The 243793-nt window shown below is 33.3% G+C and overlaps 5 protein-coding genes across 8 annotated transcripts; 3 read left to right on the forward strand and 2 right to left on the reverse strand.

Annotated features, from left to right (window-relative positions):
- Nucleotides 1-912: 912 nt before the first annotated feature.
- On the reverse strand, nucleotides 913-2108 carry LOC126885797 (uncharacterized). The gene has a single exon (XM_050652556.1). It carries the CDS (start codon nucleotides 1749-1751, stop codon nucleotides 930-932), a length of 822 nt encoding a protein of 273 aa, XP_050508513.1. The 5' UTR covers nucleotides 1752-2108; the 3' UTR covers nucleotides 913-929.
- A 22423-nt stretch (nucleotides 2109-24531) lies between these two features.
- Nucleotides 24532-186815, reverse strand: LOC126885824 (protein Fe65 homolog). 4 transcript variants are annotated; one of them, XM_050652578.1, is made up of 13 exons: nucleotides 186634-186815; nucleotides 111911-112095; nucleotides 75879-76140; nucleotides 66709-66777; nucleotides 63384-63574; nucleotides 59695-59920; nucleotides 53124-53322; nucleotides 50801-50928; nucleotides 48069-48316; nucleotides 47727-47929; nucleotides 40641-40817; nucleotides 36129-36299; nucleotides 24532-26285 (listed from the first exon to the last, which is right to left on the reverse strand). In XM_050652578.1, the coding sequence occupies exons 2-12, from the start codon at nucleotides 112068-112070 to the stop codon at nucleotides 36150-36152; spliced, it is 2013 nt and encodes a 670-aa protein (XP_050508535.1). In that variant the 5' UTR covers nucleotides 112071-112095; nucleotides 186634-186815; the 3' UTR covers nucleotides 24532-26285; nucleotides 36129-36149. The 4 variants fall into 4 exon arrangements, with proteins under 4 accessions (XP_050508535.1, XP_050508528.1, XP_050508543.1 ...); XM_050652571.1 differs by lacking the exon at nucleotides 186634-186815 and adding an exon at nucleotides 172056-172241; XM_050652586.1 differs by lacking the exon at nucleotides 111911-112095.
- On the forward strand, nucleotides 27859-32566 carry LOC126885809 (uncharacterized). The gene is made up of 5 exons (XM_050652557.1): nucleotides 27859-28427; nucleotides 28485-28913; nucleotides 30703-30939; nucleotides 31235-31553; nucleotides 31611-32566. Exons 1-5 carry the CDS (start codon nucleotides 27971-27973, stop codon nucleotides 32461-32463), a joined length of 2295 nt encoding a protein of 764 aa, XP_050508514.1. The 5' UTR covers nucleotides 27859-27970; the 3' UTR covers nucleotides 32464-32566.
- A 73-nt stretch (nucleotides 186816-186888) lies between the features above and the next one.
- Nucleotides 186889-204823, forward strand: LOC126885835 (uncharacterized). Its single transcript, XM_050652590.1, has 4 exons — nucleotides 186889-187538; nucleotides 201251-201916; nucleotides 204442-204582; nucleotides 204656-204823. The coding sequence occupies exons 1-4, from the start codon at nucleotides 186989-186991 to the stop codon at nucleotides 204697-204699; spliced, it is 1401 nt and encodes a 466-aa protein (XP_050508547.1). The 5' UTR covers nucleotides 186889-186988; the 3' UTR covers nucleotides 204700-204823.
- Nucleotides 204824-208645: 3822 nt separating this feature from the next.
- LOC126885841 (mitochondrial 2-oxodicarboxylate carrier) lies at nucleotides 208646-243216 on the forward strand. The gene is made up of 6 exons (XM_050652598.1): nucleotides 208646-208981; nucleotides 209038-209246; nucleotides 209302-209364; nucleotides 226406-226678; nucleotides 237586-237767; nucleotides 239116-243216. Exons 1-6 carry the CDS (start codon nucleotides 208921-208923, stop codon nucleotides 239231-239233), a joined length of 906 nt encoding a protein of 301 aa, XP_050508555.1. The 5' UTR covers nucleotides 208646-208920; the 3' UTR covers nucleotides 239234-243216.
- The last annotated feature ends 577 nt before the right edge of the window (nucleotides 243217-243793 follow it).

The following is a 243793-nucleotide window of genomic DNA, read 5'->3' on the forward strand; positions in this document are numbered from 1 at the left end:
ATAAATAAAGGAATAAAAGGTGCCTGTTGTTTGCGATAGCCCGATAATGGATAATGAACGTCCCTCTGCCGCCGCTACCGCCGTGTGCCATGAGTCATTTTTACCGTATAGTTCAAATTACACAAATACCCATTATCTCTCAAATATTATATTATGGTCGAAGCCAAGTTTTATCAATGAAACTCGATATTTTTAAGACATTCCAGAAGCGGCTACAGATAAAATGTTTTAACATAATACATACATTTTTATTATTGAAATGTTTGTCTGATGAAAATCGGTCCGGGTTAGCCGAACTTCCGGGTTATCGGGGGCCGACTTATCGAGGTTCCACTGTATTTTGAAAACATTGTTTATGACAATTATTACAGATTTCACCTCGTGACTCTACAGTCTAATTTTTTCATGACATCTCTCAATAATCCGTGCTTTTACCTCTTTTTTGATTAATTCTGTCTAGGCACTACTTCAGTCTCATTTCCATGACATCTCTCAATAATCCGTGCTTTTACCTCTTTTTTGATTAATTCTGTCTAGGCACTACTTCAGTCTCATTTCCATTATTATTGTTTTCTGTATGCATTGTTATTTACTTTCAAATCACTTAGAAGACAATGAAAATACTAGTTACACTAACGAGTCTAACTCTAAACTGCTTGTATTAGATCAACGTCTATCATTTTTATATGGACTTTACCCTTTTAGGACCTGCCTGATGAGGACTTGCCCTCTATTGGCGGTGTATGCGTAAATTAGAATTATTATTTCACAGGCACTAAGCGCTTTTAGGACGTGTACAAGCCGATGGCTCGTTCTACGTTAAAATGCCTACAAAATGGCACCACTAGATCTACCTATTTATGTAAAAATAGGACTTGCCCCCTTTTAGACCTGTACCCTTCATATGATATTACAAATAAACTAACCTGTCATTGCTGAGTAACCATGTTATGATGATGAGATGGATACTGCAAAAAACCCATGCTGTGAGGAATGGGATGGATAGGATGATGTATTCTAGGATCCAGCATCATCTGGTGCTGGAAGCCAACAGGAACCCCATCCATTATGTGGTTTTCGTTTTGTCCGAAATGCAACAGTGGCACATGTCCATGGTTAGGATTTGGCATATATGTATGGTTTTGTGGTATTGCCTCAGGCATGTTGGTCGATTTATCAGTCATTTTTTCAAGTTCATTTGGTTTAACACACTGTACTTCATCCTTCGTTTCAAGTATATGTGTCTTTGGATCTTCTGCATTCTCTTTATTTTTCTCAACCAAAATAGCTTTGTTGGTATTCTTCTGCTTTTGATAGTAGAAGCCCATATCAAAAAGCAGCCTTCTTAGAGTCATTAATGAAAAATTTGGTAGGTTACTGTTGGATTTAACATGTTTCAATATAGTACTTAAACTCGGTACTATGTTCCTATATTTCAAATCGTAAATAATTTCCTTAATTGCTTCTCTTACCTCCTTATCATATTTTAAAAATCTACTATTGATATTGAGGTTCTTTCTTACTTTGGTTTTTGATGGTTCTTTAAATCCCTGAGGACTATCTTCTTCCTTTCTAAATTGGAAAATACTTTTCTCACTGCACCCTGTTGCTTTAGAAGTTCTCCTTACAATTTCAGTAACACATTTTTCTGGGTGCATTTTACTGAAGTATTTAAACACGTTAAGAATTATAATTTTCTCTTTGCATGAATAAGACATGCCTTGTTTCATTTTTACCACTTCTCGGGACATTGTATTTTTGACAAAAATAACGATTTATACCGGATTTTTGCAAAATTTTAATTTTTATTTATAGTAACCTGAAATTTTGACTAACTTTTTGTTTACCATAAGAAATGGTCACGTGACTTTGACAGGACATCTGTTTTGTAGTAACATCACTGGTTTGTAGGCAAAATTTATTTATTCATATACATATTTTTGTATAAAATTATTATCGTTACTACAAGTAAGGGGTTTCCAAAAGTAAATACCTTATTTTTGTTACCCTTCGTAAAATGTTGTAGAAAATATTTTACTATTTTTGTAATTCGCTGTATAACTTATATACTCCAAGACCATCAAAATATGTACAGGGCAGGACTTACAAACAAGTCCAATCTGTAAAAATTAGAAATTTATCAGAATAATATTTAAAACAATAATTCCTTGTTTATTGTGAAGCTATTATGTCGATTTCATATTTTGTATTTCTTAATTAATTCTTTAAGTTTTTCCGTTTCATGTGTACCTACCTACTACCTACCTCTTACATTCCATCAAGGTACCTACAATACTTACCTACCCAAGTTAGTTTTAATTTTCTTTTTGTCTTTAATTCAAATCATCGCTTTGTCCATTAATGTGTTAAGCTCGTTACATTTACCTAGTTTTAGTTTTTTGTTTATTTTGGTTTTGTTTTTTCAACTTGTTCCCGGTTTTTATTCTATAGGTATCCATACCTCATTGATTTATTTTTCTTTTTTGGAATCATACCTTGACATTTTTCCATCAGATTTATTTTTTATTGCTTTCATTATGACTTTCTGATGCTAGAGCATTGGTTCAGTTTTGTGCATGACATCGTCAATATATATTTATTTTTCGTTAATTTCTGTTGTGCTTTTAATTCTTATCTTAATTTTTACAGCTTTACTTAAGTAATCTTGGATATTTTATTGCAGTTTGATTCTGAGTCTATTTAAACTTCTTGTGGTATTATATTATTTCGTCTTTTATACTTTCCCATTCTATCTATTTTCTTTTCGAATTCTTCAATTTTTCGTTTGGTTTCTTTGTTTTCCTGTTTCAGCGTTTCATTTTTTTTATCTGGATTCCTTCGTTTCAGTTCTACATTCTCATTGCTCTTTTCCTAGTTCTCTTATTTCTATTTATCCATAATCATATTTTATATTCCTATCATATTTTAGCTTTCCGGTATTTTTTTCGGTGTCTTATCGTTTCCCGGCGATCTATGTACTTTTTGACTTCTACTACATCATCCGTCTACATTGTTCTTCTACTTCTGCTACATTGGTCTTTCCTATATCTTATCTTCCGTGTTTTAATTGTCGCTGTCCATTTTGTTACACAGCATTAAATGGGCACATTTCAACCATTCGAAGGTATATGCCCACTTATTCACATTCCAAATTATTTTTGATTTTATACATGTTATTTATTTTTTAATTTGGGAACAACGAATTCGGTTTACTAAGTAGGTATAGTCTGTTCGCTAAACTCAGACACAACTGGCTAGTGATTTTAGCAAGTAATTTTGCCAATTTGCTAAAATTGGCAAGAAAATAATTACTAAATACAGTAAAACCTGTCATATCCGGATCAATGTGGCGACAGACCGATCCGGATATGAAAAAATCCGGATATCAAGACCACTTCTCTTATAGTCTTCCAAACGTTTTCTCCTTCATACATTCCAGTAATCAACGCCGTCAATAACTTTCGTCGATAGACACCTTTTATAGATTCTATAATACCTTGATCCATAGGCTGACAGAGGGATGTCACATTTGGGGGCAAAAAATACACTTTATTTCGCCATCTTTTAGTTCTTTTGGGTCGGGAAGAGAGGGTACGTTGTCCAACAGCAGGACTGCCTTTCTCGCTAGATTTCGGTAGATGCGGACGGCAGAACCGTCCGGATATGGGGAGGTCCGGATATGGCAGGTTGTACTGTAGTTAATAATTACTAAATAAATAATATATATATATATATATATATATATATATATATATATATATATATATATATATATATATATATATATTGTTATATTTCTATTTGATATAAAAATTAAAATTTAATAATGATAAACAAAATTCAATTTAATATAAAATATTTTCAATTTTCTCAACTACGGGCATATAAATTTAAAACAACCTGTATACAACAAATTGTTATATGTAATTTTAAGAAGTGATTAGAATAAGCGTACGAAACTCGGAACAATGTGCTTAGATAAACAAAGTGAATGACGCGTACCATTATCGTTCTTCTCGGAAGGTCGATCATTAGCCTATGCTAAATAAAACTCAGTGAAATAGATGATAGTTCATTATCGTTTTTCGCGGAAGGTTTCGATCATTAGCCTATGCTAAATAAGACTCATTTGAAAGAGAGAATAGGTCATTAAAATTTGTAAATAGTTAGAAAGTATTTTAGAATGGGAATTAAATATTTTCTTTTGAAATCCATTAAGCATATTTAGAAAGATTAAAAATTGGTTTTGAGGAATATTACGAATGAGAGTTGGTGGTGGAAGATTGATTTGTGAATCTGGAAGGGATATTTAGAAAGTAGGGGAATGAATGACAAAGTGAGATCAGAATGTTTTGAGCTGTCGAGAAGTGAAGTCGAGTAGTAGACGGTAGTGTACGGAGAGTGAGAAAGCCGGTGTAGTTCCGTGAGTGTGGAGTATCTATCGTGGAACGAGAAGTAGGCCAGGTCGAGAGTAAAAGAACCTCCTTGAGCCCAGAGTGTCCCGGTAGCTGATAGCAGTTTCGAAAAAGGTAGAACACAGCATCACGACAAAAGCAGGAACGAGAGCTATTCGAGCTAGTTTTTCAAAGGAGAACATCACTGGAAGCCAGGACGAGGTTTGATCGCAGCCAAGGATAGCAGGAAAGGGTTTTGTGTGAGGACATTTTCAGTTCACCAGGAAAAGGTCAGTCTCATTTGTTTGGACATGAATGTATGGGTTTTTCGTATTAAATTCCACATAAAAAATTGAATAACATAATCAATAACATCAGAAAAGCTTCATCAAACTTAAATAGAGTTGTTCCTAATAACTCCTAATAGTTAAATGTTAATAAAAACTTTCAATTGAAAACCAAAAGGAAATAAGATTCCCATTTGTAAATGTTATGTTTAAGAATAATAAGAAATAGCAAATATTAAGCATTGATTGCCTTTTAAATAAAATAAAAAATATTTTGATTATAATTGTAACCCATATGTGTATTTTTTTTACTCTTTTCTTTTCTATCCCGATTAGGAACCATTAAGAAATATTTAGAAGCCACGGAAGTAAGTAATTAATTTATAATTCGCCCTGAGATTGAAAACATATTGATATGTGATCTGGTTAATTAATTGGATTAGTATTAATACATTGATTAAATTAAGTAACATATAAGAATATTATCTCATATCAATAATCAAGATCACATCAACTGTCGTCCAACGTGGAAAGCATTGTAAAGTATTTCTAGTGGCAAATTTGAAGGATAGAAAGAGTAAAGCCGGTATTTGAAAATTTATATGCCTGTGGTAAAAAGTGAGATACTTACATTTGATAACATAAAATTTTAGATCTCTTTAGGTACAAATTTTACATAACTGATTTAATATTTTATTTTTACGATATTTACATTTGATATATTTATTGACAATTTATAATATTTGGGTGAGAAAAAGTCGTCTTGGTAACATACTAGTAAAATTTCATATTTGGCGGGGACAGTACTTCTTGAAAACAAATGTCTGTGACAAGAAGCCAAAGCAAAGACAACAAAAAACAAAAAGAACATTCAGACCAAGAAGAGATTTTAGACACGACAATTATGGCATCAGAACAGCAAGAATTATCAGGAATAGATAAACTATTACAACTGATACAACTCCAGTCACAAAAACTGGATGACAATCAACGAAAAGTGGATCGAAAAATGGATGAAACACAACAAAAATTGGATCAAAAAATGGATGAAACACAACAGAAAATGGATGAAACACAACAAAAAATGGATGAAACACAACAAAAATTGGATCAAAAAATGGATGAAACACAACAAAAAATGAAACAAGCAATAGAAGAGAACAACAAGAAAATGTAGGAACGCATAGGAAAGTATGAAAAGGAAGTAAAAGGATGTTTGTCAACATGCAAAAACAAGAAATGAGAATGAAGGATCACATGAAAGAACAGGAAATGAAAATTCAAAATAAAATAAAGGAGTTAATGAATTGCCAGAAAAAAGAAATAGAAAATTTGAAAAACAAGTTTGAAAACGCTATTAAAGCAGACAGAGAAGAAGTGGAAAGAAAGATTGCGGAAATCAATATTCAACAAAATGTCGGAGAAAGAAGAGAAATGGTTATACATAGCATAGATGACGTGAAGATAAGGTTTGGCGGGGATGTAAGAAGATTACACCCAGTGCCGTTCATAAATAGCCTGAAAAAGAAAATACAGCACATCGGAAATTTCGAAACAGCAAAAGAAACTATCAGAAACCATCTCAAAAATGAAGCAAGCCTATGGTTCGATTGCAAAGAAGAAGAATTTGACAGTTGGCAACAATTTGAACAAAAATTTTTGAATTATTTCTGGGGAAAAGTCCAACAATTGGAAATTAACAAGGAATTGCAAAATGGGAAATACAATGATAGGATGGGTATATCAGAAAGGACATATGCATTACAAATTTACTATAACGCAAAACATTTACAATATAATTACTCATCGGAACAATTAGTCGAACTGATTGCAAGACATTTCGAAGAAACGCTGGAAGACCATATCACATTGCAAAACTACAAAGACATAGATAGTTTATGCCAATTCCTACAAATAAGAGAATTACGTGTAAGAGAAACAAAATCAAGAAGGTCGCGAGAAGATTACAGGCCCCGAGAAACACAGGATTACAGAGATAGAAATCAAAATAGGAGGGACTATACAAGACGAGATTTTAATCCCAGAAGGGAAAACGAAAATAGAGACAACGGAAGAGGAAATTATGAACAAAGAAATAGGCAATGGAATGAGGACAGAAATCGAGAATACCAGAATAGAAACACCACACGCTCAAATCAAGAAAACAGAAATAATGGTAGACAAAATGAACAGGGATATCGAGAAAACCGAAACAGATTCGACAGACCAAGAGAAAATAGAAGAGAGGTAAATAATACCCAGACAGAAGAATATGCCGGAGAGAGACATTATGACGAAAATATAAACAACGATGAGCAACCGGCGTCTTTTCACGACGGCGCTCACTAAAAACAAAAAATCAAACAGGAATCTTTTGTAACCCCAAGGAGTTTATTAAATTGGCAGAAAACAACGAAAAGAAAAATGGAGTTAATTTAAAATTTGTGGATGGATTTATCAACGAGAAACCAATTAAAATTATGATAGACACTGGATCTGAAATAACATTGGTCAACAGAAAACTAATAGAAGAAGTTAACTTAACAAATTTAATTTACAAAATACCTAGGGTAAATTTAGTGGGCGCAAACAAACGGACATTGGCAACTATAAATGAAGGCATACGAGTATAATGGTACGACTGGGTAAGAAGATGTATGCACTACAATGTGTAATAATGCCAAACATGTCACATGACATGATAGTAGGAGTTGACGAATTGGCAGAAAAACATGTAGTGATAGATTTTAAAAATAATACGATGAATCTAACAGAAGAAAAAGAAGAAGAACAGGACAAGGAACAGGAGAAACAAAATACGGACGAATCAGGTAAAGAACAAACAGTGGAAATGAATTTGGCAACGAAGCAAGGACAAAGAAGAAAAGGGAGAAAAAGTCAGAAAAAGACAAAAGAAAATGAAACCTGTGGCTCCTCAAAAGAAGAGTTGAGCCCAGAAGAAGAAAATTTGAGAGTATCAGAAACAAAGGAAACCTGGGATTCCTCAAAAGAAGAGACGAGCTCAGGAGAAGAAGAAATAAAGCAAAAAAATGAAAGCAAAAAAGATATGATCGAAACAGTGGCATTTGAAGAGGAGGCATATGAAAACGAGGATGCAGAATACACGATAAAAGTATGTGAAAAATCTGAGGAAAAAGACAGAAAATTGATATGGGAAAAAGGGAAAGACAACATAATATCCGACACTCTAACACAGGATGAGGACACTGAAAATAAGGAAACAATTACTCTACAGGTGGGACTAATTAAAGTAGATAGTAAGTTAGGATATAAGACGTAGATTAAAGTAAGGAAATATACAGGGAGTTGGTTTTGCCTCGAGAAAATTTATTTAAAAATGCAGATAAATTTTATCGAATACAAGGCGGGGATTTGTTATATTTCTATTTGATATAAAAATTAAAATTTAATAATGATAAACAAAATTCAATTTAATATAAAATATTTTCAATTTTCTCAACCACGGGCATATAAATTTAAAACAACCTGTATACAACAAATTGTTATATGTAATTTTAAGAAGTGATTAGAATAAGCGTACGAAACTCGGAACAATGTGCTTAGATAAACAAAGTGAATGACGCGTACCATTATCGTTCTTCTCGGAAGGTCGATCATTAGCCTATGCTAAATAAAACTCAGTGAAATAGATGATAGTTCATTATCGTTTTTCGCGGAAGGTTTCGATCATTAGCCTATGCTAAATAAGACTCATTTGAAAGAGAGAATAGGTCATTAAAATTTGTAAATAGTTAGAAAGTATTTTAGAATGGGAATTAAATATTTTCTTTTGAAATCCATTAAGCATATTTAGAAAGATTAAAAATTGGTTTTGAGGAATATTACGAATGAGAGTTGGTGGTGGAAGATTGATTTGTGAATCTGGAAGGGATATTTAGAAAGTAGGGGAATGAATGACAAAGTGAGATCAGAATGTTTTGAGCTGTCGAGAAGTGAAGTCGAGTAGTAGACGGTAGTGTACGGAGAGTGAGAAAGCCGGTGTAGTTCCGTGAGTGTGGAGTATCTATCGTGGAACGAGAAGTAGGCCAGGTCGAGAGTAAAAGAACCTCCTTGAGCCCAGAGTGTCCCGGTAGCTGATAGCAGTTTCGAAAAAGGTAGAACACAGCATCACGACAAAAGCAGGAACGAGAGCTATTCGAGCTAGTTTTTCAAAGGAGAACATCACTGGAAGCCAGGACGAGGTTTGATCGCAGCCAAGGATAGCAGGAAAGGGTTTTGTGTGAGGACATTTTCAGTTCACCAGGAAAAGGTCAGTCTCATTTGTTTGGACATGAATGTATGGGTTTTTCGTATTAAATTCCACATAAAAAATTGAATAACATAATCAATAATATCAGAAAAGCTTCATCAAACTTAAATAGAGTTGTTCCTAATAACTCCTAATAGTTAAATGTTAATAAAAACTTTCAATTGAAAACCAAAAGGAAATAAGATTCCCATTTGTAAATGTTATGTTTAAGAATAATAAGAAATAGCAAATATTAAGCATTGATTGCCTTTTAAATAAAATAAAAAATATTTTGATTATAATTGTAACCCATATGTGTATTTTTTTTACTCTTTTCTTTTCTATCCCGATTAGGAACCATTAAGAAATATTTAGAAGCCACGGAAGTAAGTAATTAATTTATAATTCGCCCTGAGATTGAAAACATATTGATATGTGATCTGGTTAATTAATTGGATTAGTACATTGATTATACATTGATTAAATTAAGTAACATATAAGAATATTATCTCATATCAATAATCAAGATCACATCAATATATATATATATATATATATATATATATATATATATATATATATATGTAGTCTTTTGAGTCCCTTTTACTTTTCAGTGTCGGGACTGACACGTCCTTTCACGTGTGTACAAATATTGACCATTGTTTCTTATTGTATGCTAATCTGCTTGCTTCTGCTATTGTTTTCCCCTTCTTTTGGATGATTTTAGCGACTACTGTATCCCAATCTTCTCTAGGTCTTCCTCTATTTCTTTTCTTTTGTATCCTGGCTTCCCATATTTTCTTCACCGGTATGTTGTCTTTCATTCTTTTCATGTGTCCCCACCACTTAGTTGTTTTTCTTCAATATACTCAAGCACAGATTTCGGCTTAAGGTCTGTGCGTATATCTGTGTTTCTTATTCTGTCTCTCATTGTCACTCCTCTAACTCTTCGTAAATACTTCATTTCTAGGGCTTGTATCTTGCTTTTTAGTTTTCTAGTTAGTATCCATGATTCACAGCCGTATGTAAGCACTGGTCTATATATATATATATATATATATATATATATATATATATATATATATATATATATATATATATATGGTGTTGAATACAGTTAGTTTGGTTTTTCTTGTGATTTCTTTTTTGTTTAAGAAGCTATTTTTTATTGCATGAAATAGTTTTGATGTTTTACTTATCCTCTCTTCCACATCTTTGTCCTGCCTTCCATTATTTTCGATTGTAACGCCCAAGTATTGGAAATGGTTTACTTGTTCTATTGCCTCCTCATTAATTTGCATATTTATTACGACTGGTTCTTGCGATATTACCATGGTCTTCGTCTTATCGTACCATCAATGCAAGACTATCACAACCCAAAAATTACCATTTTTTGTTTTTTATGAAAATGTAATGGTAATGGGTAGTCTAACATAATGCAAGAGTATTATAACTTAACATTAATATTGTTTAATAATGTCTTATATTAAATTTTGAGTTATAATACTCTTTCATTATGTTACTACCCATTACCATTACAGATTCATAAAAAACAAAAAATGACAATTTTTGAGTTATGATAGTCTTGCATTGATGGTGCGTTATGTGTATTTATCTTCATACCCTGTTTACATAATGCGTGATTCCACGCTTGCAGGTTATTTTGCAGGTCTTCTTCTTTTTCTGAGATAACTACTACATCATCTGCGAATGCACATTCCGAAATGGTTACGCTATGGAGATTCCTGTACCCTACATGCAATTTCTTTAGTTGCGGTGTGCACTCTATCATGATTTCGTCCATAAAGATGTTGAAGAGGGTTGGGCTCATGACACCTCCTTGCCTTAAAGACTTTTGATGATTTCAACTAGTTTACCGTCAACCCCTCTTCTTATCAAGCTGTTCCACAGTTTGTCGTTTCACCCTGTCGAATGCCTTTTCCAGGTCTATGAAGGCCATATATGCTTTCTTTTTAGACAGTAAATAATTAGTAAAAACAAAAAAATTACCTACTAAAATCATTAGCCAGTTGTGTCTGAGTTTAGCGAACCGACTATACCTCACTATTTGTCTCGGTCCAATGAATCACTTCATAAAATGTTTATAGTTTAAATTAAATTTCAATTTTGCTACGTTAGTTTGTATGTACAAACCTTTTCTCTATGTAGGTTATATTAAATTTTCACTACATCGCGCGATAATCGGGAAAAATATAGGAGAACATTGAAACACATAATTGAGAAAATTAATGGAGGAACATAGTAGAAAGGGTAAATAAATAAAAATACCAACCACATTAATAAAAAATTATTTAATTTGGTTGCCTTTCACTAAGCAGATATAAAGGACTTTGAAAGCAGTCTTAGTAGCATTTTTGAAAATATGTACACGATACACCATTACCATACAATTATTATTGTTAATTTTTTTCTGGTGCTCTTGAGAAATCAGAAAACAAGCGTTATACCATTTATCATTTTCAAGCAAGAAAAATCAAAATAGCATAGTGCACATATTTCTAACATCTTTATTTTTTGAGAAACTTTTATATATAAATATGAAATTGTTTTAAATTACGTATTAGCAAAGACACGGGAGAACTTTTAACGGTTGATTGTGATTGTATTGATAAGAATAACAGCTTCAAACTTACACTTAAATTCTCACTGAAATAATTATTTATTCTGCACAATATGATTCGCAATTGCGATTTAGATTTTAGGAAATTGTATTCGTTAGAGTTCAATATGAGTACGCGCTTAATAGCTCTTACCATGTCCATTCAGAACGTTGGTTACTATCCTAGCTATCTTAATTTTATTCACTGCCACCCTAAACAGAGTAAACAGAATACCAATCTTGCAAGTTATTCAACCATGAAGTTTTTCTTCGTCCTGGACTGCGTTTGCCTGCTATTTTTTCTTGCATGATATTTTGTAGCAATCTATATTTGGAACCTCTCATAACATGTCCAAAATACTACAGCTTTCTCTTCTTAACGCTTTTTATAAACTCGGGTCTTGCTGAGACGTTCTAATATTGTGGAGTTTCGAATCTTCTCCACTCAAGAAACTTTTACAGATCTTCTCTAACAACAAATTCCGAAAGCCTCAAGGCGATTCAGATTTTTATTCACAGTCTAAGATTCGAGACAGGGTATAAGATAATAGCACAATGCATACGTGGAAGACTGAACGAATACATGGAGGGTACTGTGGGAGAGTACCAGGCAGGCTTTCGATCCAACCGTTCGGTAACAGACCAGATTTTTACGCTAAAAGAATTACAAGCAAATTGCTATCGAGTACAAAACGACCCTGTATGCGCTGTTAGTAGATTTCAAGCAGGCATATGATCGTATAAATAGAAAAGAAATGTACCGTGCTCTGAAACAATTACAAATCCCCAAAAAATTGATTAGCTTGATTGAAATGACGTTGGCAAAAAGAAAAGCGAAGTAGTGTGGAAAGATATCTCAGAGGACTTCGAAATCAAACAAGGACTCAGGCAAGGTGACCCGATGTCAACCACGTTGTTCAATCTTGTTCTTGAAGTAATAATGAGAAATTGCAGCATAAAAATGGAAGAAATATTTAAAACCATATTTAAAAATGAACATCAATGTATTGCTTTTGCAGATATTCTAACAATATTAGCAAAATCAAAGAAAGAATTGAAAAGAATTGTGAAAAACATAGAAAAAGAAGCAAATAGGTTTGGTCTAAAGATAAATGAAAAGAAAACTAAATACATGATAATGGGTGATACACAGCAAGACAATGAAGAGTTTATAAAAATACAAGGGGAGAAAGATTACATATACAGTTTTGACAGAGTGGAAGAGTTTACTTACCTTGGTGTGAAAGTAAAGGAAAATGGACATGAAGATAAAGAAATAGAATCCAGAATTACAAAAGGTAACCAGAAATAAGGAATGCTGAGATCCTTAATGAAGTCTAAGTTTGTTTCAAGAAAAACAAGAGAAAGAATTTATAAGACAGTGATTAGAGCTACGGTTGTATATGAAGCAGAATTATGGGTTTTAAGAAAGGCAGATGAAGAAAGATTAGAAAGATGGGAGAGGAAAATTCTTCGATCAATTTACGGAGGCATAAATACACAAATGGGATAGAGAAGAAGGACAAATAAAGAGTTGGAAGAGCTGTATACGGAACCAAAAATCACCGCAATAATAAAGGCGCATAGAATAAGAATTCTGGGACATGTGCAAAGATTGGAAAACCATAGAATGACCAGGATGATATTGAACAGGAAACCAGTAGGGAAAAAAGGAAAGGAAGACCCCGTAAAAGATGGTTTAACAGCGTCCAAGCAGATTTAGGAGAAATAAAAATAGATAACTGGAGACACAAGGTATTAGACCGAAAAGAATGGAGGGGAGTGGTAAGAAGAGCGCAAGAGAAATTGTAACAGAAGAATGTGCCATGCATTGTAAAATGAGAGCTATATAGATATATATATGTATATATTTATATGATGTATTTTTTAATAGACAAATTAATATTGTATATTGGATATATGTATAGTAGGAAAAAATGTAATTGTTTTTCACGCCCAGAGCCTACATGGCCTGTTGAGCAAAATAAATAAATAAATAAAAGACTCGATATCCTAAACTAAGGCCAAGAACACGGAGCAGCGAAGTAGGCGGGTCCTGAATGCCAATTTTAGATCTCTGTTACATAACATCTTGTACATCTTTGTAAAAGCGGCTTTGGCCTGCTCTATTCTGGATCTAATTTTACCGTGACTCTCTGCGTTACAATTTAGATGATATCCAAGGTAAATAATTTGATCAACTTACTAAAGTTTGGTATTATTTTATAGAGACGGGTTTACATTCTGTTCTTTACTTATTCCGAGTATTTTGGTTGTCCGTATGTTTAGATCCAAACCTGATTCTTTACACGTAAACACGTCTTTACATGACATTATTAAGTAATGTTTGCAGCTCTTCTTGAGTAGAAGCTAGTAGTACTGTGTCGTCTGCATGTCGCAAATTATTGATGACTTTACCGTTCACTTCTGAAAGTGCATTTCTGAAAATTCTTTCGGAGTAAACGTTGAAAAGCATGGGCGACAAAAAGCATCCCTGCCGTACTCCTCTCTTAATAATAAGAACCTGTGATTCCAAACCGTCTGCTAAAACTGATGTTGTTTGATTCCAATACAACTTAGAACTTCAATCAATATAAAGTGCTTAACACGATCAAAAGCCTTTTGGAAGTCAATAAAATAACAGTACATGTCTACAGATATATTATGACCTCTTTGCGCAAGTACGTTCATCCCAAAAAATGCGTCTCTCGATCCAAACCCGTTACGTAAACCAAATTATGTCACTTAGATATTCCTCACATTTATTATAGATAAAGCCATGTATTACCTTGAGAAAAATTAATAAACTGATGGTTCTATAATCAGCACAGGTTTTTGCTGTTGTCTTCTTAGGTAGAGCTATAAACAATGAATTGGACCAACCATTAGGCAGGTGTCAATGGTATCAATGGCATTAAAAAACGAAGTTATAGTCTCTAAAACTAAAACGTTGCTATCACTTATAAGCCTATATATTTCACTTGAAATTTCATCAGGACTTGTCGCTTTGCCATGTTTTGATGATTGAATGGTATGTATTACCTCAGAGCGTGTAATTAGGAATCCGTCGCAGTTAGTAATATCCGGAGGTGAACTACTCCTATCGTCTTCTAATAGGTGCGTAATGTAATGTCAAACATTAGTTAATTAAAAATGTTATTTTTGTTAAACCAATAATTGTGGCTTAATCCCATATCAACATAATAGTTAAATTATACATGCCACAAGAAAAGTTGCAGAACCTTGTTAATTAATTCAGGTTTGAAATTTAGCCGTTTGAAATTCGAAGGCAAAAAATACTGAAGAGACTTCTGCAGAACATCTTGAAAAAGTTTTCCAACCATACCTGGCACACGAACAAATTAACATCGAAAGCACTATTAGAAACGCCGTATCAACTTGAAAGAAATGGCGTTTCAACTTTTCAGGTTTGAAATCAGTTGGTCAGTTCTGATGTGGACGTTTTTTGAATGTGAACTTGTAAATACAGTAGACTCCCTCTATACAGAAACAACGAGAACTGAAATGGCAGACTAATTACCTCGTTATATCAGACAACAATAATATTGTGTATACCACTACCACTGAAATGTTTTGATGCCTCTTACGTAGTTTATTAGGTGTCGATGGTGGATCTCAACAATGAAACTTGGCCGTCGTAAATTGTACATTTCCTACAATATTCAATATCGGTCGATAGATAAACAGGAAGGAATTAGTTTATTACATGCGGCGGAGTTTATTACAGCGCTGGCCTTGAGAAGCACACATATGTTGGGCATTCCTGTATACAGGCAGTTGGGGTATTTATTTATAGCCATTACTGCGCTAAAAAAACAGGCAAAGAAACATATTCTTCGATTTCATTTTTCCTCATTATAACCAAATATGCCTCGTTATAGAGGTATTTCGTTGGTGGGTGCGTTGACGGAAACAATTATACAAAATAATATTAATTAAAACGCAAACAATTCTCAATAATATACTTATTTATTTTTGGGTAAACAAGCGTGCTTCGTTTATTATCTCAGTAAGGGTTTTGTTGTTGTTGTAGCGAGGGTGTGTCTGAACCGCGCGCCTGCTGTGTCGATACTGCGAGACCACCACACTCTATTATGTCACCATGCTTGCGGTTTTACAATATGGCTAGAAAGGCAATAAATTACTACATCTGCTTTTTAAAAGATGAGAAGCTTTCTGTATTTTAAAAAGTTGACATAAAGAGCGTGGCAATCTGGCCTCGAACTCTATTAGTGTTTCCTTGAAAAAAACAATAATTTTATACAATCTGCTTAGGGATACATTTCGTTTCTTAAACTTAACGGCCCTTGTTAGCATATGGTTTGTATATTAAATGTGAATTTTAAATGACTAATGTTATTTCGTTTTGAGAAAAGTTATTAAAAATTTAGCAAAAATAGTAATTAAAGCGTATCGCTATAGAGGTGTTATAGTTCAATAAGAATTTCATAGGACATCTAGTGTACCTCGTTATAAGCGAAACCTCGTAATACCCGTATTCGTTATAGAGAGTCTACTGTATTATAATAAATTTCGTTGTAAATATTTTTTTGTTCTTCTTCTTGATATGCCTATCAGGTATACAGTAGACAGAGGTAGACAGAGTTAGTCTTTTGACAATTAACACTGACTACACGGTACTCCTATAATAAAGCAAAGAATCCACAAAATTTACAATAATTACGACGACAAAAACAAAAAAACGGATGTAAAATATTTTGCTTTGCCTTATATACCCGAAATTAAGGTTTTCAAATGAGTTATAAATAAATTAAATCTATTTTAATTGCTAAGATTATAGAAAAACAAACATTCAAACATATTTAAATTTTACCTGAAACCGGGCCTTTTATACTATTGAAGTACCAGTACAAGTGTTAACCAGTGAACTGCTAAACGTACCATACCCGTTTAGTAGAATGTCTTTTTCAGTTTCGTGCAAAGCTTCGATAAACATTTTTTCAGAGTGGAAATTGAAGATTAGAGGAGAAAAAATACAGCCTTGCCTCACTGCACATATGATTTTCACATATTCGGTGTATTATTTTGCTAGGTGTTTGATATTTTATCAGAATACAATTTCCAAAACATATATTTATTTAAAAAATACAATTTTTCGTAAATTTGCTCCTATTAATTACGCAACAACTTTCAGTATAGTATATGATATATTATTTGATTAAAAAAAATCCAGTCCCCCGTGGTCTTTTTACATTATTGAATGGAACAGTCTTATTTTTATACTATTAGCGTAAAGCACATAGCACCATCGACAAAATTAAACCACTTGACTCTTAAAAACAAAACCATAACGACATCAAAAATACTACTAATAAATAATCAATCGGTAAGTTTCATAAACTTACAAAAACAATATTACTAACAGATCTTCGTACAAACATTCGAAACGTTTCAGTGATAAATAAAATTATAGTACTCTGTACAACACATCTAATATATATCTATTGCTTAAGATGTTATAGGGCGAGTTACTTGAAAATAGGGAGGATTTTTTTTAGTGTTAGGTACGTTTTTGTTATAGACCAAAACCTTTTCAAAAATCGATCTAAAGCAAGAGACAAAAATAATATTTAACAAACCAATTTAAGCCTTTCACATTTCTGCAATTCCAAAATTTTATTATTCGCTGTGTGCAAGTACTTGGAGGGGATACGAGAAACGATCGTGACCGAGTAGCAGAGAAATCTTGTAACTTTCTTCACATATTTCTTAAATAATTCATATTGTCAATTTAAATTGTCTTATTGACATATTTCATACCTAATGTCATTGAAGAAAATGGGATTTCGCAAATGCTGCGTTATAAATTGTAAAAATACAACAAAAAATTGTCAATTTAAGTTCTATTCGTTTGCTACTTTTAAGCACAAATTAATACAAAGAGAAAAGTGGATATCCATCACAATAAAGCAGAATTAAGTAACATAATTAGTTATTTACTACATACAATGTTTACCTTTTAATAACATAACCTCAATCTTACCTTTTCTTATTATTTTTTGGGCTATGGCCTTGACAATTATCTAATATCCAGGACTAATATAATTGGCCAATATAATTAAAATGCTACAAATGTTGCTTAGCTATGATGACACTAGGTGTCGCTCTTTCGAACTTGCACGGTCCCAATATTGATGGGACGTGCGTAGCTCAGCGGCAAGCTACTGGCCTCATAAGTCAGAGTCCACGAATCTTGGCACCAACAACGTAATTTTCGTTTCCTAAAAACGATACTAGCATGGACACTAGTAATTTGAAATAGGGCTAAAGATACAACTGGCGCTGGAATCTGCGCGAAAGGATATTCCTGGCAAAAATACCATACGATATTATTATTATTATCTTCCATTGAGAGACAGGAGAGAGGGAGATATAAAGGAGAGATATCTAGCGAAAACAATAGGGTGGAAGAGCATAGACAGCGAGGGATGGACAGAAAGAGAGAGATAGATAGATATTGAAAGGTTTAAATAACTATCTTTGGGATAATAGCAAGAGAACACGACATCTAACATTTTTGTTACTTATCTACACCATCTTTAACTTTCTGTTCACAAATAAATTCCTTTAAAATATCTAAAAATTTCATTATCTTAATTTTACCCCTAAGGGTTGATCCTAAGACATCCTGCTGAGTCTCAAAATGTCTTCACTATTTCTTAAAATTCTCCCTTTGTCTGTGGTATCGCCTGTAACTCTTCTACTTATTTTTCTTTTAAATGCAACTTCTTTAGGCAGATATCTGGAACCCCAACGAGCTTTCCTCTTTCTCCAGTAATTCCTGATGTGTTCATGGAAACCTTCGAATTTTCGGCCCTGGAATCATATCTCCTAAAAATAAAATTATGGCTCCGGAATATTGATAATACATTTATGATCTGCCTTCATGGGCAAAACACTTTTTTTTTTGTTATATCATCAAAGTCGAGAGAGAGAAAGAAAGGGAGAGAGAAAGGAAGATACGAGAAAGAGAAGAGAGATCTAACGAGAACAATAGGGTGGCGAGAGATAGAGAGCGATGTATGGACTGAGAGAGATAGATATAGAGATGTTTGAATAACCATCTTTGCGATAATAGCAAGAGAACACGACTTCTATCATTTTGTTTTCACCCATTTTATAATACTAAAATGTGAGAAAACCTTGAATTATCCATGTCTGTCTGTCCGTCCGTAAACACAACTCCTCCGTTATTAGAACAGAGAATGGCAAATGAAGTGTCGAATGAGAGTTTATAGACGAAGAGGCAGTGCCGAAAAATCTCTCTGAATTTACTAAAGCTAGTTATTTCAAAGTTGATTACTGTGATTGTGTAGAGAAACATATTGCGGTCGGTCAAGCGAAACGTAGAAGAGGGGTTACTGAGAGGGTATCAAAGTTGCTTTCCTACGAAGGTAATTTAATCCATTTACTAAGGCTGAAAATCAGTACACACATTCTAAATTGAATATAAATAACAGTTATTATAGTCGGTCAGCTGTATGACGGGACAGAGCCGGTCGGTCGGCCATAATAAATGTACAGGGTTATTTACTATATTTTGACCCCCTCTAAACTGCTTTATTTACAGAATTAGAAAAAATGAAAATACAAAAGTTATTCGATTCTTTAATTATGATTTTTTGAGATATATATCGTACTAGTAACATCATCCATCTGGACGTGATGACGTAATCGACTATTTTTTAAATGAGAATAGGGGTCGTGTGCTAGCTCATTTGAAAGGTTATTCAATTCTCTATGCAGTAATATAAACATTAAGATCATTATTTATACAGGGTGTCCTAAAAGTTTTTTGAATTATTAATTAAACAATTAATTTAATTAAAGATTTTTTTGGACACCCTGTATAAACAATCATGTTAATGTTTGTATTACTGAATTGGGAATTGAATAAGCTTTCAAATGAGCTAGCACACGACTCCTATTCTCATTTAAAAAAATAGTCGATTATCACGCCCAGATGGATGACGTCACTAGTACGATATATATGTCAAAAAGTCATAATTTAAAAATTGAGTAAGGTTTGTATTTTACATCTTTTTCTAAATCTGTAAATAATGCAGTTTAGAGGGGGTCAAAATATAGTGAATAACCTTGTACATTTATTGGGGCCGATCGACCGGCTCTGTTCCGTCATACAGCTGACCGACTATAATAACTTTTATTTATATTCAATTTAGAATGTGTGTACTGATTTTCAGCCTTAGTAAGTGGATTTAATTACCTTCGTAGGAAAGCAACTTTGATACCCTCTCAGTAACCCCTGTTCTACGTTTCGCTTGACCGACCGCAGTATGTTTCTCTACACAATCACAGTAATCAACTTTGATATAACTAGCTTTAGTAAATTCAAAAAAAATTTTCAGCGCTGCCTCTTGGACTATTATAACCCAACGATGGTATTAAAGGTCAGAACTTAGCATCGGAATTCTATTTCCAGAGCTGTAATCGGAAGTACCGTTTGAAAGTCGCCTAAATACAAGCGATGTATTCTTCGACGCATCTTAACAAGACGAGAAGAAATATATACTTCCGGTTTTATAGTGGGTCATGTATCTAGTGAAAATTTTTAAAAACTAGCGAAATCGTGTATCAATATAACGCAAAGTTAGACGAAGAGTTCAAATCTCGACTTCCGGTTATAGTTCCGGTCAAGTTGGGTGAACACCTAGGATTTGCGAAGTCCAATTACTTGTTTGTCAATTATCTACACCATCTTTACCTTTCTATTACGTTGTTTCGAAAATATTTCAGTTATCTTGGTACTGGGGGATATTACCCCGATGATGGGGTTGATTTAGTTGAAACACTAATTACCGAAATATGTTTATTTGGAACACTAAATATGACAGTAACTAGTTGGTGTCGGGATGGATAATGTCTCTACTCTAACCACATCGGTTTCTGAATAATGAATAACGAATGATCTCTTTCTTTACTTTCTACGTATCTATAAATAAAATCCCAATTGTTTGTATGATTGACGACACCGTTGTGGCCGTGAAATACTAATAGCACATAATTGCTGACTCCGTTGTTTTTCAAAACGAGTGGCCTACATTGCCGAAGCAATGTCACCTAATTTACGAAATCAAAACAATGCATATAAATAATATTTGTTTGAGACTTTTAAAAATTAAATCGATATGGATTACTCTTATTCTTTGAATGCTAATATAAATCCTGTACAAAGTTGTCTCAAGCTTAACGACTCTTCAGCAAGGCCTGGTCATCAATTCCTTTAAAATATCTAAAAATCCTTCCCATTTCCTCGAAATACTCAAATTGGGTGACCGGAAAATTAAAGTAACATTGTAAAATAGTTATAGTTTACTGAAAAAACTTTGGTATAAAATGTAAGCAATTATTCTTAGTTATGACTAGAAATATCATCGTTAAGGTTTAGTTACACTAATGTAATATCGAGAAAGTTATTATAAAAATATTTTACTACATGCCTGGAAAAACGTCCTAAATGTTGAGTCCATTTATGAAATATATGTTACATGTAAACGGTCCAGTAGCTATAAAATTTATTTATTACAGTTCTAACATTTCTGTAGTTTAATAAACGATTGAGAATATCGTTTACAAATTTCAAAAATATTAGATCTTTCAGTTTCTTCATACAAATCTTAAAATAACTAAGACATAAAACCGTTCCAGACACTATAACAAGTAAAGTAACAGTTCCAAAATTGCTCTAATGTTGTAAACGATAAATAATACCGAATAGAAAACCAGCTAGATAATAAAATCGTTATTTTTAACCAGTATCAGTACCACTTTCATAATTGTTTTATTGTAAACGATAGAGTATTGACTAAAAAGCCATATAGATACTCTTTTAGATGGATTCAAGTTCCATTTTCTTAACCCTTTTTGATTCAATGTTACATTGTGCAAATAAACCTTAACGAAACCAAATTGGTCATTAACCATACTCTTTCTACACAATTTGTGACTTTTACTTGATATGGTGATGCCAAACCCCCAAAAATGCTGTTAAAACACCTTAAATAGTCTTTGCTATTTCAGATAAATATCAGAGTATGTGCTTTGTAAGTAGCCACAAGTAGGTTGCAATTATACAAAGCTTTATGAAACTTTACCAAATTCTCACTTCAGCTATTCAATTATTTTGAAAGCATTTTTGGTCATTATTCTTTATGAACACTGGGATATCGTGATCATCAGTCTTGTTATAGATAAATGATGTCACCCAAAGAGCGTTGCAGTGATACACTGTTAAGCTACAATTTCAGCTATTACGATATACACAATTGGAACTGCTCATAATACTGACAGTATATGTTATATATTTTATATTTTTGACGTGGTTTTGGGTCTTGACTTGACAAAAAAACCAAATTTTAATAATAATAATATTAACAATTTATATGTATGTAATATTTTCTTGGATTGATGAATTTTTAAGCAATCATATACGAAAAACAGAGGATTTCCTAAATGAACGTTTTTTTGTTAAACGCTCCCAGAAAATATCATACATAGTTTGGTTTATGTCGTATTAAAATATTGACCTAACCTCAAAAAATATATAAAATGACGTCACACAAAATTGGCGCAGTCGTACTATTACAAAAGGTATCAAGTATTATAAGCAGTTCCAATAAACATCAAATAAATGCCTTAATAAAGAAATTAGTAAGAAAAATAAGTTAACTTTTTGCGATATAAATATTTGGAATGAGTTATTTTTAACAATATACAGCATATATTACAACAAGTAAGAAATTTACCTTACCAACAACAGGCAGTAGTTCTTTTATACATAAAACTAAAGACTTTAAATAAATAAGTTTTAAAATATGTTAGGAATAGGGGGTATTCGTTTTTATATATGGACGAAACGGGTGATAAAATGATGCGTTTAACTGTATTAAACAATTTTTTGTTACGTTTTACTTATTTTGAGGAATGTTCTTTCTTTTCCTCTATCCTATCTAGGTAACCTATTAAGTCAGCATTTGCACTTATTTTATAATCAACCATTTTATATCATACTGTTCAACCATTTTGGAATTCTAAAAAGGGCATATTCAATTATTTGTCTAAGTTTTATTTGTTGCAATAATATGTCAATCACATTAAGTTTGTCTTTCTAGACAAGAAAGGTTTTTTAATCATCATCAACATCTTTAGCTAGACCTAAACCTTGTTGATCCTAGCCTATAAGATTCGTTGCCATCCTGTTTGGTTTCTGGCGATCCGTTGCCGTCTCAACTCCATCTAATCACTTAATTTGCGGTAGATCTCTGCTTTTTCTTTCTACAGGTGTTCTTGTGGTTAGCTTTTTAGCCGTCGTGTTGTTTGGAATTCGTATTATGTGTCCAGTCCATCAGAGTCGCTGTATTTTAATGAACGTTACGACGCGATGTCTCATTCAGTAGAGTTGATGAGTGAACAATGAAAGATTATTCTGCATTAAAGTCCATGTTTTGGCTCCATATGTGAGGACCGGCCTCAGCAATGGTTTATATATAATAATTTTAGTTCTTCTTTGCATGTTCTTGAGTGGAATTGTTTTTGGAGGCTATATTGTGCTCTATTTGTAAAGTTTATTCTTACTTTAATTTCTTCGTTTGTTTTGTTGGTAGTAGTCATCAGCGAGCCAAGGTATGTGAAGCTGTCAACACGATCAAAGATATGACTTGCAAACACTGTTTCTCATTCCTCGTTTACTGTAGGATATTTAATCACCAGCATATATTTGGTTGTGTCTTCGTTGATGACTAGGTCGACCTGTTTTACCGCCGTTTCCAAGGCTACGAAATATAGCTCAACAACACGCTTGCTACGCCCAATAATACCAATAGTCCAAGAGGCACCGCTGAAAAATCTCTTTGAATTTACTAAAGCTAGATTTTTCACAGTTGATTACTGTGATTGTGTAGAGTAACATACTGCGGTCGGACAAACGAAACGTAGAACAAGGGTTACTGAGAGGGTATCAAAGTTGCTTTCCTACGAAGGTAAATAAATCCATTTACTAAGGCTGAAAATCAGTACACACAGTCTAAATTAAATATAAATAAAAGTTATTATAGTCGGTCAGCTGTATGACGGGACAGAGCCGGTCGGTCGGCCCCAGTGAATGTACAGGGTTATTCACTATATTTTGACCCCCTTCTAAACTGTTTTATTTACATAATTAGAAAAAAATGTAAAATACAAAAGTTATTCGATTTTTAAATTATGATTTTTTGACATTTATATCGTACTTGTGACGTCATCCATTTGGGCGTGATGACGTAATCGACTATTTTTTAAATGGGAATAGGGGTCGAGTGCTAGCTCATTTGAAAGGTTATTCAATTCCCTATTCAGTAATATAAACATTAACATGATTAATTATACAGGGTGTCAAAAAAATGTTTTAATTAAATTAATTGTTTAATTAATAATTAAAAAAAAATTTTGGACACCCTGTATAAATAATGATCTTAATGTTTATAGTACTGTATAGAGAATTGAATAACCTTTCAAATGAGCTAGCACACGACCCCTATTCTCATTTAAAAAAATAGTCGAAAACGTCATCACGCCCAGATGGATGACGTCACTAGTACGATAAATATGTCAAAAAATCAAAATTTAAAAATCGAATAACTTTTGTATTTTACATTTTTTTCTAATTCTGTAAATAAAGCAGTTTAGACTGGAGTCCAAATATAGTGAATAACCCTGTACATTCACTGGGGCCGACCGATCAGCTCTGTCCCATCATACAGCTGACCGACTATAATAACTTTTATTTATATTAAATTTAGAATGTGTGTACTGATTTTCAGCCTTAGTAAATGGATTTAATTACCTTCGTAGGAAAGCAACTTTAATATCCTCTCAGTAAACCCTGTTCTACGTTTCGCTTGACCGACTGCAGTATGTTTCTCTACACAATCATAGTGATCAACTATGAAAAATTTAGCTTTAGTAAATTCAAAGAGATTTTTCAGCGCTGCCTCCCCGTCTACAATGTCATCAGTGTGTCGAGGATCTGTCTTATTTAATGACTCTGGTCAATTGTTCATTTTTCTGGAGGAATCCGGCTTGATATTTTTCTATTATGTCCACTGTGTAAACTTGCAGCCTTACATAAAAAATATTTGCTAATATTTTGTAAGCAGTTGTTAACAGGGTTATAGTTCTGTAGTTGTCCCACGGGAGCTTTTTTATGTAACGGGAATCACACGCCTTAAGACCATTGATCAGTTCCTGGTGATTTATTATTGTTAAGCTAAGGTTGTTTTAATGCCTTATAATAAACCATTTTTTTTCAACTTCCATTTTTCAAATAACAATTTTTGTTCTGTATAAAGAGAATCCAAGCTTTTTAAACACCGCTGGTGTGAATAATATCTTTTCCGTCTGTTCAAATATAGATTCGTATGATTAATTTTCGCAGTCCTATTTGTTTTAGATCTAATAGATAATCTTACAGTCTTACGCATCATTTTTTGTCGGTTAACATACCTGTCAAAAAGTTCTGCCAACTTTAAAAACAGTTGATACCAACAGCTAATTTCAATTCCCTAAACTTGTTTTGATTTAAAAATTTTAACTGGTTTCAAAGTTGGCATCGCTCTCTAGAGGCTGTAAATTTTTATTTTAATATGGCCAGTTTACCGCGTCCATTACATATGGACTATTCTGGCTCAAAAGGCTATTTTTTGGTTTTAGGAAATCCACTGAATAGATTATTATTCGACGAAGATCTTTTATATTAATTAATCTCTAATTCCAATTTTAATTTTATGCTTTCGCGAAGGTGTCTCGGGGTTTCACAGATTTGTTAAAGATTTCATCAACAGTACATCCCGTACATACGAGGAAAAGTAGAGCTCATTTAAATGTTCTTTGGCCACATCTATTCTATCAGCTATTAGCACAATGTCATCTGCAAACCTCAGGTGATTAAGGTCGGTCAGTTTTGCCCATTTACATATATGTTCCAAAATCGCAGTGAACAGTTTCGGTGATATGGTGTTCCCCTGATATACTCCAGGATGTATCGGGAATTTCTGAGTTTGACGTTCACCTTTCTACCACTAGTTGTTGCGCTTTGGTATATATGTGTTTAATTATATTTAAATATAATTATATATAGCAGCCCAATCAATCAAAATATTAAAACTGACAATACAATAGGTTCTGACAAACTGAGTTCCCAAAGTTGTTCATATACTGGATAAAGTCCTGAAGAAATTTTGAACAAATCAAGGAAGTTCCGAAAAATTTTTGCAAAAATAATTGTTTCAAGAGATCTTCGTCGAATTATATGCTACCTTTAGCTGCCTTCAAAAATTATCCAAACGAAAATGAAAAGAATAAATAATTTCTTTAAATAGAGATTCAACAATTTCATATTTAGTTAATATTATATCTTATTCTACGCTTTTTGAAAAGGAAACATCGATGAAAGAGGAGGGAGAGGGGGTAAACGTAAAGGGAATAGATCAGTTAAGGGAATCACGGCGACGAGACAGTGTGAAATCTCGGTACGTCTTTGCTATCATCATAGGTGAAAGGAGAGAGTTGAGGTTCGCAGATGGAGGGTTACTAGGACTAAAGTACTTCTGTGTTAGGGGTGATTGCAGGTGCCTGTGTTTGATCACGTCACGCTCTGCTGATCCTGTGCCTAGGTCCTACAACAGAAAAATATAATATCAGATCAAACTGGCGCAGTCGTAGTATTACTAAAGATGTCAAGTACTCTAAGCAGTACATAGGAACAACAAAACGTAGTGTAAACACTCTTTTAAATGACCACAATCTTAGTAAAATATCACGCTATTAACCATGAATATACTGAGGTTATAGAAATTGAAAAATACTCGTTTAGCTTTAATCGTAAAGGGAATCTGCATCAAAACAGAATGTGGCTCTCTCAACATTACGAAGTTCAAAACCTGTCCACAGAAGAACCGGCAACTCAGTGTCGATTCTATCCAAACTGCAGATCCTGGTAGATACTCGCAGGTTAGAAATAACACACATATTCGAGGAAGATCATCAGTGGGCGAAAAACAGCTTTGTCTGTGGCCACCTCGCGTTTGGTATTGACACAGACCAGGGTCTATAAACCCTGAAAATATTGTATGATCATAAGTAAATTAAAATAAAATAATTAAAAGAATAGGTGAATCAATTATCGAAAAAATATTACCCTGCATAGCAAACGATGACAAAAATATCCAAATAAATAAGAAAATAAAAAACTAGACCCAAAAATATATTAATATCAAAACAGCGTTTGAATTTTTAGGATTTGGTAGAGGAAATAACTAATTCGTCGGTAGTCCTTAGAAAAGGATCCTGTATTATATTAAAATTCACAAGCCTTTTATTAAATCCAATCCTTCCATTTTTTCTTATTTTGGCATCATAACCCCAGGTGGGTCTTTGCCTGTCTGGATATCTCCTTTTTTCTTACATAGGTCGCCTTCCAAGTCATCCAACCATCTTGTTCTAGTCCTTCCTTTTTTAGTTTACTTTTTTTGTTGAGAATAAGTCACAATTTTACCTTGAAATTAAGTTTTTCGATTTACACTTCGGAAACCGTTATCAAAGTACAAAACATTAATGTTTTGTAATTAAAACAATAAATTTGGCCAAAAAATCCACTAATTAATACAATAACAGAACAGGGAGACAATCCAAGAAGTTACGGTACAAGAAGCACACAACGCCTATTAAAAAGTCTATTTTTAGTAAACCGACATTTTTGATAAACCGACATCCCATCAGTCCGGCCTGTGTCGGATTAACGCAAGTCTAATGTATTGCAAGTCTGTTATTGAAGGAAGGGAAAAAATAGTATATCAAAGTGTGTAAATAATTTATTTCTTTAGCTGTTAAAATTTGTTATTGTTTCCTGTCATTTATTACTGGACTTTACTTGTGGAAGTCCGAGGAACAGTGGTATGCAATAGACGAAAAAGGCAGAACAATAGAATACACTATAAACCGCAAGGATTTCTGCTGCGATTGGTCGTCAAAGATTTACTCTGATTGGTCATCATCGTCAGCTGATTTTGACATAGACATGATGGATTTTGATGAATTTTTTGTGAGGTTATGTTTATGTATTTGTCTTGTCCATAGAAAAGGGGGTCTTGTCTGTTTAATCAATCCTCGATTTGGCGCCTTGTTTTGTGTTTTGGCGGTTTTTAACTCCAAGCACATATTTTCTTAGTCGGTTTGGCGGTTTTTCAACAGCAAACATACATACAAAATTTCATTTTTATATTTCAATTTTTCAGTTGTTTGAAAAAATCTGTTCGTTAGAACACATTATTTGATTAACCAAGATTTTGTTTAGCAAGAAACAATGGATTCGATCTACCAATCTACTACTTCAACGAGCCTTCAATCGACTTCAACTAGCCATCAATCGACTTCAACAAGTTCTGAATTTGTCTCAGGAGCTCAGGATTTGTCAAGAACCTGCCATCTTTGCAGCAAAATATTTAAAACTGTGAAAATACGAAATCATCATATCAAAAGCATACATAAAATAGATGTGTCAGTTAAGAAAATTAATCATATTGTTTGTCCGTTATGTGAGCAAGAAACTAATTTACAAACCCATGAAAATTTACGAAAACATCTCAAGGAGAACCACCAGTTGAGTATTGAACTAATAACTTTGGAATTTTCTAGCAAACAAGAATATGAGACATGGAAAGATATGCAGAAAATTGAGACCAGTTATGCATTGACTAGAGTATGTAATACAAAGGAACATAAGAGCTTATACTATGAGTGTAACAGAAGTGACATACGTGGTAAGTCCAATTCTTTGTTACTTGTAATAATTAAAACTTATACTTGTCTATCTTTAGGGTATAAGCCCAACTATAAAATTAGGACAGAGAAATCTGGTGGATCAATTAAAATTAAAGGAGTTTGTCCCTCCAGACTTATTTGCAAACAGAGAGATCAAGGACAAGTTTCCGTCAGTTATTGGAAAACACATGCTGGACATGAAGAAGAATTAAGAGCCATGCATCTGTCAAAAGCAGAAGAAAAAATGCTTGTAGAAAAATTAACCGCTGGGGTGCCACCTAGTAGAATTTTAAAAGATTCAAGAAAACTGGAAATACCACAACTAGATAGACTTGCTGTATCAACAAGTAAGGATCTCGTAAATTTGTCCACAAAGTGTAATATACACAAGAAAAGAGATCAAAATGATATGGTAGCTGTAGCCTTAAAGGTTCAGGAATGGAATACTAACAACAAGAATTATGCTTTCTTATTCAAGAAAGAAGGTAAACACCAATTTTTTTTGATAGCTACCAACATTATACCTTATTAATCAATCCTCTTTCAATATGACTTGTGTGAATTCTTATCCTTGCTTGGCTCGTATAAGAAATCTTACCCTTAAGTAGAATAAACATTTATCCCTTGATATGAAATATACAATAAGCATTTTTAAAAATATATAAGTATGCTAGTTTTAGTTATTCGTTAAAGTTAATTTGTTAAGGAGATGATGGTGGTTGATATGTTAAATTTACTGATTTAATTGTTACCTTTGCATCCCTCAAGTAATAAATCTCACACTTGTCAGAAATCAACAACTTTCACCCCTTAAATAACTAGTTTTAAATTGTCCTTTTATTATCATCATTGCTATATTTATAACACCTTTTTGGGCCTTGGCCTGTTGAAGACCTTGAAGTACTTCTTGTTTCATTTGTTCCTTATATCTAATGTTTGGTCTTCCTCTAGTTCTATGTCCAACTGGCATTTATTCGTGTATTTTGGAACATATTTCATCTTTTCTGCCCTTTCCACATGTCCCTTCTACCTCAAGTCATCCTATTTATATAAATATTATGATATAAAGATTGTGGTATGCCCTGTACAATTAAGAGGTATATCTTTCTCTCCACATACAATTTTCTGTTACTAGTTTATACTTAAAATAAATTTAAAACACATTGAAAATTGGACATACATCAAAATTTTTCATTTTGCTCCATTCCACTTAAGATTTTTCCTTCAGAATTAGCCAATTGGCTTTCTTTATTTTTAGTAAGTGTCCAGGTTTGAGATCCATTACATTAGGAAAAATGAAAGAATACCCATGAACGAACATATAAAACACACTGTATTTTCCTGTCACCGTGCCACACAAAAAATTGGCCAGCGCCAGCTTACATGTAATAATTATTGTTATATGTACTTACACTGGACAATTTTCTTTGTGACACGGTGACAGGAAAATACAGCGTGTTTTAATATGTTCTTTCATGGGTATTCTTTCATTTTTCCGACTGTATGTGAATAACTGGTCTTATTTTATTAAGGTTTTATACAGGGTGTCCCAAAAAGATTGGTCATAAATTATACCACACATTCTGGGGTTAAAATAGTTTGGTTGAACCTAACTTACCTTAGTACAAATGTGCTTATAAAAAATTACAGCCCTTTGAAATTACAAAAAGAAAATCGAGTTTTTTCAATGTATCGAAAACTATTAGATTTTTTATTGAAAATAGACATTCATTCTTATGGCAGATACATCTTAAAACAAAATTATAGTAAAATTTGTCCACCCCATAAAATTTTATGGGGGTTTTGTTCCCTTAAACCCCCCCCCCCAATTTTTGTGTACCTTCCAATTAATTCACGATTGTGGTACCATTAGTTAAACACAACATTTTTAAAACTTTTTTTGCCTCTTAGTATTTTTTCGATAAGCCAGTTTTTATCGAGATGTGGCTTCTTATTTAATATATTTACATAAAAATTTTATGGGGGTTTTGTTCCTTTAAACCCCCAACTATTTGTGTACTGTGGGGACATCCTGTATACGTGGCACTTTTTTCTTGTAATATTACCTGATTTTAATTCTTTAATTTAAGCTATAGTAGCTTTTATTGGCTATGAATATCCTTCTTTGCCAACATTAATATGACATGTTTTGCCTACATACATGTATTCCATTTTAACTTGATTGGTTGTCAGTATACTGGTCCATGTAATTCATTCTATCTGATTTAGTGCTCATATCATGTTCCATATTGTTCTTACTATTATTTTTATTAGGAGAAGAACATGATGTGCTGAGGACAGAAGATTTTGCCATTGGATTTATGAACAAGATAATGGAGGATAAGTTACGAGAATTCCCTAACATAATATGTGTGGACGGAACCCATGGAACTAATAAAAGACGGATGGACTTAACAATAATGCTTATTAAAGATGACCGAAACCAAGGATTTCCAGTTGCCTTCTTACTGTCAAACAGACTGGACCAACGAGTTCAAGAAGTTTTTTTAGGTATGTATTATACAGTGAGAACGTTTGGTTGGAATAAATTCATTATCTCAAGAATGAGCGAATTTGGAGAGAAATCCGGAGAAAGGTAGATTTTTATTCTTAAATTATGACTTTTTGGCATAATATGCCACAATAAGAATTTAAATCATAATATGCCAAAAATTCATAATTTAAGAATAAAAATCTACCTATCCTGATGTCTCTCCAAATTTGCCCTTTCTATTCCCAATTTAACGTCCTCACTGTATAATTAGTAACAATTAATGACTGGTAAGGATAATTTTTAAATCTTTAGGTGCCCTCAAGAATAGGATGAAGACAGAGATTCGCGCAGATCATTTCATGAGTGATGATGATCCCAAGTATTACAATGCATGGGTGAATACAATGGGAAATCAACCGAATAAGCTTTTATGTACCTGGCACGTGATCAAAAATTGGAATTTTCAAGGGAAGAGTAAAATAAAGGATACAACTATAAAGAAGGAAATGAAAAACGACCTGAGGCAGATTATTACAGAAACGGATGAAGAAAAATTTATGGAATTACGGGATATCTACTTAACCAAACTGAAAAATGCAAATGAGACAGAATTTTGCAATTATCTGGAAAAGTAAATAATTATATGAAATCGTACATTTTAAGACACATTAAGTATATTTTTTTCTAGGAAATACTTTAAGTCTATGAAGAGAACAAAAACGTGGGCCCATTGTTATAGAAGAAATTCTGGAATTAATACCAACATGTCCCTGGAGTCGCTGAACAATCTACTGAAGACCAACTACCTAAATCGGACTGCAACAGGAGGAATCGAGAAATTATTGGATACTATGGATGAGCTAGTGGAGGTAAAAATGTGGAAAAGAATTGTGGACATAAAACGGCCAAACGCGAACAATTATCAGGACAGGACTATAATTCAGGCACACAGAGGGGCAGAAACGATCAAAAGGAAAATGGAGGTTACGAAGAATATGGAGATATATGGGCAATATCAGGTAAGATCCCTTACGGATCCTAATATATTACAAAATGTAACTTTAAGACAAGTGTGTGAAAGTGAATGTAAGATGTTGTTTTGTAGAGTTTGTAAAATTTGTATACACCGTTATCAGTGTGACTGTAGAGTATATGCAGTGAGAAATACCTTGTGTCAGCATGTGCACTTGGTAAGAATGTATGAGGAGAGCGTGGGTACTAACTCTGTTTTAGATGATGCTGCAAGGTGTTTGGGAGAAACTTCAATTATCAAATCAAGGCATGAGGAGGAAATTAATGAATTTATCAGAGGGACGCTAGAACAGACAAATCTAACCCAGGAAAAAACCAAACGAAATCTTCAACAGGAATACGTCAATAATATGATGAACAAATTAGATGACGAATCTTTTGCCAAATTTATGAGGGTGGTTCAAGGACCGTTGGAAAAACTTAATGAAGAGGCAATGAACATTACAAAGAAGCGAAAAATGGAGAAGCAGCAGTATTTTCCTTCAAATAAAAAAAGGAATGTTAAGTAATGTTATTTATAGATTTTTAGTCCTAGGTGAGGTTTAGAGGAGTTTTATCTCGCCATTGCACCAATAAAGGGCTCTCCTCTTGAATAAAAAAAATTTAAACAAAGCTATTTAGTGTTTTATTTAGTTTGAAATAGTTATTTCCAGTAAACCTTTGCTTAATTTTGTTCAGACCATTTGTCTTAGCACCCAATTCAAAATATGTTTTTGGTATCATACATTTATGGTGAAATCTTAACAAAATTTAGTGCAAGGTTCTAGAAATAAAAGTAATTTTGAATTTATGCTATGACAAAGGACAAAAGACAATAGGACAAAGAAAGCTACGAAAATATATTATGCGATTAATAATATGATACTGAGAAAATGAAAAATCAGCCAGGACACAAAAATACATAATGTATATAATACAATCTCAGTACCAACTCTTCTATATGCAAGCGAGACATGGGTCACAAATAAAAGACATGAAAGTGCCAGAAGTGAAGCAGCTGAGAAAAATAGCTGGAAAAACGAAGATGGACAGAGAAAGGAACGAAAACATCAGAAACGTACTGTCAGAACCAATAGAGAAAAAAATTTAAAAAAGAAAGCTGAATTGGTTTGGTCATATAACTAGGATGAACGAGAACAGACTAGTAAAGAAGGTAACATGCCAAAAGACAGGGGAAAAGAAGAAGGGTGGATGGAACAAATTGAGGAAATCGTGACAAAGAGAGGGAAAACAGTGCAGCAGATGAAGGAAATGGCAGGAGACTGGAAGGCGTGGAAGATATGAGTAAAAGATGGATAGGTGATACCAAAGTCCGACGCTCTTATAGGACATAAGGACAACAAGAAGAAGAATTTATGCAAGGCAGACTTGCACGTAGTGTTGATTAATATTGAAAAGCCAAGAAGGCAAAGTATGATAGAAAGGTGCAAATAAAACTCAAAAGTAAGTTCTATATGACTGCATTAAAACTAGCTATGATGTATGGACGTAGGGTACTGAATATTGGGCAGTAAAACATTGGAATGAACAGGAATTGTATATTGTTGCGATGCGAATGATTCATTAGCTGAGTGGAGTAACTATAAAAGATAAAGTTAGGAATGAATATATGAGAGAAAATTGGGTGTAGATCCCACTGGAAACAAAATAAGAAACAGGTTAAGGTATACGTTATGAGCAACATAGAGATGAGGACCACACCATGCAAGTAGAGGAGAGGTGGTTAGTCCCTGTAGAATAGGAAGACGAAAAAGACGTGGTGGGCGACAGTTAATCAGGATATGAGTGTAAAAGGTATTCTTGATATGGCACAAAAAATTTGGAGGAAAATAAATAGAAAGCCAACTGTACAAAAGAAAGGAAAGGCAAAAAGAAAATGAATGTTCTAGAAATAAAAGTAATACGAGGAACAAACCTCTAAACAAAACATTACCTAATAAAAATAAAATAGCCTACATATTTAATAAAAACAGCATCACTAATAGGGCTTACAATACCGAGACAAAATCTCAATACCGGTATTTGGTATTTAAAATTTCAAATACCGGGATCCCGGTATTAAAACCGGTATTATGAATAAAAAATATACACGTTATATTTATACTATCCTCAGTTGTTGTTATATCGACTTGTTATTAAATAATATATGAAACCTATTAAATTTTGTATTGAAACGAGTAGAAGATGTTGTTTATAACATTACATAGAGAGTAGGAATAGATAGATTACAAAAAATGTGCAAATAGAAAAACTGTATAATTTGATTCTAGGATAAATTTTGCATATAATAGGATAGTACTTTTACTTATGAAATTTGCTATTTTTAAATTAATTTAACTTTAATAGTTATTTATGATATAAGTGTTAAAAATACAATTTTAAGGCACGCATGTGAAGGTTTGCAGAATGAGCGAAGCGAATTCTGCAATTCACATACCTAAGTGCCTTAAAAATGCAATTTTAACACGTATATCATACAATATTTTTTCTACAAACGTCTTATATATCAACAATTATAATTTATTCATTCTCAATTACAGGACAAACCTACAAAAACTTTTACTTGAACTTGACTGACATTCCATTTTTATATTTTTCTTGACATTACATCAAAACTGCCTATACTGTCAATACGTAAATCATAACAACTATAGAATAACATCTACTTTTATTGCTGTATATTCTAACAAATTTTAATAGTTTTTTTCTACAAACGTGTTAAAAATACAATAATACAGTTTAAAATAAATTTTAAAAAACCTTCTAAAAAACCTTTTTCAAATTGCGCAAGTTGTACTGTTAATATTAATGTTAATAAATGAAATATAAAAAATATTTTGACGTGTGTTTTCAAAATTTGACATTTCAATTTTAACTGCAGTGCCTTAAAAATTTTAAAGCACTAGTGCTTTAAAGTAACATTTTTAACGCTCCTATGGAGTGCTAAAAGTTGCATTTTTAACACGTTTGTAGAACAAATATATTAATACAAAGATTAACTTACTGTGACAAATATTTTGGATTATTTTGTATTTAGACCGCTATATATTTTCAATTATTATTAATAATTCAGAAAATAAGTGAGCCTAATTTATACACCACAATTAATACACAAAAAAAATGAAAAATAGATCTGAAAATGTAAAAACAATTCTGATTAATAAATCTTACGGCTTATTTATAAAATAAAGAAGTGTAATTTTAAATATTTAAGAATTTTTATATAATTCATTTTATGTATTTGTATAGACGAGATTTAATAATTTGGTTGTAGAAGCTGATATAACCCTTCGCCTTAAATTAACGACATTTACGCTTTTAGAAAGCGCTATACTTGACTTGTATGTGTAATAAACGTGTTTAATAAATATTTTTTACAATGATATTGGTTGTTTATCTTTAAAAATAATTTCTTGTAATAGCAAAAAATATCTTAGAAGAAAGTTTATTGTGCATCAATTCACTATAAATTAAGCTAATACCGAAATACCGGTATTTTTATTATAAATACCGGTATCAAATACCGGACAAAAATCGTCTGGGATCCCGGTATTCGGGATCCCGGAATTCCGGTATTGTAAGCCCTAATCACTAACAAAAGCAAACACATATTATTATCGAATTTAAAGGTACAAATTCATATAATAGGTTATGTTTACCTACATATGGCAAAAGGAAAAATTTCTACATTTATAAAAATAAAATAAAACACTCTAAATAATTATAATTCTTATAATAAAATTGTAATAATAATAGTCAGCTTAATACTAACGAATATTCCCTGCTTATACTACCCGCCAAATTTTAAATTAGGCTATGTCAAAATCAGATGACGATAATGACCAATCGGAGCAAATCTATGACGACCAATCACAGCAGAAATCCTTGCGGTTTATAGTGTATTCTCAGAACAATTCCAAAAAAGGAACATAAATTGTATACATAGAAAACCGAAGAAAAAAATACCAAAAAGTCTCGAACACAATCACAGTGGATTGATGGCCGAGATGATGACCATGATTGAAAATCAAAACCAGAGTACGTTATGAAACTTACGTTTAAATGACGGTAGTTGTCAATTATTCAGCGATTTCACAAATCATAAAAATGTCAGTGCATGATAATCCCGACTTTCACAATTAAATACTATTTTTTTTTCTCACAACATACATACCTGAATTAAGATAAAGTTATCTCAAGACTCTGTACTCTTGCTCTTTCGACCTCTAAGCGATCCTACGATTGATTTCAAAGCTGCTCCAATACTGCTGCCAGGAGTATGTACATTAGTACTAGGGTTCCCCAAACCTTGGGGGTGAGCGTCCAGGCATTTCTGGTACCTAAGCTGTAACAAAAATGTGAAATTCTTAGTAATTCTGGTTATTACAAATGGTCAAAAGTAAGAAGAGTGTTCAAAGTCACAGTCTCACACTTAGTAATGTCCACAGTATGATTTCCAGTTTATTTTAACAGTCAAGGCCAGCAGAATTAAAGGAACTATAGCTCACTTCTCAACAGAAATAGTAGCATATGCAGGTCGCATAGTTCTAATGCAAACAGATAGGGAGAGATTAAAAGAAGCATCAACGATCCTGGCGAATGAAGCCCGGAAAAGGGGTCTTAAAATTAATGAAGGAAAACAAAATATCTAATTAATTCTAGAAGAGAAGATAGAAAGACAAGAGAAATCAAGATAGAAAACTACACTTTTGAAAGAGATCAACGGTTTAAATCCTTGGGATTAATTGTGAATGGCAAAAATAACCAGGATTGGTTGCTGTCCACGTTTGTAACACTACCCAAGTGAGTACATGCTACAGAATGCTCCCAGTATAGAACAATTTCCCTTAATATGCCACACACTTAAGATATTCCTTAAAATAATACACGGAAGACTACAAAAAAATACAAGAAGATATATATGACACCCAGTTTGGATTCAGAGGAGGACTAGGAACGAGAGAGGCTCTGTTCGCTTTTAACGTTCTCGCACAAAGATGATTAGATATGAACCAGGATCTCTATGTTTGCTTTATAGGTTATCAAAAGGCTTTTGATAGAGTACGACATCAGAAACTCGTAGAACTTTTAAAAGAAAAGAATATGGATTCGGGTGCTATGTCCGTTTATCGAACGTTAGCGATCATGTTGGTTATCATAACTTTATTCGCAGCAGATCTGAAGAGCGATTCCGAAGTGTGACCAAACCATTGCCTCAAATTTCTTAACCAAGATGTTCTTCTTCTTCCTCGACTTCTTCTGCCTAATATTTTACCCTGCATAATTAGATGTAGAATGCTATATTTTTCCGGATGTCTACAAACATGCGCAAAATACTCGAGTTTTCTAGACTTTATCATTTTTACCAGTTCTCTGCCTTTCTTCATCCTGCTCAGAATAATATCATTACGCACCCTGTCCATCCAGCTTACTCTCAGCATTCTTCGATAGCACCATAATTCAAAGGATTCAACCATCTTAAGCATTCTTCCTGTTAAGGTCCATGACTCAACTCCGTAGAGAAGAACGGAAAACACGTAACACTTTAAAATTTTTGTCCTAAGACTCAAATTTATGTCATGACCGCATAGAATTTTCTTGTAACGGAAAAATGCTGATTTGGCTTGAGCAATTCTGCAACGTATTTCGGTGGATGGATCCGAATTATCAGTGATTCTGCTTCCCCAGTATATTATAGCTTCAACTCTCTTAAGTTGTACATCATTAACGTGAATTCCAGCATCGATGACATTATCCTTACTGACGACCATATATTTTGTTTTTTTGATGTTAAGGTGGAGACCATAATTACTGCACTGTGCTACCACAGAATCCAATAGATATTGTAATTCGGTATCACTACTGGCAATCAGTACAGTGTCGTCTGCATATCGGAGATTATTTATCAGTTTCCCGTTTATCACAACTCCACCTTGTGTAGTACTGAGTGCCTCTTCAAACATCTTTTCTGAATAAATGTTAAAAATTAATGGTGAAAGAATACATCCCTGTCTTACTCCACGTTGAATTTGAATCTCTTCTGTGTGATCACCGTCTACTCTAACTGTAACTTTTTGATTCCAGTACAAGTTAGCAATGATTTTTAGATCTTTATCGTCAATATTAGTTGACCTTAGAACATCTAACATCTTAGTATGTGATACTTTGTCAAATGCTTTTTCGAAATCAAGAAAACATAGGTACACATCAGCATTTACATCTCTACTCCTTTGCACTAATACCTGCAACCCAAACAGGGCCTCTCGTGTACCTAGTCCATTTCTAAAGCCAAATTGAGTTTCGCCCAAATGTTCTTCGATTCTTTTATATATTCTCGCATGGATCACACGCAGAAAGACCTTAAGTACGTGGCTCATTAGGCTAATGGTTCGATGATCATGACATTCTTTTGCCTTCGCTTTCTTGGGAATTGGTATAAAAGTAGATTTCAGCCAATCATGTGATAAGTAACCATAATTATATATAGCATTAAACAAGTCAACCAATACTTTACTTCCGCAATCTCCTAGTAGTTTTAGAACCTCTGTGGGTATTTCATCAGGTCCCATGGCCTTCTTTGATTTTGACAAGCGTATAACATCTTCCACTTCGCTTTTAGTTATAGGTGGTCCACTATTCGCGTCCGTTATGTTATGTTGTATTGGTCGATCATCCTGAAAAAGATCCTCAATGTATTTCCTCCATCGGTGCAGTTTTTGTTTGGTGTCAAACAATAGATTTCCATTTGAATCAGCTATCGCACGACCACTTATATTTCCACACTTTGCTAATTCTTTTACCTTCTTATGCATGTTGAAAGAATCATATTTTCTTTCATACTCCTCGACTTCGCTACATTCTTGGGAGAACCATTGCGCTTTAGCACTCCTTATTTTCCTTCTTATTTCAGTGTACAATAACTTATATTGGTCTTCATTGCGATTTCTGTGTAGTGTTCTTTCCATCAAATCGACAATTTCCTGCGTCATCCATCTTTGTTTTGGTTCAGCTTTCACCGTCTCCAATTTCCCTTTTATATAAATCTGAATGGTATCTCTTATATTTGTCCATATTTTTTCGATTCGAAATCTGTACTGGAATCAAAAAGCAAAGGTTAAAATCGAAAATGTCCAAACAGAAACCATAGAAATCAAAAAAGGTTAGACAGGGTTGCGTGTTGTCTCCATTGTTATTCAATCTGTACAGCGATGATATTTTTAAGGAAGCAATATCAGAGGAAGAACATTGTATATCAATAAACGGAAAAATCTTGAACAACATAAGATTCGCAGACGACACCGGTATTTTTGCGCAGACAGTCTAGAATCTAGGAGCAATGCAACGATTAGTAAATAGATTACATCAAGTCAGTATAAAATATGGACTACAAATGAACATTAGAAAAAATTCATGATTATTTCTAACCAACACACAGTAGGAAGACTAGACATCGAGGGAAAACAAGTAGAAAGAGTGAATAACTACAAATATCTGGCAACCTGGGTAACAAAAAACGACGACCAAAGCATTTAAAAAAATGAAAAAAATGTTTGTTAATCGAGACCTTCCTTTGGAGCTGAGAATAAGAGCCTTAAGATGCTAGGTGTTCTCGAATTTGTTGTATGGAATACAAAGCTGGACACTAAAAGTAGACAACATAAAGAAGTTGGAAGGATTTGAGATGTGGTGCTATAAAAGGATTTTGAAAATATCATGGATCAAACGAGTTACGAATGTAGAAGTGTTAAGAAGGTTACAAGAGGATTGCGAGGTGTATCAGGATTATCAGCATCCAAAAATAAGAGCAACACATAGTTATTTAATTTTTAAATGTCCTAGAAAAACAAACACTTTGTTTTCTGGCGTAGGTCGATTCAGAGGGCTGGACTGCGCTCCGTATTCTAATTGAAAAATAAAATTGTTTTGCCTTCGCATTGCAACTGAATAAAAATGGAATTTTTATTTTATTTTTACTTTGTTTTCAATTAAGTAGGTTACACAGATTTCTCAACACAAGTACACTAATCGGCAATAACGCTTGGTCAGCTAGTCAATATTATTGTAATTCACGGCCACGCTGTATCAGCATTCAAAACAACAACACCTTACACTTTACTTATACCTCCAGCAAAAGAAGCGTGATTCATTCTAATTCTATCTGTTATCAATTATCATTCGTTCAGATGGTTATACCGTAAGCACACCAACTCTTTACTGTTATACTTAGAGTTGGTAAATAAATACGTATACAGCGAGTAGTGTTTACTTCATCAACCCCTATCATAGGGGGTAACTACCCCCCAACCAACATGGGACGTTCCTGAGGGTGGAGTACCACCATAGAGGTGATAAAGAACATCAAAACAAGAAAGCTGGAATATTTGGGCCACACTACTAGAGGTGCGAAATATGGAATATTAAGGCTCATAATGCAGGGCAAAATTAAAGGAAAAAGATCCATAGGTAGAAAAATAATTTCCTGGCTGAGAAACTTAAGAGAGTGGTATAGCTGCAGCTCAGTACATCTTTTCAGAGCAGTTACGGATAGCTGTGATGATAGCCAACCTCCGACAGGAGAATGAACTACAAGAAGAAGAAGAAGAATAAATACTCATAATAAAAGAGTTTTTTTTATAAAGTTAATATTTTCATAAAAAAAGTAAAAGTATGTTTCTCGTAGACTTACCTTACATGCTGCTTCTATAGTTTTACATAAAGCACCTGACGAGGGTTCACAATAAAACACGTGCGCCACGAAAGTATCTTGTGCCGTGTGCATGATAAACGCACAGTGCTTAATTACTTTGCCTATACCCAAAAATGATAAATATCTAACTCTGCATTCTGCTAAAACACGTTCATCCTAAAATCAACATACACGAATTAATAAAGAACCTTGTAGTAAGATTTGCTGATATGTAATTTAGACCAAAAAACTTATACAAAATTAATAAAATAGGAATTAAAACATGATGGTACGTATCCATACGTTGTGTTACGTGCTCCGTGTAGCTGCTCAAATGGATACGGCATGCGCTCCCCTGCATATAAACCGCAAACCGGCTGAATCGAAGAGGGTGAGCCGCAATCACTAACGTATCCAATATGTGGATGTGAAGCTCATACACCTCGTTAGTACTTTTAGAAATTCAATCGATCAATATAACGTCGGAACTTTCCTTTTTTCTAAATGTTGGTCCTATTTATTAGCTGTACAGTTACGTAAATTCTACATCACAAGTAAAAATTGGCAACACACTATCTAAAAAGTTCATAGTTAACAAAGGTCTGCGCCAGGGCTGCTGTATTTCACCAACTTTGTTCAAGATATATGTTGCAAAAACACTAAACCAGTGGAAACGTAAATGCCACGGTATGGGTATAGACCTCGGAGAGGTTTGTTTTTATACCTTACAATTTGCTGATGACCAATTCATCATAGCTAATGATAAAGACGACCTACAGTATATGGCAAGAAAACTGAAGGAGGAATATGAACAGTGGGGCTTGGAAATTAATGTGGAAAAAACTAAATACCTACCCATAGTAGCTGAGCTATCCAATATCGAACTAGAGGATAATGAACAAATCACATCCTGTAGTGAATAAACGTACCTGGGAGTAATCTTCGATAGAACTGGAAAAGACGATGAAGAAATAAAGAAGAGGGTAACACAAGCTAGAAGAACAATTGGCTGCCTAAATGGAATACTTTGGAGCTCCAAAATAGGAATACAGCGAAAATACAATATCTATGAAACACTTATTAAAAGCAGCCTACTTTACGGAGCAGAAACTTGGAGAATAACCGAGAACAACAGAAAAAAATTAGAAGCTGTAGAAATGGATGTGTTTAGAAGATCGTTAGGTATATCCCGTAGGGAAAGAGTTCGAAATGAGGAAGTAAGACGACGAATTGGAATAGATGGTTACTTAACAACAGACATTGAGAGGAAACAGTTGATTTGGTATGGTCATGTTCAAAGAATGGAAGACACAAGATTGCCCAAAAAGATCATGCAGTGGGTACCACCAAACCGCAAAAAACGAGGAAGACCCAAAAAGACATGGAAAGAAGGGGTAACCAAAGCAATGAGTACAAGGGATCTTAGAGATGGCCAATGGGATAATAGAAGGACGTGGAAGTTAGGCATCGGACAACGTCGAAAGACGTTCTAAAACCGATATATACATACAGTTACGTAAAACGTTAGTCCATGGAGCAGTTTCACATCGCTCCACTTTCTTATATTGTTCATTAAATACATTTACCCAATTTATTTAGCGTCTTTTTTATTCTTTAACATTGTCAATACTGTTTCTTACAATAAATTAAGGAATATTTAGGCAAGGTTCTGCTTTAGCTTTTGCTAGTGTTACATTTGCTTCCATTTTGACTACCTTTAGCTTTGACTACCCACTGTTTACATAGTTTTCATTTCTTCTTTATTTTTCTAAAATTTCGTTTGACCAATACCAAGTATTTTTATTCCCAAACTTCTTTCCTCAGGTTTTTCCAATTGTTTCAATAGCAGTAACTCTAATAATACTAGCTACAATTTAATAGCTGTATATTCCTTCAAATTGTATTAGGACTTACTATCATGATTTAGCTCATTTTTTTCTACAACTTTTTACTTGAACATACTTTTTTCCCTGAACATACTTTTCTTCCTCTTTTAACATGCACCACTTGATTTTTGTAGTCCTTTCAGATATTTTGCTTTCGTTTCGCTTTTTTACTTCGACATCCAGCACTAGCAACTTATGTTGTTGGCTTACAGTCTCACTAACTATTACCTTGACGTTCTTACGTTCATGTATATCTTCTTTTATTGTCATGAACTAGTCTATTTCAGCTTTTTGTTGACTTTTGTATATGATTAGTTAATTTTACCTCTTTTGAAAGAATGTGTTAACAATCGACATATCTAATGCTACTGATAATTCCAGCATATTATCTCCAGCATCATTTCTAGTTCCAAAGTCTAGTCCTCTATGTACTATTTCGTATCCTCTACCTATTTTGTCTCTGTTCTCTGATGGAATATCATTTACCATGTCTTTTAGTTGATCACAAAAAGCTTTTCTCACTAGCATTATTGCCCAGACCGATTTAACGAGCACTCATAAACAACTTTCAACACGTCCTTCGCCCTTTGTCTCTCCACCTCCGTCTCTTGAATTCAAATAATTTGTACTTTTCTTCTCTTAAGCACATTTACCAACTCCATACTCCAACCTGCAAGACTTTCAATATTACAAGACCCTATCTTGATTTTTGTAACCTATCATGGTGTTCCCCCTAAAATAGTTCTCACCCAGAAATCCGAATGAAGACTCAATTTTCTCCAGAAACATTTTACTTCAGGAGATGCTATCAGTTCAGCATAATTTTTGTTATATTGGGGAAGTTGTTTTCATTAGTATGGTCTGAAAAGATTCTCGGACATTTGATGCCTGAATGCCATTTCTATCAGCAACATGTCTTGCACGACTTGGACAAAGTACCACCAATGTAACCAAAGTGCAATATTACTCAATAACCGCTTACAAGCTTTCTGGACAGGCCAGAATCCCTACTGTAAAGACTGCCCTGTAGACCAATGTATTATTGTCCGTATCTCACCACTATGAGGCATGTACTTGGTACGTGACACTATTCGCGGTGTGCAAGTACTTGGAAAGGGAAACGAGAAACGACCGTGCGCGAGTCGCGGAGAAATATTGCATCTATCTTAAATAATTCATATTGTCAATTGAAATTGTCAAATTGACGTATATTTCATACCTTCTGTCATTGACGCAGAAAAATTATATATTGCTCCACAATATTGATATGATATGCAATTATTATATAAAGGTAAATTTAATTAATTGTATTTTGCTTGCAGTACTGCATTTTAATAACTGATTTTATTTACTACATACAATTGTTTACGTTTGCTAAACATAACCTGCATCTTATTTTTTCTTCTTATTATTTTTTTGGACTATGGCCTTGACAATTATCCAGCAACCAGGACTAATATAATTGGCCAATATAATTAAAAGTGCGAATAAAAGTACAGAGCGTAGAAATAGAGGTCGCTTTGCCGAACTTGCACGGTCCCAATACAAGTGCCTCCCATAATCCTCTCCATTGATAACATACCAATATTTTTACGAGATCTAGTTCATTTGTGCAATGATCCTTTAAAGCATTGTCAGCTTAATAAGGCGATTATTACCTCCTCGGCGATTATATACATGGACATCTCCACAACATACCAAAGAAAAAATAGTGAGAAATCAAATAGACTACATTCTGATAGCAAGGAGGTATCGTAATGCTGTTAAATGTACTAAGACGTACCCAGGAGCTGATATAGGCTCAGATCATAATCCGGTAGTTACTGTGATAGAGGCGAGACCAAAAAAGATAAGGAGACCACAAAGAAAGACACTAGATTTAGTTAAACTTAGAAACAAAAATATACAACAAGAAACAGGAGAAGAAATAAATGAAAACCTCAGTTCAGTGCAACAACAAATTAACGATACAGATAACGTTAACCAAAAATTAAAGTACATAAATACAGCTATACAAACAGCAGGAAAGAAACATCTGACAAAAACGACAACAAAGAACAAGGGGTGGATGACACAGGACATACTAGACTTGATGGAACAAAGAAGAAATATGAAGAATTACCTAGACAAATACAAAGAAATAAACAAACACATAAAAAAGAGAATAAAAGAAGCCAAAGAGGCGTGGATTAAAGAACAGTGTGAAGAAATGGAAACCTATGAGAAAAAGTACGATGCGTTCAATATGCACAAAAAAGTAAAAGAGATAACAGGAAGCATAAAGAAATGCCAAATAGGTAAACTTAAAGACAAAGATGGAAACCTTATTGTAGATCTAGAGAATAAAATAAAAAGATGGACAGAATACCTGAATGAATTATTTGAAGACGATAGAAACAACTTAACTCAGATAATCAATGCAACTGGGCCAGACATATTGAAAGAAGAAGTAGAATACGCAATAAGAAACGCTAAAAATGGAAAAGCAAACGGACCTGATGAAATCCCTACAGAACTGCTGAAGCTTTTGAATGTTCAATCCGTAACCATAATATTGCATATATTCAATACAATATACAGTACTGGTATAATACCACAAGAATGGTTGCTGTCTACGTTTGTCACCATACCGAAGAAAACTAAGGCAGTGCAATGTTCAGATCATCGAACAATCTCCTTGATGAGTCACCTGCTTAAAATATTTCTTAGAGTCATCCACAACCGAATCTATCAAAAACTAGACATCGATATTAACGATACACAGATGGGATTCAGAAAAGGATTAGGTACAAGGGATGCTCTCTTTGCCCTGAACGTTCTAACACAGAGATGCCTAGATGTTAACCAAGAGGTACACGCCTGCTTTATAGACTTTGAAAAGGCCTTTGACAAAGTACGCCACAGTAAACTCAAAGAAATCCTGGAGAGTAAGAACATTGACACCAGAGACATACAAATAATATTAAATCTGTACTGGAATCAGCGAGCTAATATAAAAATAGAAGACCAAACATCGGACGAAATAGAAATACGTAGAGGGGTACGACAGGGTTGTATATTGTCACCGCTCTTGTTTAATATCTACAGCGAACAAATATGCCAAGAAGCTCTCTCATATGCAAACGAAGGGATAATAGTCAATGGAGAAGTTATCAATAACATTCGATATGCTGATGATACTGTGATAATGGCAAGAACAGCGGAAGATCTACAACATCTAGTTGAAAGTATGAATGAGATATGTAATAACTACGGCATAAGGATGAACGTCAAAAAAACCAAATATATGACCTTCAGTAAGAATCCAATAAATGACACTAGTATCACAACAAACGGTACCCAACTTGAAAAAGTAAACGAATACAAATACTTGGGAACCCTTATCAATGAAACAGGTGACCAAAATCACGAGATAAAAAGACGTATTGAAATTGCCAGGTCTACTTTTATAAAAATGAAAAAATCATTTTGTAATCGTGATATTAGTATTCATCTACGAACTAGAATGTTAAAATGCTATGTATTCAGTACTTTGCTCTACGGTGTTGAGTCATGGACTCTTAAACAGAGGAATATTAAAAATCTTGAAAGCTTTGAGATGTGGTGCTACCGCCGTATACTAAGAATAAGTTGGGTGGATAAAATTACAAATGAAGAAGTAATACGCAGAATAAATAACAAGCCAGAAGTTCTACTGAATATAAAAAAGAGAAAACTTGAATACTTAGGCCACCTGATGAGGGGACAAAAGTACACATTCCTACAAAACATAATGCAAGGAAAAATCCAAGGACGAAGAAATCCAGGCCGTAGAAGAATGTCCTGGATGAGAAATTTGAGAGAGTGGTTTGGCTGTACCACTAACGAATTGTTCAAAACAGCAGTAAATAAAATTAGAATCGCCCTAATGATATCCAATCTCCGATAGGAGAGGCACTCAAAGAAGAAGAAGAAGAAGAAGCTTAATAAGCTTAAAGTGGACTCGCAGTGTTTTCTACCAAATTTTAATCTTTTGGATTTAAACGTGGAAAATTTGATGTCATTTTTCAAGGAACATTTAGTTGAAAGGCTTACCGCGCTACAGAAGACAAATACATTGGCAGCATATAGGAGATCTTTTACCAGTTGAATTTTTATTTGCAGATATCATTAATCACTAAAGTAAACAAAGAGGGACAGAGAGAACTGAACTTTGGGCCATATCTTTTGTTTAAATTTAATTTCACTAATATCCATTGTTGACTTCTTCCTTCTTGTATGTAGGATTAGCCTGTTTCTTATTCAATATTAACCTCCTAAATTATTTAAATTATCGCACCATCTTTTTTTGGTCTGCCAATACTTCTTCGTCCATTTGGTGACTTATCTCGTGCTATTCGTACTGTCCTATCCTCTGCCATCCTACTAAGGTGTCCGTTCCACTCCTGTTTCCGTTTTGTCACCCATCCATTTATGTCTTCTACATTCCATGACCTTCTTATGTTTTCGCTTCTCTCCCTATCTAATAGACTTTCCCTGATATTCGTCGAAGTATTTTCAACTCGTTTGTTTCTAGTAGTCGTCTCGTTTTAGATGTGTCAAGTGTTGTCTCCGCCGTGTATGGCAATATAGGTCTAATTGCTGCTTTATAGATTATTGCTTTTGTGTCTTGTCTTAGGTGTTTCTTCTTCCAGATGGTGCCATTAAGAGATTCTGCCGCTTTACTTGCTTTTAAACTTTGTTGTCGTACTTCCTCTTCAACATCACCGTAACTGGTTATATCTATTCCCATATATCTAAACCTTGCTTCCTGCTTTATTATTTTCCCATCAACTTCGATTTTACATCGTAGTGGGTATTTAGATGTCATACATTTGGTTTTTTCTGCTGATATTATCATATTGCATATCTTGACTGTTGTATTGAAGAGGTGTGTTAATCTTTGGAGATCGTCTTCTGTCTCGGCGATTAATGCGGCGTCGTCTGCATAACATATAATATTTGGATATCTTTGTTTTCCATTCTGTAACCATGACCTTTATGTACTGCTTCTATTATTTCGTCCATTATTATATTAAAGAGCAGTGGGCTTAACGAGTCACCTTGTCTGACTCCGCTTTGTACTGGTATAAACTGTGTTAGTTTATACATTGTTGACTTAATGCATTAAAAATCTTAAAAACAGATGAAAAAATGACAGGTGAGAAGTAGAATTACTTACATTTGGATGATGAATACTAATCATAGATGGAGCTATCGATATATTAACAGGCTGCCACTGTTCTCGCGGAACTGCGGCCACCAACCTATCTATAGATTCGTTCAAGATGTCCATTCCAGTGGCTGCGGACACTTGCGTGGATCCTAAATACTGGGCTCGGAGAATCTTTTTTGGTTCTTCCATTGGTGTTGGAAAAGACTGAGCTGAAAAATCAAATACAAGAAGATTGATATGGTAAAACTGAAAAAGAAATCTTGTATCCTAGATGTGCGGTGTAGATTTAGGCATAAAACATTTAAGTGTACTGTTTAAAGCAAACAATTCTAAGACAGATATACTTACAAACAAAAATTTGAGAATTTCTAGCTGGACGTCTGTGTTCTGTCGGTAAATTATTTGGTCTAGTCGCTAGAGATTTACCATTTACATCGATAGCTTTTCCTAAATTCTGTTGCAAACTTCTTTCGATCATTATCTTCTTGCATATGTCCCTTAGTGTGTTGGCGATGGTTCTGGCGGGCATGTCGCACCTGAACACGTGACACATGTGCTTGCGTGTGGTTCTATCCCTTGCTACATACGCGAAATCCCTAAAATGGACATCCTTCAATCAATAACTGTATAGAAAAATACAAGATTCTGTTGAAAAAAGTTTTTTTCTACGTGAGATATTTACTAAATGCTTCTTCTCATAGCCTATAGCCGGCACTACTGTACATAGTGATGTAAAATTTCCGGGAAGATTCAAACGCCGGAAAGTTTCCAGAAACTTTCCGGGAATATTGGAAACTTTTGGAAACTTATGGAAATATTGTATTTTTTCTTGTTAGTCTATTGTATGTTAGTGTGTATTGTATGTATGTTGTATGTCTATTGTATGTTAGTTCTGCAAAAATGTTTTCTTTTTTGTCAATAAACTTGGGATGGTTGGGTAATATTTTGTCTACACACTGCTTAGCTAATATATATTATGCTCTTTACCAGTGATGCTTTGTCCTGTTAAAAGAATCAAGTAAGTTGGCAGCATAGTGCACAGGCTTCAATGCCATTTTATTTTTTTTTCTAATTTAGATATAAGCAATCCTTTTCCTCGGGCTTACTGATTGGAAGTAATGGAATATTCTCGGTAAAAATATTTGCGGACATGCCTCGACAACCTGGGATATTTTAAACATATTATTGCCTTTCAATAAAGTAATCCATTTTACAATAATTATTATTGGTGTTAGCTACTTTTTCTACTTTTTGCAACTTTATTCAAAATATTTCATCATCCAGACAGTTTTATTTAAAATTCCGTGAAAATTTTAAATTTTCTCCCTGCATGACCATAAGCATTTGTAAAGCACTTTCAAACACAATAAGGCTCTTTTACAAATTAAGGATGGAACCCGATCTAGTTTTTACAGAAAGTTTTAATGATATAGCTTTATTGTAGTTTTGAAGCTAGATTGTATTAAATCGGGCAAGAGATATGTGGGAATTAGTTACCTTTTTAACAATTTCTTTACAACATGCCTCAACATTTTTAAGAGAATGTATGTTCATCAAATCAGACACCAGCAAATTTAATGTATGAGAAACACAGGAATATGCTTGAATAAAATTATATTTGTTTTTTTTTTTTGTCAAAATGATCCATTGGTGCTGCATTGTCTGTAACAAACCCACAAAATTTTTCTGGCCGACTTCCTTTATATTATTTATTATTTCTTTTGAAATATATTCAGCTGTGTCCCTTTCACATTCTGTAAAAAGTGTTAAATATACACATTACTGGTTCCGGTGTTGTCAAAGCAGCGTTTAGACACCGCTATAAATCGCAGCAATTTATCGATATCAATCCAGTTGTTTCAATTTATTGTAACGATCGAGTTGTTTCAGTTTATAAGGCAGCGTTTAGACACAGCGATAAATCCGTGCAATTTATCGATATCAATCGAGTTGTTTCAATTTATCGTTGTGTAAATCGTAGCTATTTATCGTCGCAATAAAATGCTCGCATTTACCACGGCGCCTAAACGCCACTTAATTGATCGCAACAATTTATCGCAGCGTATAAACAGCTTTAAAAAATCAATAAATCGTAGCAATTTATCGTCACAATAAATTGCTCGCATATATCGCGGCGTCTAAACGCCCTTAAAGTTAATAACAGATTGGTTTCTTATATTTGACCATCCATCACACTGAATGCCTAATGTAAATGTTTTATATTCTCAAAAGTTCTCGGAAATATTATGAAATGTTCTCGGAAACATTCTAGAAAAATTCTCGGAAATATTCTCGAGAATTTTCCATTGAAAGTTTCCAGGAATATTCGCGGTCAGGAGAATATTTCCATTTTTTATAGGCGAATATTCTCGGAAACTTTCCAATGTTCGCGAATATTCGCTTGGAAATATTCTCGACTCACATCACTAACTGTACATAAAACAACTCTTTTATGAAGACAACAGTTGTTACAATAATAAATACCAATATTGCTTAGAGTGATCTAGAATTGTTTCTTCCATCTTTCTTCTAGAGGGCAGACCATCTTCTATAGGATGATTTTGACTCAATTAAATAAGTAAAAAATATAAGAAAACAAAAAATATAAAAAAATATTCACCGACTTCACAATATTGAACTAAAATGTTTGTAATATGAAATAAGCTGGTATATTCTGAACTCGAAAATGAAAAATGATATGTCAAAGTTTTATCGTTTCAGTTATTAGGTCATTAAAAAGCTATATCTCCTTCTTCTTCATTCTCTTTATAAGCAATCGATACTTCTACGGAAGGTTGTCACTCCATCTTTTGCGCGGTAGTCTGATACTTCTCAGACTCATCACCTCCGTTCTTTGACCTCTTACAAGGCGTCGTATTTTCATTTGCAGACAACAAAACCATGTTACATTTCTTTCGAAAAGCGTTCCCAGTGATCTTTTTTTTTATTCTTCTTATAAGTAAAAGAAGCTATACAATCTACAAATTTACCTTTCTCTGTTTTTTCCAAGCAGGCAGCGCAGCAAAAACAGAAAAACAACATTGAAATATAGCCCTTGTTAGTATTTATCTTTACCTTACCTCCCATTATCTCTTCCTACACCCCAAACTCTGATAGTGTGGATTGGCTGAGTATTTAAAACTGTCAAATTCTCCGGGTCAAACAACTTCAAGGAACCTTCGTCTAAATCCATAAATAAATCTTTACCCTGAGAAAAAGAAAAACAATTTTACAACTTTTTAAAACAACATAACCTCACTTAGCCTAACTTTTTTATATTATAATCATAGAGTTATATATTAGCCTAGAGAGAGTGTCATTCAGAGCGAAGTGACGACACCATCTTTTTTATTTGGATTAGTGCTGTTTCACTCTTACGCATAGTAAAGCTGCGACAGTTGTCCTCCCCTTCCCGACCTATACTCACACTTAATGTCATCTTAGTTTCTCGATACAATATGTTAGAAAGAGATGCCGCAAACCAGTCCATGAGATCTTGTCGTCAGAAGCGCGGAAGGTAGGCTCACTCTATGTTAATATATACCTCTATGATTATAATATGTATATTTTTCTATTTTTAGTAGTTATCATTGAGCGATATCTACAAATAAAAGAAATTGGGGGAAAACAATAACAACAAAAACAATAAAAGGACAGAAAAATTTATGATGAATGAAATCTTAACCTAATGGACAAAAGACGAAAATTGGTAACTCTGATGTAGAAAATATAAGAATTAAGACAGGCTTAAAAAATAAACAATATTCCCCTCATAATCTAGAAGAGAATACTGGAAACAGAATAATATACATCCAGTGATAACTGAATAAGAATGTGGGAAAATACAGACTCCATGAACATAAAAAGAAAGAAGTAACTCATACAATACTCTTGGGAAAATGAAAGAGAACTTGCTACTCCGATGAATATATGTTTCATTATACAGGGTGTCCCGAAAAGATTGGTCATAAATTGTACCACAGATTCTGGGTTCAAAAATAGGTTGATTGAACCTTACCTTAGTACAAATGTGCACATAAAAAAAGTTACAGCCCTTTAAAGTTACAAAATGAAAATAAATTTTTTCCAATACATCGAAAACAATTAGAGATTTTTTACTGAAAATGAACATGTGGCATTCTTATTGTAGGAGCATCATGAAAAAAAAATTATAGTGAAATTTGTGCATCTCATAAAAAATTTATGGGGGTTTGTTCCCTTAAACTCCCCTAAACTTTTGTGTATGTTCCTATTAAATTATTATTGTAGTACTATTAGTTAAACATAATATATGGTTAAGTACGATTATGGAGACGTGGTAATAATATGAAAAATTTATAATTTACATTTTTATAATATGAAAAAATACTAAGAGCCAAAAAAGTTTTAAATACACTGTGTTTAACTAATGGTACCGCAATAAAAGTTTAATTGGAACGAAACCCCCATAAAATTTTTAATTTCAATATTACTTTTTTTTTCAAGATGTTTCTACCATAAGAATGTCCATTTTCAGTAAAAAATCTCTAATAGTTTTCGATAAATTGGAAAAAAATTATTTTCATTTTGTAACTTTAAAGGGCTGTAACTTTTTTTATGTGCACATTTGTACTAAGGTACAGTCTGTCTAATTTACTTACCGTTGCACGTCATTATCTACGCCAGAAATCTAAGTTGACAGTTACTAAATATAAAAAAATCCTGAATTCATTTTAAATCAAATAGATCACATAATTATTGTAAACGTGGATTATACAACAAAACAAATTAATATTCAATGTAAATAAATAAAAACTTTAGAAATAGAGAACAATAATTAAGTTACAATCTTACGTTAAAGTAAATAATCAAAACAGTAAATTAAATACTTATAGTAAAGAATATAAACAAATATGAAGTGTCATCACCGCAACTGTCAAATAAATGTTACCAATTTATTTCTAATATGTCACCTTCGTTCGATTACAGTTACAGTGTGTTCCGGGCAAAAATGTGCTTCATAAAAACGCTTTATAATCCATTTATACAAATTAAATGAAACATATTATTGTGTATTTCTTTAGGTTAACATTAATAGAAATCTTCAAATATTATTTCTACGCGTATATAATAAAATATGTCTAGTGGCTGTAATTCCAGTGTACTAGGCAAAATGATTCTAAAAAAGAACACACCTACCGCCTAAATATTTCGTGTTGTTCAGTGTTGGTATCATGTGACATCACAGGCTATGACGCGGATGACGTGCAACGGTAAGTAAATTAGACTATTTAAGTATAAGTAAGGTTCAATCAACCTATTTTTGAACCCAGAATCTGTGGTATAATTTAGGACAAATCTTTTCGGGACAACCTATATTAACACGAGAGTTTTATGAGAATATAAATTTGGACTAATACTTACATCTCCCCACCTTCCAACAACGTCCAATAAGTCATTCTTGCCTAAAGAGAGATCGACTATGCATTTATTTACAGCTTTACTGCTTCGCTCCGGAGTCAGGTCGTCTTCCGAAATCTCCACCCATCCGAGAGATCTCACAGCAAATCTGATGGGACGTTCTTTGCAATCTTGGTCTGGTTTCGAAGGAAAACTCCTTCGTCTGTAATAAAAATTATCATTTGACTGCTTTTGTCTCCATGCGCGATTTTTAGGCTGGATAAACAAACAGGTTTTTATTTTAAAATTAAAACAATTATATTCACTAAAAATGTATCCAAAACAAAAATATGATCACAAACAACACAAAGAACAATAAATTCATAACGACCAACGTCAGTCATTCGTTATTTCTGGAATGGAATATGAAGAGACAATCAAATGGAAAACTTAACGCAAAGCTGAGAAGCTGAGAAGCTATAGTACTCTTTTCTAAGGCATAATTGTATCAAGAAGGTACTTCGAAATAATTGATGGATTCGACCGTTACTTGATGGAAGTTCATTTTATCTAACAATAAAACACTGAAAACGTTTGTTTTCTATACTTCCACAAAATTTATTACGACTATGTGACTACAGATGTTTCGGCAGAATGCTTTTCTCAAGTGATTTAGATTACTATGAGTTTGCCTTTTTAAAGTCTTTAACTGAAGAGGTTGAGGAGTGGGAAGCTGTTCGTCTCGAGTTGGTCATTCAGAATTATATCTGTATTTTTCAATTTATTAATTTCCATAGATTCTAATAAAGATAGCTTAAGGCCTTTATTTTGAATATGCAGAATTTGAACTGTTCATTAAAAGAATGATTATGATCTAGAAGGTGAAGTGCGTATGTAGAAGTGTGTGTTTTTCTATTGTTGAAAGCTCTTTTGTGTTCTGCTATCCGTTTGTCAAAGGTTCTGCCAGTTTGACCGATGTAAGTTTTCGGACAGTCACCACAAGTTAGTTTGTAAACACCACTCAGTAGTTGTTTTCTCTTTCGGCTCTTATTGTTCTTAATATATTTGCTTAAGTTGTTGTTAGTTCTGAAAGCTGGTGTTATTCCTTTCTTTTTTTATGTATCTGGCCATTTTTGTTGTTATCTGGCCAGTATGTGTGATAGAGCAGAAGGTACTGGGTTCTTTCTGTGGTGGTGGATAGACTAATTTCAAGGCTTTCTTATGGAGTTTTTGGTTTAAAATTTTGTTAATTGTTTGTTCGTTATAGCCATTGTTTACTGCTATTTGTTTAATGATGTTCAATTCTATCTCGAAGTTATTTTTTGACATGGGAATTTCTGTCAGTCTATGTATCATGCTATGGTAGGCTGCTAATTTGTGTTGTGTAGGATGGGATGATGAATTGTGTATAGTTGTGTCAGTATGGGTAGGTTTATGATATATGGAGAACTCATGTTTGTTGTGTAGTCTTTCTAGATGTAACAATTACCAGACTACACAACAAACATGAGTTCTCCGTATATCATAAACCTACCCACACTGACACAACTATACACAATTCATCATCCCATCCTACACAACACAAATAAGCAGCCTACCGTAGTATGATACATAGACTGACAGAAATTCCCAGGTCAAAAAATAACTTCGAGATAGAACTGAACATCATTAAACAAATAGCAGTAAACAATGGCTATAACGAACAAACAATTAACAAAATTTAAACCAAAAATTCCATAAGAAAGCCCTGAAATTAGTCTATCCACCACCACAGAAAGAACTCAGTACGTTCTGCTCTATCACATATACTGGCAAGATAACAACAAAAATAGCCAGATACATAAAAAAGAAAGGAATAACACCAGCTTTCAGAACTAACAACAACTTAAGCAAATATATTAAGAACAATAAGAGCCGAAAGAGAAAACAACTACAGAGTGGTGTTTACAAACTAACTTTTGGTGGTTGTCCGAAAACTTACATCGGTCAAACTGACCGAACCTTTGACAAACGGATAGCAGAACACAAAAGGGCTTTCAACAATAGAAAAACAGACACTTCTACATACGCACTTCACCTTCTAGATCATAATCATTCTTTTAATGAACAGTTTCAAATTCTGCATATTCAAAATAAAGGCCTTAAGCTATCTTTCTTAGAATCTATGCAAAATTAATAAATTGAAAAATACAAATATAATTCTGAATGACCAACTCGAGGCAAACAGCTCCTCACTCCTCAACCTCTTCAGTTAAAGATTTTAAAAAGGCAAACCCATAGTAATCTAAATCACTTGAGAAATGCACTCTGCCGAAACAGCTGTAGTCACATAGTTGTTATAAATTTTGCGGAAGTATAGAAAACAAACGTTTTCAGTGTACTTAGAAATTTTTCATGAAAGCATTCGAAGACATCTGCAAATGTGGTCTACTAAATAACTGAAAAACCAGCTTAAATAAGGGAACTAGTTTCAATACTGCTGTAAATACAAACTTAAACTGTCCGTACAGTACAAGGAAACAAAGTAGATAAGTTTTTCATTTATTTATGCTTGAACTGAAAAGATATTATAGCTGTCTTCTATGGCTTTAATGAAAATTAGTATAGTATACAATTGACCTCATTATTGGTACATTGACTTCTTCTCTTCATAGGTGCCATGTCTTTTGAAGTCTGCAATTATCATGCAAATTCTGTGCCTTCATGCTAGAAGGGCCAATGTCAATTTTTTGCTGTTTTGTCGATGGCAAACTCAAATGTTTGCTCTTGTCAGTGGCAGATCTAGACATTTGGATTGGGAGGAGAAATTTGCCTTAAAGGGGGGAACTTCCACTAAAACACCAACCAAAAGACATAAAAAAGATAAACCCAAACTATATAAAAGACATAAAAGATAAAACAACTTATATGCATTAAGTTCACTTAATTTTCCTAACTAGCCTATTTATTAGTTGGAATTTGTCTGTCTGTGTTTTAAGTTTCATTGCCTGATGTGGTATTCCCACTGACCAGTGGTCAATCCTTATAAATTATGTAGGATAAGTAGGATAGAAAATGTTAAGTAGATAGGTATAGGAAAATATATTGTAAAATAAATGAGCAAAATTGGTGAATCGGCGAATGAGCCTGAAGGGCCCGTAGTCATACAACTCCAAAGAAAAAAAAAGTTTCATGTCAGCTAATATATTTTTTCCACCTACCTCTACAGAAAGTATACTTTTCCGGACCTGATTGTAGGGAGCAAAGTTGTACTTTTCCTCCCTAGGGAGGAAAATATTTTTCCTCCCTAGGGAGGAAAAGTAAAAGTGACGTCATGGTATTTCATTCATGAAATATAACTTATTGACGCCCTGCACAATATCTATTTTCTATTACGTAAGTATCTATACATTTTAACGTTTATTTAAAAACACTCCTTATTTTGCACAATGGTAAAAAACAGTAAATTGTTATTCTGATTTAACAATGTTTACATTAATAATTTGACTTATATTTGACAGTTGACAGTTATATTGTACCTACTTGTTTTAGTTTTAATAAATTTTGTTGGTTAGTTACATAAATAAATTACGTAAAAATGAAAAAATGACTTGTTATTTGAGGAAGGTGGAAAAACCATATGTATAACATGGGAGTAAAGTGCCTTTTCCTCCCTTGAATGATTACTGCCCTCCGCTACGCGTCGGGCAGTAAACTTCATTCTCGGGAGGAAAAGTAGCACTTTCCTCCCTTGTTACACAAATAGCTATTACGTTTCAACAATTTTTGTTCCTTTAATTTTGGACCTTGCTAAGGGGGAGATTTCCCCATTTTCCTCCCCGTAGATCGGCCACTGGCTCTTGTACACTTATAATTAATAATAATATAATCAAGCGTACAAGAGCAAGCAGAATCACCATTGCACTAATCTATAGCTTTTTGGTTGAATTTATCATGGACAAAACGAAACTGCAAAAAATTGACATTGGCCCGTTTAGCAACAAGCCACAGAATTCATCTTTGTTATAGGCTTAATGATTTAGAGTATTTTATGGTCAATTCTTTAATGTTTGATAACAAGTTATGTTAGATAACAATCTTCTCTTCCCATACTAATCACCCATTAACACATATCTCAACTTGCAATTTCTTTTCAACTTCTTTACTGCCTACCCCACTATCCCATCCCTAACACAGTTTTGATTCTTCTATTTTCCTATTCTTCATATTTTTCTCCACTCCTAGTCATTTCTGGTTTGACCTTGTGTCTCTGTCTCTTTTTCAGGTCCTCTATATCTCATCTCACCATTTCTTTCATAATTTATTTAAATGGCTCTTATTATTATTAATCCTTAAATCGGTCTGGTTTATTGTCTCTTTGGAATGTTCTTCACACTCACTTATCCTGTTGCCTGTTATGTTACTTACTCATTTTCTCTCATCTCCGCTTACAATAATAAAAAACACCATACATCCAATCACTCTGGTCTGTCATATATATCACTTTCCTTACTTAGTAACATTCTGTCACTTCTTTCTTTTTAGATTCTTAGACTTTACTTAACAATAGGATACTGCACACCTATATCCATTACGACCCATTCAGTCAAACTTCTTTCAGACTATAACATTTAAGTTTTATTGCATTCACTATTCTTCTTTTTTCATCTATCTTTTCATTTCCATTCATATCAGGCAACTTCCAATATCCATTTATCCCAATTTAAAATAAATTTTTTCACATTTTTCATTTGTTTGATTTCAGTTACAATCACATACGTTCATAAAGTTCTGCACTTAAATATATTTCATTTAATTCAGTCTGTTCACTCCACTATCACCAATAGAAATCAATCTCATACTTTTCTATTTCATATACTCATTCAATTTAGATTCTTCTTTACATACTGACACCAACCCACAATTTGACCTATATTGGTAGCTCTCATTCTAATTATTTTATTCACTATTCTACGTTGGTAGACTATCAAGATACATTACTTCCAATTCATTCAGTCCTTTCAAAACTACATAAAGATGAATTAGACTTTATGTCACATAGTTTAATTTTATTATATTATTACATACTTTCATTCATTTCACAATACTATATACAATCATATCCTTCACACATATATCTACCACACTAACAGTAATCTTTAGTTATTTAATTTTGTTAACAACTATTTTCCAACTTTTAACAGACATAATTATTCATTACAATAGTATAATAATAAATTTAACACAATAAATAGCCACCTTTTGTATATATACTGTTTTCTCGCAATATTCTACCGTTTACCTTCAACCTGTTGCCTGCTTGCCTTGTTAGGCAACCAACATTTCATCACTTAAAAAAATACTCTTAAATTCTGGTTTTCTCGGCTTGTTTAGCTTTGTTTTTCCACGCAAGTCTAATTATCTTTTATTATGTAGTGTATTTCCTTGTTTCAACAAAACTCAACTTTCATCTCGTCATTTCACATCCGATGACGTCACAACTTAAACCACGTAATATATCTGCATTAAATTTAATGAATCTATAAGTTATTCTGGAATAGAGAGTTGCTAATTTAAACTTTACAGTAGATTTTATTATTCAAATAATTTAAATTATTTTTGCAGACAAACCTTCGTATTTTATTAAAAAATCCAAAATCAAATGAAACTTTAACCAAAAATTGGCTTTATCTTGTCATGTCATGTCACCCTTGTCAAATTGTATATCCACTTCATAATTTCTCAGTTGGTCTGTGCCCATTGAATTGGCAAGTACCTAGTATCTTCGAGAAGGGAACCATGGCACCCTTTTAGCATGTGTTCCACTTTATCCATTAACATCGACTTGTAGTCATAACATTTTAACATATTACATTATGTAAACCATATATGATGATGTTAACACTATTTACAGTGTGCTAGTTTCAAAATACTCGGCAGGATGTAAGTATTCCCACATTTTTCATTTTAACAGTCACATTTTTAACCTTTTGCTTTAAACTAACGTGGAAATACTTCATTCTAGGCACTGAAGATGTTCTGTTTAGAACGAAAACGTTCTGCAATCGATGACATTTTATAGTTTTAAATAAACGATTTTATACCAGAATACATCTCGAAGTTTTTACTTCTGTATTGGTTTTTTAAACTATGGTATACAGCCAACTATTGGGATTTTCCCATTGAATTTTTTTTTTTTAATGTTTCTAAGACTGGACCTAAGATAGTCCAAAAAACCTGACTCGAGTTAGTACTTGTCACAACAGGTGTGACACAATGTATATTAAATGTACAGGTAAATGTTTTCTGACATAATTCTGAAAGGTCCTTGTGTAAGCAGAAATTCGTGTTGACGTGTAATGTGAAATAACTCGATTCAGCATTATTTCACGTAACGTGAGCGTGAGCAACTTTACATCAGTTGCGGAGATTTACGTTACAGGGCTAATCTCGCTAATGGAGCTCGGTCGCCGTATTACGCACATTTGAGGTTTGAACCTTCAAAATAGTTCCTACCGTTACCAGAACTCAACAGCTCAGTATTTCTGTAATACCTATACCAAAAACTAAATAAAAAACACCCTAATTGCAAAATAATATTAATAAAATCACTCACTTTAATGCTATTTCTTCTTTCCTCTTTCTGTCGTCACCGTCCAAATTTAATGCTGAACTAGTACTGCTCCGCGTTACTGATAAATTATTCTCAAACGACGAAATTAGGTTTCCGTCCTTCAGATTTAGTTTGGAATTGGATTTTTCTAGTTTATTATTTTCTACAAGAGGGATTTCTCTTTGGATGGTACCGCTTTTTATGTGCCAATAGTACGGACCATCGTTATCTGTAAAAGAAATCATGAAATCGCTTAATTACTTCTATAGTGACATTAGCAGGAGTTAAAAATTTGGCAACGCACCGACGAAAAAAAAAAAATCACGTTACGAAAGTATCAAGAATAAGCGCCGGACGCCACTTGCTATTTGTAGTCGCGAGATTGTTTTGTCGCGAAGATTGAACACATTGTTTCAAATACAAGTCGATCCACGATTATTTAGTCGCAAATGGATTGACTCGTACTTGAAACAATGTGTTCAATCTTCGCGACAAAACAATAGCGCGACTACAAATCGCAAGTGGAGTCCGACGCTAAGTATTTCAACTTATTCCATCACAGGATAAGCCTGATGCAGAATCATAAATCAATGACATTTTTCTTTTATGTAAAACGTTCCAAATACCAAAACAAATGCTCCAGGATTAAAGAGGTTTAAGACAATCAAAAACAAACTAAATATAAATAAAACTCCAGAGTTTGACCTTACCAAAGGCTCACTCAAGAAAATAATAAGTAGACAACAATGATATTCAATTAGGTACTATGAGTCGGATACTTCTATGGAAGGTTTTATCAATTTTTATTCCGAAACCTGGAAAACTTCGAACGGATGTAACATTGTCTAAGCTTCGTAACTTCGTAAAACTATGATTCCTAAACAACAATTCGGCTTAAGAAAGAGATATAGATCATGAACTGAAAAGTCTCAGATACAAAATACACCATTATAATAAAAATTAAAATCTAAAAGGGAAGTTCCCTAGGTTGGCTGTATACCATATAGTTAAAAAACTCTAACAAGAAGTAAAACCACTTCTATGTAAATTGGTATATTTATTAAAACTTAAAAATCCCAATGGATTGAATAAAATATGTCCAATTCAGAACGTTTTCAGACCTATCGGTCCATCATCAGTGAATGTGTATACTTGCTAAATAGCCCCAGAACCAAACAATGGTTGAATTTAAAATTCGATTTACATTATTTAAAAATAATATTCAACAGGCTAAACGCCGATGTTACAGGATATTGCCTATGGGAACATGGTGAAACCCTACCAAAACCTCAATCAACCATCTTAGGCCAACTTTGACTATTATAGTATATATTGACATAGTCAAAGTTGGCCTAAGATGGTTGATTGAGGTTTTGGTAGGGTTTCACCATGTTCCCATAGGCAATATCCTGTAACATCGGCGTTTAGCCTGTTGAATATTATTTTTAAATAATGTAAATCGAATTTTAAATTCAACCATTGTTTGGTTCTGGGGCTATTTAGCAAGTATGCACATTCACTGATGATGGACCGATAGGTCTGAAAACGTTCTGAATTGGACATATTTTATTCAATCCATTGGGATTTTTAAGTTTTAATAAATATACCAATTTACATAGAAGTGGTTTTACTTCTTGTTAGAGTTTTTTAAAAATTAAAATGGTAAATAATTATTTAAATCTGAAACTTTTCTAGTTAAAAACTCTTTGTGGTACATCCTTAATATGCGAATTTTACAATTTATAAGACAGCAGACGACGAATATAGAAAACAAAAAGCACTCCACTATATGTTTTTTCCACTCCACATTCCGTTTCCATTCGTCTAGCAAAAGGACAGAAAGAAATTTCCTAGTACTCAAATCTGAGTAAAGATAGAAAAGTAAAAGACGGTTTTTTGCTTGCTTTCGATTCACAGGGGTGCACAATCCCTGGACAGCTGTTTCTGCCTTACAGGCTTCCTCAACAGCGCTAGCGTGCACACCTCTGAATCGAAAACCAGCCAGCCCATCTATTTAAGGGAAATTTCAAAGATCATTTGAAATCCACATTGGGACGCAATTCAGCGACATCTCTTAAATGAACTGAAAAGTCTCAAATACAGAATCCAACATTATAATAAAAATTAATAATTTTAGATAATAATGGAAAAGTTTCAGATTTAAATTATTATTTACCATTTTAATTTTTATTATAATGGTGGATTCTGTATCTGAGACTTTTCAGTTCATTTAATAGATGTCGCTGAATTGCGTGCCAATGTGAATTTCAAACGATATTTGAAATTTACCTTAAATAGATCTTTTGAAATAGATGAGGCTTTTCGCTTCAGAGGTGTGTACGGTAGCTCTGCTGAGGAAGCCTGTAAGGCAGAAACAGCTGTCCAGGGATTGTGCACCCCTGTGAATCGAAAGCAAGCAAAAAACCGTCTTTTACTCTTCAGATATAGATTAATTAGGCAGATACTTCCAGCAGTGGGCAAAATAAATTAATATCTCTCGGCAAGGTCGGACTTGGTGGTCATTTATTCATGTTAAAAAAATCACTCCCTCATACAGTCTACTTTACCATCGGATCCCACATTAAAGAAAGATATTCTGCTGTGAACTATGGACATCTATCAACAGAAATCAATTTGATTTAAGAAGAAGTACTACAGAGCAGTTTCCTTGGCCTACTTCCTTTTCTTATGTCCTGATCTGGAACTGACCTCCCAACAAACAATCAAACAATCACAAGCGCAGTTGTTATTCTAAATGGTCAAAATATGCCTCGATCCGATACTGTTAAGTACTTGGGGATGTACCTGAACAAAGGATTCACTCGAAGAAGAAATTATCCGCAACACGAGAAAGTAATTTGGTCTGAAATCTAGTAAATATTACTGGTTCCTGGGAAGACAGTCAAAACGTAGTTTAAAACAATTTTTAAAACTCTTTGTGTATAAAATAGTCTTCAATCAACACGAACCCTACCGAAATGTAGATTGGATGCACATGTGATCTAATATGGCTGAAGTATTACGGAAAACAAGCAGGATTCAATTCCAACTTATCACAGGCTTAGTTACTGGACATGCGCCCGTCAAGAGCCACCTGCATAGAATAGGATTGTTTCATGGAAACTGAAGAACTCTCTAGCAGAGCATCTGAAACAACAACCATATCTTGCATGGCTGCTAATCGTTAGATCGGAGATGACAAACACTCTTCGGATACTACCGAGTGCCTCCAAAACTATATGGTAGCCATCCTCTAGACTAGACTATACATGTGTAAGTTGGTAAAGGGTTCCAGAATCCCGGAATGGGTATCATGAAGAAATGGAACATGTACGATAAGACAACTGATGAAGGAATTATCACAAATGCACTTTGGATAAACAGTGAAATTCGTGACAATTTTTAAGTTGCTACGGCAATAAAAGGGATGGGTGAATACATCAGCCGATGCTTAGAAAAATTGGAGGGCCATACTTTACTGACTGTAAATAGTAAATACAATTACTTTAGATGCAAGGCAGTTCGTTTTTAAATACGGTTCACCACAGAGAAATCCTGGATAGCAATAAGAAATTAAATAACAATAGGGGCATTAGTACCACAGTAAAAAAGCTTTACAACGAACAGAAAAGTTGTGTGTGGTATAAATAAACATATAAAAGAAGTAGATTTTAGTAATGACTGCACTATACCTTCGTGTTTCTCCCATCCGGGCGGCAGTTCATTTTGACTATCCCATTCCTTTTCGGGAGAATTATTTGTGTCTATTTGGTCTATATTCTTTTGACATTTTCTCATTGGTACCGCATACAGATCATTCGTTATATTACCTACGATGTGTTGGATGCCGTTCTCATCTTCTTTGGTCATTTTCTCGAACAAGCTAAAAATACAAAAATATAAAGACATGGTAGGATATAAATACGAGGTGAATGTATAACGACGAGGCAAATAAAAGTACTATAGTGCACACTACTCACATGACAATTTGTGTAATACTGGTCCATAAACTAGAACAAGGATTATGTAGCAATATGGCTGTTATTAATTTTTTTGATTTTTCAGTTTTTTTGCGGAATTCTTCTAAAAATTATTAGTAGATCTTTTGTATATACCCTACATATATGATCAGTTCAACAGAACCAGAGCTGTCATACTAATTACCGTACTTGGAAATTTTAAATTTTAATTTAAAATTGGAATTGAACTGTTAAATAAAATGACTTACAAGTAGGCAATGCCAATATTTCGCAGCGATTTAGACATTTTCTAAAGATTTCTCCAAAGCAATTATATGCGGTATCTCCGCTATGCCACCCGCAAGAGAAACTCATCATCAAAAATTCGGGTTCATTTGGCCCGTTGATAGCACTCTGCGAGAGCCCCTGTCTTTATACAATCATCACTAGGTAGGGAATCTGCAAACAAACACCGGAGGTAGCTATTTCCCATAATACTGGGTTCCTAAACTAAAAGAAAAACCCTTTCAGAGTCACATCGATCAGCCTGGTCCAAAGTTTGAGTTTCCTGCCCTCCCTGTAATTCCGAAGTGGCCGGGACCCGGGACCAGTTAAACTCCACCTCTCTCATAGTAGGATATCGATATGGAATCGCTCATCAACCAATACCCTTGTTAAATCCATACTACCCCGGGGACAATCCTCCAGACCTCTCTGTCACTCCTCGATTCCCTCACACGCAACATCCTTCCGTACAGCTTGCTTATGGTGAAAGAAGACAAATAAGTCGATACTGTTCGACTCCTTTAGGTAGGAGTACAGCCTTTAGATTTTCCAAGGCTCCGGAAACACCTGTGCCTCAAGCGGGGCATTCATGTGACCCAAAAGCCATGCAGTTTTCGATCATTCCAGAGATTTAACCGCTTCTGGCTGGCCCTCCACATTCCTCCTCATAAAACCTCTAGCTTCTCGTTCAGCGGTATATCGTACGGACGATACCCTTTGAAATGCTTCACTACAATTTTATACATTTCTTCTCCTTCTCAGAGGTACTCGTCCAACTTGCTACACAGGTTCCTGTAGTGCGTCATCTCGGCTCGGATCGTCGGATTCTTCTTCCGAGGCCTGTGGCCTGTACTCTCTTTCTCTTATTCGCTACCTATAACTGTCTTCGACCCCACGCCCTTGTCGGCGCATGAGAGCCCCTGACTAAGGTACTGGCGAAGATACTGCCTTGCAGTTCGGCGTTGGATCGTCAAAGGCTAGAGGAAAACATTGATTAAAAATTATTTGATCTTCCTGCACCTTACTCTTAACCATATGTTGCATGTTACAAGTTGCAAAAAAATTATTACTTAATTTCGATTATTCAACATTTTATCTAAAAGGAAAGATGTTGAACAAGGCGATGACAGTATGCCAGACTCACTAATGGTATGATATGGTATGATAAGACCGATATCGTTTTCAATATATTTTGAAAATACACCAATTTTCAAAAAAGAAGCTTTTCTACTTTGTTTTTAATTGGTAAATATTATTCCGTTACATCTACCTTAATTAATTCCAGTTTAGAATAGGTAGAAAAGTTTTTAGTCCAACCCAAAACATATAAACTTTGTTTACAATCTGAATATCAAGTAGTATTTGCCATATTGCCATTCCGTAGAAGCGTTTAAATGAAATTGTTTATTAAAGTTTGTCCTAGTTTATGGAATTACCGATAAACATTCCAAAATGACAAGGTCGCAATAAAATCAGCTTTTTCTTCTAGCTTGTACTACACAGAAAAATACAGACAGTAAAAATAGAGCTATAATTTCGATTGGTTATGATTTTTAGGTGAATAAAATATTTTTGTACTTAGAGCAAATGAAAATTTTAAATGTAAACAAGCAATCGTATTATTACGTACTAAAAATATTCAGTCCAGGAAGTAGTTTCTAAATTATTTACAGATATGGAGTAGTTAGAAGATGTTTGCAGACGGTGATCTTGATTGATATAATTTTTTGGAATAATAAAACTCAATGTATCTATGTAAAAGTTTATGTTCTATGTTTAATATTGTATTGATATTGAGTTCTAGCTATTCAGCACATACGTGGAAAATATAACGCAACGATTATAGCAGAAATCAAGAATGATCTGCGGAAACAAAAGTAACAAAACAAACAGAAACATATCAATCAAGAACATAAAATATATGAACATAGATCAGTTTAAATATCTAGGAATTGATCTTTCCAGTGGATACAATCAGGCAAAAGATTTAGAAAATCTTATGATCAAAATGATCAGCATTATGTCACGATGTTTAAGAGATGTAGATTAAAATAACAGATACATGAGAGTTGACAACAAAGGCTAGACGAGATTTGAATCATGTATCTTATGATCTATGGCATAGAAACTAAAGGAAATGGCATAGAAATGAACAGATTAAGAAGTATAACAAGCAAAACTAGAATATATTACGTAAAAAACAAATATACAAAGACGCAAGTGGAGTGCAACATGTAGTAATATGGGTAAGATAGACGCCCATGGTAAAGCCACTTAAGAAACGATACCTTCGCGATCAACATCAAGGTGGTTTTAGGTCTGGCCGATCAACAACACAAAAGAATTTTGTGCTACAGCAAATACTAGATAAAACCAACGAGTTCAATATCGACACCTACCCCAAACACATATCGTAGTGCGACAGGGTGTGCTGGCGTGTCTCATTTTCAAGATAGTATAGTAAAAGGCCGTTAGAGAGACCAGAAGAGGCATGTCCCGTACCAAAACTAACCGTACAACATGCAAGCTAGAAGAAATGCATCCTACTTTCTCAAATACCTCAAAATATATGGGACTGCAAATAAAGGAGAAAAAAACCTTCCTCTTCTGAGAATTATATTCATTTCTCTGTACAGATCAGAAACTTTTTTTCTTGCAAAAATGATACTTATATGTATAAAGTAAAAAAATTTCTAGTTATGATTAGCTCTAAAACTGTTTAAATAAGCTCGATTTTATTATGTAAAAGTGCATAATATTGTCTATTACATACTTTTCCCAGACAGTAGAACTTTCACTCAACTCCTTATCAGACATAGAATTTCCATTCCACTCATTACCCCTACAACAAATAATATATACTACTGTTTGGTAAAGCCTTTTTGTTGAACAAAATCCGTTATCCAATGATACTTTCACTGTAAAAAAATCAAAAAAATACAAGGTTGAAATAAAGTCAATTGGCTGGGTTAATTTCAAATTACTGTATTTTAGCGAAAACTGCATCAAAATGAGTTTAGTTAAGCTCAAAATGTTTGTTTTCCATTGTACGATATAGTTCTCATTAACATGGTACTAAATTTATTAACCTCATATTACCGAAAAATCGTTATAAACAAATTCGATTGGTTTTTACACCTAAATAATTGTATACTTTAAACTTATATAACTTGTCTGATATATTCGATAATTTGTTATTTTTTAATAATTAATTTGCAATATCTCGGTTTCTAATGAACCGATTTTACTTTTTCAAAGTTTGTTTGGTTTGTTTTTATAAAAGAAATAAAATATAATTCGAAAAAAGGGTACATCTCTATTAGTTATATGCATTTAAACAATTAAATTGTTAATAACAAATTCTTTCCCAAAAATTCGGATTATCATGTTGAAGAACATTTAGTAGAACAACACAATAAAAGTTAAAGTAGGGATGAACTAACTGACCCAATTGAAGCTGACAATGGGATAGACAGGGGGATTCCATGAATCCTTTATTGTTTAACCTGATCCTGTATGAAATAATAAAAAAAGTAATAACTAAAAAAGGATACCAAATGGGAGAAAAACAACTTAAAATAATCTGCTATGCAGACCATTCAATACTAATCTCTCAAAGTGAAGATGATTTACAACTTATGATGCACCAATTTAATTTAACCGCCAGAAAATTTAACATGTCAATTTCCCCAAAAAAAGACAAAATGCATGGTTATAACAGCAAATCCAATAAGATGTAAATTGGAGCTGGAGGGTCAGATAAAAGAACAAGTGATGGAGTTTTAAATATCTAGGCATCACACTATCTAGCTACGGAAAGCTCGAAATAGAATTGGAAGATTAATATTAATATAAGTGAATAGAGCAAACAGAGCCGCATGTTGCCTAAATAACACAATATGGAGAAATAAAAATATCGGAACAGAAATGAAAGACACAATTTACAAAACAGTCATCAGACCAATAATGACATACGCGGAAGAACCACTACCTGACTCAGAAAGGACAAAAAGATTGCTCTAAACAGCGGAGATAAAAACTCTTCGAAAAATCGATGGTAAGGCACTATGGAACAGAGCTAGAACTACAGATATATGACGGAGATGCAAGATGAAGAACGTTTCATATCATTAATATCTGGGTAAGAAACAGAAGAGTGGAATGGAATGACCACATAAGCCGAATGACAACAAATAGGGTAGTAAGGACTGCGAGAGACGGTTCCCCCCTAATAGGAAGACGATCAGTGGGAATACCACGAAAACGATGGGACGACAAATTACTGGATAGTCTGGGCTGATTATCGGAGAATAGGCCATTTTTGGGAAAAGTTATTTACCAGCAATTTTATTGCTGGAATCGAAACTTATGATTGTATATATTAATAATATAGATATGCAAAGTCCGCAGATAGTGTGCTACTTTTTTTATAAACAAAATGGCGCCCAAAAATCGTGTTTTTTTCAATTTTTGCTCTATAACTCCAAAGATTTTAACTTTTAGACCAAAAACACCCAAATAAAAATTCACCGCAATTAAATTCTGCATAGAGACGTGTTTTTTCCGATTTACTTCGACGAAAACTTTCCCCGGAAAAAGCGGGTTTTTCCAACAAAATCTTTAATTTTCAACTAAACTTTTAGATAAGTAGTTGTTAATCCATAATTAAATAACTTGGTAACGTAAAAGCCCTTTCCGAATATATTATAATTTCAGAAGCCGATGGAAATTTAATGAATAGTTTAGCAACACTTGAAATGTTAATTAAAAATTTACGGTCACTATAATAACGACAATAATTATGATTCATAAGAATAACTATGATTTTTTCATAAAAAGACACATACCTATCTAATGTACTTTACAGAATTGAAATTGGACTATTTAAGCGGCCTCAGAAATATTTTAAAATTATAATAGAATATCTCAGGAAATATTAAACTACATTAAATTGTGAAAACGGTATTCGAAAGACAGCGGCAGGACGCTTCTTTTAGAAGAAAAAACGTTTAATTATGACGAGTGGTTCCTGAGACACAACCGGTCAAAGTTGACCGAAATTTACGGCAAAGATATAAACAATAGGATCATAATTTTCAAACCATCACCTTTTTATTTTTGTCCTCTTTCTCCACACCAATTTTCATATCTTTAAAATCCTCATAACATATATTATTATAATAAAAACTATCGATAATACGTGTGAAAATTGCCAAAAATAGCAAAATTCCAATCAAAAATTAGGTTGGAGAAAATGTAACCCTCAAAGTTCAAAATCGGTATACGTTAAAAAAATGCATTTTCTCGGCTTCCCGTGGAGCAATTTCTTTCATTATTTTTTTGTTCTCAAGTAACTCGAATAGAGCCATCGAACTAACGCATTATTAAATGTCAAACTTGCTTTTTTTTGTTATAATAAATTAATTTATTTATTATAACACAATATTTTAATTTGTTTAAATAAAAATTGTTTAAATAATTATACAGCTTTCAAATGAGAATATTTATGTTTTTAACTTTAAAAGGTACACTTGTAGTAAGTTTATCTAAAAAAAGCCTACAACTGGAAAAAATATGTAATTTTCTGTTCTTATAAATAAATTAATATATTATAACAAAACAAAAGCAAGTTTGACATTTAATAATGCGTTAGTTCGATGGCTCTACTCGAGTTATTAGGGAACAAAAAAAGAATGAAGAAAATTGCTCCATGGGAAGCCGAGAAAATGCATTTTGTTAACGTATACCGATTTTGAACTTTGAGGGTTACATTTTCTCCAACCTAATTTTTGATTGGAATTTTGCTATTTTTGGCAATTTTCACACGTATTATCGATAGTTTTTATTATAATAATATATGTTATGAGGATTCTAAAGATATGAAAATTGGTGTGGAGAAAGAGGACAAAAATAAAAAGGTGATGGTTTGAAAATTATGATCCTATTGTTTATATCTTTGCCGTAAATTCCGGTCAACTTTGACCGGTTATATCTCAGGAACCACTCGTCATAATTAAACGTTTTTTCTTTTAAAGGAAGCGTCCTGCCGCTGTCTTTCGAATACCGTTTTCACAATTTAATTTAGTTTAATATTTCCCGAGATATTCTATTTGTTTATAAACCAAAAAATTGTTTATAATTTTAAAATATTCCTGAGGCCGCTTAAATAGTCCAATTTTAATTCTGTAAAGTACATTAGATAGGTATAGTGTCTTTTTATGAAAAAACTCTTATTCTTATGCATCGCAATTATTGTCGTTATTATAGCGACCGTAAATTTTTAATTAACATTTTAATTGTTGCTAAACTGTTCATTCAATTTCCATAGACTTCTGGAATTATAATACATACGGAAAGGGCTTTTACGTTACCAAGTTATTTAATTATTGATTAACAACTACTTATCTAAAAGTTTAGTTGAAAATTAAAGATTTTGTTGGAAAAACCCGCTTTTTCCGGGGAAAGTTTTCGTCGAAGTAAATCGGGAAAAACACGTCTCTATGCAGAATTTAATTGCGGTGAATTTTTATTTGAGTGTTTTTGGTCTAAAGTTAAAATCTTTGGAGTTATTAAGCAAAAATTGAAAAAAACACGATTTTCGGGCGCCATTTTGTTTATAAAAAAAGTAGCACACTATCTGCGGACTTTGCATATCTATATTATTAATACATACAATAATAAGACTCGATTCCAGCAATAAAACTGCTGGTAAATAACTTTTCCTTGTATTTTGCTAATTAGCCCAGAGTATGGAGACACATTGAAAAAACAGACAGCGTCATGTCTATACAAAAGAAGATGTTGAAGATTCGGATTCAGCGGAATCCAAAACGAGGCCCATCCATTCGCCCCTAGCTACTATCACTGGTATCTCTGAAAGAATGCAAATGAACGGAAGTTCATAGAGATTTCTTTTTAGTTTGTTGATTAAAAAATAGTTTTCATTAAACAACGCCAAATAGTAAACCAGCAAGCTCTCCATGATAGAGGATCACCCAATCACCCCACACCCCGTAGAAGAACACTTTTCAGAGCGAGACAGCGCAAAGAATAATAATTATGAAGTATAGAATGCATATATATCAATTGGAAAATCTGTAATTAGCATTTATTTTTATCATTAGTAGTTTTAAATTCATTTTAGTAGTAAAATAATGATTCTTGTATATAAAACAACGTATAAAATGGGCAAGTAACGAGAAATTAATGACTTTTCTAAAAAAATAAATAAAAATAACTAATGACACATGTGCATCAAGACTATAAAAAAGACATTAGTATCAGTGGATAACATCAATTTTAAAAACAATTTATAGGACGAGACACCACATTTATAAATCGAAAAAAACTTGTAGTCCTGGTTGAGAATCCACTCCAGTAGAAAAATTTTTCTGATTCAGTTTCTTCCGAGGATTCCTGTCTAAAAATGTCCCGTTAAACAAATCTGAAATTGTTTAAACAATTTTTTAAACAAATACCAAAAAAATACCTTTTTGCCCCGGAAAACATTTTTTTAGGTTTTTGGGTTAAATATACTAAATAAAAAGGGTCTCTTGTCATTTTTCTCAAAAGTTGATAGTTTTTAAGTTATAAGCGATTTAAAATTCGAAAAATGCGAAATGAGGCATTTTTGAGGCTTGAAAACTCATACGTAAGTTAATATTTTTGAGGTTACCAAGTACCTAAGTCGAACTTTATACATTCAGTTTCAAGATTCTAGAGAGTAATCGAGGTTTATTTCAATTTAACCATTGTTTTTTTGTGGAGTAGTAAGTCTAGTGGACGCGCATAATTAACATTAAAAAATAATGGTTTAACCCTTTAACGCTCTCTGGTAGCTATATATACCATAAGCTATCATGGCCCTTTTTGTCATCAGAGTTGCGGTAAAAACAATCCTTATAGGCACAGTCGATAAAATGAATGTTTGCTGGTAGGTGTGAATACCGAAAACCTATATGGTGCGTGGCAATCATGTGCTGTTCACAAAACTGGTATGATAAACTACCAGTGCGCCTTTCTGCAACAGTCTATGTAAAAATCGTTCAATTTTAGTTTTGTTTTTTTGCACAAGTGTCATTTGGAATAAAATACTTGGACAAAAATTGAAGGTAAGTGTTAAGTGTACTTTTTTCATTATTTTTAACTAGCAGATAATTTTTTAAAAGCACTGGAATAGTTATTGCAAGAATAAATATGTTTTGTCAGAATTCTAACCCCAAAATTTATTGTTTTTATTTATCCCGGTGTACAAACAATTTTTATTTCTTAGTTTTGAAACTTATAACAATTATTAAACAATATTGTGGCAACAAATTTCTATAAAAATCTTGTTGTTTCACATTAGCGATAGGAAAATATTTTTAATCATTTTGAGGATTGTACCAAATAAGAGGATATTTTTTCACATACTAAACCAAAAAATCTCGAGATCGTAGTTTACGTCCAATACTAAAATTTTTACGGATACATTGAAGCAAAGTTTAGTATTTATTTGCCAGACAAGGTTCTATAAGACTTTAAATGATTTATTAGGCTTATTTGTCATTACAATTTTTCCAGTACATTATTCAGGTTTGGTTAGATTTTTCCAGTACATTATTCCTATGTTTTTTTAAATGTATAAAAACCGACCGCTTACTACAGAAGCTGAACTCCAGTATAGTAAACCATCTAAGTGATGAAGAGTATTGTCTTTCCGAATTTGATGGCGATGAGAATGCGGATGACAATTTCCCTGAGACAAGCTCAATTTCCAGAACTCCGTCACAATCCTCGACTATTAGTATCGACAGCCAGCCGACATGTTCCAGTACTTCAGTACAGCACTTGAAAAGGTTGCGCCAATGTACTCTTAAAGAAAGACAAATAATTCTAGCGGAAACGAAGATTTTGATGATTCGGATCAAGATCCTGACTTTGATCCAGGTGACGGATTTGGTTTCAAACACAAGTTGGCTAGGTTATTTCCCAAAAACATTGTTTCTGATGAAGCCGACGAGGATGAAAAACTGTTAACATTACCTGAAGCAACAAATTCCTCAACTCCTGCCGATAAAGATGAGAATGCGGAACAAGCTACTGTTCCTTCAAACCAATCTTTTATGTGGTCCAAGAAAAATGTCCCCAATCTTCTTTTCGAATCATTTGATTTTACTGAGTCTTCAAGCGTCAATGTTGACATTAATTCGAGTAAGCCACTCGACTTTTTCAGAGTTTTCTTTAGTGAGAGTATCTGTCAAACAATTTGCAAAGAATCGAACCTCTACGTTACCCAGAAGAATTCACAACTTTTTATAAAATAATATTAAATAAAATATATAATAAATAAATTTAAAATATTCCTGTATTTAGTTTTTTTTTTATATTTTCAAAATAAAGTATTTTTTTTATAAATTTTTGTAATTGTTTTTACTGGTCGCTATATATACCACTGCCCACTAAGTATTAGTTGTTTGTCAAAATGCACACTGGTAGCTATATCTGCCACCCTTTCCAGCCCTTCTGGCACAGAAAAATTTTTTTTAAACATGTTTTGTCTTATTAATGATGCATAATAAACTACTTTTAATATTCAAAAGTATAGTTTTACAAAAACAATAGTTCTGCTCGTTAAAGGGTTAAATTAAAATAAGCCCAATTACTTTTCAGAATCTTAAAACTTATAACGCTATAAACATCACGTCATCATTAATTTATATTTAAATAATTATTTTATTCCAAGTTCTTTTGAATTTATCAATTCCTTAACACTTTGGTTCTTTTTACTAGTTCTTCTTAAAAAATAGTTGGCGGCCTCTCTCTTTCCTTTTTATCAGCTAAATATTCTGTTCTATTCTAATACCACTAATTCAATCACAGACATATTAAACTTCTATCCTTATGTGCTACACTCAGAGACATGTTAACCGTAGACAAGGCATACTGAGCAAAAAAGCGTAGGCCGTCCGCACATGGGGCGATGCTCGAGCTACTCGACTCGATTCCAGTCACGTAGGTCTCTCCCCGCCAGTAAAGTTCCTTCGTTGTGCCATTGAGCTCCGTACACGGAGCGTTTAAGATTGCAAATCTCCTCGTCTTGTACGACTCTCGTCGCTTGCGATCCGTAGTGCACGCGAAAGTTCGAGTGAGACGTACGTTTCCAGTCATAATAGGTAGTTTATTTTATTTGTTTCATTCGTTTTTTGTTGTTTTTTTGCGCTGAATGAAATTTTACTTTTATTTAAAGATCGGTGCATATTATGTTCGTTGATTGTAGTACTACCTACTAACTTTGTGGAAATATATTGTTTGTAATATAAAATTCTGAAAACATTGAACTTCTGTTTCTAGGTGTTTAATATAAAATTCGTTGGGGAAGTAGAAAAATATCCTCAGTATAATGCTCATTGTATTCAAATTATACTAAAAATGTAACAATACCGTACTTTTCATAGATCGAAATAGTCGTTTTGGTTGATTTATAAAAAATGCGTTCCTCCTGGTTGGACGATGTGAGCAAACTGAATCGACTAGTGTGCGGAGAACAATTGCTTGTGCCGCAGGGTTCATACAAGACGCGCGAACTTCGAGACGTGTCTTCGATCGACCCATGTGCGGACGGCCTAACGCGCGGCAGTCGATCGGTGGCCTATCTATCTCTTTTCACTAAGCGATACCGCTCATATGACTGACAAAGATGGCTAGACCACTCAAAATAAAAATTGACCAATGGCGTCCTTGATATCGGCGTTACACCTCGATGCACAGAACGGCCCATACCTTACCTTATCTACAGGTTATTATATCTATGGATACACTTCTAGTCAGTTGACAACTCCCCTTCCAATTCTGCCAAACTTAGTCTTCTTAACATGGTGGGAGAGTTTCACTGAAATATTCATTTTATTTCGACTACAATCGATAGAGTACATACTACTATCTATGTTAATAATAATTAATCAATATTTCTTATAATTTTTTATAATATTTTTTCTACATAACCTCACTTATCTCCAAAGCCACGTTTTTAATTTTATAATTTCTAGGTATGCAGTAGGATCTTCTACAAATTTGACTATCAAAATTAATTTTATTCAAAATCTACAAGGAAAAGAAAATGTTTTCCTGTAGTTGGCTGTATACCATCAATCACAAAATTGGAAAGAAATCCTTTGTAAAAGGTATAAATTTTTTTTTATTAAAATCCCTTAAAAGGGCTGCATCACAACAAAACGTTTTCGATTTTTATAAAAAAAAATCATCATCAGTGTTCGATCTAAAAATAAGTATAACCGATTTAATGAATATAAAGTTAGTATTTAAATTTTGACAAAGGTTAGAGCAAGTTGGTTATACTTACAAACTGGATGCCAGCTGAGCCACAAAAGAAAATATCTATTCACTTTTTCCTAGGCAATCTGCTGTTTGAATTTAATTTTAAAACGAGACAAACTTACACCTGAGAGATTAAGCTAAACCAAGAGGTAACCGTAGGCTCCCATAGTTAGTTGGTGTATTATTCTACAGTAACACAGGTTATTACAGGTTGTAAGTCGCCTCTTCTTACACCATTTTATTCTTCTACATTATCCCCAACTCTCTGTGGTAGTTGTATCGTTACAAACTGAATGATTAAACTTTTATGCACTTGGCAACCTCAAAAATACGTATTTTTGCAGTTTTTCAGGTTTTAAATTGTTTGTAACTCGAAAACTATAAACTTTTGAGAAAAAAGTGATACGAGACCTTTTTTGTTTAAAATAATCTAAAAAGCCTACAACAATTTTAATAATTTTTTTGTTTAAAATAATGTCTGCCCAAAAATTTTGTCCGGCACCCTTCAGATTGGTTTAAAGGGGACATCTTTGAACAGAAATCCGCAAAGAAACCGAACATTGTTCATACGGGAGCGACCTCACAAACTGGACTATTGACAGATACATAAACGAAAGCGGTGCTTACCTTCTATTGTCCACGTAATTTTGAGTCAGAGGTCCCTTGTTAATGTCGACCCCCATGGAAGTAATATCTAAAGCGGCGTAAGCTTTTCTACTGGCGTTTGTGGTGACTGAGCCCTTGACTCCGTGGCCCATGTTGCAGATGTCGTCTAGCTCTTGGTAAATATCTTCGTAGAGGCTCTCGGTGTTCGAGTTTAGGGCATCGTCTAGGCGGTTCGAAGGACCTAGACGGTAGTTCGGGTTCTCATAGCTTAAGAGGCCATTTTCTGAAAGAAAATACATTAGAATCGTGGCTCGTGGAATATACTTAAGGTTTGTATGTATTTATGTTATTAAGGTGTCCCAAAATTCATAAAAGATTTGTATTTTCCGCCATTTCTGCAGTAAAGTATAGAGCACTCCAACATGCTGTCAAAATTAAATCAATCTGACAGCTGGGAGGCAAACATAAATGTTATTATATCAGTTCTTAATGTGTTTTAGATCATTTTAGTTGACTTTCTTCGTAATTTTGTTTTGTACAAGGATTAATTTAACATTTAACATTAATTTAACAAGCCCAAGAAAAGCTCGACCCTAAAAGAAGAAAAATAAGTAAAGAAACGAAACAAACCTGGAAGATCGTAGAATACTGATAAATCAAGGAAATGTTGACCTCCAAGCAAAATAAACATCATAATTAAAGAAAAATCTAGAGCTAGAGATATCATATGATATATTTGAAGATACAATAATCAGAAAATTATAAAAACTATAGAAGAAAACGAAAGCATTAGGGAGAAAAATCGATCGAAAATTATAAAAAGGAAATCTTCCAAATTAGAGACAAAAATGGAAATATGTCTCAGATAGTCTAGGCGTATTACTTATAGATAGTGGAAAGTTTCACATTATAATCAAAGTCATATTCCTGAGCAGAGCTCATCGAACGACCAATTCTAACGGTAAAGAATGTAGAATCGGAGGATATACAATCACGGGAGGAAATTCAACATGCTCACAAAAATATGAAAAATGCACACTGACTATAAACTGATAACAAATTCAACAAACAAATCTCCTAAGTGAGATTACGGCACTCAATACGGTACAAACTGAAAAAATTCAGAAGTACAACTTTCGATTCAAAATAAATAACATTGGGAAAGGGTATAGAAACAACGGAGAAGAAAAAAAGTATAATATCGTTACTTTAAAGGCTAAAAGGAGCTAACATATTTTATATATTTTACTGCAGCTCGTACCTCAGTAAGACTGAATGACGAACACAAATAAGTGGTCATCAAAAAATATAGAAATATACATAGATAGACTTACACTAAATTTACAATCAAGATGCAGTGGAAATAAACAAATCAAGACACGTTAAATGCTACTAGGAGCACTCCCGAATCATAATTTACAATGTATTATTATGCTCTGTATTTTCTCTCTGTTATGAGACTGATCAGCATCTCATTAATTCGATTAAATAATTAATTATTTATAACATAATTTATTTATAAAACAAAACCAAATTTAATAAAACTTTCCAATAAAAAATATTCTCAGGGCTAATTGATTTTAATGTACATATTACCTTTATCGTCCTGTCGCCAGGGGGGGTACAACAGCCTCCTGTATTCAGATGGACTTACTTAAGTTTTTTTTTATGTATTTTGACCTGTAGAACACGAATTTTTTGGGTAACAGTTGATCCGCATGTCGATAAGATTGTTATAAACCAAGAAGTTGAGGAATCACATAACAGCGATTTCTCGCAAAACAAAACATTTTTTTGTATTTTTTGGGCCATTCTAACCAAAAAATGTTCCTACCAATTTTTTCGTAGGATGCATATTTTCGAGAAAAACGCGGTTAAACTTTCAAAAAATCGAAAAATTGCAATTTTTGAACCCGAATAACTTTTGATTAAAAAATAAAATAGCAATTCTGCTTACCGCATTTGAAAGTTCAAGTCAAATTATATCGGTATTAATTATTTGTATTGCTAAAAATTTATTATTTTATTGTTAAAAAAAGCTGTAAACACCTAGTGCTTGAGTGATGTTTTCAATGATTTCTCATTTAAAATCGAACGAGTAGGTAGAAGAGGTAAAAGTGCAAGCGGGGCTATTTCTACGTAGCATGCATTAAAACGCGTGTATTAGGCACGGGAAACACTATGTGTTTATAGCTTTTTTTAACAATCAAAAAATAAATTTTTAGCAATGCAAATATTCAAAACAGATATAATTTGACTCAAACTTTTAAAGCGGTAAGCAGAATTGCTATTTTATTTTTTATTCAAAGGTTATTCGGGATCAAAAATTGCAATTTTTCGATTTTTTGAAAGTTTAACCGCGTTTATCTCGAACACTATGCATCCTACGAAAAAACTTGTATTAACATTTTTTGGTTAGAATGACCCAAAAAATACAATAAAATGTTTTGTTTTGCGAGAAATCGCTGTTATGTAATTCCTCAACTTCTTTGTTTATAACAACGTTATCGACATCCGGATCAACTGTTACCCAAAAAATTCGTGTTATACGGGCCAAAATACATAAAAAAAACTTGGGTAAGTCCATCTGAATTAAGAAGGCCGTTGTAACCTGGCGACAGGACTATTAGTTTGTGGCTTGTAGTATTTCTCGTTGCTTACTTTATCCAGGACAAAACAGGGAAAATAAATATACTCAATATCATATAAATTGTATAACTATTATTTATTTATATACTATACCATAAATATAAGATTCAAAAAGTATGCTAAACTGTATTCTGTTGTAAAATTTCTTATCTAATAAAAAAACTTTAATTCTACGATCTCCTTTTTTTAACCAAAATTCATTCAAATGAGTCGGTAGACTGTTCTTATTATTATATAAAAAAAAAAATTTAATTTTCACTTTTTAAATAGATTACTTATATCTTCTATGAATTTATGAATGAATAAATTATGCTGTAAAACTGGTAAGTTGACAAAAAACAAATATGGTATGTAATATAAAACAACTCTCTCTTTTCACAAATAATCTGACTAACCTTTTCTATCTTCTTTACTTCTTCTCATGGATTGTGTTGTCCTCGGTTCTCCCACAACGTGCTCCCCTAATGCTGCGACTGTCCTTCTCCTTCAAACTGTTTCACAAACAAAAACAGCACTCGCTCAAATTCTCTCCTCAATTAAATCTCTGATTCGATACAAACAATATCAATCTTTGTAATTCCAAGATTTCTTCTCTCAGCTCGATATCTCGTGCAAGTTGATATAAACCGGCTACTCGTTCCAGACAGAAACTGGAATCTATTCGGACACAAGGAGTTTGTACTTCTCGACTTGATCACGATTTCGTCTCAAATACGAATCTGCTTCCACGCCCACCAAATTAACCACTTTACACAAAAATACTACTTTCGAGATGGACTGGTTGCTTCCGATCTTAATTACACAGTGAATACTTTTTCCCTCATCATTCCGAAAATCAACCACTCTATTCTCCCTCCATCGGTCTCCTCGCCAATCACAAGCATTCTCCATACATCATATCCCTACTTTTTTTCTTAAGAACAAATGGTATTGTATACAAATTTTGTCTTGTCAATTTCCAGGAGATATTAAGATTAAATTATTGTACTTACATTTTAGAAAAACCCTCTATTCTAAACTACACAAAATTGTTTACCATCGTTTTCTTTCTAGGAAACCATTTAGAAACATGGTCTATTGTCCATTCCAAAGCGGCACATTAACTTTCTAAAACGACCGTTTTCTAGTTCATTGTTTTGAAATGTATTAATCCGTTCGTATAAACTTTACCACTAAACTTTTAGTATTCCATGAAACACTGCTTACGGCTAAATTATTTTAATTACAAATTTTTATCATATACAGGGCGATGAAAATTTACGATCTCGTGGTTTTTGACATAAAATTAATTCTCTAAATTCTCCCGATAAAAATTATATAACAGTATATACTTTGGAAATCATTATTTGGGATTTACAATGTGTATACATTGTGAATTATGATTTGGGAGTGCTCCTAGTAGCATTTAACCTGTCTTGATTTGTTTATTTCTACTGCATCTTGATTGTAAGTTTAGTATAATTCTGTCCAATTTCTACGGACTTAAATCTTACCTTGTCTGTAATACAATTCAAGATTTATGGTTTAATATATCCATTTCTTTGATTGAATACTTTATCGAAACTTTATGAAAATATATTATCAATACGGAACAGAAGAATAAAATGCGACAAGTGGGAATAAAAGCAATATAATTTATGGAAAACGGCGTTACTAACCGAGTATAGGTGAAATCTAGTAGCTGTCAACGAGAGCACCTAGGCACCTAGCAATATGTAAAAATGGAATTTATTTCCTATTTTATAGCATTATTCCGAAAATATCATGAATCATAAATGTGTATTGCATTGTTCCTCGTTTCACGAGTTACGACTCTGTATTGCACTAAATCTGCATATTTGCAACATCCAGATAACGACGCAGTAGAAGATCATAATAGATGCTTTTGTTTACAATTGAAGTATGGTCTGCTCGTTTTGTCTTTTGTAAGGAAACACAAAATCTTAAGAAATCTTAATAAATCTTGATAGTTTAAGAATTATAACAATAGTTCTCCAATTATTGTAGAAGAAGATGAGAAATATGATACCACGACGTTGGGAAAGCGAATGACGAATTAAAAAAAATATGAAAATTGAAATGATTTGTACAATTTGCTAGGTCATTGAATAATGATAATATGTAACACCCATGCCGTTTGTCATCCGTTTTGACTCCGACACGTCTAAAAGTGGGAAACCATCAATATAATGCAAATTTATACGTTTCTATTTATAATTTCACACCTCTACTAGTTTCATCTTTTTTCATCTCGGAGTATATGATGTTTTCCAACTACCTCTACCAAAAGTATACTTTTCCTGACCTGATTGTAGAGAGCAAAGTCGTACTTTTCCTCTCTAGGGAGTAAAAGTGACGTCATTGTACGTCATCGATGAAATAACTTATTGCCGCCCTATACAATATTCAGAATAATATTCTATTATCTATTACGTAAGTATCTATACATTTTAACGTTTATTTGTAGAACACCCTGTATTTTGCAGAATGGAAAAACAGTAAATTATTATTTTAGTTTAACAATGTATACATTAATAATTTGACGTATATTTGACAGTTGACAGTTCTACTGTACCTACTTGTTAGTTTTAGTTCTCTAATAAATTTTGTTAGTTACATAAATAAATTATTTAAAAATGAAAAAAATTACTTGTTATTTGAGGAAGGTGGAAAAATCATATGTATAACATGGAAGTAAAGTACCTTTTCCTCCCTCGAATGATTACTGCCCACCGCTACGCGTCGGGCAGTAATATTCATTCTCGGAAGGAAAAGTAGCACTTTCCTCCCTTGTTATACAAATAGCTATTTTCGCCTTTTACATTTTTTTGCCGGTTATTAGCGCACTCATCACATCTACATATATGACCAATACGGAGATCTCTACATAATTAATAAAACTGACAAGTATGACCCAAGGAACTCTTAAGAAATCAGTGGCGGATCCAGGGAGGGGCGATGGGGGGCCATCGGCCCCTCCTCTCAAACAAAGTGATTTATTATTTTTTTAATTATATAATATATAGATTATAAAAACATTCATTTATTTTTATAGAAATCTTGCCAATCGGCCCCCTCTTAACGATGCTGGATCCGCCACTGTAAGAAGTTGAAAGGAAACAGACGGTTTCCAAACCAATAGGGTGGTACGATTTTGGCCGAAATTAGAGGAGGTATCGAATAGAATATTTGATAGATTTGAATAGAATCGTATTTGAACTCTGCAGGTTGTTTGGTACTCTGCAAATCACTTTACTTATACAGGGTGTTTGGTAAAGAATGGGCCATAGCATAACCTTAGATTCCCGAGGTTAAAATAGGTCGATTTAAGCTAACTTACCTTAGTACAAAAGTTGATAATAACCGAAATACCGAAAAACCAAAGTTAAAGTGGTATTTTATTTATTTTTGGGTTTTCCTGACAGGCATGGGACAACAACACGAAATTTGGTAAGTGGTGCTGGTACTGTACACCCTACTAAATTATGTTAAACAAACGTTTCTGGCTACTACCAGAGTTTCCCAAATTCTACGCCACTGTCGGAATTTCTATTTTAGTGCAATTTTTTGATTCTCCAATACTTTCTATGTACATAACATACTCTTCATTCGTAACGATAAAGCCATGAGTTTTCGAGATATTTGAAGCTAAAAACGGAGGAGCATAATACATTAATCAGAATAAGTGTGCCTTTTCATTTTTAACTTCAAATGTCTCGATAACTAATGACCTTATCGTTACGAATGAAGAGTATATTATTTGCATAGAAAGTATTGGAGAATCTAGAAATTATGCTAAAATAGCAGTTTCCTCAGTGGAGTAGAATTTGGGAAGGGTCAACCATTCACTTTCCCCTGTCGTACGCCTCTGGTATTAACCAGAAACGATTATTTAACATAATTTAGTAGGGCGTACAGTACCTACACTTTCTGTCAAGTATCATAAGGATATGTCAAATAGTTTTATAGTACCGGGCACACATAGTTCTTAAAGTTTTAAATAAAGAATAAATTACATATTTAAAAAAAGAATACTTTAAAATAATTTGACATATCCGTGTCATACTTGGCACAAAGTGTAAGCACTGTACACCCTACTACTTACTTTACTTTACTTAATCAGTAGACCCATTAGTACCTTTCGGTGTAGGGCCATTTATAATACAATTCATTAAATTACAATTCAATAAATTACAATATTTTACAATCTTCTGAATTGTCCTAGCTCTTAACGAACTTTCTCCATTCCTTCCTATTGGATGCCATCTGTGTTGCTTCCTGCCAAGTCTTACCCTTACTCTGCAGTATCTGCGAAATGTCACTGTTCCATTCTTTGATGGGCCTTCCTCTTCTATTCTTACCTATTGGTTTGGCTTCCCACACTCTTTTCACTTGTCTATCATTGTCCATCCGGGTTAGATGTCCGAACCATGCCAATTTTTCTTCTTGATTGAGTCGAGTATCGGCTTGATTTTGAGTCTTTCTCTTATTTCTTCATTTCTGATTCTATCTGTTCTTTTTACTCCTATCGTTCTTCTGAGGTATTTCATCTCTGCTGCCTGTATTCTGCTCTGGTGTCTTTTGTTTAATATCCAATTTTCTGCTCCATATGTCACCGTAGGTCTATATATTGTTTTGTATATTGTCATCTTGGTCTTTGTTGATATTTCTTTGTTATTAAGGAATCCTCTATTTAGTGCTTGGAATAGTTTTCCTGTGTTTTCCATTCTGTTGTTAAGATCGTCCTCTATGTCTCCTTTGTTGTTGATTACTGTTCCTAAGTATTTGTATGAATTTGTCTGTATTAATTGATTTTGGTCTATCATTATTTCTATTTGATCTTCCGTCCCTTGTTTCCTTGATATTTTCATTATCTGAGTCTTCTCTTTGTTTACGTTTAAGTTGTATTTGCTTGCTTCTAGGTTCCATTTCTCTAAGTTGTATTTTAGTTTTTCTGCTGTTTCCGTAATTAATACTATGTCGTCTGCAAATATACACATCTCAGCGTTTATCATTTGCATTCTGTTCCAACCGATGCAGTATTTCTTGAAAGTTTTCTTACATTCTTTCACTATCTCATCTATTACATTTATGAATAGCACTGGGCTGAGACTTCCCCCTTGTCTAACTCCTTGAGTTGTTTCAAATGGTTCTGACTGTATATTTAACATTCTTACTGTATTTGTTGTTTTCATGTATATACTCTTTGTTGCTTCTATCAGTTCTTCGCTTACTTCCTTCTTCTTTAGGCTTTCCCATATATCTTTTCTTTTGACTGAGTCGTACACCCTACTAAATTATGTTAAATACTCGATTCTAGCTACTACCAGAGGCGTACGACAGGGGAAAGTGAATTGTTGACCCTTCCCAAATTCTACGCCACTGATGAACCTGATATTTTAGCATAATTTTTAGGTTCTCCAATACTTTCTATGCAAATAATATACTCTTCATTCGTAAAGATAAAGTCATTTGTTTTCGAGATATTTGAAGTTAAAAATGAAAAGGCACACTTATTTTAATTAATGTATTATGCTCCTTCGTTTTTAGCTTCAAACATCTCGAAAACTAATGGCTTTATCGTTACGAATGAAGAGTATGTTATTTACATAGAAAGTATTGGATAATAAAAAATTGCACTGAAATAGCAATTCCGCCAGTGGCGTAGAATTTGGGAAGGGTCGACCATTCACGTTCCCCCATCGTATGCCTCTGGTAGTAGCCAGAAATGTTTGTTTAAACATAATTTATTAGGGTGTTCAATACCATCACCACTTACCAAATTTCGTGTTGTTGTCCCATGCCTGTCAGGAAATATTCAAAAATAAATAAAATAAAACTTTAACTTTGACACCCTGTATCTCGGTTATTATCAACTTTTGTACTAAGGTAAGTTAGCTTAAATCGACCTATTTTAACCTCAGGAATCTCAGGTTAAGCTATTACCCATTCTTTACCAAACACACTGCAGTTACTGAGTTAGACTTACTACGCCATCATAGGCTGAATTAAAGTTCACAGAGACATTCCGGTTAATTGCTACCTGATCTAAAACCATTTTAGTATTCACCAAGAAGTTCTTCTGACTAATTGGCTCGGCCAAGGCCATCAAATTCACAAAAAAAAGTTCTTCCACGTACATTCAAACGTTTGTATAGAGTATAGGGTATTGGAGAATATTTTTTATATTGTGTTGAGAAGAGTTATAACTCTTTGTAATTTTACATTCTTACATTCTATACATTCTAAAAATTCTTTCCCTTTTTGTGCAGTGGGCATGTGATTAAAGTGCACCATTCCTCTGGCATTTGTTCATCTTTCCAGACTTGTACTACTATTATGTTATGTAAATTTGATGTACAGTGGTGTTATCTTATTGTTTGACGAGGAATGTAGTCCACTCGACGGGAATGCAGTTGATTCCTGGGGACTTGTTGTTTTTGAGCATGTGATTGCGTCTCTCATTTCAAATCAATAGAGAAATAAGATAGGGTGATGCTATGCCTGCCAGACTTTTTAATTTGGTTATTGAGGCCTTAATAAGGAAACTAAGAATTAAAGAAACTGTTATTAGAAGAGACCAATAGTAAGTTAATATCTAAGACAGCTAGGAGAGGATAAGTAATGATTTACGGAAAAATAAAAACAAAATTTGGTGTTGACACAAAATTTAAAAAGTGGAAATAACTTTTGACTGCAAAATACAAATGACTATTTCACTCATCTTAAAATTTTCACATAATCTGACCAATCACAAACCAAAGACAGCTTGTGTTATCGCGAAAACACCAACTGTCTTTCAATTCTGATTGGTCTATCAGCTTCGTGTTTTCAACGACGTAACCATGGATACCGATCGCAAAGCAAAGTTTGACGTTTGCCAAAAAAATTATTGTAGCTGTATACGTCAAAATGAGTCGTTTCGGTGGTACTCCAAACGAAGTTATAAACCAAAACATTGAAGAAAATATACCGAGTAACACAAGAAAATCTAAATTTTATATATGGAGACAATTTATGATGTTCTGTGTGGATCGCAACTACAAATTAGATGCAGAAAATAACCACGAAAGACTAGCATTCATTCTAAAAGACTGGGCCTTCAACTATTTATTGTTATAGGTAAAAAATAATTATAACAAATTATTTATAGTTATAATAAATATTTCATGATTATGACTAATGGTGAATTATTCAAAAAATGGGTAGATTTGGGTTACCTAGATCAAATGTATTATTATTAAATTCCTTCCTCTCATTCTACTGAATTTTTGACCTATCACTTTGTTCGTGAAATAGTCTAATAAAATACCACTCGTGATTTAATTTATCTTATAAGTCTGTCTTTTATTTCTAAACTCAACTGAGTTGCTAAAGAAAACACCACTCGTCCTACGGACTCGTGACAGACTGAATTGACAGACTTATCGCGAAAATTGAATCACTAGTGGTATTACTATTGAAAAGACTATTTTAAAAAATTATATGAATCCTAGTGCCTCCTCCAGTTCTTATAACAACTAACATTCGTCTGAGTAATCTTGTTCGGGATAGTTGCTCTGGACATTCTATTTTTTCATTTTAACAAGATCGAATGCTTAAATTAGCTCAATTTTATTTTTTAATATTTTTTTTATTGCCCCGGGTACAAGGAACAGATTTGATAATTTCAGAACATCTCAAAGGTACTCATACCTTAATTTTTATGATAACTTTGCAAGGAGTGGATATTTCTCCTTCCAAATCAGGCGACTGCTAAACAACTAATAGTATTATAAGGTTTGTTTGTAGTACGATCCAAACGATCAGCAACCGTTGCCAACCATCAGACGCATGCGCAGTTAATATTTAGCGATGCGCAGTTAACAGTTTGAGTTCGTAGACTACGAACGCGCATGCGTCTGATGGTTGGCAACGGTTGCTGATCGTTCTACGAACAAACCTATAGTGTATGACACAGAGGTTGAACCTCGCAAAATGGACACAAGTCCGGTTTTATTTTTTTTTCTGGTATGTCAAGGGGTGATTATTATGGGACTTAGTTTAGTTTTTCTTAAAAAAATTCGCCCCGGAACCCCCATTTTCATCCCTTTAAAGGGGGTAATTTGTGATTTTTGCGAAACGTAGCCCTTCCTGTACGTTTTGTAAATAATTTACTTACACTGTTTAGCGGGGGGTGGAAAGTTGACAAGTTTTTAAAAGAATGTTTTAAAAAAAATTATTTTTGCGTAACTGTAATGGAAATCAAGAAGAAACCCTGCGGCAATTAATCACAAATAAGTGGCTGATTTTTTTATATGGGTTTGATTTTTTTATAATTACAGGGTGTTACATTTTAAAACACCCCTTTTTATAACCATCTGAACCGCTTATGCTAGAGTAAGAAAACTTTCAGTAATTATCCATGTACTACTGGTGTTATTTACAAATTTATATAATGCACCCCCATTTTTTCCCCGGAACTACCCAAAAAAAAAAGAAGAATTATTAAACAAAGTGATTTTCTTGGAATCCTTAACACCATGCCCTTTATTAACCCTGAAAGCTCATACTTGGGTGTGAGATACCCATCGAGACACTTAACTGAATGTATATACTCGTAGCATGCTCAATCGCATTTCAATGGTAATGCCAATTTCATGTAAATTCAGTCTGTAGTCTGCCAAGGACGTGTGTGTCTGTAGTTGCGGTCTCATTTGAGCAATATTTCTAATCACAAAAATTTATTGAATACAGGCTAGGGTGTGTAGCACCCATATGTGAGGTTTGCGATCAAGTGTGCCTTCAAGTTAAAGACCTACCAACACAACATCCCACAAGTTTAGTAAAGCAACTAGGTGTTATATCTGCAAAGGAAGAGATGAAAAACAAAATATGCATGCTGGGCTAGCTATAATAGTCCAGTGCGCATCTGTTTTGAGATGGACGTTGAGAGGTGACTCAAATTTTTTTGCAGAAATTGCTTGAAAATAAATCAAATAATAATATTTGAGTTATCCTCCCTCTCAAAAAGGTCCGGAACATTGTTTAAATAATCAAAATGTCAAAAATTGAAGGAAAAATTCGATTTTTTTCTTGGTTTTTTGATTACAACTTTAAAAGTATTCATTTCCGAGAAAAGTTGTACTGACATAAAAGTTGCGTAATTAAATTTCCTACAATATAAAATTGGTTAATAATTTAAAAAATAGTCACCCTAGTTGCAAAATAGCAATAATTGCGAAAAAACCATACAAAAGCAAGTATTCACATTTTACGTTTTTCAACCATTTATGCTACACTTAGGACCTTCATATTTTACCCAGAAAAACTTTATGATACAGTAAAACAATATTGTAAATTTCATTAAGATCGGTTCAATAGATTTTGCAAAATAAATTTTGCAATACAGCTTTCGCAAAAAAAAATCATTTTTTCAAAATATCACAGGACTGAAAATAAAGCAGATAGCAAGTGGGAATTTTTTTTGCTTATAGAAGTGTACTGTACCTTTCATTTGAAAGTTTCAAAATTAAAATCGATTAATTACCACGGCGTCAGAAAATTTTTAAAATAAACAATAATCTTTGGTGCTACGCGCAGGACAGCGGTGTTCGATTCACACAAGTTGATTTCCATCAAAATTTCTTCCAATCTTTATCTAATATATTATTTTCTTACTCTATATTTTGTTATATCTTAATATTTTAATTCCACAAAAATCAAACTAATTTTATTATTGTTTGTGAAATATTGTTTAAACAATTGCATATGTTTAAAAATAATAAGCTTTTATTATTTAAGTTAAAATATATGAACAAAGAAAGTTTTTGCTAATAAAAGTGTTATTTCAAAGGATAGAGTATGTGTTTTTATTTTGCAATAAACAAATTTATTTATTTATATCGAAATGTAATAAAAATTAAAATGTATCAATCATTATCAAAGGTCATTGGAATGCCCAATCAGAGCAAACTATCCGCTGTCCTGCGCGTAGCACCAATAATTGTTTATTTAAAAAAATTCCTGACGCCGTGGTGTTAATCGATTTTAATTTTGCAAAATTGCAAATGAAAGGTACAGTACACTTATATATGCAAAAAAAATTTCAACTTGCTATCTGCTTTATTGTCAGTCCTGTAACATTTTGAAAAAATGAATTTTTGAACCGATCTTAATGAAATTTACAGTATTGTTTAACTGTATCATAAAGTTTTTCAGGGTGAAATATGAAGGTCCTAAGTGTAGCATAAATGGTTGAAAAACGTAAAATGCGAATACTTGCTTTTGTATGTTTTTTCACAATTATTGCTATTTTGCAACAAGGGTGACTATTTTTTAAATTTTTAACCAATTCTGTATTATAGGAAATTTAATTACGCAACTTTTATGTCAGTACAACTTTTCTCAGAAATGAATACTTTTAAAGTTATAATCAAAAAACCAAGAAAAAAATCGAATTCTTCCTTAATTTTTTGACATTTTCATTATTTAAACAATGTTCCGGACCTTTTTGAGAGGAAGGATAACTCAAATATTATTATTTGATTTATTTTCAAGCAATTTCTGCAAAAAAATTTGAGTCACCTCTCAACGTCCAAATGTACTAATATTTTTACAGATGCGCCCTGGTCTATAAAGCATTCTGCATTGAGTATAGAGCTAAACTGTGTTATGGATGTACATGGTCATCAAAATGAGTAACATTGAAATAACCGGCTAAGAATGAATATGAGCTCTATAATTTAGTTAGGAAGACCATTTTGTTGTTAAACTAAATTTAAATATTTTGAATTATGTTACTGGTTCTTTAGAAAATATTTTTTAATTATTTTTATATATTTTTTCTTTTGTATTACTACAATTAACAGAGAGAAAATAAAATGAATAATTTAATCCTTCTTGTGTATTCAATAGTGATTAGATAGTCTCTGGAAATCATAAAATGTTTACTTTTTTCTTATTTCTTTACAAAAAATCATTGGGTATCTGATACCCATGTGTGCGGATTATGTTAAAAAAAATAGGTGTGATCTTCCAGGGTTAAAATGGGTCATAGAGCGCATAGTGCACATTCTATGAATCATAAATGATTCATAGATTAAAATGATTTTGTGCACGTTCTTATTACCCATGCATGGACACCAAAAGCGATTTCTTGTGTAGCCAAAAAAAATAAAATAAATTTGGGGATTGGAAAAAAGAATTTTTGCCTTTTGACCCATATGAACATATGCTCCATCAATAGGGTTTTTCATAAATATATATGGTTATTGCAACATCCCTGCGGAAACTACCCTTACCCTTGAAAATATAGTGCAGAAACTATCCCTATCCCTTGGCGAGCATGTTTTTACGATTTTATTATTACCTATGCATTTTTTTAAACAAAACTTATACAGAATTAAAGACCCCTATTTTCTCTACAAATAAGGTTCTATGCATTTTTTTCGTATAAGCAACCGTTACGGCACAGTGGCGCCGCAAACCTCAGAAATGCTCTGGTGGGCTCGAGTTTTTGTTTTTTTTTTCGTCACCTATTCATTTTATTGATACCGTACAACGTACGTATGGAAAATAACCAGAACACACTGTCTGCTACACATTATGACCTATGCATTTTTTACTTTCTTTGCACCCTAAAGCCACAGTGGTGGCCCAAAATCAATTTTTGATTATTTTCTTTATTAATTTTCCTTTTTTTTTTGGGTGGTTCCGGGGAAAATATGGGGGTGCATTATACACATTTGTAAATAATACTTGTACATTGTACACGGGTCTTCGCTGAAAGTTTTTTTACTCTAGCATAAGCGGTTCAGATGGTATAAAAAGGGTTTTTTTTAATGTAACACCCTGTAATTAAAAAATGGGCAATTGCCCTTAAACGAAACCTATAAAAAAAATCAGACACTTATTTGTGATTAACTGCCGCAGGGTTTCTTCTTAATTTCCATTACAGTTACGGAAAAATAATATTTTTTTAAAACATCTTTTCTAAAAACTTGTCCACTTTGGGGCGCCACCCCAGCTAAACGGTGGGTGATAGACATATGCTGTCTGAAAAGAATTAGTAGGAAATATAGTCCTTTTCATTTAACTATTAAATAAATTTTTTGCAAAATGTACAGGAAGGGCTACGTTTCGCAAAAACCACAAATTACCCCCTTTAGAGGGATGAAAAGGGGGATTCCGGGGCGAAATTGTTTAAGAAAAAGTTAGTCTCATATTAAGCACCCCTTTATATACCAGAAAAAAAAAATAAAACCGGACTTGTGTCCATTTTGCGAGGTTCAACCTGTTTCTACACTATTAGGAATATATGAAGCTTGATGCCGATGGGTGGAGTTGTTCGCAATAATGTCTATGCTACAGTCTGTCAGACGGTACGGCTCCGGTTAAGGGTTAACCAACAACGTTCGTACGCGAAATATTTATCTAAAAAAGTTACATTTTAAAAATTTCACGAAGATGTATATATTACGGACTACGGACTAAAAAAAGATTAAAATCCGGAGATATGGGATGCAGCCAGAAAGCAGTTTATTAACGAAAAGTCTTGGATTTAAAATATTGTTTATTATATTTTTATTTCAATTATTCCAATTGTTTAAAAAGTAGTAAACTTTGTATCTAGGGCTTTTCGTTTTCCTCGTAATACGAGAGATGTCGCTGTTTTGCGTCTCAAAAGGCGGGTTCATCGCATCGCGATGGTTTGCTTTAAAAGAGGCAGAATGTTTGTATTCCCTTCAGAGTTGTGACTGCATAATCTTCACTGATGATGCATAAGGATGCTGAAATAGTTACTATATGGAGATGGTGGTCCAACTCTGAATCGAATATAAACAAAACCTGCCTTGAACCCCTTTTTTATCTTTTTCATTTTTACTCAATTTGTGAGTATTTAGAAACTGTCTTTCGGTCCTTTTCCTAGACGAAGAGAAGGTAAATGCGTGGCCTAAGTGTCCTCTATTTGCTTTCTCCTATTTCGTCGTCTCTATGTGATTATATATTGTAAAATCCGGAGATATGGGATGCAGCCAGAAAGCAGTTTATTAACGAAAAGTCTTGGATTTAAAATATTGTTTATTATATTTTTATTTCAATTATTCTAATTGTTTAAAAAGTAGTAAACTTTGTATCTAGGGCTTTTCGTTTTCCTCGTAATACGAGAGATGTCGCTGTTTTGCGTCTCAAAAGGCGGGTTCATCGCATCGCGATGGTTTGCTTTAAAAGAGGCAGAATGTTTGTATTCCCTTCAGAGTTGTGACTGCATAATCTTCACTGATGATGCATAAGGATGCTGAAATAGTTACTATATGGAGATGGTGGTCCAACTCTGAATCGAATATAAACAAAACCTGCCTTGAACCCCTTTTTTAAAAAAAGATTAATCTGCAATCTATTTGTGCACCCCACGTATAAAATGCTTTTACAAAAATACATAACAAACGTCTTTGGAACGCCTTTCTTATCGTCATAACTCATTCAAGGAATGCTTGCGTGCCGTGAAAATACCGCTTATTTTATCACTAAAATGCTTTTAGTATTTGCAATGGTGTTATCACGATCATATTTTTTAGTCGAAACAGCTTGTTTCTAGAACAGTGACTCCGGTCGGTGGTTATTGTTGTTTTTTGAGTTAGGTTTTCTATATAACCTTCAAAAGTATCTGTACGACAGGCGTAAAGTTTGCATGTCATGTTTTCTTCGAACGACTAATTAGTCTGCTATGGATTTCCAACAATTTCCATAAGTAATGAGATGACTCATTTTAGCCGCGACTAACGGTATAAAAGGCAGAAAAAAGTCACAGAAAATTACAAAAAGAACAGCATAAAATTACTGACGTCAAGGATAAACACTTTTTAAATTAGTTGGAAAGGAAAATGCCATTATATCATGTTTTGATTTATAGTCCAAGCTATGGGTGAAAAATAGGTCGATTTCAGGATATAATTCAGGAATTTTTGAAACCTATCAGGTGTTGTAAAGGACGATGCCAGGAATAACTTATACTAAAATGTAACCAAAAATTTTGTGCGGTTTTTTATTTATGACGATTTTCATTTGTTAAATTTGCAATTTTCAAAGATTTTTAATTTTGCAGCTTAGGATATTCATTTTAGAGAAAAAGTTTTAAATAGAAAATTGTAATAAATTAGAAAACCTACAATTTGAGCTATTGCAAGTTTAATTCGTTAATACGTTATTGCAAAACAGCCTGCGAAATGTCCAAAATGGCCGTTTTTGCAATTGCGTTATTTATTGTAAAAATAACTTTTATGTATTTTTTAAGGCTCTAAAATGAAGGTGTGAATGAAGGATTTAGAGGTGTGGAGAGAATATTATGAAGAGAAATATATGGGTGAGGAAAGTGAAGAAATAGAGACAGAGGGAACCATAGAACAGACAGCAGAGGACGAAAACCAAATGGAAGAAATAAGTACAGAAGAATTGGAAGAAGCGATAAGTAGAATAAAAATAGGAAAAGCGAGCGGAGCAGATAAAATTGATCCCGAAATGATAAAATGGATAGGGAAAGAAGGAAAGAAGTGGTTGCTGGAAATAATGAGAGAAGCATGGAGAACAAACAAAATGCCGAAAGAGTGGGAAGAAAACTTACTGATCCCAATTCACAAGAAAGGAGAAGAATCCAACTGTGGAAACTATAGAGATATATGCCTCTCATCAGCAGTGTTCAAGCTATATACGAGAATAATAGAAAGCAGATTAAGAACAGAGGTAGAAGAAAAACTTGAAGACGAACAAACAGCATTCAGAGCCCAAAGACAAACAGTTGACAACATAAGCATACTACGAAATATAATAGAAAAAAATAATGATCGGGGAACAAACATATATATAACCTTCATAGACCTTAAAGCAGCGTTCGACTCAGTAGACCGGAAAGTATTGTGGAATACTATGGAGGAGCTGGGAATACCGAGGAAACTATTAGAGATAATTAAAAGTACGTACAGTAGAGTGGTGGGAAAAGTACAAATGGGAGGTAGCAGATCACTAGAATTTAGGATGAACAAGGGAATAAAACAGGGAGATAGCCTAAGCCCACTCCTATTCGTCATAATTATGGATCAATTATTTAAAAATGTGAAAATAAGGACTAATCAATTAAAAACAATAATAGGCTACACGCACCTAACACCAGTTATGATAGAAGGATTACTGTATGCGGACGACGTCGTTCTCATAGCAGACAACCCGAGAAAGATGCAACGACTAATTGATGTATGGACTGAGGAAATAGAGAAAATGAAATTAGAAATAAACATCAGCAAATGCAAGACGATGAAAATAGGTCAGCAGGAGCACGAGATTGGAGGTGAAACACGAGTGTTCTGTAGAGGACAAGAATTGGAGAGGGTGACGGCCTACGAGTACCTGGGAACGATAATATCAAATGACGGAAAGCTAGACCTAGAAATTGCAAATAGGACAAAGAAAGCTACGAAAATATACTATGCGATTAATAATACGATACTGGGAAAACGGGAAATCAGCCAGGAAACAAAAATACATGTATATAATACAATCACAGCACCAACTCTTCTATATGCAAGCGAGACATGGGTCACAAATAAGAGACATGAAAGTGCCATAAATGCAGCAGAAATGAAGCATCTGAGAAAAATAGCTGGAAAGACGAAGATGGACAGGGAAAGGAACGAAAACATCAGAAACGTGCTAAGCCAGGAACCAATAGAAAAAAAAATTGAAAAAAGAAAACTGAATTGGTTTGGACATATAACTAGGATGAACGAGAACAGACTAGTAAAGAAGGTGACAGATGCCAAAAGACAGGGGAAAAGAAGAAGGGGCAGACCTAGAAAGGGGTGGATGGAGCAAATCGAGGAAATCGGGACAAAGAGAGGGAAAACAGTGCAACAGATGAAGGAAATGGCAGGAGACCGGAAGGCGTGGAAGAAATGGGTAAAAGATGGATAGGTGATACCAAAGTCCGACGCTCTTATAGGGCATAAGGACAACGAGAAGAAGAAGAAGAAGAAGATGTATTTTTTAAGGCTCTAAAATGAAGATCTTTCAATACTAAACATAAAAAAAATTTGTAGTGCCCGCTTTGTGAATTTGTTGCTTAGATATTATAATTTGTTTATCCCAAGAGGTCAAATGTACATAGGCTATAACTTTTTGAAAAAAAAAATCGTACAGAGTTAATCCAAGATCCACTCTCCTTCTAAAGACTTCATATTCTGAATTTTCATATTCTGATGTAAATAATTGCGTATAACATTTTTCAACCTCTTATTTCGGGTTTGAAAATAAGGGGGCAAATTTCGTTATAAACATTTAGATATGAAGCCGCCCCTGTACATCCTATGAGTTTCTAACTTGCAGATTATTATTGATGAAGCCAAAATAAAAACTAAAACCAAATAAAAATATTCTACGACCAACTGAAGCCGAGATAATTGTTTTTGTTTTCTTAAATCGTAGTGACTTTATTTATAACAATTAAGAAATTATTTCACAGTCATTGACTAAAGAAAGACTGATATTATCTTAAAATAAAAATTATTTTGACCTATTTAGTTATTAAAAATGATTTTTAAATTGTAGTGGAGATTTATTTTTCGTTTCGAGTGTGATTTATTGTGTCGGTTGCCCTTAGCAACGGCTAGCAACTTATAATACATTAAATCACGGTTTTCGCTTTAAATTTCAAAGCACCGCTTGGATTGACATGAAGTTTGGCAAACACATAGATAATATGTTAAAGAATAAAAATGATGTTGGGCCTCTGTGTGCTTTTGTCCTAGGGGTGAGTTTCACCCCTTATAAGGGGTGAAAAATATATGTTCAAAATAAGTTCGGAAATGGATGAAACGTATAATTCTAAGCACTTTTCGTTCTATAGCATTTTTTCACCAAGTTAATATCTTTCGAGTTACTTTCGAGTAAATACCTTCATTTTTCAACAACAACAAAAACACGTTTTTAGGCGGTTTTTGACAAATAACTCAAAAAGTAAGTATTTTATTGAAAAAAAGAGTTTTAACAAAAATATAACAAATTAAAAATTGAAAAAAATGGTGTACGCGTGAAATCTCTAGACCCAGTAGAAACAAAGTTCTAGCTAATGAAAAAGAGGTTCATATCCGTCAAATTTCAAAGTGAATTATTTCAACGTAAAATAACCGAAAAATCATGCACTTTTTGGAGAAAAATCATTACAACTTTTTTAAAGTGTTTAAAAAAATATGTATATCTGTTTTAAAAAAAAAGTTTACACCATCAAAAGTAAGCAAGTTACGCTGAAAATAAAGTTGATCTCTTTATTTTTGTCAAAAAACTCGGGAAAGTCACCCCCTAATTAGCATCAAAAATGAAATTAATCAATTTTACTTCAATGTTGTTTTACTCGTGTATGTGTCGTTTATGTCTGTAAGTTTCATCGGTTCAAAGTGCTTATTTTTGAAGGGGCAGTAGTTAAAAGGACTTGAACTAGTCAATAATCACGAGTGTATGCAAATTTAGAACAGCCATATCTTAACAAATTTTTGCCTTCCAAAAAAAAGCAAAAAATCCAAAATATTCATAACAGCAAAAACTAAATTTTTTTACTCTTTGTGATTTTTGGTCACATTAATAAATTTTAAGTTATTTAGAAAAAAACATTTTTTTTAATTAAAAATTAAAACAGATTTACTTTAAAACCAATTTTTTTTTTAAATAAGCCCTTTGAACCGATGATACTTACAGATCATATACATAATACATGAGCAAAGTAACTTGTGAAGCGGTAATGATTAATTTGATTTAAGATGCTAATTGGGGGTTGACTGTCGAGTTTTTTGACAAAAAAAAAAGATCAACTTTATTTTCAGAGTAACTTGCTTACTTTTGATGCTATAAACATTTTTTAAAAACAGATATACATATTTTTTAAATACGTTAAAAAATGATTTTTCTCCAAAAAGTGCATGATTTTTTGATTATTTCACGTTGAAATAATTCACTTTGAAATTTGACGGATATGAACCTATTTTTCATTAGCTAGAACTTTGTTTATACTGAGTCTAGAGATTTCATGAATACATCATTTTTTTCAATTTTTAATTTGCTATATTTTTGTTAAAACCCATTTTTTCAATAAAACACTTATTTTTTGAGTTATTTGTCAAAAACCGCCTAAAAACGTGTTTTTTTTGTTGTTGAAAAATTAAAGTATTTACTCGAAAATAACTCGAAAGGTATTAACTTGGTGAAAAAATGCTATAGAACGAAAACTGCTTAGAATTGGACGTTTTATCCATTTCCGAACTTATTTTGAACATATATTTTTTCACCCCTCATAAGGAGTGAAACTCACCCCCAGTACAAAAGCACACAGAGGCCCAATATCATTTTTATTCTTTAACATGTTTTCTGTGTTTGCCAAATTTCATGTCAATCCAAGCGGTGCTTTAAAATTTAAAGCAAAAACCGTGATACAATGTATTATAAGTTGCTAGCCGTTGCTAAGGGCAACCGACACAATAAATCACAGTCGAAACAAAAAATAAATCTCCACTACAATTTAAAAATCATTTTTAATAACTAAATGTAACTTTAGGTCAAAATAATTTTTATTTTAAGATAATATCAGTCTTTCTTTAGTAAATGACTGTGAAATAATTTCTTAATTGTTATAAATAAAGTCACTACGATTTAAGAAAACAAAAACAATTATCTCGGCTTCAGTTCGTCGTAGAAAATTTTTATTTAGTTTTGAATCTTTATTTTGTCTTCAGCAACAGTAACCTGTAATATAAAAACTCATAGTATGTACAGGGGCGGCTTCAGTTCTAAATGTTTATAACGAAATTTGCCCCCTTATTTTCAAACCCGAAATAATAGGTTGAAAAATGTTATACGCATTTATTTACATCAGAATATGAAAATATAAGTCTTTAGAAGGAGAGTGGATCTTAGATTAACTCTGTACGATTTTTTTTTCAAAAAGTTATAGCCTTGGACATTTGACCTCTTGGGATAAACAAATTATAATATCTAATCAACAAGTTCACCAATCGGGCAATACAAATTTTTTATGTTTAGTATTGAAAGATCTTCATTTAAAAGCTTTAAAAAATACATAAAAGTTATTTTTACAATAAATAAGGCAATTACAAAAAACGGCCATTTTGGACCTTTCGCAGGCTGTTTTGCAATAACGTATTAACGAAATTAAACTTGCCATAGCTCAAATTGTAGGTTTTTTAATTTACTACAATTTTCTAGTTAAAAGTTTTTCTCTAAAATGAATATCCTAAGCTGCAAAATTAAAAATCTTTAAAAATTGTAAATTTAACAAATGAAAATCGTCATAAATAAAAAACTGCACAAAATTTTTGGTTACATTTTAGTATAAGTTATTCCTGGCATCGTCCTTTAAAACACCTGATAGGTTTCAAAAATTCCTGAATTATATCCCGTTTTTTCACCCACAGCCTGATGTATTATACTATCTCCGTTTTTACAGTATAATAATTAAACATAATAGGTATAAGTGCTTAATCATTTTCCTTTGGACTATCGTTCTTCAAGTACTATGTTCTCCTACGACATCGACAACTTACTAAATGATCCTCAGTTTGTCTATTGTTACTCGGCTAGTGAGGGTAATAATTTTAACACTAGGTATATTTTTCTTCTACAACAACCAAGTTTACAATCAATTTTCTCAAAAGAGCCAATTGGATAAATTTCTCCAAAGAACTAGATAAATGCTTAGGATGGATACCTCCACTAGCAAAACCTACAAAATATTTGTTGGTGTTGTAATAAGCACTGTTAAGACATGCATACCAAAAGGCTACCACAAGGAATATATTCCTGGATCGATACAGGACAGCCAAGAGATATACCAAACTTTTCTGGAAACCAGTGATCAAGAATTAGCATACGATCTAGGTACTCCACAGACTACATGCCGCATGGAGTACATTACTGTAAAGGAAATATGGATGGAAACTCTGGAGATCCTTAAGTTCCAAACATGGATCAGAAAAGCTTGGACATTACTATGAGAACTGGGAACCACTACCCCCAAGCGAAGACAATCCATAACAGTAAATCCAAAACGCCGTCACTTCGCATATAGTAATAACAACCAAAGCGCCAAAAGAAAAAGTGCACACGATTAACATCAAACGAGATCTTAAATCGCTTAAAGCTGCAGCCCCGGAAACAGAATATTCCACCCCCTACACGTAATAAAATATTTCAAGTACTTTTAAGGTTATTAAACCAGAAATAGCTCCAGGTTTCGATCGTATCCACTAAGAGTTTTTAATGAACTGTGGCAAGTATACAAAACTCTGGTTTGGCAAGTATACAAAACAAGAATTGTAGCGATTAAAAACAATTGCCATAGAACAAACGTAGAACATAGAAGGCATGTAAAGGAATATTGCATATAAAATATATTATCTTTGAAATACCCTCGTATTTTTAAATCCTGCAACTCTTTCGAATTTGATTACTCTCTTTATCACTTAGTCTTTGGTTTATTTTTAGTATAATTTTCATTATCTTCCTCTGCAATAAACCAGAGAAAACCAGACAAATTCCTATACATAAATAGACAGGCATGCATGGGGATTTTGTATGGAAGATGAAAAACATTTCGACATATAAAAACACATGCAAACTCTTTTGAATCTGAATCCGACATATTGACAGAGAGATAAATAAATACACGTATATTTATGCTTTGAAATACATGTTTTAATCGAGCCACAAATTCTTCCGGTCTTTTTTCCTTTTAACAGTTTCATCACTGAATGAATATTTTTGTTGGATTAAAATCGTCAGTCAGGCACAGTGTGAAAGTGACACTGACGTACGTACATTCTGGAGAAGATATTATTATATAAATAGTTAAAAATATACAATTAGTATGATAGAATTGATCCAAAAGATGGCATAACCCAGACATCCAAAGTGAAAATTATCCTCCAACACCAAATTGTTCTATATGGTCCACATAATGTTCAGAAAAAAGTCACACCATTTTGAGAGTCGGGTTTGGGGGGCGGGGAGAGGGGGGAGAAATGGGTAAATTCGTAGTTTTTTACGTTTTTCGTCAATATTTCTAAAACTGTGCGGTTTAGCATGAACATCCTTCTATACAAAAATGTTCTACATTAAATTTGAAATAAAAAAGGTCCTCTGCATAATCATTCTAAAATGAACGGTACCAAAGTTACGGAGGTAGTATAGTGTAATTGGTCCAAAAAAAGGCCTAACCCAGACATCCAAAATAAAAGTTTTCCTCCTACACCAAATTGTTCTATATGGTCCACATATGGTTCAGTAAAAAGTTACACCATTTTGAGCGTCCGGTTTGGGGGGGGGGGGAGATGAGGGAGAAGTCGGTAAATTAGTAGTTTTTTTTTACGTTTTTCGTCAATATTTCTAAAACTAACTTTAGCGTAAACAATGTTCTATACAAAAATGTTCTACATAAAATTTAAAACAAAAAATATCCGATACATAATTGTTATAAAATCAACGGTTCCAGAGTTACGGAGGGTGAAAGTGGAGGTTTTCGATACTTTTTATATTTTTTGGGCAATTGATGATGATTTTGGGTGGTGAGGTTGACGTTTCTTCAAGAGCTTATCATTAACATACCATCAGCCACTGAAATAGCAAATTTGATTTATTAAACACAATCCTGTTAAAGAAAATCAGTAGGAAATTGCCCAAAAAATATAAAAAGTATCGAAAACCTCCGTAATTTTTTACCCTCCGTAACTCTGGAACTGTTGATTTTATAACAATTATGTACACATCCTTTTTTGTTTTAAATTTTATGTAGAACATTTTTGTATGTAACATTGTTTACGCTAAAGTATAGTTTTAGAAATATTGACGAAAAAAGTTAAAAAAAACTACTAATTTACCGACTTCTCCCCCATCTCCTCCCAAACAGGACGCTCAAAATGGTGTAACTTTTAACTGAACAATATGTGGACCATATACAGTATTTCTCATGATCATCTTTCAGTGCGTCACAGTTTTTCGATTTCTTTCTACCGCATTAAATTGTATGTGACAGAAAAAAAGGCACGTCGGTGATTACATTTCGTCGGTGACATTTTTATAACATTTCTTCTAGTTATTCTGGTTGTCGATAGATGGCGCCATAATAAAAAAATAATTTTTGTTTAATTAGATAATAATATTACAAATATAATCTGTATAATTTATAAGACTATACAAATCAAAGAAAATACCATTTTATAAATGCAAGAAACACATTTGATTTGTTTTTATTCCAAATTGAAAATAAAATGTGACAACTGTCAGATTTAACTAAAATGTCATGTTAGAATAAATGTCATAAATGTGTATTATCACGGACTTATCCTTTTTCCTATCATTTGTAACGCACTGAAAAATGATCATGAAAAGGACAATAGAACAATTTGGTGTTGGAGGAAAACTTCTACTTTGGATGTTTAGGTTAGGCCTTTTTTTGGACCAATTATACTATACTACCTCCGTAACTTTGGAACCGTTCATTTTAGAAGGATTATGCATAGGGCCTTTTTTTATTTAAAATTTAATGTAGAACATTTTTGTATAGAAGGTTGTTTATGCTAAATCGTATAGTTTTAGAAATATTTACGAAAAACGTAAAAAAACTACGAATTTACCGATTTCTCCCCCCTCTCGCCCCAAACCCGACGCTCAAAATAGTGTGACTTTTTTCTGAACATTACGTGGACCATATAGAACAATTTGGTGTTGAAGGATAACTTTCACTTTGGATGTCTGGGTTTGGGTCTAGTTATACCATACTAAATGGGATAGAAAAAAAAAGATAGATACATGATGCAAGTCAAAGATAATTCACATTCTTTATGTTGGACCACACTCCAAAATATTGCACTTAATGTCTTAATCTTAAAAAAAAACAACGAAAAAAACATGCGGATATCACTGTTTCAATGTGTATGCGCCAAAAGCTCAAGTCTTTCAGAAATCAATTTTTATAATTTTAAAAAAATATACAGGGTGTTTGGTAAAGAATGGGCCATAGCTTAACCTCAGGTTCCTGAGGTTAAAATAGGGCGATTTAAGCTAACTTACCTTAGTACAAAGTTTATAATAACCGAGATACAGGGTGTCAAAGTTAAACTTTTTTTTTATTTATTATTGAATATTTCCTGACAGGTATGAGATAACAACATGAAATTTGGTATGTGAGGGTTTTTTGGGTCGAGAAAACTAAATTCCCTACCAAAAATTATGTATTGCCCAGAGGGCGCCTCATACGCCTTTAAGCACTCATTTATTACGCACTCTGTATAATTTTGACATTAAAATTTTTATTTTCCTATTAGTTTTACTTAAAAAAGGTATACTTCTTTCATCCCCCTAAACTCAACCGTTTTCGAGATAAGCGCATTTTAAATCTGCGATACACCATCATTTTTAGCATAATATCATTGTAGTTACACCTGAAAACTAACTTAAAACCATAAAATTATCCAAAAATGTATTGCAAATTTCTTCAAATGGAATTTGCGATGCAATGACATACATTTGAGAACTGGCACAATTATTATGGTTTTAAGTTATTTTTCGGGTGGAACTACAATGATATTATGCTAAAAATGATGGTATTGGCTCCGTGCGTCTCCCCTCTACTTATAGTCACGTGACACGCTGTCAGATTTTGTAAGGATGTTTTAACATTGAGTCTTATGGGATTATCTTGTTAAAGTTGAATATTTTATTTTGTAGTGATAATAACCAAATACAATTGTTAGAATTCATTAGTTATTAATTTATACTGTAATTTATAGTGCAACAAAAATATTTTCTTTTTCGTTAATAAATATTTATTGACATAAACTGCGATAGTGAGGTTATGTATACAAAATCAAACTGATAATCAATATTGGAAAGTGAAGAATTTATATCAGATTAAGTGCGTTTTTATTTTCTGTTTATATTAATACATAATATCACTAGCGTGACACGGCATTTTTTTAAATGTCTCATTTAAACATACACAAAGCGTCCTGATAAAATTTCAAAAAACCGCCACCATGAGCAGGTCGGTCGATTTTGCTTTGACACTTTGTTAACGCTCAGAGCGAATATCGTAGATTTAAAATGCGTTTATCTCGAAAACGGTTGAGTTTAGGGAGATGAAATAAGTATACCTTTTTTAAGTAAAACTAATAGGAGAATAAAAATTTTAATGTCAAAATTATACAGAGTGAGGGATAAAAAAACTGAACGTAATAAATGAGTGCTGAAAGGCGTATGTGGCGCCCTCTGGGCAATATATAATTTTTGGTAGGGAATTTAGTTTTCTCGACCCAAAAAACCCTCACATACCAAATTTCATGTTGTTATCTCATACCTGTCAGGAAATATTCAATAATAAACAAAAAATAAAAAAAAGTTTAACTTTGACACCCTGTATCTCGGTTATTATAAACTTTGTACTACGATAAGTTAGCTTAAATCGGCCTATTTTAACCTCAGGAATCCGAGGTTAAGCTATGGCCCATTCTTTACCAAACACCCTGTATAAATACATCAAAAATATTGCCATTAGCACTGCGACATTGTTAGATGCAAAGGTAAATGCCTAGCCATTCTGTCATAGCTTGCTTGTTGACCTACGACACACTTCAAAACTGTAGTCTTTGAGTGATCCAATAGACAAACTTTTAGACAGAACTTGTTAAGGTAACGTATACCACAAAAGTTTTGGGAAACCTTTTATTGATGTTAAAGTAAGGTCAGATATATCCATAGTTCCAGAAAAACACAGATAACACTATCTTTAACAGATCTGTACGGTACAAGTTGTCGGTTATGCAGATAACATCGACACCATAGCCTACCCACAGATTTTAACTATTTAGAATGGGAAATAAGCCACAATATTATTAAAAAATGATTTTTATTAACGTTTCGACGCCCAAATCGGGTGCCGTTGTCAAAATACAAAATACTATTAATATAAACAAAAATGTTGTTGCTTAGTAAAAAAATTCTTCTAATAATTTATTTAATTTGACTCATTTATATCGGCAATTCAGATACATATGATACATTTTAAAGTAGAAGACTTTAAAATGATATTGCCAATATTTATGAGTTGCGTTCCTGGGACGACTTTACTGAAAGATAGTTCATTCGATTACATGAAATCAACCCCAACTCAAGAATATCCGTCACAAAAAAAATCATAGCATGTGATCTGTCTTTAAAAAGACAACCACATGCAACGGTGACATTAAAATTCTCGCGTTAGAGATCTCATAGTAAATCACGAGGGAAAACCAGGAAAAACCTCGTGATACTATCCCGACATCGTAAGTATTTTTTGGTCTTACATTTAATTTACTCTCAAAATTAATACCAAATTCTGACTTTACTATAATTTTGTTTAAATTATAAATAATATCAATAATACATGGGTATATAAGTAATACTAAAATATAAAATATGTACTAACTCGACTATTGACTTACTAATTGTGGTATTTTCTTTCTATTGACTTCCTCTTTCAGTATGGGTATCCACATCCTACTGAATTCCACCGAGGAATTTGCGACACAATTGGTTTCGTTTAACATAATTAGAGCCGCTTCTTTGATTTTTCTCTTTTTACTATCTGTTTCTTTCAGGACTATACTTGAATCTCTCCACTGAACTCTATGTTCATTATCCCATGCGTGTTGACATATTTGAGATCTATCAAATTCTCTATTTTTAATATAAGATTGATGTTCACTTATTCTAACGTTTAATGGTCTTGATGTTTCACCTATATAAAACTGTTCGCATTCACAAGGTATTTTATAAATACAATTCTTTGTCCTTTCTTGTTCATTGTTAGGTTTAGTTTTAGATAGAATAGATCTCAATGTGTTGGTTGTTTTGAATGTTGTTGAAATGTTGAATTTATTTCCTATTGTTTTAAGTTTCTCGGATAGTCCTTTTATGTATGGTATTGATATTTTCCTCGTATTATTTCTTGTGAATGTTGTAGGATCCCGTTCTATGTTGTTCTGTTCCATTCGATCCAATCTTGACAATTCCTTATTTATAAACGATAAAGGATAATCATTTTTTAATAAAACAGATGTTAAGAATTGTTTTTCTTCTAAAAAGGAATTTTCGTTAGAATAAGTAATTTTGGCTCTATCATATAAGGATTTTATGATTCCCTTTTTAACGTTGATGTTGTGATTTGATTTGTAATTGAGATATCTGTTGGTATGTGTTGGTTTTCTATACACTTGAGTCTCATATCCAGTATCCTTCTTTAAGACTAAAACATCGAGGAAAGGCAGGGTGTTATTATATTCCTTTTCCATTGTAAATTTTATTGTCTCTTCTTGATCGTTTATAATATTCAGGAATGTATCCAACAATTCTGATCTATGAGGCCATATTGAAAACACATCATCTACATATCTCCACCATACAGTGGGTTTTAAATTTTGTTTAGAAATGATATTAGTTTCGAAATCCTCCATAAATATATTAGCCAATAATGGAGATAAAGAGGAGCCCATTGCTAGACCAAAGTTTTGTTTATAAAATTCATTATTTAGTTGAAAATAGGTATTATTAGTACATAATGTCAATAACTCCATTATAGCTGATACATTTAGTTTTGTCCTAGTTGTCAATGTATCATCATTCTCTAATTTCGTTTTGATTATGTTTAAAGTTTTATCTAATGGCACATTTGTAAATAAACTGTTTATGTCAAAACTTACTAAAATATTATTTGGATTAAACTCAATAGTTGATAATTTGTTTACAAAATGTTTTGTATTTTTTATAAATGTGTCATCATTATTAGCAAATGGTTTTATAATGTTTAATAAAAATTTTGATAGTTCACTACAAGGAGAACTGATGGTACTACAAATGGGTCTAAGTGGTATGTTCGCTTTATGAATTTTCGGTATTCCATAAAAATGTGGTGACTTACTGTAATGAGGTGTAATTAATTTTCGTTGATAGTATGTTAGATCATTTTTAAATTTGAATAAAGTTCTATAGATTTTGTTTTCCAGTGTTTTTGTTGGATCCTTCGTTAATTTGGTATAAGGTCCATTTGTAATTAGATCTGTAATTTTGTCCTCGTATTGTATTTTATCCATTATTACAGTTGCATTTCCTTTATCCGCTGGTAGGATCGTTATGGAGTCATCATTTTTTAAAGTTTTTAAAGCTTTAATTTCCTCTTTACTGATGTTCTGTTCAATTTGATTTGTCTTTTCCAATTCAAGTTTACATAGTACCCTATACTGTTCTTTTTCATGAGTTGGTAAACACTGTGATATTTTTTCCACTGAACTAATTATGTCTAATTTTGGAATAGATGGATGAGTAACAGCATAGTTTAAACCCTTTGACAATACCAAATTCTCCGTTGCATTTAACTGTCTATTTGATAGATTGACAACTGTCGCTAATATGTCATTATTTCTATTTAGGTTATCAAAAGTATGTATACTATTTTGTTCTAAAAGAATATTAAATTTATTTAAATGTATATTTCTTTGTTTCTGATATGAATTTTGATAAATTAATGTGTAAACTAAAAATAATTCGATCAAAATCAGAATTTGATATCATTCCGAAAAGCAAATCTTTAATACTTACGATGTCTTGTTCAATAAAAAATAAATTTGACCTGTGAAATTGTAACCTTCTACTTTAAAATGTATCATATGTATCTGAATTGCCGATATAAATGAGTCAAATTAAATAAATTATTAGAAGAATTTTTTTACTAAGCAACAACATTTTTGTTTATATTAATAGTATTTTGTATTTTGACAACGGCACCCGATTTGGGCGTCGAAACGTTAATAAAAATCATTTTTTAATAATATTGTGGCTTATTTCCCATTCTAAATAGTTAAAATTGTAAAAATGCCACAAGAAAATAGCTTCAGAACAACACTACCCACAGATGTACCCCATCGTCTAATGTAATGGACTGCTTTGTTCCCCCAATACACATGGCTTCAGTTTTCTTAATGTTGACTTCGAGACCCCATTTGTTATATTATTCTATTAGCTTCCGCGTCATGTAACTTAAGTCGTCATGATCTTGAGCAATCAGAATTTGGTCATCCGCGAAACATAAAGTGTATAGTGTTGTGTCGTCATTGAGAGGGATTCCCATACCATTACATTTTCTTTTCCACAGCTTGAGTGCTTGTTCCAGATAAATTTTAAAAAGGGTAGGCGAAATACAACAACCCTGTTTCAATCCTTTCGTGATCTTAAATCCCTCAGACATCCTTGATCCAGTTTTAATTTTTGCAGTCGTTCCATTATACAGACTTTGGACTGCTTTGATAAGATCATGTTTAATGTTGGTTTGATGTAGGGTTGACCATAGTTTGCTGAGGGGCACACTGTCATATGCTTTTTATAAGTCTACGTATACCAGGTGAACTTCTTTATTGACGGCTGTTTTTTTCTCAATAACTTGCGTAATAGAGTACAGGTGGTCTACTGTGGACCGCCCAGCTCTAAAGCCAGCTTGCTCCTCTGCTTCGTAATCTCTATAGTAATTTTCTATTTTGTTCTTAATAAGTTTCCCATACATCCTACTTATTGTGCTGTTTACCGCAATTCCTCTGTAATTTTCACATTAATCCTTGCTGCCCTTTTTGTGGATTGTTGACATGATAGATAATTTCCATTCTTTTGGTAATTCGGCACCATTTAAGCAATCTTGGAAAAGTTTTCTTAGCTGTTCTTGGAGTTTGTCTGTGCCGGCTTTTACTAATTCTGCGGGGATGTCACCAGGACCAGGGGATTTTCCATTTTTCAGGGATTTGGTTATTTCTTCCATCTCTGATTTACTTATTTGTAATGGTGATGAATTTATATGTATACCTATCATGTTGTCTTCTATGTTAACAAATTCTGGTCTTTGTTCTGTTAGTAATTTTTTGAAATATTCTTCCCATTTTTCCGTTGTTATTGGTGATATAACGTCTTTTTTCTTATTAGTTCCCATATTTCTAATTAATCTCCAATTCTCTGTGCTTCTTCTACCTCCTATGTAAGTATTGATTTTTTGGCAGTTCTTTTCCCATGATTCGTTCTTTTTTTGAGTTATCTTCTTTCTTACTTTGGCTTGGGCTTCTTTGTAAATTATTTTATCGTTGTCTGTTTTTGTTGATAGGAACGTTTGGTATTTCCGACGTTTATCTGTGATTTCCTTTTCTACTTCTTCATCCCACCAATATAAATGTCCAAAAGACTAAATATACGTGTTATACTAGGTCAAGCAATCAGACGCCTAGAAGAGTAATAATTGACCATTTAGAACTGGGAGGTATGGGGTGTTCATATACCTAGGTTTGCTGTTGATCAAAGATAACAACGTCAGCGAAGAAATTAGAAGAATAGTGCTTGCCAATCAGTGTTACTATGGCTTGTGAAGACAGATGACCTCAAAACTATTCAGAAAAATTAAAGTGACCTTCTATAAAACAGTAATAAGACCAGTGCTAACATATAGATCAGAAACGAGAAGGATCAAGAAATGGTTAAACGTTTCGTGGTTTACATGAAAAATCCCGAGAAGAATATACCTATATGCAGAGGAATAAAAGAAGAAGGTTTGTGTTGCAGCTTTAAGTTGTATAGAAATTTCGGGGAACCTGCCATGCAATTCATTAAGATAGCACACTTTAGCGGATAGTGCATCTAATCAGGCGATAGGAAGATGCCATAGTCAGAAAAATTTTTGACCGAAGAGGGCCGATAGGAGCAAGAGGAAGACTGAGACTTAGGCATCAAGAAAGCATTTTACGATTTAAAATCTATTTGAATTAGACCATGGAGAAGAGTGGCCAGAGACAGGGGTATAGAATAGAATAGAAATATGCTTTATTGTCACTGAAAATTATACAATTTTATGGACAAAGCTTAACATAGAGTCACGAAAAAGATATACATAACAATAACAAATACAATTTTATAAAATTAGATAAATCGTCAATAAAAAAAATATAAACAAGTTAAAAAAGTGAAGTAAAAATACAAAAACCAATATATTGCAAAATTACTATAAATTGCAAAATTGAACAAACAAAATAATATAATGAAACACAAACAAAGGAACTAATAAGTTTAAGCTGCTGTATGTGACACCCAAATATAGATAAATACACTTTAGTTACCTACTTGTACATTACTGTGATTTCTTAGTTAGCCATTAAGAAACTCTTCTACTGAATAATATGGTCTTTTAGATAAATGAGCTTTTGTCATTTTACGGAACTTGAGAAAGGATGTTGCAGATTTGAGTTGTAAAGGGAGATGGTTGTATAGTTTTTTTGCGGAATATAGTATAGATTTCTTTACTAACTCAGAAGACGGGATCGGTAAATAGACATCAAAAGTTGAATTTCTGGTGGAGTAATCATGATGAGGCTTTGCTGGAAAGACATGCATGTGTTTACGAATTAAGCAAACAGTTTCTAAAATATACAAAGATGGAAGGGTTAAAATTTCGTGATCTTTAAAGTAACTTCTGCAATGGGTTGTTCTTCTGAGACCAAACAGATATCTTATTGCTCTTTTTTGTAATTTGAAAATAATATCAAATTGGGCAGCTGTACTAGACCCCCAAAAAGGAAGACCATATCTAAGATGAGACTCGAATAAAGAAAAATATGTTATTTTAGTTGAGTTCCTTCGAAACAGATCTTATGGCATAGCAGGCTGAGGCGAGTTTCTTACTTAACAAATCGATATGAAGGGACCATTTGAGGTTGCTGTCTAAAAGAATACCAAGAAATTTTACAGAATCAACGGTAGATATCTAGCTGCTATTCACAATCAGGGGTTGAAGAGCACCTTTATATGATAATGCTACCGTTTTATCCACGTTAAAGGAGAATAAATTAGAGTCAGACCAGGTTTTTATCGTAAGAAGATCAGAAGTTATAGTTGCATGAAGAGTTGCAAATAGTTGAGTTGCTCCAAGTGATACTGGTATCATCAGCAAAAAGAAAAATTTTTCCATCGATTTTTAAATTAGTGTCATTTATAAAGATAAGGAAAAGTAGAGGACCCAATACTGAACCTTGTAGTACTCCACATACAATGTTTTTGAGACTAGAGTCAGTATCATTTGCTCTAACCAGTTGTTTCCTATTATCTAAGTAAGATTTGAACCAATTCAAAGAAATACCTCGAATTCCATAGAAATTAAGTTTTTTAATCAAAATGTTGTGATTTACACAATCAAAAGCTTTGGAATAGTCACAGAAAACAGTGGCAGTATAAAGATTATTGTTTAGTGCTTGGTAAACCTCGTGAAGTACAGAATACATGGCATCAGTTGTACATTTATTAGTTAAGAAGCCGAACTGATTTTGTGATAAAATATTGTTATCAAAGAGAAAGGACATAAGTCGGGTTTTTATGAGCCTCTCAATAATTTTGGGTGAATGGAGGATTGTTCTGAAGAAGGCTTTGGCTCATAACGAGCTGTGAAGCCACTGATGATGATGAAATTAACAATACTTCCTAAAGTATCGTGTCATTACAATGAAATACATGATAATTTCTGTTGCAATATCTTGAAAGTTATAAAATCGTAACAGTATTCATCACAGTTACCTGAACGTCAAATTGTGAATCTTTTTACACATTATATTCTTCAATCACTTGGAAGACCGAAAGCACTGAGTAGAGGAACTGTAAACAGGCTGACTGAAACTGCAATAAACCACATTAGAGTGCCATACCATGAGATCGCCCAAAGTTTTAAGAACTTCATTTAGAACAGCAAGACAGGTATCAAAAAATTCAGGACTTCAACATGTAAAAGTAAGTGTCCCAAGATTAATAGGCAGGTATTGAATATTAACGAGCTTTGCGGCGAAATAATTTTTTAGATAACAAAAGCATTCGCCGAAACAAATTTTACGTTCTTCCACTCAAAACTGAAAGGAAATTATGCTTTCTATAAAAATGAAAAAATATAAAAGACGTGTAAGGAACACAAAGACATCTCAGGATCCATGACGACTAATCCCACAGCGGCTTTTCACGCTCTATTAGGTTTATCAGTTCTGTAAAAGGCAAGAAAGCAATCCATATAACTCCATTCGTAAGAGACGAAATCATATTATTCAAGAACAAGAAGTTGTCAGGAATTGAAATCATTCCTGCATTGCTCTTTAAACACGGAGATAATATGCTTATAGATCAAACCTAAGACTAAAAGTAAACTAAAGGCTTAAAAACAACTACTAACAATATATAAGAAAGACATCCTATGCTGACTTATTGAGTCTGAAACAGGGAATGTTTTTAAAGCAGATGAACCACCCAAACGAACCTATTATAATAGGATTGATAATCATTAATGCCCGTGAAAGTAACGAGCAAGCCAAGAGTAAGGAGGAAGGAGGGTATATATGAAAACAAGAGAAATATTGCTGATGCAAATTGGCAACAGTAGGCAAGAGACAGGAATGACCGACAAAACCTACTAGGGAAGCTTACGGATCAACTAGGGTAGTACGTACTATGGTTGATGATGACGATTAAAGCTTTATGAGATGAACTTGGACAACGTTGCTTACGACAGAAGATGATTAACTATCATTACGATTGTCCCTTATAAAATACAGTGGAACCTGTTTAATTCGAACTTCCATAATTCGAAATCTTTAATTCGAATTTTTATTCTGGTCCCTAGCATTTCCTATATAAATAATGGTAAAAAGTCGTGAATAATTCGAATTATATTTTGGATAATTCGAACTTTTCTACTATCTTTTCTGAATATCTTAGAATCTTTTGTCATTACTGAGAAGCTAAATTCTAAAACGCAGCTAAAAATTTCGGATCTCTTTGGAAAAAAAATAAAGTCGGTCTTTTTTATAGCTTGCAAATGTTTTATTTGGTATTTTTGGCCAAATTTTGTTGGCCCAATTTGTTAGGTTGACAAAACTCGGGCAAGAATAGGAACAAAAACATTTCCAAGCGATAAAAATGATCAACTACTGTTTTTTTGCTGATCAGTTACTGATATTTATTATTTGCAGGTGTTTTTGTAGGTAATCGTTGTTTTTGTAGATTTATTTTTTAATTCGAATTTTTGGATAATTCAAATTTTTTAACGGTCCCCTGAGATTCGAATTATCCAAGTTTCACTGTAATTTGAAACTCTTCTTCAAAACTTTTGTGGCACGTAATCATTTCTGTCATTATTATTAATTATTAATAAATGAAATTACAAAAATTGTTTCTGGAATAACTGGCATGTATAGATTTTTGTGTATTGTTCAATCAACAGCTAACAATAAAAACATGCTGGTGGTGGTCACAGTGGATTAAATCAATGGTGATATCATTACCAAGAAAAATGTCCTCATCTTCGTGGACGGCTTGCGCTGTGATGGCTGCCATTCCACGAACTAACGTTAGCAGTGAGCAGTAAGGACTCGGATTTCCCGAGAGAAAGACACTATTCAAATGTAAACCTATGGGAGCTCTGTGGAACTCTCCACACAACATCCCAGTGAACAAAATTCGTCCCTACCTGAAACAAAAAAAGGAACTGTTAATAAAATCAAATTATAAATTTACTTACTTAATTATTTATTATGCTAATTAAAAAACCGGTAAAATGAATAAACAAAACAAGCAATTTAGTCCAAGTAATGAACCTTAAAATAGGACAAAACCTCGCAATTTTTACAAAATGGATCGATTTGCTTGAAAATTTGAGAATAGTAAGTAGTGGACAGTCCAAGGATCAAAATCTATATTTTGCCGAAAGGTACTTTTACCATGGGGTGGTTGCCACCCCGTCTCGGGGGTGGAAATTTTTTCTAAGCAAAAAACGTTCTAAACATTTTTTTGATAAAATTAATAGTTTTCGATTTATTCGCTATCAAAAGTATTTTATATCGAAAAAATCAGTGATTGATGGATTCGACCGTTACTTGATGGAAGTTCATTTTATCTCACAATAAAACACTGAAAACTTTTGTTTTCTATACTTCCACAAAATTTGTTATTTACAACTATGTGACTACAGCTGTTTCGGCAGAGTGCCTTTCTCAATAAACAAATTTACCTTTTTTTAATTTTCTTTAAGACCAATAGTAATCAAGCTATACTTTATTATATGTTAGCTCTTCTTCGTCAAATGCTAAATATTGTAGTTTCAATTTGTAGGGAAAGATAAACTTGTACAAATAAATATGTTAGATAAATTAATTATGTTTTAGTGCAAAATATATTAAATAGTGTTAGTGTAAATAAATTAAAAATATCTGTACATAGAAGACTAAATAAAATTAGTTCAGGGTAATAAGGTTTTTTCCATGACACTCGAGCAGCCAGGGTACTGAAGCGTTTTTTCGACAGGTAATACCTATAAGAGCAAATTGTAACTATTTCCTGCGTAGGATCTGGCGGCCATTTTTATTTATAAACAATTAAGTGTCAAAAAATGGCATTTTTCCCTTTTTTTTTTCAAATCAATGGAAAACAGTGAAACTTATGGTTTTTTTAGTACAAATATTTTTGAGATTATGGAAAAAGCTTTAAAATGACGTATTACAAAGTTTGATATACTCATTTATTTTTAATATAATTGCGAAAAAAGGTCGGAATTGCAAAAAAAATTAATTTCGCAATATCTATTGTAAAAATTATTGTACAGCTTTGAAATTTTTGTCATATAAGGATTCTTTGGTGCTTAATATGTGATAAAAATTTCAAAGCGATTCATTCAATTGTTTAAATTTTATTCAAATTGTTTATCCCAGAGAGCATTTTTTTTGCAATAACACAAGTCAGAAAAACATGACGTTGTAACGGGTAGTTCTTTCAGGACGACAGACTCAGTAAAACACAGGTTGAAAACAAAGCAAATTTATTAACTCTAAATTATAACAATATAACGCAAAATAATAATTTGATATTTTATCCCGTTCCAGCGAAGTCTTCCTCCGGATGGGCGTCTGTAACAGAAGAACCAAAATTAACAGAGGTATTCAAATATATTATATCTATCGGGGCTCGCTCAATACGCTTGCCTCCGTTGAATTACGAGTCGCACATTACCTCACTTCGGTACACCGTGCGTCTCGTCTCGAGTTGGCCTGCCTGAGTTTACGAATCACCTCACGAACGGTGCACGTCGCGATTCAGGTTGGCCGGCCTCGCTCACTTCGCTTGGCTGGTTATGGAGCCCAGAACGGTCGTTCAGGACTGCCGGATCGTCGCTTACGATGCTCTTAAATATCCCTCTGGCGGCGTTGGTTCGGAGAGGTGGAACTTAGTGGGGGCACCTGCGCGATTTGAGAGAATCGCACGGTTCCGAGTGTCGATGTTTGGACGGAGCGTCAGCCTATCATTACACCCCCTCTTCTTCGAAAAAAAAAAAAAAGAAGTAACATACCTTTTTTTTTTTTTGCGTCTATAGTCGTTTGATTCCATCTATCCCTCGTGGTATCTTTATTACAATTTTTCTCCCGTTATTGCATGAAATTCTGTATCTTTTGGTCCCTCCTTCAATTAGTCGCTTTGGGACGACTTCCAATAGGTCAGAGTATTCTGCGGTTTGAGGTTCTCCTGGAGTGGATGCGGCTTGGGCTTCGAGCCCCGTTGGTGTATCTGGGGCCGCCGGGGATTCGAGGACACTCTGCTTCCTTGGCGGGGATGGCGGCGTTCCAAATAGTTCGTGGAATCTCTTTAACATCCGTTCCGCGTCTTTCCCTGGTGTCACGGGCAGACCGGGTCTCTCTGGCGTTCCTAGGGGGGTCATCTGTTCAGGAATTTCTAGAATATCTTCCATGGTGGATGTGGACGAACTAAATTCTGAATGCTAACATTGCTGCTTATATAGTGATTTCCTTTGGTGGGGATGGGATTTCTGTCGAGACGTCTTCCCCCACCCATGGCTTTAAATCTTTCACATGCGCCGTTATCTGCTTACGGCTGTTGCTGTCGGCAAATTTCAGTTTTACGATTACTGGCGATATCACGGATGTTACTGTGTATGGTCCTGAGTACTTTGGCGCTAACTTGCTGGTGAACGCTGCGCTAGCCGATGATAGATAGTGTTCCTTTTTCATGACACGGTCTCCTGGATGTGGCCGCCAGTTTCTTCGCCTTAAATCGTAATGTTTCTTTTGGTCCTCGAAAGCGTGTTCCATGTGTACTTTTGCCAATTCCCTCAACGCTTCTAACTTGCTTAAGTTTTCTGCGTACCCCTGTATACCCTGGTCATTTGTCACATCTGTTGTATCTAATTCTCTTCCAAAATTGAGAAGCGCTGGTGAAAATCCTGTCGAATCATGTTTTGACGAATTTATGGCATAGCAGAATTCTGGTATGAATTTGTCCCAGTCTTTATGGTTATCCTCCACGTAAGTAGCTATCATTGTTTTCAGTACCTTGTTTGTTCGTTCTACTGGATTGCATTGAGGCGAGTATGGTGGTGTCAGAATGTGATCTATATTGTATGACTTCATGAATGCCCTAAAGCTGCTACTTGTGAACTGCGCGCCGTTGTCCGAGATGATTTTCTTTGGGATTCCGAATTGCATAATTACTTTTGATCGTAGAAAGTCGATGAGGGAGTTCGTAGAAGCTGCTTTTATTGGTTGGGCGACGACCCATTTAGTGAACCGGTCTTGCACGACTATCAGGAAAGCGTTTCCCTTTGTAGATCTTGGGAATGGTCCCACTAAATCGATTGAGACAGTATGCCAAGGCTTTTCTACAGCTGACGGTTGCATTTTCCCGGCTGGTTGCATTTGAGACGGTTTATATTGAAGGCACTTCGTACAGGTTCTAACGTAGTCTGCAATTTGTTTGAACATCTTAGGCCAGTAGTACTTCTGCGCTATCCGGCAAATTGTTTTTGCAATTCCTAAATGGCCTGCTGTGGTTGAGTCGTGATTTTCTTTCAAAATCTCTTTCCTTTTATAACTTGGTACGCATAATTTCCATGGGATGTTAAATTCTGGGTCGGCTAAATTGCGGCTGCTCCAAATGTGTTTATATAGTTTCTCGTTTGATATCTGTAAATCCGGGAAATTACCTGGGTTTTGGAGCACATTCCTATATAAATTATCGTACCAATCGCATGATTCTAGTTCCGATGCTAACAACTCCAGCTCTGGTTCCTCATTAAGGGTTTCTTGTGGTTGCCGTGATAAAGCATCTGCTACCTTGTTCAGAACTCCCTTTCTATATATGACTTCGAAATCGTACTGCTGCAGTTCTAAACTCCATCTGGCTAATCGACCTGACGGGTTTTTGAGATTCTTCAGCCATTTGAGAGATTGGTGATCCGATATAACCTTGAAGTTGTACCCTTCTATGTATGGCTTCATTTGCTTTATCCCGTACACTATGGATAGACATTCTTTTTCCGTTGTGGAATATTTTGTCTCGGCTGGTGTGAGGGTTCGACTAGCGTATGCGATTACCTTATCTTGGCCGTCGTATTTTTGTGTTAGCGCAACTCCAAGTCCGCAGTTTGATGCATCTGTTTGTAGGTAGAATGTTTTTGAGAAATCGGGACACGCTAATACTGGAGCCGTCGTAAGTTTCGCTTTGAGTTCCTTAAACGCGTTTTCCTGCTTATCCGTCCATTTCCATCTTATCTTCTTCTTTAGAAGCATGTTTAGTGGTCCTGCTATTGTCGAATAATTCTCTATGAATCGCCGATACCATGAGGTTATTCCTAAAAAGCGACGGAGCTGACGTGCATTTCTCGGTGGTGCAAGTTCGGTTATAGCGCTGGTCTTCTCCGGGTCAGTTTTTATTCCTTCTGCTCCCACAACGTGTCCTAAATATTTGAGTTCTGGCTGGCAGAATGTACATTTTTCGAAGTTAAGTTGTAACCTGGCTTCTTTTAGTCTTCGGAAGACCTCTTGTAGGTGATATAAATGCTCTTGGAATGTCTTCGATATTACCACGATATCATCCAAGTATGCGAACGCGAATTCTACATCGGGCGGTATTACTTTGTCTAGCAGTCGTTGGAAAGTTGCTCCGGCGGAGTGCAGTCCGAACGGGGTAGTTCTGAATTGGAAATGACCTTTTCCGGGTACGCTAAATGCTGTCACTGGGCGGCTTGTTTCTTCCAGGGGTATTTGAAAATATCCCTGCTTCAAATCGAGAGTTGAGATGAAATTTGCTTCCTTAAGTCTATCCAAAATTTCTGATATCCGCGGTAACGGATACGCGTCCTTTTCTGATAGTTCGTTGACTTTTCTAAAGTCAATGCAAAATCTGTACGAGTTATCTTTTTTTTTAACTAGTACAATCGGTGAACTCCAACCACTTGCAGAGGGTTCGATAGTTCCTTCTTTCAACATTTTATCCACCTCTTGGTTGATGATCTGCAACATTGCGGGATTTTGCCGCCTATACGGCTGTTTGACGGGATCGCACCTTTTCTTCAATTTTATTTCGTGCTTTATTAAGTTGGTGGGACCTGTTAACTTCTCGAATTCCCTAAGCTCTCTTCTTAGGAACCTTTCTATCTCTGTATTTTGGGTGGAGTCTTTTAAAATGTTACATGTTTCCTCTTGATGTTGTTCGTACTGTTTGGATGTATCCCTATCGAACTTAAGTTCGATCGAATGTTCCCTGAGGAATTCCACTCCTAGTATTGCATCTTCCGTTAACCCTGGCATTATTATAAATGTTTGTCTTGTTTGTAAATTATCGATCTCGCAGTCAATTGTTAATTTCTGGTTGAGCTCCATTGAAGATCCGTTTGCTAGTCTAGTTCTTCCGTTATAGCTATGTAGGGAGTGTTTGAATATCTGCGCTATTCTATCTCCGGCGTAATTTTGGGTGGTCCCTGTGTCAATTAATGCTTTGTAGGAACTTTGTCCGATTTTCAGTGATGCGAATAGTCGCATGTCGTTTCCTGCTTGTTGTGTAACGGCTAGAACGAGCGGAGTCGAATCTTGCTCCTCAGACTGGGACGACTCCTTGTTTCTCCAGTCTGTTATTCGTTTCCCTGACGTCTGGAACAGCAGTCACTGCTGTAGACCCCTTCTTTGCCGCATCGCGAACAAAACTTTTTCCATGGGTTTTTACAATTCCTACGGAAGTGACCTGTCATCTTGCACCGGAAGCATGTCCTTTTGGCATCGTATTCTGTAGGGTGTGTACGTCTCCAATTTCCGTGAAAATTTTTATTTTCTCGGGTCCTTTCGTCTTCCAAAGTTTCGTACTCTTGGGCCAATTCTTGCAATCCCGATAAGTCTTCGAAATCCCGGCGGCGAGCGTAGAGCTTATATTCTGGCAGCATATTCTTATATATCCTGTCGAGTTCTTGGTTTCTTGACAAAGATCCCTCTCGTCTGATCAATGTTTGAATATCCGTGATGTATCTATCCACTGGTTCGTTTTTCCTTTGCTTCCTGTTTCTGATTTGCTCCTCTAGCTGTAGCAAATATTCTCTGGGATAAAAAGCTTTCTTAAAATCTTTGACGAAGTCCGTCCATGAATCCCAATTTCTGTTGTTGTTTCGGTACCATGACAATGCGTGGTCTCCTAACAATTCTGGTAATGCTTTTAGCAGATCTTGCTTATCGACCTCGTAGGCTAGGCTTAATTCATCTATCCTTTCTATGAAGTCTACTGCATCCGAATGTTTCTTGTCGAAGTGTGTGTTCCACCTCCGCACTTGATTTAGCAAATCTGATTGCCTCATTTGTTTTGTCATTGTTAAGTCTTGTAATTGGTTTCTGATTAATGAAATTTCTTGGGTCAGTGTTTCTGGTTCGGCTTCCTTGGAAGTATTGCTTTTTGGGATTGTTCCTGTCGCTTCCCCGCGATCCTTATAAAAGGTTCTGAGTCTTAATCTTAACTCGTCGACGGTTCCTTTGGAATCCAACCCGCATCTTTCGGCGTCGCGCTGTAATTCCTCTTTGGAAAGACGATTTATCCATGACGTACCCGTCGTGGCACCTGGTACTGAGTCTGTGTCTTTATCTGTCGGCATTTTTGTTATTATCTGGGCGTCGAATAACGACGTTTACTTGCGTATATTTCGACTTTTGCTCGGGCGCCAAATTTGTAACGGGTAGTTCTTTCAGGACGACAGACTCAGTAAAACACAGGTTGAAAACAAAGCAAATTTATTAACTCTAAATTATAACAACATAACGCAAAATAATAATTTGATATTTTATCCCGTTCCAGCGAAGTCTTCCTCCGGATGGGCGTCTGTAACAGAAGAACCAAAATTAACAGAGGTATTCAAATATATTATATCTATCGGGGCTCGCTCAATACGCTTGCCTCCGTTGAATTACGAGTCGCACATTACCTCACTTCGGTACACCGTGCGTCTCGTCTCGAGTTGGCCTGCCTGAGTTTACGAATCACCTCACGAACGGTGCACGTCGCGATTCAGGTTGGCCGGCCTCGCTCACTTCGCTTGGCTGGTTATGGAGCCCAGAACGGTCGTTCAGGACTGCCGGATCGTCGCTTACGATGCTCTTAAATATCCCTCTGGCGGCGTTGGTTCGGAGAGGTGGAACTTAGTGGGGGCACCTGCGCGATTTGAGAGAATCGCACGGTTCCGAGTGTCGATGTTTGGACGGAGCGTCAGCCTATCATTACAACGTTAGAATCATTCCATAGGTGTCAAATGAAAGAGCATGAGCTATATTTTCAACTTGGCTTAAAAAAAGCGAATAAAAAATGCATTTATTAGTAATAAATAATTATGCAAAAGTATCGTAAATCTTTCCTTATCAACTTTTTATTTTGTTATATAAGAAATTATATATATTTATTAAAATTGTTTATCAATTATGATATAAATATCATTACTTGGTAGTTGTGCACTTAAAACAGGGCAAAAAAGTTAATTTTTTTGGAAAAAGTTATTTAGAAAGTTTATAAGGAGAGATTTACGATACTTTTACATAATTATTTATTACTAATAAATGCATTTTTTATTCGCTTTTTTTAAACGTAGTTGAAGATATAGCTCATGCTCTTCCATTTGAACCTGTGGAATGGTTCTACCGTCATTTTTTTCTGACTTATGTTATTGCAAAAAAAATGCTCTCTGAGATAAACAATTTGAATAAAATTTAAACAATTGAATGAATCGCTTTAAAATTTTTATCACATATTAAGCACCAAAGAACCCTCATTTGACAAAAATTTCAAACCTGTACACTAATTTTTACAATAGTTATTGCGAAAATAATTTTTTTGCAATTCCGACCTTTTTTCGCAATTATATTAACAATAAATGAGTATATCAAACTTTGTAATATGTCATTTTAAAGATTTTTCCATAGTCTCAAAGATATTTGTACTAAAAAAATCATAAGTTTCACCGTTTTCCATTGATTTGAAAAAAAAGGGAAAATGCCATTTTTTGACAATTAATTGTTTATAAATAAAAATGGCCGCCAGATCCTACGCAGGAAATAGTTACAATTTGTTCCTATAGGTATTACTTGTCGAAAAAACGCTTCAGTACCCTGGCTGCTGAAGTGTCACGAACAGGGTATATTTTTGTCTTATTACCCTGGCCTAAATAGGTGTAAAATTATTAACAAATAATTAGACATTAGCATGATGTATACTGCACGTCAGCTAAATTGCAGTCTAATCGTTTTAATACAATTCTTTCCTTTTTAATCAGTTGTACCACTTGTTGTTTTAAACCAGTGTAAATGTTAGTGAAATAAAAAGTACAAAAAGGAAAATTAAAGTGTAATAAACCTGTTTATTGCCTGTTAAAAAGCCTAATTGCGCTGTCGGAATTTCTGTTTGAACCTTTTTCAAAACATAATTGTCGAAACACAGCGTTTTATGTCATCCATAAAGGAATACATTGTAACTACTTGTGACATGATTTTAAATAATAGCAAATCGATCCGCCCACGACCGATGTATGGATGAGGTATTTATTGATTAGGAAAAATAATGTCATGAACAAAAGGTTATTACAAAAGGTTTCATGCAGATACATAATAAAATATACTTTCCAATAAAATCATATGTAATGGAACAAAAAGTTATGTAATTTAATATAATTGTAAACGTAATAACAGAAATGGGATTGGGTGGACTGTAAAAATGATACTTATTGACAATGAGTTGGTAAATAAATCGAAGGAAAACAACCGGCAAGGTTAAAATACAGGAAATATGAGAACTAAGTTGATTGGACAGGACTTTAATCACATGCTGCTGTGTTTTTGGACCATTACGCCAATCGCAATGCAAGCCGTACAAGACAGAGACAGGTGGAGAGAGTTGAGGGAGACCTTTGTCCAGTTGTGAACGGGTACAGGTTGATGATGATGACACCAATCGCCCCACAAAATAGTTTTTCGAATGCATGGAAAAATCAAGGCAAATACATGAATACAATAGGTACTATCACTACCGGTTAATACCTAGTCAGTAAAATTCCTACAAAAAGTCTTAGGTGATGTACACAAAGACAACAAAAAAACATAAAATTTAAGAATAAAACGGTGACAACTTCTGTATTCTACACTTCCATAAAATGTATTATATTTTAATTTCATTACAGCTGTTACAGCTACACTTTATAATCTTTAATTACTCCTCTACATAATCGGCGATTACAGACGATCAAGCGCGAGCACGATTGTGTAGAGGGCATACTCGACTATAGTTGCCCATGATCGTCTATAATCGCCCATGACTGTAGACGATCCGTGATTTTGCGGTTTTTTGGAGACGCTTCAAAGGGAATCGTCGAGTAATAAATAATAATTTATGCCTGCTCTTCATTATCGCCGATGATGGCCGATATTGTGATTGTCTATGATTGGCACAATCATCGTGCAAGTGTCCACATAATCGTCAGTAGCATGTTGAACGACAACCATCAAGATGGACGTGCAGTGTGTTGCTACTGCAACAATTTATCTAATAGCGGTATACAACCATTATGTCAATATGACCCAACGAAAAGTTGTAAAAAAATGGAGGAAAAGAAGAGTGGTATTTGACAACTACCTTTAAGACAGGATTGTTCGAGATAAAATCAAATGAGTTTAGATACATCAAACTTCGCAATTCGATAAACATATTTTTCACTCATCGCTGTGCACTTAGATATACTTTTTTCCAAAAAAATTATGGAGAATCTGCTTGCTGAATTATTGGTTAACCTTCTGGAGAATTCTAAAAATTTATACGTATGTCACCGAGCGTTTTCAATTAGGTATTTGGTACGAAAAAACTCCCCATTAGTAGCAAAACAAGACACTACTTTCAGAAAGTCAATTTTTTTACAACTTTCCGTTGGGCCCTATTGACATAATGGTTGTATACCGCTATTAAACAAATTGTTACAGTAGCAACACACTCACGTCCATCTTGATGGTTGTCGTTCAACATGCTACGAACGATTATGTGGACACTTGCACGATGATTGTGCCGATCATAGACAATCACATGATCGGCCATCATCGGCGATAATGAACAGCAGGCATAAAAGAATAAGTTGAGGAGGGGAGAGGTGCAATTGAAATTGGTCATTAGAATCGGGCGTCATCCATCTGGGCGTGATGACGTAATCAATGATTTCTTGTAAATGAGAATAGGGGTCGTGTGCTAGCTTATTTGAAAGGTTATTCAATTCTCTATTCAGTAATATAGACATTAACATAATTAATGTTAATTACATATTTTATTACAATATTAATTAATATATTTAATTAAAATACAAACACTGTAACTTCTCGTAAATTCAAATAAGATGAAGTTTTCAAAAAAAAACGGAAGGTAACCAAAGGTTTTAAGGACTAGAAAATTATAATGCTACACAATTATTAGTACTCTTTGGAAATAATGGAAGAACGCTTTTTGAATACTATACTTAAATACGAAAGAACTTTATATCAAATTATGTTTGTACTTTGTGCAGCTGTTTGTAAGTAGAATATCGAATTAGAATGCAACCGAATGATCTCGCTCTGCAGCAATTTCTCCTATTAAGCAAATAATTGAGGAAGTCTGGTAAAGGTTCCAACCTTGTAGCGACATTAAAAACTAGACAATTACCTCTCAGTATCTTCACATGAACTAGAAGGATCCGAAGCAATTTCGCAAAAACACAACGTAAATTTAATCAATGCTTAATACTACAAAATTACTGAATAATATAAGGACTACAATCTGTTAAACCATAAAAAGCTTTTTGGTTGCTCGGTATAATTTATTACACATAACTCCTAATATACTTTTAATTCAGTTATATTAATACATTTAATTGAAATACAAAGAAACGTAACTTCTTGTAAATTTAAATTAGATGAAGTTCTCAAAAAAAAAAACGGTTTGGTACAGAGGTAACCAAAAGTTTTAAGAACTAGAAAATTATAATGCAACACAATTAGTATTCTTTGGAAATAGTGGAAGAACGTTTTTTGAATATCAAACGTAAATACGAAAGAACTTTATCTACACAAAATTATGTTGTTCGTTTGTGCAGCTGTTTGTAAGTAGATTATCGAATTAGAATGCAGCCGAATGATCTCGCTCTACAGCAATTGCTCCTATTAAGCAAATAATTGAGAAGGTCTGGTGAAGGTTCCAACCTTGTAAGGACATTAAAAAGTAGACAATTACCTCTCAGTATCTTCACGGGAACTAGAAGGATTCGAAGCAATTTCGCGAAAACACAACCCGTTTCCGAAACGGTCGTTAATCCAATTTTCAATGAACAATGAAAACAACACCGGATCGTCTAATTTCGACGGAGGAAAAAATTCCGTTGGCAATTCCCAGAACTGCTATTAGCGATATTGCTAGCGTCTTTCGGCGTCGGGAACCGTCTGGAGCGATGCGTTACTGGCCGCCGAAAGATGGACGCGGTTACTCGACGGTCGGTATTCCGGAACGCCGCAGATGGCCGGTAGAGGCGGGGTCTTTCGTTGGGGGAATTCGAGGTCATCGGTAAGTTCTGTGAGTCTGCCAAGTGGGGTTTTAGTTTGAAGTTTACGGGGGGAATTTCTGTATGAAAAACGTATTTGATGGGAAATGGGGATGAAAACACGGATGAAAACCTCCATTTTCCTAGAATTGGAAATACCGAGGAGAAAAAGGGATGTCAACAATTGGATTACACTATATATTTTGATAATAAATATAATATACGAGTAAATAGAATACCTACGCACGAAAGTCAGCTGAGATCTATGATAGATTATGTTGTAACCAACATAATACATATTATATACATCCATCAAAAATAATCGACGTAAGATGCCTCAACTCAGCAGATGTAAGTAGCGACCATAGCCTATATTAGTATTATCTAAAATAGGAATCATTATGAAATATTTCACACCCAAGAGGGCAGCACCAACACAAACAAAAATCAAAGTCGAAGGACTACATACGGAATCCACGGAATACTTATACAGGAAAAGAATATCAGAGAAGATTGCTGAGAATGGAATATTAGAAAACGATAACATCGATGAAAGCTGGCAAAAACTCAAAGATAACATAATCAACGCTGCAACAGAATCACTTGGAGAGAGAAAAGTAACGAATACTCACATATTAACCTTTAACTACACGCGCTGGCGTATTTTGTACGCCAGATATAAGAATTCTACTACAAATATATTTAAAAATTTAATTTTTGACCTTGTTTATGTCTCTAACCTATCACTGGAATGTGCTTTACAATTTGGATTTAGTTTCGTTATAATTGGCGTTCTGGGAAGATCGTAATTTACAGTTTATTATTTATTTTTTCCGGTGATGCATAGAGATGCATCAAGTCAAACTAGTTTGATTTTACTCAACAAACTTGACTTGACTTGAAAACCAAACTTATTTTGTAAAAAAGTTTGACTTGACTTGATTTCAATATCTTTAGGTTTGACTTGAAATCAAACTTCTTCAAACAGTTTGAAGTTTGAATACCATATTGTGTTCAGTTACGTTCGTTGTGAAGTGTGTGCTTTATGCGATAATGTCTCAGTGGCGGATCTACGGAGGAAAAATAGGAGAAATTCCCCCCTCCCCCCCCCCAACAAGACAAAAAAATAAATTTCAATAAACATTGAAATGTATTACCTGATAATATGATACTTAAACCACAGACAGACAAATAAAACCCTATACGCTCTAAGCTTCGCTGGTGTCGCTCCTAGCGGATTAGTAATGCAACTTTCACCGGTAATTTTTAATTTTATTATTTAATTGTTATCGCTTAATATTTACAACACAAAAAAGTAATTAAATTGTAACGGATTTTTTTAAGATTTTACAAATCATTTTGACGTTCTATTGATGAAATATTAATTTCTTACTTCAGATACTTTCACAATTATCGTGTAGATGGCGCTAAGATTAATAGATTAATTTATAATTACATATTACGGAACATATTCAGTATTTAAAACGTAAGTATATTTAAGGTAAAAATATATACCACAGCTTTGACCAACTAATATTTTTTATAATTAATGTTTTTATTTTTAATTTTAAATTAATCACTTTGACGTTTATGTCAAATTTCCAGTAAACGTTTACAGACTTGTCACTACTGGCGCTCGCGAATTTTTAAATATCCCCTCTACGTACGAGCTAACAGCGTATAAACGCGCTAGTTTATAAGTTTGGATAATTTAGAAAACTTAATGCATATAGATAGGTCAATATATTTAAAATTTAAACTAAAACATAACATTTGTAGACTGTATCTGAAAAAAAATTCAATTATAGACATAAAACCAATAACCCTATTATTATTACTCAATTATTTTTAAATATTTTCTTTTTTATATGAAATATAATCATCAGGGGTAGGCGGTATTATACCGCCTACCCCTTATTATTAACTTCGTTAATAATAATTGAATTATGCTCCTTCTCAAATATGCCCGGAACATTAATAAAAAAAAATAAAATATTTAAAAATTTCAAAAAATTTCGTTTTTTTTTCTACTTTTTTTGCTTATAACTTAAAAGCTATTTTTAGAACAAAGTCGTATATAAATAAAACAAAGATAATTAAATTTTATATCAGATGCGATTGGTTAAAAATGTCTTAATTTATCACCCTTGCTTCAAAATAGCAATAAATATAAAATAAGGGGGCAAAACAAGCCTGTCCTTATTCAATGATTTTCCATCACTTAGGTTACACTTGGAACCTTCCTAATTCGCTTAGAAAATTTTTGTAATGTGTTAAAGCCGTACACCAAATTTGGGTGCTACGGGCTTCTTTATTTAGATGGACTCACCCAAGTTTTTTTAGGTATTTTGACCCGTATAACACGAATTTTTTGGGTCACAGTTGATCCGGATGTCGATAAGATTGTTATAAACAAAGAACTTGAGGAAGTTTTTTCGTAGGATGCATAGTTTTCGAGATAAACGCGGTGGAACTTTCAAAAAATCGAGAAATTGCAATTTTTGAACGCGAATAACGTTTGATTAAAAAATAAAATAGCAATTCTGCTGGCAGCATTTGAAAGTTTAAGTCAAATTATACCGGTTTTAATTATTTGCATTGCTAAAAATTAATTTTTTTATTATTAAACAAAGCTATTTGTTTATAAGCCAAAAAATTGTTAATAAATTTAAAACATTGCTGAGGCCCCTTAAATAATCCGATTTTAATTGTGTACAGTGTATTAGATAGGTAGAGCACCTCTTTATATGTAAAAAATTAGCCAACTTCTAAATGGTCTACTTTTTGTTCAGAAAGATTTTAAAAAATTTGAACTTTTTTAAAAACATTTAGATTGCAAATTTATTATGCAAAATTTATTAGGTCGATTTTAATGAAATTTGGTACACGATTTAAGTATGTTATAAAGAATTTCCTAAGCGAATTACTAAGGTTCTAAGTGCCACCAAAGTGGTTAAAAAATATTGAATAAAAACAGACTTATTTTGCCCCCTTATTTTGTGTTTATTGCTATATTGCAGAAAAGGTAATAACTTAAGACATTTTTTACCAGTCGTATATCATACCTACAAAATTCAATTATCTTTATTTTATTTCTCTACGACTTTGTTCCAAAACGAATCGTTTTAAAGTTATAAGCAAAGAAAGCAGAAAAAAATCGATGTGTTTCGAAATTTTTAAATATTTAATTTTTTTTTATTAATGTTCCGGCCTCCGGGCATATTTGAGAAGGAGCATAAGTCAATTATTATTACTGAAGGTGTCACCTAACTTTATCAGCAAAAATCCGAAAATCTCTCACATCCAAAAATAGACGTTTTTTCGCAGATTCTTACTGGTCTATATAATGATGTAAAAAGGAAAACAACCTTTAAGAGGTAGATTATTTAACTCTTGAATTTAAAAAAATACTTCTGTATTGTACGTTTTGGAGCGAACTGACAACTTGACACCATATGCCACCAGCGTTTTCGACCTGGCCCTTAGATAAAAGAAATAGTACAAACACTCTCATAAATATATCTCAACTATCCATTGACAAATTCCAGTTTATCTTTTTTAATTGCATCCCTTAAACGAGAATTCTGACTCAAGTGCTTTATTGCTGTTCAAAAATCAAACGAATATCCGTTTCTGCTATGGCTTGCGGTCTACGACACATAATTATAGTGCCGGCAAAAAATCTTGAAATTCTACAAAGTGAATAAAACGCATAAATTATGAGAATTATTATTTTAACTGTTAATTAAATGTAATGTAATTAATACTCTGTCATATCAATTTACTATTTTAGTTTGGAATAAGCCACAAAATTGGATTATTCTGCACACTACAATATAATAGCACTGCAATAGATATGCGCAGGTAGAACGCATGCTATAGTAGCACCAGAATTTTTTAGTTACATTTAATTTTATAGCATATTTTAACTCAATATTTCAAACTTTCAATAGTAATTTTACCATCTTAGAGTAGGTCCACTGTGGATGTTGTAATTTTATCGACATCATGGTAATTTCTATATACTTATAGGAATGTGGTTATAAGTCTTTACACATTATGTACTCAGATGTAAATATATAATTTAGCTCTCCAGGCCTAGAATGCCCATAGTTTGGTTTACTTTTCTTTTCCATTCTCTCCTGTTTGCTGGTTTATTTTTCCAATTTGTGATTTTAATTTCTTCTGTCTCTTTTAACCTCGTTCTTCCATCTGGTTTTCGGTCTACTTTTCTTCTTCTTTCCTCTGTTTCCTCCCGTTAGTATTATTTTGGGAAGTCTTATGTTTGTCATCCTTTGGATATGACCCAACCACCTCAGTCTTTGTGATTTGATGATCCCTGATCCCTTCTATATTCGGTTCTCCATAGATCTAGTTCTACATTTGGTATTTTTATCCACATTCCATTTCATAGCTTTCCTACAAATATTTTCCTGAGGACTTTTCTTTCCCACACTTTCAGCATGACTTGTTCGGATTTGTTCATTGTCCGTGTTTCACTGGCATATAATGCTATAGGTGTTATCACTGTCTATTTTCAATCTTAGCCTTTCTAGATATGTTTTTACTTCTTAAGTTGTTTAGAGCAAAGATACAAAGATTACCAGCCATATTTCTCGCTTGGTTTTCATCTTTCATATTTGGTCTCCTAGTGAATATCGCTCCTAGATATTGGTATAATTCTACTTCTTCGAATTTATATGATTTTCTTTCTGTGCTTATTGTCCTGTATTGTCCTTGTATGTATTCTCGTTGTATTCATTCTATATATTTAGTATTTTCTTCATTTATGTATATCCCCTTCTTTCTCGCTATAGTCTCTAGTCTTTTTATTATTTCTTTTAATTCCTGTTTATTTCTGGCTATCAGTACTATATCATCAATTTTGTCATCGGTAACTAGCATCTAACTCGACAAAAAAGTATATCTACTAAATTACTAAATAAATTATTTTTCAAACTCTCAAACTAGTTTGACAAACAGTTTGAATATTCAAACCTGTAACTATGGACCAGTTTGACTTGACTTGAATTATTTGTCAGAAGGTTTGACTTGAGTTTGACTTGAAATTATGTCAAACTCAAGTCAATTTCAAACATTCAAGTCAAACTTGTACAACTCTAGTGATGCACAATATACGCCACGATTATATTAATATAAGTAGTAATATAAGCACATATTTCAATTGTTTTTTAGTTATTATGGCACAAAATATATTTTTCTTTATAAACAATACTTTTTCTCCCGTAAAATATCATATTTCAAAAATATTTTTATTAGCATTTCATTTATCATGGAATCCAGTTATTCCATTATTCCAGTTATAAATCCCAATTGGCTTACTGAGAAGGAACTCCAAGTATTCACTGATGCCGAATAAGGATTATAACAAACAACTAAGTGTATTTTTTCAAAAAAAAAAAAACAAATCCGCTGTTATTGTGTATTTTCTTGTGGCGTATAAAGTACGCCACGCGTGTAGTTACGTCATAACTTAATGCGCGGGTAGTTAAAGGTTAAAGAAGAAAACCCCGTGGTTTAGAGAGGAAGTCAAGATAAAATGTGAAGAAAAGGAAGGTCATTTTGACAGACTAAACTTAAAAAAATCTCTTAATGTGATACAGTAGAGCATCATGTTGCTGGTAGTAATCCATTGGCATCCAATCTAGGCCAAATTCTTTTGCAAATTTTAATATGTAGTTGAAACATACATCTTAACCAGTGTTTGGCATTGTGGCTATTTAGCAAGGACAGGGAGTTCACTGATGATGGACTGATAAGTCCGAAAACGTTCTAAACGTAATCCTTTTGGATTTTAAATTTTTTTTTAATTTTAATTAAATATACCCACTACACCAGGGAGTTTTACTTCACGTTAAATTTTATTTGATTATATTATACACCTGTTAATAATCTGAAAATTTATTTATAATTTACATTTTTAGGTATATGTATTTTGAAAAAGAAGCCTCATCTAGATAAAAGATGACTTATCAAAAAACGACTAAGAGGCAAAAAAGTTTTAAAAACTTTAAAATTTTGGGGGTTTAAAGGAATAAAATCCCCATACAATTTTTATGTAAATATATTAAAAAAGAATTCGATAGCATCTCGATAAAAACTGGCTTATCGAAAAAATTCTAACAGGCAAAAAGTTTTAAAAACGTTGTGTTTAACGAATGGTACCACAATAATGAATTAATTAGAACGTCACAAAAGTTTGGGGGGTTTAAGGGAACAAAAGCCCCATAAAATTTTTATGTGGTGGACAAATTTCACTATAATTTTGTTTTAAGATGCTCCTGCCATAAAAATGGTACATGTCCATTTTCAATAAAAAATCTCTAATAGTTTTCGATATATTGAAAAAAAATCGATTTTCATTTTGTAACTTCAAAGGGCTGTAACTTTTTTGTGTGCACTATTGTATATAGGTAAGTGAGGTTCAATCAACCTATTTTTGACCCCAGAATGTGTGGTATAATTTATAACCAATATTTTCGGGACACCCTGTATATCTGGGATTACTGAACTAGAGCGATAGTTTGTTTCTGAAATAATTACTCAAGAATTCAATCCGCTGATTAGAATTTTAATAACGTCTACCCGAATTCTAAGAAACTGCTCTTTCGCAATGCCACAGTATTCCCGTCTATTACCATAAAACGTCGGAATATATAATATAATATATATGACAGTCAGTCGCCTCAAATCTTCTAGTAAAAGTATCAACTAATTTGATTCTGTCTCTATCTTTCTCTTCCGCTATGTTTTCTCTTTTTGGAAACCCGGAAACACACACTGTAGTACCTATAAAAGAAGTTTATATTGACTTTTGTTTACGGTTCTGGCGATATAAATATAAGCCTGGATCCCGCGTACCAAAAAAAATTATTAATAGCAAGCTGAAAATTTCTAATTCTTAACGGTGTCTAGTCGGACAAACTTTGATGTACGGGAACACTGGAACAGGGCAAGTGTGAACAGGTTACAAATTTCGAACGTCAGACTACGAAAACGTCCCATGCATTTTGTCGGAATCAACTTCTAATTGATTTGTTACCCTTTCATTAAACTCTTATGCAAAAATCAGACTGATATTATTTACCACCAATATAATTCCTGTCATTTGACATGTTCTACGTGTCGGATTTAAAATGCCCAACATATCTGTCGGACAAACATTTTTTCATATACATATTATATAAAGTTTGCTATTGAATATACTTAAAAACGACCTGCTCGTTTTCACAATCACAAACTTGTCAGGATGGCACGTTTCATAATTAAAATCACTTTCCACAATTAAAACTTCCTCTGTTCCAGTGTTCCTGTACATCAACGTTTGTCCGACTAGACACCGTTAAGAGCGTCATCAAAACGGAAAACGCGTTCCAAGATTGCGGCTTCAATTTTGAATATATTGTTGAGATATTTGTCACACTTATTCGTAATATAGTAAAGAATGGCGGTACAGAGCCCAATTTAAGAAATATGTTAGTATGTGGAAATTACTATAAATAAATATAATATTAAAAAACGAGCCTGTACCGCCATTAAGAAGAACAAAAAATACACTTTCTTCAAATAAACTTTTTTATCTCATGCCTAGATTCTGTGTCATATTAGAACTACTAAAATTTATTATCTCTAACAAGAAGTCGAACATAATATAACGAAATAACTGATTAGGCAACATAGAGAAATAGTCACTGTCATTTTGACAAACCTGCGTCAGATTTCTAAGTGTAAGAGCACGATTCTCTTATCTGTTCTGTTATCTGTATCGATATTAGTCGAGGTAATGAAACTGAAAAAATGGCAAAACCTGGCAATTTTTTCGTCCAGCATCGATTTGTACAAAAATTTGGAATTAGGCTCATTTCACCATCTAGTTCATTTTCTATATTGAGCCGTTGTACGCTTTTGGTTTTTAAGGGTGAAAACTACCCCTAATTGTAAAAAAATATTAAATAACATTTTAAACTTTAATATTGTCAACATTTGGTTCTTATTAGTTACATAATGATTGTTTTATGCTTTAAGATTCATTTACCCTTAGATATTTCAACCCTTAAAACCACCCTTGTTGGAGCTATATATAAAAATTTACTTATCCTAAAAGAGTAATTTCGGCTTGCATCGATTTACATAAAAATTTGGTATTAGGAACATCTCGCTCTGTACTTCATATTCTATATCATGCTTAAGGGCGTTGATTGTAAACTTTAATATGGGTAAAATTTGGTTTTGATTGGTTAATAAATAATGATTGATTTATGCTTTAGGATATAATATCATAATATTTCAACCCTTAAAAACCACCTTTAATAACATTACAATTTTTATAAGTAGATAATTTAATAGATCTATACAGAGAAAAAAGTGGAATTAAAGAATTATAAAAACATTTATTTACACAAAAATACGAATTTCCAAATATGTACAAATACAAATAGTTTTTTAGTCATCTTTCAGTATACGAACTGGTTTTGTGGTATTATACATTCATTGAAAATGATAAATAAACGGACTATACGAATTTTCGAAAAAAAAAATTCGTTTTATAAACATAGCTCCTTTATTTTTGGCGTTAAAAAGTTTTTTCAAAAATGATTTTGTAGGAGTTTTGAAGAGCTATAAGACTGTGTAAACTAAATTCCGTAAGATGCCTTAGTTTTTAATTGGGGGGGAATTAAAGGGCTCGAATATGGGGGTGTTTGCTCGTAAATAGAGGTTTTAAACAGCTATATCTCACTAAGTTTTCATTGTAATGAAAATCTATGTACACGGGAATTTTAGTTATTAAAAAAGCTTCAATTTTAATTTTTTCGTATCTCCAGAATGTTTGGAATATTTTGAAGTAAACGGTGAAAAATACAAAATTGCAAAAAATCAATTTTTCTTTAAATTCCAATTTTTCTAAAATTACGCCATTTAAATTGGTCAAGCTTCTTTACTGTATTGATAATACAAATATAAAAGGAATTACGGAAAGGTGAAAACCAATTTTTAATTAGGAGGGTAGTTAGGGGGTTGTTATCACTGATTTTTTTTTTGTAGAGAAAAGCAGGTACCGACCTTTTTTTAATCATAAGTCGCTCAATTTTCAAGCTAGAAACTTTTTATTATTATTTTTTGAAAGGTATAATAGTATACTTTTGAAAAAAGATTATTTAAGTTTTTTTCGAAAAATGCAAAGTTTTCCCGTTATTTGGCTTTGAATATTTCAAATTGTGCATTTGACGAAAAAAGCTAACTTTTAACATGCCGTATCTCGGTTTGCATTGGTATTAAAGATATACAAAAAGAATTTGGTTTGTGTTACTAAAAGATACAATTTTGATATCTACAGATTTTTTTATTAAATGCATATTTTTCGAGGTATTCTCAAAGAACCCTCTAGAGGAGTCGATTTTTTCGTCGAAAAACTGTTACTTTCCTTTCAAGCGCGAATAACTCGAAAAATATTAGTTTTACGAAGAAAATGTAAAAAACATCTTTTTTTTAGAATTACTTTTCCATCGATTTTCATGGTTAAAATGTAATAAAAAATTCCCACCTCCAAGATGGGGTGGCAACCACCGCCAACGTTTTAGCGTACAGCGGCATGATATAGAAAATGATACTTCGACTATTCTCTACCTTCTGTGAAAATTTCGAGTAAATACATGCTGGACGAAAAAATTGCGAGCCAAAATGCTTCATTTCCTCGACTATATCTGTTCAATGCACTAGTCCAGGGGTGGTGAACCTTTTTAGAAGGCCAATTTTCATTTTACCATTTTTGAGAAGGCCGCATCCATATATATACGATTTAATTAAAGGGATTTATATGCAAAACATATAATATATCCAGAACAGAAACATACTCATCCAAATTTTGAGGGGAATAATTTTGCTCCATCATAATTTCCGATAACTGTGGGAAATGTTCTTTAGAAATTTCTAATCGACTTAGTAAAGATTTAAAAAATAAAAGTTTTTTTCGAAAAGCTTGAATTTTTTGCCACATTTCGTATATTTATTTAGTTTTTCCCTGCAAGTTTAAATTCAATTCATTTTGCTTCATTGTCATGTCACATAAAAAGGCAGCATTTCTACAAAATTCTTTATCTGATAAATCGCAATATTTCTTTTGTTCTTCAAAAAATTTAATTATTTGTTGACGCAGGGTGAATATTTTTAGCAAAACTTGTCCTCTTGATAGCCAACGTATTTTGCTATGATATGGTAAGTCTCCATTGAATGTGTCATTATCTGACATTATTATATCTCAAAATTGACGATGACGCATTGAACTTGATCGAATAAAATTTACAATACCAATAATTTTTCCTTTATGCAACTGCGAGGATCGTTTTCATGGACGTATAAATAAAGATGGACTAGGCATGCTCTACTCTTTGTTCACCGAAATTTGAAGCCAAACAGTTTATAGGCGCGGGGAAGGAATCGAGGTGATATCAGATAGAATGTGACATTTCCTTCTTAGTCAGTGGCGTACCTTCCAATAATTGAACGGTATTTGAAACAATTTTTTTGTTTGAATAAATGATTACTAATGGTATTTTTAGTATCGTAAACTTTTTTTTATCGTTTAGTATCGTAAAATTTTTATAATTTTTAATTTATGAAAAGGCCACAACTTGGGCAAGAAAAGGCCACATGCGGCCTTAAGGCCGCACGTTCGCCACCCCTGCACTAGTCTAATAGTGTATTATTTTAAGAATTCGTTTGTAATTATTCATAGAGAAGTACCTAGTGTTTACTTTATAATTAATTTATTATATTTTTGTGTAATAGAACACAGTTGTTGGATTATTTGAAAACATAGATTATTGTTAATTGTGAGTTTTACTTATAGGTAAGTATATTTACGTAAAAATATTTCGAATTCTAATGCGAGTATATAAAGTTTTAAGAGGATTTTTTATTCTAAAAATATCAATGGTTTAAAAAATGGGAAAAGTTCATTTAAAGTTCTATTTTAAAAAAGGGTTGAAACTAGTTATGAGTGCTTTTGGCGCTCTCTATGAACTAAATAAAATGAGACGGCTCTTGTTTCGCTTGACAACGAAATGATTATTTATTATTGTTTTATTATTATTTCGTGCAAATACCTATGTTAACATAAAATTTTCACCCATTTTGGTTTATTTTTATAAATATTTATTTACTAATAATAAAATTATCTCACAATAAAACACTGAAAAACGTTTGTTTTCTATACTTCCACAAAATTTATTACAACTATGTTATTACTACAGCTGTTTCGGCAAAGTGCCTTTCTCAAGTGATATATTTTACAATGTGTTTGCCTTTTTAAGTCTTTAACTGAAGAGGTTGAGGAGTGGGGAGCTGTTTGTCTCGAGTTGGTCATTCAGAATTATATCTGTATTTTTCAATTTATTAATTTCCATTGATTCTAAAAGTGATAGCTTAAGGCCTTTATTTTGAATATGTAGAATTTGAAACTTTTCATTGAAAGAATGATTATGATCTAGAAGGTGAAGTGCGTATGTAGAAGTGTCTGTTTTTCTATTGCTGAAAGCCCTTTTGTGTTCTGCTATCCGTTTGTCAAAAGTTCTGCCAGTTTGACCGATGTAAGTTTTCGGACAGTCACCACAAGCTAGTTTGTATACACCACTCTGTAGTTGCTTTCTCTTTCGGCTTTTATTGTTTTTAATATGTTTGCTTAAGTTGTTGTTAGTTCTGAAAGCTGGTGTTATTCCTTTCTTTTTTATGTATCTGGCTATTTTTGTTGTTATTTTGCCAGTATATGTGAGAGAGCAGAAGGTACTGGGTTCTTTCTGTGGTTAATTTCAAGGCTTTCTTATGGAGTTTTTGGTTTAAAATGTTGTTAACTGTTTGTTCGTTATAGCCATTGTTGACTGCTATTTGTCTAATGATATTTAGTTCTGTCTCGAAGTTATTTTTTGTCATAGGAATTTCTGTCAGTCTATGTATCATGCTACGGTAGGCTGCTAATTTGTGTTGTGTAGGATGGGATGATGAATTGTGTATAGTTGTGTCAGTATGTGTAGGTTTATGATATACGGAGAACTCATGTTTGTTGTGTAGTCTGGTAATCGTTACATCTAGAAAGTTTATGGAATTATTCTGTTCTGTTTCTATTGTGAACTCAATATTACTATGAAGTGAATTAATGTATGATAGAAATTGGTCAAGTTGTCTGTTAGTTCCTGTAAAGCAGACTAGTATGTCATCCACGTATCTCCACCAATATAAGAACTGTTTAAATACGGGGTGTTTAGAAATTGTTGTTTCAAGTTGGTTCATAAATATATCTGATAGTAATGGGCTTAGAGGATTACCCATAATAAGTCCTGCACTGTTGTTTGTGTAAATTTGATTATTGAATTCAAAATAGTCTTGATTTATGCAAATTTCAAGAAGGTGTAAAATTTCAGATGCAATGATCGGATTTGTACTATTATGTTCTAAAAGGTTTTTAACTAAAACATAATACTATTACTAACATATTACTAGAACATAATAGTACAAATCCGATCATTGCATCTGAAATTTTACAGCTTCTTGAAATTTGCATAAATCAAGACTATTTTGAATTCAATAATCAAATTTACACAAACAACAGTGCAGGACTTATTATGGGTAATCCTCTAAGCCCATTACTATCAGATATATTTATGAACCAACTTGAAACAACAATTTCTAAACACCCCGTATTTAAACAGTTCTTATATTGGTGGAGATACGTGGATGACATACTAGTCTGCTTTACAGGAACTAACAGACACCTTGACCAATTTCTATCATACATTAATTCACTTCATAGTAATATTGAGTTCACAATAGAAACAGAACAGAATAATTCCATAAACTTTCTAGATGTAACGATTACCAGACTACACAACAAACATGAGTTCTCCGTATATCATAAACCTACACATACTGGCACAACTATACACAATTCATCATCCCATCCTACACAACACAAATTAGCAGCCTACCGTAGCATGATACATAGACTGACAGAAATTCCTATGACAAAAAATAACTTCGAGACAGAACTAAATATCATTAGACAAATAGCAGTCAACAATGGCTATAACGAACAAACAGTTAACAACATTTTAAACCAAAAACTCCATAAGAAAGCCTTGAAATTAGTGTATCCACCACCACAGAAAGAACCCAGTACCTTCTGCTCTCTCACATATACTGGCAAAATAACAACAAAAATAGCCAGATACATAAAAAAGAAAGGAATAACACCAGCTTTCAGAACTAACAACAACTTAAGCAAACATATTAAAAACAATAAAAGCCGAAAGAGAAAGCAACTACAGAGTGGTGTATACAAACTAACTTGTGGTGACTGTCCGAAAACTTACATCGGTCAAACTGGCAGAACTTTTGACAAACGGATAGCAGAACACAAAAGGGCTTTCAACAATAGAAAAACAGACACTTCTACATACGCACTTCACCTTCTAGATCATAATCATTCTTTCAATGAAAAGTTTCAAATTCTACATATTCAAAATAAAGGCCTTAAGCTATCACTTTTAGAATCAATGGAAATTAATAAATTGAAAAATACAGATATAATTCTGAATGACCAACTCGAGACAAACAGCTCCCCACTCCTCAACCTCTTCAGTTAAAGACTTAAAAAGGCAAACACATTGTAAAATATATCACTTAAGAAAGGCATTTTGCCGAAACAGCTGTAGTAATAACATAGTTGTAATAAATTTTGTGGAAGTATAGAAAACAAACGTTTTTCAGTGTTTTATTGTGAGATAAAATGAACTTCCATCAAGTAACGGTCGAATCCATCAATTATTTAATAATAAAATTGTTTTCTATTACTTCCGTTTAGCGCGCCTATAAGTATATTGTCAAAATATTGAATCTTAGATAATGTCAAATATTGCCACTGTTGTCAAAGTTTCGCAGAACTTTCGAAAAAGGGTATGATACTATCTCCCGAAGTTATATTGATGACACGATACTGTAGACTCTTAAAAGCTATTAAAAATTTTTAGCTTGCTATTATTCAACTTTTTTTTGGTACGCGGGATCCAGGCCTAATAGTGACTCTAGCAGCCGACCGACTGGCGGCGGTCATTCCCCACCTCTATTCTCCACAGTTTTCGTTCCGGAGTGCAGATCAATGGCAGCAACGGGTAATGGAAAGGCGCCTGGAAGTCTGGATTCGATTATGCTCTTCGCTGAGTCACGCGATATTTGCCTTTAAATATAAATGTTATTTTCCTCGAAGACGATAAAAAGCGGAGTATGTGACGGTGGATAGAATGGGGTGTTAATATACGAGGGGTGGCTTCCAGACCTGAATTAGTTGTTTGTTATTCTAGTTCTGTAATTCGGGAAAAACAATTCAATTGTTTTTTAAGTACCTACACAGTTACATAATTTAGACGTAAACGCAATTGTTTCTGTTCTTTTTATTACACGTAGACTATGTAGGAATTAGAGGATCTATCTGTAATAAAAGTTACGGATATATGATATGAAATATACAGTAAAGATTTAACCAAATCCCGTAAGAATAAACATTTCCCCTTTCATTTCTTTTTTATTTCATCTAGAATACTGTTTTCACGGTACTTTCTATAGTTCTTACGTTGCTGTTTATTTCTTTAAAAGGTTTTTTATTTATGAATTATTGCACATGTGACTCCATTGAACGAAAATATAATAACAGACGATGAAAAAATAATGGAGAGATAGCGAGAATATTCATATACAAATATACGGAAAACCTAGATACGGAAAGACACATAAACGAAAAACTAGAGATAGAAACCCAGCAAAAAAAGAGAAGAAAAATTAGAGAAGGCAGTAGAGAAGGTTAAACTAGGTAAAGCGGCGATCACCCCAGAAATGATGATAGATAGGAAGAGAAGGAACATATTGTCTGCAGAACTTATTAACGAAATAATGAAAAAAAAAAAATGCCACAGAACTGGAAAACACACATTATACTGCTGATACATAAGAAGGGAGGCAAGAGGAACTGTACCAACTATCGAGGCATAACCATATAAGTATACCAGAAAAAGTATTTGCAAGAATAGTAGAGAAAAGGACAAGGGTTAAAATAGAACCAACGTTGGAGCACACGCAATACCTCGTTTTTATAATGAGACAAATGCGTAAGAAGATAATAAATAAGAACAAAGAGATGCATATATGCCACACAGACCTAGATTAGGCGTTTGATAGAATTCGAAGAAAGGGCGTATGTGGAAAACATTACGCGACGTAGGAGTGAATGACAACAGAATAGAAATTATAAAAGATATGTATTGAAATCATAGAAACATAGTCATAACAAACAAAAATGAATCCAAGAAATTCACAGCACACCAAAGTGTCAAATAAGGATGAGTGTTAAGCCCACTACTCCTCTCAGCAGTGCTAGATGAAACAATGAAAAAAGCCAAGGAAAAGCTGAAAAACTCTCACTAAAATACTGGAAAATGAAACAAATACAACTATCCGAACTACTATTCGAGGACGACATGGTCTTGATGGCGGATATAACCGAAAATCTAGAGTACAATCTAGAAATATTAAATAAAGAACTATCAAATATAAACATGAAAATAAACGCAGATAAAACAAAAACAATGATAATAGCTGGGACGACAACTATACATGACGTAAGATTGAACGTGATACAGCTGGAGCAAGTAACTCACTTTAAATACTTAGGCGCAATCATACAAGAAACGGAAAGCAGGACCAGAAAATAAATGAACGATTGGGAAGACCCGGAAACTTATTTAATACAATGAAAACAATATTTCTCCGAAAAAAATATCATAAAAACAGTAGTCGTAGTAAGGCCTAAAATTATGTACAGTAGATATTTATAGTAGTAGGTATATATATTTAGGAGCAATATACCGATCGGTTTAAAAAGACAAGTGTTTGATCAATGTGTGCTGCCGGTAATGACATATGGAGCAGAGACACTGAGTCTAATGGAGAATTCTCACGACGAGGTCGAGGCGCGTGTTGAAGCGAGCTTCAAGTGGGTCCTAATTTAAACGTCGGCAAAGAGAGATATAATATATATAATAGTGGAAAAGAAAGAGAACGCAGATACCCTAAAAGACGGTAAAATTAGTAATATTTACTTTGTGATAAAATGTCCCGAATATGTCCCAAAGAATACAGGCAACCAAAAAGTTGACCGTCCTCAGTGGTGGAGATAAAAATATTAGTTGGTTTTTTTAATTCTCACAATGATAAAAATTAGAAAAAAACGTAGTTTGACCATAAAATTACCACGCCACTGATCGTACCCTCGGCTGACGAGACATCCACACTATCCACAGGCTAATAAATTTTAGCAATTGGTGTTATTTTAAGGGTCATAAATACCAAATTTTGACAGAAATTTCTCCATCCCTTCTTGGGTTTAATCTTTTTCACGTTGGGTTGAATCGCGTCTTCAGTTTTTATCTTTTTCTGTTACATTTTTTTATTTCACTCATAATGTCGCAACAAGCTCTGTCAGTTTTCCTCTTAATGGAGAAATCTGACGACTAGGTCGAAGCGCGTGTTGATACGAGCTTCAGGTATTTAAAAATTTAGACGTCGGCAAAGAGAGATAATAATATATATAATAGTGAGAACGACAGAGAGCACAGTACAACTCCACAGGACTGTAAAATTAGTAATATTTACTTTGTGATAAGATGGATCAGACACATGGTTGGACATCCTACCTTCAAGAATATTTATTACACCGCGCCAGTGGGGGCCGTTAAAAATATTAGTAGTTGGTTAATTCACACAATGATAAAAATTAAAACCCAACGTAATTAGACCACAAAATTACGACGACACTGATGTATTCCCTGGTTTGCCCAGCTGAAAGGGTTTTTGAAATGTATACCTGTACCACCAACCCATGTCACTCAACGCTCACCATAAATAACCATATTTATTTGTTCAAGGATCGTAAACACAAAATTTTGAGAGGAATTTCTCTATTTCAAATTGCGTTTACTGTAGTTCACGTAGGGTTGAATCGCGTCTTCAGTTTTTATCTTTTTCTGTTACATTTTTTTATTTCACTCAGAATGTCGCTTCACGCGCTTCGACCTAGTCGTAAGATTTCTCCATAACCAAGGCAACATCGTCGAAAATGCGGGTTGCTCAAAGGCGTATGGAAAAATCCATGCTGGGTGTAAGGAAGCTCTCATACCAAATGCAACACATAAAATAAAATTCATACGTAAAATGTTGCACAGTTCATAATTAATAGCGTACATCTGTTTACACTCAACAGAGATAACGTCGCATCACACATTTTATATATTATGTAGAATACAGGAGCGTGCCAATTTTGGAACTTCAGTATATGTACTCAGTATATTTGCCAGTATATGTGAGAGAGCAAAATAACAACAAAAATAGCCAGATACATAAAAAAGAAAGGAATAACACCAGCTTTCAGAACTAACAACAACTTAAGCAAACATATTAAAAACAATAGAAGCCGAAAGAGAAAGCAACTACAGAGTGGTGTGTACAAACTAACTTGTGGTGACTGTCCGAAAACTTACATCGGTCAAACTGGCAGAACTTTTGACAAACGGATAGCAGAACACAAAAGGGCTTTCAACAATAGAAAAACAGACACTTCTACATACGCACTTCACCTTCTAGATCATAATCATAATCATTCTTTCAGTGAAGAGTTTCAAATTCTACATATTCAAAATAAAGGCCTTAAGCTATCACTTTTAGAATCAATGGAAATTAATAAATTGAAAAATACAGATATAATTCTGAATGACCAACTCGAGACAAACAGCTCCCCACTCCTCAACCTCTTCAGTTAAAGACTTAAAAAGGCAAACACATTGTAAAATATATCGTAAGGAACAGGGCCAGACTTCTTAACGCTCTCTCGGGAAAAATTGGCAAGACACACAAGAAGACTCTCATTCACACTTACAGGACCTTTATTCGACCCGTCATGGAGTACAAATCATGTATCTACTCTCTTTGCTCAAGACAAAAACAAGAGAGGTTGTTGAGGACAGAGCGGAGAATCTTGCGTAGATGTAACTATGAGCACTGGCGATATCCCTCAAACGAAATCCATAACATCTCGAACACCCCCAAAATCACCGAGAGAATAAACTCTCTGAACAGGAACTTCACAATCAAAGTAATCAACGGCCCCCCTTCCGACACACAAGAATCTCTCAAATGTTCCTGTTCATCTTCCGGCCACGTACTCCACCGAAAGCCCAAACGCAAAAAGATTCATGTACCGTCCGCTCTAATGCAAACATGCATTGACGAACTCCCGGTGGAGTACGAAAACATCCTTGAGGCTACCCCGTTAGCCTACCGTACCCACCTCTAACATTTCCTCTTCCCTACCCCGAACAGGGAGAAGTTGGTTTTTTGCGGTTTCCCAACTTCATTGCACAATTATACCTGTTCGTCCCAAGAAAATAGCCGCAACTATTTTCTCCACTCGAACGCTCACTGTCCACGCTGCGCTCAAAGCCACCTCCTGACCGCCGACGAGGGACGCAGGTTCGCCTGTCGTTGTACAATGGTTTCTAGGGAGACTGGTCGAGAGCAAAGCACGGACAGTACACGTAAATGTCTATGGAACCAACAACAATCCATCAAACTTTCTTCTCTGTTGTCTTCTTAGCCTTCTGGACACCACCGTCCGGCAAACCAAGGATCCAAGAACACCAGGACACGGCGCTTGCCCCAGTGTGTTTTTCGGACTGTTTGCTTTTGCTGCCAACACTAAACATTCACCACAAACCCTGAAGAGGACAAAATCCTAAACAGGGACACACATTGTTCGCATTTCTTCTAAAGCATTTTTCTAGACAAGCAAATCAAACAATGAGATGATGATGTAAAATATATCACTTGAGAAAGACACTTTGCCGAAACAGCTGTAGTAATAACATAGTTGTAATAAATTTTGTGGAAGTATAGAAAACAAACGTTTTTCAGTGTTTTATTGTGAGATAAAATGAACTTCCATCAAGTAACGGTCGAATCCATCAATTATTTAAAAGTTGCTTAGAATTAGTTAGTTTATCCATTTCCGGTCTTATTTTGAACGTATATTTTTTCACCCTCGAGAAGGGATGAAACTCACCCCCATGCTACCTATATATGTATATGCCAAATTTCATGTCAATCTAAGCGGATCTTTAAAATTTATAGGTTTTGCATTATTTTACCGTCAGCGAACAAACTATCAATTGTCCATAAACTTTAAAAATATCACTTAATTTGTATAAAAAATTATTTTTTTGTATTATTAGGGAAAGAAATATGAAAATAAACATCGAGAAAACAAAGATAATGGTCATGGGAAATGAGGATAATCGAGTAAATATAGAGATAAATAACCAAAAACTAGAACAAGTAACAACATATACATAAATACCTGGGTGTGAAAATAGAAAATGGAGGAAGATCAGAAGAATAAGTCAACGAAAGGATAACCATGACTTCCAGAATGTACTACAGCTTAAACAGAGCATTCATTGGAAAGAAAGAAGTAAGCAATAGGACGAAGATGGGGGTGTATAAAATGATCTTCAGGCCGATCCCCACCTATGGTAGTGAGAGCTGGGTGCTAACACAATCATCGAAAAATAGAATAAACTCAATGGACATTAAGTACTCATGAAAAGTAAAAGGAATTACAAGACGCGATAGAATAAGAAACAGCATTGTAAGAGAAGAACTACAAGTCGAACCAAAAACACAAATACTAGATAAGAACAAGCTTAAATCTTTTTGGGTTTTGTGTAGAATGAACGACAATAGACAAGTAAAACGCGTATGGGAGGCATCAGTACAAAACAAGTGAGAAAAAGGGAGACCAAAGAAAACCTGGAACGATGAAGTGGTAAGAATTCTGAAGAAAAATACAACTTGGACTGAAGCGAAACGAAGGTCCAAGAATAAGCAAGAGTGGAGACGATTTGTATATGATATAGATGCATGAAATGTATTTTTCAAACACCTTAAGAAAGGTTTAGATATAGATTATATTTATAAAATTATTTACTACTTGGACTAAATAAAAAAGGGATTTGGGTACCAATTTAACAAATTTAAATTATACTAGAAAAAAATGATTTGTCAAAAAACTGTAAATATTAATCTGTAAACATTAGATAGATAAGTCAACAAGCATGTTTATTCTTTTAAGACTTTTTTAAGTTTATTATGTAAGTAAACAAATTATTGTAAAAAATTGATTTCAAGAAACCTATTATCTCAAAAATTATAATGCCCTAGGATCCCTCTCGTTCTACGCTTTCAATCCCAAATATGTATACACATCTGGGCATATGCTATGGCACACTCTGCCCTTTTTTTGAGAATCCGACCCCGGACGACGTTTCAAAGAATTCTAGGTAATAGTTTAAGTGCATTGAATACATATATTAACGGCTGATATTTATTAGACCATACTGTATCGTTGCCCCGTTAGGTAAATTATTCGGATTCGTTTTCTTTGCACAAACTTATTGAAAAAGAGGTTCTTTGGGTCATTATGGGCAAAAAAAGTTTCTTGTAATTTTTCTCTAAAATTGATTGTTTTTGAGTTATACGCGATTTAAAATTTGAAAAACGCTGAATCCTTTTTTCAAAGGGTCTGGATTTTCCATATTCCCTTCTTTAAATTCATTGTATTATGATTGTCAAATAACTATTTTATATATTTTAATTTGAAATATTATTATAAATTGATTGATCGTTCTTAAGATTTGGTCATTAATATTATGTAGACGATTTTATATTGAAATGGGGGTTGGACTTCCTATATTAACAAGTTCCTGATACAGGTCAAATTGATTTATTTTGTAATTGGGCATTCAAGTAACATATGAGTTATACTTCCTATTTGTCAACATTCACAAAAAGGAGTATCACTACAATTAATTTTAAACAAATAATGATCTGGTGTGAGGCATTGACCCGTTCGCATCCTAATAATTGATGATGTCAAGTGCCTTCGATCCACAAATGTGAATTTGTGGAACCAAGGGTTTGTAGAAAAATCACTTTGGTATTGTTGATACCATTTCCCTTCAGTTTTAAACTGTTTTGTCAATTCAACTTTAAACTCAATTATAACTCAAACTACAATTTTGTGTTTAATGAAAGGTAAAAAGTCAAATTTATATATTTCAATGTCTGCAGAAACGTTTAAAGTCTTGCCTATATTTGCCAATTTATCAGCCTCTTATTCCCTTTTACTCCAGTATGGCCTGGAATCCAAGCTAAGATTATATATAACACCAAAATGACCATTTTCAAGGCTTAATAACTCAGTTAAAAATTATTATTATGAAAGACAAAAAGTGACTAAATAAAAGTTAGCCCCCCCCCCTACATGATCTTGCAAAAATTTGTGTCATTAATGTATTACTAAGCTGTTATTTTTAATTATTATCAATGAGCGCTAACAGTGTATTGAGGCGGCCGTCAATGTGAGTGCGAAAGAGATGCACCATTCCGGCAACCAATGGTGCATCTTACTCGCACTCACATTGACGGCCGCCTCAATACGCTGTTAGTGCTAACAGTTAAAAACAGTTTAGTAATAAATTAATGACAAAAATTTCTTCAGGATCACGTAGGGGGGCTTTAAACTTTGATTTAGTCACTTTCTGACTTTCATAATAAAAATTTTTAACAGAGTTAAAGCCTTGGGTTTTCAAATTTTAAATCGCGTATAACTCGACAACAATTAATTTTCGAGAAAAATCATAAGAGACCTTTTTTGCTCATGTCCCAAAGAATCTAAAAAAATTGGTACGAAGTGAAAAAACTGATTTTTTAAATTTGTTTAAAAAAATTGTTTAAACAATTATCCGACCGCGGCACCTCCCGGCACCGTGTATTTGTTATTAGAACCTTTTTTTAAGTAAAAACGTTTGTGCAAAAAAGACGGATCGAAATAATTTACCTAACGGAGACGACGATACAGTCTGGACTATATGGGATGTTGCGTGTTACATATATCGATCGGATATCGCTTTTGGTGTGAGAGCTTCCTAACCCCACGGGATAAAATAAGAAATGAAGATCTCAGACAAAGAACCGGTATCGCAGATGTTATAGATTATAGAACGTATCACCTGGGGCCTGATTCTAATTCATTTCGACAGTCGCAATTTCATTTCGACACCGCCATGACAGCCGCAGAGTATAGCGATTCTTATTCATTTCGATATTAGTTACAACTGGGGATATTAACCTTATCATGTTGAGACTGCTCAGAATTTGGGTTGGCGCTCCAGTTTATTGGAATTTGATGATAGTCTGGGAAAATTATCAAAAAATGCCATTTTTGGGAAAAATTATTTACCAGCTATTTTATTGCTAAAATCGAATCTTAAGATTGCATATATTAGTAATATGGGGTATGACAAGTCCGCAGAAAGTGTGTTATTTTATTTATAAACAAATTAACACTCCTAAATCTTCTTTTTTTTTTCAATTAGTGGTCTGTAACTCCTAAAATTTTTCCTTTGAGCCAAAAACACTCAAATAAAAATTCACCGTAATTTAGTTCTGCACAAAGTTATTTTTTTTTCCGATTTCCTTCAACAAAAATTTTACTCAGAAAATCCGAGTTTTCCCAAAAAATCTGCAATTTTCAATTAAAATTTTAGGGAAGTACCTAATTATTTGTCAATAATTAAATAATTGATGACATGAAATATTTATTATAGTAGATTATACAGAGGGGCTAAATTATGGAATAAATTCATTTCTTTAAAACGGACGATTTTGGAGCAAAATCCCGAAAGAGGTCGATTTTTATTTTTAAATTAGAATTTTTTGGCATATATTTCTTACTAGTGACGTCATCCATCTGAGCGTGATGACGTAATCGATAATTTTGTTAATGGGAATAGGGGTCGTGTGGTAGGTCATTTGAAAGGGCGTTCAATTCTCTATTCAGTAATATAAACATTATTATCATTAGGTATTTATACAGGGTTGCAAAAAAAAAAATTTTGAATTAAATTAATTGGCGCAAAAAGAAGAATGTATGTAATTTATTTAACTCAAAATACATTGTACTGCTGTCAGAAAATAGAAAAAAAGGTTTATTTCACAAATAAGCATTTCTTTTCGCTTAAATTAAATCACAAACAGCCTCCCTCCTACCTATTGGCAGTTTGAACATTTAATTTAAGCTAAAAGCAATGTTTATTTGCAAAATAAACATTTTTTTCTATTTTCTGACAGCAATAGAATGTATTTTGAGTTAAATAAATTACATGCATTCTTCTTCTTGCGTCAATTAAATTAATTCAAAAATTTTTTTGGCCTCCCTGTATAAATAATGATATTAATGTTTATAATACTGAATAGAGAATTGAACGCCTTTGTAAATGAGCTACAACACGAACCCCTATTCCTATTTAAAAAAATAATCGATTACGTCATCACGCTCGGATGGATGACGTCACTAGTTTGAAATATATGCCAAGAAATTTAATTTAAAAATAAAAATCGACCTGTTTCGGGATTTTTCTCTAAAATCGTCCATTTTAGAGAAAATGAATTTATTCCATAATTTAGCCCCTCTCTGTATATCAGGAGACCGGCGACAATCTAACCAATAGTTTAGCAATAATTAAAATGTTAATTAAAAAATTTCGGTCGAAATAATAACCAGAAAGATTATGTACACCAGAATAACTATGATTTTCGTATAAAAAAGCACTATACCTATTCAACGTACCTTACAGGATTGAAATTGGACCATTTGAGCGGTCTCAGGAATGTTATAAACAAACAATTTTTTGGCTTATAAACAAATAGAACCCCTCAGAAAATATTAGATTAAATTAAATTAAGTTAACGCTGTTGAAAAGGGCACGGCTTCTGTGTCCTTTTCGAAGAAAAACAAATTGAATTGCGAGGAGTGATTCCAGGTATAACCGGTCAAATTTGACCAGCATTTGCGACAGAGTTATATACAACAGGATTTTAATCTTTGAACCATTAGATACCTTTTAATTCCGGTCCTCTTTGTACATACAAATTTTCATATCTTCAAGACACTCATAACAAAAAAGATTTATGTCACTGTCACCAAATTATTTAATTATTGATAAATAATTACTTCCCTCAAATTTTAGTTGAAAATTAAAGATTTTGTTTGGAAAACCCGAATTTTCCGAGGAAAATTTCCGTCGAAGGAAATTGGAATAAATTATCAATGTGCAGAATTAAATTACTGTCAATTTTTATGTGAGTGTTTTGGTTTAAAGTTAAAATTTTCGGAGTTATAGAGCAATAATAAAAAAAAATTTCGGAGCGCTAATTTGTTTATAAACAAAATAGCACACTTTCTGTGGACTTTGCACAGCTATATTACTAATATAGGAAATCTTAAGATTTGATTTCAGCATGTCCAGCAATAAAATAGCTGGTAATTAATTTTCCTTGTTTTTTACTAATTTTCCCAGATTATTACCTTACATCTTTCATTGAGTTGATGATTCATGTTGTGGACATTCTCAATTATTATATTTCTAATTTTAATTTAATACTATTCTATCTATTCCTCAAAACAAGCAAATTTCAATTAAACCCAGCTATATTAAAATACCTTTTGCTTAAGTTTTCCTTGCAAGAAATAAACAAAACACATCTAAACTAAACCTAACCTCGCTTTTGGCCATTCATTCATCTCCGTGTCAAATAATTTCGACAGTCGAAATTATAATATCAACACCCTTTTTAAAGTCGCTATTAATTTCGATAGTCGCTATTTCATGACGTCACTTCGTTAGTTCAACTAAAATCCACAAGGCTCGCACAATCGCATTTCAACCGTCGCCATATTGAAAGCGACTTGTTTTTGGTCGAAATTTGATTTAGAATCAGGGCCCAGGCTCAAATGGAACTGGGCAGGGCACGTCGCCAGGCTGATTCAAGATAGACACTAAAGCTAATGAAATGGAGACCAAGAGAAGATAAACGCAATAAAGGAAGGTCGCCTACACGATGGACAGATGATATCAGGCGTATTAGTAAAAAGTGGCAACAATCAGCACAAACCGTGAATTGTGGAAACAATTGGGGGAGACCTATGTCCAGCAGTGGACGTGAAGTGGTTAGATGATGATGATGATGATGATGATGATGATGATGATGAGGGATATTTGTACACTAACAGAGAGACACAATCAAGAATCAATGCCGCGGAAATGAGGATTCTGAGAAAAATAGATACCTTCAACTCTGTGAAATTATTTTCTATCTCAAATCCGGTAAATTTTCATGAATCTCAATATCTGATTCTGTTTCTTATGTGCTGTAGCCGTTCTCTTTTGATACACTGTCATCATTTAATAATAATTGTTGAAAGTGTTCTTTGCATCTTTCTTACATGTCAATTTCATCACTCTACCGGTTTTTAAGGGGCTATCTAGTGTAAAAGTATGAAATTCGGGAAATTCTTTTTTGGGAATTTCTAAAATAAAAGGCACTGTACCACTTGTTTTGAAAATTTGCATGAGCATTCATTATAAAAATAAGTATGTACATGTAAAACATTTTCATAAAAAAATATTCAAAATTAAACGATTTATGCGCTATTTGCTGGCACCGTAAAAAAAACATAGCTCCACTGCTGCAGTGACTGGGACTAACAGAGATCCAGAAATATAAAATTTCAAAGTGACTATTGAAATATTTTCTATACCATCAACTAGGGTTTTTGATTGGATAAAAAATGTTGATTTGGCGGTTTTTGAAACCAAGAATTTTTTAGCTAATTTAAAAAAAAAATTCAGGATCAAAATCAGGATCTGTATTAGTCCCAATCACTGCAGCAGTGGAGCTGTTTTTTTATGATGCCAGCATATGGCGCATAAATCGTTTAATTTTCAATATTTTTTTATGAAATTTTTTTTTATGGACTTATTTTTATAATAAATACTCATATAAATTTTTAAAACAACTGGTACAGTAGACCAGGGCGCATCTGTAAAAATATTAGTACATTTGGATGTTGACAGGTGACTCATATTTGTTTGCAGAAATTGCTTGAAAATAACTCATATAATAATATTTGAGTTATCCTCCCACTCAAAAAGGTCCGGAACATTGTTTAAATAATCAAAATGTCAAAAAATTAAGGAAAAATTTGATTTTTTTCTTGGTTTTTTGATTATAACTTTAATATTCATTTTCGAGAAAAGTTGTACCGACATAAAAGTTGCGTAATTAAATTTCCTACAATATAGGATTAACTGAAAATTTAAAAAAATTTCACCCTTGTTGCAAAATAGCAATAACTTCGAAGAAACCATAAAAAACAAGTATTCGCACTTTACGTTTTTCAACCATTTATGCTATACTTAGGACCTTCATATTTTACCCAGAAAAACTTTATGATATGATAAAACGGTACTGTAAATTTCATTAAGATCGGTTTAATAGATATTGCAAAATAAATTTTGCAATCTAGCTTTCGCAAAAAAAATTAATTTTTCCAAAATGTTGCAGCACTGAAAAGCAGCAAGTTGAATTTTTTTACGTATAAAAGAATACGGTACCTTTCATTTGCAATTTACAAAATTAAAATCGGTTAACTACCACGGCGTCAGGATTTTTTTAAATAAATATTAATTTTTGGTGCTACGCGCAGGACAGCGGATACGTTCGTTCTGATTGGGCATTCCAATGACCTTTGATAATAATTGATACATTTTAATTTTTAATACATTTCGAAATAAATAAATAAATTTGTTTATTGCAAAATAAAAACATACTCTGTCCTTTGAAATAACACTTTTTTTAGCAAAAACTTTCTTTGCTCATATATTTTAACTAAGAAAATAAAGGTGTATTATTTTTAAACATAAGCAATTGTTTAAACAATTTTTCACAAACAATAAACAAATTAGTTTGATTTTTGTGGAATTAAAATATGAATAAACAACAAAATATAGAGTAAGAAAATAATATATTAGATAAAGATTGGAAGAAAATTTGGTGGAAATCAACTTGTGTGAATCGAACACCGCTGTCCTGCGCGTAGCAACAAAAAATAATGTTTATTTAAAAAGATTCCTGACGTCGTGGTAGTTAACCGATTTTAATTTTGCAAATCGCAAATGAAAGATACAGTATTCTTCTATTTGTAAAAAAAATTAACTTGCTATCTGCTTTATTTTCAGTCCTGCACCATTTTGAAAAAATGAATTTTTTTGCAAAAGCTGGATTGCAAAATTTATTTTGCAAAATCTATTGAACCGATCTTAACTAAATTTACAGTATTGTTTTATCATATCATAAAGTTTTTTTATGTTTTGTTCGCAATTATTGCTATTTTGCAACAAGGGTAACAATTTTAAAAATTTTTAACCCATCTTATACAGAGTGCGCCAAACCTCTGGTCTTCTGTGATTACGGCTAAACTATGAGATATACAAAAAATGTTTATAACAAAACTAATGTGTATCAAAGTGGTCTATAATTTAAAATTATTTTCAATTATACAGGGTGAGTCAGAACGACGGTATGAACCAAAGTTGTATTTTTTTAAATGGAACACCCTGTATATTAAATCATTTTTAAATATATTATTTAAAAATATGAAAAATTTGTATAAGGTCTTATAGGCCTAAAGTTAATAATTTTCGAAATATTTACATTTTTATTGAGAAAAATGGTAATATTTATAAGGTTGTGGATTATGTTTCCAAGGAAATAAAAATTTAGGTGATAGGTCAAAGTTTTTAAAATATAATGTTATTTTTAAAAAATTTAATATTTTTTACTTTTAGCCATAAAATATACAGTGTGATCACTATTTGCAAATACAAAATTTTCTCATTTTTTTTAAATGGGACACCCTGTATATTAGTTTTGCGTTTTGTAGTAAATATTACAACCTTTCTTTTGGTATAAGGTTGTATGTACCTAGCATGTTTCGTTTTGTAGATATTTTAAAAAAACTATAGATTTTACGTTTTTGCGGATTTTTTATTTAAAAATTTTTTTGCAAAAAAAAATAATTATAATCTGGTTTTAAAAACATACACTAAAATATAAAATATGAAAATAAAAACGTAATTAAAGATTAAAATAAATCGTATGCTAGTACAATTCAATTGAATTTAATAACTTTAAATTATTTTACAAAAAATATTTTACCATATTAATGAATACATAAATTAGTTACTAAATTAAATAAACAAATCAATCGTAGTAATTCTTCTACCGCAGCAACTTTCCTGTACCAAATTAATTGTTAGTTATATTATATTTACGAGTAAGATCAGTTAATAACTTTTTAATTTACCTACATCTTGAGAACGTATAAAGTATGCTTTGAAACAAATGAACGTTATGGAAGTATATTAAGAAGTAAATAGTATCTATGTACCTACTCGTGTCAAAAAAGCTGGTAATAATTTCTAATGGTTTCGCCCAAAACAAATGTCATATCCAAAAATTTTTCGGTTAAAAAATTAAAATTTAAAATATAAAAAATTGTTACAAAAATTTCAACTACAAAAGTATTACCAGTTTTTGTGACACCAGTAAATACTATTTATATTAATAAATAATTTGGCTGATACATTTAACATTCATTTGTTTCAAAGCATACTTTATATTAATTTTTATATTCTCAAGATGTATGTAAGTAAATTTAAAAGGTAAATTAAAAGTTTAACTAAATACAATTTAACTAACAATTAATTTGGTACAGGAAAGTTGCTGTATTAGAAAAATTACTACGGTTGATTTAAAATTTGGTTGTTTATTTAACTTAGTAACTAATTTATGCATTCATTAATATGGTAAAATATTTTATGTAAAATAATTTAATGTTATTAAATTCAATTGAATTGTACTAGCATACGATTTATTTTAATATTTAATTACGTTTTTATTTTCATATTTTATATTTTAGTGTATGTTTCTAAAACCAGATTATAATTATTTTTTTGCAAAAAAATTTTTAAATAAAAAATCCGCAAAAACGTAAAATCTATAGTTTTTTTAAAATATCTACAAAACGAAACATGCTAGGTACATACAACTTTATACCAAAATAAAGGTTGTAATATTTACTACAAAACTCAAAATTAATATATAGGGTGTCCCATTTAAAAAAAATGAGAAAATTTTGTATTTGCAAATAGTGATCACACTGTATATTTTATGGCTAAAAGTAAAAAATATTAAATTATTTAAAAATAGCACTATATTTTAAAAACTTTGACCTATCACCTAAATTTTTATTTCTTTGGAAACATAATCCACAGCCCTATAAATATTACCATTTTTCTCAATAAAAATGTAAATATTTCGAAAATTATTAACTTTAGGCCTATAAGACCTTATACAAATTTTTCATATTTTTAAATAATATATTCAAAAATGATTTAATATACAGGGTGTTCCATTTAAAATAATACAACTTTGGTTCATACCGTCGTTCTGACTCACCCTGTATAATTGAAAATAATTTTAAATTATAGACCTCTTTGATACACATTAGTTTTGTTATAAACATTTTTTTGTATATCTCATAGTTTAGCCGTAATCAAAGAAGACCAGAGGTTTGGCGCACCCTGTATAGTAGCAAATTTAATTACGTAACTTTTATTTTAGTGCAACTTTTCTCGGAAGTGAATACTTTTAAAGTTATAATCAAAAAACGAAGAAAAAAGTCGAATTTTTCCTTCATTTTTTGACATTTTGATTATTTAAACAATGTTCCGGAACTTTTTGAGTGCGAGGATAACTCAATTATTATTATATGGGTTAATTCCAAGCAATTTCTGCAAAAAAAAATAGAGTCACCTTTCAACGTCCATCTCAAAACAGATCCGCCCTGGACTAACTAGGATAGCCCCTTAAACCGTTTTGTGAGGGGATTTTTGCTAATGTGTTCAAGTATTTCTGATGATCATCAGATAGGACCGAAAATGTTTTGAAAAATTTTGTATTTTTTTTTGGATATTTTCATTATTAGTTTATTATATTATGTACCACTTACGCTAGAAGTTTTACGCCTGCTTGTAAATTTTTGTTAATACTATATTGGTTTCTTTATTTCTTTTCTTTATTAATTGTGGTAATAAAACAGTATTAAAAATATACACCCTTGGCACATATATAACCATTATCAAAACCGATTTCTTTATCTCGAACATACCTACGATACATCACAGTGTTAACGGCAAACATCAAAACGGTTTCGTTGGAAAATTTATTATGTTTCCTTCCGCACACACTTTATGCGAACATGAAACAACAGAATTATTATTTTGTATATTTATTCATCGTCGCCGCATATAAAATGGCGTGCTGAAAAAGATTTATTACCCGGTCCCGAAAAGTGTGCACTTGCCTAATTTTCATATCTCTCTCACGCCCTCTTAATATATTAACAACTCGAGCGTCGTTGGTTGACGCTTTTTAGCGTTTTCGCACCAAAATACCAGGGATGTTTTAGTTACGATGACTATGTCATTTTCAAAGACTTTTTTGTATCGCATTAGCGAAATTTTTTGGAAAAGCATTTGACAATATAGGACATGAAAAATTAATCCAAATTCTAATGACAAAAACATAGACAAAAGGGTATTACGAATAACAACAAACCTTTACTGGAATCAAATAACACAAGTTGTAATAGATAACGAACCCAGTTCAGAAATTGACATCAGGAGAGGAGTTAGACAGGGATGTATTATGTCTCTAATACGCTTTAATGTATATTTTTGGAGAGCATTACTATCTGAAAGTGAAGGAATAATAATTAACGGAAGGACTATTAACAATATAAGAAATGCAGATGACACCGTGATTATGGCAAACTCTGCTGAACAACTCCAACTACTATTTAATAAAACAAACAGTTTCCGTTAAAAAGTATGGGCTAAAAAGTAATATAAGAAAGAATAAATATATGACAATAACTAAAAACAAATGAAGGCGCTTAATGTGAAACAATGACAAGCCACACATGAGTTCAAAAAGAGTTAGTGTTATTGTTGGTTAAGGTAATAGAATAACAAACCACTAACAAATTATCTCAGCCCTTCGTTAATAGGTGGCCCGATAAACCTATGGTCACATTATTATACACATATACAATGTTGTATCGTCGTCAAGTTGGATTCCCATCCCAGAAAAATCTTCTCCAGGGGTTTAGTGCTTCATTTAAATAGATCTTAAATAGCATTGGATAGAGGCAGCATCCTTGTCGTAATTCTTTTGTTACTGGAAATTCTTCTGATAAGGTATTGTTTAATTTGATTTTTTATGTTGCTTTATTGTATAATTGTTTGACGGTGGCTATGATCGTGCTATTTAGCGATGATCGTTCAAGAGACTGCCACAGTTTTCTCACAGGAATCGTGTCGTATACTTTTGTGAGATCCACAAATAAAATATGTATTTCCTGGCTTCTTGCAACTTTCTTTTCATTAAGTTGTGTTAGGGTAAATATGTGGTCTACGCAAGATCTTCCAGCTCTAAAACCAGCTTGCTGTTCAATTTCATGAGGTTCGTATTCTTGCTCAATCATTTTTTTTTTTAGATTTTACCAAACAGCCTGCTAAAGATACTATAGTAACCGAAATACACCTGTAGTTTCCGCAAATATCTTTTGGACCTTTTTGTGAATTGGAACATCTTTAACTCCATCTTTAAAAGTATAGTGCTCTATGGATGTGAAACCTGACAATTTACTAAATCCCTGAAACGACGCCTACTTGCATTGGAAATGGACTTCTGGAGAAGATCGGCTATAAAATTAAGGCTTGAAAGATTACAAAATGACCAAATCAAAAATATAATAGGAGTCAAGTCAACCATCATAGACAATATTCAAAGGAGACAATTGATCTGGTATGGTCATGTAGAAAGAATGGACGACGACGGACTGCCAAACCAAATTCTAAAATGGACGCCAAGGGAAAGAATGAAGAGAGGAATCTTCACCCTGGCGAATGGAACGAGCGACGAAGCTGGAAATTGGGAACCGGAAGACGAAGAACGCTATAAATAACCGGGAATAATAATAATAATATTTCTTTTGCCAACGTGAACTGTCGAAGAGTGCCACACTACATTCCATAGGATTCCGCCTTTAAGGAAATCGTTATACTGTATGTACTGTGATCAGTGTTTATTTTTCTTGGTGAATCCATTAACTGAAGTCACGTTAACGTAATGGAATCCATTTGAAATGACTTTTGAAATACATCTCCAAAATACTAAATTTTGCTGTCACTAGCCTGTTCGTCGTATGCAGTTTGTAAAATGATGTTTTTCCTATAATTGATGTTTCTTCTAGAGTTGTTAAATAAATAAAATTGCGACTTTATATCTCCCTTAAGTATTCTTGTCGTACGTGCGGCATTTTATTAGAACTTTTACGAAATGTTGTGTCAGCAAAACATGTGAGGAAAACCAAAAGATGTCTCATGTCCTCATGGCTTAAACATTATCGGGCTTAAACAATATTGATGATGCAATTAATGATAACAATGTTCAATCGACGAAGTGAAATCTCTTTAGAGGACTGCAAGGGAAATGAGTTTGGTAGACTTTGGTAAAGTTCAATGTATAAAGCTTACACCTACTAAAAAGAACAAAATAATGGTAGTGGTGTTATAAAAATTATTTGTGATCTAGTTTTGAATGAGAGTTTCAACCGGAATACCCCAGATATCAAAATTCTGATTCAGTTCTTACTTTCTCATTGCTAATTCTATCAAATTTTGTTATTCCTACTATAGGCCAGGAACCGAAGCTTTTCACCTCGCAATTTTTACAGAATGGATCGATTTGCTTGAAAATTTGAGAATAAGTAGTGGATAGTCCAAGGATCAAAATCTATATGATTCCGAAAGGCGCTTTTACCATGGGGGTGGTTGCCACCCCATCTCGGGGGTGAAAATTTTTTATTATATTTTGACCGCAAAAGTTGATAAAAACATTCATTCTAATATTCATTCTAATATTCAAAAAATGTTCTATACAGTTTTTTGATAAAATTAATAGTTCTCGATTTATTAGCTATCGAAAGTGTTAGTTTTGTATATAGAGAAAATCAATGTTTTTCGATATTACGATTCAGTCAATTTTTACCGTGGAAAATTTTTTTCAAACCAATTTCTTGGGAATTAAATAACCTACAGTTTTGTATCGAAACATCTTTTCGTATCTCTGATGCTAATCTTTATATCCTGAAGAAAATGCATTTTTTACCTTTTAACTCCCTTTTTTTTTAACTAATCATTCTAAGCCGGTGAAATTTCTAGAACCTTTTAATAATACATAAATAAATAAGAATGAATAAGGCCAATACCCAAATACACCGCTAACTTACATTATTATGCTTACAATTGGATTTCTCCTTTTTTTTTTTCAAAAAAATATATTGATTTTTTAACCGTAACTTTTTTACTTTTTATCTTAGGAAGTTTGATAAAAAAAATTTTGTAGGTTTTTATAAGATCTATAAACCTTTTAATATTAAATCTTTTCTAAATCCTCAGTCGCAAAAAGAGGTGACTTTGAAAGGGTTGGTAAAGGTGGTTTTTGTATGTTGTTATAAGTTTCAATTGTCAATAGCTCACTAAATTTTTGCCGTAAAAAATTTTTTTGTAGACCGTGTTCTTTTAAATTAAATAAGCTAAAATTTCATATTTATAAACATTTTTTCGTATCTCTGATGTTAATTTTGCTATTCTGGAGAAGAGGCCATCTTTTTCCAAACTACAAAAATTCATTATTCGCTTTTAACTCCATTTTTTTTTTAAACTAATCATTCTAAGCCGGTCAAACTTCTAGAATTTATTAATAATACATAAGTAAAAAATCCCAAATAAGGCTAATGACTAATTTTAATTAGGGTGGTGATTAGGGGGCTGCTTGCGATCACTTTTTCGCTGAAAAAAAAATAGGGTCTGACATTCTTTTCATTATAAATCACCTAATTTTTGAGCTAGAGACTTTTTTTTATTTCTGGTGATATATATTTTTAAGTGCTTTAAATTAGTTTAAAAAAGTTGTCCTCGAAAAATGCATAGTTTTCCCGTCTTTTGACTTTGAAACTAGAATATTTAGCATTTGACGAAGAAGAGCCAACATATAATAAAGTATAGCTTGATTACTATTGGTCCTAAAGAAAATTTAAAAAAACGCTTTTGTTTATTTTTTCGAAAGGTACATTTTTGTTAAGTAAAGTTGTTTTGATAAAACGAAAACTTTTGGAGTTATTAGCAGAAAACTTATTAAAAACATTGATTTTTTCGATATAAAACTAACACTTTCGATAGCGAATAAATCGAAAACTGTCAATTTTATCAAAAAAATGTACAGAACGTTTTTTACTTAGAATGAACGTTTTTACCAACTTTTGCGATTAAAATATAAAAAATTTACACCCCCGAGATGGGGTGGCAACCACCCCCATGGTAAAAGCGCCTTTCGGCATGATATATATTTTGATCCTTGGACTATCCACTACTTATTCTCAAATTTTCAAACAAATCGATCCATTCTGTAAAAATTGCGAGGTTTTGTCCTATTTTAAGCTTCATTACTTGGACTACTATTCTTCTGAGGTATTTCATCTCTGTTGCATTTACTTACTCTCGTTCTTGGATTGTCTTATCTATCGGAGATAAGTTAGTTTATGCCCATCGATGTTAATACCCTTTGAGTACCACTCAATTCGTTTAAATGCGTACTCTATTACTTATAAATAGTTTTCTTCTTCTATAGGTGCCGTCTATGCTTCGAAGGTTGGCAATCATCAGAGCGATTTTTACTTTTGAGACCGCGGCTTTAAATATTTCGTTGTTACTACATCCAAACCATTCCCTACACATTGTAGTGAATGGAAGAGAACAGAGCAGGTAAGTCGCGGTGGAGGTTTAGCGCGATGCCATCCAGGAGGTTTACATCGATGCTTTTGAAAATAAAATGAGTTTGTTTTACATGGATGTCTACTGCACGGCCTACAAGGATGCTTCCCTGTGATTGGTCCGTTCGAAGCCAAGTTGTCATTACCTGCGCTATCTGAGTTGATACTTTTTATATAATCCCTTTTTTGTATTCAGTTTATTTTTTGAATTTCTAAAGTAATTAAATTCAGTAAATTTTTGAAATATGAAGGAGAATCTGATTATTTACAGCTACCATTTCATCACTATCATCACTTGACTGACACAACATCGCACAAGCACAGTCCTTTTATCATTCAAATTTCATTAAACTACTTCACTTAATAGTAGTTCGAGTTCGACTGACAGCGCAGGTGACCTCCTTGCTATGTGCTGTCGACATCGACCGCGACTTAACTAGTAGCATCCACCGCGACCTACACCTCCACCTCGACCCACTTGTTCTGTTCTTACCCTAAGGTTCTTCAGCCATGAGTTACGTTTCCTTCTTATGGATCTTTTTCCCTGGATTTTTCCTTGAATAATGACCTGGAGTATTAGGTATTTATCTCCTCTCATCACATGTCCCGTAAATCTCAGTTTTCTTCTCTTAATTGTTAGAAGTACTTCTCTTCCTTTATACATACGTCGCATTATCTCTACGTTGGTTATTCTACCTGGCCATGAGATCTTTAGTATTCTTCGGTACATCCACATCTCGAATGCCTCCAGTCTCCCCACGTCAATTTTCTTCAGTGTCCACGCTTCCATCCCTTAGTATAATACGGATAGCACATACAGTGGAACCCCGACAATTCGGCCCCCGATAACCCGGACCGATTTTCATCAGACAAACATTTTAACAATAAAAAATAATATAATATTTGAGAGATAATGTGTATTTGTGTAATTTGAACTATAAGATAGTAAAAATGATTCATGGCACACGGCGGCAGAGCGACGTTCATTGGCTCGGATTATCGGAAACAACAGGCACCTGTATTCCTTTATTTATTTCAAACTGTCTTAGCATTGTTCAAAAAAGACTAAAAGACTATTTAAAAAAGTTCTTTTTTAAACAATGGTCTTTATCTCCACTGTTCTTAAATAATATAACATTGTTCCTATTGTGACCGTATTGTAAGGTATATTGTATATTCTGTAAGTAGGTTTGTGTTTGCGTGTTTTTTTTTTGTCTACGCATGAGTTTTTTACCAAGAAATGAACAATACCCTATACTCTATACAACTATACGTACTTTAGATGTGTACTGTGCTATATTTTATGTTATTTCAATTATAACGGAGTTTATCTGTAAGTAAACCGTATTTTATTAATTTTTATCATATTTTCCGGCTAACCCGAATTTTCGATAACCTTGATCGGCCGCGGTCCCGATTAATCCGAGTTATCGGGGTTCCACTGTAGTACCACAACAGTTGTATTTTTAATTAAAGTCCCGACAGCATAGGAGCCTCTTCATTCTTGTAAATGTGCTTTTGTCCTGTTCAATTTTAATTCGTATTTCTTGAGAGCTGTCATTGTTTTCATTAATAGTTGTACCTAGTTATTTGATTTCTCTTACTCTTTCAATAGATTGATTCTGTACATACATCTCACGAATATTTTCAGTTGTCTTTGTTATTATCATATATGCTGTTTGTTTGTTTTGCTTATGTTGAGCGATAGTCTATATTCTTCACTTACCGCGGTCACTTTATTAAGCAGTCCATAGAGGTCTTCATGTGATTCGGCTAAAAGAACTGTATCATCAGCGTATCTGAGGTTAATAAATAAATAGTTTTGGCGACAAACTATCTCCATGCCGCATCTCTCTGCCAATTTTTATATATTCAATCATGCAATAAAGGTTTATCATTCTTACATTTTCGTATACATATATGTATTTCGAGTAATATTCGTATACAAGAATAAAAAACCGCTAAACGCCGTAAAAATGAGTGGAGCATACAATATTCCAGCTACAAAAGATCTGGTATGAATATTACGTGGCGCGAAAATCTATTTTCATTTTGATGCAAAATAAAATTTTAGTTTTATTTTAAAAGATTTTTCCATAATTTTTGTTAATTTGAAGTACAACGCGCCACAAAAGAGTAACTTTGATACAGTTTGAATTTTGAAACTCTTTTGTGGCGCGTTTACTTCAAATTTAGCAAATATTATACAAAAATCTTTTAAAATAAAACTAAAATTTTATTTTGTATCAAAATGAAAATACATTTTTGCGCCACGTAATATTCATATCAGATCTTTTGTAGCTGGAATATTGTATGCGTCACTCATTTTTACGGCGTTTAGCGGTTTTTTATTCTTGTATCAGGAGTTTTTCAAAGTTTTTTTATAAATTAAATGTATAAAGTTGAATGCAATTTTTCTCGATTACACGTTAAGCTTTATAAATGGTCGCCTTTGTCGCATTATCTCCCAAATTATCTAGTGTCCATCGAATGTACACTAGCTTTTTTCTATTCGAATTAGATTGAAAAAAAATATTGGGATTGCCGGTAAATGAACTAGGATTGCTCGTTGCCAGATCAAATTTAGCGTCGTAACCACTACAACTACATAAACCATTTCGGGAATAATCGTTAATTGGATTACACTTTTGCAGCTTCAAAACTTCTAAACGGCTTAACCGATTTTGATCACTAAACATGAGTTTGAAACGTATTGACAAGTAGTGTCTGATGCATCTAAATTCAAGTATGATAACTGAAGCTATTACAGGAATTATTGAGCTTGAAAAACCGTTTTTTGCATAGGAAATAGATTTGATCATACTTATGAGGCTTATAACTTAAAAACTCGAATTTTCCCGGGTATAGGGTATACACCGTTAGATTCGTCTAGAGTCCTTCTACAAACGCTCAGTTATTGGCTCAATTCGTAGATTGAAATTTTGAGTAATCTTCGAAAAACCAAAATTTTCAAAGTTTAGTTTTTCAGTTTTTCGGGTATACTGAGCCGTATGTATGTCTGATCCTGACGGCTTAGACACAATTTGAAAGCTTAACTCAACACTATTGATTTTGTATATTTGCGGTTCTCCTGTCTCTTCTGGAACCAAAGATATATATCCCCCAAAAATATACCGTTTTGTACCTACCAAGTCCTATAGCTGGCTTATGGGTAGTCAAAAGTCACAAACTACACCGGTTCTGAATCGGCTCTACCCCCTCTTCAAACACAGAAAAAAAAATTCAGATCGGTTTAACTTTTCCACACACATACATACATATCCACAAACATTTTCCCTTTTTTAAATAGAAATTGAGTCATATTTCTGAGCTCGGTAACTTTTGAATGGTATAACCGTTTTTCAAAATTAGACATGCGTTGGAAAGGTAATGATCAGTACTATTAGAAGCCGCAAAGGTCGGACTTAAATTTTCGAAATTTTTGGGAGTTTTGGGACGAGAACGAAAAACAGACCCTAAATAAGAAGGGCCGTAAAATCCATACCCTTGGACCAAAATGGATGGTTGACATATGAATGGGTGAGACTTTTCCTGAACTTCAAGATGGGAGTTGGCCCAATTTTCAATGCAGTCAGATTTAGAAAAAATTATGCTAAAAATAGCGGCTCTAATTATGCTAAACGAAACCAATTGTGTCGCAAATTCCTCGGTGGAATGCAGTAGGATGTGGATACCCATACTGAAAGAGGAAGTCAATAGAAATAAAATACCACAATTAGTAAGTCAATAGTCGACTTAGTACATATTTTATATTTTAGTATTACTTATATATCCATGTATTATTGATATTATTTATAATTTAAACAAAATTATAGTAAAGTCAGAATTTGGTATTAATTTTGAGAGTAAATTAAATGTAAGAACAAATACTTACGATGTCGGGATAGTATCACGAGGTTTTTCCTGGTTTTCCCTCGTGATTTACTATGAGATCTCTAACGCGAGAATTTTAATGTCACCGTTGCATGTGGTTGTCTTTTTAAAGACAGATCACATGCTATGATTTTTTTGTGACGGATATTCTTGAGTTGGGGTTGATTTCATGTAATCGAATGAACTATCTTTCAGTAAAGTCGTCCCAGGAACGCAACTCATAAATATTGGCAATATCATTTTAAAGTCTTCTACTTTAAAATGTATCTTATGTATCTGAATTGCCGATATAAATAAGTCAAATTAAATAAATTATTAGAAGAATTTTTTTACTAAGCAACAACATTTTTGTTTATGTTAGTAGTATTTTGTATTTTGACAACGGCACACGATTTGGGCGTCGAAACATTAATAAAAATCATTTTTTAATAATATTGTGGCTTATTTCCCATTATAAATAGTTAAAATTGTAAAAATGCCACAAGAAAATAGCTTCAGAACAACAGATTTAGAAAATCAAAAATTTCGTGTACCTATATAATATAGTGTCGCGTGTAGGAGAGTGTGGGTGTGCGCCACTGGCGAGAACTGCCGTTCTCTGGTAATTGTTGTCTTCCATTTTAGAACTTAATGTAATTTCGCAATAACTCTCAAAAAACTTAATTAACACGCCTGCTTCAAACCCTTGACCAGGGCCAGGGGTTCTATTTAAATACTGACCTCGTCACAAAAATACGATCGTCCATTCCCTATAAACATTTCCATATCCATATTTCTATATTTAACAGCTCAACTGCCCCTATAAATGACCAAATCCCAACTAGGTCATGTTTTTCTTTTATTTTTTCTTTTTTGAAACCGATTGAAGTTTGTTTTATAGCCCAATGCTTTCATAATAATAAGCCTTAAAAATCCATAAATACTAAATCCGTCTAAGAATCGAGACAACATTATCCGTATCAGATTTGCCGTCAGCACGAAAACCAATTTGGGTTTCTGATGATGGCCGTTAGGTTTATTTATAAATTTTATTGTTATGTCGAGTGGGTTACGGTATGTACATAGAATAAAATATATTTGTAAATGGAAAGAACCGCAATTTGGGGACAAGTATTTATAAAAAACTCTAACATGAACTAAAACCACTTCTATGTAAATTGGTATACAGTGGAACCCCGATAAGTCGGCCCCCGATAACCCGGAAGTCCGGCTAACCCGGACCGATTTTCATCAGACAAAAATTTAACAAATAAACAATTTAACAATTTTATCAAATAAAAATGTATGTAGGTCAAATAATATTTGAGAGATAATGTGTATTTGTGTAATTTGAACACATATAAGTATGTACAACAGTAAAAATGATTCATGCACACGGCGGCAGGCAGAGCGACCGTCTCAGCTTATCGGAAAGAACAGGCACCTGTCTGTATTCCTTTTCCGTTATTTACGTCAAACTATCTTAGCATTGTTTAAAATAGACGTGACTATTTAAAAATTCTTTTTTAAAACAATGGCCTTAGTCTGTTCTTAAATAACAACATTGTTTTAATCACTTCCGTTCTGTAATCGTGCTTCAGATTGTGTTTGCCTGATTTTTGTCTACGTAATGGTAACAAAACTGTAATGTTAACAAAACGTAAAAATGTTGTGACAATGGAAAAGAAACTAGAAACATTAGGTACGATTAATAAAGGCGAATCTTTAAAATAAATTTATTGCAGCATCATAATATGATATTATGATACCATAGGTCTGGATCCCGCGTATGAAAAAAAAGTTGATTAATAGCAAGCTAAAAAATTGTTAATAGCTTAAGGGTGTCTAGTCGGATAAACTTTGATATATGAGAACACTGGAACAGGGGCAGTTTTAATTGTGGAACAGGTAAAAAATCTGGAACGGTCAGAACACGAAAATGGCACATTTGTTTTGTCCGACAGAACAGACATAAACTCTCCGAACAGAGATTAAACTCTCATGCAAAAATCAGACTGCTATTTATCACCTGTCATAATTCCTGTCATTTGACATATTCTACATGTTCCACTCATTAAAACGCCAATTTGGTGATAAATAGCAGTCTGATTTTTGCATGAGAGTTTAATCTCTGTTCGGAGAGTTTAAGTCTGTTCTGTCAGACAAAATACATGTGCCGTTTTCGTGGTCTGACCGTTCCAAATTTTTAGCCTGTTCCACAGTTAAAACTTCCCCTGTTCCAGTGTTCCCATATATTAATGTTTGTCCGACTAGACACCCTTAAGCTAATAACAAATTTTCAGCTTGCTATTTATCAACTTTTTTTTCGTACGCGGGATCCAGACCTACCATATTATGGTGTCGGTACATCTCTACAGTATGACTGAGTTTTTTACCAAGAAATGAACAAAACTCTACACTCTATACAACTATACGTAATTTAGATGTGTACTGTGCATATGTGTTTCATGTTTTTGTAATTATAATGGAGGTTATTTATTAATTTTTACTATATTCTCCGGCTAACCCGGATTTTCGATAACCCGGATCGGCCGCGGTCCCGATTAATCCGGGTTATCGAGGTTCCACTGTATTTATTAAAACTTAAAAAAATCCCAATGGATTGAGTAAAATATGTCCAATTCAGAACGTTTTCAGACCTATCGGTCCATCATCAGTGAATGTGCATACTTGCTAAATAGCCCCAGAACCAAACAACCATTGTTTGGTTCTGGGGCTATTTAGCAAGTATGCACATTCACTGATGATGGACCGATAGGTCTGAAAACGTTCTGAATTGGACATATTTTACTCAATCCATTGGGATTTTTTTAAGTTTTAATAAATATACCAATTTACATAGAAGTGGTTTTACTTCATGTTAGAGTTTTTTAACTATATGGTATACAGCCAACCTAGGGAACTTCCCTTTAAAGTATTTATAAATTTTACTAAATTCTTAACTCTAGAACTGTTTTTTAAACATATCAGTTATGGTAGAGGGCATATCTTGCTGTCCTATTCTTGCTTTATGTCCTGTACTACTACTTCTTCTTCTTCTTCGTCCTTCTTGTAGGTAGGCTTTAAAGCCTGTTTCTTTTTCAATATTAGCCTCCTATATTGTTTAAGTTATCGCACCATCTTTTTCTTGGTCTGCCAATACTTCTTCATCCATTTGGTGACTTATCTCGTGCTATACCGTTTATAGTACAACTTTGGGAAACAAAAATTTATAACAAAAGTTGCCTCGAGAAAAGCCTGGAAATTATTTTCATAATTGTAAGTCCACCGCTAGAGGGCGTAATTGAATATCAAAAATTAAAAAATCGAAATTTTACAAAATTTGCCTAATGAAAGGGCACTGGAAATCCGATTATAGTATTCTTCATAAAATTCTGCGCATATTTTATTTCACAAGTTTAAGTCTACCTGTGCAAATAAGAGGTGGGGGTGAGTGGGAACCTTGTTATGAAAAAATCGCTGTAAGTTCGGTTCTGCTTAATCGATTTTTGCAAACTTGGTCTTTTTGAAAACAGCTCTTTTTCGTCAATGTAATAGTTATAATTTAGAAACAGCCTATTACGTAATATGCCGGCTAGGAGACGCTATTTATTTTCTTTTTAGAAATCTAGTTTTCTTTGGAAAATATTAAATACAAGTATGTCTTTTTTTCCTGTATTACAAAATTAGACCAAATTAGCAACAGAATACCGAAAACCGCATGTCTATACCTTTTTTCTATCTCGAGATATCTTAAGAAACGTCTAAATTTTAAACATAACTGTTGCTGTCATATAAGTGGAAATATATAGAAGCAAGTAGTGTGCTATGGAAAAAAACAAAGAAACATTTTCCAGATGTCACCGTATATAATAAATCAAAATAAAATATGAAAAACTCTACTACTGGGGTGACGTCTTTGGGGATATTTCATTGCATATATTCTAGCCGCAACAGTTGCATTTCTTATGCATTCAAAGAATGTGGCTATCATGCCAGATACTTCTTAGTTTGTAAGAATGATCTTGAATTTCACTGATTTGACACATAATTTGACACATGATGACTTCTTGAAGTTAATACTTCTAATAGTTCTATTTTTTCCATAGCACACTACTTGTTTCCACTTTGACTTCCTTAACTTAGTTTACCGGTGACAATAACAGTTATGTATTTATCTTAGTTGGGAATAGGATAATTGATATTAAAATATAATGAAATAAAAATTAAAAATTTGTGTAGAAAATCTGACGTTTTTACATTTTCTACGATTCATCGAGAGAAAAGCAAATGCGCGGAGGCCACAATTCATAAAAATTTATATATTAACGCTATTTTTTGGTATTATTTTAAGTATTAAAATTAGTGTAATAGTTAAATAAAAATAAAATTAAACTGTTTAAAATATATTTATTTCGTTAAAATCATAATAATAGAAGTAAAACTTCTTACTCGCGTACAAAGTACACACTCTTTTTTTGTCATGTTTTATAGTGTTATTGGTCTTATTGTTGTTTTGATTCATTATATACGGTGACATCTGGATAATGTTCCTTGGTTTTTTTCCATAGCACACAACGTGCTTCTATATATTTCCACTTATATGACAGCAAGTTATGTTTAAAATTTACATGTTTCTTAAGATATCTCGAAATAGAAAAAAGGTATCGATATGCGGTTTTCGGTATTCTGTTGCTAATTTGGTCTAATTTTGTAATACAGGAAAAAAAATACATACTTGTATTTAATATTTTCCAAAGAAAACTAGATTTCTAAAAAAAAAAAATAGCGCCTTCTAGCCGACATATTACGTAATAGGCTGTTTCCAAATTATAACTATTACATTGACGAAAAAGAGCTGCTTTCAACAAGACCAAGTTTGTAAAAATCGATTAAGCAGAACCGGACTTACTGCGATTTTTTCATAACAAGGTTCCCACTCACCCCCACCTCTTATTTGCACAGGTAGACTTAAACTTGTGAAATAAAATATGTACAGAATTGTATGAAGAATACGATGATTGGATTTCCAGTGCCCTTTCATTAGACAAATTTTGTAAAATTTCGATTTTTTAATTTTTGATATTCAATTACGCCCTCTAGCGGTGGACTTACAATTATGAAAATAATTTCCAGGCTTTTCTCGGGGCAACTTTTGTTATAATTTTTTTTTCCAAAGCTGTACTATAAACGGTTCCTGAGATATGGCCGAGAGCCATTCTTATTGGGACACCCGGAACACATATATTTTTATACTACAAGTCTGAAAATGGACTACTTTGACCAATTAATCAAACAGAAAAAAGTCACGAACATTTACTCCCTAATCACGTCAATCTAAAAATATTGAAGTTGTAAGTAAAAAATTACCACACAAGAGCATAATAAACAAGCTGAAAATGCGAGCATTATCATAACGAAAACTTTGTTTATATACGTATTTAAATTCATAATATAGAAAATTGCTATTCCGAAAAGCTGTTCAGAATTAAAAATTATGTTTTAATGTGCAAATATATCATTCTAATTTAAATGTTGTGAACTATAAAGATACTTTACTCGAAATTCATATTTTTTTACATACCTCGTATAAAATTAATAAAATTTGATTCATGATGTTGCATCATAAATCTTAGACCAAGAAGAGATTTTTATGAAGAATAACTTTTCTTCGTCAAATTAAAAATACAAGAGTTATAACTACTGAAAATGATGTTGGTATCCATAATTTGAGAATATTCGTCAAATATTTTTTTCCATTAGAAGGATCTAATTTCATCTATCAGAACATACTCTTTTATTCCAAACCACATTTTAAATAACAATTTTCCAATATTGTAAAATAAATAATACATACATGATAAAGATACTTTTTACTGTTGAACTTTACTTGGAACTACAGACAGACCGAGCGAGTCTCGTAAATTCCACGGCTTTGCGCCACGCTTCACGCAACCGTATTTGCGTACTTGTGTTTCGGGTTTCTACTGATTTATTATTAATATAGTATAACTTTTATAATATGTATTATTGCTTTCAAAATATACTCAAATTGTATTTTTATACATTCATTACACATATTATTTTATATAATAACTAAATTCACTATAAAATGTCATTTATATTTTATTAATAGCTAAATAATTTAAAATTTAGTTTGACATTCACGAAGTGTCAAACTCAAATGTAAATAATAACATTTGCTTTGCTTAACAAATTCAGATTAAAAAAAGTAGCCTACTTTCTAATCAAAATTTCAGCTGACGTTTAGTGCGTGGTAGGAAATAACCGGATTGTGACGTCACATTTTAGATTTTGAGGTCGATTATTTCGAAGACGGTTAGAGATATCGAAATGCCGTTTTCAGATTTGGATTCAGAAGACAAAACTACATAAGAATCCATCGACACATCTGCTCTAAGTATTGCAGGAGCGGCAACGCAATAACACACAGACTTTTGCAAATTTATAAACGAAAAGTTTTCGTTGAAAATTTATGTGAAAATATGTACAGTTGAGTCAGCGAATCTTTACCCGTGCGTCATCATTTAAAGCATACGAAGTAAGTCGGAAATCTATTTCACGCAACAACAACTGACAGAAAGTGGCTACTGTTCCGATTACGGGTTTTATTATAAAATTTGACGTTATCAAATAATATATAGAATGTCAAATGTAAGTGTTGCTTTAAAATTTTTGTGCAGAATTACAGCTACATTTGAAGTAGCTTAATAAATTCTTATATTATTATTGATTTATAAATAAATAAACAATTTATAAAAAAATTCAGTAACATACTTTATTTTTGTTATTTTATTCACTTTGACGGAAATCTAAACACAATCATTTCTTTATTGTGTGAATAACGTTAGCTTTGTATGTTTTATACAAAAATAATTATTTATTAGTAGAATTGTTTGTTATATTAGTATTAGTTTTAGGATAAGATACGAAAAAATGACTAATAAAATAAAAAATAGTAAAATTGGCGAATGGATTTAGTGTCCGCAGTCATATAAACCCAAACAAACAACAAAAATATGTTTTAAATATTAATTGCCAAAATATAATTATTTACCTTAAAATTTCAAAGCCCAATATAAAATTAGTTGTGAAAACAACTGTTTGTGTAATATAAAGAAACATCAAAACGCAAAAATTCGACAAAAACCGCAAAAAATTCAACTGATTGACAGCCACAAAAGTAAACAAAGCAGACACGTCAAACAAATTGTGCTTAAAATATGAAAACATACCGAATCGTCTTTTTGTGTACCTATCTCTTTTCAATGCACTGAGTCTAGATGGTTCATAAAAATAACATGTGTTGTTACTTAATAACAAACGGCAGCTGGTTTGTCATGAGTTTCAGGCGTGGAAGAGAATGATGCTAGATAAAAAGTATGTGTTTTATCTCTTCAGGTATTAATGACGCACGGGTAAAGACTCGCGGACTCAACTGTACTAAAGGTAATCCTAATAATACAATACAAGTTCTTACAACACGGACACTCTAGTAACAAAAATGCTTTCAAATAGGGATTAGAAAAATACTGTGAATGCTTCGTAGAAGCATACACAGAGAGGTTACTAAATAATTTTGTTGTCTTTAAGAAACTACAACCTAAATGAAATTGGTGGCATCTAAGGCCAGATTGGTGGAAAGAGTAAGGAAAAGCTTGGCAACTGAAACATTCAAAGTACCAAATAAAGAGGTGAAAAGCAACAGCACTGGGAAGGATTCAAGAACAGTACCTCATATACTTAACGTATCCAGACGTGAAATGTAAATATTTTTCTTCTTCTTCTTATTGACTGGCTTTACAACTCGGGGTGACTCTTCGCCGTATCCACTACAGCCCTCCATCTTCTACGATCTTGCGCTTTCATTTCCCACTGCTGTATCCCAATCCTAGATGAATGGGCTTCAACATCACCCTTCCATCTTTTTCTGGGACGACCTACTGATCTTCTACCTACCGTCTGGTCTCTCAAAAAATACTGTCGTTAACACTCTGTCTTCCTCTGATCTTACCACATGACCTGCTCATCTTATCCGGTTAGCTTTTATATATCTGAGGATATTTCCAGTACCATATAGAGTCACCAATTCAGTATTGCGGCGCCTTATCCACTCTCCTGTCAATTCATCTCTTTGAGGGCCAAATATCATTCTGAGAACCTTGCTTTCAAATACCAGCAGCTTATTTATTTCCAGCTGATGTAGACTCCATGGGTAACAACTGGGTGAATAATTGACATATACAGTCTTAATTTAGATTTTCGTTTTAGCAGCTAAGATCTTAGTAATTATGATAGGGAGTATAATGGTCTATTCCCCGTAGCTATCCTTGCTGAGACCTCTTTTTCTATATGGTTGTCATCTGTGATTATCGTCCCCAGTTATCTCATTTACTACTTTGAAGTTGTGGTTATTAATAGTTATGTTCTGTCTAACTCTTGGTCTCGAATTTTTGGTTAAGAGCATGCATTTCGTCTTCTCTTCATTTATTTGAAGGCCCAGATTACCTGTTTTTTTCTCGAGTTCCTCGAGTCTGCACTTTGGAGACCTATCGAATCGGACTTCTCACCAGGAAAACTAAAGGTTAGATCCTAGAATATAATATATGGCAGGTTTGGAGGAGACCATGAAATTATCAGATTAACAAAAACCGTAACTCAACAAAACACGGTTCGAAAACGATCTAAAATCTAAGAGATAACTAAATATAAGACATATCTACCAAGTAAAAGATCTGGAAACACTCGAAACTGGAGAGCAAAAGCGAGTAATAGGAAAAAATGGAGAGAACTAACCAGGGCAAGGCCGAACAAGAGCTGTGGAGCTAATGTTGATGATGATGGGGAGAAACATAAGCAGTGATAATTGGTTTACTTCAATAGAAACATTACAACAATTGCTTGCACAAAAACTTACCTACGTTGAATGGAACGGTTGTGGAAACTAAATTAGCACCACAAAATGAACAGCAGCCTTTCAGGAAACGGCGCAGATCTTACATTTGTCCATCAAGTAAAGACAATAAACTGTTGACCAAAAAGAACAAGACGTCGCAGACTTACACTAACTGATCATGTCAATGTCGGCGCTAATAAAATAATAGACAATATGACACTTTTTCAGATCTTCGAAAGACTAAACTTTTGGAATTAGTAAGGTATTCTTGGTAAAGAGTTAAGAAATTCTGTACTTATTCGTAACGATTGTATTATAATTATTTATAAGAAGTAAGACTATATTTTTTGGTATCTAAATAATAATTTTACAAATAAAAATTGTTCCCTTGTCAATCAGTAAATGTTATGGCTTTATTATGACTACAGTAACAATTTCTTAATAATAATTATGATTTAAAATAATGTATTTACGAACAATCAATAATTGAAGTCGTGGTTATCTGTCTATTTAAGTCAAGATTATTTAAAAATACTAAAACATTGTCGATTGGAAAAACCTGGATCGAACAATACAAGTTTTACGTAATAGATAACAAATTAATGGTCCCGCAAAATATCGGTTACTCAATCTGACATAATCGATTGAACTACCCCCGCAAACTCTACAAAGGTATCGTAAAAAATTAAAAAGTACATAAATGCCAATAGTGATTACATCATCAGAGGAATCCTTTCCCCAAACAAAAAAAGACAGACTGATCTAAAGGTGGGTCAGTGATTGATAAAATTTCCAAGATGTCGGGATACTCACCAAACTGGTACAAATTCCAAATCATCGGTTCTGAAAAATCGAAAAGATTCGTAAATGCGGAAATAAAAACTAACCGATTGCGGATTCGCGAATTCACATAATAAAAATTGTTCGGGTTGTTTTTTGTAAGGGAGCGCGGGCTCTTTTATGGTGGTGTGCTGTGGAGAAATTTCGAAACGACGTAGAGCCGCCACGATCGACTAGGGGAGTCGTGCAGGATCACTCCGCGCACCCCTTCAAGTTGCGCTATTGATTTTTCCTATCGCCTAGGAGCCAGAGGTGGCGGGATCTGATGGGGTACGCGGACGGTGTTCGACAATAACCCACAGAACTAGAATGGGGAAAAAATTAATTTGGAGGGCATACTTTTACATAGCTCTACCATTCTCTTAATATGCATAGTTCATTGTTGAAGGACCATTACAATTGAGGGGGCCAGACGTAAAAGGGTTTAAGTGCAGTTTTGATAGTTCTGAGATAATCAGCTTCAAAGTTGTTTGAGTTTTATAAATTCTAGGAGTCATTAAATTAAAATATGTTTCGTGTACAATAGGCCGCATAGCCGTGACAAGTACGGATGGATACTGATTCCTTTTTTAGGCAATTCTTTTTAACAAGCTGACATTCCAACACAGGTGAAAGAAAAAGAAGAATGTATGAATACCCTAAGTTGGGGAGCGAAGCTCTCAAATGTTTGGTTCCGTTTGCAACATCTTATTTATGCGAGTTGAGTTTCTCATAAATGACTGCTATTATAGTCCAGAGAAATAAGGATTTTCTCGGAACACTCAAAGATCCAGGTAGCTGATTACTTTTTTAGTTATTGTAGACCTATCCTCTATGAGCTCGTAGGTAGAGGGGATAATTAAAAATTCGCGAGCGCCAGTAGTGACAAGTCTGTAAATTTTTACTAGAAATTTGACGTTCTGCATTAAGAGTTGCATATAATTTTTACTAAATGTCTCACGAAAGTTACAATAGTAACTGTGTATTCGACAGATTTCCTGTCGCTAAGCATAAAGTTACATTATTTGCGAGGGCCGAAAATTCCTTAGGATAAACAAAAAGTTTCTTCTGAATGAGATCTGTATTTGAAATTAAAAATCACACTAAATTTTTGCTTTTTTTCACCCCTGTAACTGATCAAAATAAACAGAAATTTTCAGGGACTTTTGGACCTCGATAATAATGTAGTCTTTCATTTTGCGTTTAAATTTTTCAAATACACTTATTGGTTCTCTCAGGATTCGAAAAAAAGTAATGCATTTAAAAAGAGTTGGCCCGAAATTTTACGTTTACTCTCTTAATTAATTATTTAAGTGCAATAAATGCATAAGTTAATATTTAAGAAGTATTATACTATAATTATATTAAATTATTATACTTTTTTGCAGAATACATTTTTTCTAATATTAACTGTCAACATAAACTTCAAAACCATAAGCAAAATCTTAAAAATAATCATAATGAATAATACATTCTGTTCTTAGTGATATTAATTATCGATATTACAATCCAATTATTTCTTTACGTTGTAAATATTACACGATAAGAATTAAGTAATAATAATAAGTTTGAAACAATTATTATTTGCTTTTCTCCTATCCTCATTAAATTTCCGACCGAAACAGGAACACTAGTCATCCGTTAGATGGCGATACCAGCCATACCAGCGAAACTCACAGAGGATAGGCCACACTTTTTTCTTTCCAGCCAAATTTCCGGCCAAATTTATACTACATAGTAATCCGTTAGGTAGGTGGCGATACCAGCGAAGCTCGGAGCGTATAGGAAGAAAACCTACCTGTTTCCAGCCTAGAGTTCGCGTCCGTTTTTAATTATTAACAATTTAGTGCAAAAAATCGCGATTTTTTCGATTTTTTGCACCCCATTCAAAAGCTAAATAGTTGATATAAAATTACAAAATTTAATTCTTTGGAACATTGAAAGACAAGACCTTCAAAATGCCGATTTTTGAAAGTTAAAAAGTTAATTTGTTGCTACGCAAACTGCAAAATAAGTGAACATCGTTATTTCTTAATAACTTTTACTAAAACTACCTTAGAACTTTAGTGTTTCACCCAAAGTGGACATTGGGGTACTTAACAAATCCTCAAAATTTGAGACCGATCCATTAATTAGTTTAAGAGTTATTCTATTTGTTTATCCCAGAGACCTTTATTTTGCAATAACATAAGACAGAAAATAATAAAGATATGACAATTCTGAGTATGCCAAATGAAAGTAGAAGAGTGATAGTATCAAAATGTATTAAAAAAAGATAAAAAATTAATTAATATAGTCAAAAATCCTAATGCCAAATTTTTTAAGTTTTGTAGTTTATAAACATTTAGGATAACTTTAAAAATGTTGTCCGTAGAAACAATATTTTTATATATTCGAAAAGCTAGTATTTTATCACGAATTTTCAAATAAAAAAAAAATAGCCTGGGTTCATTTGGGACAAAGTTAGCCATGTGTTTTTTTTAATTCACAGCTAATTTGTTTATAATAATTAAGGAATCTCATTAATGCCTTTTAAAAAATGGGATTTGTATTTATTCTTAAAAAAATTTCACAAACATTGTACCTTCACAGCACCCTCTACGATTTTTCAAAAATGTAGTTCAAACGATTACTAGGGGGAACCTACAAATCCACCGAGTTAAAATACCGAAAAAGCAATTTCAAACTAATACAATTTTCTGTATCTCCGGATCAACTCAAGGATTTTGATCGTTCTTTTTTTAATTTGTATGTAATTTCTACGTACATTACAAATATGCAATTTGTTTATAAATATATTAATTAATAAACAGTCTAATTTGTTTAAAAAATTCTTGAAAAAATATTTTTTTTACAAAAATCTATTTTTTTAATCATAGTACCATGAATGATCACAGAAAAAGTTAAAGTACACTTTAATAAATAAATGATTTTTTTATTAGATAATTATTTATTGAAGATAATGTATTTATTAAAGTATACCTTAACTTTTTCTATGATTAATAATGATAGTATGATTAAAATCATGGATTTTTGGGAAAAAATTATTTTTTCAAAAATTGTTTAAACAAATTAGACTGTTTATAATTAATAAATGTCTAGACAAATTTCATATTTGTAATGTACAGAAAAATTACATACAAATTAAAAAAAGAACGATCAAAATATATTCAGTAGATCCCAAGATATAGAAAATGATAGTAATTTTAAGTAGCCTTTTTTAGTTTTTGAACTCGTACATTTATCGGCTCCCAGCCCCCCTTCACTTACCACGACTAGTCACCAATTGAAATACATTTTTAAAAATTCGTGTAAAATACCATAGGTCTGGATCCCGCGTATGAAAAAAAAAAGTTGATTAATAGCAAGCTGAAAATTTGTTAATGACTTAAGGGTGTCTAGTCGGATAAACTTTGATATATGGGAACACTGGAACAGGGGCAGTTTTAATTGTGGAACAGGTTAAAAATTTGGAACGGTCAGACCACGCAAACGGCACATTTATTTTGTCCGACAAAATAGACTTAAACTCTCAGAACGGATATTAAACTCTCATGCAAAAATCAGACTGCTATTTATCACCAAATGGGCGTTTTAATGAGTGGAACATTTAGAATATGTCAAATGACAGAATTATGACAGGTGATAAATAGGAGTCTGATTTTTGCATGAGAGTTTAATCTCTGTCCGGAGAGTTTAAGTCTATTCTGTCTGACAAAATAAATGTGTCGTTTTCGTGGTCTGACCGTTCCAAATTTTTAACCTGTTCCACAATTAAAACTGCCCCTGTTCCAGTGTTCCCATATATCAAAGTTTATCCGACTAGACACTCTTAAGCTATTAACAAATTTTCAGCTTGCTATCAATCAACTTTTTTTTCATACGCGGGATCCAGACCTACCAGCTTTTCTAATATGTAAAAGGATTTTTTCTACGGACAATATTTTTAAAGTTATTCTAAACGTTTATAAACTACAAAATTTCAAAAATTTGGAATTAGGATTTTTGACTATATTAGATAATCTTTTTTTGGTAATTTTGATAGCATCAGTTTTCTACTTTCATTTGGTATACGCAGAATTGCCCTATCTTCATTATTTTCTGTCTTATGTTATGCAAAATAAAGGTCTCTGGGATAAACAAATAGACTAACTCAAACAAATTAATGGCTCGGTCTCAAATTTTGAGGATTTGTTAAGTACCCCAATACCCAACTTTGGGTGAAACACTAAAGTTCTAAGGTAGTTTTAGTAAAAGTTATTAACAATTAACGATTTTCACTTATTTTGCACTTTGCGTAGCAGCAAATTAACTTTTTAACTTAGAAAAATCGGCATTTTGAAGGTCCAATGTTCTAAAAAATGAAATTTTGTAATTTTATATCAAATATTTAGCTTTTGAATGGGTTGCAAAAAATCGAAAAAATCGCGATTTTTGCACTAAATTGTTAATAATTAAAAAACGGACGCGAACTCTAGGCAGGAAACAGGTAGGTTTTCTTCCTATAGGTCTACAATAACTAAAAAAGTAGTCAGCTACCTGGATCTTTGAGTGTCCCGAACATGGTCTATTTCTAGCTTATTTTCCTGAGTATTAACACGTAAGTGAGAAATTGTTTAGAACTCAAAAATGACGATTGGCTAGATGTTGAGAATCTAGTTGTATTCTCGAATATTGCAGGAACTAAAGATAAAGAAAACAAACCGATTCTACAAGCATTACAGCTAGAAGATGTGGAAAGTCGAACAATAAAATGTAACAAAAATGAATTTTTGAATGATGATGAAATCATAACTTTAGCAACCAAAGAATCAGAGAAAAATGATAAGAATAGTGACGATGAAGAGGAGAAAACGGTTTCTCGTGAAGAAACCACAATTGCAATGAAAATTCCAATAGAATACATTGAGCAGCGACATGAGTCAACAGCATTAGACCTTATGGTAAAAATGAAGGATTATCTCAATCAGAAATTTTTTAAAGGTTAAAAAACAGAAGAAAGTTACAGACTTTTTGAAAAAATAATTATTTGTGTATGTGGTACTACACTGATTTATTAAAGTGACTGGTTAAGAGGAATTGTACTGTACATACATTATTTGTCTAACTTTTAACTACATAACGTAGACAGAACCTGATGGTTTTGGAAAACACCAACAAACGATAACCAGCTATTACCAATTCCTTTATTATCGAGTCATTAATTATTATTTTGTTCTTTATAAAAACCATTTTCATTTCAACCCTCAAGTTATTTTACATTTACTAGGAATTAATGAACACGAATACCTGGTATTGGTAATTAGACAAGGCGGAAACGGCGGGTTCGTTGGGAAAAATATTCCCATGAGATATTTATGCATAATCACAGTCGTGAGACATCCCAGAATAAGGTTCAAGAAGTCGCCCACGAGAAAAGTGGGCCAATTTTTTTTTAACAATTTTTTTTAATCAAATTGCAAAAGTCAATATTTTGGCCCGGACTAATATTTTTTTAGGTTTTTTTGGACCATTCTGGACAAAAAAGGTCTCTTATAATTTTTCTCTAAAGTTGATCTTTTTCGAGTTATAAGCAAGTTAAAATTTGAAAAACGCGAAAATGGCCATTTTTAAGGCTTAATAACTCGGTCAAAAATTATTATTTTGAAAGTCAGAAAGTGACTAAATCAAAGTTTAAAGTCGCCGTTACATGATCCTGAAGAAATCTGTCTCATTAATTTACTACTAAGCTGTTATTTTTAATTAATAACAATGAGTGGTTGTATCGTATTGACGCTGCTGTAAATGTGAGTGCGAGTAAGATGCACAATTGGACTGCTGGAATAGCTTCTCTCTCGCACTCAGCATTTACAGCCCCGCACACGTGCATGGCGCTTATTATTATTACTTAAAAATAACAGCTTAGTAATAAAATAATGACAAAAATTTCTTCAGGATCTTGTAGGGGGGGCTTCAAACTTTGATTTAGTCATATATTGACTTTCATAATAATAACTTTTAACCGAGTTATTAAGCCTTGAAAATCGCCATTTTTTGTTTTTTTCAATTTTAAATTGCTTATAAGTCGTAAACGATCAACTTTAGAGAAAAATTATAAGATACCTTTTTTGTCCAGAATGGTCCAAAAAATTAAATAAAAAATTGTTCGGGACAAAAATATTGATTCTTGCAATTTGATTAAAAAAAATGTTAAAGAAAAATTGGCCCACTTTTCACTTGGGCGACTTCTTGAACCTTATTCTGGGATGTCTCACGAATGTGATTATGCAAAAAAATCTCATGGGAATATTTTTCCCTTCGAACCCGCCGTTTTCGCCTTGTCTAAATGAATCTTTAGCATTTTTATAGACTATACAAGAAAAAGTGTTATTTTTTTCAAAACTGCACAAAACAGGGCAATATATTTTAAGACCCGGCGCTACTGAGGTTGGTTTTTAATACTCCTTTTGATTGCTGTGAAATTGGGGTTAACAAAAAACCCATTTGTGTGGAGCTTAATGACCTAACATGGAAATATAATTGCTCCTGTTTATGAACAGATAAAAGACGAAATTATCCATTGTAAATAAATTTAGGATTCGGTGCTTAAGACACGAGATATGTGGAGTAATATAGAAAATCAATAAACACTCTGTTTTTTGTTTGTTATCTCTGGAAAACCCAAATCGAAATATGGAGCAAAGGCAGACGGAAAAACACGTTTTATTTGTTTTCGTCTTTTTGTTGGCACTTAATCTGATATAAGTATCGTGATATCATAAGTGACCTTTCCGATGCCCTTTTCATTTTTCACGGTTTTCCGTCATTCAACCAACCTTTATACCATAATTCCGGTGGTCACAACAATGTGTTTAGTATTATCAATGTATCAAATTGTCTTATAGGAGATGTTTTCATTTCATTTTATTCGCTTCAGATATTAAACACTATTGCCTGTTAGAGTACCTTCGATTTCTGGTTCCATTAATGGATTTCTTAAATTCTTTGAATGTCGTAATATCAATTATTTGCATATTGACTTATACCTACTCCGATCTAGATCTTGCTTGAATTCCCTTGATTTCCCTTTGTGGATCTTTAAAGATTATCGCACGTCCTACTACAAAGTCAAATAACATCGCTGGTATCGCAGCAGAGTTATTTAAACACTATGAGGAAGGAGCAGATCACCAATGTGTTGAAAAAAATAGTTTGTAAAATCTGGTCTGAGGATCAAATGCCTGAGGAACGGAGCTTAGGCTTGTAACGGTCCGAAAGTCATTATTATTTTTGCTCCACCCTGTATACTCAGTCCGTTAATCATGTTTGTGTTTCAGTGTATTACGTAATTCGTTTCTCACAATGTTGGATTGATCTTGTGTTCTCATGGATATTCATATCTCTTTTATCCGAGGGACCTCGATATGTTTTATACCGCCAAAAGAATCGGGACTCGTAAATCTTTTACTAATATATTTTTGGCGACTGTGAAACTGGAATATGATGTTTTGGAGCTGATTTGTTTATGTTGTGAATTCCTTTGCAGAGATAAGGGCTCTGAGTGTGTTTATGTAATACAAGTTCGCCTTGTGCAATATTGCGAACGTAGCGAAAACGCCTGGGAGAATACTGAGCTGAGATATAACTATCAGAATTTCGTTTGGTTTAGTCCTATTTGCGAGAGAAAGAGTTATTGCTTTTGAGGGCGTGGTTGAAATTTGCTTAAATCTTTTCTATTCGTTTTGAAATGAAGAGTGGAAATTGACTAATTTTTTGATTGGTAAAACCGGACATGGTTGAGTAGGATAGAAAAATGGGGAGATCGAATGAGTTTTGGGTTGTAGGGGAGTTTTAAGTGTATTCGTGATCAGTTCGGAGTAGTCTAGAAGAGAGATCAGTTCTGGTAGTCCAGAGTAAGAAGCTGGTGCTTTTCCGTCAGCAGGCTCTTTGCCTTGCTGACGGAGAAAATTGTTGATAATAGTTCAATGGAGATAGTTGTTTGTATTTAGTTCAGTTCGGTTTTGTTCCAGGGCCGAAGTAGGCTTAAGTGGCTGCTGTTGTCGTAGAGTGAAAATTCTCGACCGTATTTTGTGTTTCTAGTGATGGATTAAACTGATCCATTGGTTTTCTTTTGTCGAAAAGTTCTTCGTTTCTTTTAATTAAGTTTAATTAATAACAATAATAATAATAATAATAGTATCCAAGTGTTGCATATAATAAACGAACAATGGAATTTCATCTCTAATATAATTAATAGCTGTACTTTATCTGTCAAAATGAGTGTCGTTATGTGCCGTGACAACAAATGTGCTGTAACATCAGGACAATGTTTAACACCCTAACTGCCGCATGGATGGACTATGGATCACAACATGGTACTTGCGCTATTTTTAATTGTTGAACTCTTACGTTTCTCGCCAATTAGTAAAATGATTAAAGACTTTTTTTAACAACTTTGCTAAATTTTTATTTGTTTCAATAAAGTAAGAATTGTGTTTAATTATTATTAGATTTTCTTTACCAATCCCTATCCTTCTTATAAAGTAATCACGCATGAAAGTAGCCAACGGTAAGTACAGATATTTCAAGTAGCCGGCATTCTTAGTTTTATATTTTTTTTTATATAAGTAAGCATATATTATATTTTCTTTTTTAATTATGGCGCCCCCCGAGCGTTTCGAGTTTCAATTTTATTTAACATCTATTAAGAATCCACACCCCTAGGTCTCTGAAGACTTAGAGCTACCGAGGTACATCAGAAAGTTAAGTAGCACCAAGTATATTTTTTATCCATAGGCGTGCTACAGGCTTAACATTCCCGTTACGCAAAAAAGGGGAACCAACTAGAACGCATTAATTAACGCGGAATAACTCTCCTAAATACTCTCATCAGAGATTGAAGTTTTGTACCGAAACGTTCCTAGAAGAATATTAGGCAGGTTTCAGGCGTGGACGTTCAGCTGTTAACCAGATCTTCACACTATGAGCAATTTTCTAAAATGCGCAAGAATTTAATGTAGCCGCAGTAAAAATTCAGAACGACTTGTCAACACCATTTGAAATACATAGGGGTTTAAGGCATGGAAAAATTGAATTTAATATGGAACTGAGAAGATGATCACGGAGAAGGCATTTCGAAAAGATATAATAGATTGCAGAAATGTCAAAGGCTTCATAAAGTTCTCTCAAAGAACCCTCAGATAAGTATTCCCTCACTCCAAAAGGAGTCAGGTGAATACACTCTGAATGGTGAAGATGCCCTGAAAGAACTTTTCAAGGTGCACTAGACACATGACAACAAACTGGACTGGATACCATCCATAACGAATAATTACAAAATTAAATGAAGAATAAACAAATGAGTATAAAACAATGGTCCCAGACGGGATTTATTCAATTCTTCTACAGAAGGGAAATGATCTTCTGTACAGAAAATTATGTATGAAACTGCAGGCTAGCCGAGGTACATGGCAAAAGTATGGTGGCTAATAAGGGTGACTTTTATATATAAACCTGCCAAAGTAGGACTGGAGAACGCTAAGTTCCTGAAGCTAATAAGTCTGATGTCATTCGTATTGAAGAGAAAAACTGCTCAATAGTCATATTAGGGATAGGGTATTGGTTGAAAGTCCAATAAATTAGGGACAGTATGCATATCGAGCAGGAGTCTTTCCTCTCTTCAGAAACTGCAGTTCATCATCTCATGCAAAAGGTGGAGTGTGTTCTGGAAAACCAAAAGGTGATGTTATGCACATGTTTCTATATAGAGGGAGTAATCGACAAAACCTCCAACGAAGCAATTACAAGGGTGATTCATCTAAAAGGAATAGACAAAACAATCTGCAGACAACATTACTGGGAGATACATGTAAGCAGATGCTATCCGCAGATGGGAGTTTTATCTCCTCTCTTGTGGAATCTGGTCATAGATCGGTTAATAGATAGACTCAGCAAAGCCAGATATTATCTCCTGGGTTATGCGGATCACCTGGTCAGCTTAGCACACAGCCAATTTAATGGCATAGTCAGAGATAGAATGAAACAAGCTCTGACTGTAGTTACAGAATGGAATTCAAAAGTAGGACTTAGCATAAGCCACTAGAAGTACAAAATCATGAAATTTACCAGAAGGAGAAATTTAGAGGGATTCTATCATCTAAATTTTATTATATTATATATAAATAAGAGCAAATACTGAAAGAGAATTACTCAACTTGATCAACATATGAAACATTGGATACCTGCGCCATATCCTGAGAGGGAAAATATATGCATTCCCTTAACTAATTATCCAAGAAAAGATTGGGGGTAAGAGCTTGAGCAACAGGAATAAATAACACTGGCAAACTCTGTCATGCCGCCAAGGATAGATATATCTGGCCTTAAGACCATCACACTGTAGGTACACATCACTATAATGATAAGGACTGCGTCAGTGCCAAGGAATGAATATATGTCAAAAAAGATGAAAATATTAATAAGTTTAATAAAACAGAAGCAATTAATCAACAAATAATAATAATAAGAATACACATACTAAGAAATGAAAACAGCTAATACAACATCCTATCATACCATATTATTTACATTCTATAATATAACGTAGGTATAATAGAAACGTAATTCAGTCAGAATGTGCAAAAAAGTGGAGGTATCAATGTTTGGTATAAATATTAAAGAATTTCCAGTAGCCACTTTAAAGATAAGTACATGCAGGTATTTTAACATCCCATTAATAATTGGAAATTAGTCATTTTAGAACTTCCAGTACCTAAATACTTGCGTATTAGTACAGGTAAAATAATTGGATGATAACTATTAAGTAGGAGAAATTAAACTATGTTTATACTTTTAAAGACAAAAAAAGCAAGTTTATTAGCGGCACCGAATTGAAAATTATTTTGCACATGATAGGTACTTGAAACATTATTTGGTTAAAACATCTCATATTTGTTGGTAAAACTCATTTTTGTTGGTTAAAAATATACTAATTTGTCTGGACTAAATTACTGTCCTGTTGATATCGGAGAAGACTTGGTCTTCATACAATGTTGCCAAACTAAATTTCTTTAGGTATTTTCAGTTTAAATTTTCTAGCCAAATTCCGAGTCTACTATAACAGTTTCTGTATTTTATATTTCCCTAATTTTCTACCAATTATTCCCTCTTCCTGTTTATAAATAATTTATATTACTACAACAACCCTTTATTTTTGTTTATTCTTTTGTTTTTATCCTAAAACCCAAAATAATGGGTTCGAATTCTAACATTTTATTTTTGTTTTGTCTACCAACTTTTCAATACCCCTAGTATCTCACCATTACAATATCCATACATCAAAATTTGGAGTAGTAATTACACGAGAGCTCTAAAATTATTGATTTGTATCCCCAGTGAGACATGTGAGACACTTGAGAGGTTTAAATTATGTCAAAGTGTCACGAGGGCAAAACAAATTAGTAATTTTTAAGAGCCCGAGTGTAATTTGCTATCTAAGATTATTTCATTAATGAAACTGTTTCTTAAATCATTTGCTAAACCTGTTCATGGTGTTCTATTTGATAAGTTGTAAAACATTAATTGTCATTAATGTCACTGAATGTTCATTTTTGCATAGCAAATAAGGGCATCTGACGTAATACTTAATGACAGGAAATTATCGAAAAAATTCCCCCTGTAATTTTTATTCTTGTAGGTTTCTATTGGTCAGAATCTTTAATCAATTGGTCAATGTTTAAATATTTCGTTTAGAAGAGAACATGCCTTCTCTGTGCTTAATCATCTTCGCAGCAATAAGATCTTTTAGATCTATATGTTTTACTACAACTTGGGTCTTGTCCCGAAAAGAAAAATGGACTGGTAATACATTATCAATTCCACCAGGCTGCATTCCAAATCTATGCAAAAGCAACTGACTAATCCACAAACAGGCTACATTCATACAAGGAAGAATACAGGGTAGAAGGAGTCGTGGAAGAAGACTCATCTACTTGTTCAGGGGTCACCAATTAGTTTCCCTGAGGGTCCGTTTCGAAAACCTACGACACTTTCGGGGTCCGGATTTATGCTGCCTGTGTCTGACTGTTCTGATTCGGTTTCTTTGTGGAGTCTTGTTAAAAATATCGCTTATAAACAAATCAGAAGGGTGCCGGGCAAAATTTTTGGGCAGAAATTGTTTGATATTTTTTTTAACTAATTCAAAATATCACCTTTTTTGCCCGTGAAAATATGTTTTTAGCATTTTTGGGTCGTCTTAAATAAAAAAGATCTGTCATTTTATTAAAACTTAAAAGTTTTCAAGCATCGCAAATGCATATTTTCGCATTTTTCAGATTTTAAATCGCTTATAACTCAAAAACTATCAACTTTTCAGAAATATGACAAGAGAGCTTTATTTTTTATAATTACCTAAGAAACCTAAAAATACATTTTTCGAGACAAAAAAGTAATTTTGAATTTACTTAATTGTTTCACCCGGTTTCTGATTTGCTTAAAGGGGACATTTTTGAACAGGAATCCACAAAGAAATCTTGTCAGAAACATTTTTCATACGAAAGTGGTCTCATACATGGACTAATATGGAAAGGAAAACTAATAATATCTGATTGTTTTATGGTTACTGCATACTGTTCTGTAAGTTTTCCTGGTACAATAAATAAAATATAAATTCATTGTGTATTGTTTTGATGTTACTATAGTATATTTTGAAAACAGCAGTATTGTAAATTATTACTGAAAATATTTTAAAAATTAGGAATTTATATTTTGAATGCTAATGAAGTTTTTAGACATTATATAAGTATAGTACTTAAAATAAATAATCATAGTACAAAATGCTAATTAACATGTTATCTTCTCTACATTAGTTTCAATGCAAGGTGTTTGTTGCAAACTTATTAAATCTGAAAATTATTTTAATTAAATGCACATCTGAAAAGTACTCCTACTTAACATATAGTAGAGAGGAAATGAATATAAAAATAAACATGACAATTTTATATTACAGCTTACTTAATTTCAAAATTAATGATTAGTAAGTATAACAATAAGGGGGAAAACTCTTTACAAAATAAAAATTATCAGAGAGAAAAATGACATTTTATGTACTACCTGTCTGAAGTTTGGAGTGAGTTTAGTGCAACTGAGTCTCATCAGGGAGTTGAGATATTCATCTGTTAAAGTGTTCTTCTTCTACGGCACTACAGCACAAATTGAGCCTTGGCCTCATTTATTTTTTGCCCCCACCCTTGCCTGTCTGTGGCTGCTCTTCTCCATACACGGACTCCTAAAATGGCTTGTGCATCGCTGTTTATTGTGTCTTCCCAGCGCTTTCGTGGCTTCCCAATCGACCTCTTTCCTTGCATTCTAGCATTCAGTGCTCGTTTTGGTAGCCTATCCTCTCCCATTCTTATCACATGTCCGGCCCATTGCAATCTTTGTATTCTAAAAGTGAGATCTCTACCGATTTTTAATAAAGTTCATTATTGATAAAGCGGCTTCGCACACATAAGTTGAGCCAAACATAGTACACAATTTCATGGCCAAACATTTTCAAAATTGCCAAGCACTAGGTACATTCTGAATTTATTGACAGTCCGCACAAAACTAGCTCACTGTCCGGATGCGGACTGCAGTCCGCTAATTGGTGACCCATGTCCTAGTTAAACAATTTGAGAGCTTGGTTTTACTGCACTTCTGCTGATTTCCACCAACTTTCCATCCAGCAGCCCTGCACAGCAAGTTAAGTATTTGATAAGGACATTTTTTTAATAGTAAGGCCTTTAGCCATCTTTTTCCATTGGGCCTTCAGTCTTTTAAGTGATGTTGTTTCGACCTTGGGTCATTTTTAGGCCTTCAGCCACTTTATACAGGACTTGCTGTAACATAGAGTCAAGTTTATGTATTTACTGAATAAAATATTTAAATTTTTGTGTTATGAATGATCTCCCTTGTGATTGTTCTTGTCACCATTGTTTGACTTGGGGATTAGCCAAACTACCTACGAGAAGAGCCAGCCAGGGTAGGGATCTTCATGATTGTCTTTGTGGTGCTAGCTAAGGTTGACCTCACAACTTTAAGTCTCATGGATTTCAAAAAGGCACAGCCCATCTAGTTAGAACCTTATAATTAAAAACCTATACATATTTGATTTTATTAACCATTTACTTATTGTTTATTTTTGTAAGGTATTGACCTCCTTTTACATACTCAACAGAGAACACCTTTATTATATAAAACAAATCTATATATTTCTTTAGTTGCTTGAAATAGAATTGTAAGATCAAAAGATTATACTTTATCCTAATATTTTCATTATAGTTGGAATGTTTAATTTGACATGGAAAATTGTAATTTAGAATATTTTAGTTGTACAACTAGGATACAACTCTTCGTTCACAAACTCATATATTGCTAAACAATGTATTTAAAGACCTATTAATCAATTTCTACAGCTTATTTCACGAATAGCTTTTGCTTTAGACGAAAAAATTAAGAAACAGGTACTGGGATTTTCACAAACGCCCATTTTATTTAAGGGAACACGACATCATATTTAGCCATTTATATCATATATAGAAATGTTTTAACTTACCTTCGGTTGCCATGGATGAATCTTATTCTTCACTGCAGCCCCTGTTACTTTAATTTAGTTATAACAGTAAGAAATAAACAAAAATTTGCGACATCCACTTTAAATCTCCACTATCAACAGTAATTTGTGACAATTAATGACATATGTCACTACTATTAATATCGAATTAGTGCATGTTTTTGCCCTTGTTACTCTTTGACATAACATTAATATGAAATCTGTCAACCAGTGTTATTGGAGGACAAAAGTGTACACCGTAGAACAAATCAATGTTTGATGGTGCGTGCAGGTTAGGTTATTGTTTACAGTCAAATTTTGAATGTTTAAAATTTTTTTGAAATAAATTAATTTTAGAATGGAAGGTCTAACGGCAGCAATTCCTGCAGTCGACCCTTCCAAAAATTTGTCTTCTCAAGAATTTCAGGATTTGCTAACTTCATGGTTCGAGCAAAAAGGCATACTTTCAGAATTGAGGACAAACCTGAGATACAAAATGATTAATATACTGAAAAACACCACTATCGGTCGGGATATTATAAGAAAATCACCTCCTAGTTCGATGAGTTTGTCCAAACAAGCTGTAAATTTAATTGTAGCGGAATTTTTAATGAGAAATCACTGTGATTATTCCCTTTCCTTATTTAATACTGAAGCTGGTCTGTCTACATCTTTTTCTGATAACATAGTGAACGAAAACAATAAGTTGATAAGTCTGCAGTTTGATAGAGAAAATATTTTGAATATTTTGGAATTGATTGGGGTACATAAAACCTCTGATTTGTGTCAGGAGATTCTTAATATTTATTACAAAAATTGTGACAATATCTCCTTACTTTCAGCTCTAATCACAGTTTTGAGCAAATCCGTTCCAGAAAATGTTCAAGCAAAGAAGGAGATTAATCTAGGTAAGCAAATTACTATTTAAAACTAAGATGATATTATTTATAGGTTGTTTTAAAATATGGTGTTTTCGTTTTGTTCGAATATCATTGTTATGTGATTATATAACTATGTATTGATATAAATTAGAACACTGTTGTTTATTTTTAATCAGTATATTTTTCTTTACGTGTATTGTTATTAAGAATATCTGATTACCTGCCTACAATAGTTTCCCTTTTATACTGCTAACATAGCTTTGGGATTATAGTAGCGTAGTCTACTATATCTAGGGCCTACGGTATACAAGGAAGGTAACAGGACCAGCACTATGCTTCAACTGCTTATTATTACCTTTGGTTTTTACCCAAGGTACTCATTTTATTTTCTATCCAAGGTAGACATTTTACAGCCTGAACTATCTGGTCCTGAGCTACCCAGCTGACATGTCTTAATTTGTTTCTATATTGCACCATGAATCTATATCTGATTCTATACATTTTTGTTATACTTTTGTAATGGCTGGAAAGATTTTTTCTTACAGACAAATACTCGCGATTTAGTTTTTACTGTTTATTATTATCCAGAATAATAATATGAGATGTGATAAAATTGCCCTTGCTACTGAAAACAACCCCTAATATTGACAGTTTAAGGCAGACTGAGTCTGAGACTTGAATAGAATAGAGTGGGAACTTTGTCTTCAGAAAAATAAGCATAATTATTTATTTCTCTTATAAGAATCTCTTATATAAGTAGAGTAGAGTAGAGTAGAGTATTTATTGGTAATAATGTACAAATGTACTTTTACAGGTCAGCAATAATTAAAATTGTCTAAAATTACATTAAAAGTTGACAGTACTTCAGTAAAAAAACCTATTACTAAAATTTAAAAACTAAACACTAATTAAATTACAGGACAAAACAAAATTTAGATCTGAAGTACTCCTCAAATGAGTAGAAAGCACCCATCAGAAGATAATTTTTAATTTGTCTCTTAAATTGGTTAAAATCAAGACTTTTAATAGATATTGGTATACAGTTATAAAATTTCAATGCTAGGTATCTGGTTCCATTTCTGGTCCTCTCAAGTCGACTGAAGTCTGGTACAAGGGCATCATGATTTCTAGTCTGATAAGTATGCTGTTGTGTTTTATACAGATCTACATTTTGATGAACATACAACAGGCACTGCATAATGTACACAGAAGGTAGTGTGAGAATCCTCAGGTTTCTGAAAGACTGCCTACAATCGTCCCGATAACCCTGACCTGTGATTATGCGAATACACTTTCTCTGCTGACCAAACACCTTATCTATATGGCAAGAGTGTCCCCAGGAAAGGATTGCGTAAGTTAGTCGTGAGTGAAAGTTGCTGTGATATGATGTAAGAAGGGTTTGAAGGGAGGTAACCTTAGATAGGTTTCTAAATAAAAAGAGTTGGCTTGAGAGCTTTTGGGAAAGTTTCAGTATGTGCCGTTCCCAAGTGAGTCCCTGATCAAGATAAACACCAAGAAATTTAGCTTCCTGTGAACAATCTCTTAGATAAATAAGGTATCTCTTATAAGAAAAGGAAGTAAGATGGGCAGGACATCTAGCAAGGTCACAGCAGAACAACCCTCCTAGGAGAATCCTTAGGTCACAACCTGTGGGAAGTAGAAATAGGGGCAGGCCAAAACTCAGATGGAAGGATGGTGTAGATGAGGATGGGAGAAAAATAGGCCAGCAAACTGGCAGCGAGTGGCAATGAATAGGACTGACTAGTGTAATAGACTTAGGAAGATCGAGGCTCTTTCATAGAGCTGTAGCACCATTGATGATGATGAATTATTTTATTATTTATTTACAGAAGAGAACTTTTGAACAAGAAGGCCCTCTCTAAGTGTTTATTTGCACAGTCTTGATTGCACATACTGTCTTCTTTTTAGATTGTCTCTCTGTATAGGTATCTGAGAAGTTCCTATTTAAAACTTTATATTAATAATAATTTAAGTATATATTACTTTTTAGGGAAACTTATTTTGTTTATATTGGAAACGCTTGGTTTAATAAAGACATTCATGTAGTGTAATAGAGGCATTTCATTACACTTTCTTCTTTTTCTGACATCGCCAGGACATCAAGTTTGCATAAATAATAGATAAAATACATTTTTTTTAGGAAAAATCATCCTTATTGCTTTTTAAAGTATTCACTTTTAAGATCAAATTAGAAATCTCAGAAATGAGATTTGTGTATGCTTCAACTGCCTCATCTGGCATCCTAAAATGTTTACTTTATAGTTTGTTGGTACCAGGTCAGGACTGTACGCAGGATGGTCCACCAAATCAACATTTTTCACCTTTAAATACTTGGATGTTATATGAGCCATGTGAGAGTAAATTTTTATTTGCATACATTTTTGTACATAATTGAGCAAATAATTTCATATCACATTATTATTTAATGGCAGATTTAAAAAAATCTTAACATTACAAACTAAATTGTATTAAAATATAAACAGAGTACAAACTTACACCAAATATGCAATAAACAAAGTTGCAGGTCACAAAAAGACAAGGTAACTGCAATACTCTGATCAAGGAGAAGGATAGGTGAGGCACGCTGCAGTATACTTTCTTTTAAAAACTTTATAGTTTGTTTCCTGTTGACTGTCAGATAATGTAATTTGATTTATTTCATTAGAACGCATTTGAGGGTCACCCTGTAAAAAGAAATTACATTGATTTTTGGAATTACCCTTAATATTTTTTACCAATTGCAAGGACACTTTAGTTTTATATTGCTATTTTCAATTCATTTTTATAACAATAAGATTGTGTGTGTAAAGAATCGTACTTGTGTTTTTCTGTCCTGTAGATATCTTTATATTCAACGTTACTACTAGGCAGTGTAAATAAAATGTCAAGCCTAGACTTACAATTTTTTATATTATCATTTTATATCACGAGAGTTAACAATTCTGTTATATTTACGGAGTTCATCAGTCACTTCTGGCAAACAAATTATTGTATATTATTCATCATTAGTGGTTCTACCATTCTCTAATGAAGTTGCGGCAACATGCCCCTGTAAAAACACGTTTGACCATTTGTTTCCCTATCATCTACAGGATGTTTCAAAAAAAGGTAACCCCGTCTCTAGGGTAGGTAAAAAACTGAAAAATAATTGGGGTTTGCTTGGTAAAAAATTTTTGTAATGCCATCCGTTTTCAAGATACAAACAGGGCGTTGAAGAAAACAAAATTTTACGCATTTTTTACGATTTTGCCGAAACTACTGGCAACATTGTAATGAAATTTTATACGAATATGTTTTGGAAGCTGATACATCCCATGAATTTGTTTTTATATCTGATTCTCATAGAGGGCGCTAGTTACACGGATCGTACTAAGTATTAGTCAATATAACTTTTTTAAGAGTATAATTATTAATCAAAATTTCAAGTAAACTTAAACATCATTCAATTTTACACGAAAAAGGTACTTTTGGTAAAACTCGATACTGTGTACCGTTTTTGGAATATTTTGATTTGAAAATTATGAAGTAATAATTGATGCTGGTAGTAATGATAAAGTTCTAATAAGTATACCTCTATTTTCTCCAAGGGTCTCATGGAAATCTGACATTTATTGATTGTTATGAGGATAAATCAACAATAGTTAGAGTTTTTAAACCTTGTTCCATTTTTTCAATTTTCAAAAACGCGTAAAATTCTTTTTTCTTCAACGCCCTGTATCTTGAAAACGGATGGCGTTACAAAAATTTTTTACTAAGCAAACCAAAATTATTTTTCAGTTTTTTACCTACCCTAGAGACGGGGTTACCTTTTTTTGAAACACCCTGTATATCTATCTAATACTAACCAAGGAATTCTTATTCCAATCTCTAACACAAAACTTCTTAAGGTATTGCTTTATCAATGTGTGCCTACATTTGTCCATTACTGACTTTGTGATGAAATTGTAGCTCTTGTTATCTTCTTCTTTAAATCCAAATTGATTCTTAAATATTTCTATTTTTTTTACACATTCATCTATCAGTCTTTCTTCCACTCTCATGTATTGTGTACATAGCAAGTACTATATACACAGCCAAATCATTTAGTAGGTAGCTTGCTGTCAGTCTAATTTCAAAGATAACTTTGAACTTTGCCTTATTATCAGTTGCAGTTATAGAAAAAATAATTCCACACCATTTTCTGTAAAACCTTAAATGAACCATTATCCTTTTTACACTGTTACATTTGATTTTGATTATCCATCAATAGTTTTATTATTTACTATTTTTAATGGAAATTACCTGTAACTACAATTTCAGTTGAAAATATGTTTAATTTGACATTTCAATTTCAACTTTGATATTTTTTTTTGAAATTTTAAAATTGTTGGTAACGTCCATTAAATATGGTTAAAACTCCACAAGAAATAACTTCAGAACAATATTAATAATGATTTTCATTATTAAGCTTAGCATATTTTCATATATTATGTCAATATGGTTGAAAGTAATATTTTATCATTATATTAAATATAATAAATATGTCTAATTCAGCATGTTTGTAAATTAATAAATAATGGAACAAATCAATATAGGTAACAAAAATATGGCCATACATTACATTATATCACCTACCATTAATTTTTTTTCCACTCGAGATATTTGATGTAATTGATTGATAAACAAATAGTGCCTTATGAAACACATTTCAAATCAATAGTTCATTGACTGACTGTAATATTTCAACCTACTTATAAATTTATTGGCTCCGGTAATTGCTTTGTACATTATGTACTTGAGGGTTAATGTTAATGTGTATAGAGGGTGGCACTTGAAGAAATAAAAAAATAATATCTAGAATATTTTCAAAAAGATGAGATGACGTGAATGTGGTGAACTGAAAATAATTATTAATGGATATGCATTTTTTACTTATTGTGTGTACCTCAAGATTACAAACCCAACAAGAGTAAAAAAGAGTTGCATGGGGAGCTATAAACACTGTTAGAAAAGGAAGTAAAGAAAAATAAATACTTATAGTGGAGTCACTGAAGGAGGATATGAGCTATTACCTCCGATTTCGTTCAACCTCCATCGATTTGCATGAAAATTGGTGAGTGGTTAGAGGATATCTCAAGAAACAAAGGTGACATGGTGCCAACTTGCGCTTTTACCCTGGGGGTGGATGCCACCCCTTCTCGGGGTTACAATTATTTTATTAAAAATAACCCCATAATTAGATAGGGGGACAAATTCTTAGCAAAATTTGTTATATAAAGTTATTAAAATATATCAAAACTTTTTGAGTTATTAGAGATCAAAAATTCTAATTTTTCGTAAGAAAAATGCATGTTTTTAACATATTTTTCATAGATAACTCAAAAACTATAAGTTTTTACAAAAAAGTTATTATTACCAAAATTGAAGCTAATAAAAAATTAAATAAACTTCTGACTAAAAAAACCTTTTAATTTTAACTAAAAGTGAGTTATAGGTAATTGAATGCATATTTTTTCGGCGAGTGAGTACCCAAATCTAAGTATTCAAGCTTAAATTACGGGAAAATGATGGATTTTATAACATAAACTTATTAAACATTTGTGAAAGTACTTAGAAATATCTATCAAATGAGATACCGAACAAGTTAATAGCATTAAAATTTATGCTCCAAAAATTTTTCAAAATTTATCTTTAAAAATTTTTCCAAAAAATGTCATCGTTTTTTTTTAATAACTCCGTTAATTTGTGAAATATCAGGTTCTCCTAAAAACTGTTTGAAAGGTAATTCTAAAGGCTATTAAAACGCGTTAAACTTAATCTTTCAAACCCCTTACTTTTTTAAAAATCAAAGAATAAATGGCCACGGTTACATGGTTCTCGCAGCAAAATTTCAGCTTTAAACGTTTCTATCTCGGTTATTTTTCACCCTACAGAAATGGTAAAAAGGTATAATAATTGATATAAAAAACACCAAAATTTGGTTATTTACCATTTTTTACGTATATTGAGAATTTTTATAGTTATTATCAAAAGAAAATGAAAATGACGATAATTTAAAAAATTCTGATTTTGTTAAATTATTTCTTTTTTTGGAAAATATGCATTCTAAACCAGTGAACATTGTTAAAATCATTACTTATGCTAATACAAAGAAATTTTTTTAAGGATTACTATAAATTTTAATTTTTGTGGAAATGGCGTATGTTTAATTTTTCACTTTTTCCTAAAAAATTCGAAAGGGTTCTCTTAGTTTCATCATAACTTGCTTAATTTTGATGCTATTAACTTTTTCTGAAGCTTATTTGTTAGGTATTCTAAAGTACTCTGATAAGTGTTTAACAGGTATATTTTATAAAATGCATCGTTTTGCCGTTATTTAAGCTTGAATACTTAGATTTGAGTACTCATCGAAAAAAAAATACACATTCAATTACCTATAACTCACTTTGAATTAACATTAGTCTAGTACTTTGTGTGAATAGTGTATTAAATTTTTTATTGTCTTTAATTTTAGTAAGAATAACTTTTTTGTAAAAGCTAACAGTTTTTGAGTTATACGTGAAAAACAACTTTAAAACATGCATTTTTTTTACGAAAAAATAAAATCTTTGATCTTTAGTAACTTAAAAAGTATTGATTTATGTTAATAATTTAATATAACAAATTTTGCTTAAAATTTGTCCCTCTATCGATTTATGGTATTATTTTTAATAAAATAATTTTCACCCCAGGGTGAATTTTACGCAAAAATAGCGCAAGTTGGCATCATGTCACCTTTGTTCCTTGAGGTATCTTCTAACTGCTCACCAATTTTCATGAAAATCGATGGAGGTTCAACGAAATCAGAGGTGAAAACCTTCAGTGACTGCACTATTATATTATTGTGAGATTTCAGTGCCAGAATAGAAGAAATGATACTTCCAATAAAAAGATTTAATGAAATAACTAGTACCCAGAATAGAGAGGAATGGTGGATTGCTGTACAACAAACCAATTGAAAATAAACAACACATTGTTAATGTTTCACATAAACACACCTTTGAGAATACGAACACGATAGCTTATGTTGTTGGAGCGATATACGATGCTAAAATATGAGCAGTCTAACATCAGCTAATGTAGGAAGCCATATTTGATATTTTATAAAATCAAATTCAATATACAGGGTGTAACAAAAATACAGGTCATAAATTTAATCACATATTCTGGGACCAAAAATAGTTCGATTGAACCTAACTTACCTTAGTACAAATGTACCGGGTGTCCCAATAAAAATGGCTCTCGGCCATATCTCAGGAACCGTTTATAGTACAGCGATGAGAAAAAAATATTTATAACAAAAGTTGCCTCAGGAAAGCCTGGAAATTATTTTCATAATTGTAGGTTCACAGCTAGAGGGCGTAATTGAATATCAAAAATTAAAAAATCAAGATTTTACAAAATTTGCCTAATGAAAGGGCACTGGAAATCCGATCATCGTATTCTTCATAAAATTCTGCGAATATTTGATTTTACAAGTTTAAGTCTGCCTTTGCAAATAAGAGGTGGGGGTGAGTGGGAAACTTGTTATGAAAAAATGGCTCTAAGTCCGGTTCTGCTAAATCGAATTTTGCAAGCTTGGTCTTGTTGAAAACAGCTCTTTTTCGTCAATGTAAGAGTTATAATTTCGAAACAGCTTATTAAGTAATATGCCAGCTAGGAGGCGTTATTTAATTATTTTCAGAAATCTAGTTTTCTTTGGAAAATGTCAAATGCAAGTATGCATTTTTAATCCTGTATTACAAAATTAGATCAAATTAGCAACAGAATAGCGAAAACCGCATGTCGATACCTTTTTTTATCTCGAGATATCTTTACAAACGTGTAAATTTTAAACCTAACAGTTACTGCCACCGGTAAACGAAGTTAAGGAAAGGTAGTGTGCTGTGGAAAAAAAACAAAGAAACATTTTTTAGATGTCAACGTGTATTAATTAAAACAACAATAGGAGAAACAACACTATAAAATATAACAAAGAAATAAAAACAAATATTTAGTGACGACTTAAATGTTCAAATTATTGCCCATCATTTTTGATTCAAGCATTTACTCTTTCAAGAGTAGATTGAACAGGAGTTTTAATTTCTGCTCTCGAAATGCTTTGAATGGGGTTTCGTATTCTCTGGATCATTTTTTCTCGAGTAGGCTTAGCTGCAAAAACAAGGAGTTTAATCCGTCCCCATACATAAATAAAAGTGACATACCAAACCGTCCCCACGCCAAACAGTTAAATCTGGATAGTCAGATAACTGGACCCTTTCTTTTCGATAATGCTATTAGCTATTATTGGTGAACGCTATATCTAATTTTTTTAAGGAATGAATTGCCTCTTCTTCTTGAAGATATACCGCTAGCAGTTCGTAGGTCCATGTTGTTTCAACACGATGGTTGTCCCACGCATTTTTCCAGAATAGTACGAGATTTTTTTTAGATGAGTCATTCGCTGATAGATGGATAGGACGTGGAAGCCTATTTTTTGGCTAGCCAGATCACCAGATTTAACTGTTTTAGACTTTTATTTATGGGGGCGGATTAAAGACCTTGTTTTTGCCGCTAGGCCCACTACTCGAGAAAACATGATCCAGAGAGTAGGAATCGCCATGCAAAGCATTGCGAGAGCAGAAATTGAGACTGCTGTTCAATATACTCTTAAAGAATAAATACTTACATCAAAAATTATAGGCCATAATTTGAACATTTAAGTCGTCACTAAGTAGTTGTTTTTATTTCTTTGTTTTATTTTATAGTGTTGTTTGTCCTATTGTTGTTTTAATTAATACACGTTGACATCTAGAAACTGTTTCTTTGTTTTTTCCACAGCACACTACCTTTCCTTAACTTCGTTTACCGGTGACAGTAACGGTTAGGTTTAAAATTTACACGTTTGTTAAGATATCTCGAGATAGAAAAAAGGTATCGACATGCGGTTTTCGCTATTCTGTTGCTAATTTGATCTAATTTTGTAATACAGGATTAAAAATGCATACTTGTATTTAATATTTTCCAAAGAAAACTAGATTTCTGAAAATAATTAAATAACGCCTCCTCGCTGGCATATTACTTAATAAGCTGTTTCGAAACTATAACTCTTACATTAACGAAAAAGAGCTGTTTTCGACAAGACCAAGTTTGCAAAATTTGATTTAGCAGAACCGGACTTAGAGCCATTTTTTCATAACAAGGTTCCCACTCACCTCCACCTCTTATTTGCAAAGGTAGCAACTTGTAAAATCATATATGCGCAGAATTTTATGAAGAATACGATGATCGGATTTCTAGTTCCCTTTCGTTAGGCAAATTTTGTAAAATTTTGATTTTTTAATTTTTGATATTCAATTACGCCCTCTAGCGGTGAACCTACAATTATGAAAATAATTTCCAGGATTTTCCCGAGGCAACTTTTGTTATAAATATTTTTTTTTTCAAAGTTGTACTATGAACGGTTCCTGAGATATGGCCGAGAGCCATTCTTATTGGGACACCCGGTACACATAAAAAAAGTTACAGCCCTTTTAAGTTACAAAATGAAAATCGATTTTTTCAATATATCGAAAACTGAAGATGAACATGTGGCATTCTTATGGTAGTAGTATCTTAAGAAAAATTATAGTGAAATTTAGACACCCCATAAAAATTTTATGGGGGTTTTGTTCCTTTAAACCCCCCCAAACTTTTGTGTACGTTCCAATTTAATTATTATTGTAGTACCATTAGTTAAACACAGTGTTTTAAAAAAATTTTGCATCTTAGTACTTTTTCGAAAAGTCAGTTTTTATCGAGATATTTTGCATATTTGTCAAATCCACCACATATTTGTAGAATGATTATGGAGACTTGATAATAGGAAAATTTATTTATAATTTACATTTTTACATAACCATTTGGGGGGTACACAATCATTTGGGGGGTTTAAAGGAACAAAATCTTTATAAAATGTTTATGGGGTGCACAAATTTCACTATAATTTTTCTTTAAGATATTCCTGTCATGAAAATGCCACATGTCCATTTTCAATAAAAATCTCTAATAGTTTTCGATATATTCAAAAAAATCTTTTTTTTATGTGCATATTTGTACCGGGTGTCCCAATAAGAATGGCTCTCGGCCATATCTCAGGAACGGTTTATAGTAGAGCTTTGAAATAAAAAATTTTATAACAAAAGTTGCCTCAGGAAAAGCCTGGAAATTATTTTCATAATTGTGGGTCCACCGCTAGAGGGCGTAATTGAATATCAAAAATAAACAAATCTAAATTTTACAAAATTTTCCTAATGAAGGGACACTGGAAATCCGATTATTGTATTCTTCATCAAATTCTGCGCATATTTGATTTAACAAGTTTAACTCTACCTTTGCAAATAAGAGGTGGGGGTGAGTGGGAACCTTGTTATGAAAAAATGGCTGTAAGTCCGGTTCTGCTAAATCAAATTTTGAAAACTGGGTCTTGTTGAAGACAGATCTTTTTCTTCAATGTAAGCGTGATAATTTTGAACCATCCTAATAAGTAATAAGCCAGCTGGGAGGCGTTATTTAATTTTTTTCAGAAATCTAGTTTTCTTTGGAAAATATTAAATACAAGTATGCATTTTTAATCATACTTTATAAAATTAGATTAAATTAGCAATAGAATAGCGAAAACCGCATGTCGATACCTTTTGTCTATCTCAAGATATCTCGAGAAACGTGTAAATTTTATACATAACTGTTACTATCACCGGTAAACTAAGTTAATGAAAAGTAGTGTGCTGTGGAAAAAAACAAAATAACATTTTCCAGATGTCAACGTATAAAAATATAATTAATTAAAACAACAATATAAAGAGAAACAATACTATTAAAATTAAATATAACACAGAACAAAAAGAACTACTTAGTGACGACCTAAATATTCAAATTGTTGCCCATCATACACTACTCTAGAATACATTATCCAGAGAATACTAAACGCCATTCAAAGCATATCGAGAGCAGAAATTGAGACTGCTGTTCAATCTACTCTTGAAAGAGTAAATGTTTGCAATGAAAATGATGGGCAAAAATTTGAACGTTTATGTCATCACTAAATAGTTGTTTTTATTTCTTTGTAATAGGGCTTTTCAACGCTTCTCATTTGTTTCGAGCCTCTGTCATATGCCGTATAGTCCGTGTATAATATTAATATACGAGATATGAACGAGGCTCGAAACAAATGAGAAGCGTTGAAAAGACCTAATATACGTTGACAGCTGGAAAATGTTTCTTTGTTGTTTCCATAGCAACCTACTTTTAATGAATTACTTCGTTTACCGGTGACAGTAACAGTTATGTTTTTAATTTTACACGTTTTGTAAGATATCTCGAGATAGAAAAAAGGTATTAACATGCGGTTTTCGCTATTCTGTTGCTAATTTTGTCTAATTTTGTAATATGGTATTAAAAATGCATGTTTGTATTTAATATTTTCCAAGGAACACTAGATTTCTGAAAAAAATTAAATAACGCCTTCTAGCTGGCATATTACTCAGTAAGTTGGTTCGAAATCATAACTTTTACATTGACGAAAAAGATTTGTCTTCAACAAGACCAAGTTTGCAAAATTTGATTAAGCAGAACCGGACTCACAGCCAGTTTTTCATAACAAGGTTCCCACTCACCCCCACCTCTTATTTCCAAAGGTAGACCTAAACTTGTCAAATCAAATATGCGTAGAATTTTATGAAGAATACGACGATCGGATTTCCAGTGCCCCTTCATTAGGAAAATTTTGTAAAATTTAGATTTTTTAATTTTTGATATTCAATTACGCCCTCTAGCGGTGGTCCCACAATTATGAAAATAATTTACAGGCTTTTCCTGAGGCAACTTTTGTTATAAAATCTTTTTTTCCCAAAGCTGTACTATAAACGGTTCCTGAGATATGGCCGAGAGCCATTCTTATTGGGACACCCGGTACTAAGGTAAGTTAGGTTCATTCGAACTATTTTTGGTCCCAAAATAGGTGATTTAATTTATGACTTGTATTTTCGTTACACCCTGTAGAATTGAAAAAAAAATCGATATTTACAAACTAAGACAGAAACAAGAATACAAACAGTAAAGGGTACCCTCCTCTAAGTTAAGATAGACAAAATGACCTCACTTCCAAAATTCAATTGTTTTTATTTTTTATGTTCTATGTGAATAAATATTAAAACTTAGCGAAATTTTGCGAGGTTAATAATATTTTTTGAAATCGATACAACCTGAATCCATTTTTTAATTTTCTTACGTTTTGTGATTTAAAAAATAAGACTCAGCGAAATTTTGGTCCCCCAACCCCCTCCCCCTAACCCCTTAAAACGTAATTTTTTCGTTTTATTTTTTTTTGATGGGTTGCAATCACGGGCGCCCATACAAAAATTTTTAGAGGGGGCCAGACGTGAAGATGTTATACATTATATTTTGTATACATTGGATAACCATAAATAGCTTAACGCACGTGAAAAGCTAGGGGGTCCACGGTCCCCCTGCCCATAGGTATGGGCGCCCATGGTTGCAATCAATTTAAAAATTTCATAAAATTTACACGCATACAGTTTGTCTAATTTACTTACCGTTGCACGTCATTATCTATGTCAGAGATCTAAGTTGACATTGTTGCCAAAGTATAAAAAATCCTGAATCCATTTAAATCCCATTTTTTCCCCATTTTATAGACTGCAAAATGGATGAAATGAAGTTTTTTTAATAGTTATTATTTTAATTAAATGAGTTCAATGTTCAAAAATTGGGCGAAACACCTTTAAACCGCCAAAAAACTAGTCTTGAACAGTGAGTTTCAAAACTCGTAAATATGATATGCTGGGATTTTTGAATGCCCACTTTAAGGAAAAATCTGGAGAAAATTGGAAATATATTTTTTGATAAAATACAAAAAATAAAAAATGACTTGCAGCCATCTCCAAAAAAATTTTAAAAAATTTGCAATCTACTACTACTATCCGCTTACAGCGTTCTCCCACGCCTTCCGACGCCTAACCGCCATTCTTCTCTGTTTAACCATAGACCTGGAGGGATTTCTCTTTCCTCTACTTTTTCAATTCCCTTCCCCCAGCTTCTTCTCGGCCTTCCTCTTTCCTTCTCTCTTGTAGTGTCCACGTCAAAATCTGTTTAGGGATCCTGTCATCTAGCATTCTTTGTACATAGTCGTACCATATTAGTTGTTTTGTTTTTATGTCATAAATTATTGTATGTGTGACTCCCATCATTTCTCGTATTCTCTCATTGGGTATCCGATCTCTTCTTGATTTGCCTGCTGCTCTTCTCCAGAAGTCCATTTCTGTTACTAGTAACATTTTCTCCGTTCTTTGTTTCAGTGGCCAAACTTCACTGCCATACGTGATTACACTTTTAAGTATGGTATAGTATATGAGCTGTTTAGTGGTTTTAGATATTCTTTTTGAATATGGCTTTTCTACTCTGCATGTTTCTGTCTTTTATAGCAGCATCGAGTGTTCCATCTTGAGTTATTTTTACGCCCAGGTACTTGTATTCATCACAGTGTTTAATTTTTACCCCATCGTCTAATGTAATGGACTGCTTTGTCTCTCCAATACACACGGAAATTTGTAATCTCCGAAGTGAAAATTGAAACGTCAAAATAAACGTATTTTCAACTGAAATTGTGATTAATTCCCCTTAAAATAATTAGATAATATTAATACAGTTTTATTCATTTACAGATTTATCAACAGAAGTAGATTTCATCAAGAATATTGGAGCACTACTTATAAAATCCAATATGCCCACCAGCAATATTATACCGATCATAGAAAACATTAAGTGCCTTTATAAAGTCGAAATCCACAATCTGGAAGAAAACTACACTAAAATATTAACAAAACTAAAGAGCCATGTAAACGTCAAAGACAAACGGACCAAAGAGATACAAAAACAGAACGAGATGCTGGAACTAAAGATTCTGCAGCTCATAGAAAAGCAAAATGAGCTGAGAACACAGGCGAAACGGGCCGTGAAGGAAAAACTATCCAAAGAAAAGGAACTGCTCAAAACTAAACGAGATTTTAAAGAAGACAAGACTGTACCAGAACCTGTTGGAGAAAGAGACCCAAAAACAGAGTGTGCCATTCAACATTGTAGTGAGAGTTGTCGAGACAATAGTAAATTAATAGGAAAATTACAGAAGGAAAACTCAGAGCTAAGTAGGAAGAACCAAAATTGTTTAGAGGAAATAAACGACTGGAAAAATAAATATAACAAACTGTTGTTAGACTTTTCCATGTTCCACACTAAAATAAGTTCTCTAAATGGTAATGGAAGTGTTGAAATTCCGATTTCTTCAATAAGTTTGAATCCAAAGATGATTGATTCCATAATTTGCGATGAAAGTAAGTACTATTTGTTACTATTATACTGTTGCACCAGCATTGTTATATTGTTCACGTACTAAATGTCAGTTTATACCGTTCTTCGTCATTTTCCGACTTCAAATCGCGACTTCGTCCGGTTGTTCCATAGGTCCTCTTCTGTTTCTTTCTGTCATCATCATCATCAATGGCGTTACAATTCTTCGTGAGTCTTTGTCGCGTTTACTATGTTTGTCGGTCCTGTGCCACTATTTCCCATTGTCACTCTCATTTTCTTTATATCGTCTCTGACTGCATCTTTCCATCTTTTTCTAGTTCATCCTACAGACCTTCTCCCATCTGGTCTGTCCCAAGACACATTGTTTATAAGGCGATTGTTGGTACTACCTAGCACATGTCCTGTCCATCTTATGGCTCCTCTACACATCGGCAGACGTGTCTGCCGATGTATCATCACAAGCTGACCACACATCTCTAGGTCGTTCAGTCTGTGTTAGTGATGTTGAAAAAGTAACTATTCGTTACATAGTACTCGTTACTTACGAATACCGAAAGTAACGATTATTATACAGAGAGGCAAATCGTTACTTTGATTACTCTGATTACTTCGTACCAGCCGTATCAGAGCGGGTAACGACTATTATATCTACTTTGATTACTCTGATTACTTCGTACCAATCGTAACAGAGCGAGTAACCACTATTGCATCTACTTTAATTACTCTGATTACTTCGTAGTTCGTGAAGGTCGTTATTATATCGGAATACCAATACAAAATAAATACCTACTGAGAAATACGATTCTCGATATGATTACCAGTACTCAAATGCAAAAGTAACAAAAGTAATCATAGTAATCAAATCACTTTTATCCCTTAAGCAGATTGGTGAACGTCGTTGTTATATCGGAATACCTATACAAACCTACCTACTGAGAAATACGATTCTCGATGATATGATTACCGGTACTCAAATACAAAAGTAATCATAGTAATCAAATCATTTTTATCCCTTAAACAGATCGGTGAAGGTCGTTGTTATATCGGAATTCCTATACAAAATAGCTACCTACTGAGAAATACGATTCTAGATATGATTACCCGTACTCAAATACAAAAGTAATCATAGTAATCAAAGTAACGAATACTGTAAATGATTACTTTATACAAAATACCTACCTACTGAGAAATACGATTCTCGATATGATTACCGGTACTCAAATACAAAAGTAATTATAGTAATCAAAGTAACGAATACTGAAAATGATTACTTTATACAAAAGTAACGATTTGTAACGAATACTCCAAAGTAACTATAATCAACATCACTAGTCTGTGTGAATTCTCGGGAGACGCAATATCTACGCGAGTATTAAAAAAATAGATGTTGATGACCATTGCTGCCGCAGCTATATACCTTTTTAGTACGTTCAACTAGGTACTACTTGAGTGTACATGGGAGTAGAATCATTAAAATGATGAAAAAGAAGAAGGTTGTGGAGGTTGGCTAAACATAAAACAGCTGGTACAACACTATGCATTTGAAAGTTTCTTCAGAACTCGGCCATTTCAGCGAAATATTACCAACATAGAAAACTGAAGAAACATGCGTTCACTTTGCATTAACTGCGAAAACTGATGCGTCGTCAGATGTGTGGACAGGTGTCGGACGTTCGTACTGAAACCCTTTGATCTGTACTTGAAAAACCGACAACAATCGGATGCCGACGTGATACATAAACAACAGACGACCAAATTACCCCATCTACACATCGGCGGATGCATACGCAGATGTCGTCCGCGGACGCGTCTGCCGATGTGTGTAGACCTATATATTTCAATAGACATTAGTCTATTGGCCTTTATATATTTCACTAGATTTTCCTTTCCGAAGAGACCGTCCATGTTTTGCTTCCATACGCGACTGCTGGGCGTATTATGGTCTTATATATCTGGATTTTTGGACCTCGTGAGAGAAGTTTTCGCTTCTTTAGATTTTGCATTGCAAAGAAATATCTTGTTCCCTCTATTGTTCGCGTTTCCAATTTTTGTCCTATTTTGTTGTCATTGGCGATTGTTGCTTCTAGATATTTAAATTCTTTAACCACTTCGAAATTATGATCGTTTATAGTTTTATTTTGCATTCGCCGTCGTTCTTTTGAAACGACCATGTATTTTGTTTTATGTATCTTATTTTATTTTTAGACCAATATTTAATGCAGCTTTTTATTCTTCACTTATAATGTTGATTGTGCTACCGAATCTCTCATAGGTATAGGCGAGTACGATTTTTTCATCGATTTCTCATCGAGCAGCTATTTGTCTGTTAGTCTGGTTTGATTTTTTGATAAATTTTTTGCATGACATATTCTAAGGCCAGGTTAAACAACAATGGGGATAACGAATCCCCTGTCTCATTTACCCATTTTATTTTTCCGTCATTTGTCTTTCTTTTATTGCTTTTACAATCTAACAAAAAGCTTCAGACTCAGATTTTTAATCTAACAGTCTGAATAAAGATTGCATTTTTATTGATGTATTTTTTTAGAAAATAATTTAAAATCCGTTGACGGTTCCGACAGTTCAACAGACGAACTAATTCGCGATGCTCGCAAGAAGATAAAAGTACTGGAAGAAGAAAACCTTGAACTGGAAGAAATATTTAAAAAGAACCAGTCAAAAAAGAAATGTAAGGTGTTATGACCGGATCTTTGAAATAGGTATATAGAAAAATTTTAAATTTTGCACCATTGTGATTTTAGTGTTTACGACAAAGGACCAAAGATGGGATCTCAATAGTTGTTGATAAATTTTGACTGTGTTATAGAAAGATATCATGAACTGGATGTATTTATAATAGTTATGTACTGCCAAGAAAGTTCTGATTTAAAATTTTCATGTTGTATTTTCAAAATAAATTGTTGAGCTTTTCTGTATTGTTGTTATTTTACGAAAATTATGTGTATGTATAATATGTAATAGCAAATACTATTGGTGAATGGAGAAGAAGACACAATGATGAACTCCAGACAATATATGGAGATGAAAACATAGTACGCTACATTAAAGCAAACAGAATACGATGGGCGGGTCACGTGCTAAGATCAAGTGACGAAAGACTTCTGAACGCCACATTCTGGGAAAGGCCCGATGGAAAAAGGTCAGTTGGTCGCCCAAGAAAGAGATGGAAGGACGCTGTAGCCAGTGATCTACGCAAAATGGGAGTACAGCAATGGGAAATAGCTGCTCAGGACCGACAACAATGGAGGGAAATAGTAAACGCGGCCAAGACTCACATTGAGTTGTAGAGCCAAATGATGATGATGATGAAATACTATTGGTAGGGGAGCAAAGTATGCTAAATGTGCAGTCACTCGAGCGCTTTGGGGACCTATTGGGTTGTGATTATTAGGTCCTAAAACCAAAAAAAGTTAAGTAAAATTTTCCATTTTAGCGGGCGCTTGCCATTTTTTAATTTAATTTTCCATTTCCATTAATCGTTTTTTCCGAATATAGCGCCATCTATCCATAATTCGAAAAAATGTTTCGAATAAAAGTTGCTTATTTTTATGCAGAGAATTCAAGTCTGCAATAAAAAATGGGATCTCCCATTTAAGATTTTAAAGTAACCCTCCACCCCACCTCAGTGGGGGGTCGCGTTTGGTACCATTCGATATATTTTTCAAAAATATTAAATAAGTGTATTTTGCAGTTTTTCGATCTGATGTTTATTTTACTAAATATCGCGGGATTTGTATTTAAAATTTACCCCCCACCTCTCTCTGCGAGGGGTCGTGTTTGGTATCTATCGATAGATTTTTGAAAAATATTGAACGTGTAGTTTTTAGTTTTTCGATCTGACTTTCATTTCGCGAAATATTCGCCTTTTTCTTGTGAAACTTTTTGACTCACCAATTCCCTTACGCCCCGCTCAAATCGTCAGATTTTTTAAATATACACTGTTTTGCATGTACTTAACTTACCTTATCTTAATCTGACAATTTCGAGTATTTTTAAGGATAGATTTTTTTTTTTCGGGCCCCCCTAAACGAACTCTCCTGTGTTAAGAGCCAATATATGGCAGAGGTACATCTGCAGGGTACCACGTTTCTCCCCATATGATAATCTGACGCGCTCGAGTAACTGCAGAAATCCCCGCTTGGGCTCCCCTACCATATAGACTGTAATACATATACAACTCTTGACATTTCCCATTAATTTTGAGGAAGCAAAAAAATAGCGCCATCTAGCGGTATGAGCGGATAACCAGAGCAATCTAACCTTACATTTATAAAATTGCTTTATTATTGTTTTTGTATAAGTGTTTGAACTATTTTTATTTTAATTTAATTAAGCAATTTTATTTAAAATATATATTAAAAAACACAGTAAAATAATTTAAAAAAAGCAACACAATGTACCTATGTATCTAAAAATAATATTGTAGTATGTACTTATGTTATGAAATAAGAAATTTATGACTATGAATCTGCAATCAATCACAAACAAGTCTGGCTAATCGGCTCTGCCAAAGCCATTTTTCAAAAAAAAAAAAATTAAGCAAAATTAGCTCGTTATTCAAAAATTTATAAAATTAAATTTGAATGTTTACGTCAAATTTTACGTTGTCAAAACGTAGTTAAACTCAAGCCGACAGTGGCGCTAGTGGCAACGTGCTTCCAGATTTCTGTGGGAGTTGGATGTATTACAGTCAATAGTATTTGGTAATAGTTAATTCCGTACCAAGGGTATTATAAGGATAATAACACTTGAGGTCAATGGTGTATATACCGAGGGCCTTTGGCCTGAGGGATATACGTTGACTGAAAGCGTTGTTTTCTATAATACCCGTGGTGCCTTCAACGTTTAATGTCCGACTAAATTATTCTGTATATGCAAAAAATTTGAATGAATTTTGAAGTTTTCAAATAAGTACATTTATATATACCAGCAATAGTCGTAACGTAATTGTGATAACCATAGTTTTACTTAGGGTGTTATTTGTCAACTTCAAAGTATTTAACTAGTTATTTAAATTTAATGTCCTAGGGCATAAATCATGCCATTATTTGTCAAATAATATACCAGTCGGACATTAATTATATTATGTGTGTAAAAACATGAGAAAATTACTACAACTGTAGAAGAAACAACAACTATAAAGCTTGTTAAAAAAAATTGAAAAATATTACTGATCCATCACACAAAATTGGTGCGAATAACGGAAGGTTAAAAGAACAAGATAAACTATAGATGGAGTGCAAGAGCTGATGCAACAAGAGCTTTATTGTCTAAAGGTTACAACACCTTCAGTTTGCTTTTCATAATCTTGCTGAAGACACTAATCAGAAAGCTGAAACAGTTCATGAAGTTAAGTGTTTGTAGAAAGAAATGCAAAAAAAATATTAATAAATGGTAGGGGAGCCTAAGCGGGGATTTTTGCAGTTACTCGAGCGCTTCAGATTATCACATGGGGAGAAACCTTGTACCCTGTAAATGTACCTCTACCACATATTGGCTCTTAATACAGGGAAGTTCGTTAAGGGGGTTCCGAAAAAAATCCTTAGAAAAACTCAAAATCATCAGATTAAGATAAGGTAAGTTAAGTACATGCAAAACTGACAAAATTATATGTATTTCAAAAATCTGACGATTTGAACGGGGCGTAAGGAAATGGGTGAGTCACAAAGTTTCACAAAAAAGCGAATATTTCGCGAAATGAACGTCAGATCAAAAAACTAAAAAATACGTGTTCAATATTTTTCAAAAATCTATCGAATGATACCAAACACGACCCCCCACGGAGAGGGGTGGGGTGTATCTGAATTTAAAATTTTAAATACGAACCCCGCGAAATGAACATCAGATCGAAAAACTGCAAAAACACGTATTCAATATTTTTGAAAAATCTATCGAATGACACCAATCACGACCCCCCACGGAGGTCAGATTAAGTCGGTTACTTTACTTAAAATCTTAAAGAAGAGCCCCCATTTTTGGATTATTGGAAATGGAAAATTAAATTAAAAGATGAAAAGTCTCCCACTTTATGGAAAACTTAACTTTAGGTATTTGGTTTTAGGACCTACTCTTCCACAACCCAGTAGGTCCCCATAACGCTCGAGTAACTACAAATTTAGCATACTCTCCTACTACTATTATAATGATTGAGTTTTGGGCAACGATTTTAGAACGCATCAACGGTGTCTATAAATTATTACAGATAGAAGACATTGAACTTCAAACTGCAGTTCAGCTTCTACATTCCCTTTTGGAGTCTTAAAATACCAAAGAGATAATTTTGCTTACTACGAGTAATCTTGTGATCTACAGTAGTCTGAATATTCCGTCGAGTGTAAACGAAAGCGAACAAAAAAAACTACATTTTGATGATGCCAATGAATGAAATTCATCCAAATTTTTAGACCTATAAAAACAATCATTTTCTTAGTATATAAGTATATTTTTATTTGTTTTTGTTTATTCTAGCCCACTCTTGCGATGTAGATACTTTCTTTTACTTCTTACTTTACTTACATTTCGTTTTATACTAAATGTACTTACATATTACTAAAACTGTAAAACTTCGTCTAATAAAGTAGAGCCATAATATAACTTTTACACCGAAAACTATAATAATTTATCTAATTGAGCGCAATACTGGTTGCATATATACTCAAACTGATTTTCACTTTTGGAAAATGATTTGAAAGAAAATCAAAATAGATTTCCCTTGACACTCACAAAGAAGGCATTGAATTTTGAGGTTACGTTGATCTGACCGACGATTTTTTTAGACATTTAAATTTTGTTATGTGAAACAAACAAACCACTATCTCCCCCTCCTGTGATTGTATGTGGAAACATGTTGATTAATTCTAATTCTAAATAATCTCTAATGTAATATAGTTATCTCTGTTTAGGTGTTTAACAGTTTTTAATTGTATAAACAATTTGTTAATGTACATATCTAACAAATTTGTGTAGAATATAAAGTATTTTTGGAATTTTTCACATATATTTAACAATGGGTGTAAAAGAGACACTGAAAGAAGCTGCTATCCAGGTTGGATCTGGGGGCTCTGCAGGTAAGTCTTTTACCATTTACTATTGTTTGTCCCCCTAACATTCTTTTGTTTTTAAGGGTTTGTGGAAGTTTGTATAATGCACCCCTTAGATTTGGTAAAAACTAGGCTTCAAATACAGTCTAGAACTATGGACCGCAATGACCCCAGATACTATAAAGGCATTATAGACTGCTTCGGAAAAATGTATAAGCACGAAGGGATGTTTTCCTTCTGGAAAGGCATAGTGCCCCCCATTTTAGCCGAAACCCCAAAGAGAGCAGTTAAAGTATGTGATCTTGTGTGAAGTACTACCTCCGTGTACTTATTTTGTATGTTTTTAGTTTTTTACCTTTGAACAATACAAACAGTTCTTTATGTTTGGATCTGCTACCCCAACCCCACTTGTAAGTATTATTTTTTTTAACATTCCAAGCTTTTAAATTGTTTTTTCTCCTTCATTTGTTATTGAATAAAATATAGTTTTTTTTGTTATATAATTGTCTAATTATAGAAGCAATTTTTTAAATACAGGGCAAGGTTGTTTTGTTAATTTTTTTTTGTATTTTTGCCAATATTGAAAAATACATATTCACAGTAAAATTTTGGGTTGGATTTTCATGTCTGGTGTAAAATTAAATTATGTTCAACCTCTCTAATAAAGCCTTGGTATAGTTCTGTCCCTTTGTGACTTATATTTCACCTCATTAAATTTTAAATATACAGTAGAACCTCCGTTATCCGGGGTAATGAAGGGTTTGGGGGTGCATAGTTCTGTGCCTTTGTGACTTATATTTCACCTCATTCAATTTTAAATATACAGTAGAACCACCGTTATCCGGGGTAATGAAGGGTTTGGGGGTGCACGGATAATCGAAAACACCGGATAATGGAAATACATTATTTTATTGACTTAATGTGATAGATAAGAAGGATAATTAAAAAAATGTATCCTAAAAATCACTTTTATTAAAAAACAAATGTTTTTTCACATATATGTACTTACATGTGTATATTAAATTATGGTATGTATGTATATTGTATAAAACATTAAAAAAAAATAAATACATATAAATAAAAAATAACATAAAAAATTTGCTTTTTGTCACCACAGTTAATTGGAACCCCGATTAATAGAGCCTCGGATAATGGGGGTCCTATTGTAAATTCACACTTTAAAAAAAATATTTTGATGACTTCCTGAAAGTCATAAATAATGCCAAATACCTATCATCCAATACAAATCAAAGAGAGATGGGACTGCCCAACCTTGGAATATGGTGGCTAAATTATTTAATTCATACCATTTTGAAATTACAGTATTTATTTACCTAAGTATATTAAACACAGGCTCATATTTTATTGTGTTTAAACAAGAACATGAGTTTTAACTGAGGATGATTTATTTCACCTTGTCATCAATTTTAATACATAAGTCTTATTATAAGAGGTATTCTTTCCTAGGGACCTGTTCCAAGACATTGATTTTAAGCTCTATCTCTATAAACAAATTAGCTTAGTTTATTACGGATTCCGTAAGTTTTATGTCTGCTTAAATTTCCTGTGATTAAGAACTAATTAACATTAGTCACATATCTTTATCTTTCTATTTCACTATTGATGCATTACGCTTAGTCACAACACTTTGCTTAAAATTAATGAAAATTACTCAATATTGAGACTAATATGTTTTTTATTGACACTAGTATTTTCATTGTGTTGATGTTGAAATGAAAGACAGTTAATATAATACATCAGTATATCAGTATATTATACTGAGTGACAAAAAAATGTAATGCTATTGTAAATATGACCTCTGGCAATTCTTAACCATAGTCAACTTTTTACATTATCCTTTATTAATTAGGTTATACTTATTATTTTAGAGCTTTTAACACTGATGATGGATTATTTGTTAATCCGAAAACGTTTTGTTAATGTAATGGAACTCTTATTGGGGTAAAAAAATGAAATTAATCGTTTCTATTCCTTTTCAAAGAGGCTTCGCAAGAAGACTGATTTGGATCAAAACGAGACGAGAAGATGGTGCAAGTATTAAAATATTTACACCGGAGTATGGCTAGACTGACCTCTAAGGGGGAATTTCATTTTTGTATTATACCATACTCTGTATTAGAGCACAAAATGACACGTTTCATATAGGTTTTCTGCGATGCATTATTTGAATATTTTCCTAGCGTCGCCGTTTGGTACTGAGTACCTCGGTTAACAGATTACTTGATTCGTTGTCGAAATTCTGTTTCACTCATTTAATCTTATTGGGGTCTTTTAAATATACCTTTTAAGCCTCGGTTTCCTCGAAAGCGGCACCGACAAACTGCGAGTGTAACACTGCGATGAATGACATCATAAAAAACTGTACCATGCAAAATAATAGCGTTGGTTTCCAAGGATGCGTTGGAAGCCAGCGCTTGCTGAGTTTGCACATTCCATTGCCGCAGTGAAGAACCTTGAATTTTTTACCGTAATCTGACGTAATTCATCGCAGTGTTACGGCCGCAGTTTTTCGGTGCCGCTGTCGAGGAGACCCAGGATTTACAAAGGATCCGGTATTTTTTTGATTTATGGTATACAGCGATCTACAGGAATTTTCTTTTCCTCGTGGATTTTTTTCAAAGGATTAATCTTCCAAGACCTAAAAACCATTTAGTATCTATATATATGAACATCAGGTAGCAAAGTACATTTTAAAAATATGCTAACAAAAGCTGTTCCAATAATTATAAGACAGCTATGCGTACTGAGCTCTATGCTATTTGTACTCTATATTCGTACGCTATATGTACAAATGTACTTTAAAATTGTATTTCAAAGTGCTTTTGAAGGTCAGAAGATGAGAATAACAACTTGTTCAACTTTCATAGTTGATAGCATGATTCAATAATATTAATGCACAATTATTAATTGTGTACTAACCCGTTTCTTCCAGTAGCGACGCATGACTTTTTCTAAAGTGTTACCAAAACCAGATGCAAAAAATCTTATTGAAAAAAATGAAGATATGGCTAAATGTACCGGGTGTCCCAATAAGAATGGGTCTCGGCCATATCTCAGGAAACGTTTATAGTACAGCATTGAGAAAAAAAAATTTATAACAAAAGGTGCCTCGGGAAAAGCCTGGAAATTATTTTAATAATTGTGGGTCTACCGCTAGAGGGCGTAATTGAATATCAAGAATTAAAAAATCTAAATTTTACAAAATTTTCCTAATGAAGGGGCACTGGAAATTCGATCATCGCCTTCTTCATAAAATTCTGCGCATATTTTATTTCACATGTTTAAGACTACCTTTGCAAATAAGAGGTAGGGGTGAGTGGGAACCTTGTTATGAAAAAATGGCTAAGTCCAGTTCTGCTAAATCGAATTTTGCAAACTTGGTCTTGTTGAAAACGTATCTTTTTCGTCAATCTAAGAAATATAATTTCGAACCAGCCTAATCAGTAATATGCCAGCTACGAGGCGTTATTTAATTTTTTCAGAAATCTAGTTTTTTTTGGAAAATATTAAATAGAAGTATGCATTTTTAATCCTGTATTATAAAACTAGATTAAATTAGCAATAGAGTAGCGAAAACCGCATGTCGGTACCTTTTTTCTATCTCGAGATATCTTAAGAAACGTGTAAATTTTAAACATAACTGTTACTGTCACCGGTAAACTAAGTTAAGAAAAAGTAGTGTGCTATGGAAAAAACAAAGAAACATTTTCCAGATGTTAACGTATATAAATATAATTAATTAAAACAACAATAAGACAAACAACACTAAAAAATATAACAAATAGTGTATAGTATATTATAACAACTACTTAGTGACGACCTAACTGTTCAAATTGTTGCCCATCATTTTCGATGCAAGCTTTTACTACACTACTAGAGAAAACATGATCCAGAGAATACGAAACGCCATTCAAAGCATTAGCAGAAATTGTGAGTGCTGTTCAATCTACTCTTGAAAGAGTAAATGCTTGCATCGAAAATGATGGGCAACAATTTGAACATTTAGGTCGTCACTAAATAGATGTTTTTATATCTTTGTTATATTTTATAGTGTTGTTTGTCTTATTGTTGTTTTAATTAATAAGGCTTTTCAACGCTTCGAATTTGTTTCCAGCCTCTGTCATAATGTCGTATAATTCGTGTATAATCTTAATATACGACATATGACAGAGGCTTGAAACAAATGAGAAGCGTTGAAAAGCCCTATTGTATACGTTGAGATCTGGAAAATGTTTCTTTGTTTTTTCCGTAGCACACTAATTTTCCTTAAGTTCATTTACCGGTGACAGTAATAGTTATGTTTTTAAATTTACACGTTTTGTAAGATATCTCGAGATAGAAAAACGGTATCGACATGCGGTTTTCGCTATTTTATTGTTAATTTGGTCTTATTTTGTAATATAGGATTAAAAATGCATACTTGTATTTAATATTTTCCAAAGAATACTAGATTTCTGAAAAAAAATAACGCCTCGTAGCTGGCCTACAACCTAGTAAGCTGGTTCGAAATTATAACTCTTACATTGACGAAAAAGAGCTGTTTTCAACAAGACCAAGTTTGCAAAATTGGATTTAGCAGAAGCGGACTTATAGCCTTTTTTTCATAAGAAGGTTCCCACTCACACCCACCTCTTATTTGCAAAGGTAGACTTAAACTTATGAAATCAAATATGCGCAGAATTTTATGATGAATACGATGATCGGATTTCCAGTGCCCTTTCATTAGGCAAATTTTATAAAATTTAGATTTTTTAATTTTTGATATTCAATTACGCCCTCTAGCGATGGACCTACAATTATGAAAATAATTTCCAAGCTTTTCCCGAGACAACTTTTGTTATAATTTTTTTTTCTCAAAGCTGTACCATAAACGGTTCCAGAGATATAGCCAAGGGCCATTCTTATTGGGACACCCGGTATATATACCTTCAATAATATCATTTTGTATATCACTTGAAACTCTCCAAAAAACAGTTGATGTTTCTAGATGTTGGCAAAATTGTTGATCTTTTTTGACAATTAATGTTAACAAATCCCTGTAATTGCCTCGATTGTCAGAGTCGTCGCCCTCGCCTCAAAATGACCACGAAACGCTAATTCTTGTTTGGCCAAAAAACATACGGTATCTATTATAAGTGTGCTAAGGACATACCTATCTATTTTTTTTAACAAACTCATTATGTTTAGCAATATTTGCTTTAAAAGCTTGGTTAAGAGAACTTTCGATTCTTGTTTTGCCAAACTGAATCAAATTAGGTATACATGTTACATGTAGGTAACGGAGAAATTTCATGTCTCCTTTTTAAAACTCTAAAACTATTTAAATCGTGAACCTGGTCCACCCATTTTTCTGTAGAAACCAGAAGACATGGCCAATAATATAGTCTATTTTTCTTGCAACCACATAACCAAGGATTTTCACGGTACCAACTAAATTTAAAATATTGAACTAATTTTTTTGATTCCTTTTTTTATATTCTTTAAAGTAATCCTTTCATTTTCAATAATCTCATTTTTTTCTTCAAAATTACTATACAAGGGGAATTACTTTTCAAGTAGTTGATCGATTACGCAGCGACACTCATCCATGGTTAACTTCGCTCACACTTTTTATAGGTATTTTAACCAAATTTAAATCTGGTAACAGAGCTGCTGATGTACACAGCGCGCTTACGGACTTACGCCGTCGTTCCTTCAAAATTTTCAGACACTCGCCGGTCCCGAGCGACAGCGAGGATATAACCATTGTAACCACAAATAAGACTGGTAACAGAGTATAATAAAGTGCAACTGAGTCACATAAACTCGCCAATATTTTCGTGTGTCTACGAGTAGTTGGCTATTTACTGAATTAGGTACTATTAACACATAATATAATAATATATTTCTATTAGTAAAAATATTGGTAAATGGAATTATTCACCGTCATGAAATATTTATTTGCAAGATTTTTAACTATTACCAATGGTAACAGTGGTTACATGGACGCTTCGCCAGTGGTGGCCAACACGATTGACGTGTTGGTCATTCCTACTATCTACCCATGAGAAGTTACTTAGCCAGTAGCTAGTCTATCTTAGGTGAACTACTACATATTATGTAGCTTAAATTCTCAGTATCATATCGACACGGGACTTAAACCGTATTTACGAGTATACTGATGGCCAAAAAAATGCAATACCTAGTACATTTTAATATTCTTTATTTGATAACATTATGAACACATTTTCAACGTAATTTTCGCCAAAAAATGAATAATGAGTGCCTCCTCCTTGATTTTCTACACACTCAGTTATTCTATAGAACATTGATCGAATTAATTGGTCTATACCATATTGCGAAATACTCATACTGGCATGCAACAGGTCTTCTAAGTTTGGTGACGGACGTGGCAATCGATTTAGTTTTTGACCTACTATATCCCACACATGTTCGATGGGTGACAAATTAGCTGATCTTAATAGCCACTCCAAAGTATCTACCCAAGTAGCACCGAACGGGTTTATTAATTCTTTTAATGATGCTTTAAAACTGTAGAATAAAACTAAAATTAAAACCAATTGGTTTTTAAGTAAACCTTAAGGTTGCAATAAAACCGCTTTCAGCATAAAAGGGCCCACACTGAAAGAGGTCAATAAAACCAAAAATAAAAACCTTCTTAAAACTTTGTTTTCTTAAGCAACTGGTTTTAAAGCTGCTGTGAAGGTGCTTTTAAAACCATGTTAAAAGACACTTTAAGTGCAGGCAGTTTTATAGCAAACTTAAAAAGGTTTCTTAAATGGAGACTTTTAAATGTGTTTTGATAGGTAGGTACAGTCCATTCACTTTACAAATTCCCAACTGTAAACAAACGCACGTGGAAGCTAAACAGGGCCGTACTGAGGTGTATCATATGTTTTTTAAAAATATTTACTTTTGAAACTAATACCGTAAGAATTGCTTGAAATTTATTTGTAAACAAAATTTTGTTCTTTTTAAGGGAAAAGGCGCAAAATATCGGCTGTCAAAATTTTTAATGTGTTTTAAATTTATTAATTGTTTTCGATTCCTGACAAAACTAATAAGTGTTTTTGAAAAATTTAAACGCAGAATAAAATATTACCTTATTACCGAGGGTCAAGAGTCCCTTGGAATAAATAAAAAGTTTCTTTTTAGTGAAATATTTGCAATTAAAAATCACCCTAAATTTTCTCTTTTATTTTCACCCCTGTAACTTATTAAAATAAACATTATAGAAGTTTTCAGGGACTTTCGGCCCTCAATAATAATGTAATCTTTCATTCTGCCTTTAAATTTTTCAAAAATATTTATTAGTTTTCACAGGACTCGAAAAAAATGAATACATTTAAAACACATCGAACATTTTGATAGGCGAAATTTTGTGCCTATGTCCTTAAGAAAAATGTGGTAAAATAAAATGTTCATTAACTCAGATATACATAACAAGGTGAACATTTTCAATAAAGTAGCATCATATAAGGTTATGTTATTTATAAGTTATGTTTTTGCTAAGAATGTTTTTTTCGATAAAATATTTACTTTTTGGAATATTTGCAAAAAACCGTCTAAAAACGTGGTTATTTTGTTGAAAAATGAACATACTCACTCACAAATAACTCGAAAAGTATTGACTTTGTGAATAAAGTGAAAAACCGCTATAGAACAAAAGTTGCTTAGAATTAATCTATTTATCCATTTCCGGGCTTATTTTGAACGTGTATTTTTTTGCCAGGACCAAAGCACACATCGGCACAGTATTAGTTTTTTCTTTGACATATTAGCTACATGTATGCCAAATTTCATGTCACGACTATAAAACATAAAACTATAAAACACGACCAGTCTTAATTAATAACTCAACAATAACTACTGTAAAGTACATAACATAACACAAAATAATATTTTCTTAAAAACTAACACGCTAAAAAATACAATTTGAATTTGCAGATGCAGACTGACAAGTTAGGACCTGTAAAATGAGAAACCGCCTCGTTTAGGGCGATAAATTATATTTAATAGCTTCTTGACGAATGAGTGGACGAATCGTTAACACGTGCGTTTGTTTATGTTGGGAATTTGCTATGTGAATGTAGTGTAGATACGTATTTGTAACCATAAAATAATAAAAAGAACTTGGTTATTTCGGACTGTCAAGGTAGAAAAACACTTGCGCACTTAACTTTATTGATAAGGTTAACAAAAATAGGTCTAAATAACTCACGCGCCCTAAAAGTTCTGACCTTTGGCGATTAAAAAATAATAATAATAATAAAACAATTTAAATCAGAATAATATTAATTTAAAAGAAAAATAATTTTATCGTCAATTTTAATGTTTTAATGTTAAAATAAATCGAATTCATGTCTTTAAGTCGCTTATTTATAATTTTTATGCAAGCCTTATATTGTAATCTATCATGGTTTTCAGGATCTCCGGAAAGCAATATGACCGAAAATTAAATAAAACTATTTAGTCTATCAACAGAGAACTGTTAAGATCAAATGGTTTTATTTTATACCTTTCCAAGAGCATATAATAATAATAATAATAATAATAATAATAGCCTGTGGGAGTTTTTTTGTCAGTTCTTCTATCAGGCGCGGCCCCCTGCGAATGGGGGATGCTTTCTGGGTATTCGTAGCGCCAGTACCCAGAGAGTAGCAGGGATACTTGCCGTGGAACAAAAACTGACACCTGGCAGTAGGTATAAAATGCACACCCATGAGAATGGAGAATAATAATTTATGTTTAGGATCGCTGCCTGGGGATCGCCAGGGCACGTCTGGAGCCGGCGCTGGACGTGACAGCATGCGGGACGTCGGTGGCAGGGTGTTGAGGAGGCGGGCCCCTGTCATACAATCAGCTACAGCCCAACAACAACAACAACCACAAGCGAGCCAAACAACAGCAAGAGCTCCACCCGCTGAAGGTGCTGCGCTGGAACATCAGCCGGCGCTCACTCAAGCGGGACGACCGAGGCAGCGCATGAAATGGACTGTGTCCATTAACGAAAGCATTTTGCGCTCCTATTATAAGGTGACAAACTTCGGTCAAGAAACGATCGGCTACAGACAACAGCTGTATGCCGAATTTTGCAGGGAGTACCCAGATATTCAAGTATCGGAGCAAAGAGTATCAGATCAATACCGGGTAATCATAAGAAACAACCTTATCCCAGAGGCTAGACGCAATACGATCAAAAGCGAAGTCGAACGGGAGATTAACAACCAAGTGCTAGTTTTAGATCAAGTCCCTGATGAAATCCTTGATGAGCAGATCCCTGAGATTCCCATACCAGAAACTCAACCTGACAATACACAGCAGGAAAACAACGAGTTGCGCGATAGTCTAGCAAACGAAATGGCGCGTGCCGTACAAGAGTTTAATGGAACAAATCCACTTAGCAGACCACCGCTACCACGAATAAACTCTTGTAAGAAACTAGGTGCGCTGTTACAAATTGTGAACACTGAAGTCCTACCCAATTATGTCGTAGAAGCCCACACATTGGAATATCTGCATATGCTAATCTACTGTGCAGCAACAGCAATTGCTAATGTAATGGGCGTTAAGATCAGAACACGACGGGGTACTAATAACGGAAGGACTGGTAACAGAACTGCACCCTGGGAAAAAAGACTTCTCGGAAAAATTGAATTACTGCGTAGGGATATTGGTCAAGTTACAGAATATGTAAGAGGTGTAACAAGTAGAAAGGTCATTAAGAGAGCTGAAGAAATAATGCGGAGCACTGCAAGACACTCGAGATACGATCCAGAAAATAACACAGCCCAACAGTGTCTGGATACATTAAAACAAAAACTCTCCGTCTATTCAGGACGATTAAGAAGGTATAAAGTTAGTAACAACCGAAAATGTGACAATGCACTTTTTGGGAACTCTGAGAAGGCGTTCTACCGAAAACTCAATTCCACCGTAGAAAGTGTCGACAAGTCTTACCCAAGCCAAGAAGAAATTCATGAGTTTTGGGGAAATCAACTTTCCACACCAGCTGTTTTTAACAACAATGCTGGCTGGATAGAAGATACGACGCACAACTGTCACCACTACGTCACTGCTAACTACGAACCATTCACGACTGAAGAAGTCTCAAATGTCATCAAAGAGCTTCATAACTGGAAATCTCCTGGACCAGACGGAGTCCAGAACTTCTGGCTTAAAAAGTTTTGGAGTATTCATGAGTGCTTATCAACATTAATTAATCATGTTATTTCTAATCCGCAGGAATTACCATCATTTCTAACTCAGGGAACTACTTATTTAATACCCAAGGATCAAAATAACACCCAAGATCCATCCAAGTACCGCCCAATTACTTGTCTTCCAACTTTGTATAAATTGGTCACATCCTGTGTAACCCGGCGTATCTACCAACATTGTGCTCTAAACAATATCATAGAGCCTCAACAGAAAGGATGCGCTAAGGGTTCCATGGGTTGCAAAGAACAGCTTATCATCGACTCAGTCATTTCTAACCAGGCATTCACTAAAAAAAGGAACCTTTTTACTGCTTTTATTGACTATAAAAAGGCCTTTGATTCAGTACCGCATGAATGGCTAATAGATATATTGAAAATATACAAAGTCGATGATAACATAGTGACCTTTTTAAAGCATATAATGAGAGATTGGAAGACTAAAATTCACCTCCAAATACCTGGTGAAAACAATATCGAAACAGAAAATATCGCAATCAACCGGGGCCTATTTCAAGGAGACTCGTTGAGTCCATTGTGGTTCTGTTTAGCTTTGAACCCCCTTTCCCAGCTATTAAACTCCACTGACTCAGGTTTTAGCATTAAAAGCAATAATAGTGTGGTAGCGAAGCTCAATCATCTGTTGTATATGGATGATTTGAAATTAATGGCTTCCACTCGAGAACACCTAGAAGAGATGCTAAAAACTGTAGAAACATTCTCTAATGATATTAGTATGCAGTTCGGTCTAGACAAGTGCCGTGTTTTGAATATAGTCAGAGGAAAGGTACAGCCCGGTGGATTCGATATGCAAAATGGCCAGAACATCGAGGCCATGGGCGACAACGATATGTACAAATATCTTGGAGTAAAGCAGGCGCGGAAAATTGACCATAAGCAAATGAAAACTGAGATAACTACTGAGTTTATAAGAAGGGTAAAACAGCTGCTTCGTTCACAGCTTAACAGTAAAAATTTGTTTAAGGCACTTAACACCTACGCTTGTTCCGCGCTTAGCTATTCATTTGGTATTGTTAAGTGGACAAAAACGGATATAGAAAATCTTCAGCGAAAAGTACGAACACACCTCACAAAGGCACAAAAACACCACCCTAAAAGTGCAGTAGAACGAACGACATTACCCCGGTATTTAGGAGGAAGAGGGCTTATGGATATAGGTGAGCAATTAGATAAACAAATTGCTAATTTAAGAACTTATTTTCAGATGCAGGCTGAGACATCTACTCTACACCGCGCCATTTGCGCAGTAGATGACACAACACCGATCAAATTGAGGGAACCAGAAATGCGCTTAAACCACCTTACTAAGGACGAAAAACTGCGCGCCTGGATGGGTAAACCTCTGCACGGGCGACATCCCAATGAGGTCAGCCAAGACTATGTCGACAATACAGCGTCGAACTATTGGTTGACATCAGGAAAGATGTTCCCTGAAACGGAGGGTTCATTACTGGCCATTCAGGATCAGGTTATACCAACCAGAAATTACCTGAAATATATCGTCAAAGACCCTCAGGTTCAAAACGACAGATGCCGATATGGATGTCAAGCCCAAGAAACCATCCAACATATTACAGGGGGCTGCCAAGCATTTGCTGCAACTGAATATAAGGAACGGCATGACGCAGTGGGAAAAATCCTTCATCAGGAGATAGCTAACAAGTTGGGACTTCTCCAAACGGACCATCTCCCATATTATCAATACGTTCCTGAGAGTATGCTTGAGGATGGCAACTACAAGCTATACTGGGACCGCAGTGTGCTCACAGACCAAACAGTGGCACATAATAGACCAGATCTCGTACTAGTTAATAAATTAACAAGACAAACAACACTAATTGATGTGGCGATACCTAACAACAATAATCTACGTAGTAAATTTACTGAAAAGATCGCCAAGTATAGAGATCTGGAAATTCAAATACGGAGACAATGGAGAATGCAAAGTACCCAGACGATACCTATTGTTATATCTACTACTGGAGTCATTCCGAAGACCCTCCTCGAAAGCATAAAAAAGCTGGGTCTCAATGAACATCTTTATAAGACCATGCAGAAAGCTGTACTACTTGCGACGGCCAGAAGTGTACGAAAATTTTTGGGAGATACACCTGCATTCCAAGTCACCTAGGGCTCGATAACACGGAAAGAGTCCCACCAGAGCTCAATCCTTTTGATACCGTAGGTATCTGGGATGAGTCAATTTTCCCCTTAGAGGGAGTGTGAGCCGTATGGCTAAATCTGGATAATAATAGAGTTTTACCCAAGCCAAGAAGAAATTCATGAGTTTTGGGGAAATCAACTTTCCACACCAGCTGCTTTTAACAACAATGCTGGCTGGATAGAAGATACGACGCACAACTGTCACCACTACGTCACTGCTAACTACGAACCATTCACGACTGAAGAAGTCTCAAATGTCATCAAAGAGCTTCATAACTGGAAATCTCCTGGACCAGACGGAGTTCAGAACTTCTGGCTTAAAAAGTTTTGGAGTATTCATGAGTGCTTATCAACATTAATTAATAATGTTATTTCTAATCCGCAGGAATTACCATCATTTCTAACTCAGGGAACTACTTATTTAATATCCAAGGATCAAAATAACACCCAAGATCCATCCAAGTACCGCCCAATTACTTGTCTTCCAACTTTGTATAAATTGGTCACATCCTGTGTAACCCGGCGTATCTACCAACACTGTGCTCTAAACAATATCATAGAGCCTCAACAGAAAGGATGCGCTAAGGGTTCCATGGGTTGCAAAGAACAGCTTATCATCGACTCAGTCATTTCTAACCAGGCATTCACTAAAAAAAGGAACCTTTTTACTGCTTTTATTGACTATAAAAAGGCCTTTGATTCAGTACCGCATGAATGGCTAATAGATATATTGAAAATATACAAAGTAGATGATAACATAGTGACCTTTTTAAGGCATATAATGAGAGATTGGAAGACTAAAATTCACCTCCAAATACCTGGTGAAAACAATATCGAAACCGAAAATATCGCAATCAACCGGGGCCTATTTCAAGGAGACTCGTTGAGTCCATTGTGGTTCTGTTTAGCTTTGAACCCCCTTTCCCAGCTATTAAACTCCACTGACTCAGGTTTTAGCATTAAAAGCAATAATACTGTGGTAGCGAAGCTCAATCATCTGTTGTATATGGATGATTTGAAATTAATGGCTTCCACTCGAGAACACCTAGAACAGATGCTAAAAACTGTAGAAACATTTTCTAATGATATTAGTATGCAGTTCGGTCTAGACAAGTGCCGTGTTTTGAATATAGTCAGAGGAAAGGTACAGCCCGGTGGATTCGATATGCAAAATGGCCAGAACATCGAGGCCATGGGCGAAAACGATATGTACAAATATCTTGGAGTAAAGCAGGCGCGGAAAATTGACCATAAGCAAATGAAAACTGAGATAACTACCGAGTTTATAAGAAGGGTAAAACAGCTGCTTCGTTCACAGCTTAATAGTAAAAATTTGTTTAAGGCACTAAACACCTACGCTTGTTCCGCGCTTAGCTATTCATTTGGTATTGTTAAGTGGACAAAAACGGATATAGAAAATCTTCAGCGAAAAGTACGAACACACCTCACAAAGGCACAAAAACACCACCCTAAAAGTGCAGTAGAACGAACGACATTACCCCGGTATTTAGGAGGAAGAGGACTTATGGATATAGGTGAGCAATTAGATAAACAAATTGCTAATTTAAGAACTTATTTTCAGATGCAGGCTGAGACATCTACTCTACATCGCGCTATCTGCGCAGTAGATGACACAACACCGATCAAACTGAGGGAAGCAGAACTGCGCATAAACCACCTTACTAAGGACGATAAAGTGCGCGCCTGGATGGGTAAACCTTTGCACGGGCGACATCCCAATGAGGTCAGCCAAGATTATGTCGACAATATAGCGTCGAACTACTGGTTGACATCAGGAAAGATGTTCCCTGAAACGGAGGGTTGATTACTGGCCATTCAGGATCAGGTTATACCAACCAGAAACTACCTGAAATATATCATCAAAGACCCTCAGGTTCAAAACGACAGATGCCGATATGGATGTCAAGCCCAAGAAACCATCCAACATCTTACAGGGGGCTGCCAGGCATTTGCTGCAACTGAATACAAGGAACGGCATGACGCAGTGGGAAAAATCCTTCATCAAGAGATAGCTATCAAGCTGGGACTTCTCCAAACGGACCATCTCCCGTATTATCAATACGTCCCTGAGAGTATGCTTGAGGATGGCAACTACAGGCTATACTGGGACCGCACTGTGCTCACAGACCAAACAGTGGCACATAATAGACCAGAGCTCGTACTAGTTAATAAATTAACAAGACAAACAACACTAATTGATGTGGCGATACCTAACAACAATAATCTACGTAGTAAATTCACTGAAAAGATCGCCAAGTACCGAGATCTAGAAATTCAAATACGAAGGCAATGGAGAATGCAAAGTACCCAGACGATACCTATTGTTATGTCTACTACTGGAGTCATTCCGAAGAACCTCCTCGAAAGCATAAAAAGGCTGGGTCTAAATGAACATCTTTACAAGACCATGCAGAAAGCTGTACTACTCGCAACCGCCAGATGTGTACGAAAATTTTTGGGAGATACACCTGCATACCAAGTCACCTAGGGCTCGATAACACGGAAAGAGTCCCACCAGAGCTCAATCCTTTTGATACCGTAGGTATCTGGGATGAGTCAATTTTCCCCTTAGAGGGAGTGTGAGCCGTATGGCTAAATCTGGATAATAGAGTTTATTTGTTGCAACTAATACATAAAAAATAAACCCAATTTCTCACTGAAGTTGTTAGTCAAATAGACTACAACTTGTGCGTGAGGGTTAAATTTTGATTAAGCATATTAAATAACAATAATTTATCTTATAGGTTAACAAAAAGTAATCCAATATAGTCTTTTTTGATCATCTGACTTCAATTTTGGGCTCCTCATCTCACCTAATTCAGTTACTGTAAAATTTTGTTTATGGGACCTCCGAAAATCTCTCATAATGTTCAAGAAAGTATTGCAAACAATTTCCGATGGGATTCTTCTGACGAACTTCGTTTTCTATGAGAGTTATAATTACTTTTTGAAGGTGTTTTATCCATTTTTACCATAATTTTCACAATTTAAACATTTGTAAGTGACATTTGTAATAAATCATTTTTGACATTTTAGCATATGAAAATATTTAAGCATATCCTACATAAAAGCAAGGTTGCCTTGGAATTAAAACCGTTTAGTTTTAATGCTGCTATCAATAATGCCACTCGGTTTTAATGTTAATCTAACCTTAAAATCGAGGCATCGTATTGCTGCTTGTGTTGTATTCTTTGAAAAATAAGCCGTAATGACCAGTTCGTTTATATTTTAAGTACTTGCGACTTATTTCATTCATAGTAACTGTACTTCCACTTTTTACACCACTGTTTCGCTCTAAAACAAATGGCCGACCATTTTGGACATGAAAGAAGAGGAGATGAGTGTAGTTTTATTGTTTCTAACAAGAAGCATAGTTTTGTCTTTACGATAACCAAATTGATTCAGTTAAGAGCGTTTGGCTTTAATATAGCTTAATGATTGCTTTTAAGAAAGCAACTTTAAAGAAAACTAAAAAAATAGTTTTAAGGCATTAGTTTTATTAAACTGTGGGTGCAATAAAACAGTTTTTATTTTTTTTTGAGTTGTGACACTGTTTGAGCGGAGGTGTGATATATCGTCAAGCTGTCAATGTGCCGTTAATAACAACTAGAGGTAATCATAATGCTAGGTTGTTTTGATGTTCACCAGCCAAGACTATATTTCGTCTTTCACCTAAAAACGTCTTACCGCCAATCCAAACACCCAAACAAAACCTAGATTTATCACAGAAGCAACAAATGGTGTTGCGTTTTTTGCCATCAGCTGGGTGTCCAGAAACTCTACCGACAAACGAAGACAGGAGATTCCTCAGATATTTTTAAGACAATTTAACCCAATTCATCTAGTCCGAAAATGCTTCCTAAAGGAGCTAGAGCTATTTGAAGATGGTAATTAGTTTTTCTTAAATATCTCCAGAACGCTTTTTATTTAGAAAAACGAAAATTGGTACACATATTTATCTTCCAGAAGTAAATCGATTTCATCGGAAATTCCTAGTACCGATTGCAAATTTCTAGTACCGGTCATAGGCGTCCGTTTTGGGTAGGGCAACAGTTATATTATCACATAACTGTTTTGTTTTTAATTTTTAAGCATTTTTGAGTCTGGATTATTAAAATGTAAGGTATTATTATAGTACTAAAAGGTACTCTTACTTTAAGTCGATAGGATACACCGTTTTCTAGAAAAATCGATTTGAAAATTTTTCGTGTTTTGAATATAAAAAAAAAATTCAAAAAGAAACTATTTAGAAAAACGAAAACTTGTACGTTTATTTATATTCCAGAGATGAATCGATTTCATTAATTGCGAATTTCTAATGCCGTTTATATGCGTCCGTTTTGGGTAGGTCAACGGTTATTTTATCGCATATTTTTTGGCTTTAATTTTTAAGAATTTTTGGCACTAGATTATTGAATTATGAGATATTCTAGCACTAAAAGTTACTCTTGCTTTTTTAAGTTGGTAAATTACACTGTTTTTTTTTTGAAAAAAATTTTCAATTTTTTTTCAAATTTAGGAAACGAAAAATTTTCAAATCGATTTTTCTAGAAAGCGACGTGTCCTACCGACTTAAAGCAAGATCATCTTTTAGTACTAGAATACGTCACAATTTAATAATCCAGTATCAAAAATGCCTTAAAGTTGAAGACAAAAAAGTTATGCGATAAAATAACAGTTGCCCCACCCAAAACGAACGCCTATGACTGGTACTAGAAATTCACAATGGATGAAATCGAATTTTCTCTGGAATATAAATATGTGTACCAATTTTCGTTTTCCTAACTAGAAGTGTTCTGGAGGTATTTAAGAAAAACTAATTAAAAGACGCCATTTTCAAAGAGCTCTAGCTCCCTTAGGAAGCATTTTTCGACTAGATGAATTTGGTTAAATTGACTTAAAATTATCTGAGGAATCTCCTGTCTTCGTTTGTCGGTATAGTTTCTGGACACCCTGTATATCATCTTGCAAATAATTAATTACTTAATTTTTATTTAAACTTTTTTAGACCTTTTCCTTGGCAGGATTGGGAGCAGGAGCCACTGAGGCCGTTCTTGTCAACCCCTTTGAAGTAGTGAAGGTGTCTCTACAATCCAACAAAGCTAAATCCAGTGAAGTCCCTAGCACTTGGGCTGTAACGAGAGTCATTATACAGGAAAATGGGTTCGGTTTGAGGGGTTTAAACAAAGGACTTACGGCTACTGTTGCGAGAAATTCCATATTTAATATGTTTTATTTCGGATTTTATCATTCTGTGAAGGGGATGGTGCCAGAATATGAAGTAAGTAGTAAAATATTCGATTTGGAGTGTATATTTGAGTTACATATCATTTACGTTGACTTGTATATCTTTTTGTTACTTTCGCATAATATCTTGAACTATAGTTAGCATTTTCATAGCATATGTTTTTATTTGAGAGTCTTATTTAGCAAGCGAAAAGACCTGTATGCTCTTGTGTTAGTAAATAAGCACAAAAGGCGGAGTAATCAGAGAAATTATCAATTGCATGAGGGAGTAGAAGGCAAGGAGAAATCACTACATTAAAAGTGTCTCTTGTTAGTCAGATACTACTACAGTCAGATTACTAATACTAAATGATAATAGGACCTTTTGACAGATATTTGACATGTCTAACTCCTCCAAGTAATTCTACCCCTTGGGTTGTCTTATCTTTCACTTTAACCTTAGCTTTCTGATTCCAATATAGATTCAAACTTATTCTCAGCTCTTTATTATCTGTGTTCTTACATTCAATAATTTACTCTCAGCTTGTGATAAACCTGTCAAAGCTTGTATAAAATAATATATAACATGCTCGTATTTCTTGATTTACATCCAAACATCGTTGTGTAAGAATATACAAAAAGAAAAAAGTCTTCAGTATCCAGAAAAGATCAAAACAAAATTAACAAGTAATGTCTCATTGGGATCTCTTCTGGCTTCCATCAGTAGTATGTGGTTTTGTTCTTATTTCAACTTTCTTTCTTTTTTTTTATTTAAACGAAGTTTATCAAATACAATGTGTGATTCCAATCATGGCTGACGCCGCCCAAAACACTTTCCTTAACCCAGACCACAGCATCCAATCTCTCAAAGAAGAATGAAACGGTCGTTACTTGGATTGCCTCTTAGAGACAGGGTTCTTAGACCACTTACACAATGGAGCGATGACGTTAAATGACTGCAGGAAACTCAAGGCAGACAGAACGAGAAGAAATTAGGGGAGGACTATGTTCAACTTTGGACCCCAGAAGGCTGGATGATGATCAAATACTTCAAATATGGATCAAATACTAATGAATTTCGTTTATCTGCTACGATGGTGTATTAATCTTTGTACCATTTCTATTAGTCCAGTCGGGTTAGACGAATAACAGGCCTAACCTTGCATTAGGAGCTGCCCCAAATTTTATTTTTCTAATCTTTAGGGAGGGTCAATATTAGTATAAATTTAAAATCTCGACTGAATTCCACCGTTGCGTTAGCCGCCATCTTGATTTTAAACGAGAACCGTTTTTGCTCAATATCTCCGCCATTTTCAATTTTTTGACAAAAAGTGTAGAAACTGAAATTGTTGAAAATACGATTTTATATAATTTCATTTATTATAATTTTTTCGTGCGGTCGATATTTTCCGAGTTATGAGGGGAAAATAGTGACAGTTGGAGCATAATCATTGAATTATCTCGTTTATTATTAGATTTACAACAAATATGTACCTGTACAAAAAAGAAGAGAATTAAATTCTACACAATTTTGATCTCTTTCATTTTTTTGCTAAAATTAATATTTAAGGTAGTAGGTACGTATGCGGTAATGGCGCGAGCATAAGACCGGATTGATTTTATATCAATTGTTTTTGTTCAATATCTACGCCATTTTCAACTAAACTTGTTCAAAATATAATTTCCTACAATTTCTTTTTAACAATTTTTTTCATGCGGTTGATATTTTCCGAGTTACATGGGAAAATAGTAAAAAGTGGTGGGGGAGCATAATTATTGAATTGAATTTTGTATCCGAGCTGCCCCAAGTTTTATAATTATATCCTTTAGGAAAGATCAATAGTAGTGTAAATTTAAAATCTCGACTGAGTTGCGCGGTTGCATTAGCCGCCATATTGATTTTAAATGAGAACTGTTGTTGCTTAATATCTCTGCCATTTTCAACTTTTCGACATAAATGGTGACAAAGAAAATTATTGGAAATGCAATTTCCTACAATTTCTTTGGCACAATTTTTTTATACGATCAATATTCTCCGAGTTAAGGGGGAAAATAATGGAAGCGGAGGGGAAGCATAATTATTGAATTGTCTCATTTATTATTAACTTTACGACATAATTGTACATAAACCAAAATAAAGAGAATTATATTTTATACAATTTTTGAAACTTTCAATGAAACATCAACAAAACTAAGTATATAAAAGACATATAAAGGCATTATATACATTAAGTTCACTTAATTTTATTAACTAGCGGGTTTTATTGTTTGAATTTATCTGTCGATATTTTAAGTTTTATGTCAGCTAATATATCGTGATGTTCCAACAATTTTTTTTAATTTTGGACCCTGTTGGGGGGAATTTTCCCAGTTCCCCCCTTGTAGACCCGCCACTGGTTCTCTCGAAAAATTGTAGTAAATCGTAATTGCAACAATTTCAGTTCTTACACTTTTTGTCGAAAAGTTGAAAATGGCGGAGATATTGAACAAAAACAATTGCTACAAAATCAATCAGGTCTTACGCTCGCAACTTTACGACATACGTACGTTACGTACTACCTTAAATATTGATTTTATCAAAAAAATGAACGGTATCAAAATTGTACAAAATTTAATTCTCTTCATTTTTGTATAGGTAAATATTTGTTGTAAAACTAATAATAAACGAGATAATTCAATAATTCAATAATTATGCTACAACTGTCACATTTTCCCCTCATAACTCGGAAAATATCGACCGCGCGAAAAAAATTATAATAAATGAAATTATAGACAATCGCATTTTCAACAATTTTAGTTTCTACACTTTTTGTCAAAAAATTGAAAATGGCGGAGATATTGAGCAAAAACGGTTCTCGTTTAAAATCAAGATGGCGGCTAACGCAACGGTGGAATTCAGTCGAGATTTTAAATTTATACTAATATTGACCCTTCCTAAAGATTAGAAAAAATAAAATTTGGGGCAGCTCCTAATGCAAGGTCAAATGCTATCCCGACTGGGCTATATCTATTGTTTCCTGAATTAAAAAAATATTTTGCTGCATCTCTTATAGTCACTAATGGTACGAACATGCCGAAGATACATGGATGTACGCGGTGTAGGTCGCGATCGCGGTCACTACATCGATGTCAAAACAAACCTTCATTTTCTTATGATATCGCACATACCAAGGATGGGTCACCCGTTCCCCCTCGCGACCCATCATCGCGGTTTGCAGCGATGTCGATGCCAAAACAAAACAGTTTGTTTTACATCGCGATCGAGCTGTTGATCGCGTGGTAAATTAAAGTTTATCGGTGATTTTTAATCCACGTGACATTCGCCGGAGATACGGCTGGTGTATTTATTCATTTCTTGTTGTAATCAGATTGCGACAAGTTTTGGTTATATAGAAACCGAGTAGCAATTTGATTCTCGAAGCGTGAACATGTACCGTCATTAAAAGCGCCAGAGAACTTCCTTATCGTAAAACTACCTAATTAACTAGTAATTATCTTATCAGCATCAAAAAATTGTTAAAGTGAAAAGTAACAAAAACCAAGTGATTAGTGAAACAAACAAAAGAAATATGTTCCCTTCGGGGAACTTATTAGGATTTGATAATAATGGCCAACCAATTTATCAACAAATGAATACTATACAGGATGTCCCAACAATAAATAACCAGAACCAGTCAAACCAAACAGCAGTAAAACCGCAAGTACCATTTTTGTATTTTAATCAAACACCATCTAACCAGATAACAAATCAAATGTCATGCTCAAACCAAATACCTATTCCAACCCAAATAGCTATACCAAACCAAGTACAATTTCCTAGTCAATCAACTGCACAAAATATTCAAAACACTCAAAACCCTATTCAGTCACAATACACAACATTATCCACAAACCCTCAATGCTCACTCTCATCAACACAAAACACCAATAACTACACAGATAGCGATAGCGACATAGAACTTAACGAAACAGAAAACCAAAATAAACATCCTTGGCAAGAAGTTGCCAATAAGAGAAAAATGATGAAAAGACAAACAACTTCAGAAAAGTCCAACCAAATCCAAACACAAAACAGATTTGATTCCCTCTCAAAAGAAAATCTAGATGAACAAACAGACAATTTATCAAATACACAAAACACAAATATCACCAAAAAAGATCCCTCACCGCCACCAATCTATATTTATGGAGTTACTGACTATAGTGCTATGATAGCAAACCTTTCAACTGCAACTGCGGCAGAAACCTATTACACCAAAACCATTTCAAATAATACAGTAAAAATTAACCCTACAAACTCAGACACCTACAGGACACTCATGCAGCACCTTAGAAAAGAAAACATTGTACATCACACTTACCAACCGAAACAAGAGAGGGCCTATAGAGTTGTCATAAGAGGATTACACCATTCAATACCCACAGCAGATATCTCGCATGAATTAAATAATAAGGGTTTTAAAGTTCGCAACATAATTAATGTTAGACATAGAGTTACCAAAGAACCATTGCCCTTATTCTTTGTCGATATAGAGCCAAACGAAAACAACAAAAACATATTTAACCTACAAGTCCTACGAAACTGCATAATAACAGTAGAACCACCTAGAATAAAAAATACAATAGTTCAATGCACAAGGTGTCAAAAATACGGGCATTCAAAAAGTTACTGCCTAAGGCCATTCGCCTGTGTTAAATGCGGAGGATCACATGACACAAAAACCTGCAAAAAAGCACGCGACACACCAGCAACATGTGCCTTATGTAATGGCAATCATCCAGCAAACTATAAAGGATGTGCTATATATAAAGACCTAGTCAATTCGAAAAACAAAAATATAACAAGCAGCATTCCTATACCTAGAGTTGCAAGCCTAAATAATAATAACACTAATGCTCACCACATACACCAATCACATGTAACATATGCTCAAGTTGCAGCAACTAATACTTCTTCACAAGACAACAACAATAATTCAGACCTTTCAAATAAACTTACAGAGTTCCTCAACGAATTTAAAAATATGTTTGCACAATTGATAAACCAAAACAGCATGATACTAAGCATGCTTACAACAGTGATAAATAGAACGTCGTAATGGCTAACTCACTTAGAATAGCAGAGTGGAACGCAAATGGTCTAACAAACCATGTGCAAGAAATTATACTATTTCTAAAATTAAACAAAATAGACATCCTACTTATATCCGAGAGTCACACAACTGAGAGGTCTTTTATAAAAATTCCACACTACTCTGTCTATTACGCAAACCATCCAGATGGAACAGCCCATGCTGGTTCAGTTGTAATAATTCGTACAGCTATAAAACACTACGAACTTGCTCCATATATCACCAACAAAATTCAGAGTACTATCATAAAAGTACATGCGCTCACCTTTCCACTAACAATAGCTTCTATCTACAGCCCACCACGCCACACCATCAATCTGGAGGAATACAGAGAGTTTTTTGAACAACTTGGCTCACATTTCCTAGTGGCAGGGGACTGGAATGCAAAACATACAACCTGGGGAGCAAGACTGATATCTCCAAAAGGCAGAAATCTATTAAAGATCATACAAGATAATAACCTGAAATACCTAACAACTGGTACCCCCACATACTGGCCCACTGATAACAACAAAATTCCTGATCTGTTAGACTTTGCTATAACTAAGGGAATACCTGAAATACACAGCGACATCACCCCCAGTTTTGATCTCCATTCGGACCACAGTCCCATCTTGATTACCTTAAGTACCAATATAATTTGGAAAACTCCTGCACCAAGGCTATGTTCCAGTAACACGAATTGGGTTCAATTCAAAGAAGAAATAAATGATAAAATATCTCTTGACATTCGACTCAAGCACAAAAACGATATTGAAGAAGCTGTAAAATATTTAACGGAACAAATACAACAGGCCGCTTGGAAAGCTACTCCTGTAAAGGAAAAAACCATCGATGAAAGGTATAGTATACCCCTCCATATTAGAACACTAGTAGAAGAGAGAAGAAGAGCCCGTCACAAATGGCAAAGAACAAGAAACGCGATAGATAAAACAAATCTTAACAGACTCACACACAGACTTCATTCCGCTATCCAAACAGCCAAAAACGAATCCTTTGAAAGATATGTCACAAACCTTTCTCTTGACGACAACTCTCTTTGGAAAGCCACAAAGAAATTCAAAAAGCCGGTAGTAATGAAATCACCAATTAGAAAAAATGATGGAGCCTGGGCTCGATCAGATATAGAAAAATCCAACAGATTTGCAGAACATCTATCAACCGTCTTCTCCACCCCAGAGGCCAACGATATTAACGACGAGAAAATTAGAGAGACTTCCTCAATGCACCCTGTCAGCTATCATTACCACTAAAATACTTCTCACCAAATGAAGTCCGTAACGAAATCAACCTGCTTAACCCTCATAAAGCTCCAGGATTTGACCTCATAACTGGCGAAATCTTAAAAAAACTCCCAAGAAAAGGTGTCGTCTTAATAACTATTATTTTTAATAGCCTCCTGAGACTATGTTATTTTCCAGTGCAATGGAAGTATGCACAAATTATAATGATACCTAAACCTGGTAAACCTCTAACTGAAGCCAGTTCGTACAGACCAATAAGTCTCCTTCCGACTTTATCAAAAGTATTCGAAAGGTTAATCCTTAACAGAATAGAAACAATAATACCTATAGAAAACCTTATCCCAGATCATCAGTTTGGTTTTCGCTCAAATCACTCAACCATACAACAGTGCCATAGATTAGTCAACAAAATAAAAGAGAGCCTAGAAGGGAAACAAATATGTCTATCAGCATTTCTCGATATACAGCAAGCATTTGATAGAGTGTGGCACGAGGGTCTTCTCTTTAAAATAAAAACTCAGCTAACTGACCAAATCTACCTCCTCCTTAAATCACACTTATCCGACAGATACTTCCAAGTTAAATACGAAGGTACTCTATCCAACTACCACCAAATAAAATCCGGAGTACCTCAAGGCAGTGTACTTGGCCCATTCCTTTACCAAATCTTCACTGCTGATATTCCTATTAGCGAAAATACACTAATGGCAACATTTGCGGATGACACTGGTATACTAGCATCAGACATCAACGAAATATTAGCATTTAACAAATTGCAAAATCATCTCAATGAACTAGAAGACTGGCTGAAATGCTGGAAAATAAACGTCAACACAAACAAGTCTTGTCAAGTAAATTTCACAAATCGAAGAATTAGATGTCCACAACTACACCTAAATAATTCACCTATACCAATAAAAACAGAAGTAAAGTACCTGGGCCTTCATCTAGACGAAAAACTTACTTGGAAATCACATATTGCAGCCAAACGACGACACCTCGACCTAAAAGTTAAAAATATGAGCTGGCTAATCAACAGAAGATCGCAACTTTCATTAGAAAACAAACTGACCATCTATAAAACAATACTCAAACCAGTGTGGACATACGGAATCGAGCTGTGGGGCTGTAGCAAACCATCCAACACCAAAATACTACAGACATTCCAGTCAAAAACTATTCGTATGTTAGCTAAAGCCCCCTGGTATGTGTCAAACCAAACCCTTCATGCAGACCTCAACATCCCCTTCATCAATGATGTGATTGCTGACCACTCCAGAAGGTACATGAATCGCAGCGCAGACCATCCAAACCATCTCATAGATGAATTATTCAACCCCCCACTGGTTGACAGACGTCTGAAAAGACTTTGGCCAGAAGACCTAGCTGCTAGGTAAATTCCAGAGAGTCGTCAATGGACGACACCTGCCACAAGCCAAGAACATACATTATATTTACTTATTACTGTATTGAAGTAGATTGTAAATAAGCAATAAATAAATAAATAAAAAAAAAATATAGAAACCACAGCACACCCTCACCTAGCAATGTAACAGGGATATTCAAGGTCAACGCACGTTTGCTAGTTTGCGCCCTTGCACGGGATGGCACTACTAGCCTCATTTCTGCAGGTTTCTGCACGTCGTTCGTTCTGTATTCTGTCACTTTCTTTTCTTTGTCAGTTTTCATTTCCTTGAGAAAAATACGACGCCATATGTATTTGTTTTATTTTTTCATAAATAGCGTTTAAATAGTGCAAAATAGACTCGATTCTAGATCCTGACCCGAGGATTAGCGGTGTGTAATTTGTGTTGCCTATATAAACTTGAATCGGGAAACGGATTCTGTCATAGCCACCTTTACTTTACGTTAAGTAAAGGTGGCTATGACCCTGTTTATTATTCAAAAAATACTCCTTTTTAAAAGTTGCATGATAATTACACAGAGAACATTTATGTTGAAATGTTTTAGTTTCTGCAGAAACCGAAGCAGAAACTGATACATTTGTGTGCATTTGTTTGACATGAAAGTTTAAACTTGACTTATGTCTAAATTGTTTATCACAATTGTGTGCACATATAGACGTTGCCTTTAAGCACTAAAGGGGCAATTCTATCCAATTTGTCGGGATGCGAACTTTTTACATGTCTTTTTAAATCATGTTTATGTTTATACACTTTTCCGCATTCCACGCACTGATTAATTCTTTTCACACCGAACATTTTCGTTGTCAAGAAAATGAAATACCTACTCAAAAGCAAACACAAACACAGAACTGTGAACAGTAGAAATGATTGAATCGGAAAATTGATCTAACGGCTTCACTGTTTAACTGGTAATTATACAAAGAGTCTACATTCTACCACATCCAATACTATTTTAATATTAAATATCATGCAACCGCAGTAAATATCGCTTTTCATTATCAGTATTATCAGTAAATGGTCTTTTCAGCGTTTTAAATAACTCAAAAGACCCATTTCGTTGATTCAAGTTTATATAGGCAAAGGCAACCCAAATTACACGCCGCTAATCCTCGGGTCAAGATTTAGACAGAATACAAAATATGTAGTCCATCCAGCAACAAAAAGTGCAACGTGAATTACAGCAGTTGTGTTTTATTCCAAATGTATACAATTGTCGTGTGGTTTAAACTGATGAATAAATAGTAATATTGTGTAAATATAGGTATGTGTAATAAGGTAGTTGTGTTTTAAGTTTTTACATTGATAATTGATATCAAAAATATTTTATGAACATACATATAAACATTTTTATAAATAAAGGTTGTATTCTGTTTTATTCTTTAATTTTTTAACCACTTTGGTATTTTAATGTAATGGAAAATAAATATAACCTCAAAATAACACAAAGAAAATCCAAATAGTATACGAATTATAAACGTTGATTGATAAATACATACAGATATATTTTTATCACTCAACGATATAATAAGTATTATCGTATAGGATAAGGATTTTGTTTTCTTTTGTTATTTTAAGGTTATATTGATTTTCCTTTTACATTAAAATGAGTTCTCATTCCCAGTTAATTTTACAGGCCTTTTGAATTTATCGCCATATGGCATATAGTTACCCGCCCTACCACTGGCTGATGCGACAATCGTCGTTTCACTCGTTAACACGGAACTGGCATTGCTAGGTGGGGGTGTGCTGTGTACAGAAATCGCAAAGAACACTGAAAGGAAGGTATCTTTGGTATGTTCTGCCCGTCATCGATATAAACCGCGATCGCGATCTACACCGCGCTCATCCATGTATCTTCGGCATGTTCGTACCCTAAGAACCCAGATAGCACAAGTACGTTTTATGGACATCCAATGGACGTACATCTGTGTACATTGGAACGTCCAATGGACGTCCCGCTAAGGTACAATGGACATCTGATGGACGTCCAACGAATGTCCAGAGTTCACAAAATTGGACGTCTATAGAACATCCGCTTCAAACGTACATTGTACGTTGTATTGGAGCTTTCAGTGTACACCTTATATACATTAAATGTACGTCTTATTGACATTTGTAGGGCACTTTTCAGAAAGCAATCTAGTATCCATAATTTTGTGAATACATAGCAAAAAGCCTTTATAGGAAATAGTTCCTTATAACACTAAACTTATACTTAAAAATATTACACAAAAGACCTTTTTTATTTCTCTTTACTATAACTTCATTATAATATATACTTTATTATAGGAACTAGGAACTTCATTAATGCACGACTGCACTTGCACGATAAACAGAAAACACAAATATATTACAGGATGTATTTTCATAAAGACGAGATTCAGATAATGACCCCTTGGGAAGCATGCACATTAAAAGAGGTTTAATCTCTGTTCTGTTTCTGTTCCAAACTATTTTTAGAGTCAGTACCGTTGTTGTATATTACAAGCAGGTTTGCCAGTCTGTGAATTATCATAAATAAACCCTCCTTCAGTATTCCACAACAATTAACAGCGATAATCCCCTAAAAGTACCTGCCTAATACTACCTTTCACGACCGATAGCGCGAAGAGCGACAACGTTGTCAAGAAGATTCTCATTTAGTTTGTATTGGGACTTAATATAATAGTCGCTTCTTGTGTAAAATATCCATGGACCACAAATGGATGTCCAATGTACGTTTAAATCAAACGTCCAATGGACGTCCCGTAATGTACGTACATAGTACGTCCAGTTTTGGTCCATGGACGTTTGGACTTTAAATGTACGTTATATGGACGTACATCGGACGTTGTGTGCTATATGGGAAGTGGATCAAATACTTGGCATTTCGTTGAGTTGCTATTATTCAGCCAATATTTCTATTGTAATTGTCACTCTAGCATTACAATCTTCCATTCATGAACTATTAGAGTCCTAAACTGTTGTAAATAAAATGTATCATTTCAGACCAAATAATTGGTGTCAAATATTGGCTTCGAGAATATAGAATAGAAGTTAGTAAATCGTCAAACGGACATCAAACCAATCAATTTTAAATCTAAAGTGCACTGAAAACCATTTATACATTTACTACATTTAACACAATCAATAAAACCATTAACATTTTTTCCGTTTTAGAATCCTTACACAGAATTCTTCAAGAAGATTGGACTCGGCTTCATTTCGGGCAGTGTAGCGTCGTGTTTAAATATTCCATTCGACGTGGCAAAATCCAGAATCCAAGGACCTCAACCAGTGGTTGGTGAAATCAAATACAGAACAACGCTCAACTCCATGGCCATTGTGTATCGAGAGGAAGGGTAAGAACTCTTATTAATTACCACTTGAATACCATTTGACAAGTTATTGATAACTTCTGCAGGTTTTAAAGGCAATCGGTTTCTTGACTGAACAACTTTTTTTTATAATTGGTGAAGTAGTTCTTTTAGATGTCGATTTATTTCTAAGAGTTTAATAACAGTTGGGTAGGTTGATTGCAGTAGTCAAATCAAGATAAGTTACTACAGGTAGTAATCTAGTAAAAACATTACAAATTGCATCTACTCTTTGGGATTTTCAGATCATCATCGTATAATCTTAATATTAAATATACTCGTGATTAGTGACCCGTTCAAGCCCTTAAACTAGAACCCTTTTAAAAATAAGCACTTTGAACCAGTGAAACTTACAGGTCGTATAAAAAAGTTAGGTAATTTGTAAGGCGATAATGATTAGTTTCATTTGGGGTGCTAAATAGGGGGAGATTTTCACAATTTTTTACCAAAAAATGGGATGAACTGTATTTTGAGCGTAACTTGCTTAGTTTTGATGCTAGAAACTTTTGTAAAAAATAAAGCTTCTTTTAAACACTTTAAAAAAGTTCTAATGAGTTTCCCCGAACAGTATTTCATTTTTTGGTTATTTCACGTTGAAATATTCGATTTGAAATTTGACGAATAAGAAAATCTTTTTATGAGCTACAAGTTTTCTTTTACTGAGTTTCTTCATTTTTGTTTCACTTTTTTTTATAAGCTAGATACATTTTTGCTAACAATATTCTTTTCGATCGAATACTTACTCTTTAAACTATTTGCGAAAAATCGCCTAAAAACGTGTTTTTTTGTTGAACAATAAACATTTTTACTTATAAATAACTCGAAAAGTCTTGAGTTGACCACTTCGGTGGTGACACTGAAAATTACCCGGTATCGCCATATTTTACGTTGATTTACTGGGCTGTAACACGTATAGGTATTATAGTATTAGTATTATAGTATTATAGTATTATAGTATTATAGTATTATAGTATTATAGTATTATAGTATTATAGTATTATAGTATTATAGTTATAGTATTTGTTACACATGTCGCATTGGGTAATTTTTTAAAGGGGCCCCATTTCCAATTCTGCGGGGGGGGGGGGCTGACGGAGTTTGTTACGCCACTGGAGCTGCTTAACTGCTTCACTTGTCTGCTTTGCCGTCCACGGTATTTTTAGTGTTTTTCTATACAACTACAATTCAAAACGCCTGAGGGTGACGAAGCGGTTAATGGTGAATATTTTCAAGGTTCAAGTTTCGACAATGTATTGGACAACTGACCATATGTAACATGTGTTTTTTGTTATGAACGAATCTTTTATATACTAATATTAATTTTATTTTCCAGATTGGCTGCCCTATACAAAGGCCTTCTTCCAAAAGTTCTCAGGTTGGGACCAGGCGGTGCTATCATGCTCGTTGTTTACGAGTACTCACACAAATATCTGACCGAAGTGTTCAAGTAATCGCCGATTCTCATTAACCAAAGAGTGATTTGCATTTAGTTTACATAACAAATTGCTTTCTTTATTTTGCCATAACCACATAAAGCGTTTTTAATTCTGGAACTCAACGTAGATGACGTCAGTAATGTACGTCGTACATCATACATCATACGTCTGAATTTCTGGTTACTGTCAAAATATCTTAATAACCGTCAAAAGTTAATAAGGCATTCCAATATGCTGTCAAAATTAAATCATTATGGCGGCTGGGAGGCAAACATAAATGTTATTCTGTTAGTTCTTATTGTGTTTTAGATCATTTTAGTTATGTTTCTTAGTAATTTTGTCTTGTACAAGAATTAATTTAACATTTTCACTGGAAGAATTAATTTAAAAAGATAATATGCCTCATTTCTGTTGTGTATTGAAATGTGGAATGCAAAGTAACCGTGATAAACTTCAGTTTTATCGGTTACCATCAGTGCTACATTTTAAGCATAAAACTGAACTAAATAATCATCTGAGAGACAAAAACAATGGTTAAATGCTATAAAATGTCCTATAAAAATGCTAAATAACTAGCTATGACCATGTTACTTACGCTTGGAAAACTGTCTCTACTGTACGTTAACTCAGACTCCTTGAGGGAAAGTGAATCTATATTATTTATTTTGCCAATCTTTTGCTTGTACCTACTAGCAACGTCTGTATTGTCTACCAACAACTTTTGAAAATATTCACTCAAGTATAAAATTATTTACTGCTTAAAACTAAATAAAGTCGTTCAAGTACTTTTACAACTGAAAACTACACAAGATAAACAACAAAATATTCGGAAAATACAATTAAAAAACTATTAAAGGTAAAAAACTTAAGAAACACAATGTGGTACAAATATAAATGAATACACAATTGTTCCGTGCTGCGGAATTGAGTAAATGGAATTAATTAAAATAAGTGTAAACAACGAACAATAATATATTTATTTATTTTTGGTTAAAAGGCGTGCTTGTTCATCTCGTAAAAGGGTTTGACTGTTTGGTCCAGCGAGAGTTTGTTGATCGACCGACGCCTGCTGCGATTGTGTGAAGCGACACGTGGTTGTATCTCGACTGCTGTGGCTGAAAAAGACCACAAACGCTAATATGTTTGTGTTTCTACCATCTGGCCAGAAAGGCGATAAATTATTTAGATCTGGCGTTTAAAAGTTGAAACATTTCTGCAGTTTTAAGAAACGTCTTTGAATGCATTTCCAAAGTGAGTTATTGACATAAGGTCTGATAAGGTAATTAATTTATGGGAAATTCAGTTTGTTAAACTGAACACACCAAAAACATCTGGTTAGGGATACATTTCGTTTCGTAAAACTTAACGGGCCCTTCTTAGCATCTGGTTTGTATATTAAATGTGAATTTTATATGACCCATATTATTTCGTTTTGAGAAAAGTTATTAAAAATTAAAATTAGCACAAATAGTAATTAAAGCGTGTCGCCACACAATGTTTGTCTCCCAGCAGTGTCATAAACGTCAAAGTCTTGGGATACCCTATAAAATAAGTTAATGTTGCTAGTGACTAATGTGAAGTCTTGCCATATGTCTTAAATGTATGAGTTCACTGTTACTATATGTATGCCAGAATTTGACATAAGGGTAAAGATTGTCTTTACTATTAAGGTTTGTGATTACTATCATTGTTGACATTACTGTTAAGGGCGACCCAAAAAATTAACAATACTACCAATATCTTCTTGTCATTACATTTTTTCTTTTTAATTTGAAAATATATGTAAATAATAATAATTTTTTATTAAGTATTTTTACAATATACAGGGTGTCCCCGAAAATAGTGCGTTCCTCAAAGGTATAGGTAGAAGGCACCATGTAGAGCAAAAAAGTCTTATATTTTTCTAAATGCAACCGTTTGGCTAAAGAACCAAAATACATTTTGGTATGCAAATTGAAATCTGACAACTATGTATACAAAATTCTAAACATAGACAATCACAATTCAAAAATAGTTGCAGCATTTTAGCCATAAGTATTTACATTAAACCCTGTCTTCATCCTAAACAAACAAACAATTTCTTGTTTTGTTGGATTTCCAAACATGGGGCATGGGGTGGTACAATTATTTTGCAGGTGTACCTGTCTGACCTACATTTGTGGTGTCAATAAACTAAATCACAAACAGTTCTTGTACAGTGATGCCAAATTAGTTAATTTTATGAAAATAAAAGTTCGCTTATATGGCGAACAATGTAATTTTTTTTGGAAACGATTAACTTTAGAAAAAATGTTATAGGACTTTTTTGTTCTACATTGTGTATTATATCCATACCTTAAAGGAACGCACTATTTTCGGGGACACCCTGTATAGACCACTGTTATATTAATGAACTTACCTCATTTAAGCTCAATTTTTTTGAATCCTACGTTTATTAGTAGTAAGAAAAGAAATGTTTAAAAGTCTTCCATATAACGGAACAGTTATGTAGATGTATGTAAAAGTGTGACTAAGTGTCAAGTGTCATATGTCATTTATGTATTGATGGCGTCATAAGTATTTTTAATATAGCTCAAAACAAATGCAAGGTGTCTAAACGTTTGACAGTGTTTATCATAGATAAGAGTGTGCTGTAGTGTTGATTCTTCAGTTGTTTATTGAACAGTTTTTTTCTTAAATCTTACTGTAGACTCTTGTCTGTTAAAATATAATATACAGTATGGTACAAATGAAAGGAATAAATTCGTCATTTCGTAAACCGGCAACACTAAGGAAAAATCCCGAAACAGGTCGATTTTTAATTTTAGATTATGATATTTTAGCATATATACCACACGCGTGACGTCACCTATCAGGCCGTGATGACGTAATCGATATTTTTTTTAAATGAGAATAGGGGTCGTGTGCTAGCTCATTTGAAAGGTTATTCAATTCCCTATTCAATAATGTAAACATTAACATAATTATTTATAAAGGGTGTCCAAAAACAATTTTTTAAATTAAATTAATCGACAAAAAAAGAAGAATGTATGTAATTTATTTAATACAAAATACTGTTATCATAAAACAGAAAAAAAATGTTTATTTGAAAAATAAACATTGTTCTTAGCTTAAATTCAATGTTCAAGCCAGCTCCCGCTAGGCACCTGCTTTTTGGAAGTTTGAATAATCAATTTAAGCGAAAAGCAATGTTAATTTTTCGAATAAACCTTTTTTCCTGTTTTCTGACAGTAGTAAATGTATTCTGAATTAAATGAATTACATACATTCTTCTTTTTTTGTTAATTAATCTAATTTAAGAAAAATTGTTTTTGGACACCCTGTATAAATAACGATGTTAATGTTTATATTTCTGAATAAAGAATTGAATAACCTTTCAAATGAGTTAGCACACGACCTCTATACTCATTTAAAAAAATCATCGATTACATCATCACGCCCAGATGGATGACGTCACTTGTGTGATATATATGCCAAAATATCATAATTTAAAAATAAAAATCGACCTGTTTCGGGATTTTTCCGTAAAGTCACCGGTTTACGAAATAACGAATTTATTCCTTTCATCTGCACCATACTGTATAGTTTAAACACACAAAATATTTATCACAAAAATCTGTTATCTTGTAGTAATCTTTTTATACTCAACCTTCTTATCGGAAAATCTGCAAGCACAATTTTGCGACTGTAAAAAGGCATTTGACAATCTTGTATACCAAAAGTGTGGTAAACATTTGTAGAGTTTAGTACACCTTGTATATCTAGTCAGAATGGTATTTTCGTTAAGTTTTTTCTGTTCAAATATTTTTTATATTTTATTGACTTTAAGTGACGTTACTTATTAACTGTTAACATCATATTATGTCATATGTTTATAATAAAGTGGCTAATTTATCTAAATCATTTATTTGTAAAATGTGTATAAAGTGAACATTGTTTTTTATTTTTTACACTGGCATTTTTTGTTCTAAAGAATATTAATAAATTTTATTGCCGATTTTTATTGTTTTGATTTATAGTTTCAGGCTTTGGCTTCCGATATGGCTGTGTAGATTTACTAGGTCAGTCTTGAGTTGGTCGAATATTTCGGTGAGGCTGAAACAATGAAAACAAGTTCTAAATTCAAAAAATTTAAACTATATCTATTGGGATATTGGTTACCTATAATTCTCCGTTATGCCAATACAGCAGAATATTTGGGTATGAACCTATATATGTCAGGCTGAGATGGAAAGAACGCATCAAAAAGAAAAAAAAAATAGAATTGAACATCAAATGAAGGGTTTGGAATAAAAAGGGTGTAAGTGCGTTTTTTTAAATATGAGATAAGTACATATTATAAAATTTAATATTCTATATTTTTAGAATAATAAGGGTATAAGCTTCAAAAGTAATATATAGTGCCATCTACGAGCTAGTAGAAAAATCTACTAAAGAAATCTTCAAAATGTGTTGGAATAAAAAAGGTATAACTTTACTTATACCGAGAAATACATATTCGATTCCGAGCATAGTGAAATTTATTATTCATTACGTAGGTACAGTGAGCCTTGTTAAAACGTGTTTCAATAATTT

This window comes from Diabrotica virgifera, chromosome 1 (genome assembly GCF_917563875.1).
Source record: "Diabrotica virgifera virgifera chromosome 1, PGI_DIABVI_V3a".
NCBI lineage: Eukaryota > Metazoa > Arthropoda > Insecta > Coleoptera > Chrysomelidae > Diabrotica > Diabrotica virgifera.

What these genes read in the sequence shown, in the direction of transcription:
- LOC126885809 (XM_050652557.1), top strand. Translation starts at nt 27,971, where the DNA reads ATGGATTCGATCTACCAATCTACTACTTCAACGAGCCTTCAATCGACT. An exon ending in TTTCTTATTCAAGAAAGAAG is followed by an intron (nt 28,914 to 30,702) that starts GTAAACACCAAT and finishes TATTTTTATTAG; the next exon opens with GAGAAGAACATGATGTGCTG. An exon ending in TTTTGCAATTATCTGGAAAA is followed by an intron (nt 31,554 to 31,610) that starts GTAAATAATTAT and finishes ATTTTTTTCTAG; the next exon opens with GAAATACTTTAAGTCTATGA.
- LOC126885797 (XM_050652556.1), bottom strand. Translation starts at nt 1,751, where the DNA reads ATGTCCCGAGAAGTGGTAAAAATGAAACAAGGCATGTCTTATTCATGC.
- LOC126885841 (XM_050652598.1), top strand. Translation starts at nt 208,921, where the DNA reads ATGGGTGTAAAAGAGACACTGAAAGAAGCTGCTATCCAGGTTGGATCT. An exon ending in CTGCTACCCCAACCCCACTT is followed by an intron (nt 209,365 to 226,405) that starts GTAAGTATTATT and finishes AAACTTTTTTAG; the next exon opens with ACCTTTTCCTTGGCAGGATT. An exon ending in GGATGGTGCCAGAATATGAA is followed by an intron (nt 226,679 to 237,585) that starts GTAAGTAGTAAA and finishes TTTCCGTTTTAG; the next exon opens with AATCCTTACACAGAATTCTT.
- LOC126885835 (XM_050652590.1), top strand. Translation starts at nt 186,989, where the DNA reads ATGGAAGGTCTAACGGCAGCAATTCCTGCAGTCGACCCTTCCAAAAAT. An exon ending in AAAGAAGGAGATTAATCTAG is followed by an intron (nt 187,539 to 201,250) that starts GTAAGCAAATTA and finishes ATTCATTTACAG; the next exon opens with ATTTATCAACAGAAGTAGAT. An exon ending in GAACCAGTCAAAAAAGAAAT is followed by an intron (nt 204,583 to 204,655) that starts GTAAGGTGTTAT and finishes TTGTGATTTTAG; the next exon opens with TGTTTACGACAAAGGACCAA.
- LOC126885824 (XM_050652578.1), bottom strand. Translation starts at nt 112,070, where the DNA reads ATGTTGTGTGGAGAGTTCCACAGAGCTCCCATAGGTTTACATTTGAAT. An exon ending in TTGTTGGAAGGTGGGGAGAT is followed by an intron (nt 50,929 to 53,123) that starts GTAAGTATTAGT and finishes TCTTTTTCTCAG; the next exon opens with GGTAAAGATTTATTTATGGA. An exon ending in TTAGTATTCATCATCCAAAT is followed by an intron (nt 40,818 to 47,726) that starts GTAAGTAATTCT and finishes TGTTGATTTTAG; the next exon opens with GATGAACGTGTTTTAGCAGA.